Source organism: Triplophysa dalaica, chromosome 3 (genome assembly GCF_015846415.1).
Source record: "Triplophysa dalaica isolate WHDGS20190420 chromosome 3, ASM1584641v1, whole genome shotgun sequence".
NCBI classification, from domain to species: domain Eukaryota; kingdom Metazoa; phylum Chordata; class Actinopteri; order Cypriniformes; family Nemacheilidae; genus Triplophysa; species Triplophysa dalaica.
The window spans coordinates 24,458,823-24,712,062 of record NC_079544.1 but is presented as its reverse complement, the minus strand read 5'-3'; the positions used below and the strand labels follow the sequence as shown (position 1 = coordinate 24,712,062).

The 253,240-nt window shown below is 40.1% G+C and overlaps 9 protein-coding genes across 12 annotated transcripts; 3 read left to right on the top strand and 6 right to left on the bottom strand.

Annotated features, from left to right (window-relative positions):
* Window positions 1-16,091: 16,091 nt before the first annotated feature.
* On the bottom strand, window positions 16,092-27,489 carry slc25a42 (solute carrier family 25 member 42). Its single transcript, XM_056742939.1, has 8 exons — window positions 27,161-27,489; window positions 23,809-23,952; window positions 21,934-22,045; window positions 21,761-21,786; window positions 20,215-20,381; window positions 19,531-19,647; window positions 18,926-19,077; window positions 16,092-18,809 (listed from the first exon to the last, which is right to left on the bottom strand). The coding sequence occupies exons 2-8, from the start codon at window positions 23,902-23,904 to the stop codon at window positions 18,484-18,486; spliced, it is 996 nt and encodes a 331-aa protein (XP_056598917.1). The 5' UTR covers window positions 23,905-23,952; window positions 27,161-27,489; the 3' UTR covers window positions 16,092-18,483.
* Window positions 27,490-37,220: 9,731 nt separating this feature from the next.
* On the bottom strand, window positions 37,221-45,023 carry armc6 (armadillo repeat containing 6). The gene is made up of 8 exons (XM_056740789.1): window positions 44,955-45,023; window positions 44,427-44,561; window positions 40,031-40,116; window positions 39,345-39,912; window positions 39,079-39,224; window positions 38,840-38,971; window positions 38,084-38,221; window positions 37,221-38,007 (listed from the first exon to the last, which is right to left on the bottom strand). Exons 1-8 carry the CDS (start codon window positions 44,959-44,961, stop codon window positions 37,795-37,797), a joined length of 1,425 nt encoding a protein of 474 aa, XP_056596767.1. The 5' UTR covers window positions 44,962-45,023; the 3' UTR covers window positions 37,221-37,794.
* A 1,737-nt stretch (window positions 45,024-46,760) lies between these two features.
* On the top strand, window positions 46,761-57,619 carry eef2b (eukaryotic translation elongation factor 2b). Its single transcript, XM_056742825.1, has 13 exons — window positions 46,761-46,869; window positions 47,604-47,818; window positions 47,922-48,103; window positions 48,181-48,392; window positions 48,613-48,791; window positions 52,184-52,289; window positions 52,379-52,631; window positions 55,358-55,553; window positions 55,633-55,999; window positions 56,085-56,438; window positions 56,746-56,928; window positions 57,017-57,149; window positions 57,233-57,619. Exons 1-13 carry the CDS (start codon window positions 46,867-46,869, stop codon window positions 57,424-57,426), a joined length of 2,577 nt encoding a protein of 858 aa, XP_056598803.1. The 5' UTR covers window positions 46,761-46,866; the 3' UTR covers window positions 57,427-57,619.
* A 2,600-nt stretch (window positions 57,620-60,219) lies between these two features.
* Window positions 60,220-72,520, bottom strand: LOC130417259 (BTB/POZ domain-containing protein 2). Of its 2 annotated transcripts, none has more exons than XM_056742653.1 (9): window positions 71,986-72,520; window positions 64,309-64,428; window positions 64,080-64,236; window positions 63,797-63,902; window positions 63,423-63,620; window positions 63,138-63,330; window positions 62,967-63,054; window positions 61,422-61,568; window positions 60,220-61,341 (listed from the first exon to the last, which is right to left on the bottom strand). In XM_056742653.1, the coding sequence occupies exons 1-9, from the start codon at window positions 72,483-72,485 to the stop codon at window positions 61,180-61,182; spliced, it is 1,671 nt and encodes a 556-aa protein (XP_056598631.1). In that variant the 5' UTR covers window positions 72,486-72,520; the 3' UTR covers window positions 60,220-61,179. The 2 variants fall into 2 exon arrangements, with proteins under 2 accessions (XP_056598631.1, XP_056598632.1); XM_056742654.1 differs by lacking the exon at window positions 71,986-72,520 and adding an exon at window positions 67,242-71,951.
* A 3,980-nt stretch (window positions 72,521-76,500) lies between these two features.
* LOC130415337 (protein unc-13 homolog A) lies at window positions 76,501-190,808 on the top strand. The gene is made up of 41 exons (XM_056740948.1): window positions 76,501-76,708; window positions 89,024-89,053; window positions 89,313-89,412; window positions 90,466-90,583; window positions 91,090-91,213; window positions 93,533-93,603; window positions 93,701-93,755; window positions 95,010-95,033; window positions 95,378-95,588; window positions 105,312-106,524; window positions 111,709-111,749; window positions 112,571-112,649; window positions 113,597-113,602; window positions 114,016-114,090; window positions 114,280-114,499; window positions 115,051-115,278; window positions 115,361-115,502; window positions 115,577-115,746; window positions 115,829-115,944; window positions 116,075-116,238; window positions 116,689-116,842; window positions 116,988-117,056; window positions 117,147-117,236; window positions 117,398-117,532; window positions 118,207-118,334; window positions 118,438-118,523; window positions 119,816-119,942; window positions 120,097-120,193; window positions 120,742-120,885; window positions 121,060-121,137; window positions 121,235-121,312; window positions 135,249-135,337; window positions 135,495-135,644; window positions 136,480-136,603; window positions 140,150-140,206; window positions 140,293-140,373; window positions 140,468-140,615; window positions 140,773-140,829; window positions 185,011-185,103; window positions 186,470-186,629; window positions 186,722-190,808. The coding sequence occupies exons 1-41, from the start codon at window positions 76,687-76,689 to the stop codon at window positions 187,011-187,013; spliced, it is 5,646 nt and encodes a 1,881-aa protein (XP_056596926.1). The 5' UTR covers window positions 76,501-76,686; the 3' UTR covers window positions 187,014-190,808.
* Window positions 190,809-196,668: 5,860 nt separating this feature from the next.
* On the bottom strand, window positions 196,669-201,130 carry LOC130418171 (RNA-binding protein MEX3B). 2 transcript variants are annotated; one of them, XM_056744159.1, is made up of 3 exons: window positions 200,763-201,130; window positions 199,644-200,152; window positions 196,669-198,393 (listed from the first exon to the last, which is right to left on the bottom strand). In XM_056744159.1, exons 2-3 carry the CDS (start codon window positions 200,110-200,112, stop codon window positions 197,051-197,053), a joined length of 1,812 nt encoding a protein of 603 aa, XP_056600137.1. In that variant the 5' UTR covers window positions 200,113-200,152; window positions 200,763-201,130; the 3' UTR covers window positions 196,669-197,050. The 2 variants fall into 2 exon arrangements, with proteins under 2 accessions (XP_056600137.1, XP_056600136.1); XM_056744158.1 differs by having other exon boundaries at window positions 199,644-200,156; window positions 200,763-201,128.
* Window positions 201,131-202,214: 1,084 nt separating this feature from the next.
* On the bottom strand, window positions 202,215-229,418 carry mbd3a (methyl-CpG binding domain protein 3a). Of its 2 annotated transcripts, none has more exons than XM_056743352.1 (7): window positions 229,255-229,418; window positions 228,167-228,323; window positions 227,839-227,976; window positions 207,605-207,695; window positions 207,303-207,480; window positions 207,071-207,223; window positions 202,215-203,084 (listed from the first exon to the last, which is right to left on the bottom strand). In XM_056743352.1, the coding sequence occupies exons 1-6, from the start codon at window positions 229,266-229,268 to the stop codon at window positions 207,073-207,075; spliced, it is 729 nt and encodes a 242-aa protein (XP_056599330.1). In that variant the 5' UTR covers window positions 229,269-229,418; the 3' UTR covers window positions 202,215-203,084; window positions 207,071-207,072. The 2 variants fall into 2 exon arrangements, with proteins under 2 accessions (XP_056599330.1, XP_056599329.1); XM_056743351.1 differs by having other exon boundaries at window positions 229,159-229,407.
* Window positions 215,043-217,700, top strand: LOC130417665 (uncharacterized). Its single transcript, XM_056743353.1, has 2 exons — window positions 215,043-216,204; window positions 216,555-217,700. Exons 1-2 carry the CDS (start codon window positions 216,132-216,134, stop codon window positions 217,265-217,267), a joined length of 786 nt encoding a protein of 261 aa, XP_056599331.1. The 5' UTR covers window positions 215,043-216,131; the 3' UTR covers window positions 217,268-217,700.
* Window positions 229,419-229,793: 375 nt separating the features above from the next.
* On the bottom strand, window positions 229,794-231,156 carry LOC130417940 (cytochrome b-c1 complex subunit 10). The gene is made up of 3 exons (XM_056743812.1): window positions 231,048-231,156; window positions 230,359-230,490; window positions 229,794-230,181 (listed from the first exon to the last, which is right to left on the bottom strand). The coding sequence occupies exons 1-2, from the start codon at window positions 231,095-231,097 to the stop codon at window positions 230,370-230,372; spliced, it is 171 nt and encodes a 56-aa protein (XP_056599790.1). The 5' UTR covers window positions 231,098-231,156; the 3' UTR covers window positions 229,794-230,181; window positions 230,359-230,369.
* Window positions 231,157-253,240: the final 22,084 nt, after the last annotated feature.

Genomic DNA, 253,240 nt, shown 5'->3' with positions numbered 1-253,240 from the left:
ATATTAGTTTACCCGGCAACAGGGGCGATTGTAAGTATTCAATATTAGGAGGGCTCAGCCTCCAATGAGGATATATATATATATATATATATAGAGAGAGAGAGAGAGAGAGAGAGAGAGAGAGAGCCACACTCTAATCACCACATATTGTATACATTACTAAAATAAATAATTAAGAAAGAATATGCAGAAAAGCATAAATACAAATTATTGTTATTCAAATGAATATCAAATTAATCGGTCAATCTGCAACATTTATATTTCAAAGTGAGAACAACAGCCACAAATCCATAAAATAAATATCACAATCAACTGCTAAATCACTATTTAGTAAGAATAACTTGATATGTTTCCCTGCCATTCATTCTGTTTAGCACTAGCGCTGTCACTCTCTGCATGACTGCGTGTTCATCTATTACTTCCACAATATGTTTTCAATTAATGATAAAAATACTGAAGCGTCTGAAAAAGGACATAGAGCTTCTGTACACTTTTATTTCCTCGGAACTCAGAACAATGAATAACACTGCCGCACCTATGGGATCAGAATCCCGCCACAAGTATTGCGGGCATATTTCAATTCAAGTTTATTTATATAGCGCTTTTCACAATGTGTTTTGTTTCAAAGCAGCTTTACAGGGGCAAACAGGAAAAACAGAAAAGTTAAAACACAGCACAGTGCATGGTATTTATACAACGAGTAAGTTCATTCTAATAAATAACATCTAATTTCTAAATAAATAAATGAATAAATGTAAAAGTAAAAGTATTTATATTTAAAAGTATAACAAGCGTAAATCAAAAAATTTAAACCGTGAATCAGAACTTTAAACATATTTCGAATGATATTGGACAAAATTAATATATAAAGACAAAGTTGTTCAAATCGTAACCAAAATAATTTTCTCCTTTTGTTGTTTGTTGTTTTACTCATTTTCGTGTTCTTTGATATTTTCTGCTAATATTTAAACTTTTCTACGCATACGTTATTTTTTCCCTCGCTTGTTTTTCCACGTTCTGCACTTGCTTTTCCAAAAACTGCAGTTCGAGTTTCATGGTATTTAGGGCGTGCTTTTGCGTCACCATTGGTCCACTAGTTCTAGATTGACAGCTCCTCCTCTAGCCAATCAGTCGAAGATGGTGTTGACGTCACTTCATACGCGACTCGCGGCATATCCCTGGAGGTGGACTTTAACTGTCATCTGTAAATCCTGGACAAGGTCCACAGGTAATTGAACATAATAATATGGTTACTGAGTGTCAGATACACTTCTGTTATGAATATGCTCTGCCAGGTTTACCAAGTAATTTGATGTCCGATTCCACCATATAGTCCGATAAGTTAACATACATGTGTCCCGTTAGCTGGGTTTAGTCATCGTTGCTATAGTTTACAGTTACTTTATTAAGTTATTTAATATTGTTGGCTGTGTATTTAGAAATAAATACTGTAGTGTTGTAAATGTGATGATGTTGCTAGCTCGTGACAATGATAATGACATGCGAATCATAACTCATTTAGACGAGCACATGATTCAGCGTCTTTTCTCAAAGTAGTGCATTAAATCAGTAATAAGTGCTAATTGAACATAGTGTTACCGGGGAACAGATGTGTTTTGTCAGTTTTGTGAATTTTGCACCGATGCAAGGAATTATGTCAAAGAGCATGGTATTACACTAGTGTGTACATAGGAAACGATTTAAACATTTATGAACATAATTGAACATAATTATATCATTATTGAGTGTCAGACACACTTCTTATATCTGTTTTAAGTACTCTGAGTGAAGACTGAATTTGTGTAAATGCGTGTGCTGCTACCTCATAACTATGATTATGCCATTCGCAACTTAACTCATTTAGACGAGCACATCGTGTAACGTTAGCGTCTTTTCTCACGCTTTTCTGGGTGAAGGTAACATTAGTTGACTACTATTGAGACATTCTGGCTGCTAACCATCTATCAGTTATAAACATTATCCAGGGTAACTGCCATTTAAATGTTATTGCAATGGTTTCATAATTAGACCCATTTTAATTTAAGTTGCAGTCTTGTGCTCAAATTGTTTACAACACTTGTTACAACTAAAACACATTAAAAAGATATTTATTATTAGTTTTGCTTTGTATGATTCATGTCACTTGTTTTTCTCTAGGATAGCAGTTGTTCCCCATGTAACATTTTGAGTTGCATCAGTGCTAGGCCTCTTGCATCAAGACATCCACTTTACGGTTTGCTGGATATGTTATTGCAGGGGTGCAATGTCGGTCCTGGAGGGCCACAGTCCTGCAGAGTTTAGCTCCAACTTGGTTTAACAAACCTGTTTTGAAGTTTCTAGTATGTTTTGTGAGAGCTTGATTGGCTGTTCAGGTGTGTTTGATTAGAGTTGAAGCGAAACTTTGCAGGACACAGGCCCTCCAGGACTGACTTTGGACACCCCTGTGTTAATGGACAGGATCTCTGCAAGAGACAACACAGTAAGTTACATTTCTTTACCAGCACTGTCTTTTTTGAACACGTTTGTAATTCTGTCGACTTGCATTTTACATTTTTTCCAGCACGATGTACGTCCTCAGCCACGTTTCTCCTGAAATTAGTGCAAGAGTGAGTTCCACAGCTTTGGTAAAACGGAAGATCATAAGCTACTTAAATATTTCCTTCAAGAAACATGGAGATGGACTTTGCATTGTATACTGCATCTAAAAAGACTCGAAGGCTATCCAAGATATGACTTTCCTCATCAGAACAGCATGAATGGCTCCATCTAATACAAGTGCATGACCATCAATTTAAGACTGTCAATAACTCATTTTAACATTTATAGAGTGGATAGGATCAGTGAATCTATACATTTCAGTAAAAACAACCTGCTTACTAAAACTTGAACTCGGATCAATGTTGTTGTGTCATGACCAACAGTTTCAGAAAGCTAACAGACAAAGTTGAAACTTTTTTACAAACATTGATTGATTAAACTTGTCTGGATAACTTGAATGGACAAATGTGAACTTTTGAACCACCAAAAAAGACAATTCTGTTGCGGCTGTAATACTTTTTCTCATTTTATTGTTGTTTTTAGTATATTGTAATAAAGTACTTATTGTATTAAAGTATTAAAATGTTACCTTCACCCAGAAAAGCGTGAGAAAAGACACTAACGTTACACGATGTGCTCGTCTAAATGAGTTAAGTTGCGAATGGCATAATCATAGTTATGAGGTATCAGCACACGCATTTACACAAATTCGGTCTTCACTCAGAGTACTTATAACAGATATAAGAAGTGTGTCTGACACTCAATAATGATATAATTATGTTCAATTATGTTAATAAATGTTTAAATCGTTTCCTATGTACACAAATACCATGCTCTTTGACATAATTCCTTGCATCGGTGCAAAATTCACAAAACTGACAAAACACATCTGTTCCCCGGTAACATTACGTTCAATTAGCACTTATTACTGATTTAATGCACTACTGTGAGATAAGACGCTGAATCATGTGCTCGTCTAAATTAGTTATGATTCGCATGTCATTGTCACGAGCTAGCAACATCATCACATTTACAACACTGCAGTATTTATTTCTAAATATAACAAATAACTTAATAAAGTAACTGTAAACTATAGCAACGCTGACTAAACCCAGCTAACGGGACACATGTATGCAGTGGTGTAGTCTACGTGATACGCAGGTATACGCCGTATACCCACTAGGAAAGTCAAAGGATTTCCGTATACCCACTTAAAAAACGTGAGGATACGTAATAACATCGTTTTGTGAAAGAACTTTCATTCATAAATTCACCCCGTCTGTGTTGCGATTGCGAATCACTAACGTTTTTGGACCATTGGGGCTTCCGTGGCCTGTAACCTGGATCTGACGTAACCTACCAAGGAAAAGCAGTTGCTTGGCGGTCTTTTTCGGCACAAGTTTTAAATTCATCTTGAGTGTCTTTACGTCGCAAGACTAACGTTATTCTGAATCTTAATTAGAAGATATGAAACGAAAGCAGACTCAAAGTACACTCTTTGAGGGTTTTCTGAAGCCTGCCCCTAAAGCTACAGCAGCTTCTGCAGCAGATGACACGATCGTTACAGAAACTCCAGAAAATGAGGCTGATGCTATCGTAAAGTTACCTGGTAAGTAAAGCTAGCATACAGTACATGTTATCATTAAACGTAACTGTAATAGCAGGGGATTGTTGGTATATTGAATTTTATCCAGAACTTGCTAACTTCACTACCGTTAGTGTGGTGGATCAATTAATACGGCATAAGAGGGGAGATTGTGTGTGTGTGTGTGGTAAACAGAATAAAAATTGTATATCTCCTTATTTCAGATGATGAGAGAAATGAGAACCCCTGGCCAGCCTTGTGGACTGAAAGTCAGGCTAGGGAATTTAAAAACAGGCATCATTGGTTAGAGTGGAGGGACAGTAAGTTAGGTAGATATCAGCTGCTCAGCACACACGAAAATGTTCGGCCGAAAATGGCATTATTGGTTTCGGGCCGAAATAAAAAACAGCAGAAATGTAAACCGAAAATTAATGTCACCCGCCCCTCCCAACCGTGCGCAAGCGCTTAGGTTTCACTCACGGTCGAGCTGTTATCACGCGTCTGCCTATCAAAGATTGTCATGTCAGCGCAGGACCGGCGATCTCCTGCCCCCCTTGCAGTGATCTGAATGATGATGTGACTGAGTGTTCGTGCTGTGTTAACATTCCAATTTATTATAAATAACATTCCAATTTATTATAAATGACAAAAGACAGTCAGCTGATAAAACCTGTGCTCCAGGTACCATATTCATATAGTATCATCATTCTTAAAGGTATAGTTCACTCAAAAATTAAAATTGTTATAATTTCCTCACCCTCAAGTTTTCCAAAACTGTATGAGTTTCTTTTTCTGTTTAACACAAAAGAAGATATTTTGAAAAATGTTGGTAATCAGACAGTTGGCAGCACCCATTGACTTCCACAGCAGGAAAAAATATAGACTATGAAAGTCAATGGGTGCTGCCAACTTTTTTGTTGTTTATAATAAATTGGAATGTTGATAACACAGAAGCAGTCTTTAATAATGCTCTCAATTACATGTAGATGCATACTTTAGGCATTAGTGAGTGTGGTGGTTCCATGGGGTGTCGCTCTGGGATGGGTGCGTATGAGGCTGGGAGGGGAGAAAAGCACAGTATACTCACTACAAAAAGCTTGACTACACCACTGCATGTATGTTAACTTATCGGACTGGTGGAATCGGACATCAAATTACTTGGTAAACCTGGCAGAGCATATTCATAACAGAAGTGTATCTGACACTCAGTAACCATAATATTATGTTCAATTACCTGTGGACCTTGTCCAGGATTTACAGATGACGGATAAAATTAAATATTAGCAGAAAATATCAAAGAACACGAAAATGAGTAAAACAACCAAGGAGAAAACGATTTTGTTAGCGATTTGAACAACTTTGTCTTTATATATTAATTTTGTCCAATATCATTTAAAATATGTTTAAAGTTCTGATTCACGGTTTAAATTTTTTGATTTACGCTTGTTATACTTTTAAATATGCCCGCAATACTTGTGGCGGGATTCTGATCCCATACGCACCGGGCTGAACTACAGTAACTCTTATCTGCCCGTCCACTTTCCGGAGCTGTCAAAACTACCGTCGACTCTCCATAACTATAGTACATCATCATTAATGACACTTTCTGTGCTCTACAATATCATCTTGATCGTCGAAGTATGCCGTCATTGGTGTTTAGTGCTTTCATTTGGCTTGAGGTAACGTTAACAAATAGTTAACGAGGGGTGAACGCACATAAAACTTTTTAACAGTGGATGGGAAAGGGTCTTGTATCGCTTCCACATCATATTAAGATGCATTTATAACAAAGAATGGCAAAAATGCAGATGTCATGTTAATGAACACAACTTGTACTCTGCTATTGATGTTAACTCCAATGTGCTGACGTGTCTGAACTGAAGAATGCGCTAAATAACGCAGCCTAACGCCGTTTTCATAATAAGAGTTTTAAAGGGGACTATAAAGCGATCTCGAATTCTTGTACAGATTACATTATTACACACAGTATTTTACGGCGGATAAGCTAGAACTTTAGGGGGGCTTTAGCTTTAGCCCCCCTAAAAAGGGCATAGCAACGCCACTGCCCGGCAACCTCTGACTAGAGATCGGAACTGACCGTTTTGTGTCCGTGAGATCCATGAGCCCTGCCGGCGTGAGACTCTGAGCGACAGCAGGTCCCAATCGAAAGAATAACTATATATATAATAAATATTAAAGTATGGAGAATTATAGATAAGTTAACTTAGATCAATAGACACACTTGAAATGTCATATAAGTTATTTTATATCATATTGAAATTGGAGTCCGATCGGTCTTTCCCACAGAGTCATTTAAATTGAACTAAATTGTAACAGTTCTTAAATTACTTCATGTAGAAATCACTGAGGAGAAGTAGAACACGAGATCCCTTCAACCACGACAATGGGTGGTCTTTTACAGAGTGCAGAAAAGTACTCTCAGCCAGTCTTGTCTCATTGTTCCAAGCAGTGGTGTAGTCTACGTGATACGCAGGTATACGCCGTATACCCACTAGAAAAGATCAAGAATATCTGTATACCCACTTAAAAAAGCGCAAGGTTACGTAACAACATCGTTTGTGTCAGAAAAGTACGACGCACTGACTTTTGGTGCAACCAGGAGATATGAAACCAAAGGAGATCATTAAAGGCAGCATTTACACTATCAGTGTTACCGTAGCCTGCCCTCGAAGCTACTGGCGCTTCGTGCAGCTGCAGCAGGTGTTACACATAATGAGCCCGACGAGGCTCATGCGATGCTTTACGCGGGGTCCCCACTCCTCGCGTTAGTGTTCCGGGGTCGCAATGTGCACACTGTTCGCCCGTGTATTATACTTTCTGCCTTTAACTCACCCCACTTTTAAAACCACTGCAAAGTCTTTAATAAAACAAGCATATTTGTTACCATTAACATAACTGTTAGTCTTATTGTGACTGTTGGCATATTAAATTTTATCTAACTTGCCAACTTCACAAACATTAGTTTGTGTGTTGAATCAATACATGAGGGAGAAAGGGAGAGATAACTTATACTACAATGTTTATAATTGTTTTAGATGATAAGAGATGAGAACTCCTTACAAGCCTTGTGAAAGTCAAGCTAGAGACACTGCCAGCAATCTATAGGTGCAACAGGTGCTTGATAAAACTGTACAAATGTTCATTGTTAATTATTATAGTTAAATATCAATGTCAATAATAGATGCAACTTACACACATAAAGTGTTTGAAAAATCTAGTTATTAGTGACGAATATCAGAGTTTGATTTTAACCATTTTTTTCAATATGATTTACTGTGAGTCTCTGACTTGGCCTTAGTCAAACTAAATCAAAATCTAAAGTTTATACTTTCACAAGATATTCTTTACATTATGTAGTTGCCCTTCTTAAAAAAACAATAGAACCCTTCCCAAAACACAAGAGATGCAGATGGGAATCAATAGAAAAGGCATAAAATAAAAAAATGATAAAGAAATGTGTTTCATAATGGTATTTAAATGGAAACCACTAGAATGTATGTAATACTATTTTTAGCAGGATGGGTTTGTGTAGAAATACTTAATAGCTTTATCCCGTTGATCACAAATGTGCATTGAAAATTGCCAGCTAATAAAACCTGTACTTTAGTGACTGTATACATAAATAAAACTCTTAACTGACTGATTTAAAACCAGCAAGTCCCCAGAGCTGTCATTGGCTATTGAAATCTTGCTTGCAATAAATCTTTCTTGATTACATATAGAGGCATTCTCTATCCTTGAATTCGTGCGTGTGGTGGTGCTCATGGGTTGTCGACCTGGGACGGATGAGTAGGCTGGGGGGGAATCAGAGTTTTCTCACTACAAAAAACTAGACTACACCACTGGTTCCAAGGTTACCGCAGGATGCAGTACATGCCCAAACCTGATGGCAGCTACCTGACAAGAGCTGAGATGACTGAGCTGTATAAAGGACGCGGCAATTTGACACGACTTCGCTACAAAATTTCAAATGCTAGTAGATTATTAATGATTATCTTAAATCTATAATTTACCTTATTAGTAACTTTGTTAATTGTTTATTGAGCCTTGTTGTGCACAGCTTTTGCCAGAGGGGAACTGGAATCCCCTGGTTGGGCATGGGTTCTCCTGAGTTATTCTTTCTCACTTGGAGTTTTGGGTTCTCCAACTTTAATGTGTGCTTTCACTGCGAGTGTGTGCCTGTTTGTGGTTGCGCGCATGCTCAACTCAACTTTATTCATATAGCGCTTTTTTACAATTTTCATTGTTACAAAGCAGCTGTACGAGACACATTTAATACGAGAAAAACAACTAAAGGCAAGGTGAAACACCCAGGGCCCGGTTTTTCAAAAGTAATCCACTAGGATTTTGGATAACGGATTGGATCAAATCTTGAAAATGTGTTTTTCAAAAGAAAAAACGGATTACATAAACGGATTAGATCACGTAATCCAATCTTGGTTTTGATCCGGATCAAACCTTTAGTTTGGGTTTTTCAGAACTTTTTTGTAGGATTTGGATCACTTTGATCCAAAAAATCTGGATTAAACTGATCCCAACAGAAGGGTGGATTCAGTGTGGATTCAATGCCCAAAATGTAATAAAAACTTTAAAAATGTATCAAATAATACTATATTTTGATCATGCAGTACAAGCGTGCAGCCGCAGCGTGCTGTTGCTGCTACACTTTTCATTGGTTAACTTTCGTGACGTGCTCCAAACGGCTCCAAAACAACGCCGACAGCACAGGGGATCGATGAAGAGCATTTTGCTGGTATGTACGGCTATTATTGGTATTAAATTAAGCGAAGTAGTATTTAAACGGGAAGTAAGGGAGACGTTGCACTTTAGTGCTAAGCATTAATACTTCATGAGCATTACTAGTCGTGAAACATGCTGACTAATACTGTCACGCCTGCGTGAATATGCTTAAAACATGTCGTTAGCAAATGTTCAGCAACAATCACAGACATTAGGTAGGCTTATTCATATTGGCACGTGTAATGCAGCACTAATCTTAGTATAACAGACCGTTGTCATGAAAAACAGAGCGTTGCCATGGACGCAGGATTCTAACCGTAGAGACCGAACGGACTATTTTCTATAGCGGAAGCAACTCCCTTTTAAATAAATATGTTGTGTCAAATTATTTATTTATTTGGTAGGTCGCCATGTAATAAGCGGGATAATGTATAGCGAGGTGGTTGTTATAGCGAATACAACCCCTTCAGGCTGATTTAAGATCCCTCCGCTTCACGCCGGGCTCCTAAACAGCCTGTCGGTGTTGTATTCGCTATAACAACCGCCACGCTATACATTATCCCTTACTTAACATTCAATTCAATTCAATTCAAGTTTATTTATATAGCGCTTTTCACAATGTGTATTGTTTCAAAGCAGCTTTACAGGGGCAAACAGGAAAAACAGAAAAGTTAAAACACAGCACAGTGCATGGTATTTATACAACGAGTAAGTTCATTCTAATAAATAACATCTAATTTCTAAATAAATAAATGAATGAATGCAGTCTCCCGGTGAGCAGGCCAACACTGCCCTGCTGTGGCGAGGAACCCAAACTCCAATGATTGATTAATGGAGAAAAAAACCTCGGGAGAAACCAGGCTCAACCGGGAGGGCCAGATCCCCTCTGACGTGTCATAGCTGCACTCAGACTGGTGACATGTGATTTTAGTTTAGCATTTAATACCAAATATTGTAACTTCAGCATTAATAAGACAAATAGTCCGTCTTTGCTCTTGGTTGGGGATGTAGTGGTCTGAGCTGGGATGGTCCGATGGTCATATTTCTCTTGGCAGATGGTGGAATTGCCTTAGATGGAGCTGGGATGGTCAGTCAGTCTGCAGCTGTATCTGGTGTAATCTCAAATTGGGGATGGGCATCTGTCGGTCGTCTGGACATGGTGGAACTTCTTCCTACCTCGGGATGGGCATCTGTCGGTCGTCTGGACATGGTGGAACTTCTTCCTACCTCGGGATGGGCATCCCGAGGCAGAGGCGGAAAGAGAATAAAGAGAATAATTAGCGTAGCTGCTGTTCATTAACTATGCATTAAGTGAAAGCTTGGCTGAAAAGATGTGTCTTTAATCTAGATTTAAATTGGGAGAGTGTGTCTGACCCTCGAATAGTATCAGGAAGGCTATTCCAGAGTTTAGGTGCTACGTATGAGAAAGCTCGTCCACCTTTGGTGGATTTTGTTATTCTAGGTATTGTCAAAAGTCCTAAGTTTTGAGATCTCAGCGAGCGTGATGGGTTGTAACGTGATAAAAGCTTGGTTAAGTAAGTAGGTGCTAAACCGTTCAGGGCTTTGTAAGTAATTAAAATAATTTTAAAATCAATGCGATACTTAATGGGTAGCCAGTGAAGCGATGATAAAACTGGGGTTATGTGATCGTATTTTCTTGACCTAGTAAGAACTCTGGCAGCTGCATTCTGAACTAACTGTAGTTTGTTTATCGATGATACAGGACAACCACTAAGTAGAGCATTACAATAGTCAAGCCGTGAGGTCACAAATGCATGAATAAGCTTTTCTGCACATAAACTATTTCGTAATTTGGCAACATTTCTAAGGTGGAAGAAGGCTGTTTTTGTGATATTTGAGATGTGATTTTTAAATGACAGGTTGCCGTCTAATATAACGCCTAGGTCTTTAACTGTATTTGTTGGAGTAACAGTGCAGCTTTCAATTTGCAGGCTGTAATCGGAGATATTCGGTTTACTTAATTTTGGTGCTATAAGTAATATTTCTGTTTTGCTAGAGTTTAAAAGGAGGAAATTACTAGTCATCCAATGTTTTATGTCCTCGATGCACTCTGCCAGTTTGGATAGCTTAAAGGAATCATCTGGTCTTGATGAGATATATAGCTGAGTATCATCTGCATAACAGTGGAAGCTAATTCCATGTTTTCTAATAATGTTGCCGAGGGGCAGCATGTATATGGAGAAAAGCAAGGGTCCTAAAACCGATCCCTGTGGTAATCCATAATTGACTTGCGTAAGATTTGACGATTTCCCATTTAAATGGACGTATTGATATCGGTCTGTTAAGTAAGATCTGAACCATTGCAGTGCCTGTCCCTGAATACCGATATAATGGTGTAAACGATCTAGTAGTATTTTATGGTCTACAGTATCGAAAGCAGCACTAAGGTCAAGCAGGACTAAGAGTGAGATGTTTCCTTTATCTGAAGCAATAAGAAGGTCATTTGTAATTCTAACGAGCGCAGTTTCAGTGCTGTGATGCGGTCTAAAGCCAGACTGAAACTTTTCGTGCATGTCATTATTTTGTAGGAAGGTACACAGTTGAGTTGACACTACTTTTTCTAGTATTTTAGACAAGTACGGGAGATTTGAAATCGGTCTATAGCTTCCAAGTTCATTTGGGTCTAAATTTGGTTTTTTGATAAGAGGCTTAATTACAGCCAGTTTAAAGGGTCCTGGGACATGTCCTAGATTAATAGACGAGTTGATTATGTTACAAATGGGCTCAATTACAGCAGGTAGTAACTCTTTTAATAAAGTAGTCGGAATGGGGTCTAATAAGCATGTCGTCGGTTTGGATGTTGCAATAATTTTAATTAAATCTTCCTGATTTATAGGAGAAAAACACTCTAGCTTTTCTTTTTGGGTGACGGTTGAAACTAATTCTTCCGACAAACTTGGAGGTTTGGTTTTAGCTATGTTGTCTCGTATTATTTCGATTTTCTCTGTAAAAAATTTCATGAATTCATTGCTACCAAGGTGCGGCGGAATACCCAGGTCAGGTGGAGTCTGTTTGTTTGTTAATTTAGCAATTGTACTAAATAAAAACCTTGGATTGTTTTTGTTATTTTCTATGAGGTTACGGAAGTGCTCGGCTTTTGCTGCTTTTAGTGCCTTTTTGTAACAGCTTGCACTCTCTTTCCATGCAATTTTAAAGACCTCTAATTGGGTTTGTTTCCATTTTCGCTCCAGTTTACGCGTTTCTCTTTTTAGGGCGCGAGTGGTGTTATCATACCATGGTGCTATGTTCTTTTCATTTATCCTTTTTGACTTCATAGGTGCGACCGCTTCTAATGTATTAGAGAAAATAGTGCCCATGTTGCTGGTCATGTCATCGAGCAATTTTATATTCGTTGGAAAGGTTATTAGAGAAGTCAGATCTGGCAAGTTCTTTACGAAACTATCTTTAGTAGTTGAGGTGATTGTTCTACCTTGTCGATAACGAGATATACAACTGATTTCTGCAGTGCGCAGTGTACATATTATAAGATGGTGATCGGAAACATCGTCGCTTTGAGGTATAATATCGATATTGGTTGGATCGGCTCCGTGAGATATAATCAAGTCTAGGGTATGATTAAGGCGATGAGTAGGTCTATTGATGTATTGTGTTACACCACAAGAGTCTAGTAGTTCTTTAAACGCCACAGCTAATGGATCGTTAGCACTGTCTACGTGGATATTAAAATCTCCAACAATCAGTACTTTATCGACGTTAACCAATAGATCCGATAAGAAGTCTGCGAACTCTATCAGAAAATTAGTGTAAGGCCCAGGGGGTCTATACACAGTAACCAATGTAAGAGAGACCAATGATTTTTTACTTTTGTTTGGAACTGTTATGTTCAACGCAAGCATTTCAAATGATTTAAATGTATGCATTGTTCTCCGAGTAACGGTAAGAAAGTCTCTAAAGATTGTTGCGACACCACCACCTCGACCAACCGGACGTGGCTCATGAATATAACCGTAGCTTGGAGGAGTAGACTCATTTAGACCAAAATAATCATTTGGCTTAAGCCAGGTTTCAGTGAGGCAAAGTATATCAAAACTGTTGTCTGTGATCATTTCATTTACAATAACTGCTTTTGGATTTAGTGATCTAATATTAAGTAGCCCAAACTTTAGGCGTTGGTTTTGCTCATTAAATATATTGTCTTTTGGTTTAATCATGATAAGATTTTTTCTCTGACTTTTAAATAAATTATTATTTGGTTGTATTATTCGGGGGACAGACACAGTCTCTATGCATTTGAAAGCAGTAACATTCTTAACAGTTGGGTGAGAAGAACACAGACTGTAGTTAAAATTTGTACTTACTAGTCAAATGGTGCGTAGCGTCTTTGAGATGTTGTCAGACAGAATTTCCGCTCCAATGCTGCTGGGGTGCAGCCCGTCGGGGCGGAAAAGCCTAGGTCGCTCCCAGAACAGATCAAAATTATTTACAAAGAGCAGCTTCTGTTCAATACACCATGACATTAACCAATTATTAAGCATAAATAGTCTACTGAACTTTTCGTTCCCTCGTCGGTAAGTTGGAAGCGGCCCTGATACGATGATCCTCGCCGTGGGCGATGCGTTGCGAACAGTATCGACCAGACTCCTGAAGTCCCTCTTCAGGATCTCCGACTGCCGCATTCTCACATCATTCACCCCCGCGTGCAGAACTACGGCTCCTACTCTTGCATCCTCCTTCAGAATCGCAGTTACCTGCGCAGACACATCGAGAACACGGGCGCCAGGAAAACAGTGAGTGCGCACCTTACCTTCATTGAAGGAGGCGCGTACGTTCCGGACGATTGAGTCTCCGATGACCACAGCGTTGGATTTCGTCTCGCAGAGGGCGGCAAAGCGATTTCTCGTAGAAATCTCGAAGACCGGTCGCGGCGGTGGGGGAGAGGTCATCGCTCCGGTCCTGGATTTCGCCTTCCGCCGTGTGTGTGCAGGTGCAGGAGTGAAGTTCATTTCGGCTCGTCGTGGTCTTGAAGCCTGGGCTCTGTGCATAGAAACACACGGAGTAGAAGTGATAGGAGTATTACAATCACGTCGAACACTTACCGCAGCTTTGCGAGCGTCAGCCCGGGATGTTTCCATCGCCGTTTTACGTTCTCGCAGACGTGTTTGCCTCTCGAGTAGATCGTGGATCTGCTTCTCCAATACTTCCAGTTCTGACTGAAGTGCGAAGAAAGATTCATCATCTGCACTCAGAGGTAACGTTAAACACATATCTGAATCATTAGCCATTAGTGGTGTCATAATGAGAACAGTGAGTTAAGCAGTAAAGGCAATATTCAGAAACTAAAGGCTGGGAATGCTAACAGCCTGAGTGCTAATAGCGAATGATCGTATAAAACAAATCTATCTGTGCGTTATATGACGATATTTGGTATGGGATACACTTAAGGATAGGTTTAACCCTCTGTGAGTTATCAATTTACAATATAAATATTAAGAAATAACAGGAATAAACGATATATTTAGAAAAAGTTTGACGGAGCACTGTCTCAAACCACGCTCTCTCAGCGAACATAACATGTCTAGATTTCTTTAAGCAATTTTCCTTGTGTTGTCAAATAGGCTAGACCTCAATATACTCAGATTTTGTCGTCATGTATTACTTTAGTATTTGTATTATTAGTAACGGTGTACTCATGGTAAATAATAACAAGCAAATTGTTCCAAATTATGGTTTCTTCATGAGGTGTGTAAAACATTTTGCTTCATCTCACCAGAACCGCAGAATTATGCTGTTCTGAATCTAAATGTTTGTATTTGTGAACTTGGTGGTGCCATACCATGTGTAGATGCAGGTTATACCTGGTACAACTATTGAAGTTTATCATTAGAGTCAGTGTTTAAGGGCTCTATGTTTTTTTTGTATTGTTGTTCTACTATTATTCTTGTAGTACATGTTTGAATGTGTACAACTGCCTACTCCTGCCTTGTTTTGACAGGTCCAAGTTTACCTCAGTTTTTTCTCTTGGACTTGATTAGTCCAAGGAGCACTTTGAATACTTATTGTTCTATTTTTGCTGTATACTTAATACATATATAATTGTGTACATTTTGGAAAATAAACAACTTGAATTTAATCTATATACATTTTGTGGAAAGTAATTTATTTTTACCTTGACACCCCTTTGCCACCCCTGATTTTAAAGTGTAGCTCCGCCACTGGTTGGTTAGGGTCTCCAAGGGGCTCAGGTGCATCATTGTCAGCACAGAGAGGGACATTGCGCTTAGTAGCAATGTTGTGCAGGACAATACAGGCAAGGGTTATGTTGCATGCTTTCTGTGGTTCCGCTCTCAGAACTCCATTTAAACGCTCAATTGCTCAATTGTTTGTGTTGTAGGTCTCAGATGAGGGGACTGCTGGAAGAGGATGGGGTGGGGTTTTTCTTGTTTTTAGTTTTTTTTAAATGTTTGTGTTTTCATTTCAAATAAATATAAACTTATATTGACCCCAAACTGGCTATTCTACTTGTTGCTCTTTACATATCTATAGTTCTACATTTTGATTCTCTATCCTGTTTGAGCACTGGTTATCCAGCACTGGTTATCCAGATTTGGTGATCCTGAAAAGTTCCTATCCGGATCAGATTGATCCAATCCGATGTTGCTTTAAAAAACGGGCTCCAAAAGTAAACTGGATAACGTGATCACGGATCGCAAAAAAAGGATTACTAAATCCGGATCAATTTTATCCGGATTAAACCTTTTGAAAAACCGGGCCCTGGACACCCCTCTGGCTCCGCCTCTGTGTCAGGATACCCCTCATTCAAGCCATGGAAGAGGCCTGTGACCTAATTGATGCAAGGATGGATTCGGCATTCAAGAAGAATCTTTCCTCGCTGTCTTGCGAGAGAGGACATCGCCTGTGATGTGGATGAAGTGCTATGACCAGATCCAGCTAGGGTAAGAGATGATGTTTAGCTGTTTTTATTTTTATTACTGTAATTATGTGTTTGTTTTGTCTCCAAAAGTGTTTTTGTTCTTATACTAAATTGTATTTAAGTTTTCAGATTTTCTGTGAAAAATTACGTAAATGGTTTTCCAATGTGGACAGAAGTATATATTTTCATCAATATGCAGTATATTAGTCTTGATTACTATTTGGTCAATATATTTATGTATTATATTTAAAAAAAATTAAACCCAGATTACATCAGTAGAAGTTCTTCAAATGTTTAAGCACAGCAGTGTGTAAGTGGTTCAAACGGAATCTGAACCAAATGTGTACCAAAAGTTTTGTAAAAGTTTCGAAGGCTGTGATTCATTTTGCAAAATATCTGAAATGTTCTGCTAATTCTGGGTGTAGATGTATAAACCGTATGTAGTGTTTTGAGAAAATGAGCCTTGTTTCTAAAATCGTAAAAAAAAATATTAAAGAGACTATTGTTTGTCACAAACCCCATTTCTTTAACTGTGCATCTATGGCGCCATCTAGAGGATAAACATACGTTTTTTCATTTCAAACTGTTTTTAGATTTATTTTCCTGACAGTGTTTCAGTGTGACAGTTAAAGGAAGTCAAGAACACAAGAACCATAATTACATCGTCATTAGTTTAATTTACATTCATCTAGGCACAAAATCGACAAAAACAGTCAGAGAGATTTTAGTGATGGTACCCATAAAGCAAAACACTATAAACTCAAGTCATATACAAATGAATAAATATTGATCTACAATCTGTGTTTTGTTAAAGTTTCAACTAAACCTCATCTGATCTTTAAATTGAAAATCTCAGTATAGGCGTTGTGGGGTGTTAGATTATATTTTAAATGTATTTAGAGCTGGTTATAGATATTAGGACATTGTGCTTTAGTGTTATGTGATTGTCTGGTTAGTAAGAGATGTGATATGTTAGAATAAATGCTGTGACCCCAGATAAAAAAAACATCACACTTCAGTCACTCTTATACATAACACATTCTCCTCTAGGTCACATTCTGTAAAGATAACCAAATATCTAATAGATTAATAAAGACCAGATTAAATCTGCAACACTGTCTCTAAAGTTTTTGCTTCGGTCATAAATTAATCATCAATTGAAGGAACAGTTCCCTTAAAGATGAAAACTGTCATTCACTCACCATCATGTCCTTTCAAACTCACATGACCCTGGCTTCTGTTTCTTTACCATTTACATCTGAATGAAAGCAGGGCTGTCAGAATCTAAAATAAGCATTTATTAAATTATAAAAACAACAGCATGTGTTCTAATCCAAACACAATTCTGACATGAGGTTAAAGAAACAATGACAGAATCCACATTTTTTGCGTGAACTTTTTCGCCAGGACCTGTTTTGAACATTTTCTGCTTTCATTTCTTATGTATTTCTGTACAAATAGCACAACAATATTTGTTCATAAACAGAACAACAACAAGCTGAATGTAAGCTAATACATTAGTCCAGTTTGAAGTGTTCATACATCAGTATGAGATAAAGTCAGTTTGTTCATGGGTCATATCTTTCTTTAGGCACTTAAGGACTGCAGACAAGTGTAAAACACACAACACACAAAGCATGGATCAGTCTGTGTGCTGCATGAAAGCATATACATCAAGTGCATAGATTAAAGATGGAGGCAACAGACACCTGTGTACACACAAACAAACACCACGTCAAGTCTCCTGTCCTAGAGCAAATGACCTTCTTTGGTTATGATTAGTCATTAAAAAAGTGTGTATATCAGTCTAGTTAATCCTGTTTGGTTAAAATTTTACCCACAATTCAAAATCTGATCCTGAAGCCTATTTATTAGGATCATTAAGATTTCTCACAGTGTGGCATTAAGTTCATGACTGGGGTAATAAAAAATAATGAAGTTGAAATTAAAATAACAGACTTAACTCCACTCAATAATACTATTTTTTATACAGCTTGTTGAAGAATTGACTATATTCAAGGCTTAACCAAACCTACTGTGTAAATTATTAAAAAATACATACTCTACTAGTCACTCAGAAAACTAAAACTGAAAAACCAAAAAAAAATAGTTAAGTGTACAGTTCATATCTTTCTTTTGTTTGTTTCACCATATGTCACACCACAATATATCTTGTCACCCCCATGACTCATGACAGATTCAGCTTTACTGTCATGACAAATCTTAACGCCTGTGAAAACAGGTTTCAATTTTCACTAAAAATATTAAAATGTCATTCATATAAACACACAAACGTGCTGTAAACTCTGCTGTATATCTTTGTTTCATGAAGGCCTCTGACATTCCACAAATAGAACATCTTCACGTAGCTCACAGAGGAGTATACTAGGAGACAAACTTAATTACATATCCAGAGTGACACTCAGGACAGATAATATTGCACTTACGAAAAGGAGACTCAAACACACCTGCATGGCAAAACCAAAATCTGTACATATAATATCACAATCCAGCACGTGTATTAAAACGATCGGTCAAAGACATCAATCCTTTCCTCTTCTGTTCACCAGCAGCATTCGCTCGAATAGAATAGTTTCTTCTCTTTTTCTGCACCACAAACTCTGTGTCACACCCGTGTGTGCTCGCATCATACAATGACACGCCAAAATGTCTCCATTACCTACCGCTACCGCCCATTATAACCCAACTGCTGAAATTTACGCAGGAGGATCTGCGTTAGGTCGAAGGTCGTGAAACTGATGCCCACCGCGATCGGACCCTTGACCCAGTTCATACTCAGACCCTTGTAGAGACCACGTACCACGCCCTCTTCCACCACGATCTCCCGCATGGTGCCCGCGATGGTGCCGTACGTGTGTCCAGTGACGCCCGCCGTCTGCATTCGCCTGCGCACCACATCCAGCGGGTATGAGGCGGATTGACCGATCAGCCCCGCGCAAGCCCCGAACGCCAGACGCTCATATGAGTATGGCTGCGAGCAGCCCGTTCGCTCTGAAACAAAATATTTTAGTGAAAATCGGGAAGTTTTAATACTTTGAAACTTCTGGGAATAAAAATAACAAAAAAAACCTAAAAGTGACATTTTGCCATGTGACGTGAGCTTCTACCTGCGTGAATTTTCTTCAGTGTCTCGTAGGTGAAGAAACTGAGTCCTGCGTACGGTATCACACCTAGTATAGTGGGAGTAAATCCTCTGCAGAGCGTCTTCAAGCCCTCCTCACGTGATATCCGAACAAACACGTGCAGAATATTACTGTACCTGAGAGATCATCACATAACAGGACATTAATGCCAGAAGTGTTTAATATCTTCATTTACACATTAAGATTGAGAGATTTTGAAAAGATGTCAGCATCATCATTTTATTTTAATGCAGATATTTGTAAATCTGTTAGTAGAATCTGTTGAAAAAATATGATCTATGTTCTTTTTCCAGAGTTTGCCCATCTGTAACTCAAAAATTATTGAAATAAGCAGATAGCAGAAAAGAGGAACTGTACCCATCATCATCAGCCAAACACCTCACTTTTTATTCAAAGTATATTTTAAATGCATGTATTGTACTCAACAAATAAGGTGGAGACATTTCAAATCACAGGCGAACATCCAGCTTTCTTCATGTAAACAAAGTCAAAATGCTGATATCACTAAACATACAATAAAAGAATAGAGAGAATTGCCAATGTCATGACATCATATTTAGCAGTCTTACATTTCTTTAGGTGTGACGGCCATGCGAGCGCGGACCATGTCCAGTGGATATGTGAGCATGGCAGCAGTGGTCCCCGCCAGTGAACCCGCAAGCAGCCGTGGCACAGGGGGCAGAGCTCTGAGAGAGAACGAGAGAGAGAGAGTGGATAGTCACACATGACATCATCATGATGGGTTTCTAAGAGGGGCAGACCTCCAGCATCATTTACTGTCCCTATATTCGACTTGTGATCTTGATTTGATTTCCGTGAGTTAAGGGTCCAGTTTGTAATTTCTTGGTGGATCTTTTGAGAGAAGAGCACTTTAATAAACATAACTATGAGTTCAGAGGTGTAGAAAGACTTTACATAATAAAGCGTTATGTTTTTATTACCTTAGAATGAGCTATTTCTATTAACACACATTTCTATCTATTGTTTATACAGTTACCCTAATGGACAAAGGGCTCTACAGCGCACGTAAATACATTTATCTCCTTTGGCACAAAAGCGTAAATGTGACGACATGTTTGTTCTGTGCCAGCCACCGTTGTGCTTCGAAAGGGAGGGGTGATCAGTGGAGTGAGCCACTGGTTGCAATTTGCAACCTCACCACTAGATGCCGCTAAATTCTCCACATTACTGCTTTAAGAAGAAATTCTTCTCAGAGGTTATACCTCTATGAAAAGCAGGTCAGTCACACTCACTTGCCCTGGAAGCCATAATACTGTCCCAGAATCCTCTTGTACTGTTCGTGTGCACAGAACTGAATGGCAGCGTATGGAATAACTCGCACCATTGTTGCAGAGTTTCCCCTCCACAGACTGAAGAATCCATCTTTAAGATATGTGCGGTATATTAACCTGTACGCCTCCTAGAAAACATAACAAACATGTTCATGACACCAAAGATTAAGATTATCAAACAGATTGATAGATCCTTAAGGCCACAACAAGGGATGCACCAATCCGATACTCTGGATCGGAATTGAGGCTGATAGGGGTCTTTTTTGCTGGATAGGGTATCTGACTGACGGGTATCCCTTCAATTCCGATCCATTGTGTCACCCATGGATGTTACTCTAAAGCTTCAAAAAGGACTAAGTATCAGGAAATGGCCATAAAAATTGTCATCCACTGTATTCGATGTCATGTATTTCGATAGCTTTATGCGAGGAATAAACCAATATAGCATAATTTAAAAACTCAGACCTCCGCTGGTGCGGTCATCTGTCAATCTCCATCCAGCATGCATGTGTCAGGGAACAGTCAGGACGTTACTCATTCCAATGTTTTCTATATTCTTCATCATCAACAGATAATAGACTGTGGTTTGGTTTAAACTGCATTTTGCCGGAGACGGTACTCACTGAGTGTAATGTTACTAGATTCAAGCACTGGAAGCGGTCTATGTTATGCGATATGTTATGCATTCATACACAATAACTCGTTTTTTTGTACTTTAGGATGGATGCAATGTACTATGATTTAAACACATAACATATCTCTTCTCTTTGTGTTATAACTGTTTTGAACTTATGAAGCAAAGATCCCCGCTACATCAGGTCCGGGATGCTCTCGAGTGAAGCGGGTGCATTAAGCGCATGATTTCACGTCCAATGCGCATGACTTTAATAATGTAGAAGCGAATGTATTAAGCGCATCATTTTGTGTCCAGGATGTGCATGAGGGAGTTTGGAGACTTTTATACTGTGACAGTTTTGTGTAATAAACAGAGATTTATTTGTTAAACATTTTGTAAGTATCTGTGCTTTATGAGACCACATTTTTTAATACAAGTTTAATACAGCACTTTTCACTTTTCATACTTTTCTACCTTTAAAAGTAAAAATACTTAAGGAAAGGTAAGTGGTAGATTTTAATGTACTCATGGATTAAAAGCTGAAAAACAACATTTATTTATGGACTGTAGTGGAGTAAGTATGATGTGCTTCATACTGTAGGGAAGTATTTTTTGTCCGAAGTTCTCTGATAAAGTACAGATATTTTAAAATGTTCTTGAAAGTAAACATGCTTAAGAACTATCCACCTCTGGCGATAAAAGATTAAATATGCAACTCTACTTTGATCAAGAAAAACAGTGCTAGTATCGAATCGGATCAGGATCGGTATCGGCCAATACGCAGAATTCAGGTGTCAGAATCGGATCGGCAAGGAAATAGTAACGGTGCATCCCTAGCAACAACAGTAATTTACTCATGTATGATATAGGAGAAAAAAGAAAAGCAGTCACCTTAGCTGAGAATCTCTTTGATGACACTGGAATGGAAAGAGGGAAATGTTTAAAGATGGTAAATGATTTCTTTTGATGATGTAAATCAATCTGTGGACTTCTCTGTGTTTGTTGTGTTTAACGGCTGAAGATGTTGTTAAATCAGTCACTCTGTGTTAATATGAGTTTCTTGCCTTGGAAGATGATTTTAGTTCGGTCCAGAGGAGCAACTGCTGTTTTAGCCAAAGCGCCTGCGAAAGCCCCCGACAGCAGAGAGTTCAGGACCGTTCGACCCTGTTTAAAACCCTACACACACACACATTCCAACAGCAGAAACACACAAAGCAAAGATGTTAGAGAGATTAATTACGATTCATGAATTCAGCAATAACTAAAGACTAAACGAACACTTAAGTTCTCAATGAAAAAACATTTTACTCAATAGAAATCACAACCTTTTAGAATTGATAAAACAAATCTATTCATCGCAGTAAGAGTGAATAAAGGTTGAAGAGTGTGTGTTTATAATGTAAACATATTCATATATATATATTACACAAAACTTTGAGTAACCAGTGTTTAACCTACACAACACACACATGAAAAGATGAAAGCAATGACTGGCATTATGTGCGTTTGAAAGACGTGTTCATCATCCAAAGCGTTTTACAGTACATTAAGGGTATACATTTGTTATCACAGTATGTAGAAATTAAACTAACAACCTTTACACTTCCAACAGAACACATGAACCCTGTTAACTGTCATCTCACAGAAACCAAAGAAAAAACATTAACCTGATGATGACCATTATAAACCTTGACGTCCTCTTACTCCAAAATATCAAAATGAATTAAATGATTGACTTAAAACCTATCATATTTCTAAAAAATCAAAATTCAGGCATCCTCTTGTCATGTCAAACCTGTATCCGTTTCTTTCTTCCACAGTATACAAAAGAAGACATTTTGTAGAATGTCATTAACAGCACCCCATTCCATTGTATTGGTTACAATAGAAGTGAATGGGGGGAGCTGTGCTTTTCCGATATCTTCTTTTGTTTCTGCAGAAGAAAGAAATTCAAACAGGTTTGATATGAGAGGCCGTGTAAATGATGACAGAATGTCAAAGGAGTAGTTCCCTTTAAGAGCAATCCAAGAACACATTACTTGAAGCTCCATTCACAGGCCATCTGTCGTGTGAATAAATGTAAAGTAGCAATATAACATTAAAGAACAGTGAGTGTCATAAAAATGTAGTCATGACTCAAGTGTGTTTCTGTGTGACATGGACTGATGTGATGTAATGTCTATTATATACTATGTTTGTCAGTAGCAGACATTGAGGAAACCAGATTGAAAAGTGACACACTTTATCTTTAAATGTGTATAGGAGCTGTAGTTCCTCGCGTTGTGTGAATAAAGCCCATCCCTAACACATGTCTGGACAAAAACTGCGTTTCTTTCTGCATTCATCATAAACAAAGCATCTGTTCTGTGTGTTCTCGCTTTTTTTAACACAAATATAATGAGAAAGAACACGGTAACTGCGATCAGCTTTTCATTTGAGAATGAACATTCTGACATAACTAACTCACCCAAACCTGTATGACCTTGATCTTCCATGAAACACATTATTTGACTAATGTTGAGCAAAGATTGACAGTATAAGGGGTAGTTTTATGATCTTCTCTTTCAACACTGTGCACACAAACATTCTCAAATGGCAGAACGAAATAAAAACCTCACATCAAATATCGCTGGTTCTTGAATGATCATCATTAACATGTTCACCAGATACCTGACCACAACCAAATAATACATTTGTAAAAAGATTAATGGCTCATCCTCAATGAAAACACCTTAAATTGACCCAAACAAAACGTCAATCATTATCCACTATAAGTCATTTCGGATAGAAGTATCCAAACTTTTTTTTTACATTCGTTCCAGTCCTACAACAAACTGTACCATCAGCGTGACATAAAAAATAAATAAAGAATCTGTCATAATCCTCTGGATGAAGCATGGCAATTTAGCAGTGTGTGGTTAGAGAGCACCTATCCTTACCTCTGTTTGGCTGGAATAAGGGCGTGGCAGAACTTCACCCTTTGGGAGCGGCTCCTGCCGTTCCTGAACAGCATTTCCCATCCTGACCTGATCCATTCACACACACACACACAAACACACACACAAACACACACAGAAGAACACCTGAAAACACATTAGAGAAAAACGTTAAATAATGTTTTCATACAGTCTGGTAGTGTATGCTTTTCTTTCAGATTTATAAGTAAAATGTATAAAATATTTTTTTACTATTTATACAATAGTTTAACTGAAAATAATTGAAACTACAAAAAGACCCAAGAATATAACATCAGGGGAATGAGAATGGGAAAAGAAAACGTGCTTAATTGTCATCACAATGTACAGAACGAATGGGATCTGGATTGAATGTAGCCTGCGGTTCTGACTTCACCTGTGTGACATTATATTTGTTGTACGTGATCATATCCCAAGACATCACTAACGAATCTCACAACAGTTTTTTCATCTTAAACGACTTTAATCACTCGTGCAGAAGAGAAATAAACTGCAACACAAAAGCAGGTCAAGGGAACAGATATCTGATGTGTTGACAGAAATCCTCAGAAGCTTCTGGATTAAATAACATCTAAAAGAGTCCAACACATGCATCTCTAATAATAAAACAAATGCTGAATTATTCACAGTCTGGGCAGGAGAAAGACAAGTCTGAACAATAAACACATGCTACTTTATTTACTTCAACACCATCATATCATTTAAACTTTATAGAGCGTTTCATTGGAAGCGCATGCCTGGAGTCTGAATTGCAGTTAACTTCCGGTCTGCGATTGTTTATCTATCTGGCTAGTGTGTAATAATATAACTATTTATTTTATTTAATTTAATTCATGTTTATATTCTTTTTTTATTGTCTAACAATTGTACTAAATAAACAATTTGTCAATATTCATTGAATGTTGTTTTTAATAAATAAACCACTTTTTTGAAAGGTCCTGTTGTTCAGCAGCATTTAAAAAAAAAACTTTCTGTACATTGATATCTAGTGGTATGGAGATGGTGGTCTAGTGGGTTAAACCACTGAACTGGCAAATCAAAGGTTGCTGGTTCGATCCCAGCAGCCACCACCAGTGTGTCCTTGAGCAAGACACTTTACTCCATGTTGCTCCAGGGGTATTGTCCCTGTAATAAGTGCACTGTAAGTCGCTTTGGATAAAAGCGTCTGCCAAATGACTAAATGTAAATGTAAATGTAGTGGTCGGAGCTTGGTATCGCATTCTTAATTCTAAATATTGGAGAAGCAAGTAAAGTCAAGTAACATTTCTTTCTCAGATTATTTTGATTGTTATCAGAAATATTCAAAAGGCACTCTATTGTTTGTAAACGTGTACCTGAAGGAAAGGGCAGTCAACGAACAGGCACATGTACAGAAAAGCTTGTTTGCTTTGAAACCATCTTTAGTCTGAAAATGATGACATATATCCTCTGACACTGAGAAAGTAGATCAAATGAAAGTTTGCGATGATTGTGTAACCTGCAAAGGGTATTCCAGTTTATCAGGTGATCTATGTAAGAAATATTTTGATGTAATATTAATACTGTGATATTTCCAATCAGGAATAGGGATAAAAATCAACATAAATAAACCAAAATTAATTGACTGGGTTGCAACAGGTTCTGATAAAAACATCTGCAGGACACCACTTATTTATAAAATAAAATTTTCTCTCTTCTTCTGACGTAAAACAGACTCAACAATAGGGTTTAACAATAAGGACGATCTGATGACTCGGGGCGAGAAAGTGTGCCAGTCCACATCACTACTTACATTCGTTCATGCTGTGTGCAGGTGTTTTTACAACTTGTAAACCTAAACCTTTGGTTTTCTGTGAGATAAATGAGTTGAAATTGAAAGCTGGTTGAAGACTATATGGTGTAACACTGTGAATATTGTAGTTCTCAGAATCACAGATCATATGAGGTTGGCTGTAAGCAAAGACTCTGTCTGTGGGTAAAACATTTCAGACCAGCTGAACAAGAGCTCACAAATATTCACAGAGGATCGGATTTTAACACCACAGGCATTCACTTCCAGTCACCCTGAGCAGCTTATAGCAAAGCCACTTTCAATACATTCAATATGAAAATAAAACTGTCGGATCTCTTGACATGCCGGTTTTGTCAAGTGGTACAGCACACAGACAGATTTCACACTACACTTTTGCATGTTTGGATACACCACATCAATAAATAAACTCAATACATTATGCTTTCTCTTACAAATGTATTGTTTCACTTCATAAGACATGTGCTAACTCATTGAAGTCAATTAGATCATTTTAATGATGGATGTATGTAATTTTTCCATGCTGACACTTTTATAGATCAATTATACATGTTACTAATATAGATTTAGTGTTCAACTGAACAATATAAGTCATCTGGAATTGTATCGCCCATCAATCACAAACTTTTACTAACAAACTCATATCATCTATAGTTAACACTTACAAATTCATTCCGCTTAGATTTCATACAAAAAAACAGTAAACGCAAACAAGATTTCAAAAATGACTTGCTCTCAGTTTCATACATATTAAGCTAGTAATTGACAAAGTATTTTGACATAAATGACAACACACCTGACTTCAACCCTTCGTGAATTACTAAACCATGGTAAAGAATCACCAGTGTGAAGTACAGAACAATATAATCCAGGATTACATCCTCCCCGTGTTAATATTAATGACCCTGGCAAAACAGTTTCAAGGGTATGAGAGTTTTTATTGGCTAGGTTCAAGCATGACACTTGAAGCAACAGAAGTGTCTTTAATGTCCCTCGATTTTCACATGACTTTTCCACAACACTACTTTTGTGTTCGAATCAGCAGGAAATGGAAAATCCCAGACGGTCAACAAAAACAACATCAGTGCCCTTTAATGCATGGTGACACAGCAGAGGAAGCCAAAGAACTTGAATTAATATATGAATGTTGGGAATCATTTCTGATTCCCATGATCAACGACAAGATGACGTGTGTAATTCTCTCATGTTCTACGCCGAAATAATGAATCATAAATGTTGGTTTATTCATGCAAGATTTTTATGCGGTAGAATCTAGACGAGGTTACTATTTGACCACACAAACACGACAAATGTAGCATTAAACCACTAGACAACTGCAACAGACCAAAAACTATTTATTATCAAAATAAATTAACTTACTGGTTAAATATGACCATTAAACCGCAAGGAATGAGAAATTCCTGATTAAATATATTCTCAGAGACACAGCTGAACTCATGACACATTTAGCCTAAGCCTGTTAGCACAACATAAATAGTTACCGTTCAATTGAATCTTTTCTCTCACCTTATCCTCTGACAGCAATTGTCGGGTTCCTCTGGCCAAAATTAAGACAGAAACGCCGAGTTCACACAGATCTGAAGAGACTTCGCTTTAACATTCCTCTGCTAACCTGACAAGCACACATACGATCAAACTGATAAATTCCAGTCCCCATCGACTGACTTAAACAACCGTCAGTCACCATTCACTAACAACCCGTGTCTGCCGTGGCAGGAGAACCAGTTCAACTAATTTTATTTGACTTTCAGGTCTGCACGCGTGACTTTGGCATGGTGATGTTGCACATTTCACGCTATTTTCTGTCAGAGGAGCGCGCTAGCGTTGTGGAAGGGCGACGCAAGGTGCATTATGGGATTTGTATTCCGAGGCGTGAGCGCGCTCGTTGTCGATAGGCTCGTTCGAGGGGCGTCAGCAGAGTATGGAAAGCCAAGAGGGTAAAAAACGTGCGAATTATAACACCTCAACAACGCTTAGAGTACGTGTTGTTTGCGTGGAAAATCGACGCGTACTCTACGCGCAAACAGCGCGTTCTCTACTCGCAAACAACGCGTTCTCGACGCGCAAACAACGCATACTCAACGCATGACGTGAGACGTCAATTTCGCGTGTTTTTGAGCAATCTGGCCACTTGCCCAGTTTGAACGCGTAAGCCTGATGAGTTCCCATTGGCTGCTGAACGGAAGGGTTAAAGCATTACTGTAGGCCTAGGGGGGTTCCCTTCCATTTCTGACTCCTTGCCATGACAATGCATGTAACTTACGAAAGATCCACTATTTATGTATCTATTTAACTAATAAGCTATTAGATGTAGATGTTTTATAATCTTTTTTATCATTTATTGCCCTGTCATGTTAGTGACTGTTTTACCAAAGACAATAACTTAATTGCAGTTGACACTAATGTATCAGCAGCGGTGTAGGGGCAAGAGACATTGCTCACTTGCATCCCATTATGGTGTCTGGGTCAACATAAGATCGAAGCCCGCTCGAGCGAAGATTCATCCTCCTTTAACAAAATTTGTTTTAGAAAAACTATAGCCACAGTTTTAAGTCCTATCCATAGATACATACAGTTGAAAGAAAAAGTATGTGAACCCTTTGGGCTTACTTGGATTTCTTCATAAATTGGTCATAAAATGTGTTCTGATCTATATCTAAGTCACAACAATAGAGAAACACAGTCCGCTTAAACCAATACCGCACAAACATTATACGTTTTCATGTTTTTATTGAACACAACATGTAAACATTCATAGTGCAGGGTGGAAAAAGTATGTGAAACCCTAGGCTAATGACTTCTCCAAGAGCTAATTTGAGCCAGGAGTCAGCCAACCTGGGGTCCAATCAATGTGATGAGATTGGATGTGTTGATTAAAGCTGGCCTGTCCAATAAAAAACACACCAGTTTTGAGTTTGCAGTTTTGAAGAAGCGTTGTCTGATGTGAACCATGCCTCGCACAAAAGAGCTCTCAGAAGACCTACGATCAAGAATTGTTGACTTACATAAAGCTGAAAAGGGCTACAAAAGTATATCTAAAAGCCTTGATGTCCATGTGTCCATGGTAAGACAGATGTTCAACAAATGGAGAAAGTTCAGCACTGTTGCTACACTCCCTAGGCGTGGTCGTCCTGTAAAGATGACTGCAAGAGCACAGCGCAGAATGCTCAATGAGGTGAAGAAGCATCCTAGAGTGTCAGCTAAACACTTACAGAAATCTCTGGCACATGCTAACATTTTTGTTGACAGATCTACAATAAGGAAAACATTAAACAAGAATGGACTTCATGGGAGGACACCACGGAGGAAGCCACTGCTGTCCAAAAAAAACATTGCAGCACGTTTGAAGTTTGCAAAAGAGCACCTGGATGTTCCACAGCACTACTGGCAAAACATTCTGTGGACAGATGAAACCAAAATTGAGTTGTTTGGAAAGAACACACAACGCTATGTGTGGAGAACAAAAGGCACAGCACACCAACATCAAAACCTCATCCAAACTGTGAAATATGGTGGAGGGGGCATCATGGTTTGGGGCTGCTTTGCTGCCTCAGGCCCTGGACGGATTACTGTCATCGATGGAAAAATGAATTCCAAAGTTTATCAAGACATTTTGCAGGAAAACTTAAGATCATCTGTCCAGAGGATGGACGATGCAACAGGACAACGACCCAAAGCATAGAAGTAAATCAACAACAGAATGGGCTCAACAGAAGAAAATATGCCTTCTGGAGTGGCCCAGTCAGAGTCCTGACCTCAACCCGATTGAGATGCTGTGGCATGACCTCAAGAGAGCGATTCACACCAGACATCACAAGAATATTGCTGAACTGAAACACTTTTGTAAAGAGGAATGGTCCAAAATTTCTCCTTATCGTTGTGCAGGTCTGATCTGCAACTATAGGAAACGTTTGGTTGAGGTTATTGCTGCCAAAGGAGGGTCAACCAGTTATTAAACCCAAAGGTTCACATACTTTTTCCACCCTGCAGTATGAATGTTTACATGTTGTTTTCAATAAAAACATGAAAACGTATAATGTTTGTGCGGTATTAGTTTAAGCATACTGTGTTTCTCTATTGTTGTGACTTAGATGAAGATCAGAACACATTTTTTGACCAATTTATGAAGAAATCCAAGTAAGCCCAAAGGGTTCACATACTTTTTCTTTCAACTGTACGTTTATAATTTGTTAACTTCATAAATCAGTCAATTTATTCATGTTGAATAATTTATAGAATTTATTGGTAATATGAGGTTTTATATTCTTACAAATTTTCAAACCTTGGCTACGGCCCTTTTTTATTTCTTTGCAGTTAGAAAGAATAGGTTGAAAGTTTCATCAGACTTGATGAAAATAAAGTAATGTTTTATAAGACAATTTTATTGAAATATAAGATAAATAAATATGAATTTTTAGAAAATATTCAAAAAAAAAATGTCGCCTGAACACATAATTTGTATGCTTAGAAAAATTACTGCTTTCATAAGATAAGCACATGTAGGCCAATCTATAATAATCATAAAAGCTAGCATCAGTGTGGTTTTTAAATGTTTAGAATGAAAAAGGTTTTCATTACTTTTCTTGAATATTAATTTGAATGAATATAACCGGTATGAATTGTCTCTATAATATAATAGGTAATACCTAGAATTTCAAAATCAAGTGCAGGTGGTAGATCCTTTTCTTATCTAGCGCCTAAACTTTGGAATATTCCGCCCTGCACTGTCCAGGAGGCAGACACACTCTGTCAGTTTAAATCTAGACTAAAGACGCATCTTTTCAATCTTGCATACACTACACTTCCATAATATTAATCCTCAGAGGATTTAGGCTGCATTATTTATGGAGATGGAGATGGTGGTCTAGTGGGTTAAACCACTGAACTGGTAAATCAAAGGTTGCTGGTTCAATCCCAGCTCATGCCCCGACCTGTTTGCAGAGCTGAGAATGGGAAACGGTGACCTGACAAGAGCTGAGATGATAGAGCTGGATAAAGGATGCGGCGACTTGACACGATTTCACTACAAAATTTAAAATGCTATTAGATTGTTAATGATAATCTTAAATCTATAATTTACCTTATTAGTAAGTTTATTTATTTTTTATTTAGACTTGTTGTGCAAGCACTGTTGAGCTTGTGCAGAGGCAGCAGCTTTTACCAGAGGGGAACTGGAATCCCCTGGTTGGGCCTGGGTTCTCCTGAGTATCTTTTTCACGATTGGAGTTTTGGGTTCCTCGCCACCGTTTGGGGCTGCTTTAGAATTCAGAAGTTTTACATAATTAATATTGCATACAAGAGTTTATAGTCCATTTAATATTTGACCTGTGGTTCTCTCTGCTTTATCTCAAATGTGTGCTTTCACTGTGCATGTGTGCGAGTGTGTTTGCGTGTGTGCGTCGATGTGTAAGTATGTATGCATCTTGTGTGTGTGTGGAGCATTTGTATGTTTGTCTTTTGTGTTTTCACCTTTTTCTTGTTTTTACAGGTGTATGACTTTAGTTGTTTTACTTGTAGTCAATATGTCTCGTGTTCAGCTGCTTTGTAACAATGAAAATTGTAAAAAGCGCTATATAAATAAAGTTGAGTTGAGAACGCACCTAAAAAACAATTTATATCAAATGAAGAATACAACAGCTAATTTTAAGAAGGGATATATTATATGATGTTATATTATATAAACATTTATATCATTAAACACGATTTTATATTATTTTTTTATATTATTTGTATTGTTGTTTTTTGTGACTGAATGGTACAGTTTGAGCATTGAGAGCCAACTGCTTCGCCTGCTTTTTAATCACTGATCCAGTATTCGCAGTGCTTCATGAAATCGAGCAAGACTGATGTCTTTACAGGTACAATGATGTAGTTTGCCATGCATCTTGGAAGTTGTAGTCAATTTGCGAATACAGCGTCAAATGCGGCTTATGAAAAGGACTTCATTTCCCGGAATGCTTCCTCTCACTAAGAACCAGAAGTCCGTAATTCAAATTCTACCGCGGATGCATCCTTTTTCTTGATCTTCAATACAGTTCGGTAAGTTGAAACTTTTATTTAAATCTAAACTAACAGGTTTTGTTACCTACACAATTGGCTTTTTTTCATATGCAATCATTTTTCTTCAAAGTTTATCCATGATTGAGTTTTGTTTGTAGAAAACATTGTCAGGTTTGTTGGCACTAAATAAGTGGATGTTTTGCTTGCAGTCTGCACTTTAAAAAGAATCCTGTAAAATTTACAGTAAATTACTGGCAGCAGGGTTGCCAGCCAGTTACTGTTAATTTACATCCACCGTACTGTAATTAAATTTACTTTTGTACAATTTCAACTGAATCTGTAACAATTAGAAAATGATGTGTTTCTTATTGGTCTTGTATGTACTGTAATTTGCCTGATATCAGTATTAGTTCCAAAAGCAATTTGTAGTAATTTGGCTTAAAGGTACAGTGTGTAGGATTTTGAAGGATTTATTCACCAATATGTAATATATAATACAAAACTATGTTGTGAGTGGTGAAGAAATACCTTACAAAATGAACCGAAATGTTTATATTACCTTACAATGAGCAATTTTATGTATATACACCGCGGGCACACCCGTACATGTAATTTATCAATGTGCACAGCCATGTTCCTATAGTAGCACTACACGGACAAACTAAGCGCGTTTCGTAAAACGAAGGATGCACGGGACTAGTTCTTCTTCTTCGGCTGTGTTTTGAGGCAGCTTGCAAAGCCACTACATAGAAGGATTAGCAAAAGAAGAGGAAGAACAATAACAGCATTTACTTGTCGTGTTTTTTATTAGAAATATTAACGGTTCTTTGTTGCAGTAAGAAGCAAAATTTGCGCTAGTGGCGGACCACACATACTCTGCACAAGAGCCAATAGAGCGGCAATCTATTCGTTCAAAAAAGAGAAAATGCGATGCAGCATGGCGAAGTCGACACAAAAAACGGCAGAAACCCGAATAAACATCGGCGTGGCTTTTCCCAAATGGAGGGCACTGAAGCAGGACAACGGTTTGCTAAGCGACGCCGAAGTTGCCAGCTTTCTGCTGGACCGGAAGTTTGTCTAATTTCCGCAATGTAACTGAACTGTTTGTTTGATAGCTTTTAGCTAATAGATGATCATGAGCATCAAGTGAGTTTTTCCTTGTTTTAAGCACTTTGTAATTGTACTATAATTCCTTTTTTTCATGGCCGTGTGCAAATCAAGTTAGAAATCATTTTTACAATCATAATTTGCAAAAATCGGGTGTAAATTATATTATAATACTGCTTAGCTTCTGTGCATACAAATGTGTAATTTAATAATTGATAGGATAAATCCAAACTTCCAAGTTGCTTATATTTTATAAGCAATACAGTCTAGACGAAAATTAGAGAAGATACAATTGATCAATTGGGGTCATGCCAAACGTCTGCTAAAACTTTCGCGGTTAGATTACACGCCTTTAGCATTAGCAAGCGGTTTCAATAGGCAATAAGTTACGAACCAAGTTATCGTGCCAAAAAATGCTATGCAAAATAAGCGAATACATCACTGACACAATGCTAAACAAGTAACAATAATATTCACTATAACGATTAGAGTAAATAATGAATTAAGTCAATTTAATTTTTTATTTTTCTTTGTAAATAAGCCTCGTCACTTGACTTGCAAAGGTTACTCTCTGCTGTCTCAGACGACGACATCTCTGTCTTGTGTCCGTAGCTTCGGTCTGTTGTTCGCCTGAGAGACGTAGATTGCAAATATCAACACCACCGATAATGGCCGCTATTATTTACGGAACCCTTTTGTCCTGTGACGCCAACCGTAGCCTCTCTAATGGGAGGGAGAGGGGGGTATCGGAGCTGTAAGCTGCAATTTCCTACATCGCCAATAGTGGACTCTGAAACTTACACACAGAACCTGTAATACTGACAGCATGTTTTCAAACATTCAAGGTACTTGATCTTGTAATATTTGGTGTAGTGGATGTGAATACACAGTCTGGTAAATGAAGCTGGCAATAAAAAAACCCAGGCCAAATCTGTGAACCGGAGAGCTGTACATGGGAAAATATTCAGTTCGTTTATTGGTTTCTTTTATTATATTTTTTATGCACTAAATCTTTTACATTGTTTTAATTGAATCCTTAATATATGAATTTAGTGCTCATTTTATTGTTGCTGTGCTTTTTGTATTGTGTAACTATTTACAGTATATGTTGCTTTTAGTTTATTGTTTGACATTACTTGTTGCGTATTTTCCATTGTATTTTAAAGTTTCTGTTGTATTGTGTGACTTTGTTTTTGTTGTTCTTTTTCAGTTGTATATATGATAGTTTGATTGTTTTTTGGCATCTCTTTTGACATTGTATGTATTTTTGCTGCATTTGAGTAGATTTTATTGTCAGCATCAATTAAACACAATACTTGCATTTGCTTGGTGTCTGTGTTTTTTTCCCCAATTATTCAAAATTTTATTACACATCTCTCAGAGATATAAGGTATTTATTTGCTATCTGGGCAGTAGAGTAAATATAAAATAACATAGCCATTACTGTGAAATTACAGTACAGCCATATGACATACAACTGTTCTTAAACTGTTCAATTATGGTAAATCGCTGCCAGTACTTTACTGTGAATAACAGTACAGCCGTAAAACAGAAACTTAAACGTACAATTGCGCTATATAGCTAACAGTACATTACTGTGAAATTACAGTACAGCCGTAAAACAGAAAACTGTACTTGAACTGTACAATTGCGGTAAATAACTGCCAGTAATTTACTGTGGAATTACAGCACAACTGTAAAATGAAAAAGCGGTTGCAAGCCTGTAAATTACAGTAAATGGCTGGAACCACTGCTGCCAGTACTTTAGGCCCTACTGTACATTTACGGGGACCTTTTTTACAGTGTAAATATTCAAATTTTAACTTACCTCTTTTCTGTCAGCAGTGGCGAACCGGTCGACGGTTGAAATTATAAATGCCTTTCGATACCCATTTCAACCCAACTGGCTGAGTTGTAACAGAAATAACCCAACAAGAGTCAGGAATAACCCAACAAAACAATTCAAATGTTATTGTTTTAATTGTGCATTTTAATCATCGTAAATTATTGGAAAAGTAGCCTAAAATGTCATTAATGTTTTGTACACAAAAGAACCCGTTAACCTTGTATTTTTTTAAGCATTTAAATAATCATACAATATAGCCTAGAAAAGAAAATAATTTATCAATAAGAAATCGCATTGGAATCTATTTTTACTAAACGAAAAAACGTAATTTATCTTTTTAATTGTCGTTATTCCTTATCAGTTTAAAAAGGGTAAAAGGGGTCTTAAAACTTGGGTACTTCAGCCTGAGACCTGTCATGAGATTTGATCGTAGCAATCGCTCATGTCCATTTTGATAAATGCCAAGTTTTGGGTGGAAACGACAGTACGCCGTTTTTGGTCGTACGCTCGTTTCATAAATGAGATCCATTATGTGTTTAAACTTTACTGTTGAAGCTTTACTGTGATAACAATAGCCTATAATCTTTCATGTTTATAATTTGTTTACGAAGTTGCAACTTTTTTTGGTCAGCTGCAGACTGATTTCCATAATAGTAATTAAATTGGTAATACTACATTGTGTGAATGATTGATGTAACAAGCGAACATTATTTTTTTGTGATTTTTTATCATCTTTCATGTGCAATAGAAGACAAAACAAACCTTTAACTTCTTATGCTTAATTAGCCTATTTATGTTTAATGATAGAAAAAATTAAAACCTAAAAATTGTGTATCATTTTTACTTTGCTATATAAACATAATATTTTTTTAAATAAAAAATATATATATATATACGCAACCTCACCTCGCAAGTCTTTCTGAAATTCGTCGCTGGCTCTGATATCTGTAACGTTAGCAGTTAAGCTAGTTTTGAAATATTAGTAATTTTGGGCATATACTGCATCCAACGTTCAATATTTGGTTTCATAAATTCTTTGTTTTTTGCTAATCGTTTTTTGACTGAGGTCAAAGTTAAGTTTTGTAACTTTATATTTTTGATTTAACTTTGTACCGCTGTCTTTTGACTTATTATTGCACATATGTTGCCTGAATCATTTTAAGTTTATGACTTGTGTGTAAATGTGTGAAATGTACAAAAATTATACTGATACACAAAGTGAGGATCCTGCAGTCATTTTCAAAAAAACGTTGAAAATCGGCAGCTATTTGTATTAGAACATCCGGAGTAGTATCAAAAAATGTGGTTCAATATTTAGTGGAATAGAAGAACTTGTCATTCTCATGATCATGCAATGACCCTTTTCTTAATTCGTCTCGGCCTAAATGCCATTTAGGCCTTAATACTCACTGAACATTTTATTCTTTACTTTATTAAGAGGGTATAGATTATTGTTTGAGTTCTCTTTCAAAAGATTTCATTAAGACCTGTTAATGAAATCTCAGATACAGTCAAGGTATTTAAGTTTCAAGTCAGTTTCGTAACTGTGTATTTAAATGTATTGAGGTGTTTACTATTTTGACCATTTTCTTTTCTGACCGTATAGACCTAATGGACAGTGTTTATATTATTGTGATGAGCGATTAAGATATTATAGATTTTTTTTAATATGCAGTATTTCTCATAATTTCAATTTTGTATCTCATAATTATGATTTTTTAAATCTCATTATTATGACTTTCATTCTCATAACTATGACGTTTTAGAGACGTCGGAATTGGGCTTCAATAGCCGAGTGTCCTACCTGCTCTTATGAAACGAGACAGCCTCAGTGATGTAACAGGCTTCAAATAGGAGCACCGGAGGACACAGCCTTCCCAAACGAGACACAGATATTGTCAAAGCCGTGGTCAAAGTGCTCAATGCTTTATTATGCATGTCAATAATATTTTATGCAACTGGGAGCACAATACAAATAACATGATGACACACCCTGTTATATTAAAGGGTCTGTTATGTTGAAATATCTGTAGTTGTTGTGATTCTTCCAAAGTGTAACATATTTTTTACATTAAAATAAACAAAATGGGTTTCTTTCAACTCAACTTTATTTATATAGCGCTTTTTACAATTTTCATTGTTGCAAAGCAGCTGTACATGAGACATGTTGACTATAAGCAAAACATCTAAAGTCATATACCTGTAAAACCAAGGAAAAGGTGAAAACACAGAAGACAGACATAGGAACCACATACAAACGCTCCACACACATACAATATGCACACATACTTAAACAGACACTCACACACGCACGCACAGTGAAAGCACACATTTAAGATAAATGAGAGAGAATCACAGGTCAAATATTAAATGGAATATAAATTTCAATCTGCAAAATTAATTATGTAAAACTTATGAATTCTAAAGCAGCCCCCCCAGCCAGGCAACAGTATGCAAAGGGTTTTATGACATAATATGTAGGACTGGATGTAACCGTGTACTGTTTATGATTAGTAAAAACTGTAAACAGTGAAATGTTGGTAGTTTTGTGGTTATTGACTATTTTAATTAGAGCTGCTTCATTTCACCTTTTATCAATCAACAGACACATGGTGGGTTTATGACAGTCCGCTTTTTATTAGAGCTTCAAAAAATTGCCAACACATACAACTGACAATAAATCTGAGGCTCATGCGGCTCACCTTGCCTTGATGTTGTGTGCATGAATGTGAAGTGCTAGTAAATCAACCATTTGTAATGTAAGAAAGTAAATGTAAAAAAAACTTAAATTCACAGTTGTGAATGTCCAGATGGTGAAGACCTACAGCAGAGAGGACGAAGTTCTTGACATTCTTCACATTACATTTGTTATTAAGAGATAAATGACCACAGTGTGACACTCCAGCCACATTCAGCATTTCTGAATTAAGTAGACTTGATTCTTCCCATGAACATCAGCACAGTGTCATTCATGATTGACTGAAACCAAACCCACCCACTATAAATAACAGAATTTTTCACACTTATAAAGAAAATTAAAAAAAGCCTATTTACTGTGTTACTTGCGAGACATGTGGCCTGACATCTTGTATTGCAGAACTACAGGTAACTGCATAAAATGAGTATTACCTCATGCTGACACGAGATTACGTTGCCAACGTTTGAATGAAGCAGCGACACATTTCTTTCAATGGCTCAGGCTTCCCTTCTTGCCCGTCCACAGTTCTCGCAGCTCCACCTGGCAGCCGAGATCTCTCAGAGCAGCTCTGCCCACATCCCCGCAGTCCCTGTGAGCGGCCAGAGCCTGAGATATGAGCGCCTCTGCTCCCATCTCCAGTATGGGCTGACTGTAGTCACGTGTGCGGGCCACCAGGTTCCTCAGGAGCATGCAGGCCTGTTTCTTAACACACATTACACAGAAAGGATTAATTCTGTACAGGTGTACAGAAGAAGACCATGAGAAATCATGCTGTTACCTGCACGTTGACCTCATCTGGGTGATTCTTCATGGCCTGAAGGGCAGCAAGCGCTCCACCACAATCCATGATGACCTTACAGTTGTTGGGTTTGCGAAGAGCGAGAACACACAGCGACGCACATCCCTGTTCAGACACCTGAAGCAGCAGAAAAAATGCAGATGACAAAAGCTTTGGATACATGGCGGCACAGATGCAGAATCACATCCATAACACTACATATTCCTCATAAATGGACACATGAAAATGTATATTCTATAAAGACTAGAGGTATCCCTTCTCCATTCATTGGGTATTATTCCTTCAGGATTGCGCATTTTATATTACTATTACTATTTCCCTTTTTTTATAGACTGCCATTTTTTGATGTTTAGACAGTAAAATATAAATAGATGGTTCAATAAAATCGTAACAAATTCATTCTCTGAGCATTTTTATGTCAAGTCCATAACGCTGGAATTGCCCATATGCAGAAAAATCTATATTATTTTTAAACAGATTTCTAAATGTAAACCTATTGATATTACAATATATTACAATTTCTTCCCCCCTTTGTTATAAAATTAATGTATGAATAATATATAATGCTTCTAGCAACACTTTGTATGTTGTAAAATAAAAAACTAAATGAAAGTAAAAAAAATACAATTTACCTACAAAAATTTGAAAAGCATTCTCACTTTAAGTGAGATAATAATAGCTTGAATAGCAAAAAGACATTTCAAAACTTGATGATAGTTCTGTTAGAGGACACACCTGCAGATTCGCAGCGTGGCGGTTCATTGCCATGACGATGAGTTCCGCCCCACCAGCATTCACACAAGCATCTTTGACATCGTCATTTCCTGCGATGGCTTTCAGTGCACCGAGCACCTGCTTCACAAGCTCCTGGTTCACAAAACAATCAACGCATTCAATCCCATGATGCCACAGAAATCTTTTTCTTTATGTCCCATTCATAAACTCAGAATGCCCAGAGTACGTTTCGGATTCACCTGACAATCTAAACTGTCTGCCATCAGCGTCATCATGAATTTCAGGCCTCCCATGTCAACGATGTCTTGACAAAACTCATTTCTCACGGCCAGCCGGGACAGAGTGGCGCACAGTTCACTGAGCACCGAAGTCTTATCTGGATGAGCTGTGCCAAAAATAAACAAAACATCATATGTCAAATTCGCAGATAATGTTGCATGAAACAAGAGCTCATCTTTATGTTTGCAAAACTTAATTTTGTTGTGTCCCATCTGTCAAAGCTCACCTTCAGCAGCTTCAACAATGACCTTCAGTCCATTGTGCTCTAACACGATCATCTTGGCATGTTCGTGGGCATTACCAAAAGGGACACGCACATCGTCGTCAAATGTCATGACCCTCAGCCCCCCACACGCTTCCCTCACCACCTCGTCATGTTCAATGTGACGTGTGATGCTTCCGGCCAGCAGTGCCAACACACCCGCCTTCACCAAATCCTGTCTGTTGTTCTCATGTTTCAGACAGCAGTGTCGAACGACGCGAATGCACAGACAGGTGAGAGCGGGGTCCATCTTGTGCGTGTCTAAAGTGCCGATCAAAAACTCCTGTCCGTCGACGTCCAGAAGATCAGGCTGGCCATCTGTTAGCGCTGAGAGGGCTTCAAGAGCGACAGAGAGCACTTCCTTCCTTTCCCCAGCTCTCTGACAACATGCGAGGATCGTGGGATACGCTCCCTTTTGTGCTGCCAGGTAACGCTGAGCGAAGCTGAGAGAGCACTGCTCGGTGAAGAACTTCAGATCCTCCTGCACTGATGCGGATGATAACGCCACTGCGGTTTTAAGTGACTCTAACGCCTGAAAACAACATTCATTCAGTGGTAAATGTGTCACTCTTTCTCTAAAATTAAAGAGTGAATTTTCTAGCAAACTGCAGTGAGGTCAGCTTAACAAACAAACATAAATGTAAACACACCTGTAGAACCTCATGAGTTTGATCCTCCTCGCTTTCTTCAGAAGAAATCTTTGGAATTGCTTTAACAATGTAACTGAGGTCCACACCTGCAAATAAAAACGCAATAACATACACATAGGCACATGAGACGTGTATTGACAGGAGCATATCTTGCATACTGTTCATTTATGCAAACAAAGCAATGAAGTCGTGCAGAAACAGAATTCAGAATGAGAGGTGTATAACATGTAATATTTCTCCCACAGTTAGAATAAAATAAAATCCAGCGATTAATTCCCTTGTATGCTCAGGCATCCTTGCCCAATAAAGCATGCTATTATGTTCTGTTCTATTTTTTTATATACAGCTGCAGAAGAATAAATTTTTAATTTTATTTATGGTTATTTTACCAGGATAGTCCCATTGAGATATAAAACTCTTCTTCCAGGGAGTCCTGGTCAAAATGGCATCACAAAAAGTTCCACATAAAAGCTCAAAAGTCAGAACTAAATTATTATATATGTACTTTACTACACATTGGCATCCCCCCTCGAAATAAACTGTCAAAATCCACACCATTCTAAAGCAGCCATCCCCTAACATTCCCATCCCCTGTTATTTTATCAATGAATGTTTACATATTACCAGTGGTAATTGACCACTATTTCAACATTTCGTTTTTGCAAATATTGTATAGGCTAAAATACTGTGGACGAGGGGAACATGCAAATAATGACACAATGATTTGTTTCAAATTGACGTCACGTCAGTCAGCGACATAGCATCGGCGGTGCTGGTGCTTTCAGCATCAAGGCCAAGCCCAAGCGACATGGACAGCTTGACCTGAGGGACTTCAGCTTTAAGAGGGCAAGAAGTAGCAAGGAAGAGTCAAGTCAAGAGTCAGGAATACTTTGATATGCCACCAAAGGCGGAATCTCTGAACAGAGGCGATAACAATGCAGTTAACGATGTTAGTTAGTTTCAACCTTTTTCTTGTTAGCTAATGCCAGCTAGCTAGCTAAAGTCAGGCTAGACTTTACATTCACAAAGTTAATGTTAGATTTGGTTTCTGTTTCACGTGGAATATCTTACTGCAGGGTTTCCCACAGCACTTTACAGCGGTCGCCTAAGCAACACACGCCTGCCTCCTTAACAAGCCTATTTAGAAAAAAAAGCATTATCTGCCATGTTACTCTCTCCTATAGGATCAGCTGCATCTGCTAGAATGTCATCGCACTATCTATCATCGTTCGCCAAAGATTCTACAACAAGGAAGGCCATTACAAGCCATTCATTTTCCTTGCATGAAATTAAAGACTAACAAAACTAACACATTTTCTGTGGGAAACCCTGTTACCGGAATAGTAAACATTTCTCTAATTGAATATGGGCTAGGTGGCTTCCCTCTTATTTTATAAAAAAAAAACTTAACAGAAGGCTACTTGACTGTCTGCTCATTCTAACAAAACCATAATGCCATTGTTTTCTTCATATAGAGGATAACCATGGCGAGGAAGCAGGATGGAGAGCAGAGGAGCTTAGAGTTTGAGGAGGAACAGGTTTGATCATTCTTAATAGACACTTTTCTTTTTAGAAGAGGGGGAAATTAAGCTAATCCTACCAAGGGGGGGGGGGCTGTAACATAGATTTTATGTTTTTGTGGTAGAAAAAAATTAGAGGAGGCAGAAGCATGGCAAGATAGTGCCTAGGATTCTGATGGCCGAAGTTACCAGGGAGATGATGAGCAAGATATCCCTGAATGATAGACATCTAACATGTTCAGGGAGAAAAGAAAAAAAACAATATCCATCTAATATGCCAACCAAGAAACTTGGCTGCCTAACCTGCCAGAAAAATAAAGTAGTTGGGCCAAGTGCAGGTGGGAGCCAGATGCATATTGCTGAGTGGTTCAAAGTTAGTTACAGCCTTTGGTGCAAACCGAGCCGCACAGCTGCAGTTTCTTTGCAAGAAGATAGGGTATTTCGTACAGTTTACAATAGTGAAATCTGCAAGGCCTTTCACAGATCTACCAACCAATATTGATCTCCAATTGTTGAATGGACTAGACATGGGAAAACCTTTACATTCAGACCATTCATTTGCAACAATCAGCCATCACATAGCAAATGAAATGCGAAAGAGAGTATTTGGAAAGGTCCTTCAAAGTGGAACAAAAACAGTAAAAATTCAGTTTTGATCATTTATATTAGAGCAAGCCTAGGGATGAGTGAAGAGCCACTAACATTCTTCTTAGATCTAGTTAAGCTTTCTGCTATTAATGCAGGAGAAATTTATCAAGTTCTAATGAATTATCTATCTCATAATGGCTTCTCTGAAGATATTATGAGGGAGCGCTTTGTTTGCTTAGCATCAGATGGAGCTTCTGACATGCTTGGAAGTAAATCAAGTGTTGCAACCAAAATTGTATAAAAGTTTCCCAACGTGATGGTGTGGCACTGCATGAACCACCATCTTGAGTTGAGTGTTGGAGATGCTGTTGAAGAAGTTGCAGGGATGAATGAGTTCCAGTTTTTCTTTGACAAAGTGTACAGTCTCTATCATGCATCAGCCCAAAACCGCTGTGAGCTCACTGAATGTTGTCAGGAACTTGCATTACAGTGTCTGAACATAGGTAGAATTCACATCACCAGATGGGTGGCATCCAGTTACAAGACCATTAAAGCTGTATGGCAGAAGTACCCTCGACTCCAGAAGCACTTTTTTTAATAACTCAGTTGTTCCTAAAAGAAGTTCAACAGAGATGCATTTTCAGTGGTTTAATAAATTGCCTTTCTAATGGAACCTTTGCGCTCCCTTAGGCTGAAGCAAGTCTCAGTCGGCAGGTCCGCGTGTTGAAGACAATAGCAGAACAGCCTTGACCAAGGGCAGAAGGGGCTCAGACTGGAATGGGTTTTAAGCTATTCAAGGGAGTGTCACTGACAAATAATTTAAGGCGCAGCAGATAAATAAACCAAAAGTTTTTTAATGCTTTGGCTGTTAATACCTAAACAAGAATGGGATGCCTGCGTGGTAAACATAGACGCAAAGAAAAGTACCAGAGCCTTCTTAACAATGTCAAAGTACTGCAGCCATCCAACTGGCCAGATGTGTGTGGGGTTTGTTATGCCGAAAAGGAAATACAGGAACTCTGCTCCTTTTTCAAGCTTGATAACGTCAGACAAATTCATAGAGGAATGAGGGAATATATTGATAAGGTCAAACTCAAAACTGTTGATGAAATCAACAAGAGCCCGGAAGATTTACATTAAAAAACATGATTATGATACTCTTTGGAAGCTTCTATGAGATACTGTAGGGGAGAATGGGGTAGGCAGCATTGCAGCATTAAACTGATCAGTAATACATTTTGCTTCCCCTTTTTTGTCTTTTGTTTTGCCTCCTCAAGTTTAAGAAATGTCAGGTGGTGCTATGTATTTGTATTATATGGTACATTTGTTTAATCCATTTGTTCTTGCACTTCAATTAAAATGGACTTGACTTGAGAGATTCATGTTCATTTACAATGTTTGGTGAGGTTTTGATTCAAAATTTAATAAATTAATTCCCAATAGATTTAAAGGTATCATGAGTATGAAGTTGCACTTGCACCCAGTGGGAAAATGTGTCCTCTGTATTTACCCTAACTATGTAGGAGCAGTGGTAGCCATGCCTGCCTTGGGACCAACTCCAATTCTGAGGTGCCTTAGTCAAGATCAATGACAGGAGTCTCTGATACGTAATATATCAATAGCATTCATGTTGTTTTAGAGTAATTTAATTTGATAATTATCTTTGTGATTAAACAATAATCAAAAGGTTACACCGTTGGTCTCTCACCACATGCGCTGTCATCTGCATAAATGATTTGTCCCTAAACCAATGCGAGTGCGTAAAACCTCGCATTTTACCTAGCATGTCATAAAAAAAAATGATCGCATTTACGAGCATTTTGGTCGCAGTCTAGAGACCTGACAAAATGTAAAACAATACATACAAAATAAAAATAAACCGCAATGGTGATGCTTTCATAGTGCTTTTCGAGTGGTGGGCAGTCGTGGCCTAATGGTTAAAGAGTCAAACTCGTGACCGAAAGGTTCGATTGTCAGGGTCGGAGAGTCGACTGAGGTGCCTTGCTCTCCGGGCGATGCAGTTATAACTGTCCAGTGCCCACTGCTCCGAGTGTATGTGTGTTCACTACTCTCTGGATGGGTTAAAAGCAGAGGTCACATTTCGGGTATGGGTCACCATACCTGACAAACAGGTCACTTTCACGTTTTGGTTTTCCAATTTAATATATTTCATTCATATATTTACAAGGAAATTTTCTTTTAAATATTGTGGCGGGTTTTGAGATGCACCTGTCTAAAGAGGTTCTGGAATAAAACGGTTTAAGATTACCAATATTCGTGTCACTTACCTTGAGACTCAAACTGCTCGATCGCCTCTTTCAATGCTTCACTGGCGTCCATGTCAAACTCTTCAATGTTTTCTCCTACCACAGCATCAAATGTGTCCTGTGTTATCCTGCGTTTGGCCATGACTGCAGCTGAACCTGCTCACAAATAAAGCCTTGTGATATCAATGACTGCACCCTTTTGAAAATGAATCATGGTTTGAAGTGAAATTGTTATTTTGTGCGCTGAATTACTATTTTACGGCAAATCATGTTTAAACGATGGCTAAGGTAGAAATAGCATTGTGAATTTTGTGGTTGCGATAGTTTCAATGACCATGTTTTATTGTAGAAAATCCATTACCATTTTCATATGGGCAAACAGTACTTAAAAGTAGTGTGAACATTGGGCAATAACTGACCAATAGTATATGAAAGAAATATGTTACTGTCACCAAATTACATCACAGTACCATTGTACCGACACTTTACAGATCATGCGTGGATAACACGCACAAAAAGAAAATACACTTTATTCTCAAAGTAAAGTACCTGACATCTGAACTAATTCCAATTTATAGTAGAAAAAGCCGTTTAAAACAAAAAGTGATTACAATCGTGAAACTCACCAACACCCAAACTGGATCCTTATGATAAAAGCAACCCAGGAGAGTGGCTGAAAATACGCTGAGAGAGCAACAGGGTGAAGGAACCGAACGTAACGGAACATAGTTAACGTAAAATGCTTAGTGAATTTCGGAAAGGGTTTGCGCTGGTGCTTCCGTTAATAAAGCTCGACTAAAAACAGATGAGTGGGGAAAAAAGTTCCACATTCTCATTTGTTGACATATTTAATTTACTTTTCTTCAAAAATACAAAACATATATTTAATCAGAAAATGCATAAAATTTATCGCGGAAATGTAGATATTTAACCTATATTTTTATGTAATGTACATACAAACGTATCTAGAGTAGAATAATAGACAAAAAGTAAATACTGCATATGCGATTATTAAATAAGTTATGAAAATGCAGTGTTGGGTGTAACTAGTTACTAAGTAATTAGTTACTGTATTTTAATTACTTTTCCCTTGAAAAAGTAAAGTAAAGGATTACTCATGTGTTTTCTGTAATTTAATTACAGTTACTTTTGATGTACTTAAACTAAATACTTTGTGAAATATATGCGTGTGCAATAGTGTAATTGACATCAAAATTCAAAGTCTTACTTTAAAATCTGTCCACATTTGTAATACTTTGGTCAGTTAATAATATTATTTATTTGAATGAATGAATTAAATAAGCCGTTTCATGTCTATTCTTTAATCACTTAACTAATCAAGGTCGATGTAGGATATAGAAAGTAGTTAGCAATGAGTAACTAAATACTTTTTGGACAGAGTAATTTGGACAGTAATCTAATTACACTATTGAATATGTAATGAGTAACTAGTAATTCATTACTTTTACAGAGTAACTTACCCAACACTGTGAAAATGTGATCAAATAAAAAAATATGATACATTTTGTTTCATTCTTCATTTTGTTTCATTCTATAGTGACAAAATTAAAACATATTCTAAATTAAAACATTGACTTATAATAACAAAAAATGTATAGAACTTGAACAAGTTAAATTACATGTTTTACCAACCCAGTACTAATGTTTTAAATGTATTTAATTAATTAAATTAAAGAATTTGTCATTTGAAGTTAATTTGTTAGACAGTATAAATGTGTGGAAACCCAATGATGCGGCTGTTCCACTAGGACACGTTCATACGATGACACATAAGAGTGCACAAATGTATGCTTGTTTGTCAACAGTTTGGGAAATGCTAGTTTTATGATCTTAGCTTATATAATTAATGTTTGGTGTGAATGAACTTGACGGCCAGCAAAAAGCCCAAATCTGAACACCACTGGAATGACTAAAAAAAATTGCTTCCCACTTTATAAAAACACAAACTCAATAATGAAACAAAATAATTAATACATTTGTGCTTTAGTCAACAGGAATAGGCTGCACAATTGGATATGCACAACATTTTACAGTAAATTTATTTATGAATCTTTTTTCAAGAAATAAAGGCTTGAAATATTATTCTCTATGTGTAATAAATCTATAATTATATTGGTTTTACTTTCTGAAATGAGTGACAAAAAATATTGACCTTTTTTCACGATATTCTAAATAATTGAGATGCACCTGCATGTCTTGTCCACTAATACAGTATATTATTCGTTTACGTGTTATACCAATAGGAGGAGCTGTTCGTTTCAGAAACTAAATCGTTGGGCAACACACGCTGCTTGCGTCACGACGCTAAGCTCGGGACTCCGCCTGAATATAAAAGCGCGCCGCGACACGACACATCCTTCTTCCCTGCCTCTCCCCAACAGCGGAAGGCAGCGTGCTCTCTGAAAATCAGTGCCGAGTGAATCACGAAACATCCATCAAAATGGTACGTTTAATCTGCTTTTTTAACGTCGATATACTTACGCAGACAGCCGATGCGAGTTTCAGACCAGTTATTTACCGATTTCAAGTGAACTTCGTGTGATATAAATTCGGGACGAGGCCGGCGAGCTGTTCTCGACAAGACAAAATGGCACTGGTTATTTTGCGACACGACTTTTTAAGTGCCTCAGAGTCGGTTGCTGGTGGGTTTTGTATTGATTTAGTTCGTATTTAGAGGAATAACGGTGTTTTTTATGTTTCTTTTGCGTGCTCTCCGCTAGCCGGGTCTGGTTAGCCTGATAGCTTGCTGTGCCACGTATTGTGTCGTCGCGTGTTGGGCGAAACTCTCATTTTAAGCCATTAGTTCGTCGTTCATGTTTTCACCCTAATGATTTAGTTACATTACCAATTATCCTACACTTTAATGTAAATCCTGATGTTGCGTGTGTAGTTTTTATCAGTTTGCCGGTTACTCACACGCAGGTTTTTCGCCGGGCCGCACGGGTAGTCACGTGGGTGAGCGCGCCTGCGCTAGCTCTGTTCCGCACGTGCGGTTGTCAGCCGACCGAATCCGTTTTCGCAATGGCTTTTGATAGGCCGAAAAAAATTGCTGGTGATTGGTCAATATGAAATGTTTGAGCTTTAATCCAGCGAATTTAACTTTAAACTGCGTCAGAATTTGAATTGTGCTGACGTTACTGTGACGCATACGTGCTTTTTTCCTCTCTCTCTCTCTAGGTGAACTTCACTGTCGACCAGATCCGTGCCATCATGGACAAGAAGTCCAACATCCGTAACATGTCCGTGATTGCGCACGTGGATCATGGGAAATCCACATTGACCGACTCACTGGTGTCTAAGGCTGGAATCATCGCTGGGTCCCGTGCTGGAGAGACCCGCTTCACTGATACGCGTAAAGACGAGCAGGAGCGCTGTATTACCATCAAATCCACGTAAGACGTCCTTCACGCTCGCAGGAAACCTGCGGATATCGATCGCAGTTTGACAGGTCTGCTTTGTTTTGTGTTTTAAAGAGCTCTCGTGCGTCTATTACAGCGCCATCTCCCTGTTCTACGAGCTGAGCGAACAAGATCTGGCCTTCATTAAGCAGTGCAAGGATGGATCGGGTTTCCTTATAAACCTGATTGACTCTCCCGGGCACGTAGACTTCTCTTCAGAGGTCACAGCCGCTCTGCGTGTCACTGATGGGGCTCTGGTGGTTGTGGACTGTGTCTCTGGTAAGATTTGTAACATCTTGCACTGGAATCCGGATAGATGCGCATGTGATTTACAACACAATTTCTATCTTTCTCAGGTGTGTGTGTGCAGACGGAGACTGTGCTGAGACAGGCCATCGGCGAGCGCATTAAGCCAGTCCTGATGATGAATAAAATGGACCGCGCTCTTCTGGAGCTGCAGTTGGAGCCTGAGGAGCTGTACCAGACCTTCCAGCGTATCGTGGAGAACGTAAACGTCATCATCTCCACCTACGGCGAGGACGAAAGTGGACCCATGGGTAACATCATGGTGAGAACCCAGACATCTGACATGAAATTGTACTGTGTAGTGAATGGTGGTCTGTGAGGAGAAATCATGCACCACTCTGATTGACTGATGGATAAACAAACACATCATCTGAGACCTAAGGAAGGGCCTTACTGTTTACACAGGTGGCTGGCATTTTGAAATCGAACGCTGTTTCTGCTTATGTGGAACATGCGTCAGATTAACTTTTGCGTTTTCTCAGATTGATCCTGTGGTCGGTACAGTGGGTTTCGGTTCTGGTCTGCACGGTTGGGCATTCACCCTCAAGCAGTTTGCTGAGATGTATGTGTCCAAGTTTGCTGCCAAAGGTGAAAGTCAGATGAGCGCAGTAGAGCGCTGCAAGAAAGTAGAGGACATGATGAAGAAACTCTGGGGTGACAGGTGAGTTGTAATGAGCACTATTATCGATCACACTTTTTAACGTTTGTAGAGTAGAGTTTGGCCGACATTGGATTTAGCATGTCGGTAACGATTATTTAATCTTAAAAAAAAAACTTAATCAAAACATAAAACAAAGTAAACTATGATTTTAATTAGCTTACAATAATGCACAGTATTGGCTGAACCATTAAACCGAAATGTTCCTTTAACTAAACCGCATTAATATTAAGTGTTAAACTCAACAGTATGGTTCAAACAAAACTTAAGTGTTTTCTACATTGACGTTTCTCTACGTCCGCGTTTTCCACGTTATGGAAATAAGGTTTCTGTCACATGAGGTATCGGTATGTCACCACGAGAACATGAGCTTGGTATTGATGCGTACCTAATTCTTGAAAACACTATTTTTTTAAAAGCTGCATCAGAAATGAATACCATGTCCATGATATGAAAGGTGTCATCTGCTGCTAGGTTACTGTAATCATAATGATCAACACGAATACAAAGCCCTTTTAAATATTGCCAAGACACCAAGTTTGTCAAAGTATTTGTGCGACTAATGTTTCTGCAGATTCCGGAAGGGAGTTGTACTGTGACGTGTAGACATGCTTGCTCTGTTTGACAATTGTTCTATTTACTGTATCGACTTATCGTGCAAAATCGAAACATGACCTCTGCGAGTTTGGTGATGTGCTATATTGTCTTGTGTATATACTAGATCTGTACTATTAATCGTTAAAAGATTGCGATCTCTATTCAAACACCCACACAAGCTCCTTAATGAAAATCAACTGTTTTCGGGTGTCTATTAGTTTACACCTTGGACTAAAATCATAACGCTTCAATATGTGCTGGTGCTGTTGCAAAGGAAGCAGCATTATCATCATAAGGTATGAAGTGACATCACAAACGGTCTTTTCAACCTGCGCTATCATTATTTGTGTGTCAAAGGATCACAGAAGTACTGGGATGAAAGCAGATAGTTGCTAATTTGCACGCATGAGACTCATTTAAAATATCCTAATCTGCGCAAATTAATTTCTCTAAATAAAACCAAAAAAAATCTCACCCCAAATAAGACCCATGATGTAAATATAGCTGTCGCGCTGGTACATGGGAAATACAGTTAATCTATCAAACTAAACTGTATAACATGATGAATGGAGTATCAATGCACATTTCCTGCCAGTCCGGTGTAAACTATGGCATGCATAGTTTTTATACCATGTTTTCGTGAGTTGACAGAGCTCCTAGTCTGCAGCACCAGGAGTTATCCCCATTCCGCTGCTCATGCGAGCTGGACCGCGATCCAAAACATGCAAAGATGATCAAACAAAGGAAACGAAACTGCGTTAGACTCAATAAAACACTACTGATCAATTTCACTTACGAGTTCCTGTTGATACTTAAGCTGCAACAAAACTGCTTCTCCTTTAAGTGTGCCCTGCACCATTTACCTTACTTTCGTTTTCTTCAAATGGTTTTGTACAGTATTTTCGGACGTCCCGAACAAACTAATTACCACCTACCGCCACCTTGACAAGTAAAGATTGACAGATTTTTTACGAGCCTGTCCGTCTAAATGACGGTTGAAAAAATGTGGTGCTGCTGTCCAACAAAGAGAGGTGAGCAGCCTAGGGCAGTCAGTTAAACAGAGTGGATGTAGCAGGGGACGATGAGAGATGACGACGACAATTGACAACGTTTTCGTGAATTCTAAATTAACGTCTGATCTGTCCGAAAATCATAAGCAGTGCTCTGACACTGTGCCGTCAAGCCCTGGTCCATTTATCTTGATCTTTTAGGTTTAAATTTCACTTCACTGAAGCATTAAGCACAAACACTTTCTGTAAGTTACCTTTCTTGAAGATTTGTGCTTCAAATAAAGAACTTTGTTGACCAGATTGTTAGTTAATCATTTACAAGTAAATTTTGCCTATATGGACAGTAAAGAAAATAGTGAAATGCGATGCGGTCTTAAATTTGGTTGCACCTAACCTTTTTGCTGGTGCACCTAAGAAAAAGATGCGCCGCACCAGTGCAAAAAGTAAGTGTAGAGCCCTGGAGGCAAATTTATCAATCTTTCTAAACACCTTTAATTCAAAGTGTCACACAATTTGTTTTACGGAGAAATGTTTTGCATACAAGTTACTTAAATGCAAAAGTTTAACTTCCTGGCGTACTAAAATAATAATAAACTTTAGTTTACTCATGGAATTTATGGTTAATGTCTCGCTATGGTTACTGCAGGCAAACCATGAAATATGTAAAAATTGAAGCAAAGTCCTATAAATTACATGCCTAAATAAACTTGTCAGAACTTTCTAGTAAATTATGCATTACTTGAAGTCATTCAGAATCGAAGTCTCTATTTGAAATAAAGAATTGTGATTCTCAATTCTTCTAGAATCATGCAGCTCTAGTATGTGTCTTTACTTGTGTCATTAACTCATTCCCCGCCAGCCTTTAAAAAGAAGTTGCCAGCCTACGCCAGTGTTATTTAACATTTTCACCCAACCTTAACGGCTCACAGTAAATTTTCTGTAAAGAATATATGGACAATGTAAAATGAAAGAACGGAGTCTCAGCTTTTAGGCAAAAGAAACTGTATTCCATCTTCATTTGTTCGTTTTTTTTTCACTCCGTATAGGAGTGTAGGTTTCTACAAAAATGCATCATTGTGATTAAACGGCTGAGATAATTGACGTTTTTTTGTCAAAGATTCTGCCCAGATTACACTCGGAACAATCATTAAAAACCGCTAAAACATACGTTCTAGATTTTGGGATTCTGTACTTTTTCCCAAAGGTGTGTAATAGCGCCACCTGCTGCACTACAGTACAAACACTGATTGCCGTAATATCTCGTCTTTGGCAGGGAAGCGGTTTTTAATTGACGAGGCGGAGTAGTAGTAAATGGTGGTGAAAGAGGTAACATCATAGCCAACCGTGTTGCCTCTGCAACAGAAAAACATACAGAGATTAAAGGCGGAGCTTGCACAAAACCATTATTGACAATTCCAACCCATACTACAATCCTGACATAATTTTTCCTGTCATGTTCTTTCACTTTGCCACTTAAGCGCATGCGCTACTAATGTTATTATGCTCTTTAAATCCGCAAATAATGTAACTGCATTTTGTAGTCCATTTGCGTCTCCACAGGCTGTGAGTATTTGTATTTCTGCCTCTGGAGTTCGCTGTTTTACTTTATACTTGCTGAATATCACAGTAAAGCTGTCAATCACCGTAAAGCTTTCCCTGCTGTGTCTGGATCAAATGAAACCAGGAAAAACTGTTAGTGGACATTTTTGCTGATCGTTAGCATTATTGGGGCCGATGAATAGGTCGACCTCTTATTGCTAAGCATAAAGCTCTTTTCTGTTCGCTCAGGTACTTTGACCCAGCCACTGGTAAATTCAGCAAGACGGCCAACGGCCCTGATGGTAAGAAACTTCCACGCACCTTCGCCCAGCTCATCCTGGACCCCATCTTCAAGGTAAACGCTCAAACCCAACACCATGTTGTAAAGTATTGTAGCTCTGGGTAATAATTTGATTTCACCTAACAGTCACCTTCTCTTTGCAGGTGTTTGATGCCATCATGAACTTCAAAAAGGACGAAACTGCCAAACTGGTTGAAAAGTTGGACATCAAGCTGGATGTTGAGGATCGAGAAAAAGAGGGCAAACCCCTGCTGAAGGCTGTGATGCGTCGCTGGCTGCCAGCTGGTGAAGCTCTTCTTCAGATGATCACCATCCACCTGCCATCCCCAGTCACTGCTCAGAGATACCGATGCGAGCTGTTGTACGAGGGACCTGGAGATGATGAGGCTGCCATGGGTATGGTATACACACTTTGAAGTGGAAAAACATCTCAATCCTTTGAAAATTTTCAGTGTTTTATTTGGCTGTTAGTGAGGTAGTTTCGCAGCTTCCGATGAACCGCGTTTAGCAGAAAGGTTCGAAAAGATGAAAGCTTATAAGGACGGAACTATATCTATATATATGTGTATGTATATATATGTGTGTGTATGTATATATATGTGTGTGTGTGTATATATATATTAGAGGTCGACCGATATGCGTTTTTCAGGCCGATACCGATTATTTCCATGTAAATTAGACCGATAACCGATATATGGTGTAAAAACGTAAATTTATATAGAAATTAAGAACACATGCTCTGAAACATTTGAAATATTTTTTCTGACTGAGAAATCTTAATCATAACACTTGTATTAATACTAATAAAAGAAAGGGAGCACCCAGCAGAATTCTGTGAACATTTTGTAAACCACAAGCAACACAGTAAAAAACAAGCAACAAATGAAAAAATGAATTGAATGTAACAAATTATATGTATTTATGGAAAAAAATATGTTCTGATGACTTTAACATTGCATACAATACTTTTCAATTAATCATTATGCTAATCATTGGATTAACTAGCACAATTTGAATTTATATATTAAGTGTAAATAATTGAATTTCCTTCATAGCTTTATTGTGTATGTTGTTGAAAAGACCGCCATATTTTCATGAAGCTATAACATGAGCATGAGAGCGCTCTGACTGAAGACCGACGATTCAAGTTCTTTATGCTTTAAAATGTCTTGTATTTTTGAAATGGCGTCAATTTAAGTGATGTGCAAAACGCCAGCTCGATCAATTACAAGAAACGTGTGTGCAGTGTGCTGCTCGCTTGCAGAGCAAATCATTGTTATACTGCTCCGAAATTCAGGCACTTATTATATTGAAGTGTTTTGCATCTTCAGTGCAGTGGATTGAGATTTATTTCAACGTCTGATGCTGCTTTACCTCATAGAGCATGAACCCGAAGCAGCGCTTTCGGTGTGACAGTGAAAAAAGACTTTCTGTTCCGCAGCCTCCCATGTTGATTGGCCGGACTCGTGACTTAGTCCCAACAAATCAGAGGGGCAGTGCGCGGGCATTACTCTAGGCAAACCCCTAGAGTGACGTGTTCCGACTGCTCTCGCTAAATCCATGGCTGCGTCAGAGCCAAAAAGCGCATTTAAAATTAAATGACTTTATCGGCAAATCGGCTTTGAAAATGATCGATATCGATTATCGGCTAAATCCTTAATATCGACGCCGATAATCGGCCAATTTGATAATCGGTCGACCACTTATATACATATACATATATATATATATACTTATTAGTCGTCTGCCTCAGTGCAATATGAGAATCGATATGCTGGCGCCAAACACCGATATTTTAAATGAGTAATAAAACAAGACGCTTTAAATATATTTCAAAACATTACATCATGGCTCCACTGCATGGCGCTTGGAAATGCAGGTATTATAGATTTTTTGTGAATGGCCCTGACAGTTTACTTTTCTGCCACAAAAAAGTAATTAACTAAACTAGAAATTATTTATTAGTTTTTTTACCCATGCAATCATAATCTCACATAATGGCATAAAACTATTAGCCTAACTAATTATAATAGACAACCAGTTGGTAATAAAATTAGAACAAATTAATAAAATAAATTTAACCGACCAAAGTGAAACGCCTAAAAATGTGTGGTTATCGGATACAGAAACAGTCAAATGTAAAAGATCACTTCATAGTTGTCGCAGTATACTGAAATCTAAGTCGATCAGTCAGGAGCAGTGTCCGTTTTGTCTTGCTCGACATGATGCTTGTCCGGTGTGCTACTGTTAACTTGCAGGCCGCTTTGTTTGTTTGCGTTGCACTGAAAGCCCAACTGTCACCGCTACTGCCTTGAATGTACATGTAAGATTGGCTGTTTGGTCTCGGTCATCGTTAATCTAGTGTGTGGTGGCCTCCATGTCTCTAAGCAGGGCTCTTTAAGCTGGTCTAACTTTGTTTTCATTTCATGGAGATTGCAACATTTCCATTCCATGCAACAGAAACATGTGGTGTAACGGAGCCTTTACGATTAAGTGACATTTTTAAGTGCGGTTAATGGGAACCTCTGTAATTGCTACATTCCTAGTGGCGCTGAAAGTTAGATAGTGGCAGATAGTGCACGTAAAATAATGAATCCTCTGTGCAAATATGCGAATGAATGTTAATGTGCTTTGGTTTAATGGAAGTTGCTGCACTGAGATGTTCCCTGGTTCAAATAAGAGGCGGTTATATGTAGATATGTACCTGGTTTACACAATTTCTTGGAGTCAAATGTGTTGTTTATGAAGATAGGCTTTTAAACCATGAAATGTTACGCCTGCTTGTAATTAAACATTCTAAGTAAATGTTAATTTACGTCCTGAAAACTTTAATAAAGTGACAAATGTTGCACTTAATGTTTTCATGGGCATTTTGTTTTTATAATATATTGCTTGACATCACAAAGAAAACAAGAAATGACTGATTATCGCATAATCTATACATTATGATATTGTCGGTGTCGTGAGCAAGTATTGCGTATCGTGAGGTACCCTGTGATTCCCACCCCTAATAGCATAACGCACAAAATCTGGCGTAGTATTAAAAGTCTAGTTGTATTATTGACCATGTCTGTGGAAAACACTCTGTCGAATGTAACTAATGCTTTCTTTTTGCTTAACAGGTATTAAGAACTGTGATCCGAAGGCTCCCCTCATGATGTACATCTCAAAAATGGTTCCCACCACTGATAAGGGTCGTTTCTACGCTTTCGGCCGTGTGTTCTCTGGTGTTGTGTCCACCGGTCAGAAGGTGCGAATCATGGGACCAAATTATGCCCCTGGCAAGAAGGAGGATCTCTTCATCAAACCCATCCAGAGGTGAGCAGTTGTCGTCAAAAAAACCCACTTGTAACATTTTAATGGATATGTCATTTACATGCTTATCTTTCTGTTTTAGGACCATTTTGATGATGGGTCGTTATGTAGAGCCCATTGAAGAGGTGCCATGCGGAAACATCGTGGGTCTGGTTGGTGTGGACCAGTTTTTGGTGAAGACCGGGACCATCACAACCTTTGACCAAGCGCACAACATGCGTGTGATGAAGTTCAGCGTGAGCCCTGTGGTCCGAGTGGCCGTCGAGGCAAAGAACCCAGCTGACCTGCCAAAACTGGTGGAGGGCCTCAAGCGTCTAGCCAAGTCTGACCCCATGGTGCAGTGCATCATCGAGGAGTCTGGAGAGCACATCATCGCTGGTGCTGGAGAACTTCACCTGGAAATCTGCCTCAAGGACCTGGAGGAGGACCATGCCTGTATTCCACTAAAGGTGAGCTGCTTTTCTTTACTGGTGACAAACGCTTAAACCGTGAAAATTTTTGTAATCTGTGTGGCTAATTTTCATCTCCTGACAGAAATCGGACCCGGTTGTGTCATACAGGGAGACCGTCAGTGAGGAGTCAGACCAGATGTGTTTGTCCAAGTCTCCCAACAAGCACAACCGTCTGTACATGAAGGCAAAGCCGTTCCCCGACGGACTCGCAGAAGACATCGAAAAGGGTGATGTCACCCCCCGTCAGGAGTTGAAGGCTCGTGCTCGTTATCTGACAGACAAATACGAGTGGGACATCACAGAGGCCCGTAAGATCTGGTGCTTCGGACCTGATGGAACCGGACCCAATCTTCTTGTGGATGTGACGAAGGGTGTGCAGTACTTGAATGAGATCAAGGACAGCGTCGTGGCAGGATTCCAGTGGGCTACTAAAGAGGTGACTTGATTTTGAACATCAGCGATGTTAGTCATTTTGTCTGGTCAATGAGGAGAGATCATGCACCACTCTGAAGTTGTGATTGATAACACTTCTGTGAATATCTGAGACCTGAAGACAATTTGGGATCAGTTTTACTATTATTTCAAGCCAAACCACACTTGGGTTTTTGAATAAAATGGACCCAACCATTTTGCACTGCTTCCCAATTAAATATTTAGTTACGGATGTTCTTTCGTTGTATCCATGTTTATCCATGGGCAGCACAACTTGCTTTGTTTCACATTTTAACTTCTCTTTCTCTAAGGGTGCACTGTGTGAGGAGAACATGCGTGCCGTCCGTTTCGACATCCATGATGTGACTCTGCACACAGACGCCATCCACCGTGGTGGTGGTCAGATCATTCCCACAGCCCGCAGGGTTCTGTATGCCTGTCAGCTCACAGCTGAGCCCAGACTCATGGAGCCTGTTTACCTGGTGGAGATCCAGGTGAGAAATGTTTTGTTAGCATTTAAGCCCATTGGAAAAAAGTCTGTTTGCCAAAAGCACATCCTCACATGATATTCTCATGTCGCAGTGCCCAGAGCAGGTTGTTGGTGGTATCTACGGTGTGTTAAACAGGAAGCGAGGCCATGTGTTTGAGGAGTCTCAGGTCATGGGCACACCCATGTTTATCGTTAAGGCCTACCTGCCCGTCAACGAGTCTTTCGGTAAGTCTGGAGCCAGAGTCTTTATTTTTGTACTCTGATGAGTGTTTCAGACCTGACTCGTTGTCTTTTTTTGCCAACTGTAGGTTTCACAGCTGATTTGCGCTCCAACACTGGCGGTCAGGCCTTCCCACAGTGTGTGTTTGACCACTGGCAGATCCTGCAGGGAGATCCCAAAGACCCAGCCTCAAAACCTTTCCAGGTTGTAGCCGAGACGCGTAAACGCAAGGGCTTGAAGGAGGGCATCCCAGCACTCGATAACTTCCTGGACAAGTTATAAGCAACAGAACTACACGCCTCCCCTCTATAGCCCCTCCCACATCTCGATCATATGTCATTCCTTTTCTCCTGCACTTGTTTATTTCTTCCACTCGGGAGTACAAGAGAGGACTGGACTCTACAGGCACCAACCGCAAACCGCACAGTTACGTGATTATGTAAATCTAAGTAAAGAAAATAAAAATGGAAAAGTCTTTCTGTGTGTGGCGCTTTAATTGCAAAATGGCAAGTGTATATTCTTACCAAACACATACGCAAGTTAAACCAACAAAACATTTAAAGTTATTAAATAATATTGAGCCAAATTACTTAATTTTAACCTAGCAACTGAGAACTTTAATCCATGTGAGTCTACAACGGATTTCCGTCAATTGCTGGGTTCTAGCCTGCTTTTATGAAAAGTGAAATTAAGACATTAATTTTATCCCATTGCCGTGCAAGATAACACCAGTGTAATGATAACATTAAGGGCTTTGGCTGGCACTGAGGCAGAGATGGACTCAATCCTGTCACACATCATAACTGCTGTGCTTTCAACCACATTTGTTTATTAATTGTTAGGCTTCCAACAGATACACGTGCCAACAACCACAAAATACATGGACATCAGCGTGTTACCATATATCTATATATGTATACTGTATATGGAAGTGGCAATAACAATCTCCTCAAATGTATTTTGACGGATGTTATATTCACATCACAGTATCTGCAATGTAAACAATTGCTAAGACCAATCAATTCTCCTACCAGTTCACCAGACACTTGCATTTTTGTTTTTAAGAGAAGTGGATGAATTCACATGTAAATCAGACAGATCTCCGACCACGTCACAGGTTGTCGAAACGAACATGGCGGCTCAGGGGATTGCACAAACCCAAGTATAAATGTATAGGATAATGCAATGTAATTCGCTTTGGATAAAAGTATCTGCCAAATGCATACATAAAATATAATGAAGGGGTGTCAGCTTCAGGAATATGGTTTCACAGCCAAAAGGTAGAAAAAGTGAAAGCACTCCATAGACGAACAAGATAATTAGTCTGGTGGTGCATTTTTATTTTTTTCGGTTAATTCAAGTTAATTCGAGTTTCAAGCAAAAAAATTGCTTGGTTGTATAAAATAAACAAAATAATGCATTGAGAAGTTGTACATGGTTGATTATTTTTAATCCATGAAAAAATTATACTTAGACAAATAGAAATACGCAAACTGGCAATACTACTTAGTGGTTCAAAACAGCTCCCTTTAAAACGCCATCGGTTTCGACTATTTAATTAGTGTCGGTTAAAGGAATTTGACTTGGCCTGAAAAAAAATCAGTCAGAAGAATTTTCAATTTAATTTGACTTGAGTGTCTAAAAGCAACAAGAAATTCTTAATTGTTATCATATCACTTGCTAAAAGAAAAATGTCACTAGGTTAAATTTCTAGTAAGACTACTTTCCACTGTTAATGCAGATTCTCTCCCTTTGGAAATGAACTGATGAAACCAACTGCTTTACAGTTAAAGAACACCAATTTTATCACAAAGTAAACTTTATCTTTAAACTGTTGTTTGACCACAGTGGTGTGCACAGACCTCAAAAGGGAACTTAATGTATACGTTACAGTAGCAGTACTTAATTTTTTGTCAATTCACTTGTAACAAAAATAAAGTAGGCCTACTGCTACTGTAACGGATACATAAACAAAGTATTTTTAACAAATGAACAGAGTTTACAGAAATAGTACAAAGAACATTCCCTTTCATTTAAACGGTAAATAACTCCCAGCACTCCTGTTCTTATCAATGAAATTGACCCCCGCGGAAATTAAATCTTTTTTTTTGCAATGGTAGACAGGTATCGTTACCTAGTTTAATTATGACGTTTGTAATATACCTTTTAAATATGACTAGAAGGGCATAATTACATTTTGACAAAGGCAGGGGCTTGAACTCCTTGCCCCTCCCAGTGCGCGCTACGACTTGATCATGTATAACTGCAACAAGAAATGAGTTATCAGTGAGTTTTCTCTTGACTTTGAAAAGCTTAGCTGACAGTATTAAATAAACGTTTGGTGATACTTTATACTAAGGAATTATTTGCATTGAAAACAACTGCTGTAGAAACAATTAACACAATTTCACACATCTGTTAATAATGGGCAATGACCTAATATCAGTGAACAATTAAATTGTTAACAACAAACAATAAATGCTTGTAAGTTCATGTCTAATCAAATCACTTGTAATTGTCATATAACCACTGATAGACTTAAGACTACAATAAGGTCTCAATTCATCAGCTAATAATTCTCACTGCGTATAATTTGTAAAGAATTACCCATTGTTTTCTATGAAGTTATATTTCACGTCCCTTTCCGTATTGATCAGAATGTTTCATTGCAGGGACAATTCACCCAAAATGAAATGTCATTTACTCACCCTCGAGTCGTTACAAATCTGTATAAATGCTGTTGTTCTGATAAGCGGAGAAAGATATTTGGAAGAACGCCTGTAACCAAACAGTTATGGGCCACCATTTACTGCTATAGTAGGAAATTTTGCTTCATTCATTTCTTTGTTCTGTTGAGCACAAAAGTTTATATTTTGAAGAATGTAGGAAAGCAAACAGTTCTTCCCTATTACCGTTTGGTTACAAGCATTCTTCTAAATATCATTCTCTGTGTTTATCAGAACCAAGAAATGTGTAACGATTTGAAACAACTCCGAATTTTCATTATTGGGTGAACTGTCCCTTTAAGAGCTGTAACCTTTACTATTTACAAAGAACTCCACCACAGAAATTACATGCAGTTACCCAAGTTTATTAACAGTTAATGTTCATAAAAATACAACTTGCATATACAGCGAACTCTTTGTTTTAAAGCTTATGTATTTTAGGAGGTGACAGAAATGATTTCAATGTCAAAACGGAAAAATGTATTATCCAAGATCTACAGCCACACAAACTATATGTAAATGTTGTCAAACAATCCATTAGAACCTCCCTGATGGCATCTACAATTAAATATAAATGAACAGAATATAAAATACGTTTGTGAGCAGATCTGTATGGTTTTATTTTCAAAACATCCAGACGTACAGAATGAGATTCCTCTTTATTTGACAGACAGACAGATTAAAGTTAAGTAACATGTGCGAGTTGACCAACCATCTACAGTCATCCAGAAATAAATCCATTTTACAGAATTTTCCGATGGCATGCATGCGATCATCACCCTGTCTAAATAAACAGTGTGGGCTTCCATTAGAGTTACATTAAGTGCTGAATTCATTAGGAACATATGAAGAGTCATTCAACTGAATCAGGAAAGCTTGGCACAAATGAGAAGATAACAGACATGACATTCCCAAACATCCTCCTGCATTCATCTTGAAGTTGCATATACATCAATAGTGGATTTCTCTCCTCAACTGAAACATTTTCGCAATAGCGTAAGTTGCTGATATGGCAAAACTTTCATTACAGCCTGATTTAGAATTGATGATTGAAATGCGTTTGTTTTGTACATCTGGTAACAGCTTCCTGTTAACAGTCAGACGGTTGTCACATGTGTATTTGAGGCTCAACAGTCTATTCTATCAGTTCTGAAGCACATAAACCCCTGAAGATAACCTGTCCGTCCCGTTACCATCACGTGTCTGTTTTTTGCTCTGAATTCTCTGAACAGCATCATGGTCAAGTGCACAAGAGCTGGCATGTGCCAACGGAAACAAGTCTGCGCAAGCCCCGAGATGTCACAGCTGACTATGTGTAGAAGATGATTTCTGGAATTTGACCATCCTCAACAGATGTGCCGTTATTATTGCCCGCGGCGTAGCAGAACGTGAAACAGGTTTTGGTTCCAGTGCCGGACAACTCGTGCGTGACCTTGCGCATGCCTTTAGTGCCGTAGTGTGAATCTGGTCCCTGCGAGAGGAGAGACGCACGTTACAGACCATCTTTCTTAACATGACATTCCAAAGAATAAAATGTAAAACGGACTATACCTTCAGTGTAGCACAGGCTGTGTAATTGACATTGGGCAGAACTTCCACCGGCTCTTTAAACATCACCCTGAAAGTGTTGGCTGAGCCGTCACAGCTGAACCCGGTGTCGTTCTGACCCAAAACTGTGTTGCTGTCTGTGTGAATAATCTACAGAACAAAAGTACAAACAAACAACATGCACATTTAAAGAATTAAATTCCCAGTGAAGTGAAAAATTACAATGTGTTTTTTTCATGAAATATTGCAGTGTTTATAGTAAATAGTTGTTCAATGTTGGTCATTCTCTTAAAAAAAAAATTTGGGCCCTCATAATCTTCAGTTTAAATCAGAAAACGCACTTCCTTCCTGTAATGACTATCCATCTTATGTGGAATTATCGGGCCGATTTCTGCCCTTCTGACAGTCCTAGGTAAAGTCCCGATGATCTTAAATGGCTCTAAAGATTATCTTATCAGCTTTCCTATTATGTGATGTGATGTGTGTAACGAGTGAATGCACCTGATCGGAAGAACATGGGAGCCCCCTCGATCATGAATCTTAAATACTGTTGTTTGTGGAAAACCCCGTGGACAAACGCACAAGAACTCTGTTTATTGTCATTTGGAACAAAACAATCCCTTATTAGAAAGCCAGCTGACAGAAGTATAACAATCGTAGCTATCATTTCAACAAACCCTTTTCTTTATTCTGTCAATTTTCTGTCAAAAGCATTGCCAACACCAACATCGCAATTACAAATAATGAAAAAAAAAACAGGCTATACACAAGTGACGGTAGTGGTTGGAGTCCGAGGGTACAGATTCTTTAAGGTGGAACATAAAAAATCGTTACAGTTGAGCTAGTGGAGCCAGTGAGTCTTTCAAGTTATAAATCGCGGCTATTTTTTTAACAAAGCAGTATTAATATTATTTTTTAATTACTGTGAAGTAATACACATAAATATAACAATATTTGCAATAAAATTATATCTAGTTCAGTGCCACTTTAAATATTTTAAAATTACATAAAAGATTGTATGTACACATTTGTTAATAATGAACACATATATAATAAACAAAGCATACAGTGAAATAATAACTTATTCTGAAGTTTCAAGAGAATTAATGAGATTTCCTGTGGTCACAGTCAGGACTCTGTTTGAAAATCTGTTGGTGTGCTTTCTTTGTCACATCACGGCGCACCACACATTATAGGAGCAAAATGATTAAATCTAGGATTTAAATCTCACCGTTTAAAACTCTTATAAGATTATAAAAAATATTTTGGTGTAATGCACCAGCATTAAATAATGTATGTTAGACGGTTTGGGCGGACCATCCGTTAACTCCTCCCCTTCTACCTCAGTCTGCAGCCAGTTCCATTTCAAAATGCAACGGCTGTTTTATACATCCAGTCAAATCACAGAGAAAAAGGAAAGCCACGCCCACTATTTACGAAATTCCATTTAAATGGGAAATGCATCAAAATACGGAAGTAAAAACGATCGCAAATTGCGGTACGCAAAAAAAGTTTTGTTTAAAAGGCTGTTGAAGGGCGGTGAAGTACCTGTATGTTGACTTGATAGTCTGTAGGTCCGTGTATAGATCCATAAAGACCAAAGCCCACAATAAAAATTCTGCGATTCACTGAGAACCTGCCAACACACACAAGAGTGAAAAGAGTGAAACACAGCCCCAGCGTCAAACGTCATGACATCATTAGTCACGCGCGTGTCACCGGATTCGGTCGCTGGTCCCGCTGTAACCCCAGCGGCTTTCCACCTGCCCGAAGCGCGTGATGCTGCACTCTTTCCCGCGCAGGCAGCAGCGAGGCCGGTCGATGAACTCTACGCGCGGCTTTGGGTTCACCGTGAAGTGCAGGAAGAGACTCACGACCTCTCTGTCCGTCAGGATGCTTGACTGAGCCGGACCTGAGCAAAGAGCCACGATACTCAACAAAAACAAAGATAATGAGAAAACACACTACTTTAACTGAACCCATAAGAGAGGGGAGAACACAGACCTGCGGCGAACTCCTCGATGGTCATGAGAGGGAAGCGGATGAGGCTGAGGGCTTTCCCCAGCACACGTCTCTTGTTCTCTGGTGTGGGCTGCAGCTGCTGGCGGTGTGCCTCCGCCTCCGCCCACCGGACTGCCGCCCCGAACAACCGCACCTCCCGAACGCCCAGTGTGTCTCTCTCCAACACTGCCATTAGGGTATCTGTAATTAACACGCGATGAGTTAAGAGCACATACACGACAAACTCTGAGAGTTGAATTCTGTCAAATTGGATTTATGGATGGATGCAGTATGTGGATGTGCAGAGATTGGTATGGTACTCTAAAATGTGCATGTGTAGACTGATGTGACTGGCATATCTCTCCGTGTTCCAGTACCCAGATCGATATCTGTGAATCCTTCTGCAGCCAGAGCATCTCCGGTGTTCTTGTCGATGTTCTCCAGACACAGACTGGCCAGCTGAGGCTCATCGAAGAGACGTGCCTTAAAGCAAACCAATCAATCACTCCATCAGAAAACAATTCTGCTGTGAATCTATGACAGATGATGGCTATGTCGAACCCTGCCAAGCTGCTGTTTAAAACCACTTCAAACATGACATTTCACTTGGGTTAAGATGCTTTTTAGAGAGAAGGTTTTGAAGAGTGCAACTGCATCTACCTGTGTGAGAAGCATGAAGGCGTTGTCTGCTCGCAGGTTCTTCTTAAGAAACTCCACACAGTGTGCTTCAAGGGCCGGAACAGCGTATTTCTTTGCGGTGTAAAGCGTGGTCATCACCGTCTCCGGTCCAATGTGAACTTCATCAGAATAGAGGAACCTGAAGAGAGGTCTAGGTCGGCATCTACACGTCTCAATACATACAGACAAACAACTCTCAATGAAATCATACTTGAGTAAGGCGAGGAAGGCAGCAGGCTCCACGTCAGGAAGCTCGATCTCTGTGGATGTGGTGGCCATGCCGCCATTAAACATGGCATCAAATACAGCACTGCCGACTGCCAGAACAAACCTGCAACACATTCACAATCCTTATAAACAAGCCATAAAGTGAGATTAACACAAAATCAAATTAAATAGTAAATTAATCAATGACACTATAGTATTCTGTAAAGTCCCTATTTCATTGAAAGTAATTACTTACATTTCAAAACGTCTCTGGTTACTTTTGTAACCTCGAGACCCTGAGAGGTGGGAACGAGACATTGTGTGAAACCTTATCGAATGACGCCAGTGGAAATGAAAACGTAACTGGCCAATGTGGTCCAAGACGGCGCTTAGGGGCGTGGTCGTCACCCCTATATATATTATATTATTAAGTGTAAGGGAAACCCCCTCAGCCCAGCAGCATAGCCGGAAGAACGAGCATTAAGCCCATTGCATGTCGCGCAAGCGGGAGCCATCAGAAACGGTTGCAGTAGGGCTGCAACAAACGATTCTTTTGACAGTCGATTAATCTAACGATTATTAGACCGATTAATCGACTAATCGTCTATTATTTCAATGACTAATCGGTACGGTTTTAATGATTATTCAGCTTTTGCAAATAGTTAAAACATTGAATTATACATCATTTCTGTAATGAATAAAATCAATTTAGCTTTTGAAATTTGTTTTAATGAACTTGAACCAACTGGTTACTCTCTTTAAGTTTGCTGATTCTGTCCAACTCGAATCACACAAATTCTCTACAAACTTTTAGAAATTAAAATAAATAAATCACATACATTATAGAACATTTTTTTTAAGTGTAAACGAATCTCTAGACAGAAGCATTAAGCAGCATTTCTATGACAACAGTTCAGTTTAACTCTTTCCCCGCCAGCCTTTTTAATAATAGAGTTGCCAGCCTACGGCAGTGTTTTTTAACATTTTCAACAAACTTTAATGGCTCACAGTACAGTTTCTGTAAAGAATATATGGACAAACAATATGTCCAATAAAAGAACAGTCTCTGCTTTTAAACAAAGGAACCCGTATTCTTCTATCTTCATGTGTTCTATTTTTATCACTCCTTAGGTGTGGGTAGGTTTCTTCAAAGAAGCATCACTTTGAATAAAAAGCTGAGATAATTAACGTTTTTTTGTCAAAGATTCCGCCCAGTTTACACTCAGAACAATCATTAAAAACCGATAAGAAATATACATTCTAGGTTCTGGGATTCTTTCCTTTTCCAAAGATGTGTAACAGCTAGGGGTGTCGAAATTAATAGTTTTTACGATGCATCGCGATGCAAACGAGGACGATTCGGTATCGGTTCAGTTACAGACCATAACCGGTTATTACGTACTTACGTTTTTTTGATGTTATGTCGCATACGTGCTTTAATCAAAAATGCTCCAATTACTCGGTGCACATTTCGGCTTTTATGAAAAATGCGGTAAGCACACCCAGGACAGGACACAAACTGTGTGTAAATCTTGTCACGCACAAATAAAACACACAGGGGCATGGGCGTAAATCCCGGGGGGATGGAGGGGACACTTCCCCCCACATAGCTTGTTTCAAAGGACGTCATACACAACTAACACGCCGAAGCCGTTTCCTATGCATTGTTTTATTTTTGGCGACCTTCTCAGCATCTATTTTGTGCAGTATGTTCGTGGCGGTAAGATAAACATTCAGTTTACTGAAACTAGGGCGATTCATCAACAAGTACAACACAGACTTTAAGCATTTGTCATTGTTACTGCTTGTTTGTTTGGGTACACGAACATGAACAAAGTTTGTTGGCGGAGGCAGTGCACTACAGGGGAAAATAACAACCACTCATTAATGTCGATGTACGGTGACTTTATCAGACGATGTTGCAGTATAGATCAGGATAACATGTGTTTAAAAAGTGACTCATTGTTAACATGTAGTATCATGGGTATTGTGATTTTATATTTGTTTCCTGTCTTCACAACAGAGATGAAAAATATAAATGGTATGAAGCTTTTTTGTTCACTTGTATTACAATATGTGAAAGTTCAGTTCAGTTGTAATATGACCGCAAGTCTGCATGATAAACCTATGAACGTAATGCATATTGTCCCTTTGTGTCGTAGTTTGTACAATTTTGACTGTATTCTTTGTGTCCCCTTCAAAAATTGCTCTTGAGAATTTTTATGTGTATTGTCACCCCACTACTGTTAAATGAGATTTACGCCCATGCGCCAGGGGGTAATACCACAAATGCTAAAGACCAGACTTGAGTTTTGTTTGATAGTCAAATTAGAGCAGGTAAAATTACAGTTTCAGTTCATACTGCCTGTATCTATTGACAAAAATGTGAACTAGTAAAACTGAAATTTGAGACGCCAATGCATCGTCAATGCATCGTGATATCGAATTGAACCGAATCGATGACATGATAATCGTAATCGAACCGAACCGTGACAACAGTGTAGGTTCACACCTCTAGTAACAGCGCCACCTGTTGTATAACAGTACAAACACTGATTGCTGTAATAACTCGTCTTAGACGGGGAACCGTTTTTTCTTTAAATGACGAGATAACTTGTCAATTGCGGTGAAAGAGTTCGTGAAAAAGAGCAAGTAACAGAAGAAAATATAAAAAAAATAAAGGCAAGATATAAGACTACTATCACTTAGCGTCCCTCTCTTATAATCATTTTCCTCTCATGTAATACCTAATAGTGTTATAATAATCAAAACAGGCTTGACTCCTAGCATTAAAGTTTTATACTTTGCACAACAAATAATAACATTACTGTAATTATATGATTATTGTTGTTATTATCAATACTATTATTATTGCATTCTCTCATGAAAAGATTTACCTCTAAGTTAGTTAGTTAGCTCTAGATAGAGAACACTCACCTCTCTCCTGCTCCGGGATGTTTTCTTTTTAAATGCTCCAGCATGCAGGTTGTGCTGCGGTGAAAGGCAAGTTCCGCCTTGCATGCATTGCACACGACCGCATTTGTTGTTTTCAATTTGGTAAAGCTTTCCCACACTTTACTTGTTCGCATTCATTTGTACTCCGCCATAATTCCTGCTGTGTATCCTTCTACTGCGATTGCATTCAGGAAGGCTGCATTACAGTCTAGCGCTACAGTGCCATAGCGGTCAAATTGTGATATTGCAGGCCTTTGAATTAAGTCACGTAATCAAACGACTACTCGACAACAAGAATATTTGTCGACAATGTCGACTAATCCTTTCAGCCCTATGACTCAGTGGGCAATGTGTTCAATCACGCCATTAGAACAGCGAAAAACATCTTGACTTTAGCGGAGCTAACACATAAAGTGCACCACATTACCCTTGGCAGTAGCACACAGCACAACTCCCACGGACACTGCACACCTTTCATAGTGTCTAAGACGATTGGATACCACATTCTGCATTGTCAAGACTGGGTTATACTCGACGCATCCGCTAGTTCGCTTGGGTGCACGCGCAAAATATGACGTCATCTCGGTGTTAGCGGAAGTTCGCTTTGTGTGAGCGCGAGCTCATTTCGCGTGGCGGCGTGCACAACATTTTTTGTGACTCGAGCGAACAGTTCGCATGGCGCCGCAGTGAACATGAACAGCTTTGCGAGATTTTGGCTGAACAAGTATGCCTGTACAGACATATTTATGATCCATCTATGCGTGATCATAAGGACAGCCAGATGGCAAATAGCTCTTGCCCTGAAATTGCAATCAACGTAAAATTCCTATTTGTCTTCTACTTCCTGCGGATTTAAAAGACTTCACTTGTGCGCCACCTGTCGTTTCAAAGAATATCTCAACGGCGAATGCGTCATGTATAAATGCCTCATCCGTTCGGGGAGTCGCAGGCGCAGCCAGCGGAGGCTCGCGAAGCGGAGCCTGGTGCGTGTGTAAACGGGGCTTCAGGCAGCTAGTAGGCTGCTGCAGAGCACTGCACAAGGCGCCCAAAGCACTCCCTGCAAGTCACACAAGCAAACTGCGATATAGACGACGTTAAGTTAAGTGGTAAACTAGTGATAGGTCACGAATTTCGAATAGTGTGTACGATCTTAAAAAAACTCGCCGCGTTTTCACGTGTAACGCGTTCATGTAACCAAAGGGTGGCGCTGCCAATAACGACGCACCTAAAACCTAAACGCTGAGAGAGACAGTAGAGCACAACATTTTCCCACAAGAATTGTTAACGAAGTTACGCACACTGTAGACCCGCGCGGCATAACGGAAACGGTAAATTGATATCAAAAATGTGTTCTGTGTGTGGGGGTCCTTTAATAAAATGAATGAGAATAAAGTGCAGTGCAAACTCTGCAATGCAAAGCTGGCTTATCATGGCTCAACAACTACGATGCACAATCATTTCAGGGCGAAGCACCCAGCAGGTCCATCCACAGGTCAGCAATCAGTTGCTAGTTTTATGGTCAGACCAACCAATTTCGATCCCAAACGGGCAGAGCAAATAACGGCTCTAACTAGCAAGATGATCGCTAAGGATATGCTTCCGATCGGCTTTGTCGGAGGAGAGGGTTTTAAAAATCGTATTGAGTTTGTTAAGCCCGAGTTTACTGTTTGTCTAGAAAAACGATCACTGCCAGACTGCAGAAACTTTTTCATGACAGTAGAAACTGAAGCTTTATGAACTATTAATGCATGAAATCGCTCCGAACTGTTGATAAATGCCGTCACTCGGTTAATATGTTTTACGCGTGTTAAGTCTGGTCTAAAATCTTTATGGCTTCAATATATTTTCCTGATTAATCACACTGCTGTTTTTAAGTTGCAAGGAAATGTTATAGCATTATGAGCGGTTGATGCTGATCGACGTACTGTTAATTAGTGCCGTCATTCGGTTGTTAATATATTAATGTTTCAGCACATTATTTTAATGTATTGCTTAATGTTAGATTGCATATTCCATAATACATAAAGCAGTGTGCCGTCATACTGATTTGAAGCGTAAATGTTCTCTCTCTCTCTCCGTTTGTGTGTGTGTAATACTGTAAATGTGTCCATGTGGGGGAAGGGAGCGAATTTCGAATAATCTTCGAATAGTTCTCATCGATCTTCGAATATTATTTTTCTTTAAATGCCCATCCCTAACGTAAACCCGCTAGCTCAAAACATGTATACGGTGCATGGCGAGCGATGGCGTCCGACGAGGCCATCGGCTCGAGCAAAATGCGCATGAAATGGCATTTAGAGTGATGGGCACATAATCATGCGGTCTCTGCGTGTGACATACTATAACATTCAACCTCCTGCACGGAGAGCGTTGTAAATCCCATATGCGCAAAACCGGCAGGGTATTTACACGGAAGCCTCTTCAACAGATAGCCACGAAAACATCCATATTACAAACAGTATGGAGTAGCACTCTCGCCACCGCAGTCATAGGGGCTAACGTTAAAATGTCCGACATGGGATAGTGCCATTCATAACGTACCATACACACACTCAAGAGCACAAATTAAGAGCATGAAAACACCTCATAAAGGGGTTAACGGTCCATCTTGTATATAACACGCGTCACAACAATGCGACCAGTCCTCGTCCCACACACTTCCCACACATGCCAGTGTACAACTCGTGTTCATTCGAGTCATTCAACTCAATAGGAACGGCTAAGAGAAGCAGAGAACATTGTCAGATAGGGTGAACCAGTTTGTATAACAGCAAGGTGGCACTCCGCTAGAGTACTATTAGCACATTCGCTACAGGTGGCCTAATGAAAGGGAGAAAAAATAAATGCAGTGCGCAATCTCCTCCGTCGCGAGCAGACCTCAGTAGCCCACATGAACCTTCACAGATGAGCTTGAACCGATCCTCAGTCTGGAGAGCGTGATCATATGTTCACCCTTGTGAACAAACATGCTTTATCCTCCCCACGGCAAGATGCTGCATTTGGGGCTGTTTGGCACATTACACTAATGGCCAATCGACAGTAAAAAGAGCTCAAAATCAAGCGAACGACGCTCGACCAGTGCTATAATGGCGCACATGATAAGGGCAGTAAACGGAGCACACAAAGAAGACAGGGACAACTGTCCACAAGCGGTAGTAACATAACGCGACCGCTCGTACAAGGCAGAGACCTAGTAAGCTTGTATGTGGGAAATGGTTGAAGCATGGCAAGCCAGTAGCTCTCAGCCACAGCGCTATGGGCAGAAACCGGTGCAGCTAGCTCTGTACAACAAAAACAAAGACGCGAATACATTCGCTCTATGCATCAGTTCACATTCAGAATGGTCACATGAATCACAGAAAACGCTTGGAACGACAAGGGGTTAAAACTGGATTAAAACAAATATATGGCTCAGTTGGGGTACAATAACCGTATGACGATCTGTGAACCGCTGAAAGCATCTGATATAAGGGGCTGTCTGGATATGCCACACATATGACAGACTACAAAAAGCGAGGACCTATTAGTAGTGAGGAGGCACATAATAAACGTGCAATGATTGGCAAGGTGCGGACAGGATGGTGACTATCATTCGTATTCGGGCAAGAAAACATTGCAAAGCCGTAATACTGGACGGCGGAGCCACATCCGGCTCTTGTGAATGCCAATTCCCAGCACCTGTGCTTTCTGCCAACTGCAACCGAGATCACACCGAAGTAGCGCGGTGATCTGCGACAAAACTGGATTGCATAACAGCGCGAAGTGCAGGACGTTGTGAACTCATAATAACACAGCTCTACCGGCTGCCATACATGCGGGCAGTGGGAGTGCTTAAAGCTTCACAGATCCATATTGCTCAATACATGGGACTCAGCAATGAAAACCTAACGTGTATCAGCATACAACAGGACGCCGCCGTGCCGGGAGCTGGAGGCAAAGAACACTAGGTAGTGAGGCTGCAAATATACCGCTGAACAGCACAAAATGTTGCTAAATGAAATGTTGAGAGACCTCTCTAAAATGTCTTGGAAAAATATGCAACAAACAAGAAAAATAATGTACATATTACAAAATAAAAACATGAAAACAACATAAGATTCCAGTTCGTTTTCTAAACTATAGAACTATAGCTTTAAGGATAATGTTATAAAAAATGCACTCATTTGTTTAAACAAAATAAGAGAAATGTGCCAATCATTTAGATATATTTTGTCAGTCTTGCTGAGGTTAAAGGTCATTGAGTTCTCCTGTCCGACCAATCTGCATCATTAAAACTGGCTGAACAAAGATCAGAATTAATTTAAAAGAGTTTTAGGTAATAACTGTTAAGTCTGTCATACGATTCGATACTGAATGTTGCACAGAATAATTTTCACGCGCAAAGCTTCGAATCGAGGCTTCATATGGCACACCCATCTTGCTCGACAAAAGCTCCGAAGCCTCGCTTTAAATCAAATGTCACACAAGTGACTACAGTCCATCAGACAAATGTACAAAAATGACACTTGTTTTGTGTTCAATGTTCACCTTTCCCATGAGCAAGAGCAGAGCTGTATGGAAAACATCAGTGTCAACATTACGTTAAATCTCACATGTTGTTTACAGAAATGAATCCAAGTAATACGACACAAGAGAGAGATTGAATAAACCGGAGTAAACAAAACCAATGCCATGCTTGTTATGTTTGTATTCATCATGTGTCGCAGTCAGTGTGTTTTGCGCTCACCTGTGTGCAGGTATCCGCTGCACTCCCATTCCTTTCCCCACCAGAAAGTGAACGTCACTCAGTACTTCATTATTAAATAGAAACGCGAATCTCTCCTTCACTGTGCTTTTCGTGGCCTGCCAGTTGTAAACGGGCTCCCGGTACACGAGTACGGCTGCAGCGGCGGAGTGCGTGACGGCTGCCGGTGTCGCCACAGCGTTACCTGTCATGTTAGAGGCGAACGGAGCCATCGCCCCGCACACCGGCCCTATCGCCGCCGGGAGAGAGTTCATCAGGTTGGGCGGAGTCCCCGATGCGACTCCGCCGCTTTCTAGGCCCGCAGGCCCTGGTTGTGGGTTCGAGCGTCTCGTCGCGCCATGAGAGCCCCCGCTGCCTCCGGCGGACTCTCTGAGACCTGCGGCCGAGGCGTAAGGACTGTTGCTCGGCTGGCTGTTACCCAGGGGTCCGGGTGTGGAAAAATTTAGACAAGGTACCCGACCACTATTGTCTCCCGTAGCCATCTTGGACTGAAGCGCGTTCCCGATGAATCGGTAAACACTCGCACTGTCAGAATTTCGTCAGCTCACGCGCACCACATCCGGTCTCGGGAGCTCATAAAATTATATAAATGCAAACCCTATTTTATCTATATGTGCTTAATTCAGTTTATAAAAAATTGTAGAAGTTAACTTTAAAGAAGTTAAATGTATAATAAAAGAGGCATATTTTAAAATTAAATACTAAAATAATAAAAGGTATACTAACATTCACATTTAGTCATTTCATTTTGGAACACCCAGAGCAGAGATGCGAATTGGAGGAGAGCCAAACAGGAGTGACGTACACTCTCTTTGGCCCGTTGAAGGCCACTCTTGCCGCTGCATTCTGGATCAGGTCTGGTTGTACAAGCTGGAAGACAAGCCAGTAGAGCAGGCCAAGTCAACTGGCGACCCTCGATCCAAATACGGCTCGCCAATCATCTTTACCCGGCCCGCCTTAACATTTCAAATAAGTGGAGAGAATATAAGAACGGTGTGCTTTTAGAAATGCGCGTCCTGAGATGTCATTAAGTCCAAAACGCTGCTACATTCACTAAAGTAATTCCAGCGTGACAAAGCGATTTGATCGGTCTGTCCCAGAAATGTAATGTTATTTGCAATGTTATAATCGGCAATCCACAGCCAAGGGCAGGTATGGGGCTTTGCGCACGCGATAAGTCTCGTTTCAGAACGCTTCTTGTGCCCTTGAAAGTAACTGCAGAAGGGTACTACACCACGCGAACTGTTGTTAAAAAACACGTATGTTGTTATTATTATTGCATTCATTATGTATGATTTAAACAGCTATATTTTCGAAAACAGCTGTTCATCTCCTTCCAGAATTTGCACCTCAAAGGATGTGCCCTTATAAGTGCGTCACATGAATGCGATTGGAATTCACCCGATGTTTCGATAATATCGTTCGGTTTCTTGCACAGACCGATTGATACGCTTTATGAGACGCCAGTTCAACGTCAAGGGGCGGGCATTACTTTTGTGCTGAATTAATTATTTTTTTAAAGCTTTTTTTATTTGACTTCATTAATTCAATATCTTCTTGAAAAAAAACAATACCACCCACATCCTGGCTGGGGGACTGGGGGTGAGTAAATTAACAGCAATTTCATTCAGCGTATCAGGGAATATAAAATACAATTAAAAGGACAATATCCCTTTAATTAAATTTCAATAATAGGTACTGCATAAAATATTTGTGTGCATGCTTTAATATATGACCTGTAAGTATAACAGCAACAAAACCAATATAAAAGGAATCAAAATGCAGTTAATAGGCCAAACGGAAATAAAAAATAACAAGAAATTATGATATGGTAAAAAACTGGCCCGCATCCTATTTATACTTTTAGAATCTGGCCCTCAAAGAAATGTAGTTGAAGACCCCTGCAGTAGAGCATTGCAATATTCCAGTCCGGACAGGACAAGAGCCTGGACAAGAACTTGCGTAGTATTGACGATTCGAAGTCATTCATATAACTTAAATAAGTACAACAGAACCAAGACCAGAAAAGGTGTTACAAAACATTTGTGATTGTGAATATAAATTGATATAAGTGTTGACATTGACATTCACAGACTTTAATTTATTTATTTTTAAGTTAAGGACAACAGATTGTGTACATACCTATTAGCATTATACTAAATGATTACCGTATGGACATGTACATCTTAAAAATTAGAATATCGTGAAAAAGGTCAATATTTTTGAACTCATTTCAAAAAATGAACCCCATCCAGTATATTATATTCTGTAGATACGTTACACATAGAGTGAAATACTTCCAGCCTTTATTTCTTGAAATGTTAATGTTTATATCTTACAGATAATGAAAACCCTAAATTCAGTTACATCAGGACGACGGGCCAACCTAAGTCCAGGAGACAAAAATAAAACGACAGACTTGTCAGAGAAAGGTTTTTGAAAAATTTGGCCCTGGACTTTGCGGCCCACATTGGCCCTCCAACAATTTTGTTCACAGAGTTAAAGGGGTCGGGGGGATCTGCGATTTGTTTGATGGCATAGGCCCTCCACCAAATCTGGCGATGGGGGTGGTAACGTGCATTGCGTATCATAATTTTGTGTCCGACTTGCTAATGCCTTCCTGTTGTGTGGATTCTCGTTTATAATCGCGTCCACCAATCCGCCATAGGCCGTCCGTAGGATAGCCATTCTGGACTTTGACCGAATGTCCTACTGGTCAGTCCGCCCCTGTTAAAAGTAGCCTGACCTTGTTGAGAATAGCAGAGAGCCTGAGAAAGCAAAGAAGAAGTAGCGAAACCAGGACCACTTTCTACAAAGATCCGTACAAGGTCATCAGTAGCGTCTTTAGCAAGGAGAAAACTGGGAACCTTAAAGTACCTATAACAGATTAAGGAACACCAACAGAAAATGTATTCCGACAATCAGAGGCATGAGCCAATCTCCATTCCAGAGGACACGCCACCAAATCAGCTACCAGGACACCAGATTGACACAAGACCCCCTAAATGGAGTGAAGTTAATTATGCAGTAAAACGGGCAAGATCAGCTTCAGCTCCTGGACTCAACGGAATGCCATGCAGGCTCTGCAAGATAGCCCCTGGGGTGTAGAGAATCTATCTATATGGGGTATTGTCAAGAGGAAGATAGACACCAGACCTAACAATGCAGATGACCTGAAGGCCGCTGTCAAAGCAACCTGGGCTTCTATTAGACCTGATCCATCCCACGCAACATTGATGCAGTAATTCATGCAAAAGAAGGCTCAACCAAATATGAGTGCATAGAAATGAACATACTTTTCAGAAGCCTGTCATTTCTGCTTGAAATATCCTTTTTTATTGATTTTATGTAATATTCAAATTTTCTGAGACACTGAATGTTGGGTTTTCATTATCTGTAACCCATAATCATCAACATTTCAAGAAATAAAGGCTTTATATATTTTACTCTATGTGTAATGAATCTATATAATAAACGGGTTTCACTTTCTGAATTGATATGGCTTTCATGACATTCAATTTTTTTAGATGTACCTGTATATGCCATGGTTTATACATAGTAGCCTACTGCAAGACACTTTAAAGCATGCAGAAAATAAAGGAACATATAACACTGGGCCAGTGAATGATAAATGTAATTGATTTGTCGCCCCCTGCTGTGCACTACAGGAAGCGCGGCGATGATGTCACTTTGTCAAAAAACTGCAGTAAGTGCAATATTATCTGCTGACTGTAAACAGCAGCTTCATGAGGTTGTTTCCAATCTTTCCAGTGAGAAATCAGATATGCAATTACAGTAAGAATGGACCCAGCTGAAGTGTTTTTAATGATACATTTTTCTGGTACACTGTCAAATAAAGACACGAATGCTATTTTTACAATTTAGCAACAGTTCTATTGAGTCAATCAAAAACCATATAAGATCTTATTGAATTCCTTAATAATACCTTACACATGCAACATTTTGAACCCCATTACGATTGTTTCCAATATGACAGTTATGTATAAAGGTATCTAATTAAAATGAGCATGATATGCACATTTTCAGTAATGTTTGTTTGGCATAATTTTATATTTTTAATATTATTAATTTTATTATTAATTCTGGAACTGTTTTTGTTTAAATTTAAAATCAGAAGAATGTTTTTTTTTAACTGTTTTATCAAGAAGCTAGTTGTTGCACGTTTGGAATCTCTTAAAACTATATATTTTTAAAACCTAATATCAGCAAAAACGAAAAGGTCGATAGGTTCCAGATTATGATAGAAATAATATTAGCATTCAGTTTTGTGTTTTATATCACTTCCGTGAACAGGATAAATTCAGGTGTGTCAGATCGAAAGGAAAACACGTTTCATTCCTCTGCTGTTATATAATTCTTAATGCGTGTGCGTATGAGACAGAAACTCCATCGCGAGCGCGTGGTGTGATGCGCCTCATCACCGTGACGTCACGCCGGGAGCTGTCCGCCTCGCGCTGGTGCTGAAGCAAGATGGCAGCGCGATAGGGGCGAGAAACGCGCGATAAACTGAGAAAAGTGCTTTATGCGAGCCGTTTCCGGTCGTTTTTTTTTTGATAAAGGCCGAAGTCATGACTGTCTGTTGAATGAGAGGCTAAATTAAATCACGGCACGTAGACTGTCCCTTTCTCACCGGAGCGCAGCTGTTCGACGCGACGCTGCGCGATGTCTCTGCTATGCGTCGGGGGTAAGTCACTGTCCTACGTTTTATCCCTCCGTTGGGATTCCTTTTTTATTATCTGGCATGTGAAAGCACAGGAATCGTAATATTTTACAGAACAGGGTAATAGCCCAACTACAGTCATGGTGTCGGATGGTAATACTTTGGCACTGCACTGAATAAATGATGATCATATTCTTGCTCCGTACTGTAAATTACACAGTTCACCAGGCTTCTTAAAATATATGCAAGTCAGAGCCACAACCAAAATGTTGTATTATTTTAAAAGCTTTGTATTACCATTTTACCATTTCGAGAAAAGCACGAGTTGTTGTCAGAAACCCGTCTTTAAGGTTTACCATGGTTCATTAAAAAAAACACTGTACTGGCAGCAAGTCTAAAAAACCTATCGTTTTTCTGTTTTGTTGATATAGTTTACTCATTTATGTGAATATTGTCACTATATTATGTATATTATATCAGTTTGAAAAAAGACGCAAATGTGCAGCCACACCTGATTCTGATAAAACAATATTCTGGTATTTTTTCATTGCTGTAAAGGACAGTTATTTGCTTATACTGCATTTAAACCTGCATGTGCGAATATTTGAATACACTCCGCACAGTTTTCTTAACATTGGATAATTTATTTCATTTTTCTTTTGAGATTCAATCAAGGGATTTTGCTGTTAATGGTGGGTATGGGGGATCTCTAGAGCCGCGTGGTAAACGCGCTCGTGAGGGAATCCTGTGCGTGTGGGTGCGAGCGCGTGAGCTCGTTGAAATGACATTCAGTGTAAAGATGTCGCAGTCAGTCTGGGCACCTGAGTGACGGGTTTACGTTTCACTGTCTCTCGGGGCGTCGATATGATGCACTCGTGTCTGAATGCACTGCATCTCTTCTGTATAATATTACAAATCAGATATTTGCATTTGATTCACGTTTAAAGACGAACTTGCAGTTACTGAAGTATTTGAATGCAGCCTGACTGGTTTTCCTGTGATGCTGTGACGTGGCTGCTTCATTCATATTCTGTGCTGTACAGTTCATAACACAGGATAGTGTATAGAAGCCACTACTGTTCTGAGGGTGCATCTCTGGAGTTTTGACTGGGTTGTGTTTTTCTGGCATTCATTCTATTGAACATGAAGCTCAATTGCCCCTTCTTCCCTTTTTAGTGTGAAATATTAACTGTCAGGTATTTATTCATCGTGGTGTTGCTTTACTGCCAAACAAGGCATCTTAGTAGGCAACATAATGTGCCAACAGCTGTTGCCTTGGGAACTTAAAAGCTTATGATGCCTAAAATGCGGTCTATGTAGGCAGCACACTAGATTTTAAAACACAACCACTACAGATTGGATTTGTGACTGTAAACCTATCCACTGTGAAAAATACTGTAGCATGCTGTAGTATATTAGAGTAATTATTACACTAAGTTAATGTATACTACATGAATCAGTAGTAAACTGAAAAACTCTGCTAAGTATTCTAGATTACTTTAGCATTTACTACAGTAAGGTTCAAAACACTATTATATCTATGAATTTCACTATAGTTTATAGAGTAAATAATAATTTACTGATTTTGCTCATAAGAATTAAAAGGGAATGTGGTTAATTTTCTCTGAAAAATAATGTCACAATCTAGAACAACACAGTGATTTTATTTCAGGCTTTACTTTCAAAATGTAATTTCCTATTTCTTTTGAACTTGTAAGATTTATTTTCAAACACAAAGATTTTGACAGCTCTCATCTTAAAGTCATGCCTTCATCAGCAAATCTCAGTGTCTGTTTTTTGAGCAGTAAATCATGACTTTTGTTTGTTATCGCAGCGGCTGCAGTGTTAAGACTTGATGTGCAGTTTGTCAGAGGTGTTTGATCAATGTTAGTGACCCGGGAAAGTTTTTAGGGGTTATAGCACATAATTAATTGTCAAGTTGTTTGTTTGATGTGGATGTGTCATGTAAGGTGTCACAGTCACCAGCTGGAGTGCCCTCTCAAATCCACTAGAGGGCACTCCCCTCATCACCCGGACTGTCATTGCCAGGGGCGCCGCCAGGAATTTTGGGCCCCATGACAAAAAATCGAATTGGGCCCCCTCTCCAGCTGTTGTCACCATATCTCCAGAACCTAATTGTTCCATCAAAAGCTTTACATAACTCTAATTAAAGGCTTGCAACTGTGTTGCTTTTTGTAGTTCTATACTAGTACTAGCACAATATTTACTGCTGGTGATTTGTACATGCATGCAAGTCTAGTATGCAGTTCACTATTTGATGCAAGATTAAAATATTAAGACGTTTTGTTCATCTCCACACTGGATCTCTTTCCTTCGCTTTCCGAAAAAAGGAGAATAAATTATTAGACCTATCAGGATTAATATTGTAGTAGAGTAGGCGGGGCGAGACCGTGGTTCGAGTCCGGTGAGTAATTGTGAATGAGCGCCAGCTGTGCGCACACCGGGCTCGAATCACGTAGGAGATTGGGAGCATATAAAAGGAACGAGCGACCGGACCGGCGAGGAGAGAGGACCGGGCCCTAAGTGTTTGTATATGTATTTATGTTTTACTGTGTTGTTGTTCGCCGCCGGTCGTCCGTGAGGGGCCGCCGGCTGTTATGTTATGTTATGTTATGTTATGTTATGTTATGTTCATGGGCGTAAATCCCGGGGGGGACGGAGGGGACATGTCCCCCTCTATCCGAGGGTCGTCCCCCCCCTCGTTCAATTAAATTCGCTATTGTCATAAACATATTTAGTTTTATCTAATATAACTGTGTAATTAGTAGAAAATACAAAAGCAAAAATGCGTTTTAAATTTAGAAACTGTTGAGTTCCCCCTCCTCTGCCTCTCACAATGGTTTGGCCCAATGCCTTCTCTCCCCATTCATCTCACCTGCGCATTGCGCGCAAGACATTCAGTCAAGTATGCGGCTCATTTCATCAGTGGTTGTTGACCTCCAGTTAGAAGGATATTTTATTAACTTTATATGAAGTGATTCTCTATAATGTAGTTGATGCTGATTCATTAATAAAATAGTTGTTTAAAAAATGCTGATTACCGATGTACTTTTTCATGAATCTGCTATGTTAGCGATTAAAACGTTACTAATCTAGTTAACGTTAGCTTGTTACATAGGACTTCACACACTGCAACTGACACGCCGAAGCCGTTTCGCATTCATTGTTATATTTTAAGCGACCTGGCATGATGTGAACATTAACCGCAAGAATTAGCCACCGATCCCGCCATTCAGGTCCCGTGTCAGACACAGCCGCGAACATACCGGTTACAGTTTTGTGACGTTGGCACTATATCTAGAGTCTACAAAAGGTGCACAGCTTTCATTCAGTGGGAGAGGATCGTTTTCTCAGCTTCTATTTTGTGCAGTATGTGCGCGGCCGATAAGATAAACATTCAGTTTACTGAAACTCGGGCGATTCATCAACGGCTACAACACAGAATTTTTGTTGCCGGAGATTGGGCACTACAGGGGAAATTAACAACCACTCAATAATGTCGATGTACGGTGACTTTGTCAAACAATGTTGCAGTGTAAATCAGGATAACATTTTAAAACTGTTTAAAAAAGTGACTCAATGTCAACATGTAGTATCATGGGTAGTTCCTGTCTTCACAACAAAGACAAAAAATATATATAAAAGGAAAAAAGCGTAATTGTTTTCAATTTGGTTATAATATTACTGCAAGTCTGCATGATAAACCTATAAACGCAATGCTTGTTGTCGCTTAGTGTCGTAGCATGTACAATTTTAACTGTATTATTTGTGTCCCCTTCAAAAATTGATATGTATCGTCCCCCCTACTGATAAATGAGATTTACGCCCATGGTTATGTTATGTTATGTTATGGTTTGTTTGTTAGCCGGCGGTCGTCCGTGAGGGGCCGCCGGCTGTTATATTACTTAAATGTTTTCAAATGTCTTCCGGTTCCCGACTCCTTCCTTCCCTACTTGAATCTTGTTACAAATATTTTTATTGTTCTTATAATTTTTGGTGATCAAAATGACATAGTATTACTGACGTGACGTCTGCTCGACATTCAATGGAGAAGTGACAGCGACGGGCTGAAGCAATGCCTCTGATGTTGGTGCTGTATTCTTTTGTTGCAATCCTGAGACACTGATCAAGATGTGTACTGGATAATCTGTTTCTATCCTGGTTCTTGAAGTTATTCATTATAGAAAATGACGACTCGCAAATGTAGGTGGAGGGAAACATTGAAAGTAGAAACATTGCAATGACTCTGCTGTTCTTAAATCTATCTTGAGTAGCAAATTTGGTCCAAAAGTCATTCACATTAAACGCCTTGTGTTGCCCTCTGAGTAAATCAGACTTTGACATTTCCAAAAACTCCAGCTGCAAAGATGCTTCCTCAGGTTGTAATCAATCGTATGGTGTTTCTCGCAATGCTGTTGCAAATGTGGAAAGTGTAGCTTTCTTCCTTGAAGATCCCGTTCAAAAAGAGTCCGATTTAAACGGAAAGCTTCAACAGCTTCGTGCATGTCTGCAATTGTGTGGTTCTTGTCTTGCCATTGCAAATCAAGCTGATTTAGATGAGACATGATATCGCTCAAAAACGCACGTAACCCATCTCTGTGCTGTAGTTCAAAAACCTCAAAAAGTTCTCTGCTTTCTGACTTTGGATGCTACTTAAAAATGTACATAGTTAATTTTTCTAATTCACACACTCTCTCCAGCACACGACCCTTGCTTAGCCACCGGATATCGTTGTGCAGCAAAAGATCGTGCCGTTCTGCAGACATTTCCTCCAGTAAATCTCGGAAAAGACGATGCTGCAGACTCGAGCTCTCGCGAAAAAAGTTTACCAGCCTCGTCACAGTAGCCATCGTCTCTTTAATTTTCCAGACAATTTGGCGCACAACACCGATTTATGAATTATGCAGTGAAATGCCACTAGTGTGGCACCAAGGCGCCAAGCCCGGCCCAGCAGCCGGCGCCAAGCCCGGCCCAGCAGCCGGCGCCAAGCCCGGCCCAGCAGCCGGGGCCAAGCCCGGCCCAGCAGGGTTTTGGGTTTTGTTTAGCCATTTTGTCTAGTTATATATAATAAATCTGTTAACCCCTTCATCCACCTCCTGTCTTGTGCCTGCATTTGGGTTCTCCTGTGAAATTTGTGACAAAACATTCCTATCTGCAATATTAATTATGTTAAACTTTAAAAATGTGTTTCCACAGACAGCTATGAGATTAAATGAAGAGCCTCTATGAGTTTATACATTTTCTTACGTCTCTGAAATCCTACAAGGCAAAACCAAGTATTCTTGTATTTTTAACAGGGTTTCATAAATTTCCTGTTTTTATCATTACTTTTTTCTTTTGCGTTTTTTATGTCTATTCTCTTCTTTCCAGCTCTTCTTTCCAGTAAAGCTGCTTTGAAAAAGTATTTAAAGCACCATACAAAAAATATGTTTATTTGTCTTGAGACATTTAAGGAGATATTTTAGGAAATTCATTTTTTAATGAAACTCCATTAAAGAAACTGTGCACTCAAAAATGAAAATTCTTTCATTTACTGACCTTTGAGTTGTTCCAAATCGTATACATTTCTCTGTTCTGATGAACACAAAAGATATTTTGAAGAATTTAGGACAGCAAACAGTTATTGGGAACCATTGTCATTTTCCTACTATAGTAGTCAATGGGGTCCAAGAACTGTTTGGTTACAAGCATTCTTCCAAATATCCATTGCTGTGTTTATCAAAGAAATTTATACACATTTGGAACAGCTCGAGGATGAGTAAATGATGACAGAATTTTCTCTTTTTTGGGGGGTGAACTTTTCCTTTAAGTCTTAATAGAATGAGCAACAAAATTTCCCTCTGCGCAATGTAGGTAATATCATGACACATGGTTTGATTTTGCTCATGATATTTCTCTTATGATATGAGAACATACTATTTTAGATGTACACATGTACATCCGTACACATGTACGGTTTTCTTTAAGTATCAGCCAGCGTTGTGTTCTTACATTGGCACGTGGGAGTCATTGATTTTGATGTGTTGTTTGTGGGCACCACATCCGGCTATGAATTATTCATACCGACAGCAGTGATTTATGATTATGTGCTATTATTTAGCCCTGGTTTCCTGCCTTCTGTAATTCAGTTTCATTGATCTTTGCTATGTATTGATATTTTACAGAGGGCCTGTAAAACAGTATCCTATAGAAGTCTCTTCCTCTCTCAGGTGGAGAAGATTGCATTCTGTCTGCAGTTGTGTTTGTCGCCTGTTTTAACTGTAATGTGTTAGAGAACACATGCTCGGCCGTCATGTTTCTGTGGACTGGCAGGTATAAAGATGCTGTTTCAGAATATAGAATCTATTTTTACATGCACCTGCAAACGAATGCATGCGTGATGAAAGCAGCCTGTAATGCAAATGTATGCAAGTTCTGTGTTATCAGATTGTCATGTTAATGACAAGTTACCAGTGTTCACTTTATAGAAAAATATCTTTATACGGTCAGATCTATCAATCTATCAATCAGACTGTCAACATGTACAAAGTGTACAGTAGTATAGTATTCCTATGTTTATCTCCATCCATCCATACTATTATTGTAGACAAGAATATAACTGTGATAGGATAATTACTACTTTGATTAGAAACCGAAAATTGTATTTAATTTTTTTGTATTTAAAAAAAGATAAAAAACGTGTAGACTCAATCAGATGGCCTGTCTTTGTGTAGACATGAGTCTGACACATTGACACATTGGCCGTTTTTCAATTTCAAGAACACAAAGAACGGACTTGTGTTATTATGGAGATCAGTCTTGGAAGGCAATCTAAGCATTAAGCGGGTTTGGTATGGACAAGTCCACATTCAATGCCTCCTGGATATAAAGAACCCATCTGGGTACTTCCATGCGTTCCCTGTTCTTGAGTTTTGAAACTGGACTTTTGCTGTTAATGATGACAGAGCGTAGTAGCTCCAGTGAGATAAAAGCGAATCATCTCTGCTCTCAACGCATTGGAATTCCTGTAGCACAGATAAACTGCCATGATAACCGAACACAACTCACTTATGAATAAGACATTAGATGGGATTGTAGATGAATCCCACAAAAACTATTTATTTGATTCCTGCTGACTCTGAGCTTAAAAACTCTCTTACATGTTTATAATGTCCGATCTTTGGAAAACAAAAGAAGAGATGCTTGAGTTTGGGGTGGTGTTGGAAGGGGCGTATGGAGCAGGTTTGAATATTAATGCCACTCTGCACTACATGCCATGGGCTGCACCGGACATCAATTATGCATTGATAAACACCTCACAGCTCTTACAGAACATTGTGGGAGAGACTTTAAGACATTCCAGCACTTAAAAATGTGACAATTTATGACACGCAAGCTCATCTTTCTCTGAATACACACACACAAACACTTTTCTTTAGAATCAAACACTGACACACACACACCAACCCTGAGCAAACCCCAAACATAGCAATGTTTTGAACACCAGACAGTACAGCTCGGGACAGTCTTTTAAAATCCACTGAATCCTGTTATAAAATCCTTTTGATCCGACGTCGGATCAAATTATGTTTTAAATTCTTAATGTTTTCTCAACAGTTTCGTTGTTATGGGGCATTCACAGGGGGTGTCTTCTCATTATCTTTGAATGGGTGACATCATGCGTTGCCGAACTGAATTGTGGGTCCGTCAGGATCGCTTTAATTGCATTGCTCACAGCATAACTTAATGTTTCTCAAGTTTTCAAGCGCTAACCCGTGATGCCCGTGATCCAGAAGTAACAATGGTTTTTACTTATGTATTTTTATGCATTTCTGAGTGAAATAGAATTTCTAAGAAAAATAGTGGCCGTGGCTTTCGTCTTTTTCTACGATTTGATTGGATATAAAAAAACGTCTTGGTTTTGTATGTAACCTCAGTTCCCTGATGGAGGGAACGAGACGTTGTGTCGAGAACGACAGATGGGGGTTCGCCCTTGAGAACCAATCAACTCTGACTACTATAGAAAAGGACAATGAAATTTGGTGACTGAAATTTGCATGCCGGGCTCCGCCCCCGGATATCCGGTATAAAAGGAAGCCGGCGTGCAGCATTCATTTACCTCTTGTTCTGAAGAGCCTGAGAGCCTCTCACGACTGCAGCAGAAGACGATACGTGTTTGTGGCATAAGGGACGCAACGTCTCGTTCCCTCCATCAGGGAACTGAGGTTACTTACGTAACCAAGACGTTCCCTTTCTGTCGGTCTCTCGACGTTGTGTCAAGAACGACAGATGGGGTTGCCTATGGAAAACACCACAACGCTGTATCGCGTCACAATCTCAGAGAAGCGACGGTAACAAGCCTGGGCGTGTGAGCTCGAAGCTTCGTGAAACTGTAACCTTCCAGTGTGGTGGTCGGGGGATCCCAGAGCTTTCTTGGAGAAAGATGGGTACAGCCCTGACCGGTAACCTTTCACGGACGGGGCCTTAGCTCTCTACTGGCGAGAGGCCGTCCGGCTCTGGTTTACACCGGGTGAGCGCAACTCTTAATCAGAGAAGCCCTGCAGGGTCCTCAGGGTCCCAAGAGGGTCCCAAGAGGGTATGGAGCGGAGATGAGGCAGATTCCGCCCTCTCGCGCCCCTTAGGAACCTGGTGACCAGGTCGTGTTGCCCTAGAAACTTTCCATCAACTGATTCGTGATGAGTGGTCCAGTACGTCCTGGACACAACACTGATCGGGTTGGGTCTTCCTCTCCTATGGGGAGCGCCTGCAAGTTCACCACTTGGCCCCGGAGGGAGTAGTGGGAACTTCTTAGGCACGCATCCGGGCCTGGGTCTCAAGATAACGTGAGAGTTTCCAGGGCCGAATTTAAGGCAATCCGGGGACACGGAGGATGCTCGGTGGTCCCCTACCCTCTTGAAGGAAGTGAGCGCCGTCAGGAGGGCCGTCTTACTCTGTGAGGAAGATCGGAACCTTCGAGGGGCTCTTGGGGGGCACTGAGGCTCCCCGGACCACTTAGGGTCCCAAGAGGGTATGGAGCGGAGATGGGGCAGATTCCGCCCTCTCGCGCCCCTTAGGAACCTGATGACCAGGTCGTGTTGCCCTAGAAACTTTCCATCAACTGATTCGTGATGAGTGGCAATAGCGACTACATACACTTCCAGTGTGGAGGGGAGATGTTAGTCTCCAGTTTCGTGAGAAGGGGAACACAATCCTGGTCAAGCACCTCAGTGGGTCCTTCTCGTTGAGAAAGACACCAGGACGAGAAGAGGCACTGTCTAGAGGCGTGTAACCGCCTAGTAGATGGGGCCCTAGCCTGGGTGATGGTCTCAGCCGTATAGGGGGAGTAGCCATCTCAGGATCTTCTCATCCCGTCTAGAGACCAGACATGGGAATTCCAGAGGTCTGACCTGGGATGCCAGAACGTGTCCTTCCCCTGAGAGAGCAGGTCCTCTGTCAGGGGAATGGTTCAGGGGGAGTCGCTGTCCAGAGCATCAACTCTGAAGCCAAGTGTGGTTAAACCAGTGCGCTGTAACCAATAACACTTGGTGCTCCTCTTCCCTGACCTTGCACAGTGTCTGTGTTTGTGACAGAGTTTAGTTCCATACCGAGAAAGACGATGCTCTGCACTGGGGAGAGTTTGCTCTGTTCTCGGTTGACCTGAAATCCCAATCGATCAAGATGCCGGAGCACCAGGTCCCTTTGTGTACACAACAGATCCCACGAGTGTGCCAGGATAAGCCAGTCGTCGAGATAGTTCAGGGACAGACCGAAAGGGAGGACTCTGTACTGATATGCCCACCCCTCGAACGCGAACCGTGGAACGGGCGGTGTCCAGAGGATCGAGACATTAGAGTAAGCGTCCTTCAGGTCGATTGGCACGAACCAATCCTGACACCTGATAGATGTCATGATGCGCTTCTGCGTGAACATCTGAATGGCAGCTTGTGAAGGTGCTTGTTCAGGGTACGCAGACCGGTGGGGCGCAACCCGCCGTCTTTCTTGGGAATGATGAAGTGCGGGTCGTGACACACTGAACATCTTGGTTTGAGGGACGAACTCAATGCCTGTTTCGCTAGAAGGGTGGTGACCTCTACCCGAAGTACGGAGGCGTCCCTGCCTCTGACAGAGGGAGAGATGATGCCCTGACGGACCAAGACGGACCTCCCGCATTAGCCAGCGAGACAGTGTGGGCAGCTCTCGAGCTCCCAGGGACTGTACAGGGTGACCAAGGGGGCAGTCTGCTTCATCATTCCCACGGGGGGGGGTTCGTCGGCTGGCGAAGCTAACCATCTGTCGCGGGGGGTCCCCGGAGGGAAGGTTGGCTCCGCCTTTTTACCTGCCTGGCGGGACAACGGTACGCACTGTCGGTTTGAGAGTGGTGACAGCTGTCGTATGTGTACGACATCACACCTCGCCAGGGTGTGAGGTCGGTTCACCGAGCACAGTCCAGTGGAGTGTGCGATCAGCTGCAAGTACACCCGGGGAGAACGGAAAAACTCTTTGAGTAAGTGGGCGCCTTGGTGACGAGGCAGGAGTCGTCTCGTACCGACCGATCAGAGCCGTGGCTGTGAAGGTTCGGGCCCGATGTTGTTCTCCCTGGAGTCTTCCCGTCAGAGTCCCTCCTTGTGAGAAGTTTGCTGACGGGGTGGAGGTTTTCCCCCTCGACCTCTGCTTCCGGGGTGCCGCCTGTGGGGGCACAGGAACCGGAATCGATGTCGAAGGGGTCCTGGGTTGCAGGGAAAGCAGACGTCACGTGAGATCTCGGAGGCCTTTAGGCGGCCGAGTCGCGGTGAGAAAAATGTGGTTAATTGCCACTGCCTGCTTCACCGTCAAAAACTGCTGAGCGCAGTCCTCGACAGTGTTTACCAACAACCCACCCTGCGAGATAAGTGCATCAAGGAAGCGGACTTCCTTGGTGTCACTCTTCGGCACAAGGTATAGCCGGGGGTGTCACTCCTGGACCACTACCGTGGACATCGTCCGACCCAGGGCCCGGGTCCGCCGCCTTAGTCGCCCGTAGAGCGCTGTCAGCGGCGGCACGGAGATCCTGCATTATACCCAGGTCGGTCTTACCCTCGTGGGGCTCTCTCAACGCCTGGCGGACCTGCAGGCAATGGCGAAGAGAGAGGAGGCAGCCCTTGGCTGCCCGACCATCGAGGGAAGTAAGGGAGGTGGAGCTGGTTTTTACTGGAGCGGTCCGTGAGTGGAGCGCTCCAAGTTTCACACAGCTCCTCATGCACCTCCGGAAACCCGGGTTAGCATGAATGACATCATTTCTGCTTCCTCCTAACTCGACCACTGGGGGTGGAGCTCGGATTCGTCAGAGTCGGATGTCAGTCTCCCTCCGATGCTGCGAGCGACATCTCATCTACGTCACACATCGTTCCCGATGTGTGTGCGTGAGAATCCGGACGGTATGCCACCACCGGTTGGGGAACGTTCAGAAGAGCGAATCGAAAGAAGAAACAGCCCGGGTAGCAGACGAAATGGTGGCTGGTTCCCGTAGGAAGACAGCAACCCATGACCGCAACTTCTGAATGACAATATGCCCGCAGTGCGGGCAGATGTGTCAACGAACGCTGCTTCAGTGTGCTGGACGCCCACACACCTAATGCAGCGATCGTGTCCATTCCCTGCCGCACCAAAGAGAACAGCCGCACTGGAGAATGCTCAGTCAGTCCTGAAAAGGACTTTTAGATAAAATCTCACACACCTCGGAACTGCCGAGACGCCCAGGGGAAGGTCGCTGCAGGTAGGGACGATTCGCTGCTACACGTCGTAGATCCGGCAATGTAGAAGAAGAATTTGTTGAATTCGTTCTGTTCGTAGTCATGAGCGAATGCTCTGAAGAACAAAAGGTAAATGAATGCTGCATGCCTGCTTCCTTTTATACCGGATATCCGGGGGCGGAGCCCGGCATGCAAATTTCATTCGCCAAATTTCATTGGCCTTTTCTATAGTAGTCAGAGTTGATTGGTTCTCAAGGGCGAACCCCCATCTGTCTTTCTCGACACAACGTCGAGAGACCGACAGAAAGGGAACAGCTGTTGCATTTTGAAATGGAACCGGCAGCAGACTGACAGTCGATTGGGGAGGAGTAAACGGATGCTCCGCCTTAAGCCTTCTAACATATGCCATTTATGATGTGTAGTCATTACTGGAAGGAAGTGCATTATCATGAGACTATGAGAGCACGCAAATTTTAAAAAGAGAATGACTCACATTGATAAACTATTTATAATAAACGCTGCAATATTTCATGAAAAAAAAGTCATTGTAATTTTTTGTTTCACTGGGACTTTAATACTAATACACATCTTCTGTGTTTGTGTTGTGCAGTGAAAAAAGCACAGTATGATGGACCTCAGGGTGAGTGCACACTAACACAAAACACTACACACTAACATATCAAAGCTGGGTCTGTGTTCACATGGCATTTTTTACTGATTTTAGGGAAAATATGTGTGGAAGTCTAATGTAAATATATTTTGTTATTTGGACCTGAGAGTACTACACAGGTAGCTCTGAAGGGCTGAAATTTTCAGTTCATGCTAAAATATTTTTATATATTTTTAATTATCTGCGACCCGAGTCGTCTAAAAACATGTGTTATGAAAATCTCTTGCAGAAAAATTCAACACGTATGTGACTCTGAAGGTTCAAAATGTTAAGAGTACGACAATCGCTGTGCGGGGCGATCAGCCCAGCTGGGAGCAAGACTTCATGTTGTGAGTTCTTCAGATTTTTTCATCATGTTTTCATCTTTGTCTCATCATCTGTGGCTCTTTATCTCACCAAATGTTCAAAATGATTTATTTCCTCTTTCATGGCTTCATGTTAGACTTCAAATGTTTCCCTTTTGTCTCAGATGTGTCTCTTTATGAGTCAATTGTTCTCATAGAGCCAGAGTATAAAGCGAGAGCTATAAAACTGTGAAAAGTTGCTGTGGCATGGCCGTTATGTTGCTTTGACGTTGCTGTGACATCTTTCATAGAAACACATGTGACAAACATCTGAGAAGCAGGAGACATCCTCATTGTCTCGTATCTTTCCAGGGAAAAGAACAGGGATTTTTAAGAGATATGGGATTTATTTGTAGGCTGTCAGAGCATCGGACTCTTGTTCTCATCTCCCACTCTATTCATCTCATGATTGCTTTCTGGCCCCTCATACTCCACTCATGACTTTACTTTATCGCTCTCATGCTCACTTTATCTCCCCTGTCTTCTCTTCTGTCTCTACATTGGCTGTATTCAGGATGTGTAAGTTCACTCGGTGTGCTCTGGTGAAGCGCGTCTGTTCTTATATAACACACCTCTGCAGAGATTCTCCTCCCCTCTCTTCTCTCCCACGTCCCTTTGATGAAGTCTGTGTACTGCATCAAAACTTTCATGTGAATCCCTCATTTCTTTCATCTGTCTGTCTCTCTGTGTTTGCTTTCACGGTTTTCTGCTGATTTGTGAATTACGTGGACCATTTCTCCTGTGTGTGTTTGGTAATGTTGCATGTGGCATGTTTCCAAATGTTTCTGTTGATTTGGTGATGTGATTATATAAAGAGCTTTATCCCCCTAAAAATCATCTTCTGTGCTGCCAACAATCAATCAAAATCAAATACAAATGAATTTTACTTAATATCGAGTCTTGATTTTACACCAACTTTTAACCCAGTGACATCTCTTATTTAGCCCTATATTTCACGTTAATTTGTTCAGTGGTTTACCGAGATGCTTTGTACTTCAACTGATTCTGTTGCTTTTGTTATTCTCTGTGTTTATGCAGTGAGATAAATCGTTTAGATCTAGGTCTTTCAGTTGAGGTGTGGAATAAAGGCCTTATATGGGACACAATGGTCGGCACAGTGTGGATTCCACTGCGGAGTATCCGCCAATCCAATGAGGTCAGTACTGCTTAATACAGTGGTTTTCAAATTTTTCTGTTGTACAGCCCCCTTTGTGTAGAATACATCACTTTGCATTGTCCCTTATAAAAATGTATTATCTTAAACTTATAATTATATATGTTTCTTATTTTTCTGATGTTTGATAACAAAAAATACATGATCAATTTCTATATTTCATATAATGCTACAAAATCTGTGGCTCCCCTGGATCCATCTTGGGGCCCCCAGTTTGAGAACCACAGGTTTAATAGACCCATCACCAAATAAAGCTTGTAATGACTGTGTGTAAAGATAAAATCACAAAACCTCACTAGCTCTATGATGATGGATTGATAAGAAAGTTTTGAAGCACGTGATGGATGGTCAATTCAAGTGTAACTTATTGACAACCTGAATAACTTAATGCTTGTCATCCAGTATGGTCGCTGTGTACTTATATCTACATGTATTTCTGTTTATTTGGATGATTGTATATCTGTATATCTTGTGTTTGTGTGTTTCAGGAAGGACCGGGCGAATGGTTGACTCTAGATTCACAAGCTATAGTGGCAGATAATGAAATCTGTGGCACTAAAGATCCAACATTACATCGTGTTCTTCTAGACAGTCGCTTTGAACTGCCGCTCGGTGAGACGACTACAACAATAACCACAATCACCCTATAAAATCACATGAAAATACAACAATGCAAAAACTTTGTCCATCAAATCATTTCTCTATGTCTTTAATAACTCACACCAGATGCATATGAACAGGAGTTGTGTTTCAAAGAACGATAGCTTTGATCCCAAATAAAAGAAATGGACACAAGCCCTCGAGCAAAAGATAAGACAAAATCTGTTGCATTCTGGAGTGTCTGTTCTCTGAAAGAACTGAGACCAGCAGAAGTGACTCCAGCTTTACAGTGAACTCATCCACATGTCAATACAACTGAATACACCTGATTTTATTCCAGAGAGTCCCACACAACCAGACTGAAAGCATAAAATGTGCTCCATCTGGACAAGAAAGACTCAAACCTCTAACACTTATTTACAGTGGCTAATTTAAAGAATTTCATTTTTAAATAAAAAATTACACCTGCGGGTCCAGGTGGATGCTGATGCATATAATCATTTAATCATCCGTTAACCATATAACCATATCCGTTAACCATATATTTCATCAGTTCCTCTGCGTCTCTTCACAGTATTTGTCCAACAACGAATGTCTCTCTCTGAAATGTCCATCGCGAAAAGTTCCCTTCAATATATAAGCAAAACATGTGTGTGAATAAATATACTCAGAATATTTGACAATTAACAGATTAACAATACGAAAGGAACAACACGGTGACAATATGCTGATGAGTTTGGTTCAGTTTCAAGGATCAAGGAGATGACAGAGGGCATCCTGTAAGTTTCCCGTAAAAGTTCTTTGGAAATGCACATTACACTGCTTTTAGTGCAAGTGTGCACGACTAAGGCCCTGTCCAACATGGCTCACTTCATGTGGACTTAAATTGCGCTTGCTCGCCCAAGTCTACGAGTCCGTAGGTGTAAGGACCATTTGTCTTTTTAGCTCTCAGAAGTCTGCTTATTGCCCGCATTGATGCAGACTCCACTGTAGTTACCTCCCCAGGAATCCTTTCGAACGCACAATCACAGAACGGATTGGAGGAGTTTTGTGGATGTCAGACATTTAACTTTAACATGATGGATACATTTTACTCTCTTTACATTATACTCTGGTTTCCTCCCCTGGTCCAAAGACATGCATGGTAGGGTGTGAGTGCGCGAGTGAATGAGTGAGTGTGTGTGCCCTGCGATGGGTTGGCACTCCATCCAGGGTGTATCCTGCCTTGATGCCTGATGACTCCTGAGATAGGCACAGGCTCCCCGTGACCTGAGGTAGTTCGGATAAGCGGTAGAAAATGGAATGAAAATAAATAAACTTTATATGAAATTTGAATAATCAAAAAATATTCATATGTACTGGCAAATATTTCCTAAATATATAATACATGTATGTGTACTTGTTTATAAAGGCAAAATAAGTAAAGAGTGCTTTGTCAAAAATCTCTAAGTATAGGTCTGTCTATTAAATAGTTCACTATAAAATCCTAATTTCATGATAATTCACTCACCCACAAGCCGTCCGTATGTTTATTTCTTCTGTGGAAAACAAATTGAGGCTTTTGATGAAGACTTTCCAAGGTTCTTCTCTATATAATGCACTTAAACTGATTGTTGGTAAAGGTCCAGATTTCAGTTTCATTTCAGTCTAGCCAAAATATTTGTCAGTTTCCAAGAATTTATATATTCTGCCTCCATGATGCACGTCTACGTCTTCACATACTCTGTAATCACGTTGGAAAGGTCATGACTCCCGAAAGTTCCGAGAAAGATGACCCTACAAAGGTTCTTGCATGTTGAATGACACGTTATATGGCTTTGTGCAAGTTTATTGTTTAAAATGGTCAGTTCGGTGCATTTCAGCAATGTTTAAATCTTTTTAAATCTACATCACGTGTGACCTCTCCAACATGATTACAAGCGAAATATTTATGTTTAAAATTTATATAATTCTTAATTTCCTTGAAAATGTACCAATTTTTTGGCTAGTCAACACCCTTATTCATCGCCTGGTGTGATGTAGAACCTTTTGAAGCTGCGAGGAAACTGAAATTTGAACCTTAACCAACAGCCCCCAGTTTAAGTGCATTATATGGTGACGAGCCCTGGAAAGCTTTCCCTCAAAAGCCTCAATTCGTTTTTCACAAAAGAGATAAACACATGGACGGCTTGGCTTGTATGACATGAGGGTGTTTGAATTATCATGAAATTTAAATTTTACAGTGAACTACAACTTTAAAACCTGTGCTTGTGATTGTTGATAATGTGTTGAAATGCTTTTGCAATGACACTAATATTTTTCATGTCTATGTGTTGTTGGTTTTCATCACAGATATTCCAGAAGAAGAGGCTCGGTATTGGGCAAAGAAACTGGAGCAGCTCAATGCTATGAGAGACCAAGATGTGAGTCTCTCTCTCTCTCTCTCTCTCTCTCTCTCTCTCTTTCTCTCTGATAAATGTGGCAGATTAAGGTGTGTTTGTGTTTGTGTTTGTGTTGCAGTATTCATATCAGGAGGTTCAGGACAGACCGTTGTCAGTACCGGTAACACAATGTTGTGAGTGCAACATTCTACACACATGTACACCGGTTTCATGTGACATCATAACAAATCCAACCTTTATACACCTATGAAACACACCCTAATGACAACCGATAGATAATAACACAATTTTACCTTATTTTTAAGTCAGAAAATCTGCTAAATGGATGTAAACATGGTAGAGTTATTAACAAAAGATGTGAGTATTGCATTTTAAGTGTTACTAAAGCATATTTAATTAGTGAACTAGACTGCTAAACCAATGATTATTATTCTGGAGTTTGGAGATTGTTTTGTCCTTGGCTGGTTACCTAAAAACAGAACTGGTCTTTATTGAATGTGGAAGTCTGTATAGCTTTCTGCCGGAGACAGAAGTACAGGTTTCTATTGCGTCTGATGGTATTGTATTGGAAGGAAGATCAGATTCAAGTTTCACACATAATTCAGATCGTCTGCACAGTTCTGAGCATCTAAACCACTAAGTGCCGTATCAGTCAGTGATTCCCGCACGGGTGTCACAGTTAATGTAGTTATGAATGAAGGATGTGAGCGTGTGCCCTGCAGACAGCTGAATGAAGAGCTGATTGCATGAATGAACACACACACACTGTTCTGTGTCCTGCTGACACAGCTCTCAGGGGACAGGATTAGTCCATGGGCCCCTCATATTGGCTGGTGATCATCACTGCATAACGTCCAACACGGCATCGCCTTTATCAGTGCGCACTGAGTCCCAGTTTTACAGACAATCTGAATTAAGCTCTACACATCTCTTACGGTGAGGTGGTGTGTGTAATAATAAAATAATAAGCCCCGCGAAGCAGTGGGTCACAGTGCATTTTATAACAACTAAGGGTGTAGTGGCAAGAATAAAACCCTAAGCTTTTATAAAATGCACTGTAACCCACTGTGGCGGGGCTTATTGCTTTTAACGATTATTCCATATGTGTAGTAAGGTTTCATAAAATAAAGTAAATTATGTGATATTTAGGCGATGGGCTGCCATGACTGACAGATCGTAAACCGGTTTTGTTCATACAATGGAAGTTCATGGGGTTCAGTGTTCAAAAGGTCTTCTTTTGTATTCTAAAGACAGGGTTGAAATGACGTGAGGATGGATGAATAAATAATGAAAGAATTTGCCTTTTTTTTGTTAAACTATCCTTTTAACTTTGGTGCACAGTAGAGACACATGTAGTCAAGTTATTTTCTAGTTCAGTACAAACACAATGAATTATGGGTAATTTTCTATCTTCTTTTGTGTCACAGGTAACTGGTGGGGGGACCAGCAAAGTAAGTGCTCAAATCTGTAGTTAAATACATTTATAAAACTAAGGCATGGTTAAATTTTTACCTAATTTTTTGTAGTAAATTAATCAGGATGAAGATATTCTCTTATTTTGATGTTCTATTAACACACAGTGACCACAAGCACCATTCAAATATGATGTATGACTCAGTTTCAACACAGCAAAGCTCAATCAGTTCCAGGGTTCATTTCAGGATAAAAACGGTGTGAGACATAAAAACATTTACATTCAGGGAGCTGTTTTTCATGTCAATGTGACCTTGATGTTTGCTTGTATTTTCGTCTGTGTTATAATACTTTTGTAAATACAGCTGTCTATGTGTTGTAGACAATGATCCAGACAGCGCGATGGACGACAGGGACAGTGATTACCGCAGTGAGACCAGTAACAGCATCCCACCACCCTTTTACACCACATCGCAGCCCAACGCCTCTGTCCACCAGTATCCTATGAGTCACCAGCACCGTAATCCCTGTGCTCCCTACTCACGCTCCATCAACAGCTGTGACCTCGACTATGATCACCCGAGAGGCATCAGGTGAGTGACCAGTGTCCCTGTTTTTTATTCACTTTGCATTGATTGGTGAATATTTCACAGATGTGAGGAAAATGTCACTGTAGTGAAGTAGGCGGGGCGAGACCGTGGTTCGAATCCGGTGAGTAATTGTGAATTAGCGCCAGCTGTGCGCACACCGGGCTCGAATCACGTAGGAGATTGGGAGCATATAAAAGGAACGAGTGACCAGACCATCGAAGAGAGAGGACCGGGCCCGAACTTGTGTTATGTTTGTATTTGTATTTATGTTTTGTTCTGTTATATTACTTTATTAAATGTTTAAATGTTTGCCGGTTCCCGCCTCCTTCCTTCCATTTTATGGCGATTTGTTACAGTCACAAAATGAGTATCTATAGAGTTCATATCTTCGAAGAATATTTAGTTTGATCACATTCATAAAAGACACAGGAACAGAAACTGACTACACTGACACTAATGTAATCCTGTCAAGTGTTTTAGTCTAAACTAATACTAAACTAGACTAACTTGATTGACTTTGTAGAAAAAAACAAAACAAAACCGCACATAAGGTCAATGAATTGTCACAGAATATGTGAATAATTTAAGTTTGACAAAAAAATCATATAAACCAGTTGTTCATCTCGAGTTACTTGGCTGTAACCCTGTTCCCTAAAAAAAATAGGGAACGAGATGTTGCATTTCAAACGCTATGGGAGAACAGTCTTTGATGGACCGGTTGTGAAGTACTTGTGTCAAACACGGCAAAAAAAAATTTTTGGCTTTAAATAACCTCGGCAGGTGAAGTTGCTTTTTACAGCCTTACCTGCAGGTTATAAAAACGTGTGAATGCGGATGCGTCATCAGGTTCCAACTTTGTCTGAAAGGACGTCCGGGCACGCCTACAGTGAAGCATTGAGGTGCAGCATCTCGTTCCCGCTTTTTCAGGGATCAGGGTTACAGCCAAGTAACCCGAGACGTTCCTTATAAAAAGCTACACTCGATGCTGCATTTCAAATGCTATGGGAACGAGAATACGCCGCCGCACTGGAAGTGTCTGGACCCCCTAAGGTTGTGTAGTGTATGCACAATCCGAGAGGAGGCCTCAGATATGACTCTGGGATATAGACTCCAGGACGTGTGCGCCTGGAGTTGCATGGGCATCCAGAGTATAAATTCTAACAAATGTGTGCGGAGAGGACCAGCCAGTCATATCACACACTTGCTGAAAGGGGACACCTCTTGCTAAAGCAATAGAAGATGAACCCCCCTTGTTGAATGAGCTCGGACTCCTAGAGGTGAAGCTTGACTTCGCGGCTCGTAGGCCAGAGCAATAGCATCCCTCAACCTGTCATGGTTCCACTATCATGTCATGTTTTATTCCTGTCTCGAGTGGAGCCATAGCATTGCCTGATGGTTTTATGTGGGAAAGACATAGTTCTTTCTCGTGTCTCGTCTTTGGCCCCGCCCTCCTCACTCCTCATCAGCTTTCCCTGAGTGCTTAATCCCCAGCACCTTTTTCTTGTTAATCATCCTGTGTTTGTTCCCTATACAGAGTCCTCATGTTTCGTTGTCCTGTGCATGTTCATTGTATGCTGTATGCTGTACGCTGTACACTGTACGTCTTACCTTGCCTATTAGCTGTACCCGTACCTGTTTATCCTAGCTCATTGTTTGTATCATAAGTTCTTGTTACCTTGTTCCTGTTCCTGTTCCCTCGTGTATAGTGTGTATAGTGTAAGTGTCAGTTTAGTGTTTGTCTCAAGTGTTTGTTTTCTTAGTTTAGATGTAAGTCAGTGTCCTAGTGTCCTTGTTAAAGATTATAATTTATCCTGTCTTGTTTTCCCCATTGTGGGTTTTGTTTTTGCCTTTTGTATAGTCTTGTTCTGTTTCATAAACCCCTGTTAACCCCTTCACGTCTGAGTCCTGCTTGTATGCATGACACAACCAATGTGACATTGTTTGCTTGGTGGCAGCTGCCCCTTTGTTGCGGCTCCCATAGCATATGAAAAGCTGCTCTGATCTACGCCACTGGCTAGTGCGGTGGACGTAAGTCTGAAGAGCACGTACTGGACATAGTAGGTGTAATCGTTCCTGCTCCTACGTTGTGAACGGTGGAGGGCAGAAGGCCTCAAGAGCAACCGGATGCACGGTGGAGAATGGAAATTTAGGCAGATAACTCGGGTGAGGATGCAGAATAGCTTTGACCATCCCAGGGGCAAAAATTAAACAGGACGGCGGCAAGGTCGATAGCGCCTGCAAATCTCAGATTCTCTTAAGAGAGGTGATTGCCATTAAAAAACCCTTTTTAAAGGTCAGAAGTCACACAGGCACTGACTCCATAGGTTCGAAAGGGGAGTAACCAGACCCTCGAGCACTATCGCTTAGTCCCATGAAGGGACTGTCAGTGTGGAAGTAGGCATCAGCCGCCTCACTCCACGAATAAAGCGACCGGGCTAAAGGGTGTTTTTCCACAGAAACCCCATCAATCAGGGTGTGGCAGTCTGAAATGACGGCCACATAAACCCTGAGAGCACCGGATTGTTGTCTGACGACAGTTTCTCTTGCAGAAACTCCAACACTGAAACGATCTGGCAGTGAATTGGGTTTGCAGGGTGTGCCATGCACCATCTGTCAAAAACGCTCCATCTAAGGCCGTAGCTCCTTCTAGTGGAGGGAGCCCTGGCACTGAGAATTGTCTCTACAACATCAGGCGGAAGCTCAGCATCTCTCAGCTGGTGCCCTTCAGGGGCTAGGCATGGAGGTTCCAGAGCTCAGTATTGGGATGAAACACTGTCCCCTGCGCCTGAAAATATAGAGAGCCATCTATGAATATCCTGTATATGCGGGGTGACAAGGCAAGGCCGAATTGAAGAACCCAATACTGGTAAGCTTCGTCCCCGAAAGCGATGTGGCAGGATCTCTATATGCAGGGATACAGACAAGTTTTTTATCTGGTTCTCAAGAGAGTACCTGAAGATTCAGTTTGGTGCTTACATTGCACATAGTGTGACAAATTACATTTACCTATTAAAAATAAAAGTAAAAAAGTAGTTAGTTTTCAATGAACAATAAACAAAATAATAAAGTAGGATAATACTATATTTATATTATTTTAAAGTACACTTAAATACAATGAATTGTAAACCAAATTTGAAACCGAAAACAACAACCTTTTTGGTTTTTGGCAGGTTGCTGGGAAGTGCTCTTGCGCGCACATGGAGACTTGCGGTGCACAGCTATGATCGAGTATAGCAAAGAGCAGTGGTTCTCCAATTTTTTTTGCTTAGGTACCCCTTTTTAGGATTTTTTCAAGCCAAGTACCCCTGGACAAGACTGCAACATTTTGCATTAAAATACAGTGAAATGAGAGTCAGACAGTTATTTCTGTATATCTGATGCCCCCAAGCAGGTTTATTGCTGATAAACATTTCTGTATTTAGCTTTACGCTACTATGTAAATCTCTTAAGTATTAGGCATAACAGTTCAAGGTAAACTAGTGTTTTTCTGTCAGGAAAAGTAAATTTTGATCATAAAATGATAAATAACATTTAACCGCAACCTCTTCTAACTTACATTATTTTGCGCCCAGACACCGCTCCTGATTACGAGTCTCAAAAAAGAACTCTTATAAATTGAAATGCGTTTTAAATTTATGAATAAATTTTTTATGCATATTTGTGTAGTCCTAATTTTACATAACAATACTATTATCATAATTTATTGAATTATTGATTTTCATTTTTTTTTTTTTAATTTCAGTTTCTCTCACGTACCCCCTGCAGTACCCCTGGGGGTACGCGCACCCACATTCGGGAACCACTGGCTTAGAGGATCACAAGCTGCGTACAAGTGTCAAGTCTAAACAGCTTTTAAGAGTTTAAGAGAAGCAGTGTTTTGGTAGATGTGCTGCGCAGTGCAGATCCATACATTTATGGAGGCTGTGGGTTCCGCATGCTTCTCTAGTAACGAAAGCAGAACCAACAAATGCGGGCTACCAATACTACCGTTTTTCATAATTCACACCCAGGTCCTGTTTAACACCGGGAACAAACGTGATATCAGTAGTTTAACCAGCATTCAGTTCAAACGGAAATCTTATCCATTATTACATTTAGTCGGTCTAAAACAGTGATTGTGCATCAAACGTTTTCAACCATGTTAGTACGCAAATGAGCGATCTTAATTTATTTACATATAACTGATATGAATTGGGTCCCTGATATGATAACAGGAACAATCTCAAATATTTACAGAACAAGGGGGAACCCAGTGTTCCTTTATTTTTCCCTATTTCTGTGCTGATAAGTGAACGAAAAACTAAGGCCCTTTCCAGTCGTATGGCAAAGCTATCTAATCTAATACCTTATAGACATCACTCTGAAAATGAAAGGGGTAAAAAACAAAAAACAGTTAATAATAAATTAGCACTTTAAAATATCCGTTCACTAAAAAAAACCTCAATTTTGGTCAATAACCTCATCACCAGTAACAATCTGGACTTAGTGTTTCTAAATTAAACTTGGTTAGATGATAGTTGTAACAATCCTCAATGAATCTACCCCCCCCCAACTTTACTTTTATAAATGTTTGCAGAGCTATTAGTAGAGGTGGAGGAAAAGCTGCTCTATTTGAAGATCTCTCTGACTGCAAGCAAGTTTTACTTGGTGACTCCCTGTCCTTTGAATACTTGAGTATTGCTCTAAAAGGTGCACCACGCATTCTTTTTACAATTATTTACAGACCTCCCAAATACTCCCCAGTCTTTGTTTATGATTTTTCAGAACTGCTATCAGCTATTTCCTCAGAATTTTAATGCTTTGTTATTGCTGGAGATTTTAATATTCATGTAGACAAGACAGAAAACAACACTGCAAATGAACTTATGATGTTTTAAAGACTTTTGATCTGATCCAGCATGTGCACGGTCTCACACACAATCGTGGACACACTCTGGATCTGCTCATTACCAAAGGTCTAAACATTTCATCCACTATTATTAGAAATGTGGCACTGTCCGATCATTTCTGTATTTTCTTTGATAAAGCAATCAATCCTGCCACTGAAGATAGACCCGTCTCTATAAAAATGAGATTCAAAAATGAGAACACCAGTGAGCTATTTATGAATGCTATGTCTTTGTCACCAAGTATATCTGCAGACTCTATGGATGTTCTTCTCGATAGCTTTAATGCAAAAGTTAAAAATGCTATCGATGCCATTGCTCCAGTAAAGGTCAAGGTGATAACTGGCAGGCGTAAAGCACCCTGGAGAAACACACAACCAGTATAAAGCATGAAAGAACATGCAGAGAAACTGAGCTTATTACTTTCTGTCAATTATTTTATGTAAAACACTTTGAATTGCCTTGCCTACAGAGCGCATTTTTAATTTTGGTCGCGCATGCGCACCTGCGCACCACTTATGTGCATACCTGTCTATATGAAAGTATTCAACTTTCAGATCGACCGTCACAAACCAGTCGTGGGACCGAATGTGAGACATAATCATCTTGAATGTCAATATTCTGAACTTGTGTATTTTCGGACGCAATCCCCGATCCCTTTTGGGAACTGAAAAATACCGGCTGTAGTAGCCTGATTCTCTGTCTGGTAGGGGAACACGTTCTATGGCCCCTTTAACCATCAGAGCTTGTAATTCTTGTGCCAAAAGATGTGCTCGCTCCAGTTGCACGGATGTGAAGACCATGCCGTTCACGCGGGGCGATATGCAAATACAATCCTGTAGCCCTGGTCTACTGTTCTTTTTACCCATCGAGAGATACCTGGCAGTAGTTTCCACGCTGCCAGTTTCTCCGAAAGGGGTATCATTTTGGCATTTTGTCTCGTTGAGGGGATGCCAGATGTCTGGCGTCTTACATTTACATTTAGTCATTTAGCAGACGCTTTTATCCAAAGCAACTTACAGGTGGGGTAAGCAATGGAAGCAATTGGTACAGCACAAGGACAACAAAAGCATAAGTGCAATCAAAAAGGAGACTTGTCTCATATAACCTAACACAGTATACAGACATAAGTTAGAGTTTTTTTTAAAGAGTAGAGAAGAAATAGAAGTCAGAACTGATCAGTCAGGTGTTGACAGAAGAGATGTGTTTAAAGATGTTTCTTAAAGATGGCTACAGAATCTGCAGATCTTGTAGCAGCGGGCAGATCATTCCACATAGGTGGAACCGATCCGGAGAAGGTACGTGAGAGAGATTTTTTACCTTTTTGGGATGGCACCACAAGACGTGGTTCATTTGCAGAGTGTAGGGATCTGGCGGGTACATACTGTATGTCTGTATTAGCGAGTGAAGATAAGGGGGTGCCGAACCACTGGTGGTCTTGTAGGCCAGGAGCAGAGTCTTGAATTTGATGTGAGCGACTATAGGGAGCCAATGTAGCTTAATGAATAGAGGAGTGACGTATGCTCTCTTCGGTTCATTAAAGATAACTCTTGCCGCGGCATTCAGGATCATCTGTAGAGGTATTGTTGTGCAAGCTGGAAGTCCACCCAGTAGCGCATTGCAGTTGTCCAGTCTGGACAGGACAAGAGGCTGTACTAGGACTTGCGTAGTATGTTCTGTTAGGAAGGGTCTAATTTTCCTAATATTGTAGAGAATGAATCTACAGGACTGGGCAGTGCTGGCAACTTGATCTGTGAAGTTAAGCTGATCATTGATCACCACTCCCAGGTTTCTTGCCTTTCTGGAAGTCTTGAGATATGGCAGGAGACAACCGAACATCTTGCATTTTTTTTAAATGGAGACACACACTCCTTGAAGACAAAGAAACCTGATGACGAGTCCGCATTCACTCATATTTTTATCCACGTTGCCTGCCGAGGTTATTTAAAGCCAAAATATTTTTTGCCGTGTTTGACACAAGTGCTTCACAACCGGTCGAACAAAGACTGTTCTCCCATAGCGTTTGAAACGCAGCATCGAGTCTAGCTTTTGATAGGAAACTCAACTGGTTTGGCCATGGACCAACATTTTCACATGTTCATCAAGCAGCGACCCACTTTTTTAGGATATATGATGTCATATGTAATTTGTTTAAAAAACGAGTGACTAATAGGCTACTTGGGGCTGGTCAACCCTAAAGAAACCAATATATGGGAATATACATAAAAATATATAATTGTAACAACTCACAAACTACATCCCCCATAATGCCTTGCACCTGCACCTCTCCGGCAAAATTGATTGTTCCCTCTCACCCGAATGCTAATGACTTTCACCTGCACCTCATCAGCCGGACACTATATGTACTCCCTTTACCCAGTGTTTTGTGTCGGTCTAGTTGTAAGTTTTGTGTACCTATATTCAAACCTATTTTCCTGTGGATGTTTTGACGTGTTTCCTAGTTCCGTGTTAGTTATTCGTAGTGTTTTCGTGCCGTTTGCCAAGTGTTTTTGGATTTTCATTGTTACAAAGCAGCTGTACATGAGACACATTGAATACAAGAAAAACAACTAAAGGCATATACCTGTAAAAACAAGAAAAAGGTGAAAACAACAAAAGGCAGACATACAAATGCTCCACACACACAATATGCATACATACATACTTACACACATTGACAGACGCACACACGCAAACACACTCGCACACACGCACAGTGAAAGCACACATTTGAGATAAAGTAGAGAGAACCACAGGTCAAATATTAAACGGACTACAAATTCTTATATGCAATAATAATTATCTCTAACTTCTAAATTTTAAAGCAGCCCACCCGGCCAGGCAAATAGTGCAAAACAATATGCAAATGGTGGCGAGGAACCCAAAACTCCAATCGAGATAAAAACCCAGGCCCAACCAGGGGATTCCAGTTCCCCTCCGGCAAAAGCTACTGCCTCTGCACAAGCTCAACACTGCTTGCACAACAAGGCTAAATAAAAAATAAATAAACTTACTAATAAGGTAAATTATAGATTTAAGATTATCATTAACAATCTTATTTTATTTGATGTGTTGTAGAAAAATCGTGTCAAGTTGCCGCGTCCTTTATCCAGCTCTATCATCTCAGCTCTTGTCAGGTCACTACTTCCCATTCTCAGCTCTGCCATCAGGTCTCGGTATGAACTGCATCCTCCGGTAACCTTGGAACAAAGAGACAAGACTGGCTTACAGTAGAGTACTGTTCTGCACTCTTTGATGCAACAAGTACATCATTTGTTGTTGGATGTGTTCCTGGTTCCGGTTGATCTAAATAATGTAGCCTAAATCCTCTGAGGATTAATATTATGGAAGTGTAGTGTATGCAAGATTAAAAAGATGCGTCTTTAGTCTAGATTTAAACTGACTTAGTGTGTCTGCCTCCTGGACAGTGCAGGGAAGAATATTCCAAAGTTTAGGCGTTAGATAAGAAAAGGATCTACCACCTGCACTTGATTTTGAAATTCTAGGTATTACCAACTGACAGGACGCCTGAGAGCGTAATGCACATGGAGGATTGTAATACAATAGAAGTTCATTCAAATACTGCGGTGCTAGACCATGTAGGGCTTTGTAGGTAATAAGCAAGATCTTAAAGTAAATGCAATGCTTTATAGGTAACAAGTGCAAGGTTGACAGAACCAGGGTTATATGCTCATACGTTTTTGTACGTGTAAGAACTCGAACCAGTTTTGAACCAGTTGCAGTTTTTGCAATAGGCCTGCAGGGCAACCACCTAAAAGTGCATTACAGTAATCTAGTCTTGATGTCATGAATGCATGAATTAATTTCTCTGCATCTGACAGTGACAGCATATGACGTAGTTTAGGTATATTCTTAAAATGGAAAAATGCAATTTTACAGGTGTTGGCGACATGGCTCTCAAATGACATATTACTATCGAATACAACGCCAAGATTCTTAGCTGACGACGAGGATTTTATGTAGCATCCGTTAATAGTCAAGCAGTATTCTTGGTTGTAACGTATGGTGGTTTTTGGTCCAGTAAGTAACACTTCTGCTTTGTCCGAGTTCAGTAGTAAAAATTTGTTACTCATCCAGTTTTTTAAATCAACTATGCATTTCTTTATTCGATGGAACTGCTGGGTTTCATGAGGCTTCGAGGAAATATAAAGTTGAGTATCATCAGCATAACAGTGAAAGCTAATTCCGTGTCGCTTTATTATATCTCCTAGAGGTAGCATATATAATGCGAAGAGCAGAGGCCCTAAGACTGAGCCCTGTGGTACACCGTACTGGACTTGCGATTTGCGGGACACATCATTGTTTATTGCTACAAATTGAAAGCAGATCATTTGTAACTCTGATCGAAGCAGTCTCTGTACTGTGACATGCTCGAAATCCAGACTGGAATTCTACATTAATGTCATTCCTTTGGAGGAAGGAGCATAACTAAGTTGAAACTACATTTTCAACAATGCAATATATTATATGAAAATCAACAATTCCTTATGTATAACTCAATACTGTATATTATAATATTTTAACAATGTAATTCATAAGTATAAAAATATATTTTCTTGGCAGTGGGGAAGACAAAAATATCATGGCAGTTATTCTGCTTTACACTGATTGCATTTTCTTAATTCTGTGAAAATGTTGCAAAACATCGATTTTAGATGTTACATTAAGTAAAGGGTGGTCTTTTGAATTCGCCTTTATTGCTTTTGAATATGCCTTTATTGCTTCTCTCAGAACAGTGTCCTTTTCAACAGTCCTCCGCTTTGTTCACACATGTTTGCTCACGTAAGTTCTAAATGTATTCTTTCTTCTCTGTCGTCAGTCCAACTGGAAGCTATGTGTCCTCAGCTGAGCTCAGCCGCTGTAGCTCTCAACTAAGTGAAGAGTACGGTGAACGAGAACTGTACGACGAGAACGACTCCTATCACTCCTGCCACTCATCTGTGTCTCACAGCAAGGGCTCGCCCGACTGGGACGAGACTCAATGCGCTTACAGCGACGAATGTGCCTACAGCAAAGACGGCGGTGAGGAAGAAGCCCTGTATGAGGAGGAGGATGGAGACCTGTATGGAGAGGAGGTGGACATGTGTGAGGGAGAGGAAGACTTCAATTACGAGGATGAAGATCTGTACCCATTGAACCAGACCCTCAACGAAGACCAAGAGCCTCCGTTCGCCCCAACCCCGATGGATGCGGCCTCCACTCTGATCGCGTCATCCTCCAGACCCCCTCTGGAGAAACAGACCTCGCTGCACCAACATCGGCAGACGCAGCCACAGTCTCAACCGGCCAATCAGACGCAAGTCCAGCCCCCATCCCAACCGTCCAATCTGAATCAAACCCAACCTCCAATCAAACCCCAGAATCATCAAGTTCCTCAGCCAGCCAGACAACAGGTTTCGCCCCAGCAGCCGTCCTTAGGCTCGATCCCTTCTGTACAGTCCTTTTTCGCCATGGCAAAACCGCTAACTGCAGTGTTTGGTTTGGGTGGATCTTCTCCTCCTCAACCTCCTGCACCGACATCACAACCTCACCCCCCAACAGTACCGTCACAAACCCTGACGGCTCAGCCTCCTGCTCCTGTTACCCAACAGATGACCTCCTCCACCTCGATAAAACCCCCTGAACCGCTCACCTCTGCCCCCACGGTTGACTCCAAACCTTTTGCACCAGAACCAAAATCTCCCACCCCCACAGAGGAGAAATTGCCCACAGCGGAGCCTTCAATGGAAGAGGAACCTTTGCTCCGAGAAGAGGACTTCCCCATGGATGAGCCAATCATAGAGGACGTAAAGATGGAGAGTCCTCCTTCTTCTCCACTGCTAGAAGAGGAAGAATCTTGGCCAGAACCTGAGAGGTATCGCCGTTATAGAGAAAAAAAAAATCCATCCATCTTTGATTTGACATTTAAAGCATGTGTATGTGTGAGCAGTGAAGCGGTAATGGAGGAGCCGAAAGAGCCTGTGGACCCGGCCATCAGAGCTAAAGAGAACTGGCTGAGGCTCTTCGAAAAAGTCCGACAGCAGCTCCACGAGGTGAGACATCACATCATCAGACGCTAACACAAACATCATACTCGATTTTCTTAATGAAGACCTTTTCAGATGATGTAAACAACACTGGTCCAGAAGAACTTCCTGTTTCAGTTACGCAAACATTTGAACACATTTATAACTGATTTAAAAATGTCAACAAATATCCTCAAGGTTTAATTGTATATGTAAGATTGAAAAAATACCAATGAAATATAAAAACTGAAACCCGAAGTGTTTCGTGACCACTGTTTACATTTTGCAAAGTGGTCTTAAATAAAGATGCTCATGTTTTGAAGGCAATAAACATCATCCAAATTTCTCTGAGCATAACAGCAGCTACATGTATATTATTAAACAGTGGTGGTCTAATTAAATAGGCAGGAATGAATCTAACGTGAAGGCCATTTGCCTAAAACAAGAGAATGTATTCATAAAGCACATGTGTAATTTAAAGGTCCGCTAATCCAGGGGTTTTCTGCAATTGTCCCGAGAATGTCTCTGTAAAGTTTCAGCTCAAAATACACCACATATCTTTCATTACAATATGTTGAACATGGCAATGGAAAACGCGCCATTTTTGTGTGTGTCTCTTTAAATTCAAATGAGCTTCTGCTCCCCTCCCCGTATGCAAAATATTAGGTAGTGCGCTTACACAAGTGCTTTGGATGACATCAAGATAAGCAATATGCCGGAAGACGCAATTACGTTTGTTAAGCCTTGCCCAACCAAAACCATACACTAACAGCAATAAAAATTACCTTAATCCCCTACTTATTTATACATATTAAATGGAAAGGACAAAAACCTAGATAGTACAACATATGCTGACCATTTGCTGTATGAAATGTTGGTCATTGGTGTTTAATCATTGTGCATGCATATTACTAACAGACATAAACACGGATATATGCATAAACATGCATTCAAAGTACTTGTATATGACAGACAGATATGTAAAGATCAGCAACCAGGTGTTATTACGTGGTGAGTATCAATTTCTGCTTAACCTCATTGTCTTACAAATGCAAATTCTGTTTCTATCCGCTCTAAGTATTGTTGCACTTAGGACATACGAGAAAACACTGAACTCACAGAGAAAGACACTGCTATAACATTCTTTCGATGTAATGAATAAGCTCTACAGAAATTACAGTATGTCGGTCAGAAGGCTTCTGAACCGATGGGCGCGATGCGCTTTAACAATAACCTTACGGCATAACACCTGTCTTTGGACCACGTCTCAGGTGCTCTAACATGCTAAACACATTATTTAAGAAAGGCGATTTAAAAACGATGTGTAATACTTTCTTCTTCTGTACATTAAGCTAGAGCACGAACAGCTGGTGCTGATCCGCGCTTGAGAATCAATTATTCTGACGGGCCACCGGGTCCTGGAGTTTTGATTTTTCAACCTTTCTGGCTACCAGGAGTTCTAGCTCCCGATTTAGGGGTAGCATCGACTCATTCAAATGCCCCGGTAGAGACCTTTCCAATGAGTCCTGGCTCGTTTTTCGAAGTCTTTCCAGACCGGAGATACGGACCGGTGAATGTTGGTTTGTCGATCCGAAAAAAGTAAATTTTTCCCGAACGTCATCATCATAAGTGATCATAAGTCATCATCGTCCCGACCTGGACTTTCGATCATTAATAACTCCGGCCCGCGAGGCTGGAAAGGTCTCCTCCCAGCCTCCTTCTATGTTCCATTTTCGGCAACAGCCTGTTTTGTGTCACTGTTGTCGTTTATAGGAGATTACAAAAAGAAGAATAGATGGATTTTTATAATTACAGCTTGTTTCTCCACACACGCTGGCGACTCAATTTCTGGTAGATAAACATTTAAAAGTGCATTTTCTGGGATTGCGGCCCTTTAATTAAAACAAAGGACTGAATTAATAAAGTATGTAGCATATTCATAAATCATATACATAAATCAAAACAATGGAGATGGTGGCCTAGTGGGTTAAACCACTGAACTGATAAATTAAAAGGTTGCTGGTTCGATCCCAGCAGCCACCACCAGTGTGTCCTTGAGCAAGACACTTTACTCCATGTTGCTCAAGCGGGAATGTCCCTGTAATAAGTGCACTGTAAGTCGCTTTGGATAAAAGCGTCTGCCAAATGACTAAATGTAAATATACAAATTATGTGTTCATGTTCTTAAATTACTAATCTTTTTGTGTTCTACTAAACACTTTTTTATAAACTATTAGGAACACAGAAGCATGTAGATGCCCTATACGCTAGCTAAAAGACATTCACTAAAAATTGCAAAGATTTTCATATTTATACACACATTTGTTCATGATACACAAGGACAGAGACCCAAATGCAAACAGTGGTGATGAACAATGTATAAAACAGCGGAAACAAAGATTTTAATAATAATCAAAATAAAAACCCACGAGGGGGTACATTTTTTAACAGGGGGACAATAAACGTAGACTAGACAACAACATGGATTTAATAATCTAGACAAAAGACAACACTTGGCATAAACTACAACAGACTTGACTAAAGAAGGAATGAATAAAGTCTTTCCAGAGGTACACAGCAAGGTAAAGCAAACAAGCAAAATGAACCAGCAAAAGACAGAAAACAAAAGGGTAATAAATAGGGAAACCAAAGCAAGAGGGGAACAGGTGCGGGGCATCAAATCATTACAGTGAGGGAAATAATTATTTGATCCCCTTCTGAAGTTTGCCTGCTTACAAAAAAAGGAAGGTTCCATATTTTTTTATGGTGGGTTTATTTTAACAGAATATTTAAAACAAATAAGGGGATTTTTTTATATAAAGGTTATTAATTGATTTGCATTTCAGTCAGTGAAATAAATATTGGATCCCCGAGCAAACATAACTTTGTACTTGGTGGAGAAACCATTGTTGGCAAGCACAGAAGTAAAACATTTCTGATAGTTGGTCCCTGTAACACAGTTAGTAGATGGAAGGAATAAAGTAGGCGGGATCGGCATGACTGGGAGACAAGATTCTCTTTTTATTCCACTATTTGTATGAACAAAATGAAGCACCACAAGGGGGAGGAGCAGGGGGCGTAAGTGCCAGAGGCCGGAGCCTGCGTCCGTCCACCCAAGGGGAACTCGCCGCCGACTTCCCGCAAAAGGGGGAGTCACCGCCGGCCGCAAAATCACCGGCTCGGTGATTTAGGAGTAATGACAGGACTAATCTGCGGTCCATATAGGCACATAACCAATCTGTGGAGCCAGAATTGTTGCTAGTTAGTAGGGGATCAAATATTTATTTCACTGACTGAAATGCAAATCCATTTATAACCTCTATAAAACAAATTTCCCCTGATTTTTATTATATTCTGTCTCTATCAGTTAAAATAAACCTACCATAAAAATTATAGACCCTTAATTTCTTTATAAGCGGGCAAACTTACAAATCAGCAGGGGATCAAATTATTATTTCCCTCACTGTACATCGTAAATCATGAGGGAACAAGAGGGCGGGGACACAGACGAGACCGGAGAGATCGATGGCACACCAAAACAAACAATGCCATCTCTCTCTCCACACTAAACACGTGGTTCTGTAATGATCCTGCCACAAGACAATGTAAAACATGACCAGAAGGGACAGAATCATGACACATTTGAATTTCTTACGTAAATCAGTAAGGAACTTCTGCCTAATTCACAACACGTGCATACGCAAATTAATTTATTCTTAACTTCGTCCTTATTGATGTTAGAGAATTTGAAATATTCTAAATTAGCGGCCTTGTGCACAAGTTTAGTCATTTACATAATACACACCCAGTCCATCTCCATAATAGGGCAACCTTTCCTTCACATCACTTTAGAATTTAACCTATATAACTATTATGTGTGAGAGGCGGATGCTATTTGCGTGCATGTGCATTCAGCTGTTCCCCAACGTTTTTCTTATATTTAGAATACATTTTAGTACGAAAGTTTTACTGAATCATGATTTTGTTCGTGAAAACCTTCGTACGCAGGTTTCACACACAAATTTGTGCACATGCATGCTTAGTAAATGAGACCCATTGTCTGCGTCCAAAATGACCTACTTCCATACTTAATAGTAGGCAAAAATGAATACGCATAACAACTACTACATATGAAACCTCTAAATGTTTAAGTCAATTGAGGAAATTATGTTCATAAAAGAACGCACAAGTTACATGACAACGGAAATATGGTGGATGTAGTTTGCATACTGACTCACATAATGATGAAACAGTCAATATGTCATCTAATTCAGTACGTGCTGTCACAGTATGTGATTTCAGACACATTTATTTCATTTACTGGGGATTTGAATTAATTTTTGGATTTCACTGATTTACTTTCTAGAGATGAATAACACAAAGCATTTCATCACACACTTTCTTATTTTGTTGTTTTTGGTACATCCAAATGTATGGCGTTGATGGGACACATGCTAATGCTATCATCACTATAACACTGTCATATTTATTTTGCAGTTCGCCACTTCTTTGCGTTGTTTTGTTGACTTTGTTGTCCTTTGTTGTCTGTTTGCATCTGGGCGTTTTGTCGTCTTCCCAGCCACTTTTCATTGGTGTAGCACTTTGCATGTTCACTCCGATGAGCCATGATCAGATGAAAGTGTCAGGTGGGTCTGTCGATGGTAGTGTGAACGTTGTGTGGTGGTTTTGTGTAAATTGTTAAGGGATGTGAACAAAGATGATGAAAGATAAATGCTGAGGTGGTGAGAATAACCTTTGTTGTGTGACTGAATAGATAAACCACTGTAAGTATATTTTCTTATTTAGAGATGTTTGCTAAAATTTGTCCAGCATTGCTTCATGCTCACAAATACAAGATCGATGAAACACAACAAAACTTCTGTAGATTCACACTGAAGTATCCAAGTATCTTTGTTTGTAAAATCTTGCTGTGTTTTATTCAGCATTTATCTTTATTCAGCTAAACCTCCCTCCAATCAGCTGTTGTTTTCAGTGATGTTGTTTTCTATATGAAGTGAATTGTCTTTCCTGTTTGTTTGAATGTTGAATTTATGCATTGATGTGTTTCAAGTAACGTTATAAAATTAATTTTGGCTTTAAACATCACTTGTGTTGTGTGTTCAGAAGATGTTCTTGTATCCTTCTTCCACTCTGAATCAAACCCCTCTCTCTCTCTCTCTCTCTCTCTCTCTCACTCACTCACTCACTCAGGCACGGGGAGACTCTCAGTCTTTGTGGTTTGGTAAAGGAGGGTAAGTTATGGTCATTTTAACCACAATTACACAAACACTGTCACATTAGTGAGATGTTGAGATAGTCATGACACTCCATCAGTGCAGATGTTAACATAACTAAACATTGACAACATTACACATAAAGTACATAACAAAATGGGCTTATTGTATAAAACATTATGACATTCACTTTCCCTAAAACTATACATCAGCTTTTCTAATATTCACATCCTTCTTTACATGATAATAGTTTACAATAGTTCAGAAAAGCACCCTCTTGTCAATTCAAATCTGTATGATTTTCTTTCTACAGCAGAACACAAAAGACGATATTTTGAAGAATGGTGGTAACAGAGAACTCATTGGTCCCCATTGACTTGCATTGGATTTATGACCATACAATAGAAGTCAATGGGGACCGAATTGAATAAGTTTTGCCAACACTGTCAAATATTTACTGTATAAGAAACCCAAAGTTATCATGGGTTCAAGATCAGAAAAATCAAATGATTACTGAATTTAACATGGTAAGATTTTCTGCCTGGGCAAGGGTTGATATCGATTTCAAACCACCCTGATTAAATGTTATTTATCCTATTTTTTTATCTTTTGAAATCATTTTTTTATTTATAATTATGATATATTGCACAATTTTGCAAAGGCGACACAAGACAACACTAAACCATAAATATATTGAATGCATTCATTCTAATGTTAATGAAAAGTAAACCGTGATGTGTAGAGGAAATAACTCGGTCGGTTTCTTCAGCCTGCTGTTGAAATCATATTTCATGCAACATTATGTTTAAGATATGAGTCTGGTTTGTCTTTGTGTAAAGGATGGGAGGAGCACTGTACAGTATAGACAGCATGCCTGACCTTCGTAAGAGAAAGACTATTCCTCTGGTCAGAGATCTGGTAAGAACCCGTAACCCATAAAATCTGTGTTGTGGTGTTGATAAACAAGATTCAATACAGTTGACGTATCAAAATGTCTTGGGCTGGAATCATAAAACATGTGAAAGGGAAATCAAGTGACTTGAAATAAAGAAACATCTTTGTCAATGCTTTTTTAATGTCAATTTTAAGGAATAAGTGTTAACACTTTAGAATACTGTTTCTTACTTAATGTATAAAGCCATGTGGGCCTGCGGCCGGCGTGTTTTTATAATTGTTTCGAAAGGGAAAGCCACGCTTAAGAAAAAAAGTCATAAGTTGACGTTTTTTTTCCGCTCAGCGCTGGTGCTATGCAAATGCTAACCTTTAGCAAAACGCTGCGCTTGCAGTGGGCGTTTTAAAACCCGCTCCTGCCGTTTTCATCTGCGTAAATGCGCCTCGGTGGACACAGCCCCTATATTTACTATTGTTAGTACAACTATTATGGAAATGGACTTACTATTGCCACTATTACTACTACTATTATAGAAATGCAATATTTATATTTTTTCCCAGATTTTAAATTTTACACATCCAGCATAAAAGTTTGTGTTTACATAATATTCTGTATGTCTGTGTACTGTGCTTATGTATTTTGTATTTATTAACACATACACATAAATGTATAAATATTTAGGAACATTTAGGAACATGTATTGATTTATAGTTGACCAATAATTTAAATCTTAATATTTGTTTATCACTTGCTTATCTATTTAAAAAAAATGCTAAAAAAATATAAACATGTAATTGAGATTCGGTCATTAAGATTCTCTCAATGAAATATTTGAGCACTTCTTAAGATTGGGAACATTCTTATAATTTTTTTGTTTTAAGAACATTTTGGTGAATCTGGCCCATGATTTACTTATTATCTCTGTTTCTAATGCAGTTTTTCTTCTGTTTTAACCTTTGCTGTCTGGACTCAGGCTATGGTAAGACATTATTCTGTCTCTGTAAAGTTATGATCATACAGCGTTATTCATTCATTTTATCAATAGTAATAGCTTAATCAAATGTTCAAATATTCATAACTTCATTATGAATCGGTGTGTTCCTCTTTTACTGACCAACTTGAGTTATATTGTGCCTGATCATGAATTAATAAAACGATATAAAAGGACAGATGTGCTAAGGCAAAAAGAAGCCAAATTAATGTTGACATACACTAAGTGAATACTTTATGTATATACACAACATTAAACAGTCTTTGACTTGATGAGATATATTTGAGATCAAATCTGAAAACACGAGATGGCCGGGGTACACGTCTCTGTTTGTTCCCTACTGAATCTCATTAGGAGATATGATTGAGATGTTTTTCATATATGATTGTCTGTGTGTTTAGTCTCTAGTTCAGAACTCTCGTAAGGCAGGTATCACATCTGCTATGGCCTCCAGTACACTCAATAATGAAGAACTGGTAAGTCTCTCTCTCTCTCTCTTCTCTCTCTCTCTCTCTCTCTCTCTCTCTCTCTCTCTCTCGCTCTCGCTCTCGCTCTCGCTCTCGCTCACAACATGTGATTTACTCAAGCTGTTGTGTTGAGTTTTGGTCATATTATGGCACCTGTCATTTAATTGTTTTGAGAGACATTGTGTTGTGCTCCTGCAGAAGAGCCACGTGTATAAGAAAACGCTTCAGGCTCTGATCTATCCTATCTCCTGTACAACACCACACAACTTCGAGGTCTGGACGGCCACCACACCCACCTATTGTTACGAGTGCGAGGGGCTTCTGTGGGGCATCGCTCGACAGGGCATGCGCTGCTCTGAATGTGGGGTCAAATGTCACGACAAGTGCCAGGACCTACTCAATGCCGACTGCCTGCAGAGTGAGTTTACTTGATGTGCATGTTCATACATTTTGTTTAGATTTTAAAGGTTCAGTTCACCCAAAATAAAAAGTTTTCTGTTCATACAATGGAAGTCAATGGAGTTCAGTGTTGCTTGGTAATCAACCTTCTTTTGTGTTCTAAAGAAGAAGGAAACTTGCACAGGTTTGACATGACATGAGAATGTCTCGTTTTAGTGCAAAACTACAGTGTAAAACAAACTGTCATCTTATTTTCTGTTTTTTTTTTTTACAGGATATAGGAAACATAATAAATTATTTTCCTCGTTTTCTTGTAAATATGCACCTGTAATTTTACAATTTTGACCGTATTTAAAAAATGAACTGTAAAAAGAGAAAATCTTGTTTTAACACATAGGAATTTTTCTGGGATGCCAGAAATTAACTGTAAAACAATGTTTTTTTTAGATTCCACCCTTTCACTTGTAAATTTGCTGTCTTTTTCTGTAATATTACGTTTTTGACTGTATTTTTTAATTATCTGTAAAAAACAATTACATTTCAAAAGCTTAAATGAAAAAAGTTCCTCAGGAGCCGCAGAGAAGAGCTCTAAACACGGAGCGGAGGACCGCACGCAGAACATCATCATGGTTCTGAAGGACCGCATGAAGATCCGTGAACGCAACAAACCGGAGATCTTCGAACTGATCCAAGAAGTCTTTGACGTTGCAAAGGCGACCCACGGAACCCAGATGAAACAGATGAAACAGAGTGTTCTGGACGGGACGTCGAAATGGTCGGCCAAGATTAGCATCACGGGTGAGCTCACAGTTACACTCAATGACAGACACTACAGTGACATCATCTTTTAAACTCAAGAGATGTTTCGTCTGTCTGTCAGTGGTGTGTGCTCAGGGTCTGCAGGCGAAGGATAAGACGGGTTCAAGTGACCCATACGTCACCGTACAAGTGGGCAAAACCAAGAAGAGAACCAAGACCATCTACGGCAATCTCAACCCCATCTGGGACGAGAGCTTTCACTTGTAAGTGATGTGTTTTTTGTGTGATCTGCATAGCCAGTAAATTCAGACAGTCACGTGCTGTTTTGCGTGTGCAGCGAGTGTCACAACTCCTCCGACCGAATCAAAGTGCGCGTTTGGGACGAAGACGATGACATCAAGTCTCGCGTGAAGCAGAAATTTAAACGGGAGTCTGATGATTTTCTGGGACAGACCATCATTGAAGTGAGAACGCTCAGTGGTGAAATGGACGTCTGGTATAATTTGGGTGAGAGCGGAAGGGATGATTTTATGATCTGAGGATTCAGGTGCATGTTCGCAATGATGATATTCTCTCTGTGTGCGAACAGACAAGCGCACTGATAAGTCAGCAGTGTCCGGAGCTATCCGTATGCACATCAGCATTGAGATTAAAGGAGAGGAAACTGTCTCGCCTTATCACGTTCAGTACACCTGTCTGCATGAGGTACACAAACACTAAAGCATTTATTTCATTTTAAATGAGGTCTGAAACATCACATCACTTCACGTCTGTTAGTCTCCTGCATCAAGCTCGTTATGATCAAATTGTGACTTTTACCCATGATGCTTTGCAGCACATCTTCCACTACACCACAGAGAAACAGAACAGTGGTGTCGTGAAGATTCCGGACACCAAAGGAGATGATGCCTGGAAAGTGTACTATGAAGAAACAGCACAGGAAATCGTGGATGAGTTCGCCATGAGATACGGAGTGGAATCTATCTACCAGGCCATGACGTAAGCCAAGAAATAAATAAATCTTGAGATTTACAGTCATAACCTCTGAGTAAATAAGTAACTACTAACAAACCTGTGAATATGTTGTGTATGCGTGGTGTTTTAGCAAAGTAAGGGTTTTAGTTCTCTGTTGTGTGTCTATTTTATTTTAGATTTTTTAGATTGTCATTTATCTATTTGTGTAGATTTTTGTTTTATTTAGCTTTTTATTTTTTTTGTTTAAATTTGTCTTCATTTTTTTGTCTCTTTCGTTGTATATTGTTTATTTATATTTGTAATTTTATTTTACTACACTGTGGAACAAACAGTGGAAAGAAAACATTAAATATGTGTTATTATTGAAAATATGGTTATAAATATGAACATTTTCACGAACACCGTGATACGTTTTCATTGTTTACTGTAGTAATAAACAGCATCAGCTCTGGATAATCTCATGTTTGTGTTCAGGCATTTTGCGTGTCTGTCATCAAAGTACATGTGTCCTGGTGTCCCTGCGGTCATGAGCACACTTCTGGCAAACATCAACGCTTACTATGCTCACACAACACAGTCTTCCAATAACGTCTCAGCATCAGACCGCTTCGCCGCATCAAACTTTGGGGTCTGTTATATGTTTTAATCACACACACACACATGATTAAAATAATGTCCTTCAGGTTAACATGCTTTTTAGTCAGAACATCTTTAAACATGACTGTTATGTGTTTATTCGTGTATTATATTTCTCATATTTAAATTTGTTGCAGAAAGAGAGATTTGTGAAACTGTTGGACCAGCTGCATAACTCTCTGAGGATTGATCTCTCGATGTACAGGGTAAATTCTCATAACATTCTCATAGATTTAACATCATACCTCTGATCTTTACATTTACACCACTGACCTGTCGTTGTGTTTGTGTTGCAGAATAATTTTCCCGCCAGCAGTCCAGAGAGGTTACAAGATCTGAAGTCCACCGTAGATCTTCTGACCAGCATCACTTTCTTCAGGATGAAGGTTCTTCTTCTTCTGTTTATGATTTATGATTTGATTCTCAATGACTATAAGTTATGATCGTTTTAACACATTGTACAACGTTGTGTTGAAGGTTGTAACAACATTTGTTGACCTTTATAAATTCTTAACATAAATCTCAGTGTAATGGTGTGTGTTTTTAGGTTCAGGAACTTCAGAGTCCACCCAGAGCAAGTCAAGTTGTTAAAGATTGCGTCAAAGCTTGTCTCAACTCAACTTATGAATATATATTTAATAACTGCCATGAACTGTACGGCCGAGAGTATCAGAATGACCCTGTGAGTATACAGTATATGTGTGTGTTTAGGTCTGTTGAAATTGCAATGCTGGTTTTTTTTCCATGAAACATGTAATCAGTTTTTAAGCAATTTAGGAACAAAGGCATAAATATCACGATATATGAATAGAATGATACGGTGCGTTAGAGTGGATAGAATGCATCTGTTTCTTTGCTGGTTTTCTGCTGTTTGGTTGCTGTTTAGACAAAATGCAGTTTGTCTTGAAGTTGTTTTATAGAAAATGAAATACTGATTTGAGTCGATGTGTCAGTGCAGTTATGATTCAAGAAGAGCCACAGTGAGTCGTGTTTACCACTGGCTCTCTCTCTCTCACTCTCTCTCTCTAAATGCACTTTCACTGCAGATCTGTATTAGTGAGATGGAAGACACATCTGGAGTTTTTGACACGTCATAACTGCCTGGACTGGCTCATGATCCGTGTGTGTGTTTGTGCATCTGTATGTGCATGCGTGGGTGTGTGTGGATGCATGCGCGTGTGTGTGTGTGCTCACGTATGTGTTTGTGCGTGCGTATGTGTATATGTGTGTGTGTGTGTGTGTGTGTATATGTGTTTGAGTATGTATGTGTACACGTTTGTGTGGGTGTATGCATAACTGTACAAATGTGACATACTCTCTTTAATTATTTTATTAACTCTTCTTACTTCTACTCAGTCTAAGACGGTTCCTCCTGAAGAACAGGGTCCAAGTATCAAGAATCTGGACTTCTGGTCTAAACTCATCACGCTCATTGTGTCGATTATAGAAGAGGATAAGAACTCATACACACCCTGTCTCAACCAGTGAGTTTCTCTTCTCAGTGCATGAAGAATATTACAGAAAAGAAAAAAAATACTTTAAGTCACAGAAAAAGAAGTATAAGGACAATGTGTATGTTTGGTACAGGTTCCCTCAGGAGCTAAATGTTGGGAAGATCAGTGCGGATGTGATGTGGAACATGTTTGCTCAGGATATGAAGTACGCTATGGAAGGTAAATGCTGACGAAGGGCCCTATCTTGCACCCAGCGCAATTGACTTTGTACACCGACGCATGTGTCATTCCTATTTTGCACCCGCGCAGAGCGCGCTTTTCCCTCCACAGAAGCACGTCGCTAAACTAGTGAATGAACTTGCGCTCCCGTGGCGGTTCAGCGCAAAAAAGGAGGCGTGTTCCGGCGCAAACAATCACTGGTGCTATTTTGCTTTTACATTAAACAATTGCGCCACTGACCAGAAAAAACCTAGTCTAAAGTCAGTGGCGCGTTGCGCGTTGTTCATTATGCTATTTTAAGGGCGCATGCTTGACCATAATGTATAGCGTGCACAACGCGCATACACTTTGCTCATGTAATCTACACAGATGCAACAGTTATTTTTGCAAATCATAAATTGTTACACTAAAAAAATATTAACACATGAGATGACGGAAATCATTGTGGTGTGCCACGAAGATGTGAAAAAATAGGCATAAATCTAGCTTACAAATTATTCAGGCTAATTGTAGTAATTAAGGATCAGACCTGTTTGCCCAATAGTGGCAAGACATATATGTATATAAGGACATCTGACAAATTGGTTTGTCCGTCAAGAACCAGGAAAAAAAATCGACTGAAAAACTGAAAAAACTGAAAGACTGAAAAAAAAGACTGTGAAATCACCTTTACCATAATGTAAGTACATTAAAAACCTTAGTCTTCAACTTACCAGTTGAGTTGAGATTGCTCATATTTTTGCGCCTGGTAAATACGCCATAATAATAGCAATCCATAATGGAACTTGCGCACCCGCTTTTAAAGGGAATGTTGGATGACGCTCTGATTGGTATATTTCACGTTAGGCCCAAACCACACCTATGAATAATGAAGCTACTTCAGACCAACCCATTTTAGATTTGCGCCGGGCGCAAGAGCCATTTATCCCGCCGGGAAAATAGCAACAGCGCCGAGACCCGCCCACAAAGTTACTTGCGCTTCGCGCTATGACACTTGCGTTTCAGATCGTTAAAATAGGGCCCCATATGTTCAGTCTCTTCTCAAAAAATGAAATATCATTTAAGAAGTGTTAAAGACAGAGAATTCCAGAACCTTTCTGTGTTTTTCTCATAAAATTGTGTCACAGTTGAAACTAAAACTGATGTGTTATTTTCTTTGTGAGATGAAATTGGTAAAACGATTATTGCCTTAAAAAATGAAAAGGAGCCATTTTCTTCAAGGGTTTCTTCTATTAACTTAAAAGACAATCAAGCAGTCCGTGTTCATAAGTGTGTTCTCTTCTGTGTGTCAGAGCATGAGAAACACAGACTGTGTAAGAGCGCTGACTACATGAACCTGCACTTCAAGGTCAAGTGGCTTTACAATGAATACTGCAAAGAGCTGCTGCACTTCAAAGATCGCGTACCTGAGTACCCCGCGTAAGACCACCATCATACACTTCCAGAAAAAAACTATGCATTGTGGGTTTGAGGGTTCTGTGCTCTATACTCTGGTCGTGTACTGCACACTTGAAAACTACAGAGGTAGTGTGAGCGCTGTGCTTTGTCTCAGTTTGTCTTTATGTGCTGTCAGATGGTTCGAGCCGTTTGTGATCCTCTGGTTGGATGAGAATGAAGAAGTATCCAGAGATTTTCTGCACGGAGCTCTGGTCAGAGACACCAAGGACGGGGTAAATATCACCTCAACATGAGCGTCAACACACATGCTAACATGAATACGTTATCATATCTGATAAATGATGTGACCAGTGTGACCATCAGATAGTATTAATAATTATTCATATAAATAATTGTCTAGTAGTTTATCAGATATAGAGATCTGGCTAGCAGTGGCTCTCCTGTTTTTGCCAAGTGGTTGATATCCTTAGGACAACATCATGTTTAATCTTTCAACCAGGATTATGTTCTTCTAGACCATTGTTTTCACTAATCATTTCCCTCTGATTTTAGGGGTAAGTTATGGTTAGGGATGGGGTTTGGTGTGGGTTTAGGTTTTATTTTAAAAAATGTTTTCCTTGGGTAAACAAAATATGTTGTCCTGAGGACATCAACCACTTGGCCAAATCAGGTTAAGCGCTAGCAGTATCTATAATATTTTTTCTAAAAGCGTTTTATTTTTTAAGAGACTGAAAAAAGCAGAATTCATGTAGATGTTCATAAATCTCCTCATATTTTTCGGTGGACTGATCTCTCTCTCTCGCTCTCTCTCTCTCTACAGTTTCAGCAGACATCTGAGCATGCGCTTTTCTCTTGCTCGGTTGTGGATGTCTTCTCTCAGCTCAACCAGAGCTTTGAGATCATCAGGAAGTTGGAGTGTCCTGATCCTCATATTGTTGGCAACTACATGAAGAGATTTGCCAAGGTGAACACAGCAGATATATCACTTACACACAAAACACCCACAAATACAGACATAAAAAACCCACACGTGCACAAACACTAACACCTGAGCCAATCTGTACTACTGAACTGATAACAAGAAAAACATAATTTATGATCTCTCCCTCAAAGAAGATTAATTCTCTCTCTCTCTCAGACCATAGGGAATGTTCTTCTGTCTTATGCTGACATCATTGCTAAGGATTTCCCCAATCACTGTCAGAAGGAGAAAGTGGTACTTTTTGCGTATTAATACTTTTCTGCACATGTATAATGTGGAAATCATATAAAATCATTGAATGTAATTTCACTTCTTTTCTGTATTTTTTTAGCCTTGTATCATCATTAATAATATCCAGCAGCTGAGGGTTCAGCTGGAGAAGATGTTTGAGGCCATGGGAGGAAAAAATGTTAGTAAAACCAGAACATACACACACACATGCACTGCAGTGGCGCCTCCAGAAATTTTTCATAGGGGTGGCTAGATGGGGCCACTTAAAATCTTGGGGTGGCACACCAAAACTATAAACCATAATTTCAGAATTGTATTCTACTGTTGTAGTAAACTGGCCTGTTGAAAACTATCAGAAAGACTTAAGGAAACTTCTACTGATATACTTATTATATTTAACATTATATACTTAACATTATATTTAATGTTACTAATGATATAATGTGCATAGACTAATAAAAGTACAGTTAACATTTTGAGTTGCACAACAATTCTGTTTTATTTTGCAATTATATTTGGCATAAGGTGTACATTTATTACAAACAAAACAGTTACTGGGGAAAAGTGTTACTGGGGATATGTTAACTAATCAGTATGTAATATAATTGTATTATCGTGTTAAGTAACAGTTAGTTAATCAATAAATAACGAATTCTGCAATAACTCCTGAAGAACTACTACTAATTATCTACTCATTAAGGTTCAAGAAAAATAACTAAGCAACTACTAATGAACAGTCATACAAATCCAACCTCATATTAGTTTTTTTATTTTATATACAGTACTGTGTGTGTTTGTTTTCCTCAGCATAAATGCCATTCAGTAAATTCAATTTTGTTGTTTTTGTATTATAAAATTATATTACATACGGATTAGTTAACACATCTTCTTTAGTAGTTAGTGACTTAAGTTTTAATAAATAATTAATTCTTCAAAAATTCCTTATTAGTTATGCAGTAAGTAAGATACAGTATTCTAAAGTGTTACCATAAACATGAATCAAAAAGCTTTAAGTGATTATGTCATGATTTGTAAATTAATGGGAACACTAAAAAAAACATACATTTCTCCAGATGATGTTACTATCTAGGCTAGCCATCAATTTCATTATTAGGGCCACGTGATCGTAACTTCACCTGTTGGTCAAGGAACACTTCTAACACCTGCTCTTGCCTTGTCCTGCAACACTTCTGTGACCAATGGTGCTGACTGTCCCTGGGCTGCTGCTGTCTGTTTTTCCTCGTCATTGTGTTCTGTCACTAATGGTGGCTGTGTATCTTTGTCATGCTGCTCTGTCTGTTCCTCTCCTCCATCCTCCTCCTCCTCACTATTACTAAGCCTCTGTTGCTCCCCTGCCATCTCTTTCACTCCTCCTTCTGTACATTTCTTCTTAAAATAAGAAGAGATGTCTGTGGACTTTCTCTTCTTTGTCTGAAAATTGACATAACATATACATGCACCAGCTAATGGCGTTAGTGATGAGGAAATAATGCTGATCTTGCAGTTCAAAAATTGTCCAGACAAAGAAGGTCCAGGTGTCAAAGTTTTTACTTTATTTGTTCAAGTCAAACAAAGTGAGATGTTTCCCAAAAGCATCTGAAAATCGGGTGTTTTCCAACCTCTAGTTATACTGTGCTTGTCTGCCACCATTATTTCTAGGCATCAAGGTTTGTGGTCTAATGGTGGAATTTCAACCTTGACTCATTTTTTTAAAAATAAGTTGTGCTATAATGCATCATAAGTTTGACTTAATTGGGTCAGGCCTAAAACATCACTGGATTTTGTATTGCTAAAAATGATTAAAATGTTTTATGAAAGCAATTACTGCATAAGTTCACATATATTGACTCTATCGTGCATAAATATGTTGATTCTATCATTTCCATCATGCATAAGTATATTGATTCTATCATTCAAACAATCTTGATTCTAATACTCATCTAAGTTAATATGATTTCTGATCTACTAACACAACTATGTTACAAACATTCCTATGAATACTTCTTCATGACCGGGGTAAATAACAGTTTCCATAGTATACAGGATATGATCAAAATTATACACAATATATTCCCCCCTTTGGGGCTCCATAAGAATCCCACATTTGATTAAGGCTAACAGAAGAGGAATATCTACTTCAAAGGGAATATATCAGCGTGAGCAAAATGAATCAATATAAATGATTAAACTCATTATTCCATATATATGCGTATAAGCCATAAAAGAAAAATCCATCTGACCCGACTAGGTTGTCTCGTAACACGGACAACTCCTGCTTATAACTATTTAAACATTGTCTTCTATATTAGATTGCAAATAGTTGATCATCACTGACCGAATACACCACCATTTGATGGTGAGGAGCAGATCTAGTAATTCGCTTAACTGCCTGCATGAAGCAAGGCCAAAAACACATTAATATCAGGATTGGTGTGACAATGCAGATTATCAGCATCAATATGTTATGCATTTTGGGAAATATGTTGTCAAGCCAGCCCCATATTGAATTATCTGAATCTACTTCACCCTTCGCTATCGCGATAGATAGCATTGAGATGTTGTGTATTCCTTGTTCGATGAGATGTCCATCTGCGTCGTTGTCTGGTATGTATGTGCAACAAGTCTCTCCAACCATAGCACACACACCTCCTTGTGCGAAAGTAAATTGATCCAGTACCAAACGATTTCTGAAGAGCAGTAAGACGTAATCCTTGTAGTTCTTCCTTGATTCCCTCCATCATGAGCTTCGTTGTGTTGATAAATGAAGACAACTCATATCTAGTGATCTCTACGTCGAGCATCAGTGATTCTACTCCCAATGCTGGAGCAAAAGCAACCGCAATCTTTTCTGCAACTGTCCATATGTGATGATTTTTTGTCACAGGGCTGTCTTGTAGGAAATTGAATAATCCTCTTCTCACTCGCTGTTGACTATCCATTGATCTATGAGGCAGAATAATAGCTCCTCCATGTGGCTGGACCAAAACACACAGTCCTGTCCAATTCTTTGGCAATGATAAATATACTTGATAGCCACACAGCCAGTAGTATCCTTCAATGACTCCCGTTCCCTTGTGATCAGGAACATGCACAGTTGAGCACGATGGACATTTTGCTCGTCCTCTTTCGGAAGTAAGTATGTACTGGTAAGTAACAATTGGCTGTGGTACTTCATGAGTAACAGTAACCATCGTAGCTGGGGGATTTACGTAGTCCGCGTAATGGAGACAGGCCATACAGCTTCGTCTGACCGATTCATTAACAGGTTTATAGATGTCTGGACATTTCCAGTCTGGTATTGTCCCCAGAGAGTAATTCTCTGTCTTTCTCTCATAACAGACTAGATTGTTAGGTACATGTTTAACAGTTGCTATCTGAGCAGAGAGTCTGCCAGGAAGAGGGTGTGGAATCCACATATCGTGCATCATAGTTTGCTCATGGGGGGGTAGCTTTAGTCCGTCTGCAAATATATTATCTATTGATCCCCGAAATTTGACATCAAGACCTTTGCTTAGTCCGGCAGCTGCTACTGCAGCCTTGGCTACTTCAAGTGTGTTGTTGGGATTCTGATGTGGCCACCAATCTCCTCCAGTGGTGCTGTGAGGAAAGTGAGCACAAACATAACAGTGTCTGGCAATATTCATTCTAACGGTATGATTTGTCAATCTCCACCACATGTTAGTAGCATAAGGATGAGGGGGATTGGGGTGATCCATCCATGCATCGGAGAGTGCTCCTCTCTTTCTGTTGATACTCTGTCTTTTCTGCCGGTGCTTAGATTCAAACGCTGGAACCAGTAGACCTCGGAACAAATGATCAGATGATGTTTCATTTACCCCAAAGTTTACCTGTCCCAAGGTAGTGTTCAAGGAATCCATGCCATTTTGGTCCATATCCATGCCATTTTTCATAATTATCGGTATTATGATTACACACGTTAAATGAACATCATAGAAGCTATGTCCCGCTCTCCACACAGTCCCTGAAATCTCCTGGGATGCCATGGATGTCTTCTCCCTTCTATTGTGATGGTTGCTAAGGTTCAATTTAACTCGTATCCTTCAGTGCGATAATTGAAGATCATCCACTGACCTGGTCTCAATCTGGATCCTGCTTTGAATCGTGTATGACAACTATGCGGTCTTAATGTCAAAGCCCCCGTATGTAGGTTAATTGAGGGCCAATGCAAATATTGAGTGTACACAGTTAAAGTCCATCTGGGTTTTCTCTCAGTCCATGAGTCTTCTTGTGTTGAAGTAAATCCTATGGCCAAAATGGCGCTATCATGGGTTAGCAATCTCAAAGTGTCCGTCCGTGGCTCTGGTTGTCTATGTTCAGAAAATACAGATGCATAACCGGAAATCACCAAGTAGTAATAGCACTGTCTCTCAGTACATTCACTTCTAGATGGAGAATAGAGCGATGTCCCTCTTACTCGGTCTGAAGGTAGTTGGCGGTGTGGAGAATTATTTGTATGATAAGGTCTGAACTTCTCTGCAAACTGTTCAAAGACAGATGTCATTACTTATGTACTCTTCGTCGAGACTGGGTGAGGTCACTAAAGGAGTTCTAACAAGGGTAACTAATATTTTAAAACTAACTATGTTCGTCCAGTGGGTGGCCCTCACCTTCACTAAAAGAGGTGGATCTTCCACTGGCCCTTTGCCCTTGTACTCCTACTCACAGTTCTAGTTCCTTGGGTAATGCGCACATTGGTATTCTCATTCCGTGATTGGTAAATTATGACGTGTAGTTTTCAAAGTGCTCCTTCCTCGGTCAACAACATGTCGGTGTCCAGGTTTTGTGAAGAAAAAGACAAAAGTTATCCCGACCAAGTTGTCGTAGTAAGCTGGGACAGCAACTTACTGTCCTACTGCCAGAACCGCTGGATCATGTTCCAGTATTTGCCGTGCTGCTGGTCCTAAGTGTCGTCTGGGGTACCCCGGTCATGCAGGATGTAGCACTACTCTCTCACTCCAGTATCGGTACTCCTGTGAATACTCGTCTTCTCGCAGCGGAAGATATCGTTTCCATCCTATTTTAACCTCCTGCTCCTTGCTGAACTTCTCTGCGGACGTCAGTTTGACGATCACCCAAAACTCTCTCTGGAACACCCAGTCTTGGCCTGTATATTGTGGTGATAGTAGCAAGAAAGAAAGAAAGAAAGAAAGAAAGAAAGAAAGAAAGAAAGAAAGAAAGAAAGAAAGAAAGAAAGAAAGAAAGAAAGAAAGAAAGAAAGAAAGAAACCACATAATGCATATCCTTTTCATTCACATCTTTTGGGGCCTTCGTATGGGCAAACTAAAAGGAAGGGAAAGGGGTTTTTGCCAAAAAATAACAATCAAAACATCAACTATCTTCCTGCCTATTTGTATCTAAAAGTATCCTACTAATACTACATACCCCAAAATGAAATACAATTCTAGACCTTCTCCCTTTTTTACATAAAAACAGAGTTATAACAGCAAAATAAAAATGGCACCCCATTTTTCTGTTGTGGTTTTGTGGCAAGCTAAGGTGTCTCATGCTCTTCGCATTTGTCCATTGCCATGATCATGGTTAACATAAATGCCTCAGAGTCATGCTGCACATTTATCTCTGTGTGCAGTAACATTTGTCTAGCTGTGGCCTTAACCAACAAAGATCTTAGTGTAGGGAGAACACAACAGAACAATATTGCAGACATGATTAACACAACAACAATCATTATTCCCACTTTGGTTAGCCATTCTCCCCAGAACCCAAATATTGAATCAAACCATGTCCCCAATGCTTTATCTCTTCCTGCATTAGCTGTTATTTCGTCTCTAAGGTTTTTCAACTTCTCCATAGCCTGGGTAAAAGACCCATCTGGGGCAGTATTATTAGGAATGTAAGTACAGAAATCTTCTCCAAACATTACATAGACTCCTCCTTTTTCTGCTAACAACCAATTCAGAGCTTCTCTGTTTTGCCAGGCCATTTTACTTGTTGGGGCTAGTTGTTCTTCAAGAGCTTTAAGTGCATTATTTTTTTTTGAGTAGTTAATAAACCTCTGCTGATTGTAATACAGATAATTTATCCATTCTGTGTTCTTATTCGGGGTAATCCATACAAAAATATCACATTTAACCTCATCTCTTGCTTTAAACTGGTGTGGGATATTCCTAGGTTGACCAATGGCGTCTATATAAACATTGGGGTCACTTTGGTAAGCCCTTTTCACTATTTTCTGTTTTGGTTCACTTTGTGCATTCTCATTTGGATCCCATGTAATCATGGTGACCTCCTGTTTTAGCTTAACCCTTGCACATAAACCTCTCCAATTTTTTGGTAGTGTTGTTCTTAGTTTGCTTCCTCCACATACCCAAAAGTAATCGGCCACAGCATTAACCTGAGTTTCATAGGATTCAATCAAGGGCCATCCTATTGTCATGTTTGGGCAATCTTCCCATCCTATAACTGTAAAGTTATCCTTGAGTGTAGCAGAAGCAAACCTATTGTCCCATTGTCTTTTTATCACTTCTGACTTCGCATATTTTTTTCTAAATGCCAAATAGTCATGCAATTCCCTTCAAACATCCCCACATTATTTCCATTCTTTTCATTCGTATTATTGTAGCATTCATATTCTAATGTATAATCTATTTCATAAACAGCCGGGATTTCAATCATATTCGTTGGAAGCTTCGCATTAATCTTCATACATTCCTCTCCCCACAATGAATGAGTGTAATAACATTCCCTATTTTCACGCCCTGCCAGGGCTAAACTCTCTGCATAACAAAAAGGAACAGTGTTTATTTTCATATTGCACTGCTTTGCATAATGTCCAGCGCAGTGTCTGTAATCATATGGGTTTGGCACAACAGTTAATTTACTTAATGGTGACGGGGTGCAAAACACACAACTGTCCATGTATGACTGATCTACTGTGAAATGTGCCCACCTGTACCATTCATTTTGAACAGCAATGTCCCAAAGTCTCTCATGTTGGGGCACTTCATCACACATTGAAATCGTAGGGTGTCCACTCAAGTGTTGACAAGTCGATGGTTGGGAATTCTTCTGCCAGCAGTTGTTCGAAGGATAATTCTGGGCTGGAATGCTCTGGGTCTGTGGTATGGTCTGCACCAGGCTCATCAGAAGTAATGCCGTGACCATGAGGTCCTGCATCTCCCTCCCGACTTGGGCCCGGCCGTGGTTCACCGGCGCCTGTTGGGCCTGGGGTGGCATGTGGTTCTGGTTTATGGCGGCTATCTCGAGCTGCACTATGTTCCCCATGTATGTCAGGATCGTAAACAGTCCTGATAGCATGTCCCTCCGGCTGTCTCGGTTTTGTGCTCTGTCTTGACTCATCGGGCTCCTGCTCTGGCTGTGAACCGTGCTCTGACTGCGCCGGCTCCGGCTCCTGGTATGGCTCCTCCTGCTGTGTCCTCTGCTCTGGCTCGTGCTGTGGGAGCTGCTCCTGTTGTCCCTATGTCCCCTAGGCGTCTCTGGCGCGGACTCTGGAATCCCCTCAGGGGTTCCCTGACTCGACTCTGACCTTCGTATGAAGTTGCTGATAGGTCCTCAGCTTCCTCGTCAGCTTGTTCAGGATCTCGTCGTCGCAGGTGGGGTATCCTGTGCAGTGATTCAAATGGTACCAAGTAGTGCTCCCTTCTACTTGCACTGCTGTTGGAGTTGCTCGTGTGACTGTGTAAGGCCCCTCCCACCGTGGCTCATTCCATCTCCTTCTGAAGACTCAAAGGTACACTTTATCCCCTGGAATGATTGCACATGGAATTTCTTCGTCCTCTCGGGGCCTGCTCCTGTGAAGATATAGCCTCATGTATAGCAGTTAATTGTCTCATATAAGTTCTCAACTCAACCTGCAATTGTTCCAGAGGCGGTCCATCATAAGGGCCTCTTAAAAAAGGTACTGGCATAGGTCTACCCGTGAGCATTTCATGTGGAGTCAAATTTGTAGTCCTATTAGTTTGCATGCGATATTTCATTAGTGCCAGAGGTAGGGCATCTACCCAGTTCTACTTGGTGTCTGCACAGATTTTGTTAATCTTTTAAGGTTCCGTTTGCCTTCTCAACCATTCCTTGAGATTGGGGATGGTAGACACAACCTAGGCGCTGTTTTATTCGCAGCTGTTGCAAGACAGTTTTTACAGTTCTTTGAATAAATGAGGAGCCGTTGTCCGAACTGATCTCAGATGGAATTCCAAACCTGGGAATCACTTCTCTTGTCAAAAACTTAATCACAGTCCCAGAGCCCTGGTCCTATGATGGTACAGCCTCCACCCATCTGCTGAATCTATCTATAATCACCAGCATCTATCTCTTGCCTCTGACCGAATTGTCCCTTTTCTTACATTATTCTGAGCACAAATATCACACTCTGTTAGGAAATCATCCACTGTCGCTTGCAAATAAGGTGACCAATATCCTTGTTGCTTGATTTTCCGAAGTATCTCATTTCGACCGCAATGATCAAATCCATGAGTCTCAGAAATTAACACAGTCAATAAGGCATGCGGTGCAATTATTAGTCCTTCATGAGATCGCCATACTCCATTTACATCCCTTGTGGCCCCCCTTTGCTGCCATACTGACTGTTCGACTGCACTTGCCTGTTCTTGTATGCGAGCAAGGTCTGTAATTCGGGGCTCGGGTTGTATCAACACCATGAGTGCCATTACAGCAGCTTGGCACCCTGAGGCTTTTCTAGCCTCCGCATCTGCAGCATTATTGCCTTGTATCACAAAGTCATTTCCCTTTTTGTGCGCTTGGCACTTAATGATACCCAGCAGTTTAGGTTGCATCATAGCCGAGATTAACTGTACAATCTGCTCGGCATGCTGTATTGGGGAACCATCACTTTTTCTGAACCCTCTTTGTTTCCAAACTGCTCCATAAAGATGACAAACTCCATGTGCATATGCAGAGTCTGTATAAATATTTACAATTTGCCCTTTTGCCAGCTGGCAAGCTGTGGTCAGAGCTTTCAACTCAGCCAACTGTGCTGAACAAGGCTGTTCACAGTGCTGAGAGATTACAGGAGTAAATTCACTTCCCTCTCGTTTAACCACAGCAAACACAGCATGATTTCCCAAATGGTCTCTGAAGCAAGAGCCATCTACAAAATAGTCAGCCACTGCATTTAGTATGGGTGTAGACTCTAAGTCTGGCCTGAGACGGGTAAAAGCCAGTGATTCAGCAACACAATCATGTGGTGTGCCTTCATTGTCCAGAGGTATATAATTTGCTGGATTTACAGTAGCACAATGTTTTAATGTTACATCTGGATATGTTAAAAGAGTTGAATATGCCAAGCTTCTGGCCTGTGTTAAAACAAATCTGCCTTGTTCCAACATTTCCACCACCTTGTGATGTGCATATATGATCACAGGGTATCCCATAGTCAAAGTAGAAGCATTCTCATAAGCATAATATACAGCTGCGAGTCCTTGATAACAAGGGGGATACCCCTGTGCTACACTGTCCAATTTCGTACTATAAAAAGCAATGGGTTGTTTTCCCCTTCCCTTACAAGGTTCCTGCATCAATACTGCAGATGCGTATCCCTCTTTTCTGTTGGCTACGTACAGGTGAAAGGGTTTCGTATAGTCAGGACTTGTCAGAGCTGAAGCACTTTGCAGTTCTCTTTTAATGGACTCAAATGCTATTGTAGCATCATTGTTCCATGTGAGTGTGGCTCTTAAATTTTGCTTCCCTGCCTCTTTCATCCAGGCTCTTAGTGGGGCAGTTTTGATTGCATAGTCCTCTATCCAATCTGAGCTGAAACCAGTCATGCCCAGGAATGTCATCATATGACCAACAGTCTGTGGAAGTGGCAGCTTGCTAATTCCTTCTAAATGGCTTTGTGATATTGCTTTGGTTTTATATAAAATCATTCTTCCCAAGTACTCTACTTGGGGAAGGCAATACTGTAACTTTGCCTTTGAGGCTTTATGTCCTCCTTCTGCTAATTTAGTCAGAACTTTAATGGAATCTCTGTGGCATTGTTCGAGTGTAGGGGCACAAATCCGTAAGTCATCCGCATACTGGAGAAGAGTGCTGTCTAGCACCAGATCTTCTAGATCAGCTTTTAACAGCTGATTGACTATGTGAGGGCTATGGCGGAACCCTTGAGGGACCCTAGTATAGGATATCTGTTTCCCCTCATATGTAAAAGCAAACAAATGTCTGCTACTTTCTGCCGATGGAATTCTGAAAAAGGCAGAACAAAGAAGCCCAGCAGCCGGCGTCAAGCCCTGTCCAGCCGGCCCAGCAGCCGGCGTCAAACCCTGTCAAGCCCCCTGGGGCTCCGCGCTCTGGCGCGTCCCCCAGGGCTAGGACTTCCCCTCCCAGCCCTGCCCCATCTGGACTTCCTCCTGTTTTTTATTGTTTGCCCCCACCCCCCCTCCCTTGTTTGTTATTTTTATTGAGTCACCCCAATCCCCTGTTTATTCTTGCCTGTCTGCCCTTGATTTTGTTTTCCATGTTTTGTTTGGTCTTGTCTTTGTCCCAGTCTGCCTTGTCTTGTTCGTGCCTTTTAGGAGCAACAGGTTGCTGCTCCTTAAGGCAGGGGTTCTGTCATGGTTTCACCTCTCCTGGTCAGGTATTTCTTGGTTTAGAGGTGGAATCATACAAAATCCTTTGTTTCATGTGGGGAGAGATGTTTTTTGACCTTGTGGTCTTCCATACTCTCCCCAAGTCGCGTCATCGTTCCTACCCTCCTGTTTCCTAGTTTGTGTTAATTAGCTTTCCTTGATTGTTTATCCCCTGCACCTGTTCCCTCTTGGTTCCTCTGCATTTAAAACATCCTCGTGTTCATTGTCCTGTGCTGGTTCATTGTGTATGTTCGTGAAAATCTCACCTTGCCTTGTATGCTGTTACTCGTTCTTGCTCTTGTTCCTGTCCCATTGATGTTAACTGTTTCATGCATGTTCTTGTACCTTGCCTTGTTCCTGTTTTCCTTTTGTCTAAGTAAGTGTTAGTTTAGTGTTTATATCAAGTGTTTGTTTTATAGTTTAATAAGTAGCGTCCTTGTTAGAGTTTATTATTTATCTAGTCTTGTTTTCCCCCTCGTGGGTTTTGTTTTGCCTGTTTGTCTTAGTCTTGTTATTTGTAAATAAATATCCCTGTTAACCCCTGACCTGCCGTCATCTGTCTGCCTGCAATTGGGTTCGTCCACGCAAACCATGACACTTCCTGCTCTAGTTTTCTCTTTTCTTCTCGTTTTTTGCTTTTGTCTTTTGGTTTATAGTTCTTCATTAGTCCCTCCATGTCCTCACACACTGTTACATCAAAGGTACCACTTTCTGGCCACGTTGTTCTTAAATTTTTAGTTCTTATGGCCCATTTTTTAGATATTCTTTCTATTAAGTCTCTACATACCGGGTATCAAGACCCCAACAGATCTACAGGTGTGGTTGACATATTTAAACAATGCACAAATCAACAATGTTTTTCTCAAATGTATTATTATTAAAAGAGTACAGAGATTAAAATGTATTTCATTTGTTTATTTAAGCATTAGGGTGCAAACCGATCTGGAGTTCTCTGGGGCTATTTCCATCACCAATTTTTTCAAAGTTACTGCCACAAACTGTTGAGGAACCACTTCTCCAGTTTCATTACAAGCACATAATACTTTACTTTTCAATTTACATATCGAGTTTCTGCATAGACTCTCAGCTCAGGGAAACCAATAAGGCGCCCAGTTTGTCCTCACCCTAAGGAAAACCCTTGCAATTCCCCTATCTCGAAGTAAGCTCCTTTGAGCCTACCAATGGGGATCCTCCGAATCAATAATGTTCTTGCTGTCAGACCTGAGGGATAATTAGATCTTTTATGCTGGTAATCACAGACTTCGTTCAGGGAGTGTTTCAATATATCTACCTTACAACAGTTTTTTACAATCTCCTCCCACTCTATGTAAGGCCACTCTGACTGAGCGGAGTCTAAATTTCGAATCTCTGTCAGTCGACTCAGTTACCAGTCTTTTCTTTCTTCTAACAGAATTTGTTCTACCCCTTCCGCATCAATGTATGTATCTTCCTTCCAAAAGTGATTTCCAATTCCCTTAGTTTCAGATAGTACTTTTCTCATGGTTTGTATCTTAGTCTGAAAGGCTTCTCCTCTCTCATAAGCAAGGCCTGGCCCCTCTTCAGCCATGCAAATTGTAATGCAGTGAACTGAAACAAAAACAAAATAAAGCAAAAGTCACCAATGGGGAAGAAAGTTCCAAAGCATGAAACTTTAATAATTAACTTATAACCAATGATCAATATGGGAATGAGGGTTTCATATCATTTTATAATAATCAAATGACAAGCATTTCTCAGGACTTCAAAAACTATTCAAAACTCCTATAATATCTTAAACCCATTATTTCAAGAGAAAATGCTCTATTCATAATAGTTTTTCTGTCTTTCTCCCTTGCTCCTTGTTCCCTTTACACATGCTCACTCACACACACACACAACTCTGGGACTGTGGCCAGCAGCCCCTCCTTCTACTCCTAAGTTTTTCTCATCTCCTCAGAACACTGACACAGACAAAACAGAACATTTATTCTACATCCCCATGTAGTTCTCTTTATAAATACACAATAAATACATCCCTTCTCATAACAGGCACTCTTATTAACTCTGCCCTCTCAGAGCAGGCAGGTGCCCTCTCCAAGCGGGCATCTCTAATAATTATTAAATAAATGTCTAGACATCTCATTCATTCTTCCACATTCATTCTTTCCTTTGAGACCTGGAACCCTCCTGCAATTCTAGTGTCAATTAGTTCTAGGAGAATCTTTTTACAGACATCAACACCACCCAGAACACACCTCCGGCGGACCACACAGATGACAAAATTTAAACTCTAAGCAAAAGTATGCTCACCTGTATTGTTCTCCTGATCTGTGCAGTCAGCCGGATGGCCCGCCCTCGGGTGTTGTCAGATGCCTTCAGCCTCTTCCACTCCTGGCTTGCTCGCCAAATATGATGAGGAAAAAATGCTGATCCTGCAGTTCAAAAATTGCTCAGACAAAGAAGGTGCAGGTGTCAAAGTTTTTACTTTATTTGTTCAAGTCAAACAAAGTGAGATGTTTCCCAAAAGCATCTGAAAATCGGGTGTTTTCCAACCTCTGGTTATAGTGAAACTACTCAGAGGTGTTTCCTTTCGAAACCAATCAGGTAAATTCTCGCTATCTCTTATTTTTTATTATCCAACTGTCCTTGTCTGCCACCATTATTTCTAGGCATCAAGGTTTGTGGTCTAATGGTGGAATTTCAACCTTGACTCATTTTAAATTAAAAATGATTAAAATGTTTTATGAAAGCAATTACTGTAAAAGTTCACATATATTGATTCTATCATGCATAAATATGTTGATTCAATCATTTCCATCATGCATAAGTATATTGATTCTATCATTCAAACAATCTTGATTCTAATACTCATCTAAGTTCATATGATTTCTGATCTACTAACACAACTATGTTACAAACATTCCTATGAATACTTCTTCCTAACTGGGGTAAATAACAGTCCCCATAGTATACAGGATATGATCAAAATTATACACAATATTAGCTAGGTAACTCTTGTCAAAACGTGTCAAAGACACATCAAAAAGCTGCTGTAACAGTATACTGTAACTATTTGGCACTTAAAAAGCACGTCACGACACATAATTCCCTGTCTTCTTTTACTAAAGAATATTTTTGACTTATTTACTTACCGGTAGTCTTCTTCGTCTTCTTTCTTAATTTCTTTTGAAATTGTTGACCGACGGGCACACGCTGAGCAACAGCGGCATGGATGGAGGGGCGGCGGAGGGGCAGAGTTCTGTGTGCGATCGAAGGTCTAGAGCGGCTTGCCTGGCTGTGCATTATTGATGAAATGCATAAATGATGCTACTAAAATGTAAACTGGCCAGTTGGGTGACCAGGAGTCGGCCAGGGGTGGCAGTGGCCACCCCTGGCCACCCCCTGGTGGCGCCATTGATGCACTGACAGCAAATGTTGTAAATATTATTGGTCATATGTGGTGTATATTATTATTGTGATGTTAAACAGATGGACTCCTAGTTGCATTTATTTGTGAACATCAGAATTAAAAGTCTGTGTGTTTTTCTGCAGTTGAATGTTGAGGCCAGTGACTTTATGAAAGATCTGCAGGTCAAACTTAACAACGTTATGGATGATCTGAGCCGGATCTTTGCCGTCAGGTAAGATAGAGATGTTTCCCAAAAAATATTAAAAAACATAAGGAAAATAATCTTGTCTCACTGCAATGCATTCTGGGATTGTCTTCTCCATGAAATCTTCAGAATCTGGCTAAATCCCCGTATTTTATGAGGTTTGGCGGTTTTGTGTCCCACACAGCTTTCAGCCGCACATCGAGGAGAGTGTGAGACAGATGGGAGACATTCTGAGTCAGGTAAAAGGAGCAAATTTACCTGCCAACGGAAATGGCAGCCTGGCGCAGGACGCAGATTACGTCCTCCAGCCCATCATGGACTTTCTGGACAGCAAGTGAGATTTACAGATGTCAACACATCAGATCTGATGAAACAGCAGTGGCTGTGTCTGAAACCGCTCCCTATCTCCTATATAGTCCACTATAACGGGTGTCCGACATTTTGGTGTCCGAATCCTGAGCGAACTAATTCACTCCCTGCATTCAATCACTCTTTTTTACCACAATGCACTCTGATTTTGAGTGTACATTTGATACACTCACTATTTCACATGATACAAAACGTGACGACCGCTTGATAAGAATCAGCTGGAAGAGAGTGACTGTTAATGTCATGAATGCACATTTTTACACTTGTGTTTGTTCTTGTTGACAGTTATTTTTGTGTTTCTGGGAATAAACAGATTAAATTAATTCTATAAATGCTTTATTTGAAATATATTAAATAATTGTATTAAACATAATAAACATTAAAGTAAATAAACATGGCAAACAGTTGTTTTATTTCTCTTAATTAAAAAATAAGACGAAATTGAACTTTTTTTATTAAATAGTCCATGAAGCCACACAGGTGCATTATAACCGTAATATCGATCTCCACAACAGAATTGTCAGACACGGGTTATATGACGTCAGTGTCCGAAATCGTTCACTTCTTTTCATTCACTTTTCCCCATATAGTGGACTTTTTAGTATTCGCTATTTCGGGAATAGTGAAGGAGTGAGGAGTTTCAGACACAGCAACTTTGTCAAGCTTTTAAAACACACCTTTTTTGTTTATTACATTGCTAATTTATCAAAGACATGAGCCGACTACATCCAAGCATGGATATTTATTTATCATTTACAGGCTCCTGATCAGATCTGATGTGTATGTTTCTTTTCTTTCAGTTTAACTCTGTTCGCTAAGATCTGTGAGAAGACTGTTCTAAAGCGGGTTCTGAAGGAGCTGTGGAAGCTGGTCATGAACACAATGGAGAAAACCATTGTCTTACCGCCACTGACCGACCAAACGGTGTGTGTGTTTGTGTGTGGATGGGTGTGTGTGTTCACTTACGCAAAGAAAATATATTCTCCTGTATAAGACGGTCAACAGAGGAAATCGTTTAATACATATATGAAAATAAATAGAATAATACATTGCATATATATCCATCCATCCATTTTCTACCGCTTATCCGAACTACCTCGGGTCACGGGGAGCCTGCGCCTATCTCAGGAGTCATCGGGCATCAAGGCCATTGCATATATATATATTACAAAATTACAATATGTTGAACAACACATAAAGAATGACTGCCTTTCATATATTAAAAAAATATAGACGTTTCATCGTCAATCGCGACTGGTTCGAAGTGAACTTTCATAAAATTTCATAAAAACATAAACACAAACCTTGCATTACAAGTGTTTTATGATTGTCAAAACATTTGATCATTTCATTACTTCCAATTTTAATTGAACTGTTCCTTTCAATTTTGAGCACAAACCATACAAAGGTTGTAAAATGTATTGTTCAGTGCATTTAACTATTTGCAAAGATTTTATTTAAACAATCTTTTTTATTTTATTTTAATCATAACCTATTAACCCCCTTCTAAAGCCACACTGCCCTTGAGGATGTTTTTTCTTTTTTTCCTTTGTTTATTTACATGCACAGAATTACTCCCATATAATTTATCCCATATAAAATAGCAAATTAACTAATTAACTAATTTTGTTGTTTGCATCAGTAAACTGTTGGAATGTTCGACATTTCTATCATTGAACACTAAACAGTTGATGAATATTGAATGTTTAGTCATTCACAGTGTGTCCTGTGTTGCACAGCACTCTTTCAACTTTAAAATCCCCGTAAACCCCCACCGTAAATTTAGATCGTTTTTGCTTGCATATTTTGATGCATTTCCAAGTGAAATGGAATTTCTAATTGTCACGGTGCACAAATGGACTCAAATGCAGTCATGGGCGTAAATGTCATTTAACAGTAGGGGGGGACAATACATAAAATTTTTCTCGAGGGCAATTTTTGGAGGGGACAAATAATACAGTCAAAATTGTACTTAATACGACACTAATCGACAATATGCATTAGGTTTATGGGTTTATCATGCAGACTTGCAGTCATATTATAACTGAACTGAACTGTGAACAATAAAGGTTTTTCCATTTATATAGGCTATATTTTTTGTCTTTGTTGTGAAGACAGGAACTACCCATAATACAACATGTTGACATTGAGTCACTTTTTTAAACAGTTTTAAAATGTTATCCTGCTTTATACTGCAACATTGTTTGACAAAGTCACCGTACATCGACATTATTGAGTGGTTGTTATTTTCCCCTGTAGTGCTCAATCTCCGCTAACAAACTTTGTTCATGTTCGTGTATCCAAACAAACTTAAATTCTGTGTTGTAGTCGTTGATGAATCGCCCGAGTTAGTAAACTGAATGTTTAGTTTATCCGCCGCGCACATACTGAACACAATAGATGATGAGAAAACGATCCTCTTCAACTGAATGAACGCTGAGCACCTTTTGTGGACATTAGATATAGTGCCAACATCACAAAACTGTCACCGGTATGTGCGTGACTGTGTGTGACACGGGATCTGAATGACAGGATCGGTGGTTAATTGTGGCCGTTAATGTTCACATCATGACAGGTCGCTTAAAATATAACAATGAATGCGAAACGGCTTCGGCGTGTCAGTTGCAGTGTGTGACGTCCTATGTAACAAGCTAACGTTAACTAACTAAGTAACGTTTTAATCGCTAACATAACAGATTCATGAAAAAGTACATCGGTAATCAGCATTTTTTAAACAACTAATTTATTAATGAATCAGCATCAACTACATTAAAGAGAATCACTTCATTTAACGTGAATAAAATATATTTCTTACTGGAGTTCAACAACCACTGATGAACTGAGTTCATAACTGACTGAATGTGTTGCGCAATGCGCAGGTGAGATTAACGTGGATTGGGCCAAACCATTGTGAGAGGCAGGGGGAGCTCAACAGTTTCTTAATTTAAAACGCGATTTTTGCTTTTGTATTTTCTACCAATTACACAATTAGATTAGATAAACGTAAATATATATTTATGACAATAGCGAATTTAACTGATCGAGGGGGGGGGACAACCCTCGGATAGAGGGGGACATGTCCCCTCCGTCCCCCCCGGGATTTACGCCCATGAATGCAGGTAAGGTACAACACGGTTTATTAGACAGGCTCCATAGAAAAAACAAAAGGAAGGCAGGGGAACTCTTGCCCAACACTCAGATATAAAGCTGGCAGCCAAAACCAAAAATCCACAATATCCGGGAAGGGTAAACGGGAACCAAGGAAGAACCAAATGGGGAAAAATAAATCCAAACCGGCTCACGGGTTGCCACATTCCTACAGATTAATATGAATAGGTAAAGCACAAAGCACTGCGACAGCGACACAGCGCAGCGGCAGCGACACACAGCGGAGCGGCAGCGACACACAGCGGAGCGGCAGCGACACACAGCGGAGCGGCAGCGGCAGCGGCAGCGACAGCGACACAGTAACAAACAATTTACATCGCCACAATGAGAGCTGGCACAGCCAAGCTCAAATAGGAAAAGCAGCGATCAGGAACAGGTGGTGGTAATTAGTGAAAACAAGGAGGCAAACAAGGTACCAGACGATCGAAATCTGTAAGACAGAAAATACAGCAGAGAAAATAAAACACCAACCAAAATACAAAAAACAACAGGCAAAGCCTGACACTAATGAGAAAAATAGCGGGTATGTCTTTCATCTTTCTCTGCAATTGCATTGGATGTATAAAACATATGTTAAATTTTGAAATGGTATCGAATTTTTTTTATTGCAATGTTGTGTTTAGTCAGGGTCCTCTAGTGGCAACGAGTCCCTAAGCAGCCATTTAGTTCGCTTATAAGGAGGTCCGGCTCTGGTCTGCACACTAATGATGTCAGCATATATTATCCCCGAGGCCCCCCCCATCAAACACACAAACATAATGTCATTTATACAGTGAATCTGTATGAGTGTCATGTGTTATACTGTGTACGTGTGTGTTGTTTTGTGTGTTTTCATTCTCTTCATCATCTTCATCAGATGATTGTAAGTATAAATTTGTGAGAAAAAAATCTTAGTGTTTTTTCCCTTTTTTGCGTAATCAGTCTGAACCTGTCTTCCTATCACAACATCGCTCACTACTCTCTTGTCTCTCTCTCTCTCTCTCTCTCTCTCTCTGTAACTCTAGCATGATGCATGTCAGCTCGTTCCCATCAATGAGCGTTCAAGTCTGTGCTTCTTTTTTCTGTCCTTCACTTCCCATTTCTCTCTCCAATCACATTGTAACTGTGTGATCCAGTGGGGTGGCTGACGATCAGAGAGACTCGCCTAATGTTTCACCCAAAAATCCACTGAAACACATTCAGACCTGTCGTAAAATCATAGAAAAGCACAATCCTGGGATGAAAAGTGAACTGACATATTTTCAATTAACTAACAGATCAGAGTTTTGTTTATTTGTAATGAGGTGTTGTCTTTCTCTGTAGGGAACACAGCTCATCTTTAACGCTGCAAAGGAGTTGGGTCAGCTCTCTAAACTGAAGGTGTGTGTTATTCCATTACTGTTTTCTTTAAATATCTTGTGCTCAGATGATGACGCCGTTGTGTAACCACTGATGTTTGTATTCAGGAGCACATGGTGCGAGAGGAGGCAAAGGCTCTGACCCCTAAACAGTGTGCTGTTATTGAGCTTGCGCTGGACACTATAAAGGTTAGATTAAACACAACCAACAGCTCTATTCAGATTGTAATGTTTCTGTTGGTTAAACACTGATGTTGTGTGTTTTTGACTGTGTTTGTAACAGCAATACTTTCATGCTGGTGGTGTGGGCTTGAAAAAGACGTTTTTGGAGAAGAGTCCAGACCTGCAGTCTCTGCGTTACGCTCTCTCTCTCTACACACAAGCCACTGACAAACTTATCAGGAAATTTGTTCTATCCCAGCACACTCAGGGTACAACCACACACAAACACACAATGACTTTCTGTTATTATTACCGTATTTCTGTTGTTATTCTCCTTAGGACTTTCAGGAGACATGATTGGGACTATGAGAGCACATACGTACATGTTATGTGTCACGAATCATTTATGTTTTCTTTTGTCTGTAGTTCATGGAGGTAAAGGTGTGCGTTACACCAACAGTGAAGATGTTTATCCAGAGAAAGGTTTGTGTCTCACATCAGTTATATTCATGTGATAACATTCATCTACATAAAAAAGAGATTTATTATCATTAACTCAAACTATTATGTTTGTTGAAATCAAATTAAATGTTATATTTAATATAATTTAAAAAACGTATTTAAAGTGTGAAATTAACTTAAATAATTTTGAGAAGAGACAATACAATTATTAACTGGAATAAATAAAAACTTAGCTAAAATTTATGAATATAATATAAAAACATGACTAAAGACTTACCATAAATATTGAAAACTAAAAATGACTTAAAATATTATTGAAATAATAAAAATAAAATAGAAATAAACAGCAGAACATAAATTTTTAAAGGACTTTTAACAGGGTGTCCTTCAATTGACCCTTCGCAAGCCGTTAGATTGACCATCGATCTGACCAATCATGACGCCGATTTCATGTGCCCCATGAATATGGATGAGTACCGAAATATACGGTATATTAAATATTATATATTAAAGTGCTCTGCCAATTTATGCTTCCCTATCAAATTGTGCTACCTCCATACAAAACAGGACTAACCCCTCCCCAAACCCTTACACCTAAATTACCCCTCCCTCAACCCCATCACAACACGAGGATAGCACAATTTTATGGGTAGCATAAATTGACAGAACACTTTAGCATCGATAAACTCCGCCCTTATCGGTTCTGCTTTTGGTCCTCAGGAAAAAAAGTTACAGCCCAATATAGTTATTGCTACGTTAACGTTATCGTACACATTTTATCTCAACAGTTGTTTACAATTTCCATAACACCAAGAATTTGGTTCATGCATATTTGTTATTCTCAGCAGAGCGCGCGAGGTGGCACGTCACGTGTCTCTCGCGCAGTTTGTGTCTACACATTGTGCACACAGAAAGACACTCTTAATTCACGACGGTGCAGAGAACTAAACGTTCAAAAGTGTGGTTACACTTCACCAAAGTTGATCCTGACAGTGTCATTGCTGGTAGACAAGAGTACAAAAACTTTGCTTGTAAGGGTGGAAACACAAGTAATCTGTCAAACACCTGTCAAGAGTGTATCCTGTACAGACAAAGAGATACGCTGTTTTTGACTGCCAAGCCCAATCTAGTTCATCTCTTGATGTCCCATCTTCGTCAGGTATGTATGCTGAATGCTAACAAACGTTACTTGAACTCTGACATCCTTTATATTTGCTTATACCATACACCCTATTTAAAACAACTGTAAATTCGACTGATTAATAAAAAACTGGTTTCCATAACATTCAAACTATACTAATTCCACATGGGAAAAAGAAAATTACACATTTAATCCATTTTCTATTAACTAGTTAATGTACTCATTAACTTAGCATGAGTTGAGAATTAAAGTAACGGTATCATCTGCTGGTTTGGACGCATATATAGGTGGGAGATGTTGTTAATTATTGTTACCTCAAATCCTGAATGTATCCCTTGAATGCATATTGCAGAGCTTGCTGTCTGAAAACAGCATCTAATTTTTCCAGAAATTCTTCCCTGTTTCCCCAGGGCGTGCACGCATTTATACTGGGCACTGTCGGACATAGCAACAGGAACGAAGTGGGTGCAGGGTTATGCGAAGGGTCAATTTCGTTGATGTTAAAACTACTCAAAATTAGACATGAAGAAATGCAATATTGGCTTAATAACAATTTAAACCTAATTTTATGATCTATGTTCAAATCTATTAGAGCAAAAAGTGATGTAGTATGTTTTCAGTATAGCTTTGCATACTGTTGTGGAGAAATCAATCATCAAATGTTGAGAGACATCACAAAGACCAAGAAGCCAAGTTTCAAGGGTTTCAATCTTTAATTTGTTCGAACAAGTCAGATGTCTGACCAATACTTATCTGACTCTATCTCTTATACATTGTTCTCACGTTGTTATCACCGTTTAAACCAATCAGGTTTCACATGACATCACCTATTTTTGTTAGTCCATCCTTTTTTGACCTTCCACAGTTAAGTCAAGCTCGATATATCAGTATTTAACTGTGCAAAACCTTTTTAAAGCTTAAAAAGAAATGCACATACATAAATCTTAAAATGCAACTATATGTCACGCTGTCATTTACTACACCTGGCTTAGTGTTTAGTGTATCTAACGGGTGAAGTGCTTAAATCAATATAAAAGTGTATACTGTGTTCGTCTGTGACTAGTACCAACGTCTTGGTTACGTCTGTAACCTCAGTTCCCTGTTGGAGGGAACAAGACGTTGTGTCGAGCTGACAGATGGGGTTCGCACCTTGAGAACCAATCAACTCTGACTACTATAGAAAAGGCCAATAAAATTTGGCGAATGAAATTTGCATGCCGGTCTCCGCCCCCGGATATCCGGTATAAAAGGAAGACGGCGTGCAGCATTCGGCGTGCAGCAGTGAATTGAGGTTACAGACTTAACCAAGACCTTCCCTTTCTGTCGGTCTTTCGACGTTGTGTCGAGCAGACAGATGGGGTTCCTATGGAAAAAGCCACAACGCTGTATCGTGTTACAATCTCTAGCGAAGCGACGGTAGCAGGCCTGGGCGTGTCAGCACAAGGCTTTCGCGAGACTGTAACCTTCCAGTGTGATGGTCGGGGGTCCCAGTGCTTTCTTTTTTGAAAGATGGGTACAGCCCTGACCGGTAACCTTTTACGGACGAAGGCCTTAGCTCTCTACTGCCGAGAGGCCGTCCGGATTGGGTTTACACTGGGTGAGCACGACTTCCTTAATTAGGGATGCGTTGCAGAGGCCGCTTCCTACCCGGCGGAAGGAATATAGTGGATATAGATATGATGTCGCCCTTGGGGGAGATCGTATGCAACGTGCGGACTGAATAGTAAACCGCGAGGTGGAGGTCCACCAGGGGAAGGTCATGGGTTACCAGGAGTGGGATACATGGTGACCATGACGATACATCAGAAGGAACCCTCGAAGGGGATGTTACAGACGTCCGGTAGCACTAGGTCCGGTTAGAGCTTTCTGTGATAGTTAATATGTTCTCCCGGCCTAAGGGGGAAGGCTGCTCTACCTAGCCGACCCCCAGGGGGTGCTTGCTTAGGGATGGAATGCCTGTTCTCAACCAGTGGTTGGGTAAGAAGGAAGGTGGAAGGGATACCTGTTTATTAGCCATGTGTTTGGGTAAGAAGAGAGGTAGATAACACACTGACCCAGCCTGCAGGCATACGCCCCGCCGGATGGCAGTCTTACATGTCGCCACGCAGGACGTGGGCTGACATCGGGTTTACGCGAAGGTTGTGAAACCTTGCGAAGGTGTTGGGCGTAGCCCAACCTGCAGCTCTACAAATGTCTGCCAGAGAGGCGCCTCTAGCCAGTGCCCAGGAGGTGGCTATACCCCATGTAGAGTGAGCCAGCACTGGCAATGGGCATGGGAGATCCTGTGATCGGTATGCCGGCGTGTGTTAGTCTCCAGTCTCTTAAGAAGGACAACACGATCCCGATCGAGTACCTCAGTGGGTCTTCTCGTTGAGAGAGACACCTGGACAAGAAGAGGGGCCATCTAGAGGCATATAACCACCTAGTAGATGGGGCCCTAGCCTGGGTGATGGTCTCTGCCACAGAGGGGGAGTAGCCTACTCAGGATCTTCTCGTCCCATCTAGAGACCAGACATGGAGGTTCCAGAGGTCTTGTCTGGGATGCCAGAACGTGCCCTTCCCCTGAGAGAGCAGGTCCTCTGTCAAGGGAATGGTCCAGGGGGAGTCGTTGTCCAGAGCCTCAGCTCTGAGAACCAAGTGCGGTTTGGCCAGTGTGGCGCAACCAATAATGCTTGGTGTTCCTTTTCCCTGACCTTGCACAGTGTCTGTGCATGGAGATCCTTGGGGGGAAAGGCGTACTTCCGCCCGTCCCACGGCCAGCTGTGCGCAAGGGCATCTGTGCGGAGGGGGACCTCGGACAGGGAGTACCAAAGCGGGCAATGGTGCTGTTGCGGGAGGCGCAACAGTTTTACCAGTGCCTGACGGAACAGCAACCAAATGAGCTGGACTTCGCGGGGGTGGAGTCGCCACTCTCTGTGAGGCGTATACTGACGAGAATGCACGTCGGCTTTCTGGTTCAGTTTGCCCGGGATGTGTGTGCCAGAGCACCAGGTCCCTTTGTGTACAGAACGGATCTCGCGAGTGTGCCAGTCGTCGAGATAATTCAGTACCCGCACACCTTTTTCCCCAAGGGGAGAAAGGGCGGCTTCCACGATCTTCGTGAAGACCAGTAGGGACAGAAACAGACCGAAAAGGAGGACTCTGTAGTGATATGCCCGCCCTTCGAACGCGAACCGTAGGAACGGCCAGTGTAGAGGGAGGATCGAGACATGAAAGTAAGCGTCCTTCAGGTCGATTGACACGAACCAATCCAGACACCCGATGGATGTCAGGATGCTCCTCTGCGTGATCGTCCTGAACGGCAGCTTGTCAAGGTGATTGTTGAGGGTACACAGAATGGGGCGCGAGCCGCTGTCTATTGGGAACGATGAAGTACGGGCTGATAAACCCACTGAACATCTTGGCTTGAGGGACGAACTCGATGTCTGTTTCGCCAGAATGGTGGTAACCTCTACCCGATGTACGGAGGCGTCCCTGCCTCTGACAGAGGGAGAGAGGATGCCCCGAAACTTGGGAGGGTTTCTGGCGAACTTGTTCAAGTAGCCAAGACGGACTGTCCTCATTAGCCACCGAGACAATGTGGGCATCTTTCAAGCTCACAGGGACTGCAGAGGGACCAAGGGGGCGGTCTGCTTCACCATTCCCATGGGGGGTGGTTCATCGGCTGGTGGAGCCAACCATATCTCGTGGGGTGGCCCCGGAGGGCAGGTTGGCTACGCCTACTTACCTGCCTTGCATAACAGCTGCACGCACTGTCAGTTTGAGAGTGGTGGCTGCTGTCGTGTGTGTTCGACCTCATGCCTCGCCAAGACATGAGATCGGATTGCCGAGCACGGTCCAGTGGAGTGTGGGATCGGTTGCAAAGTACACCAGGGGAGAACGGAAAAACTCTGTGAGTAAGTGGGCGCCAAGCCCTGAAAAGGGTCCGGCTTTGATGAGGAGGCAGGAGCCGTCCCGAAGCGGGCCCGATGTTGTTCTCCCTGGGGTCCTCCCATCAGTGTCACCCACCTGCGATGGGGGCACAGGAACCTGAGCCGATGTCGAAAGGGTCCTGGTCTGCCGGGAAGCAGACATCGCATGGGATTTTGGAGGCCTCTGGGCGGCCGAGTCGCGGCACTGTAAAATTTGGCTAATCCCCACTGTCTGCTTCTTCACCGTCAAAAACTGCTGAGCGCAAACCTCAACAGTGTCACCAACAGCCCACCCTGCGAGACTGGTGCAACAAGAAAGCGGACTTTCTCTGTGTCACTCATCTGCGCAAGGTTCAACCAGAGGTGCCTGGACCACTACCGTGGACATCGTCCGACCCAGGGCCCCTGCCGCCACCTTGGTCGCCCGTAGAGTGTGGTCAGTGGCGGCACGGAGATCCTGCATTATACCCGGGCGGGCTTAACCTCGTGGAGGTCTTTCAACGCCTTGGCCTGGTGGACCTGCAGGATGGCCATGCCGTGGAGAGAGGAGGCTGCCTGGCCCGCGGCCTGCCCCACCATCGAAGGAAGTGAGGGAGCCAGAGCTGGTTTGACTCGAGCGGGCCGTGAGTGGAGCGCTACAAGTCTTACACAGCTCCTCATGCACCTCTGGGAAAAATGCGCAGAAAGGGAACTAGTGTCTTCAAAAGTGTGTTTGTGTGATGCTAAGCAGATTTGAGGTCCATATCTGCTTGGCGCCCATCCTATGTGGCCCATAGCCTTTGTTAAAATCAAAGAAGTACATGAACCTTTATAGCTATCTTAAATGTATGATTTTATATAAGAAAACTCAGTTATATAAAGAAAAGTCAGTAATATACAGTGGGGAAAATAAGTATTTGACACATCATCATTTTTATCAGTAAGGGGATTTCTAGGTGGGCTATTGACACAAAATTTCCACCAGATGTCGCCATCAAGCCAAATATTGAAATTATACAAAGAAATCAGAACATTTAAGTATACAAATTCAGTCATAATAAATAAAGTGAAATGACACGGGGAATAAGTACTGAACACACTTTATTTAATACTTTTTAGAAAAGCCTTTGTTGGTGATTACAGCTTCTAGACGCCTCTGGTATGGAGAGACCAGTCGTCTGCATTGCTCAGGAGTGATTCTGGCCCATTCTTCCACACATATGGTCTTTAAATCTTGAAGGTTCCTTGGGCCTCTTTTATGAACTTTGATCTTCAGTTCTCTCCATAGATTTTCTATGGGATTTAGGTCAGGCGATTGACTGGGCCATACAAGCAGCTTGATTTTCTTTCTTTGAACCCACTTCATTGTGTCCTTGGCCTGGTGTTTGGGATCATTGTCTTGCTGAAATGTCCACCCTCTTTTCATTTTCAGCTTTCTGGTAGATGGCAGTAGATTTGTATCCAGAATGTCCCGGTACATTTCTCCATTCATCCTGCCTTCAATAATATGAAGTTTGCCAGTACCCCCTGCTGAAGAGCAGCCCCAAACTATGATGCTTCCACCCCCAAACTTAACTGTTGGTATGGTGTCTTGGGGTGGTGGGCAGTGCCATTTCTTCTCCCAACATGGTGTGTAGAATGACTGCCAAATAGTTCAATTTTGCTTTCATCTGACCATACTATAGTCTCCCAATAATCCACAGGCTTCTCCAAATGCTCTTTCGCAAACTTTAACCGAGCCTCAACATGCTTTTTTTCAGCAATGGAGTCTTGCGTGGTGAGCGTGCATGGATTCCATGGTGGTTCAGTGCATTGCTTATAGTTTTCTTTGAAACAACAGTACCTGCTGATGCAAGGTCTTCCTGAAGTTCTGCCCGAGTGGTTCTTGGCTCTTGGAGAACTCTCCTGATAATTCTTTGGACTCCTCGGAAAGGGATCTTACGTGGACCACCTGATCATGGCCAGTGTATGGTGAACCTATGCTCTTTCCATTTCCGGATAATGGCCCCCACAGTACTCACAGGAACATTCACCATTCTGGAAATGCACCTATAACCTTTCCCATCAAAATGCTTTTCAACGATAAGATTACGAAGATCTACAGAGAGTTCTTTGCTTTTACCCATCATGAAGTCTTTCCTGTGTGCCCCCTAGGTAATGAGAGGCCTTTATAGGCCATCAATTAGGACTAAAGCAGCTGATATCAATCAGTACTGATAGGGGGGCAGGGTTTCTCTCTCAATACTGACAGATTTCAGGTGATCTCCTGGCCTTCTATGCCATTATGGACCTTGTTACCTTCATGTGTTCAATACTTATTCCCTGTGTCATTTCACTTATTATGACTGAACTTGTATACTTAAATGTTCTGATTTCTTTGTATGAATTCAATATTTGGCTTGATGGCTACATCTGGTGGAAATTTTGTGTCAATAGCCCACTTAGAAATCCCCTTACTGATAAAAATGCTGATGTGTCAAATACTTATTTTCCCGCTGTACTTAGAAAAACCACCATATAATCCCCCCTTTGAAGCTGACAAGCCTCATACTCCAGTCACATGTTATTCATAAAACATAGGGAATAATAAAACATAACAATCAAAAGATACTAAATTAAAATGATTAATAGTGCTCTAAAAGGAATAAATTGTGTGTGCAATTAGTGAATACTATGATAGTACTTAGGTAAGTAACAAGCTAAATAAGTAAAAAGTAATAAAAATCCTTCCACAATTCTGTAAATATCTCAAATTATGAGTATTTTTGTTTTTAATCTTCTATTTGGCCATAGGCCTATGACCTGACCAAGTCAATATTAGCATATGTATGCTCATTATCCATGCTCTGTTGTGATAATGCATAAACAATCATCTGTCTTGGAACAGTGGCTGCAGCTGTTTGTTGAAATGACTTCATTATAAATGGCCAAACTTATAATGTTAATAAAATGAATGCAATAATGCAAGCTGCAATCAATATCAAATTTGTCATATTAGTAAAAACATGTGCAATCAAGTCCCATTTAAAACTTTCTGATTGACTCTCAGATTTAGTCAGTTTCAATGATTAAAGAGGCATTTTTGATTCCTTCCTCGATGAGATGTCCATCCACGTTGTTTTCGGAAATAAAAGTGCAACAGGTTTCTCAAATAACAGCACAAATTCCTCCCATCGCTGCTGTCAATTGGTCGAAGACCAAGCGATTTTGCAACAGAGTCAATTGTAGTCCACGTAGTTCCTCCTTGATAACTTTCATGACAATGTTCATGCGATTCACAGCTCATGACGATAGGTGAGAGTAGGAACGTAGATTGACCGGTAAATCGAGAGCTTCGCCTTGCGGCACAGCTCCTTCTTCACCACGACAGACCGGTACAGCGACCGCATTACTGCAGAGGCTGCACCGATCCGTCTGTCAATCTCCCGTTCCATCCTTCCCTCACTCGTGAACATGACCCCAAGATACTTGAACTCCTCCACTTGAGGCAAGAACTCTCCACCAACCTGAAGTGAGCAAGTCACCCTTTTCCGACTGAGAACCATGGCCTCGGATTTGGAGGTGCTGATTCTCATCACAGCCTCTTCACACTCGGCTGCAAACTGTCCCAGTGCATGCTGAATGTCATGGTCTGATGGGGCCAGCAAGACTACATCATCCGCAAAGAGCAGAGATGAAATTGTGTGGTCCCCAAACCCGACACCCTCCGTCCCCTGGCTGCGCCTAGAAATTCTGTCCATAAAAATTATGAATAGAACCAGCGACAAAGGGCAGCCCTGCCGGAGTCCAACCCGCACAGGGAACAAGTCTGACTTACTGCCGGCAATTCGAAACAAGCTCCTGCTCCGGTCGTACAGGGACCGGATAGCCCTTAGCAAAGGGTCCCGAATCCCATACTCCCAAAGCACCGTCCCCATGATGACGCAAGTGACACAGTCGAATGCCTTCTCCAAATCCACAAAACACATGTGGATTGATTGGGCAAACTCCCATTAACCCTCCAGCACCCTGGAGAGGGTATAGAGCTGGTCCAGTGTTCCACGACCGGGAGGAAAACCACACTGTTCCTCCTGAATCCGAGGTTCTTTCGGGGGAAGACCTAGGACACACTGGAGGGACTATGTCTCCCGGCTGGCCTGGGAACGCCTCGGTGTCCCCGCAGAAGAGCTGGAGGAAGTGTCTAGGGAGAGGGAAGTCAGGGCATCCTTGGTTAGACTGCTGCCCCCGCGACCCGGCCCCTGATGAAGCGGAAGAAAGTGGATGGATGGATGGATGGTATGATGATTACTCCACCATGTAACTGTTCCAAAGAACACAGTCCTGTCCATTCTATGATTAATGATAAGTATATTCTGTAGCCACACAGCCAGTAATGTTCCTGTAAGACTCCAGCTCCTTGTCCATCTGGTATATGTAGTGAGGAGCAAACCGCTAAACATCTCTTCCTATATACCATTCAGCACAAGATAAGAACTCAAGTGCCATGATAGTTTATGTCAAATTGGGCCTGTCCCATTCACTAGCATCCATTTTCAAAGGATATATCATCGCTGTCATCCTCAGACAGGTCGGGCACCTCTGTCAAGTAGTCTGTTTGGTTGTGTCTTCATTATGAACAATACAGCACATCTCCCTTGGAATCTTTCCCACACGATGCAGTCCCTTTGCTCTTTCGTAGCACACCAACTTGTCTGGTATATTTTGAACTGTAGTTACTTGACCAAACACTCGGTTGACGATCTTGACTTTAACCAATGCTTCATTTGCGTTCTGACTGAGATGTAAGGTGTCAGATGCTGTTAAGGACGCTGCTGTTACTGCAAATAGAGTGTATCAATGTGTCTCCACTGTGTCTCAATCTTGATGAGGCTACCAGTCTCCTGCTGCTGTGCTATGAGAAAACTGTGCACAGACAGTTCCTCGGGTTGTTGATTTTCACTGTGTGGTTAACCAAACTCCACCACAGGTTGGCTGCATAATTGTGAACCTTCATGCTCCATCCAGGTGTCCAAGGATCTATTCAATAGTTCAATAGTTCTTTTGTCTAAATCTGGATTGGTTGCCGGCATTCATATATATATATATATATATCATATATATACACATAATTCGCAGCATACATCATTAAAGGCATTGGCGTCATTTGAAGTAATGTAATGATCTATGATGTTGACTTGCTGTTCTCCATGGAATGACAATACTCTTCTCGAAAGTAGATAATCACTCAAATTATCAAAGTTCTCTACGACATCCCTGAAGGCATCTTCTTACTCTGAATTAGTTTGATTAAAGGTAGCATTGATCCTGCTGTTGTTTATTGAATCTTGATACAGAATTAATGGCATAATACCATGATAAATCAAAAATACCACCACACATAATTTGAGAAAGCGTGTTATTGTCTTTTCTTGTAGTAATTGATGCTTCATGATCACACAATGTCTTAATTTAGAACTAGGCATGTCGTAGTATATATCAAGGTAGTACAATCAAACTTGGTACATTGGTCAGTTCTATCGAGCACTTGTTGAAGATTTGGTCTTGTTCGTCAAATCACTGAGCTCGTTCCCAGGACAGTTATAGTGAATTGATGTTGTTCAGCGACTGTAGCAAATGCTTCTATTATACTATTGTCCTTACTCAAAATGTTCTTTAGTGTCTTGTGTTGATAGTGTCTAAGGAGCCTCCTAGCTCACTGATGAATGTGGATAAAATGGAAAACTTCTGGTTCCAGGAGTTTTTAAATCTTGTCAGCTGTGATCATCATCTGTTAACGCGATATCTGTTTCCACATTGAAGGCGACAATTGGGATGTCAGAAATCCAAAGGCACGAATCGATGTCTTCATCTGCCAATGTCAAAAGGCTAGTTGTGACTAGCTTGTTGCTGAAAGGTGAAAAATGTTGTTTTTTGAAAAATGTCGTCCTTCTGTGCTTTCTTTCTTTTGAAGTGATTGTCTACTGATGAAGTTGTGATGCTTTGGCAAGGCTGAGCTCTCTGTGTCGGACTCTGCTCAGTCTGTACTTTAGCTGGCTGAGATGATAGCCATTGGGAAGACTCAGCGTAGCGATATAACAGCTTTAGGGCCTTTTGTGAAGTCAGCATCACTCAGCCCTTCACAGATCTGATTTCAACAATTTTCTGGAACGTCAGCTTTCTCGGTCTCTGAGAAAGCAAAATAAAAAAATACACACATGTGCAGCAAGTGCACTTGCATAACAGTTTTAATTATAGAGCACTAATGAGTAAATGAAACTTCAAACATTTATATGAGTTATAGAGCTCTAATGATTAAATTAATTATAAACACTTATGAGTTTTGATGTAAAAATAAAAAACAAAGTTAAACAAAAATCATCCTAACTACTTGCGTGACATTGTCTAATATAATATCTAAACTAGTCCCGTGTATCATTATACGATTCTAAACCCTCTCCCTTTCTGTCCAAAAAACAATGAGCAATTCATGGGACATTTTTGTTAGACCTCCTCCACATAATCCTCATATTCGTTTATGGTAGCCAGCATACCTACCATGGTATTCTCTTCATTGGAATATGGATTAAGTGTTCTCAACGACATCTGTTTGTCTATAGCGTTTACCACCATGGCTCTTATAACCGGTAAAAGACAACAAAAAATTACAGAAAATAAAATAAGCGCTATGGCTGCAAAACTCCTATTTTAATAAGCCATGAAGTCCATGATCCAAAGACTGAGTCCAACCCGGATCAAAATTCTTTGTCTGATCCAGCATTGACTGTCATTTTGTCTCTTAAATTTCTCAACTTTTCCATTGCTTTTGTGAATAATCCATCTGGGGCAGTATTGTTTAGAATGTATGTGCAACAGTCATCTCCAAACATTGAAGCCAATTTAATGCTTGCCTATTTTGCCAGGCCATTTTTGCTTGTTGGTGCCAATTGTTCTCCTATGGCATCAAGCGCATTGTTGTTGAAGGTAATGAATCTCTGCTGGTTATAGTACAAGTAGTTGATCCATTCTGTGTTTTTGTCAGGGATAAAGTTCAATGAATGACTGAACATAAAAAATAAAAAATCTATTTTAACTGTGTTGTATCGACATTTTTAAATGAGAATTGCGAATGGGCTATCCAAAAATGCTGTTCAATATAAAATAAAAAAACAATTAACAAACGGACAAAACAGACAGTAATAAAATAAAATAAATTTAAAATGCCAATGAGAAAAGATATGTTTTCATCCTCCATTAGAAAACATTAATGGAAGATGCAAGATGGGTGTCCAGAAGGAATTGGTTCCATACATGAGGGGCAATGACAGAGAAAGTTCTGTCACTCTTTACTCTAGGCCAGAATCTAAATGAATTTAAAATCAGAATGACATTGTCATTTTTCTTAGCCCTGTCCACATTCTTTCATCTGCATTTTGTACCTGCTGGTGGCATGAAAGCCACGACTCAGGGAGACCTGAGTACAGAATCACATCTGTACAAACGTGAAGTACAAAAGCACGAATGACCTTCTCGAGAGCTTGAAATTTGTTTGAGCTTGAAGCTTTATTTGTGTTAGTTCATTGATAAACGTTAACAACTACTACAGTTAATATTTTCAATGGTTTTGAACCAATGAGGTGAATAAATGCTGTAGGAGTATTACCCATTGTTGGCTAACTAATGTTTAGAAATGGAACCTAGTTGTAAAGTGATATTAAAGCTGGTAAGCTGCATGTTGGCCTGTCACAAAATAAATCATAATAAACAGGCTATTGTTATCATTCCCATAAGGCGTCGATTTGGGTAGGCAACACTTAATTGGTCCTTATCAATCATTTCAAACAAACAATTAATCTTCACTTTATATATAACCACTGATGTCCGTCTGTGTCTTGTGTATTTTACTTATTTTATTTTATTCAATTATTTATTTATCCAGGAATCATTTAATTGAAATAAAAAATATTTTAAAATCACATTCTGAAAAAATAGCTCAGTTTGTGGTACACAAATGGTTAAGTTTCGTTTTCTGCAATATATCGCCAATATGATTGGTTTTGCCTTATCACTTAAACTTTAGTTGTTTACGTCAATGATAGCTAAGAATAGTTGAATATAATAACAACCGACTGTTTCATATGCATTTATATGTAAATATTATTTTATATGCATTTTTCTAAATTGATCTAAAAATAATGTTTCTGTCTAACCGTTAGTGATTGGTTCTGCTGTTTAGGGCAAAATAAAATGTATATCAGGAATATGTAAAACAAACCAAAGTAAGTCACTTAAACATTTTCTTAATTGCTCTTGTTTATTGCATTTGTAATGATTATAGTAAGCCATAAATGTGCTCATATGGAATTTATCCAGACTGTGGAGCCTTTAAACATACTGAGTGGCTAATTGTATATACTGATGTATTTCTAAGAAAACTGATCTTGCTGTAGACAGCAATAGACAGTTTATCAATAAGAGATGAACAATGACAATGAAGACCAGTGTAGAAAACTAGAAAACTTATTTATTGTTTTAATTTATTATTTAAATTAGTCAAGTAAGCGGGCCTAAACTTTAGTGACAATAGGGCTCTGCATTACACTCAACTCTCAACTCAACTCAACTTTATTTATATAGCGCTTTTTACAATTTTCATTGTTACAAAGCAGCTGTACATGAGACACATTTAATACAAGTATGAATTCTAAAGCAGCCCCCCCGGCCAGGCAGATAGTGCAAAACAATATGCAAACGGTGGTGAGGAACCCAAAACTCCCATCGAGAAAAAAAACCTCAGGGGAACCCAGGCCCAACCAGGGGATTCCAGTTCCCCTCTGGCAAAAGCTGCTGCCTCTGCACAAGCTCATCAGTGCTTGCACAACAAGGCTTAATAAAAATATAAAAATTAAAGATTATCATTAACAATCTAATAGCATTTGAAATGTTGTAGAAAAAAACAAAGTTGTCGCGTCCTTTATCCAGCTCTATCCTCTTAGCACTTGTCAGGTCACCGCTTCCCATTCTCAGCTCTGCCATCAGGTCTGGGCATGAACTGCATCCTGCGGTAACCTTGGAACAAAGAGACAAGACTGGCTGAGAGTAGAGTACTGTTCTGCACTCTTTGATGCAACAAGTACATCATTTGTTGTTGGATGTGTTCCTGGTTCCGGTTGATCTAAATAATGCAGCCTAAATCCTCTGAGGATTAATATTATGGAGGTGTAGTGTATGCAAGATTAAAAAGATGAGTCTTTAGTCTAGATTTAAACTGACAGAGTGTGTCTGCCTCCCGGACCGTGCAGGGAAGAATATTCCAAAGTTTAGGCGCTAGATAAGAAAAGGATCTACCACCTGCACTTGATTTTGAAATTCTAGGTATTACCAACTGACAGGACCCCTTAGAGCGTAATGTACGTGGTGGTCTGTAATACAATAGAAGTTCATTCAAATACTGCGGCGCTAGACCATGTAGGGCTTTATAGGTAATAAGCAAGATCTTAAAGTTAATGCGATGCTTTATAGGTAACCAGTGCAAGGTTGACAGAACCGGGGTTATATGCTCATACTTTTTTGTACGTGTAAGAACTCGAGCTGCCGCGTTTTGAACCAGTTGCAGTTTTTGTAATAGGCCCGCAGGGCAACCACCTAGAAGTGCATTACAGTAATCTAGTCTTGATGTCATGAATGCATGAATTAATTTCTCTGCATCTGACAGTGACAGCATATGACGTAATTTAGATATATTCTTAAGATGGCACCAATGTCAAATTCCATTCTATTGTGCAAAACTACATTAAACACTCTAAACAAAGCGGATTCTGTTTTATGAAAAACAATGAATTCAGATTTTAAATGGTTCTAATAGATTAGCTGTATTTAAAACGTGATTGTACTGGAGTAGGCGGGGCGAGACCGTGGTTCGAGACCGGTGAGTAATTGTGAATGAGCGCCAGCTGTGCGGACACCGGGCTCGAATCACGTAGGAGATTGGGAGCATATAAGAGAACAAGCGACCGGACCGTCGAAGAGAGAGGACCAGGCCCGAACATATGTTAAGTTTATATTTATGTTTGTGTTGCCGGCAGTCGTCTGTGAGGGGCTGCTGGCTGTTTATTATTTATATTAAATCTTTATTTTAACTGTCTTCCTCTTCCCGCCTCCTTCCTTCCATATCTTGAATCTTGTTACAGTGATTAATTGTGGCAATATGAGTCAACTTTAAAAAAGTTTTGAGAGAAAAGATATCTTGGTACAGTTCAAAGTTATTAACGCAGCAAAGGCTGAACAGCCGCATGCTTAAAGCAGTTTGGAACCCCACCAGTGCCCAAAAATTAGTTCATCAACAGTTGGATACTTCGGCTGGATTTGACAGCCAATTCAAAGTCAGGTCTGGGAGCTGTGAGGCGAAAGAAGAACGAATAACACTCACTTTATCAACAAAAGTGTAAAACATTTCTCACAGAGCTCAGCTGACGGCTCCCTAAAAAACTGGGACTTCGGATTAATTACTGGATGTATTGTTAAAAATAAAATCCTAGGTCAAAGAATGGATAGAAATCAGGTCAAAAAATAATTTATTTTAGGATTTGATGAAAAAAAGCCTTTATCACATAATTAATTAGATCAAATTGACTCACTGTGAAATGTGTCCATTTACTGCATTAGATTCAGCATGAATTGCAATGGTCAATTCAATTGTTAAGTGGATTGTTGGTAAAGCTGACTCAGGAACTATTGGTCATGTGGATTCCTTATTTTCTCGAGGTTCTAATCTGTGCTACTGTGAATATGTAGCTTCATACACGATTATTAATTGTCTCATATAAATTCTTAGTTAAAAAAAAACCTTCATAAGAGCCTCTTAAAGAACATAATGGTATTTGTCTGCCTGTTTAAACAGTGTTAAGTTTTTACTCTGTTGGTTTACGTATGATGGTTCAATTAAAAGAGATTTATAAGGTGCAGCTCTCCGATACGTATACATTAAAGGTGTTTCATTTCTTTTGGAGCATAAGGATTACTAGATGAGGGATGTAGAACTAATTTATAAAAATAAAAACAAACTTTTCTCTTCTTTTGCCTGTATTTGTGTTCAAATCCATCCCATTATTATTTCAGGTATTCTTTAAATATCTACTTATATCTTTTATATATATTTAATGGCTGTTATAATTAAAAAATCATAGAACCCTTATCACTAGTGAATCCCAAAATTCAATATAGGCTTAATATTAAGAATTTTAATAATTATGCATTAATTATATTATAATCTACAAATGGAACAAGTTAAAACTTACACAGACACACAAAGGCTCTCTCTCTCTTTCTCTTTTTTTATTTTTCTCTGATTTTTTATTTTTCCTTGGCTGATTATACAAACTTTATATTATAGAAATTATCTCACAACCTGTAAAACATAATTTTAATCACCAAATATATATATTTTGTCACTTTTGACAACACTCTTTGTGTTTCATTCAATGAAACTCTTCTTTTTAGCTGCTGTTCAATCTCCTGCTCTCATAGTGAGACAAAGTCACACACACTCTATGTCCTTCAGATCTTACTCTAACTCCATAAATCACGTCTCTTATCTTCTGCACACACACACACACACACAATAATTTAAACACAACACAAGTGATATGACACCCTGACAAAATACACAATTATGAGGACATATATTTACATGCAAGCCCCGCCCATGACAAGTGTTATGGAGGACAGTAGCTATAAAACCAAACTAATGTCATTTAAGTGCATAAAGGGTCACATGTGAATTAATAGGATCCACCCTGTTGTTATCGCAAAATAAACGTCTTTAGGGTCAAAAGAGTAATGTCAAGTCTTATTTTGCAATAACAACCAGCTGCATGTATTCCCATACATGATAATATATATAGAGCATACAGCTAAACACAAACAAAATGGTCATTAGTGATCTGTAATTCAATTCAAGTTTATTTATATAGCGCTTTTCACAATGTGTATTGTTTCAAAGCAGCTTTACAGGGGCTAACAGGAAAAACAGAAAAGTTAAAACACAGCACAGTGCATGGTATTTATACAACGAGTAAGATCATTCTAATAAATAATATCTAATTTCTAATTAAATAAATAAATGAATGAATGCAGTCTCCCGGTGAGCAGGCCAACACTGCCCTGCTGTGGCGAGGAACCCAAACTCCAATGATTGATTAATGGAGAAAAAAACCTCAGGAGAAACCAGGCTCAACCGGGAGGGCCAGATCCCCTCTGACATGTCATAGCTGCACTCAAACTGGTGACATGTGATTTTAGTTTAGCATTTAATACCAAATATTGTAACTTCAGCATTAATAAGACATAGTCCGTCTTTGCTCTTGGTTGTGGATGTAGTGGTCTGAGCTGGGATGGTCCGATGGTCATATTTCTCTTGGCTGGTCGTGGAATTGCCTTAGATGGAGCTGGGATGGTCAGTCAGTCTGCAGCTGTAGCTGGCGTAATCTCAAATTGGGGATGGGCATCTGTCGGTCGTCTGGACATGGTGGAACTTCTTCCTACCTCGGGATGGGCATCCCGAGGCAGAGGCGGAAAGAGAATAAAGAGAATAATTAGCGTAGCTGCTGTTCATTAACTATACATTAAGTGAAAGCTTGGCTGAAAAGATGTGTCTTTAATCTGGATTTAAATTGGAATAGCCTTGCTGATACTATTCGAGGGTCAGACACACTCTCCCAGAGTTTAGGTGCTACGTATGAGAAAGCTCGTCCCCCTTTGGTGGATTTTGTTATTCTAGGTGTTATCAAAGTTATCAAATCCTAAGTTATGAGATCTTAGAGAGCGTGATTGGTTGTAACATGATAAAAGCTCGGTTAAGTAAGTAGGTGCTAAACCGTTCAGGGCTTTGTAAGTAATTAAAATAATTTTAAAATCAATACGATACTTAATGGGTAGCCAGTGAAGCGATGATAAAACTGGGGTTGCGTGATCGTATTTTCTTGACCTAGTAAGAACTCTGGCAGCTGCATTCTGAACTAACTGTAGTTTGTTTATTGAAGATACAGGACAACCACTAAGTAGAGCATTACAATAGTCAAGCCGTGAGGTCACAAATGCATGAATAAGCTTTTCTGCGTCTGCAACACACAAACTATTTCGTAATTTGGCAACATTTCTAAGGTGGAAGAAGGCTGTTTTTGTGATATTTGAGATGTGATTTTTAAATGACAGGTTGCCGTCTAATATAACGCCTAGGTCTTTAACTGTATTTGTTGGAGTAACAGTGCAGCTTTCAATTTGCAGGCTGTAATCGGAGATATTCTGTTTACTTAATTTTGGTGCTATAAGTAATATTTCTGTTTTGCTAGAGTTTAAAAGGAGGAACTTACTAGTCATCCAATGTTTTATGTCCTCGATGCACTCTGCCAGTTTGGGTAGCTTAAAGGAATCATCTCGTCTTGATGAGATATATAGCCGACTATCATCTGCATAACAGTGGAAGCTAATTCCATGTTTTCTAATAATGTTGCCGAGGGGCAGCATGTATATGGAGAAAAGCAAGGGTCCTAAAACCGATCCCTGAGGTAATCCATAATTTACTTGCGTAAGATTTGACGATTTCCCATTTAAATGGATGTATTAATATCTATCTGTTAAGTAAGATCTGAACCATTGCAGTGCCTGTCCCTGAATACAGATATAATTGTGTAAACGATCTAGTAGGATTTTATGGTCTACAGTATCGAAAGCAGCACTAAGGTCAAGCAGGACTAAGAGTGAGATGTTACCTTTATCTGATGCAATAAGGAGGTAATTTGTAATTCTAACGAGCGCAGTTTCAGTGCTGTGATGCGGTCTAAAGCCAGACTGAAACTTCGTTCATGTCATTATTTTGTAGGAAGGTACACAGTTGAGTTGACACTACTTTTTCTAGTATTTTAGACAAGGGGAGATTTGAAATCGGTCTATAGCTTCCAAGTTCATTGGGGTCTAAGTTTGTTTTTTTGATAAGAGGCTTAATTACAGCCATCTTAAAGGGCCCTGGGACATGTCCTAGATTAATTGACGAGTTGATTATGTTACAAATGGGCTCAAGTACAGCAGGTAGTAACTCTTTTAATAAAGTAGTCGGAATGGGGTCTAATAAGCATGTCGTCGGTTTGGATGTTGCAATAATTTTAATTAAATCTTGATTTATAGGAGAAAAACACTCTAGCTTTTCTTTTTGGGTGACGGTTGGTTTTAGCTATGTTGTCTCGTATTATTTCGATTTTCTCAGTAAAAAACTTCACAAATTCATTGCTACCAAGGTGCGGCGGAATACCCAGGTCAGGTGGAGTCTGTTTGTTTGTTAGTTTAGCGATTGTACTAAACAAAAACCTTGGATTGTTTGTTATTTTCTATGAGGTTACGAAAGTGCTCGGCTTTTGCTGCTTTTAGTGCCTTTTTGTAACAGCTTGCACTCTCTTTCCATGCAATTTTAAAGACCTCTAATTGGGTTTGTTTCCATTTTCGCTCCAGTTTACGCGTTTCTCTTTTTAGGGCGCGAGTTTTATTATACCATGGTGCTATGATCGTTTCATTAATCTTTTTTGACTTCATAGGTGCGACCGCTTCTAATGTATTAGAGAAAATTGTGCTATGTTGCTGGTCATGTCATCGAGCGATTCTATATTAGTTGGAAAGGTTATTAGAGGAGTCAGATCTGGCAAGTTCTTTACGAAACTATCTTTAGTAGTTGAGGTGATTGTTCTACCCTGTCGATAACGAGATATACAACCGATTTCTGCAGTGCGCAGTGTACATGTTATAAGATGGTGATCGGAAACATCGTCGCTTTGAGATATAACATCGATATTGGTTAGATCGGCTCCGTGAGATATAATCAAGTCTAGGGTATGATTAAGGCGATGAGTAGGTCTATTGATGTATTGTGTTACACCACAAGAGTCTAGCAGTTCTTAAAACGCCACAGCTAATGGATCGTTAGCAATATCTACGTGGATATTAAAATCTCGAACAATCAGTACTTTATCGACGTTAACCAATAGATCCGATAAGTCTGCGAACTCTATCAGAAAATTAGTGTAAGGCCCAGGTACAGTAAACAATGTAAGAGAGACCAATGGTTTTTTACTTTTATTTGGAACAGTTATGTTCAACGCAAGCACTTCAAATGATTTAAATGTATGCATTGTTCTTCGAGTAACGGTGAGAAAGTCTCTAAAGATTGTTGCGACACCACCACCTCGACCAACCGGACGTGGCTCATGAATATAACCGTAACTTGGTGGAGTAGACTCATTTAGACCGAAGTAATCATTTGGCTTAAGCCAGGTTTCAGTAAGGCAAAGTATATCAAAACTGTTGTCTGTGATAATTTCATTTACAATAACTGCCTTTGGATTTAGTGATCTAATATTAAGTAGCCCAAACTTTAGGCGTTGGTTTTGCTCATTAAATATATTGTCTTTTGGTTTAATCATGTAAAGAGTTTTACTCTGACTTTTAAATAAATTATTATTTGGTTGTATTATTCGGGGGACAGACACAGTCTCTATGCATTTGGAAGCAGTAACATTCTTAACAGGTGAGTGAGAGCAACACAGACTATGGTTAAAATTTGTACTTACTAGTCAAATGGTGCGTAGAGTCTTTGAGATGTTGTCAGACAGAATTTCCGCTCCAATGCTGCTGGGGTGCAGCCCGTCGGGGCGGAAGAGCCTTGAACAGATCAAAATTATTTACAAAGAGCAGCTTCTGTTCAATACACCATGACATTAACCAATTATTAAGCGTAAATAGTCTACTGAACTTTTCGTTCCCTCGTCGGTAAGTAGGAAGCGGCCCTGATACGAGGATCCTGGCTGTGGCCGATGCGTTGCAAACAGTATCGACCAGATTCCTGAAGTCCCTCTTCAGGATCTCCGACTGCCGCATTCTCACATCATTGACCCCCGCGTGCAGAACTACGGCTCCCTCACTTGCATCCTCCATCAGAATCGCAGCTACCTGCGTAGAGACATCGAGAACACGGGCGCCAGGAAAACAGTGAGTTCGCACCTTACCTTCATTGAAGGAGGCGCGTACGTTCCGGACAATTGAGTCTCCGATGACCACAGCGTTTGATTTCGTCTCGCAGAGGGCGGCATAGCGATTTCTCGTAGAAATCTCGAAGACCGGTGGCGGCTGTGGGGGAGAGTTCATCGATCCGGTCCTGGATTTCGCCTCTCGTCGTGCAGGAGTGAAATTCATTTCGGCTCGTCATGATCTTGAAGCCTGGGCTCGGTGCATAGAAACACACGGAGTAGAAGTGATAGGAGTATTACAATCACGTCGAACACTAACCGCAGCTTTGCGAGCGTCAGCCTGGGATGTTTCCAGCGCTGTTTTACGTTCTCGCAGACGTGTTTGCCTCGAGTAGATCGTGGATCTGCTTCTCCAATGCTTCTAGTTCTGACTGAAGTGCGAAGAAAGATTCATCTTAGTGGTGTCATTATGAGTACAGTGGCAATATAGAGGCAATATTCAGAAAAATAAAGGCTGGGAATGCTAACAGCCTGAGCCTAATAGCGAATGGTCGTACAAAACAAATGTATCTGTGCGTTATATGACGATATTTGGTATGGGATACACTTAAGGATAAGTTTAACCCTCTGTGAGTTATCAATTTAGAACATAAATATTAAGAAATAACAGGAATAAACGATATATTTAGAAAAAGTTTGACGGAGCTCTGTCTCAAACCACGCTCTCTCAGCAAACAGGAAGTCTGTAAAGACAAATGATTAAACACTGTGATTTCACATTATATTATTATAATATAATTATTACATTATATTATACATTCCCTTGGGATGGAACATATGACCTTGGCGATGCTAGCGCTATGCTCAACCACTGAGCTACAGGAAAGCCATTATTATTCCATTACACTACAATAAGTGTTAGTGTTTCATTCTGTTCTCAGTTCAGTGTTTCCCAATTCTGTTAATCCTGATTTTTAACACTTTACATTTCTTGTAAAATCTGAAAATTCTAAATCACTCAAGAACCAGGATTGGAAACCTCGGTCTTAGAAAGTACTTAAATATCAAACTGTTTGACTTGTCAAGAAAGAAATGTTAATTACGATTATAATCGTATGATTACTACTAATTTAGTTTTCTTAAATTTAATTACACTTAATAAACAATGTCTTCTCTTTAGTGTTAGTGTTGTAAAGGACATACGTGATTTACAAGGACGAAAGATTAAACACACACACAAAAGTGAAGAAATTGTGAATTAAAAGGACGTCAGTGATTTACAAGGACGAAAGATTAAACACACACAAAGGTGAAGAAATTGTGAATTAAAAGGACATACATGATCTATATGGACAAATGATTAAGCAGACTACAGTTAAGGCGATAATTCATCCTCCAAAACAACTAATAAAACTCGTAAGAGCGCTCCTCCAGGTACTGCGTGTCATCTCGACTAGCGCAGTTTTATAAAATTTTCACAAGTTCGCCCTCACAGATAAACAGCTCCGTTATAGGGATAGATTGGTAAAGCATCGGTATGCATGTTATGCGTATTGGCGTGTTGTGCAGGGAGTGGGCTCCGAGCTCACCGGATCTATCCGAACCCGGAGCACTCTACCCTGGTCAGGGCAAGTGCGCCGGGCTCGGAACCGGCTCGAGCCCAGAACACACCCCCCAAATGCTGATAAAACTGAACATCCGCCAAAGTACGCATACATCCCCAAAAACCATGATTGGCGTTGCGGAGGTGCAATCCGGAAGCAGGTAACTACGAGAGGATGAGGGCTCCGCTGGGGCGGTTACTGCTGTGGTGCATGCATCATGATGAATGGTGTCTGCTGCTGCAGAACACTTGTTGGAAGCTCGGGCCACTGCGGGGCTGTTGCTGCTATGCTGCAGGCTTCATGTCGTTTGGTGTCTGCTACTGCAGTGCACTAGCTGAAAGCACGGAGCGCTGCTATACTGGCTCTGTGATGAGTGATGTCTGCCGATTCAGATTACTAGATGGAACTTGCCACTAAGGGGCATTCGCTGCTGCGGTACTGGCTTCATGACGGGTGGAGTCTGTGCTACGGAGCACTGGTTGGAATCTCGAGTCCCTTCGGGGGCAGTCGCTGCTGCGCTACTGACTTCATGGCGAGAGGTGTCTGCAATGCGAAGCATGATTTGGAGCGTGGGCTCCTTTTTCTTCATGACGAGATGTGACTGCGCTGCAGGTCACGAGTTGGAAGCTCGGGCCCCTGCGGGGGCGGTCACTGCTGCAATACTGGCTTCACGTTGAGAGGTGCCTGCGCTGCAGAGCACGATTTGGAAGCACGGGCCCCTGCGGGGGCGGTCGCGGTCGTTGCTGCGGTACTGGCTTTTTGACGAGATGTAAATGCGTTGCAGAACTCGAGATGGAAGCTCGGGCCCCTGTGGGGGCTGTCGCTGCTGCGATACTGGCTTCATGATGAGATGTGACTGCGCTGCAGAACTCGAGATGGAAGCTCGGGCCCCTGTGGGGGCTGTCGCTGCTGCGATACTGGCTTCATGATGAGATGTGACTGCGCTGCAGAACTCGAGATGGAAGCTTGGGCCCCTGTGGGGGCTGTCGCTGCTGCGATACTGGCTTCATGATGAGATGTGACTGCGCTGCAGATCACGAGTTGGAAGCTCGGGCCCCTGCGCGGGCGGTTGCTGCTGGGATACTGGCTTCATAGTGAGAGGTGCCTGCGCTGCAGAGCACGAGTTAGAAGCTCGGGCCCCTGCGGGGGGGTCGCTGATGCAATACTGGCTTCATGACAAGATGTGACTGCGCTGCAGATCACGAGTTGGAAGCTCGGGCCCTTGCGGGGCGATCGCGCTGCGATACTGGCTTCATGACAAGATGTGACTGCGCTGCAGATCACGAGAGGGAAGCTCGGGCCCTTGCGGGGCGGTCGGGCTGCGATACTGGCTTCATGACGAGATGTGACTGCGCTGCAGATCACGAGTTGGAAGCTCGGGCCCTTGCGGGGCGATCGCGCTGCGATACTGGCTTCATGACAAGATGTGACTGCGCTGCAGATCACGAGAGGGAAGCTCGGGCCCTTGCGGGGCGGTCGGGCTGCGATACTGGCTTCATGACGAGATGTGACTGCGCTGCAGATCACGAGTTGGAAGCTCGGGCCCTTGCGGGGCGGTCGCGCTGCGATACTGGCTTCATGACGAGATGTGACTGGGCTGCAGATCACGAGTTGGAAGCTCGGGCCCTTGCGGGGCGGTTGTTGCAGAGATAATCGCTTCCTTGAGATTGGTGTCTGTTGTAGCGTGGCTACAGTTGAAAGCACAGGCCTCTGAGGGGACGGTCGCTGCGATATGGCTATCTTCGAGATGAGACCAACGTTGTGATATGGAGGAGCTGGTTGCCTCGTGAGATATTCATGTATCGGTGCTGACGTCCGAAATACCGGCTCAGCAGAGCTTCCGATGTGAGAGCCATCCCCTGTGAAGGTGTTCCCGAATGACGAGTCTGGACGAACAAACTGTAGATGTTGAGCCAGTATGTAATGAGGTGTTAGTCTTGTGTCAACGTGGCCGAGGTTGCACTGACAGCCACGACTATCTGGCGATATGGGAAAGGAGGGTTTGATGGGCTTTCCTGATGAGCGACAAGTCCGTCCGAATGTAGCTTCTAAAAGCCTCCAATGACCACCGGCCTAGGGCTTGGATCTGTGGCTGAGATAAGCCCTTTTGGAGGGCTGTGGTGGCTGCGCCTATGCGGAAGGAGTGACCGGAAATGTTTTCTGCTGGGATTCCTGATTGGAGCAGGACGGCTTTTAGGTGCTTCTGAAACCAGAATCGTGAAGCCGGGCGGTTATGTTCGTTGATAAAAGGGGGAGCCGATAAGGCTGCTGTCCGGGGTTGCCTGTAGCGAAGATAGGCTAGGAGGGTTCCATACGGCTGAATCGGTGACTGGAGGTTGAAGACATGTATGAAATGGCCTCTCCTGGTCTGGTCAGTCTTACTTTGCTTAATCGAGTAAGAAATTATCTCTGAATCCAGCACTTGAAGGTCATACACTGTGGGGTGAACCGCGGGGTCAAATTGGATGTGGTTGAGAACTGAGCATCGTAGAAAACCAAAGAACGCCAATGTGAACATGGCATCGAGTGTGCGGGCAACATGCTTTGAGTGGTATCCCTTTCGGAGGGTGGAGATACATTTGGTGATAATTTCCAGGGTGATTGGCCTCCTAGCGTCCTGACATGCAGGTTGGGATGTTCGAATGCCCTGGATAACCATTCATGTTTGTGAGCTTGCTATAACCGGCAACATAGAGTTGAAAATTAATTTGTGGATGAACTGGTGTCCACTTAGGTAACCTCTGATGGAACTGGCCTGAAGGCTTTTTGCAGTGTTGAGATGAGATGAAGAAGGTTGTGGTGAGCAGATAAAATCCGGGTAGGGAACGTGTCTCTAGCTGAGGCAGCTTCACACTAGAGACAAGTTGGTTAGCCGGGGTTCCTGATGGTTGTCGGCCAGCCTGGCCTGGGCAGCTAACAGTGTCGTCTGCTTGTAGTAGTCGGAATCTGAAACAGAAAAGATACAAAAACTGCTCGCTTCTGGCCCAGGACTACCTGGGACCCATATGTCTGGCAGGTATAAGATCATGTTGAGTTTCGCATGGCAAGGTCAGTGAACGTACGTTGTTTCTGCAACATTAATGAATGCACGGGTCTGTTAGCGAAGATTAGGACCTACAGTTTCAAGTTTACATCAAAAGTGATGCAGTCACCGTTATAATATAACTGTTTGCAAAAGGAAGTAAACCAGAGTGTGCATGAGGCTTCGCTTAAGCGTGAGCAACGAGATGTGGAGGGTGAGCATATGTTAGAGTCACCCACACGTTCTCAATAACATTTCTGTTTTATGTTAAAAATGTTTTGCACACGGCATGGTGCGAACATCAAATAATTCTGATTTAACACAACTTCTAGGTTTCAATTCCAGATGCGGTTGTGCTTATGTCAAAAGACTATGGAGATTGTGAGGATACCAACCGGCGAATAAGCCGATGCTTCCCGCTGTTGTCTAACTTAGCATAAACGATTTAAAACGTGATGACCGTTATGGACGTACACACGTGAACACGGAAGCATTAAATCTGCTCAACAAAAGTGACTTCTGGTATGTGGTTTGCAAAGTGTGGTTCACTCATTATTACATAGTCTTGTTGTCAGCCCAACATATACGAGAAAATAAGACATTAAGAACCTATCAAATTGCGCATTTGGGATATTGTTTAAAATAAACGCTGTATACGACCGCTGAAAGAGTGCAAGGATGAATCAGAACTAAAGTGCTTAGCTCGCCAGTACCCACTTGATGATGCCACCGATGAGCAAGTTAACACTCGACGTCATCAGGCGACATTAAACGACTTTTCGTGCAGGCTGTAGCTACTTCCAAATGAAAACGTTTGGCAATACTCGTGTGCTATACGGCACGGGTGCCGGAAAAGTCTGCTCGGGCTGGCCAGCGACATCCCATTCTCTAGGGGAGCCGTGACAACGGCATTACAGCGGATGAAACTGTATATGGAGTAAAAAGATTGTACAAACGTGTCACAAAAAAAGGCCGTGCGCACCGCTACGCGAAATGAGATCGCGCTCACTCGAAGCGAATTTCCGCTAATGACGCGATGACGTCATGTTTGTCGCGCTTACCCAAGCGAATTTGCGGATGCGTCGAGCATAATCCGCCATTTACAGCAGTCGCTCCTCCTTGCTGCGGCTGCCTCCTCTTTTAAAATAAGCTTGATATGTTTTTGGGGAGATGTTCTGTTCATGTTTTGTTGACATGTCGAGTGTTTCCTGTATTATATTTCGTTTTTTAGAGTAATGCTAATTGCTAATTGGGATATTATTTAGGAGCTAGCTAAACTCTGTTAAAAAAGATTTCTGAACAGTTTGTCTCCTGTAAGGAAGGCAGAAAGAGCACTTTTGGTTCTTTTAAAGGAGCGGTAGTTGGTCATATGTTCATTGGTCAGTTGCTTGTTGTTGTTGGTAGCATTTATATATATATATATATATATATATACATAAATTAGTGATGGGCCGTTAACGGCGTTAACGTGCTGCGTTAACGTGAGACTCTTATCGCGCGATAAAAAAATGTCGCCGTTAATCTATTCTTAAAGTTGGGTTGGGAGCTGGGTCTATACTACGCAAGCTATGATGACTTTCACCTTGATATTTTAGCGCGGATGTATATCTACCTTAATTGCACTGTACGGGGCGAGAACGAGAGTTTTCAACTCGCGTGATTCGCGCAATTCGCGTCATTTGCGCCGCCTCATCATCTCATGACCAGGGCTTCATTCGCGCGATTCACGCCGCAAGTAGGTCTGTCGCGTCTTTGCATTGACTTAACATGGAAATCACTCGCGCTTGACGCGCAATTCACGTTTGGTCTGAACACAACATAACGTTACTGTGAAATTACCACATCAAACGTGACGTGCTAACATGGATGCAGCTATGAAGCCGCCGACTTACTTTTAGTCATTATTTGGGTAGCACACATATTCTGAATGCCTTCGGCAGAATTGAAATGAGCCATTTTAATCTAGATGAATTCCAAGATTAATCGAGATTAAAAAAAATAATCTATGCCCACCACTAATAAAAATATATATGTATGTTTATATTTTGTTCTTAATATATGTTGTTTGTATCTGGAGTTTGTAACAAAAATAATTTCCCCCTGGGATTTATTAAAGTATTTCTGATTCTGTTTCTTTAGCAAGTCTACTGTTGTGTATTTTCACAATAGGGTTTTGACTTATTTTCTGTGTGTTCTGAGTGTGTTTTTATACTTTTATAGTATCACTCATTTTAATGGAAAGCTTTTTATATCTTGTACCTTTTGTACCCTTATCTTATTGTATTTATAATTTTTATTGTTAACAAACAAACCACATCCATCCCCCGCACTTTTTAAAAGCTTGCTACGCCCCTGGTACTCACCCCGCTTCTTACGCGACTGCAAGTTCGGCGTTTCAAACACAAGCAAACACAGTATAAACAATACATCATATAATACGATTAATCGGAAATGAGACCATGAATTTGGGGTTGAATAGATCGCGTGACTGCATGGAACAACAGAAATAAGTAATTCCCCTAAAATGATTGTAACTCTTGGCAGAAAATGTGCCTTCCGTTGAAACATAATTGGCTTGGCGTATCATATGATCAGGTCGAAATGCGTCGATCTTGTGAACAGGGTATATTCTGGCAAACTGTTTCCCGATCACGTTTTTCAATCGGCAAAGCAGTCTGTAGCACACGCCGTTTACCAACACACGATGGATATTCGCAAAGCAAATCGGCCGTGTCTGATTTCCCAGCGCTACACTATCGATTCGAATTTGAAACGAGAAGCAGGAGACGTAAGAGGCGGGTCTCTGTTTGAAAATTTCAAAGTAAAAGTTGTAAACGTTCGAACGTAAACCGCACATGATTGGTCAATGTAGGTAAGGTAACCCGCGCGCCAGTCTGAATGCAGAAAGCATATCTTTAACTCGACACACCCGTTACCATGAGTTTATAAACGTATAAAACTTTATAATACCATGTAGGAAAATGGACACACAGATACATATAGAGCTTGGAATGCAGAGGGGAATTCAAAAGAGAAATTTAAGAAAATTGTGTTGTTTAATTATTGTAATTTTATTTTTGATGAGCAATGTCGTACAGGTTTTAGACTTCTGGCTATTTCAAAAAAAGTAACTCTTATAATTATTGCGTTCATCTCAAAACGCACATCACTTTGCAAAAGCACAAGATTATGTTTTTTTTAGCAATGCCAGCATGTCCAATTCTAAAGTAAAATTGATTTTATACAACAAGTTATTGTTGCGAAATATATTTCAGATAAAATATTGTCGGGTTAGGTCTTAATTAAAATAATTCCTAGATGAATCCGCTGTTTGAACCGGTTCAATGAAATCAATAATGACTCTTTGACTAACTTATGACTAATTTACTTCGGTAGTAGCGACACCTATTGGCGGTTTAAATTTAAATTTTATTTCTATTAATTCTATTAATCTATTAATTTCAACGTTCTGTTTTTAAAATGCAGTAAATCATTTACAGGATACCAAAGACTGCGTTTTTTTCAAGGTCTGAGTTTTTGTTTCTTGGTATCCTCTGTTAATTCGTATTTATTTGAGTGTTTATTCAACAGGAACAATGCAGGATAACATTACAGATGCTCTACACACAGACTTCTAGCCAATGGATAATTTTGCAGCCCCAGTCTATGGTTAGGCTTTTGAAATACAGTCAAATAAAAGTGTAAAATGACAAGAACAGTAATTATAACAAAAATCTGAAACCGTATACAACCATAAATGTTCACAATCCTGCTTTTATTTTAACTATTTACATTACATTTACATTTGGCAGACGCTTTTATCCAAAGCGACTTACAGTGCACTTATTACAGGGACAATCCCCCTGGAGCGCAACGTGTAGTAAAGTGTCTTGCTCAAGGACACACTGGTGGTGGATGCTGGGATCGAACCAGCAACCTTTTGGTTTAACCCACTAGACCACCATCTCCATAACCATTAAATCGTTAGGCTGATGCATGGATTAATATCATAATTTGATTAATTGTGAACGTTTTAGGTTTATCTGTACCAAATTCTATAAGGGGTATGTAATTTTATTTAAATATTCCAGCAATGGCTTATTTTAACCCAGCAGTGTGTTCTGTCAAATATTTAATCATGGGTCAAAACCACCCAGCACCCAGCACGTTTTAGAGTGTTTATATATACACTGCTCAAAAAAATTAAGGGAATGCTTATCATCGCAGTATAACACCAGATCAGTTAACCTTCAGGAATATCAATCAACCTGTGACTTAAGCATAAGTGATTTTGAACCATTTTTACAGTTTTTGGTGCAAATAAAAGTGACAACAGGTATACTGGAGAGTCAACCGCAAGGTGGTCTGGGGTGGACCATCCTTAGGGGGTCACACAGACCTCATGTGCTATGGGGATGAAATCCTCAGATGTGTTTTCAGACCTTATGCTGGTGCAGTGCAGGGTCCTCCTGGTGCATGATAATGCCCAACCACTTGTGACCAAAGTCTGTTGACAGTTTCTGGATGATGAAGGCATTGATGCCATTGACTGGCCCTCATGTTACCCAGACCTAAATCCAGTTGAGACCCTCTGTGATCTTGTATATCCGAAGCTGTCAAGTAACACCATAGACTGTCAAGGGGCTCACCTATACTCTGATCCAAATCCAAGTCACAGAGGAGATCCCCCAAGGCAAAAGATCTGACAACAGATCTGAGCATTTCATCCCCTTATAGTCCTCCACAGACAACCATTGCTGTTGCCTCTCTAGTGTACCTGTTGTCACTTTTATTTGCTATATGCAATTGAAACTGATTAACCATCAGTTATGCATCCTTGGTATTATGCTGTGCTGATTATAAGTTTTCCCTATTTTTTTTTAGCAGTACATAGTATATATTAGGCAGGGTGATTACAGTCGTTTCAATTATTATATAAAGAGGTTAAATGAGGGTTCATAGGTATATTTGAAAACTTCATCATTATTTACTCTTCAGCTTAAATGCACAAATGTACTCCTGGATTCTTCATCCCTATTTGGCATGTGAAAGTCATTTTGGTTAAAATCCATATTGATGGACATTTCAAAAATCACTGAGAAAAATATGTCTAAATTGAAAGAGTTCCGTTTTTAGGAACGTAATGCCATATGCCATCATCCTATACCACTGCATAGTTTTATATTTGGGCAATTCCAGCATTGTGGACCCGACACTTTGAGTTATGGATGTGATAAAAAAATGCTCAGAGAATGTATTTTTTACGAATATATAGAACCATCTTTTTATGTTTTACTAAACTCTTGTTGATAGTCTAAAAATCAGGCATGTGTCAGTCTATGAATAAAAATGTTCATTAAAAAAAAAAAGGATATAAACATGCGCTATATGGATGTGACAAAAAAATGGACACAGTTTTTGGGAGACGTCAAACTTTGAAGGATTTCTTTGAATTAAAATGCACAATCCTTAAGCAATAATACCCAATGAATGGAGAAGGGATGACTCTTTAAAGAATAATCAAATAGTTACTTTATTTAAAATGTCTTGTGTCCGTTTATTAGGAATATCTAGCGATATGGATGTGACAATCCTGAAAATGGCACTTACCCAACTATCAAAAATCATGTACTAAAACTTAAACCAATGCTTTTAAAACTTGGGGAGACCTCACATGGGTATTTGAATCATCAAATATTGATATCTTTGCTGTTGGCATAATAAAAACCGTTGGTAAAACTAAAAAAAATTTAATGGTAAGGTTGAAATTTTAACAGAATTGCCCATATTCTTTAGTTTATATTTTTATGGTTTATTAACGTGACAATTTAGCCTGCAGATTTGAAAAATTTTCATTTATACTTTTACTTTTACTTTGAAATTTTCAAACAGATACCCGCAGCTCGGGTAGCAAAATAAATAAGTAAATAACGTTACAATAACTAATTGTAGTTTGGGCGGATGAGAAATCATTCATGTTCATTTAAAAGCAGCATTCGTTCACGTCACTGAATCTGCTGCTGAAAAATGTTCCAAATATGATTGTGTGCACTCTACTTTAACACTGGATTTTCCTACAAAGCATAAATATTTGACTGAAACTTGTTTAATATTTTTTGCCCGAACTTTAACTTTGAAATTGTTTAACTATTGGTCCGCCCCTTAATTCTCCACCTCGTACTTTAAACTCCTTTATATGGGATCGTGGTGGGAAAACAAGAAGGAACATTAGGCTTTGCGAATTACCCATCGTGTGTTGGTAAACGGCGTGTGCTACAATCTGCTTTGCCGATTGCAAAACGTGACCGGGAAACAGTTTGCCAGAATATACCCTGACCCCCGTCCCAATAGTAGAGAGCTTGCACTGGCAGCGCTGGGGTATAAAACGCGCATGCTTGAGCAGCGAGCTAACGTGCCGGCGGCTCTTGCATTTGGGAATCAAGAAGTGACGATCGCTATGTAAACCAGCGGAGATACAGAATCACTGCCCGCAGCTTCGGGGGAAGATGTATGTATTGAGAGATGCTTAACGGATCGACCCTGTCGCGGGGCTGCAACGATTTAGAGATCCGTAAGATCCAGCGAATACATAGTGTCCTTCCTGTGTTGATGAAATCCTTTAGAGTTTGGCTTCCATATGTAATTAGCTTGATGAAAAGCCAGAAGAAACGTGCGATATAAACAAGCTGCTGTTTTGCCTGTGCGTCTATTAGCGGCGCTTGTTGCAAGACGTCCGAGGCATGATTAAAACTTGTAGAGACTCCTCTGACACGACATCGAACGAAACGTGTCGATGTTTATCTGGCGATAAGCATCAGGTAAGACTGCTTGTCTATTTATAGTAGAGCTTGCTTGAGCTGATAGGGAAGGTGCTGTGATTGCTGATGATGTACCAGCCGAGATGGTGTGCATAGATTGCATGCTCGGCTGATAGGTATTTGCTGGTGATGGAACGGCGTGCTGATTATATGCTTAGGTTCCTCCCGAATTTTGTTAATAAAACATAATTTAAAGTAATAACATAATATATCATATGAAATTATCTATGTGAAAACACATTTTCTAACGGTTAAACCAATCAAGAATGTTTGTATTAGTGGATTTTTGTGCTTATAGGTGCTAAGAAACAAGTTTTTCATCATGGAAAGTTTGAAATTGGTACCAAATGGTCTAAAAAACCTTTTCAAATCAATGTTTCAATATTCATAATCACAACTAATGTGTCAAACAGTGTAACAATGTCATAAGAGTCAGTGCATGAAACTCAACAATGGTGACAGTCAACAAAATAAATATTCATCCTGCAATGCATGCTATTACATAATGATTGCACCACTCCCAGCATGCATTGCATTCTATCTGTCTATCTGATTTAGATTGATGATTGTCACCATTGTTTTTATGGATGTATTGATGTCTAGGTCTTTCAGTAAATCTGCTTATTGTCACAGTATCTTTGTATTTGTGAAGCAGAACATTACATCAGTTATGAAAGATTAATTCCAACATTATTTAGTATTATTACAGCTTGACACCCACCACAAAAAAGTAACCAACTCCAACTTAACTATAAAAACATGTCTTTTATTGATCTTATTTAAACAAGGTTATAAACACTTACAGAGGAAAGAGAAATAGTTAAAGAAGTCAAATAACGTAAACACTAATAACAATAATGGTGCATTGATGAAATGAAAACATTAGTTGTGGGTGCAAAAGCGAAATTGATTCAATGGCATTAACACTGACAATTGAAAACATTTTACACAATGAATGCGTTAACATGGACAAACTAAACAGATATCTGTCAAAAGTCTGCTTAAAAAGAAACCTGTTTTCACGTGTTTACATGCATAACAATATACCGGCTACGCATAAAACCTCGTTTGCGTGAAAGTTTGAGACTTGCCTGGTTTCTTGCGTGCAGTGACGTCACCATCGATTGTCTGTTTAGTAATTAAAAATGAAGCGGGAAAACCATCAGAAGATGTATTTTTGTATCTCTTCTCATGTCGGCAGTAACCTGCAACAATAGTTCATTTTTATGTTTCTACATGCACTGCATGATTCGAGAGCGGACTTTTATGTGTTTTTTTACTATTACTTCAGTTTGGGACTTTACTACTGCACTTTCAGACATGAGCGCACAAACACAACTGAGAGAAAACCAGTAAAGGCGTTTACATGCAGTGCGAAATCGGAGTAATGGGCCAAAAAAATCCTCTGCTGTTTTCCTCTTAAGCCTTTACGACCTTTCCCCCGATAAAAGAAAACCGTTTAGACCTTACATATATCAGCTTATATATAAGCATTATCGGCGTAGGACTGTGCATGTAGACGCAATCACTGATTCACTGGTTACTATCAGGGTTTCTAATGATCTTCAAGACATCTATAAGCTTGTTCAGGTGTGTTTGATTTGTTTGATTAAGTTTGGAGCTATACGTTGTAGGACAGTGGCCCTCCTGCTTGGAGAGCTTATGCCCTCTTAGATCTAGGCCATCTCGTGCATCCCCTTCTGCCCCCTGGTTATCTGATGTTCTCCGTGAGCATCGTGCCACGCTCAGGTCTGCTGAGAGAAAATGGCGCAAATCTAAAGAACCTACTGACCTCTCTCTCTATCAGTCTATTCTCTCTGAGTTCTTTCTTTACGGATGTCTCCTCTGCAAAAACTCAGTACTACCACGCAAAAATCAATAACTCTCCTGACCCTCGTACTCTCTTTAAAACCTTTTACGCTCTTCTTTGCCCACCTGCCTAATGTGGAGATGGTGGTCTAGTGGGTTAAACCACTGAACTGGTAAATCAAAGGTTGCTGGTTCGATCCCAGCAACCACCACCAGTGTGTCCTTGAGCAAGACACTTTACTCCATGTTGCTCCAGCTATACGTTGTCCCTGTAATAAGTGCACTGTAAGTCGCTTTGGATAAAAGCGTCTGCCAAATGACTAAATGTAAATGCCCCCTCACCTCCAGTGGACTTAACAGCTGAAGATTGTGCATCTTCCTTTGTAAAGAAAATGATCACCATCAACAGTCAATTCTCTGCGTCGCCATCTCTTGACCACGCCCAATCCCAAGAAACATGCTTGCTACCCTCTTTCACTCTGCTATCGGAAGAGGACGTTTCCAAGGTCATTTCTTCTAACCACCCAACTACCTGCCCCTAGATCCCATCCCCACTCATCTCCTCCAGGCCATCTCTCCATCGGTTGTTCCCACTGTGACCCACATTATCAACTCTTCTCTCACTACTGGTGAATTTCTCACACTCTTCAAAGAGGCCCGTATTACCCCACTACTCAAGAGCATGCTACGCAAGTCCTAGTCCAGGCTCTTGTCCTGTCCAGACTAGACTACTGCAATGCGCTACTGGCTGGACTTCCAGCTTGCACAATCAAACCTCTACAGATGATCCAGAATGCAGTGGCAAGAGTTGTCTTTAATGAACCGAAGAGAGCACACATCACTCCTCTATTCATTAAGCTATATTGGCTCCCTATAGTCGCTCGCATCAAATTCAAGACTCTGCTCCTGGCCTACAAAACCACCACTGGTTCAGCACGCCCTTATCTTCACTCGCTAATGGAGACGTATGTACCCGCCAGATCCCTACGCTCTGCAAATGAACGACGTCTTGTGGTGTCATCCCATAAAGGTAAAAAATCTATCTCACGTACCTTCTCTGGATCTGTTCCACGTATGTGGAATGATCTGCCCACTGCTACAAGATCTGCAGATTCTATAGCCATCTTTAAGAATCGTCTGCAAACGCATCTCTTTCGTCAACACCTAACTGATCAGTTCTGACTTCTATTTCTTTTCTACTCTTCAACACCAAAAAATAGTGCTAGGCTATATGAGACCTGAGGTCTTTTTTTGATTGCACTTGTGCTTTGTGTTGTCCTTGTGCTGTACCAATTGCTTCCATTGTTTACCCACCTGTAAGTCCCTTTGGATAAAAGCGTTGGCTAAATGACTACATGTAAATGTAAGTGTTTTGTTAAGTTGAGCTTTTGAACATTAATGCTTTAAATAATGTGAGCTCTGAAAACAATTATCTTTGGGTTGTGAGCTAACTGGAAAGTAACTATGTGGTGGCAAACTTTTACAAAAAAACAATAAGTGCTGCTGCTTAAAGGTTTTTCTTCTACCAGCTACAGGATGAGATCCAACAAAACATTTTAAACTTCTGTGTCAGTTGGACACAAAGAGACATCATCAACCCACATATGAATCTCAAACACGGTGTCAATCAACTGAAAAGCTTCATGATGGGTGCAAAGCGCAAAACTTTTGTTTTTTACAATTGTTGACGTTTGTATGTTGAGTGTCTAAGTATGTCTCAATAATTTACAGTCATCTTTCGATTATAGCAGCTGTTATCACTTTACCAAACATTTACATTTAGTCATTTAGCAGATGCTTTCATCCAAAGCGATTTATAAATGAAATAAACAATAGAAGCAATTGGAACAATATAAGGACAACAAAAAGCATACGTTCAACAAAACTGGTCTCATTGCCTACCACAGTATACAGAGCTATTTTGTTCGGATTGAAAGAGTAATAAAGAGATAGAAGTCAGAACTGAAGGTGCTGATGGAAGAGATGTGTTTTCAAAAGATGTGTCTTTAATCTAGATTTAAATTGGGAGAGTGTGTCTGACCCTCGAATAGTATCGGGAATGCAATTTGGCAACATTTCTAAGGTGGAAGAAAGCTGTTTTTGTAATATTTGAGATGTGATTTTTAACTGACAGGTTGCCGTCTAATTTAACGCCTAGTGTAGGGTTTTTGCCTGTATTTGTTGTAGTAACAGTGCAGCCTTCAATTTGCAGGTTATAGTCTGAGATATTCTGTTTACGTGTTTTTGGTGCGATAAGTAATATTTCTGTTTTGTTCGAGTTTAAAAGAAGGAAATTACTAGTCATCCAATGTTTTATATCTTCGATGCACTCTGCCAATTTGGAAAGCTTGAAGAAATCATCTGGTCTTGATGAGATATATAGGTGACTATCATCTGCATAACAGAGGAAGCTAATTCCATGTTTCCTAATAATGTTGCCAAGGGACAGCATGTATATGGAGAAAAGCAAGGGTCCTAAAACCAATCCCTGAGGTAATCCATAATTTACTTTTGTTACATTTGACAATTCCCCAGTTAAATTAACATATTGGTATCTGTCTGATAAGTAAGATCTGAACCATTGTAGTGCCTGTCCCTGAATACCTGTATAATTGTGTAAACGATCTAAGAGTATTTTATGGTCTACAGTATCAAATGCAGCACTAAGGTCAAGCAGGACTGGAAGTGAGATGTTACCTTTATCAGATGCTATAAGCAGATTGTTTGTAATTTTAACGAGCGCAGTTTCAGTGCTATGATGCGGTCTAAAGCCAGACTGAATTTCTTCGTGTATGTCATTATCTTGTAGGAAAGAGCACAACTGAGTGGACACTACTTTTCTAGTATTTTAGACAAGTACGGGAGATTTGAAATCTGTCTTTAGCTTCCAAGTTCATTGGGGTCTAAGTTTGGTTTCTTGATAAGAGGCCTAATGACAGCCAGTTTAAAGGGTCCTGGGACATGGCCTGGAATAATTGACATGTTGATAATGTAATAAATGGGCACAATTGCGACAGGTAGTAAATCTTCTAATAATTTAGTTGGAATGGGGTCTAATAAACATGTTGTCGGTTTAGATGTGGCAATAAGTTTAATAAAATCTTCCTGTTCTTCCGGGTGAAAAACACTGTAGCTTTTCTTTTGAGGCGAAGGTTGATACTATTTCATAGGGAACACTTGGGTTGGGAACAGATTGGGTTTTAACTATGTTGTCTCGTATTTTCTCGCTTTTTTCTGTAAAGAATGTCATGAATTCATTGCTACCAAGTTGCGGCGGAATAGCCTGGTCAGGTGAAGTCTGTTTGTTTGTTAGTTTAGAAATTTTAATAAATGAAAACCTTGGATTGATTTTGTTAGTTTCTATAAGGTTCCGGAGGTGCTCTGCTTTTACTCCTTTTAGTGCCTTTTCGTAGTGGTTTGCACTCTCTTTCCAAGCCACATCAAGCCACAATGAACATGCTGGTCAAAGAAAGATGCTCATACCATCTGAGGTGCCGGGAGGTTCCTAAACAAGTCACATAGATCTCTTCTCTCCTGCAATATGAATAATATAGTTAAGGGCTGCAACAACGAATCGATTTAATCAATAAAAATCGATTACTAAAAGAGTTGGCAACGAATTTCATAATCGATTCGTTGTGTCGCGCGACACGGAGACGTTTGATTATAAAAATAAAACTTTATTCGAGCGCGGAGTGGAGTGAACACACTCGGTCTCTCTCGCGCACTGATGCTAGCAGAGTTCGGCGCCTCATAGAAAGGGCGGATCAAAAATAATAAAAAAACTAGCGGAGGAAAGATACATGTTGGAGGCAGAGAAATCCGCGCGACCCAAGTCATCCAAGGTGCGGGAGCATTTCACACTAAATAAACAGAAAAAGTGTGTTAACTGCAAAATATGCAAAAGCGACATGGCACGGGAGCACCAAGGCAATGATCCAGCACCTGAAACGCAAACATGTTGGACTCTTAGATGAGGAGGAAGGGAGTTCAACAGCAGGTTGAGTCATTACGGAATCATATGTTTGTTCCGTTTTGAAGTGAGGAACGTAATGTTCCTGTTGCGGATGTTTACTCGTTATCCAGCTTGACAAGCATGACAATTTAGCATTAGCTCGATAATAACAGAAGTAATGCAGGGGTGGTATAGTTACTTTGCACTTTGCATTGCAAGAATGAAAACACGTTTTTTTTCACTAGCCTTTTTTGAACCATTCATTTCTCAATCTGTTGTCATGTATAGCTACACTGCAAAAAAAGCTTTTCTTAGTAATTTATTTCTCGTTTCCAGTCCAAGTATCTAAAAAAAATCAAGATTACTAGACAAGAAAAATGGCATGAGAAAATTAATTGATGCTTATAACTTCTGTTTGAAATTATATCTCATTAAGATTATTTTTCGTACCCCATTGGCAGATAATTTTGCTTGTTTTCAGCAAACAATCACTTAATTTGAGGTGTTTTTTCAGAAAACAAGACATCATTTCTTATGCTATTTCATGTGTCTAGTAAATGTATCTTGATTTAAGATTTTTTTGATATTTGAACTGACAGCAGGACAAAACTACTAAATTAGAAAAGCAATTTTTGCAGTGTATATTCTGTGCTTTGTCCCATATAGGTTATTATTGACAAATATATTTGTGTGTGTTGTACTTTTTAATTTAATTTTAAAGTTCTTTTATAGCACTCGGTCATCTTAAGCTTTGTTAAAATGTGGTGTATAAATGAAGCTTGCACTTACTACAATGATGGTAATAATTTAATGAATAAGCTTCAAGTGAATTTGAGAGAGAGTGTGTGTGTGTCAGTGTGAGAGATTGTGAGTGTGTCAGTGTGAGAGATTGTGAGTGTGTGCGTCTGCAAAAGTGTGTGTCTGCGAGTGTGTGCATCTGCGAGTGTCTGTCTGAAGTTTAGTGTAGAGAACAAGTTCTGACATTCAAACAAATCCTGTCAAATTTTCTGATTTGTATTGTTCTTTATTTTTTATGAATTATTTATTGTTCTGGCAGCTCAGGTGGCACTTTATTTAAAAAAAGTCTATATATTTGGCAGATGTAAAACATACATGTGTATGTTTTTTGTGTTAGTCCATTTTTATTTTATTATTATTATAACAGCTCAGGGATGTTCAAGGAGCAACATGTTTGTTCAGTTTCTAAAGATTTAAGTTCTGTTTTTGAATAAAGGGTTGGAAATGAATGCTTTTCTTGGTTTATGTTTTTATCCGATTCATCGATTCATCGAAAAAATAATTTATAGATTAATCGATTATTAAAATAATCGTTAGTTGCAGCCCTAATATAGTTAAGGTTCTGGTATCACATGTCAACATTTCATATTGTAAACAATCTGTTTTTGCCCATCCCCCACAATATGACACTATCAGTTACTACGAGGACGCCCAACACACAGTCCAATATGACTACTAAGAGAAATCCTGAATGTCTGCCCATCCCCCAAAATATGACACCGTCAGTAAGTACGGGGACGCCCAACACACAATTATGACAGTGCTAGACCTGTCTTTTACATAATAATGTTACAGGTATTAAGATCAAAGTACTAACCACAAAACAGCGCTTGATAGTCGCAGTGCAGAAACAGTGTTTAACTGACAAACTCATGGACAAACTGAAATCTTTATTAATGTCTTTCTTTTCTAGGATGGAACATAATTGAGTTGAAACTACTTTTTCCAGAACTTTAGATATGAAAGGTAGATTTGATGTTGGTCTGTTGTTAACCAGATCTCTAGGATCGAGTTGAGGTTTTTTGACAAGGGGCCTTATACCACTTTATATGCTTTGGGGACATGTCCTAGTGTCTGAGATGATAATAATGCTAAGAAGAGGATCTATAATTTCTGGGAGCATTTCTTTCAGTAGATTTGTAGTTATAGGGTCTAGCATGCATGTTGCTGATTTAGATGAGCTAATTATTTTGGATAGTTCAAATTATTGAAGTAATTGCAATTTCTCCTTGGGGCACTGCAGTTAGTTGTTTGTTCAGCGGGTTTCACTTCTGGGTGGATAGTTATAATTCTTTCTCTATTATCTTGGATTTTATCTGTTAAGTAGTTCATAAATTCATCACTGCTATGTTGATATCCAGAGTCAGAAGTCACTGACAATTGATTTTTTGTTCATTTAACCGTAGGCCAGTGAAGCAAACATAATATCATATAATGATCCGAAATGTCTTCACTCTGCTGAAGGATTTTAACATCGTCCACATTTATACCGTTAGAAAGTATAAAATCTAAAGTATGATTATGAAGGTGAGTGGGTCCTGACACATGTTGACTAATGCCCATGGAGTTAAGAGTGTCTTTGAAGGCCATTCCTGATGAGTCTGTATCATTATCTACACGGATATTAAAGTCACCAACGACAAGGACTCTATCTGTGGACAGTACTAGTTCTGATAAGAACCCACCAAATTCTTTAATAAAATCAGTGTGGTGCCCTGGTGGCCTATATACAATAGCAAGAATACATTTAAAAAATGTTTTGTCCTTAGTATTAGGTGTTGATACATGAAGTACCATGACTTCAAAAGAATTGTATTTAAAGTTAGACTTCTGAGAGATGCTTTAGTTGTTTTACTTATAGTCAACATGTATCAGGGACAGCTGCTTTGTAACATTGAAAATTTTGAAAAGCGCTATATAAATAAAGTTGAGTTGAGATGCTAAAAGAGTTTTTGTGCCTTTTAGACGAGGTTTATGTTTATTATAATAATCTTGGGGGACAGACTCATTTAAAGTAATATAATCATCTGGTTTTAGCCATGTTTCTGTACTGACAATAAACTGTGTCCTCGATGAGCATCAATAGATAAAACTCTTCAGGTACATTGCTCATTAAACTTCTCACACAATTACCTTCTGTTGTCCCTCATCCTCTCCAGCACAGTTTACTTGACCAGCAGACTGTTCATCTATCTCAGAAGACACCTGTGTAGATTCGCAATAGAGTATTAACACAGTGACTTCACTACATGACTGACAAACTGCACTGAAAATAAACTGTGTCCTAAAATGAGCATCAGTAGATAAAACTCTTCAGCTGCATTCCTCATTAAACTTCACATAATATGCAGATTACACTTTTGGGTTTAATTTGGCTCTCTGGGACCTTGTTGCTGCCACCCCTTGCAAAGTCCATGTTTTAGTCAAGTTTCAGCATTAACTGTTACAGTAACAGCATTTTTCTATTATTTCTATACATTGCTGATGCTAATCAACTGATTTTATGCTTTCATTTATTATAGAGTGTTTACATAATAACAACAGTGATTATTCTGTATTATTTATATGTCTGTGTATGTTAAGGCAGTGAAAAAGTATTCACCTCTTTGAAACATTAAAATCATCAGCACATTATTACACTGCCTAGATCTTTATAGTCCAAAATAATGTGATTTATGTCTGACAATATAACATATGATGAGTTATTTCTTTGTGCAATATTAACTTTATCACCCAAAATAAGCACACTACAATCTGTTTACTTATTTCTTATCTTTGATTTGAATAGCTTTTTGATGATAAAGATCAGTTGTTGATTCATCATGGAAAAAATATATAATTAAATGCTGCCAGGTTTCACCAAAGCTCAACTCAATTAGCCGCTAATGCTAATCGATTTTACCGTAGTCTAATCACAATAATTCAAACGTTATGACCTAAAACAGTGTATATATTTGAAATGTAGCAGTGTTATTATCATAATTCTTACCTTACGTGTCTTTAGTTCGATGGTTGAAAGATAGGTGTTCGCCAAGTCGTTGTTTGGGTCAAGTGGGAGAAGACGAGTCTTCAAAATGCAGATCCTTGTTATTATTTTCAATTAAGAACGAATTAAAAACTACATATTTATCATTTTCGTCCTTTTTGTAAATGCGTGTTAATGCCGTGATTTGACAAATCCCGAAATTATGAGGACAACTGGCGGTAAACCAATCAGAAGCCGCGATTTCATACACTGGCATTAATAATTAATGATGTGGCGCGGTACCAGGCCTACGGGGGAGCACTTCCGATACACACGTCATACACAAATTCAGGTAAATGTGAATTGTAAAGACATTTGGAGAAATTTTGGATTTCAGCTCCCACTAGCTGTAGGATCACTTATACATTGCCCGAATTATGAGGACCCGGCCATGTCCTCATAATACAAAATGTCCTCATAGTGTATTCATATGAAATGTCCTGCTAAATCACAAATACCAACACACACACACAGAGTCTCACAGGATGAGTTTTTTTCACTCTCCCTCACTCCTGAATTTTTCTGTGGACACAATACAATACACAACAAAATAAAAAAAATGTATCACAACACACTCATACCCGCCACGTTACCAGTTACCTAACAGGATTCCTACGCACTCTTGCGTCTTCACAACTTTTCATACACAATACATGTCCTGTTACCAAACAGGACCCATGCTACCTAGCGCCTTCGCGTACCTATGCGGCACACCGCACTTTCAATGTTACTTGCTTACCTAAGCAAAATTGATATCCTCTTGATATCGTCTGCCCCACTGGCAGGAAACTTTTATACATTCACACATATACAATATATATACAATGTTTCCCTGAAACCTGGATCGTCTACACTTCAGGCAAACTAGTGCAGTTTTTACACAAATTTTCGATTTAGGAGAGGCTTATGAGAACCAACGACATTCAGAGTTTACCTTATGCAGATCACACAGATTTTATACTATATAGCAAATATGCTCACCTGACTTGGTTTTATTTAGGCCAAACTGTGCGATTTGCGTCTGGTTCACTCGTCACAGCCGTCAGCCTCCTCTGCCCTCTAGCCTGGATCATGTCAAGGGATCACCAAATATGTTGTGGCGAAATCATTTGTCAAATGCTGAGAGACATCACGAAGACCAAGAAGCCAAGTTTCAAGGGTTTCAATCTTTTAATTTGTTCAAAGTCAAAGAGAGACATACAGAGTTCATCTGAAGATGTCTGACCAATACATATCTGACTCCATCTCTTATACATTGTTCTCACGTTGTTATCACTGTTTAAACCAATCAGGTTTCACATGACATCACTTATTTTTGTTAGTGCATCCTTTTCTGACCTTACACAGTTACATGTCAAGCTCCATATATCAGTATTTAAAGGTGGCAAAACCTTTTAAAAGCTTAAAAAGAAATGCACATACATCCATCTTAAAATGCAACTATATGTCACGTTGTCATTTACTACACCTGGCTTATTGTTTAATGATCTAAAGGGTAAACATGTGCTTAAATCAATATAATACTGTGTTCGTCTGTAACTAGTATCAACTAGTGTCTTCAAAAGTGTTTGTGTGTTATGCTAAGTAGATGTGTGGTCCATATCTGCTTGGTGCCCATCCTATGAGGCCCATAGCCTTTGTAAAAATCAGAGAAGTACATGAACTTAGCTATCTATAGCTAACTATAGCTATCTTTAATGTATGCTTCTATATATGAAAACTCAGTAATGTAAAGAAAAGTCAGTAATATACATAGAAAAAACACCATAATACCAAGCATGATTATTTTAAGATATCAATATTAATTGAAGAACATAATCTTTTTTATGTGACTATAAAGCGAAAAGATTGTAAATCCATTTCTGTGTCACTCAACACATGTCATTATTGGGCAGACAATAGTCTCATTTTATACCAGAATACAGTTGAAGATCTCAGCATGAGTAAATATTACAATTAATTAATCTTTCTGCTTTTATTTATCATCGGTCGAACACAACAGGAGATACTGTCCTAATAGAAAACACACTTTTGTGACTGAATGTGTTTGAAATGATCCCATGTGTACATACAGAATGTCTCTGTAAACTATGAAATCACAACCTCACATCTTAAGGATCTCCCCTGACCTTTGACCTTTGGCGTGTTCTTCAGCATCAGGTGTGGATGATGCAGTGGGTGAAGTTTGTATGACCGTAGAAATCTTCAGCGACCCGAACACAAGTGGACACAAGATCACTGTTAAAGGTGCTTTTGCATCACACACACACACATTCATGCTAAAGCCTGTACAGTATCTCACAGAAGTCTAAACCGCCGGCAACAAAAGTGAGTACACCCCTGAAAATGTCCAAATTGGACCCAAAGTGTCAATTTAATTGTTTGGGCACCATTATTTTCCAGCACTGCCTTAACCCTCTTGGTGATAGAGTTCACCAGAGCTTCACAGGTTGCCACTGGAGTCCTCTTCACTCCTCCATGATGAAATCACACAGCTGGTGGATGCTAGAGACCTTGCGCTCCTTCACCTTCCATTAATGTATGCCCCACAGATGCTCATTGGGGTTTAGATCTGGAGACATGCTTGGCCAGTCCATCATCTTTACCCTCAGCTTCTATTGGGGTCGTTATCATGTTGGAATACTGCCCTGCGGCCCAGTCTCCGAAGGGAGGGGATCATGCTCTGCTTCAATATGTCACAGTACATGTTGGCATTCATGGTTCCCTCAATGAACCTTAGCTCTCCAGTGCCAGCAGCACTCATGCAGACCCCGACCATGACACTCCCACCACCATTCTGACTGTAGGCAAGACACACTTGTCTTTGTACTCCTCAGAAGTTTATCTTGGTCTCATCAGATCACAGGACATGGTTTCAGTAATCCATGTTCTTTGTCTGCTTGTCGTCAGCAGCTGTTTGCGGGCTTTCTTGTGCATCATCTTTAGAAGAGGCTTCCTTATGGGACGACAGCCATGCAGACCAATTTGATGCAGTGTGCGGCATATGTTCTGAACACTGACAGGCTGACCCCCCACCAATTCAACCTCTGTAGCACTGCTCATACGTATATTTCGCAAAGACAACCTCTGGATTTGACATTGAGCACGTGCACTAAACTTCTTTGATCGACCATGGCGAGGCCTATTCTGTTCTGAGTGGATCCTGTCCTGTTAAATCGATGTATGGTCTTGGCCACCATGCTACAGCTCAGTTTCAGTGGCCAAGAAATGGCTAATTGGGCCAAATTTACACATTTTCACTTAGGGGTGTACTCACTTTTGTTTCCAGTGGTTTAGACATCAATGGTCTGATGAGTTATTTTGAGGGGACAGTAAATGTACACTGTTATACAAGCTGTAACTCACTACTTTACATTGTAGCAAAGTTTCATTTCTTCAGTGTTCTCACATGAAAAGATATAACAAAATATTTACAAAAATGTGAGGGGTGTATTCACTTCTGTGAGATACTGTACTTAGCGTGAAGTATACAGTTTACAATCAGTAAATACTTAATACGACTGTGAGGCAGTTGGATTTGTTGGATGTTGTGATGCAGTAACGGTCTTGGTGTTCGGAAATGTTTTGGATTATTTGTTTGTTTGATTGACAGTGGTGGCAGTCAATGATCTTCGCTGGCAGACCCAGGGTATTTTCCGGCCCTTCGTGGAGGTGTACATCATCGGCCCTCACCTCAGTGACAAGAAGAGAAAGTTTGCCACCAAATCCAAGAACAACAGCTGGTCGCCCAAATTCAATGAATCCTTTCAATTGTAAGTGTTTAAACAGAGACTCTGCCCCCTCTGAATAACCAATATGACTTTAAACTGTATCATTCTATCTTTCTCTCTCTCTGTGTGTGTAGTGTTCTGGGCAGTGAGTTGGGTCCCGAGGGTTACGAGCTGCAGGTCTGTGTGAAGGATTACTGTTTTGCTCGTGAGGACAGGACCGTTGGCATGTCCGTCCTACAGCTGAAGGACCTGGCATCACGGAGCAGCGCGGCGTGTTGGCTCCCGCTCGGCAAACGCGTTCACATGGATGAGACGGGTCTCACCGTTCTCCGGATCCTTTCCCAGCGCAACAACGACGAGGTGGCCAAAGAGTTCGGCAAAATCAAATCTGACCAGCGCTCGGCAGAAGAGGGCAGGGGAAGTTAAAGACGTGAGCTTCAGTGAGAGTCCAGACACATGCAGCCGAGTCGAGAAACTGCACGAAAACACACGGCCATATAAACAGAGATATACTTCTGCAAAGACTTAAGCAACGCGGTTTGATTTAAGCAAATAATGATGTCGAACTAAACCAAACATAGAGATGTCATGACATTAAAATGCACCCCTTGACTTTTTGAATACTTTTGAGAATGTTGAAGCCAAATAGTTTAGTCATTCTTGAAGTCAACTGTTGTATACTATACTCATAGATACTCATAGATATACATACATAGATGCCTCATTGATGTTGAGAGAAGTCTGTCCAATGTGGCATCTACATGTACATATCTGTGGTTAATACACAGCTAAATACGAAGCTGTGGTTAATTAAAAAAGCTAATACAGCTTTTTAAAATCCAAGCAATAGTTAATAGTTAACATGCATGATATACATTCCATTTGTACATTTTATCCGATTCACCGTATACATTTTGATCAGTGAAGCTGTGATCTTTGCGCTGCAAACCGACGCTCTGCACATTGAGCTTCAGGCAATAATAACGAAACACAATCTATTCTCTTGAGTGCTTGTGTTTCAGCAGAGAGTAAATCCCCCACAATGCACTCAGAAAATGTCAATATTGACATCTAGACAGGTTCAGGTTGAGTTTAATATTCTGTCTTGATAACACAGTTATTCACTTTTTAGTCCACAGAAGATTATGTTCAGCACTGTATTTTGCACCCTAGGCGTAGTGTTTGAGATTGACAGACAAAAGTGTTTCAGTACAGTCTCTGATTGGTGTGTAACATAATCTCGAAACAATCAGAGAGGATGTCATTGTTTGCCAAGTATCTCAAATGTTCTCTCGTAAAATTTTGCATTTTGATCAGATGTCAGATTTGCATAACTTTCTTCTAAATTTTTGTTAAAATGATTCACTTGAAGCAACACTGTTCGAATATTCATGTTAAAACTCTGTTTTTAGACTCGTCTGTCGTTGCTGATTTGTTTGAGCGAGACTTGGTTTCTACTAGTTAGAAACTCCTCATTGTGTGAATTCTGACCTGACGTAAACGAGGCACCCAGTCGTGTGGCTGATGTAAATGTTGTTCTTGTTTTGATGGAGAATGATTGCAATTCTTCCCTGCAGTACCCACAAACCCCCACAACATAACCTGTGTTCTTCAGACAGACTATTGAAGTCTTGTGATTTTATTTGCACTTTCTGCAAGTCCTGTCCCTGCACTGCTCTCTTTTGTATTCAGCATGATGAAGAAACGCCTTACAAACACTGTGACTCAATAACACGTGCCACTTCAGATGATATGGCCAACCGTCGCTGTGCATATGGGCCTTTTGTTTGTTTGTTTGTTTGCGTAACTACATGGTGAATCTTCGCTGGACATCCATTTAGTCATTTGGCAGACGCTTTTTATCCAAAGTGTACATTGATCATCCAAATCATCCAAAAATAGTACATTGATAATGAAGATTGAGAATTTGCATGATGAAAATCAGAAACTCAAAAAACATGTTCTCATTTAAAGGGAGAGTTGACCCAAAAAATAAAAGTTCTTTCTTCATTCATCGTTATATCAAACCTGTTATTTTCTCTCATTTTCTTCAGAACAATAAAGAAGATACTTTGAAAAGCGTTGATAATCAAATGACACCGAGCTCCGTTGACTTCCATTGTATGGCCAGAAAACCATTGAGACATTTCTCAAAATATCTTATTTTGTGTTCAACTGAAGAATGAGTGGGGAACACATGAGGCAGAATAAACAAAGACAGAATGTAGATATTTTGGGTGAACTGTCACTTTAAGTGAAGTGTGTAATCCATGCACAATTGTACATGTTTAGCACGCTTGTGTTGCAAATGTGAGTATGTATCAGGAGTCAAGACTGAAGAAACTCAAGTCAAGACATGATCACTTCATTCAGTTTCATGTGCTTGTGTTTTTGATCTCCTGAGTTCTTTATTGATCTGAGATGCCAAAACATTCATTACATTCTTCTTACATTTAGGATTACATTCAGGATTAGAGTTGTATGATCACGATCAGAGCAGTGAAGTTTTTTCTGTTCATGACATGAGTTTATCTGCGATTCCTTATCATTCTGTAGTGATTCTATACCAATACAATTAAAGAAACCTTAAACGGGGAGACAGTGAAACTCCAAAAAAAACCTCTAGATCCTATCAGTTTAAAAGTGTTGCATGTTGATTGTGAAGTATAATCTCAAATCATATAAAATCGCTGTGTGATAAACATTCTTAAATGTATTCACAGAAAAGTTTTCCTCAAATCACAAAATATAAGTATACCTTTGAATATACTTCATGCTGTATTTTCAAATATTGACATTACACATCTATCAAGGGTTGGTTTGGTTGTCAGAGGTCGCTCATAGACAGACATTCCGAACTAAACCCCAGTTGATTTATGACACACGTGTGTTAGCTGACACTTCACTCAGAATGTTTATCATGCACAGTATTTGTGTCAGCAAAAGATACTTGCATTTCTCTTTCTTTCACTTTTCACAGGAGAATAACTCAGTCAAGTAAAATTGTGTTTTTAAGGCTTCATTCATTCACTGTAGATTATTTATTTTCACACCCTCATGTCACTCGAAACCTCGTGGATCTTTTTATTCTTAATAAACAGACGTTATGGAGTTGTTTTCCACAAGATCTACACGAAACGTGTGTCTTACAAGTAATCTCAAGTCACACAATGAGATATCCGTAATGATGATTCACACAATGAGATATCCGTAATGATGATTGAAACTTCAAGTTGCATCTCACACAAAAGCTTTTCCTCACAGAAAAACGCATGAACTTCACATGGGAATTTAAATAGAATTCACAATTTTTTTTAGCACATGTGACATTCATGTGGCTATTATGCAGGGCAATGTGTGATTCTATTTACAAGATGGAAAATTACGTGGTTTGTTTGCTTACTTTTATTTGTGGAGCTTGACAAATAAATTGTGTGATGCATAACTTGTACAAAAAAAATTCAACTCAAAAATTCAAATGCATGTTCCATCGAAAATGTTCAATTGACTTGAAATTTATCAACAGGGATTTCGTAATTTGACAGAACTTTGAGAGAAAATTTTGATGCAATGAGTCACTAGAAGGTTATGAGTCGGAGAGGTCTGAAATGTGTTCTATAGAACAACTTTCAGCATACGGGTTAAACGAGGGCGAGTAAATGAGAACTTTCTTTTGTTCTGGGGCATGAACAGAAGTTTCTGTCTTTAACTCCTAAGCACTTGTTAAAATGGTCTAAACCACAGATTGGTTGATTTCCATTCAAACCAAATGTAACATAGCCATTGAATGTAAATTCACACAAGCCTTGACATTAGAGACCACAGCGAGTTAAGAACCTGCCCACCTTCACACACACACTGAAGCACAAGCGGGCAAGAAGTGAACTCATATGCATGCGTGCATGCCCACGGACAGTGCTGCCACGCTGTCAATAAAACCAAGTGCATGATGAAAAATATTGTAAATTGTGCCAGCACGCGTCTCTTCAATGTTAACCTGCCAGTTATGGACATGTGGGAATTGATTTTTAAGAAGATTTTTCACTATATGTTTATTTGACAAAAGAAGCGCTTGTGAAGAACAGATCTGATATTCATGTCTTAGGGTGTTTTTATACCGGGTGTTTCTAATTTTCATTTCTAGTTATTTTTATTGTTATTTTTGATGATGATGGTGGATTGTTGCAGCATTTGCTTCCTATTAAAACAATGATGAACTCATTCTGTCATTTTGTGTTTTATTCAGTAGCGGTATTAACACAGAGTGGCATAGCACTTTACGCGCACAAGCCATCGGCACATTCCATTGTCTTATTGCAGTTTCCAGTGGTACATCCGGTCTGTCAGTGCCACTCCGTCCGGTCTCGCGATGTTTCAGTGGCATGTATGTTTTTTTGTGGCATATTAGGGTTAAGGTCTTTGCACATAAAGTCCGAAATTTTCGTATACGTTTCTTTGTATTTGGCACTCGTTTGTACGGTGTCTCTGAATTGTTAAAACACCTCTCAAAATGCCTGCAACGGATGCGAAAAATCTGAAAATCGAACCCAGTCCAAACTTTTTTATGACGGACAACTATATCGGAGGCAGAGTATAAATTTGATTGACAACCGCGTAAGGTTGTATTTATTTTTAAAGTGCGCAAAGTTCTGATGCAAATGTCGGACACAATGTGTTAGGGAAAGGGTAGGGTAAGCAGTAATGTACCAAGCGACCGTTAAGGTAGGGGTAGGGTAAGCGGTAATGTACCAAGTGACCGTTAGGGTAAGCTGTTCTGTAACAAGCGACCGGTTGGATAAGCGGTAATGTACCAAGCGACTCTTGTCAGGTCACCGCTTCCCATTCTCCGCACTGCCATCAGGTGTGGGCATGAACTGCCCATATATCATACATACTGCATACATCAGTTGTTGTTGGAAGTGTTCCTGGTTCTGGTTGATCTAAATAATGCAGCCTAAACCCTCTTAGGATTTATATTATGAAAGTGTTGTGTATGCAAGATTAAAAAGATGCGTCTTTAGTCTAGATTTAAACTGACAGAGTGTGTTTGCCTCCCAGTGCAGGGAAGACTATTCCAAAATTTAGGTGCTAGATCGGAAAAGGATCCAACACCTGCACTTGATTTAGAAATTCTAGGTATTACCAACTGACAGGATGCCTAAATGCTTAATGCACGTGAAGGACTGCAATACAATAGAAGTTAGCTCAAATACTGCGGAGCTAAACCATGTAGGGCTTTATCTTAGGGCAAGATCTTAAAGTTACTGCAATGCTTTATAGGTAACCAGTGCAATGTTGACAGAACCGGGCTAATATGCTCATACTTTTTTGTATGTGTAAGAACTTGAGCTGCCGCGTTTTGGACCATTTGGAGTTTTTGTAATAAGCCTGCAGAGCAACCACCTAACAGTCAAGACTAGATTACTGTAATGCAATGTATGAAATAACTTCTCTACATCTGACAGTGACAGCACATGACGTAGTTTAGATATATTCTTAAAATGAAAGAATGCAATTTTACAGGTGATGGCGACATGGCTCTCAAATGACAGATTACTATCGAATAGAACACCAAGATTCTTAGCTGACGATGAGGGTTTTATGGAGCATCTGTCAATAGTTAAGCAGTATTCTTGGTTGTTACGTACAAAGGTTTTCGGTCCAATAAGTAACACTTCTGTTTTGTCAGAGTTCAGTAGTAAGAAATTGATACTCATCCAGTTTTTTATATCGACAATGCATTCCATTATTCGATGGAACCGCTGTTTTTCATGAGGCTTCGAGGAAATATAAAGTTGAGTATCATCAGCATAACAGTGAAAGCTAATTCCATGTCGCTTTATTACATTTCCTAGAGGTAACATGTATAATGCGAAAAGCAGAGGCCCTAAGACTGAGCCCTGTGCCACACCGTACTGGACTTGCATGACAACTCATTGTCTATTGCTACAAATTGAAAACGGTTTGATAAAAAAGACTTAAACCATTTCAATGCTATTCTGTTAATGCCAACGTCATTTTCGAGTCTATGTAGGAGTGTGCAAATGGTCAATGGTGTCAAATGCAGCACAAAGGTCTAGCAGCACCTATAATGAAAAAAATCCTCGGTCAGATGCAAAAAGCAGATCATTTGTAACTCTGATCAAAGCAGTCTCTGTACTGTGACATGCTCTAAATCCAGACTGGAATATTACATTAATGTCATTTCTTTGGAGAAAGGAGCATAATTGTGTCGAAACTAATTTTTCCAGAACTTTAGATATGAAAGGTAAATTCGATAAAGGCCTGTAATTCCCTAGTTCTCTAAGGTCGATTTGGTTAAAACAGGGCCTTAAAACAGCCACCTTATATGCTTTAGGCACATTTTCTAATGTCAGAGATGAGTTAATAATACTAAGAGGATATAATTTCTGGGAGCATCTCTTTCAGTAGTTTTGTCGGTATAGGGTCTAGCATGCATGTTGTTGGTTTAGATGATCTAATGATTTTAGAAAATGTATCTTGATCTACGTTAGATTAATAGATAATTGCAATTTCTCCAAGGAGCGCTGTAGTTAGTTTGTTCAGTATGTTTCACTTCTGGTTGCATTGTTATAATCTTTTCTCTAATGTCTTGGATTCATAAATTCATCACTGTTATGGTGATATCCTGTTATGCTGAATGTACATACGGTCCAATTTCATGTTAAGAATGTTCATTTGTTCAAATCATGAAAATGCAAGGTCAGTATAAGGATGTTGCAGATCTTACACAGAAAACATGCAAACTGTGAAAGTATACACATTTCAGGAATAGTGCAGAACACACATTCCATCCTTTTGCTGGTTCAACAGATATCTAAAAACATGTTCCATGTTCATAAAAGTTGTGAGTTGAATTAATAAATGCCATTAAAAAAGAAGAAAAAAACAGCCTTTAAAAAGCTGTAAAATCGAAAGTGTCCATAAAGATGGGACTATTTTCATGTGGCCATTCGGTTCTCCATGAAGACTTGAAGTTTGTTCTGACATATATAAAATTCATCAAGAGCTTATATCACATCAGTCAAATGTTAACAAGTCTGTAAAAATGACGAATTCTGGAGTTGCTCCAGAAAAACCTGCTTATTTTATAGAAGCATGAGATTTTATATGATTGATTGGTAGTAGTGAAGGTCACATAATAAATTATTCAGATGAATCTTACAAAACCCAGACCTTTTTGGGCAGCTGTTAAACTTACTGTGAAACTGAAGTCAATAATTCCACATTTCATATCAAAGCTGAATATCTGAACGTTGAGTTCAGCACCTCTCTGCTCCTCAGTTTTACTCCAGCTCTCATTAAACCGTGAATCGGAAGTTGTTGTCTTTCCTACTTTCGACTTTTGACACATTTCCCAGTGAAATGGAATTGTCAATGAGAAAAACAGTGGGCATGGCTTCTGTCTTTCTCTGCGATTTGATTAGATGTTAAAAACTGCAGACTGACAGTTGAAGGGGAGGAGTAAACAGATGCTCCACCCAAGCCATCTAACATACCTCATTTCAGATGGATAGTCATATACAAAATGGAAGTGGATTTTCAGATTTAAATTTAAGATTATGAGTGCACACAAATTTAAAAAAAGAATGACACATATTGTTAAACTATTTACAACAAACAGCAACATTTCAAGAAAAAAATTGGCATTCTACGTTTTAATTTCACTGGGACTCTAAAGAGTTATAAAAAAATCGAATGAAAAATATGTTCGAGTTGGAGTTTAACTCTGTGCTGTTCTAAGGTACAGTAAATAAAGACACTCAGATACAGGACCGTTGTTTTACAGTACAAAAACAAAAAAACGAGATTTTATTAAAGAAGCATAAAAAATAAAACTCTCGATACAATTCTCATAACCGTAAAGTCAGCTCAAATCATATGCATATACAAGTGTTCCAGCTCACGGTTAAAAGGTCCATAAACTTTCAAATAAAATATATTTCAATTTTAAATTTCTTCAATATTTTTTTCTCATTTTGTTATAAATTGCCTATATGTTGTACACAGGAAACAGAAATATGGAAATTAAAGATAAATTTGTCGTAATAAAAGGGTCACATTATAATCTGGGATATTTATGTCAAGGTAAGCAAATAAATTGTAAAAATAAAATGTGTAAAAAAGTTCTCTTTTTTTGTCTTTTAGTTCTTAGAAAATGTTTAGCTAATGCGTGATGGCTTCAAAACATGCAGAGAGTTTAAGTTACAAATCAAGATACATGGTTTAAAAACTACATTACCCTTTTTCAGTTTTGTCCTTTTCGAAAACTAATCCTAACGATTGTATTCTGGGTATTTACAATTATGCCTGAAGTTATGTTATGGAAACAACTTTTGGTTTGCATACGAAAAAAGAAGTTAAAGCAAAAACAAAGTGGAGCAAAATTTCGGCAAAAGTGATTCATGGGAAAACAGCGTTTGATGTCTTTCCGATGACTGAGATCTCTGAAATCAATCCACATTAAACCCCGTTTTTAAACCGACGAGGCGGCAAACAATCCAGCTTCAGGTCCACCACCGATTCTTAACGAGTCACATGACCTTCATCGCCCGATCGAGATGCCCAAAACACACCACATACACGAGAACAGAAAACTACAAACTTTCCGCTACTTTCTGTTCCTTTAAACCAGTTAAACTACCGGACGATTCCCTCCAAACCTCAAACCTTACTAAGAACAAACATCATCAGACCAGTAAACGTTAAAAAAAACAATGGCGGCTCAGATACCACATGGCCCTCTATACAAATACTTTCAAGACGATGGCCTACTCCACACATCTGAAGCGTCATCTCTGCATTTAGAAAACCACTGAAATGAGAACGTGAAGGTGGAATTTCGTGAAACAATCTTCAGTTTCTTTATTCAACAGACGAGTCAGTATTGACCTTTTACACCAAGGCACCGTTTACTGCTCTCAAATTTGATGGCACTATCCTTAACAAGTCACGTGATCTCTTACGTAAAAAAAAAGGACATTGCCGATATGTACAAATCATGCAAAACATAGTTTACAAAGAAAAGCCTCTCTTCAACATGGGGTAAAAAGTCCCTTTCGTCTTACTGGCTGGCCGTCGACGTGGAAGATTTGACTGCCAATAAAACGACTCGTCATCACTAAACGTATGGAAGCCCTGGATGATACAGCTGCCATACGGATAGATCCCCTTAATCATAGGACACAACCTGAAGTGTAGTGTATTGTTTTTACCGGAAGCCCTTTAAAGTGTGATGGATTCATGGCTTGCTCGTCACAACCTTTCGAAGGGGCTACACATTCGATTTGCCTGTCAAAGGCAGCTTAGAAAATGTTGAGTCTAAGTGCGAACGCCGCGGGATGCAAACGCAAAAAATTAACCTCAGGATGACATGCTCTCGGCGAGGGAGACGGAAGACTTTACTCCGCTCGGGGATGAAAAGAAAAATTCTATGTGTCGCAGTGCACGATTGGGATGGCTCTACAACAGTCCATTTAAAAACAAACACAAACACATCCACAACGAAGAAAACATTCATGTCAAGCTATAAAGACCTATGTTATAATTCAGTATAAGTCATGTGGTTCGATGAGGGGGCGGAGTCAACACCTGTGCTGCCCAGATTCAGTCTTACCACAACGATAACAAAAGTCTCTTAACAGTAAAATCGTAACAGATAAAGATGTCGCCATTTGAAATACAAACAACCCTGTTTCAGGAGTGAAGACCGTAGGAATGAACAAACATCAAAAGTCCACATTGTTGTCATATTAAAAACAAACTCTGACTTCATCTACTAGAGTATGGAGTTTATAAGGTAGTGTGAGAGATCTCCTATAGCATGGCAACGATATTCCTAAAATGTACAATTCTATCTATTTTAGATTCAACAATAACTATAACGTCGTTAACGTCGTTACTCGACTCTTAACGCGTATAAATATTAAGTGTTCCTTTCTTCATTGATAATAAAACAGGAATATCTCTTATGTTTTGGTCAACGCGTGTGCAGGTTCTTGTGTAGTTGTCATGGGCGTGCTGCACAAAGCCGACCACATTAAAAAAAGGTTAAAAATGCAAAACGGCAACACAAGATTTTATAAAAAAATAATTTAAAAAACAACTGCATCACCAACCTTCTAACAAAACCAGACATTAGATAAAAAGTGCAGTCTTATGCAAGTGTAAAATCTGAGTAGAAAGAGTCGCAGGCAAAAAAAAACAGGCAACGGTCATCTGGAAGCATCATGGAGAAATAACCGTTGAACAGTTCAAGCGAATGAAGGTGAAGGGCCAAAGATAAGACACTGTTTGATCCTCAGTTCCAAGAAAAAAAAGTACTTGAGACGCTTGTAATATCATTACTTTCAGAGTTATTATTAATATTATAGTCAATAAATCAGAATAGTGTCATCTAATAATCACTGTCAATCCTATGAAGGCAGTCTTTAACAGGGGTATTAAGAGAAGATTCGGATGCACTGAGTGGCAGGGGTGCGGCACACGGGACACTCTGCCTCTTGCGACTGGCATATCTGACCGGCGCAATCCATGCAGAAGAGGTTATGCCCGCAGGGAACCAATGCGGCAGTCACCTCGCTCTCGCAGCACACAAAACAGTCCCTGCTTCCGCAGGGCACCACGCCCGCTTTCAGCCGGCCCAGCATGGAAGTCGCCATGGCCACGCCACTGCCTCCTCCCTCGGAGTCAGTGGGTGAGCCACCAGGAAGTGATGAGGCCGAGCAGGATGAGTAACCGGTTGAGCTTCCGCCGCTGCTGCTACTGCCACCTGAGAAGGAGCCGCCGCCCGCCTGCAGCCAGGAGATGGCGCTGAGGGGGTCACTCTGCGCCCGGCGTGCCAGCGGGTGATCGATGCCAGGCACGTCAGAGGGCAGGGTGGGTGACAGGCGCGGGGTCACAGCGCCCCCGCTGAGGCCGCTGCTGTTGCGCCTAAGCTTAGGCTGCTGCTTGCTGCCGTTGACGAAGGGAGCCCAGATGTTACCGCCGGTTAACTCAAACCCGATGTCTTCCATGGTACCGGCGAGGCCGGGGGTGGAATCTCCCCCAAAAGAGAAACTGCCACCGGCACTGCTTGTGCTGAAAGGGCTGGTGGGACTCCCGCTATCTGTCGCCCGGCGCGATGCAGAGAATGTTTCTGAACTCAGCGCGCCGTTGGAGTAGGATGCGGATGACATCTTACGAGTGGAGTGGTGGTGGGTGGCAGGAGGAGGAGGAGGTGCAGAGTGGCTGGTACGAGACCACAGCGTGCCCCCCAGACCCAGTGATCCCAGGCCCTCTAGGCTGACGTCTGTGCCATTGTTGTGGAAGTCGTTGTCGCCTTGGAGATCCACAAAGGCGCCCGTGCGGAGTGTGATGTGCGTTTCGATCTCCTCTCGGGCACGGTCCACATTCTCTGGCATTCCGGTCACCTCAAACACAGGGTCTTTCTCACGACTGGGCGTGACGATGTAAGTGTGCGTCTGCTGCTGGATGCGCTTGATAGTGGCTCCTTTGGGACCCACCACCAGACCGACAACTCTATACGGAACTCGCACCTGGATGGTGGTCTGCCCCGGCAGGTTTGGAGGTCCGGGAAGAGATCCGCCCGAACTGGGACCACTTCCGCCTGCTTTACAGCGCGAGGCGCGTATCATGGAGAAGTGCTCGGCTGCAGAAATGATCTCTCGCTTGGCCATTTCCACATCTTCACGCCTGCCTGTTACGATGAACACGGGGTCTTCTCCTCTCACAGGGGTCTTGATGTAAGTGTTTGTTTTTGCTCTCAAAGCTTTGATCTTGCAACCTGTGGACATAAAGAGAGAGGGAGAGATGTGCCATTAAGAGTTTGTCAGAGTGATTAATATATTATTTAAATGACTTCATGGCCTTATAGAGTTGAATGAACAGAATGTATTTTTAATTTATGCAATATAGCTTGTAACTTATCTGCCTTTCCTAATGTTTTGCATTCCAGCTAGCACACTTTCATTAACCAATAATGCTCAATAAAACATTTACCTATGCTTGTATGGATCTATAAATTCTTCATTAAGTCTATTTTTATCTCTCTTGCCATTATATACTTTGAGCGTATGACAGCCATGACATATAGAGGCGCATAATTCAGGTTACATAAAGACATCTAATATTAGGATGTACAACACCTAAAAGGGCTTCACGGTTATACATCTGACACCAATGTTGAAAAAGATGAGCAAAAATGTCAAAACTGACACATTAATGTCGACTGTTTAACTGCTTCGCCGTTTTTATTGTCTGTCACACTGCAGGAGAAAACGGAGGCGCTCTGTCCCTTTAAATCTGGACGCCTTGCGTCATGCAGCCAATGGCGTGCGCGCCCGGTGACGTCATCGCGGCAGGCTGAAAGCATGGCATTTCAAACAAAGAGAACAATGTAACAAGCGCAGCCTCGCCGTGCTAAACCTCGCCGCCGCACAAATAAATCACATTTATATACGACTCATAATCCGTGTTTACTAAAACAAGTGAAATTTATTCACAAAGTGTCTGAATCAGACACAATAACATCAGACTGCAGATCGGCCCTGTGTACTTACATCACTCTCGTATATCCTCACATGACCCCGCGCGTGCATATACAGCGTTTATTATCATATCGTAACGTAAACAAAGGCGATGGGAGATCAATAAGCAACGGACAAGTTCAGGCGTTGAGATAGGGCCGCATTGGTCGATACGCTTCTCTTTTGTCTGGACACGTCCAGATTCCGACAATCTCCCGCTTTGTGTACTGCCCTCACCCATCCTCCAACATCCCAGCAACAATAACATCCACATCAAACCTCCATCTGAGAGACAATAATCGCGACAACATACGTGCAAAGCGCACACTGCTTGACAACAATAACAAAAGCATGCGTTAAAACTTCCCCTGAACTGATACAATTCTGTCATTTCGTGACATTCTAAAGTGAACTACTTGCATCACACATCGTGCAACTATAACCAGGGACATTATCATATTTACTGATCACCAAAACATTTACATGAAATAAAGAAAGTTAAACTCACCCTGTCTCCCGACAATTTCCGCCACATGTTCCGACGTGGGCACGGGTACGCACTCGGTCATGTTGACGCTCCTCTTCCGAAGCATCGAGCTTTGATCCGCGAGGATGGCGTGCGAGCCGGCCATGTGGTACCCGCCGCTGCCCCCCGAACCGTAATACTCCGGAGATGGCGAGCACGAGCCGGGCGATTCTCGCGAGCCGTTCGTGTGCTCGAGCATCTGCAAGTCGATGTAACCGCCGCCTCCGTTACAGTTCTCGCTTCCCGTTGCCCCGTCCAGACAATCGACCTTCTCGAGCGCCATGCGTGACAGCTGATCCAAAGCAAAGAGCAGTGCCTCCTGATGGTCTTCGTCCCGGGACTCCTTATCCGTGTCCCGGGCGGGGGGCAGACTGACCCCGTTGGATTGCCCGGTGGTGCTCACTACCATATCGTGATCCATGATGTCAGGGTGAAACAGGGGGCTAGGCATAATAGCGCCCGTGTGTGCATCAGCCAACAAAGCAAGCGCGCTTTCTAGAAGGAATAAAATATTTTAGAAAGCGGCAGATAGCAAGTGAAGAAAGAAACCTTAAACAAAGCATTACTACCGTACAAAACGGAGTCCCTAGCAAGTGTGTTTCAAAACTGTCTTGGTTCTGATATGGTAAAGTATTATAATAGAGTTCCATTTTACTTACATCTTTTCAAAACACTTCTTGAGTCATAGTATACACAACTGTGTGCTCTAGAGACCTAAATAGTTCCCTTGTTGTTTTCCAGCGCTCCACGTCTCGTGTCTCTTTGTCTTTTTTGTTGCTGCCTGTTGTTTAGCCGCGGGCGGCTGTTACAATATAACAACATACTTCATGGCAATAAAACCTTACGATACACACGCAACAGCCGCGTTGTAACGCGCGACTCTGACATGTAAGTCGCGTTAAATGCGAGTTTAGAGGGAAATACAAGAGTTGTAAGCAAAGTGTTGTTAGCAGGGGCGCTAACCGGAGACGAGCAGTCACACTGTCGCCTTTGTTTGTGGACCTCAGGCGCGCACCACGCGGGCGATCCCCTGCGCTCAGAAACCCGGGTGAGAATAAAATCACACAGACACGCGCTCAAACGCACCGATACAAAACTCACCTTAATTCCTCCAGGCGCTCTTTTTCTGGGGTTTGCTGGAAGGCTGTGAAGATGATGATGGCTAACCGCTAGCGGAGCTGCTAGTTGTTATTAAGGGGGAGTTGGAGAAAAGCGTTGGTTTTATAAAAGCGCTCGAGGTAAAAAAAAATCAAACGCCAGCTTGCGCTAAAATCACGGCTTCTCTCGCTCGAGCGGTGCGCTCATATTCTCGGGGCGTTTTTACGCGTGTTGCACTGGAGGGGAATAACGTGCTCTCTCCTGCTCCTCCGGTTCGCCGTCTTTGTCTGTCTGCGTGCAGACGCGCGCCACGCTCGCTCCAGCACGCGGCGCTGACGTCACGCCGGCGCACAACAATGGGTTCAAAGGCCACGCCGCACATGCGCGCGCCCTGATTGTCTTTTTCCAAATCATCGCGTTTTCTTATAACAATAATAACCCATTGTGCCGTATTATAACAACTAGATTACATATTTAAATTACTGGCGGGCCGACTAAATGTTTTTTGTGTGTTCGCAAATGCAACTGATTTAAAAGCTTATTGCCCGGTTTCACAGATAAGGCTAGTCCCAGAATAAAATGAAATTTTAGCTGTCCTGCCTGAAAATAAATTGCCCCGACATATCTTAATATGTCATTGCCATGTTTTGTCTCAATATGCACACCAGTACTCTTTTTATCTAAGGCATTTTAATAAATGCCATCTAAATATCTCAATTTTACAAAGGTCCTGTTCTGGCTTAAGCTAAGCATTTGTGTGAAACTGGACCTAGATCTCATTTTTTTTCATTATTTAACAAGTTAACATTGTGCTGGCGAACACACAATGACGATTTTAGGTCCCACTCATAAACCAGAGAAAATGTAGACCGAGAAATCACAACCAGAAATTTGCAGATATTTCGATAATAAAGAAATCACACAAATGCTGGTGTATAACCAGTGTTGGGCAAGTTACTCTGAAAAAGTAATTAATTACTAGTTACTAATTACATATTCAATAGCTTAATTAGATTACTGTACAAATAACTCTTTCTAAATAGTATTTAAAGACTTATTACTAACCTTGATTAATTAAGTGATTACAGTAAACGACTCTTAATTCATTAAAATAAATAATATAAAACTAAAGTAATGGTTATTAACTGACTAAAGTATTACCAATGTGGGAATAACACATTAATGCATGCATTTTAAAGTTAAACTTTGAATTGTAATGTCAATTCCACTATTTTATACATTACACAGTATTTAGTTCAACTACATCCAAAGTAACTGAGATTTAAATGACAGAAAAAATAAGAGTAATCCCTTACTTTACTTTTTAAGGGAAAAGTAATTCAATTACAGTAACTAATTAGTATCTAGTTACACCCAACACTGTTTATAACTATTAGCCATCATCACATAAGAGCACACTGCAATAATAAAACACCAAACATATGAGGGTTTGAGTACATAACCTTTTAATTTCCATCATGATTGTGAGAATAAAATAAAGGGAGTGAAAAATACCAGCCATTGTCATCAACAAGGCAAATAACCGAGTCAACGTGTGTTAACATCATCACACGGCAGAAATCAAATGAATGGATCCGGCACATCTCCATACTGTAACCTTCACAAATATTCAGTCCCATCAGAACTCATTGATCTAATGTTACGACATCACAAATGTAACATCAGAAAACTGTCAGTGATACGGACACAGATTCAAGACTACATGGCTTTGAAAAAATGTAAAAGCACCACTGTAAAAGCTTATATCTACGCACAGTATTCTAAAATATAAAGGACCAATACAAAAAGTTGAGCACCATATTTGTACCAGCTATTACAAAACAACATGTGCTACGAGTATAATATCTCAAGGATAACAGTCATTCAAACATAGCACTTCTTTTGTGTGAAATCGACTGTTGTTAAAATTATGGTACAGATTTCCATGATTTTACAAAAAAAAGGATTCAATTTAGGATGAATAGAAAACGTTTCATTTTAAAATATTCAAGCTTCTCTCAAATATTGTAAATTATTCCGTTAAACACAATTCTCAGTTTCATGGACAAACAGTGGTTCATTCAGAAACATAATATCCATACATATATCCTCAGCCAAACTGATTTAAAAAAGTAAATTGAGAAGCCACATTAAACAGTTTAGGAAAAAAAGAGTTTAGTTTTTTACAATGCACTGTTGAAATGTTCAGAGTAAAATGTGAACTAGAGAAGAACGTGTTAAGTTATGAGCTGGATGTTCTGCATAGGCTTCAGAGTGCATCTTTGGGTGTGTGAAGGAGAAATATTGTTGTATTCACTGATCACCCTGCAAATAAAACACAAACACATTTTTCAGTTAGAGACATTCTGACAACTACAGACCCTTTTTTAAAAATGGTTTGGTCTGGAATAAAAAATCATCATGTTAACACTATGACCCAACACGCCCAAAATAAGTTTACATTTAGAAACAAGGAGCCAACACAACAAATGTAAACAGAATATTAAAATTGTTGTTATCTAGTTTTATAGGAGCCATTCTTTTGCTGTTTTTGAAGCTTTGATTATGTTTTTAGGGTATTTAACAGTGGGTGTTAATATTTCTTGTTTAAAAGACGCTTCATGTTTCACATATTTCAAGTATTTCAAATGTGTTTTAGAGGTATGGGCGCACACACAATATCTGTATGTTACACAGAATAGCTTAAGCAGCCGATGTTAAAATCATGGAAGCCGTTATTTGACCGTTGGTTATCTTAGAATGTGTGTAGCTGAATTCATATTACCAGCTGTATTAGAGCTGCACGATTCTGGATAAATTGAGGATCCCGATTCTTTTGATTCAAATAGAGATTGCGATTCTTTCACGATTATGAATGATGACTAAAAGTAATACATCATTTACTAGAGGTTCTGACGAAAAATTGTTTATTTAGGTATGTAATATGTAGGACTTTGCTTCAAATTATTACATATTTCATGGTTAACCTACAGTCACTATGGTAAGAAATGTTTAACCACAAATTCCATGAGTAAACTAAAGTTTTTTTTTTTCTTTTTTTTACTTTAAATGCAAAAGTTTAACTCCCTTAAAACTATAAAAGTATTTAAGTAACTTGTATAGGAAATATGTCTCAGTAAAACAATTTCATAAGGTGACACTTTTTTTATGTTATACATTTGCCTGATATATACAGACCGCTTGAAGGGGTCTTTACAGAAAGACACTACTGATAAACATAACAACGCAGAATTCTCACCTGTAAACAGTTTAAAATAACCTGAAAACATGAAATGATGGGCAACTTGATGAAGAGCTCTAATAGCGCAGCTTCTCTATAAGCGCTAATAGAATAATAGGCGCTCTGATGACGTGTTTTACCATAATGACGGATATAAGCGCTCACTCGGATTTGTCCGCGCTACAAACTACAATCGTTAGTTTCAAACATGTCCAGTTAAGATGTGAAGCATAATCAGAACTCGTGCCGCAACTAACGATTATTTTAATAATCGATTAATCTGTAAATATTTTTTTCGATTAATCGATGAATCGGATAAAAACAAAAACCAAAAAAAGCATTCATTTCCAACCCTTTATTCAAAAACAGAACTAAAATCTTTAGAAAGTGCACAAACATGTTGCTCCTTGAACATCCCTGAGCTGTTATAATAATAAAATCAAATAAAAATGGACTAACACAAAAAACATACACATGTATGCTTTACATCTGCCAAATATATAGACTTTTTTTAAATAAAGTGCCACCTGAGCTGCCAGAACAATAAATAATTTATAAAAAATAAAGAACAATACAAATCAGAAAATTTAACAGGATTTGTTTGAATTTAAGAACTTGTTCTCTACACTACTCTGCAGACCCACACACTCGCAGGTGCACACACTCGCAGACACACACACTTTTGCAGATGCACACACTCACAAACTCTCACACTGACAAACACACACACACTCTCTCAAGTTCACTTGAAGCTTATTCATTAAATTATTACCATCATTGTAGTAAGTGCAAGGTTCATTTATACACCACATTTTAACACAGCTTAAGATGACCAAGTGCTACAAAAGAACTTTAAAATTCAATTAAAAAGTACAACACACCCAAATATATTTTTAATATTAACCTATATGGGACAAAGCACAGAATATACACTGCAAAAGTTCTAGTTTTGTCCTGTTGTCAGTCCAAATATAAAAAAAAATCTTATATAAAGAAACATGTACTAGACACATGAAATAGCATAAGAAATTATGTCTTGTTTTCTGAAAAAACACCTCAAATTAAGTGATTATGTGCTTAAAACAAGCAAAATTATCTGCCAATGGGGTACGAAAAATAATCTTAATGAGATATAATTTCAAACAGAAGTTTTAAGCATCACTTAATTTTCTTGTCTAGTAATCTTGATTTAAGATTTTTTAGATATTTGGACTGGAAATTAGACAAAATTACTAAGTAAGTTTTGCAGCGTAGCTATACATGACAACAGATTGATAAATGAATGGTCCAAAAAAGGCGAGTGAATAAAAACTTGTCTTTATTCTTGCAATGCATAGTGCAAAGTAACTATACCACCCCTGCTTTACTTCTGTTATTAACAAGCTAACGTTAACTTGTCAAGCTGGATAACGAGTAAACACCAGCACCCGGGACATTACGTTCTTCACTTCAAACGGAACAAAAGTAGGATTCTGTAGTGACTTAACCTGCTGTTGAACTCCCTTCCTCCTCATCAAAGAGTCCAACATGTTTGCGTTTCAGGTGCTGGTCATTGCCGTGGTGCTCCCGTGCCATGTCGCTTTTGGATATTTTGTAGTTAACACAGTTTTCTGTTTATTTAGTGTGAAATGCTCCCGCACCTATGATGACTTGGGTCGCGCGGATTTCTCTTTCTCCGCCATGTATCTTTCCTCCGCTCGTTTTTCTTTGCTCCGCCCTGTCTATGACGCGCCAAACTCTGCTAGCATCAGTGCGCGAGAGAGACCGAGTGTGTTCACTCCGCTCCGCGCTCAAATCAAACGTCTCCGCGTCGCGTGACACAACGAATCGATTATGAAATTCGTTGACAACTTTTTTAGTAATCGATTTTATCGATTCGTTGTTGCAGCCCTAATCAGAACAATGTATCACAATCCTGAAAGACACTCATAAGAACAGTTTTGTTGTCAGGCTGTATTTACTTTATATGTTGGTCTGTTATTTGGTGTAAGATTAATTTGGGCAGAGTAGGAGCTAATAAACACGTCATATGCTTGTGAGTTGGCAACTCTCTGCTTTAATCCCAGTAACGTTACTTCTGTTTTCATTTGACACCGAAGTAATGATTGTGTGTGTTTTGAAAAGACTGTTTGTGACGTCGTTACATACCTTATAATAATAATTTTAACTTCTGCGGCAGCAACAGCCAATATCGAAGCGTTAGGATTTTAGTCCGAGGTGTAAGTTAATAGACACACAAGAATATTTTCATTAATGAAATCGCGTGTGTGTTCGAATCGAGATCGGGATCTTTTAACGATGAATCGTGCAGCTCTAAGTTGTATGACTGTGATTAACGTGAAAAAGTAATTAAGTGTGCAGCTCAGTCAAACGTTTACAATCTCTAAGAACCAAACACTACTCCAGCGTCCTCTTCCTTTGGGCGGAGGTTTTTCAAAAACTCGGAATAGTGACATGTAACCTGGAAATGTAAAGGGCTATAGTCCAATTCTAATTGTTCTCTGTAGTCCTTGAAAACTTCCTTAACGCATTCGCTGCCAGCCTCTTTAAAAAAAAGTTGCCATATGCCAGCGTTTTTTACATTTTCACCCAACTTTAATGGCTCACAGTAAATTTTCTGTAAAGAATATATGGACAAACAATATGTCAAATGAAAGAACAGAGTCTCAGCTTTTAGCAAAACAAATGAAGATAGAAGAATGCGGTTGCTTTTGTTTTTTTATCACTCCGTAGATGTGGGAAGGTTTCTTCAAAAATGCATAATTTGAGACAATTAACGTTTTTTGTCAAAGATTCCGCCAGATTACACTCAGAACAATCATTAAAAACCGCTAAAACATACATTCTAGGTTCTGGGATTCTGTACTTTTTCCCAGTGGTGTGTAATAGTGCCACCTTGCTGTACAACAGTACAAACACTGATTGCCGTCTTTGGCAGGGAAGCGTTTTTTAAATGACGAGATAACTCGTCAATGGCCGTGAAAGAGTTAAAGAATTTATGAGTTTATCCTCTAACAGCAACATTACACACTAACTAAAGTTTGAAAATTGGCATCATGGTGTTTCTTACTGCTATCCCGACTCCTCCTCCTCCTCCTCATCGTTGGATTCCTCCTGCGGAGACGTGGTATCAATGGAGGCTTCTTCAATGTGTGCTAACATGTCAGCCATGAGAGCTTCCTCCAGCCTTTTCCTCACATTATAAACCAGATCTTCCTGTTTCCTATCAGATCAGCAAAATCTTTCAGTACATTATAAACAGCCTTCCTCATCTACAGTAAATTACAAATGGTTGTATGTACCTGATGTCTTCATCAGTAACCAGGAAAGATTTGCACAGAGGTTGTGTTGTGTTCAGCCAGACTCCAGGATTCTTCTCAACCGCCGCAGACAGCTGACCCGTGATGGGAGAAGAACTGGTGTGAAGAGCACTTGCTAGAGCGGCGATCAGTGTCTTTTCTGTGTAACCGGGACCAACACCTGCATTACATGTGTTAACATCACAGACCATCTGATGAAGATGTAACTTTAGTAGTAATAGAAATATGAAGAAATTTCACCAGCTATTGTTGGATCAAAATGTATGAGAGTTTGATGTCCTCACTTTGCAAACCTTTGGGAAGATCCATAGTTTTCATCAGCTCCTCTGCTATATCTGACGCGTGGAGTCCACTCAGCTTCTTCTCCCAGAAGAGCTTTGAATTAAAAGAAGAAAGTACATACATAATCTGCCTTGATTGAATAAAGTGTGGTTCAACCAAAAATTTGACTCATGTTGTTCAAAACCTGAATTAGTTTTTTTATTCTATGAAATGAAGAAAAACTTGCTAATTAATCAAACATATCTTTTCGACACACTGACAGTTCATTGTGTCTCGTCTAGTAGGATTAAAAACTAATATATATAAAACATTAAGCAAATGACATTAAAAATCTGTTCAAGTGAAATAACGTTTACATGCCAAAAATTACAAAATAAAATCGTAAATACAGCCACACTTCTTACATGTTTAAGTGCTTGACAACCAAACCAAAAAAAAATGTGGAGTCAATGGGTCATTTATCAATCTAACATAGAAATGCGCGCATATCCGTGTGCAGAAATCATCTTACGACAGGGTTCACATGCGAGTCGTCAAACATTTGTATGCCGCCAATCTTATAGATTAATGATCGTACCTTGATAAATGCGGTGGCTGAAATCGATCGTAATTTACGTATCACGCCCCTATAAATTCTGGGTGTAGATGCCTCGCCATTAGATTTTGCGACATGGAAAAGCGTTATACAGACAAAAAATAGGAACTTCTACGATTAGGATTTGTAACCTTTAACCTTGAACAGCGAAATCAGAAGAAGTTGAAAAACAGTTTGTAAACACATCACTGCTGTGGGCAACAGGGAACTTAACTCCAGCTGAGGTTTGTATTTTTTATTGGATATTTATGTTTTGTAAAAATGACCGCAAATAGACAATCATTTTTTCACTATTATTTTTACATTGCATTATACAACCAAAGTAATTTAAAGCTACAACAATACTTTCATTTAAAGTTAAACAAAATAAATCTGACTTCGGTCTTAAAGAACTTTGTTTGAGTTACATTAAAGTGTTAATATAAAAACAAATGTAGATGTAAAATATAGACATAAACAGCAATTTCGAGGTCAAGTGCTACAAGGGCACAAAATACATGTGGACATTTATGAAGATTAGTTTCTGCAAAGCAGATATGTAAAAGCATGTATAAAAAGGTGGTGCTGAGGTGGTATGACCATAAATTAATATATTCGTTTTTTCCAGATTCCGGTACATGATTCCGTTTTTTTAAACCACATTTTCTACTGATTGAGAGAGGAAATAATGCAGTTGATTGATTTTAAATGCCCTTTTATACTGTCATGGTGAGTGAATATTGCAGAAAAATTCCACACTAGTATTTTTGATGGGTTTGTAAGTCCCACAAAATGATGCCGTTTATAAAGATGATGAAGTTAAGGAATTAGGAGCCATGACAGTTGCAGACAAAATACAGAACCTTTTAATAACAACTTGTAACTACACAATTTAAACAATCCTCTTCCCCTATAATTACTGCAAAGTTTAGACTTCTTTGACAACTGAATAGCATGCAAAGGTAAATTGCATACATTATATTTAAGTAAAAATGAATAGAGAACAGTGCTTGATATTAACTTTTTTCAATAATTGCACTATATCTATGGGTAGCACTGGTGCTCCCAACTTCAAGCACCCACCCAAAAATTGATACCATAGTCCGTCTGAATAGTTGAATACAAAATTATAACAATTTTATTAAACATGCATGTGGTGTCTGCTGTGTTTTACATAGTCACAATGGCTTCATGATTTCCTGAAATCATATATTTTTTTAATAATCTAAAGGCTTAAATTAGATATGCGAGAGGAAAGCAACCATGCTGTCAATCCTCCTTACCCTTTTGACCCTTATTTGAACAGTTAAACTAAAAACACATCATGTCATATGCATGTACAGTTGTGTTCAAAATTATTCAACCCCCAATGCTGTAAATGGTTTTAGGGAATTTAGTGTACATTTGTAATTGTATTCAGAATGAAATCCTACAAGGACTTCTTAAAGAACCATATGCAACTAAAATGACATCAATTAGTTTTGTAATACAGTAGTAAATGTTTCTTTTGTGAATTCTTCATTGACATAATTATTCAACCCCTTAAAGACTACCACTCTGAAGAACAGAGGTTCAATGAAGTATTTTCAATCAGGTATTGAAAACACCTGTGGATATCAGGGAGCAGCAATAAAGCCTAATAAGCACCAATTAGGCAGCTTTAAAATGACTGTGATACTCAGCTCCTTCTAGACATTTACTGGTGTGGTTACAAACATGGTGAGGTCAAGAGAATGGTCCAGGAAGACAAGAGAACAGGTGATTACTCTTCACAGGAAGGGCAATGGCTATAAGAAGATTGCAAAGATGTTAAACATACCAAGAGACACCATAGGAAGCATCATTCGCAAATTCAAGGCAAAGGGCACTGTTGAAACGCTACCTGGTCGTGGCAGAAAGAAGATGCTGACTTCGACTGCTGTGCGCTACCTGAAGCGTAGAGTGGAGAAAAGTCCCCGTGTGACTGCTGAGGAACTGAGAAAAGATTTGTCAGATGTGGGTACTGAAGTTTCTGCTCAGACAATACGGTGCACCCTGCGTAATGAAGGCCTCCATGCCAGAACTCCCAGGCGCACCCCCTTGCTGTCCCCAAAGAATAAGAAGAGTCGACTGCAGTATGCCAAAAGTCATGTGGACAAACCACAGAAGTTTTGGGATAGTGTTCTGTGGACTGATGAAACAAAATTAGAACTGTTTGGGCCACGCTATGTTTGGAGGAGGAAGAACAAGGCCTATGAAGAAAAGAACACCTTGCCTACTGTGAAGCATGGCGGGGGGTCAATCATGCTTTGGGGCTGTTTTGCTTCTGAAGGTACTGGGAAGCTTCAGCGTGTGCAAGGTACCATGAATTCTCTTCAGTACCAGGAGATATTGGATGACAATGTGATGCAGTCCGTCACAAACCTGAGGCTTGGAAGACGTTGGACCTTTCAACAGGACAATGATCCCAAGCATACCTCCAAGTCCACTAGAGCATGGTTGCAGATTAAAGGCTGGAACATTTTGAAGTGGCCATCGCAGTCACCAGTCTTAAATCCGATTGAGAACCTCTGGTGGGACTTAAAGAAAGCAGTTGCAGTGCGCAAGCCTAAGAATGTGACTGAACAGGAGGCTTTTTCCCATGATGAATCCCGTAGATCACTGCAAGACACTTGTGTCAAGCTATGCTACACGTTTAAAAGCTGTTATAACTGTAAAAGGATGTTGTACTAAGTACTAAGATTGAATGTCACTTGGGGGTTGAATAAAACTGATAATGATGTGAGCTCAGAAAAGACATTTGTGGTTATTTCATTATAAATGTTATGTTATATTTGTCTGACCTACACGTGCCTCTTTGATTTAATTGTAAGCAGGATGACTGAATGATCATAATCAATGTCAAACCGACCAAAACAATCAATTTCAGTGGGGGTTGAATAATTTTGAACACAACTGTATTTATTATAAGGTAATGCGAACTTGTAATTCCTACACATTCGTTACAGTCATCAAATGTTCATCCACGTGGTGTGCTCTTATATCATTACAAAAAATACACACATTCGGTATGAACCGGTATATCGTCCAGCACTAACAAGTAGCCGCTGTCACCAAACTTGTGTGAGGGGAAAAAGATGTTCCAGTGATGCATACCAAGTTTTGTGTAAATACACAAAAGTGTCACAAAGATCTTGAATCTTTTTTATTGCCCCTTGAGGTAGCATTAATGTTAGCACACACAATACCTGACACTGCGCAGCATCATTCACACAAAACAGCCAAAATATTCCAACACAACTATTCCTCTTTTACACTAAAGTTTCCACGGTGCCACGTTATGTAGAGTCTGAGGCCATTGTACAACAGGTCAATGTACAAATTGTATTTGTCTGTTGTCTATTTAAATTTGTCTATTAATCAAAATGCAGTGGTTAACCGTGTCAAATGCTGCACTAAGATCTAACAAAACTAACACAAATGTTATTTGAGACCCTACGTAGGGCATTTTCAGTGGAATGTTTTTTACGAAAGCCAGATTGATATTTATCATAGATGTTGAGGGCCTGTAGGGGAACGAAGTAGCATCAAGATTACTCCTTTTAAAATATAAAAATATTGAACCTTGTATGTAATATGCTTGCATGAATAAAGAAATGTACTACAGTTTATGTGAGATGTCTTTTTGAAAGAATCCCACTACTCGAGCAAGACATTATTGCAGTGTTATGTATGTGCTGAGCCAATAGCGTTCGAATGTACGCAGTAACGGAGCTCTTTCATTGGTTGAATGTATTGAATGAACACTCCATTTACCTAACGAGTGAATTGAGTTAAAATGAAGCTGAATGTTGTTTTTGGCCTAATATCATCTTTGTTGCAACAGTACATTTCTATTTAGGTCATATAAATGACCTGGTTTAATTTAATTTTAACTGGTTTATAGTTAACTTTAGACTGTAATGTTAACTCTTTCAAAGCCATTGACAAGTTATCTCGTCATTTAAAAAAACCGTTCCCCGCCAAAGACGAGTTATTACGGCAATCAGTGTTTGTACTGTTCTACAGCAGGTGGCTGTTACACACCATTGGGAGAAAGTACAGAATCCCAGAACCTAGAACGTATGTTTCTTATCGATTTTTATTGATTGTTCCGAGTGTAATCTGGGCGGAATCTTTGACAAAAAAACGTTAATTATCTACATTTACATTTACATTACATTTAGGCATTTGGCAGACGCTTTTATCCAAAGCGACTTACATTGCTTTATCCTATACATTTTACATAGGTATTTGCAATCCCCTGGGATCGAACCCACAACCTTGCGTTAATCAAAATGATTGCATTTTTGAAGAAACCTACCCACATCTAAGGAGAGATAAAAAAAAAGAACAAATGAAGATAGAAGAATTGGGTTTCTTTTGATTAAAAGCAGAGACTCTGTTCTTTCATTGGACATATTATTTGTCCATATATTCTTTACAGAAAATGTACTGTGAGACATTAAAATTTGGTGAAAATATTTTAAAACCCTGGCAACTTTAAAAAAAAAGGCTGGCGGGGAAATTAATAAACTGTATTTAAAATTGAGAATTTTTGATTAAAATATATATATTTTTATGAATTAATAAATATTGTTATCGATCAATTTAGAAAAAAAAACTATCGAGTTTACATTTTTGCCATATCCAGCTATCAAACTGTACATCCCCATAATTAATTGCAGTCTTTGACATTCGAAAATTGCATTTTATCACATCACGATTTAATGCAATTAATCATTCAGCCCTTATTTGATTAATCAAAAAGCTTTTATTAACTTTTATTTAGGGTGTCCCTAAAAGGGATACACAAAATTCAGTGCAAATCAGAGAGCTTTTGTAGGAAAAGGTATGTTTTTATATAATTCAATATGACAGACAGGAAGTATGGTGGAATATGATAACTTTGATATCAATGAACTTTGCTTGAGCAAAAAAAATACTGTGAATTGAAAAAAAAAATGTTGATTTCCTCATACAGTATATTACAAGCAGAAAAAAAGAACGCAACCACTGTATGAAGTCAAAGGATGTCGCGAGCGGCGGGGCTACTGTAGAGCCAGGTTCCATCTGATGTAAAGTTACCGAGCGGTAAAGACGCTTTCATTCGGAAATTTACTTCCCTGTGCTGTGTCTTTCTCTGACACTTTAAAATGCTCCACACACACTGCCAAAATGTTTGCGGCATTAATAAAGCGCACGCAGCTCTCTCTCTTTCTCTCAGTCTGTTCGTGTTTGGTGCTTGATCGTTTCTCGAATCAAAATGTATTCGGTCATCTCACTATGGGATCAGATTTATTTCATTATTGCTTTAGAAATAAACTACGATACGCAAATAAATATAAAGAATTTCACAAACATTTTTTAAATCCACATATGCACAAAAAGCGAACCATAAATACATGTAAAACGTTCCACAAAAATAAATGGAATTCACAAATAAATACAATGAGATCTGCAAATAAAAATATTTACAACTGCATTTTAATTATATTTATTTGTAGATCGCATTCTGCACATTTGTGAATCGCTTTCTGTGCATTTGTGAATCGCTGCAGGCATTTGTGGATCAGTGAACACATTTGTGGATCAGTGAACACATTTGTGGATGGCTCTCTGTGCATTTGTGGATTTTGAAACATTTCTAACGTCAAAACGTGCGCCAAATCCACAAATAAGTGGACTCCGCCCACTATCTACGCAAGCCAATCGGTTAACTTCCGCTTTTGTTGTCCAATAGGCCACGTTCTAACTTCAGCCAATCACGTTTTGCTCTGCACTAAGATTCAGAGCTAACATGGCGACTAGGGGCGGTCTAAAATGTGTGTTATACTAAAAAATGATAATGGCCTCTTCTTTATTCTATGTAATGATTGCTTGTGTTTATATACATTGTCCGTATTGTTACATATATGCTGTATTTAAACGTTTATGACTTGATAACAGCGTGCACGGACTGGAGTGGAAAATCCCGGTGACTAAAGTAAATGATGTAGGCCTATAAAATTTGTGTTTTCGAACCTTACCATCGTAAATATTGGTATAGGCTACAACTGAAGATAATTAATTTACTGTAGTTGATAATAATGGATGTGGCAGTGTTCTCAGTAGCGTGTTATACGATAAACGTCTCAATTTTACCTAGTGCTAATTAATGTTGGGTTATGAATATGTATATATTGCTGCCTTTTACATGACATATAGGACAGCTTTAAAATACCGTGTATATCCATTATTTAATGGCAAATAAAAAAACAACGGGGGCTTTAAGAACGCAAGGGAGGCAACACAACTTTTTTCTTCGATGAAAAAAAGCATGAAGCAAAATATAAAATTGCCAAATAAAAATTAATTGAAGCTAATTGCACAAATGAATGAGTTCTCCATACAAATGAACAAAAGGCACTGGATATAACTGGCCATTTCAGTAAAGCCCTTTTCATACAGAGATCCCAGAAAATATGCGGAAGGTGTGTCCCGGGATGACGGGGTTGATTTTGCTTTACACAATGCCAGTGACCTGCAAAAAAAAGGCAATTATTTTGTTTTACTTGTTTTTGTTTAGAAAAAAACAAGCATGCTCAGGTAGGCTCGAATCAGTCTGTTAACAAAAAAATTGCTCTTCCGCGTCGTGTATCAAGAGACATACTTTTAAAGATTGCTAAACGTTTAAACGTTTATTGAAGTGCTCTAGCATTGTAATTTTGTGTAGATCGATGAAGTCATTTAAAACTTGCTGCATTTAGAGGCGACACAGCCGATTCTCTCTCAATTTCAGTAAACATGTTTGGGACACATACAAACTCTGAATACTACAGCATGTATTTCGTACTGCTAAACGAATCACTGGTAGACTACTACCGTTATTACTGCAAGAACTTTACTCATCAAGAGTGAGCGAGTAAAATTTCTCGCAAGATCTCGCTGGACCACTCACACCCAGCACACTATCTTTTTGAACTGCTGCCGTCTGGTCAGCGCTACAGAGCACTGAGCACCAAAACAGGTTTCTTTCCTCAGGCCATCTACCCCAAGAACAGTTGAACAGTTACGTTTTTTTTTCTATATTTGCCTGATATAAAGTAATGAATTCTGATTTATGGGTGCTTTTTTTTTACAAAGCACATGTTGTTGCTTCACGTTTTTGACACGCAGCCTCTGCATGCGTGCGCATGGCGAAATGAGCGAGGAACGGGAGAAAAGCACCGAAATGGACGACTTGGTGGCAAAAAGAAGCGCATCGTCAATTATTTGGAAATATTTTGGCTACAGAAAGGATGATGTTGACCAAAAACAGGTACTTTGTCGGGAGTGCCGTGCAGTAGTTGCCACAACACGCGGAAACACAACTAATTTGTTTGATCATTTAAGTCGGCACCACAGAGCTCTGTATGACGAGTGCAAAGCCAGATCTGATTGCCGTCCAAAGCAAAAAACTATTTCGGATGCGTTTGCCAGTGTTACACCATATGCGAAGGGTTCCAAGCGGCATAAAGAGATCAAGGATGCAATAACATTTCACCTGGCGAAAGACATGGTACCAATTAACACGGTGACCAACCCGGGTTTTGCAAACATGATCCGGTCACTTGACAAGCGTTATGTTATACCATCACTCACTTATTTTTTATCAAGTTGCCATCCCAGGGCTGTACGACAAATGCAAGGCACAAGTGGAAACTGAGCTATCACAAGTGAAATATTATGCAGCAACAACGGACTTGTGATCCAGCCGAACAACAGAGCCCTACATAAGTCTGACCATACACTTTATTGATGAGGACTTCCAGCTGAAAAGTCGCTGTTTGCAAAAAGCATTTTTCCCAGAGGATCATACAAGCGAGAACATCGCAAGGGGGTTGAGAGAAGCATTGACAGCTTGGGGCCTGGATGAGAGATGTCTCGTCTGTATAACAACAGACAATGCAGCGAACATGGTAAAGGCTGCCGTCCTCAACAAGTGGACCAGGTTACAGTGCTTTGGGCACAGGCTGCACCTTGCAATTGGTAAGTTTGGTCCACACATTTTTGCTATTGTTGCTATTGACTTAACTTGAAATAATAAACATTTTCCTAAGTTCAGTAACTTGTCAAATGTCAATTTTTTTTTAAGGCAAACTTACTTCTCTGGAAGATTTTTTCCACATATTTTGTATTTCATAAAAACAATATTAATAAAATATCCCTATATTTTATTAATAATGTCCCCTCTAAGCATAAAGCATAAACTGTACATGTATAGATGCATGTACATCTATAAATAATTAGTTACCATAACAGTTGAGCATGAGCAATTCATTTTTCATGATAATAAATGGAATAATATGTACTTAGTTTTGTTTTTATTTTTCGCTTAGAAAATGCAGTAAAAAAGGATGGACGCATTGACCGTGCTACAGGTATCTGCAAGAAGCTGGTGGGTCACTTTTCTCACAGTTGGAAGGCCAGAGCTGCTCTTGAAAAAGCCCAGAAGGAGCTAAATTTACCGGCACATTCCCTAATATCAGAATGCCAAACAAGATGGGGTTCCAGGCAGATGATGATCAACAGGATTTTAGAGCAGCTGAAGGCTTTAACTCAGGTCCTGTCTGAGGACAAGAAGGCAAGGCATCTGATTCTAACCTGGCAAGATATAGATGTCCTGGAATCTGTCAGCAAGACACTGGGCCCACTGCTGGATTTCACAGATGCACTCTCTGGAGAAGATTATGTTAGTGTCTCCTATGTGAAGCCAGTTATTCACCTCTTCAATAATTCAATGCTGCTAATGCATGAAGAAGACACAGCACTGACTAAGACCTTGAAGAAGGAGATGTTGCACTACATCAATGATAAATATAAAGATGATGCTACTCAGGAGCTGCTAGATGTGGCTTCTTGTTTGGACCCCCGATTCAAGATGGAATTCATCAGTGCAGACAACAAGCCCAGAGTGAAGGCCAAAGTTGCATCAGAGATGATGGAATGCCAGGAGGAGATGGCAAGCTGCAGCACTGAGGTGGAGCACGAAGTTGCTGAATCATCCCATGCAAAAAAAGCCAAGAAGTCCTTGGGAAGAAGTCCACAGTAAACTGATTGGAGCTGCAGCAAAGGGTGATTTCTCTGTGACCCTAAAAGATGCTGTGGCTTCGATCCCAGGGGATTGCACATACTTGGAAACAAATGTATAGGACAATGCACTCCAAGTTGCTTTGGATAAAAGCGTCCGCCAAATGCATACATGTAAATGTAAATGTAAGTTAAAAAAGATTAATGAGAAAAACATAGCACTATGGTACAGTAGCACCAAGTCTGTCCTATGAATTAGTATCAACCATCACCCTAAAAGAAAAGCTAGAGTGTTTTTCACCTATAAAACATGAAGATTTAATTAAACTTATTGCAAAATCTAAACCTACAACATGCTTATTAGACCCCATACCAACTAAATTATTGAAAGAGTTACTATCTGCAGCAATTAAGCCAATTTATAACATTATCAACTCGTCAATTAATCTAGGCAAAGTCTCAGGACCCTTTAAACTGGCCGCCAATAAGCCACTTAATCAAGAAACCAAATTTAGACCCCAATGAACTAGGAAACTATAGACCGATTTCAAATCTCTCTTACCCGACTAAAATACTAGAAAAAGTAGTGTCCACTTAGTTGTGTTCCTTCTTACAAAATGACATACCAAAAAAGTTGGGTAACACTTTTCTTGAAGCATGTATGTATAATGCACTATAAACTGTTATTAGAGGGTAAAATGCATTTGAATTCTTCATAATGTGTGTTGAAATGCATTATATGTAGTTGTAAAGAATTATAACCAATTTAAAATGTGTAGTGTAACAATCAGTGTTATAAATAATTGTTATTATGGTTAATACATTATAAGACATTGCAATGCATTAAAAGGTGCATTAAAATGCATTCAAACTACTTTTATACATGCATGCTTCAATGAAACTGTAAGTGCCATATTACAAAGACTTTTATGTTTTAATGTGACTCAATTTCTGGTAGAAAAACATTTAAAAGTTTACAGTGTTTAAAGTTTACAGTTTTTGTGATATCTCAAATATCACAAAAACAGCCTTCTTCCACCTTAGAAATGTTGCCAAATTACGAAATAGTTTGTGTGTTGCAGACACAGAAAAGCTTATTCATGCATTTGTGACCTCACGGCTTGACTATTGTAATGCTCTACTTAGTGGTTGTCCTGTATCATCGATAAACAAACTACAGTTAGTTCAGAATGCAGCTGCCAGAGTTCTTACTAGGTCAAGAAAATAAGATCACATAACCCCAGTTTTATCATCGCTTCACTGGCTACCCATCAAGTATCGTATTGATTTTAAAATTCTTTTAATTACTTACAAAGCCCTGAATGGTTTAGCACCTACTTACTTAACCAAGCTTTTATCACGTTACAACCCATCACGCTCTCTAAGATCTCAAAACTTAGGACTTTTGACAACACCTAGAATAACAAAATCCACCAAAGGGGGACGAGCTTTCTCATACGTAGCACCTAAACTCTGGAATAGCCTTCCTGATACTATTCGAGGGTCAGACACACTCTCCCAATTTAAATCTAGATTAAAGACACATCTTTTCAGCCAAGCTTTCACTTAATGCATAGTTAATGAACAGCAGCTACGCTAATTATTCTCTTTCTGCCCTTCCCCCCTTCGGCCGGAAGGCCTCTGTCAGGCCGGACGGGACCGGCTGGAAGGCCTCTGTCAGGCCGGACGGGACCGGCTGGAAGGCCTCTGGATGGCCGGACGGGACCGGCTTTGAAAGTCTCTGGAGGCCGGGCGGAACCTGCTCGACGGCATCTTGAAGGCCAGGCGGAACCTGCTCGACGGCGTCATGAAGGCCGGATAAGACCGGCTGGTGAGTCGGCTCTTGTGGCTGGAAAGCTGGCATCGACAGCTGGAAAGGGAAGTTTTGGCCCTTTTAGTCTTCCATACCTCAATCATGTTGAGGAGCAGGCTTAAGATAGTGACAAGGCGCGGGCATGGGAAAATCCAGTAGCAGCTGGTCCACCAGACAGAGCTCTGGGTTGGAGACTCCAGGGGTCTGGCCACCAGAGGGGCCGGGCAGCTTGTGAGCTGAAAAGTCCATCAGATCCCGTGAGTGCTCCTTGGGCTGAGTTGCGAGGTCCCCTTTAAAATAAAATGGGTCGAACCATGCAAACAGTTCAACCTCCAGGGGAGGCTCGGAGACGGAGACACAGTAGGGCTCAAGAGCAGAAGGGCCGCTTATCCGGGGAGAATTCTGACCTTGATGCCGTCTGGAGGCATGGCGGCAAGTAATTGTGGAGAGCTGGATTGTGGAGGGGTGAGTCGTGGTACCAGAGTGATTGATAGCTAACCCCCGCTTGTGACCGATACTGGGCGACCCTCGCTCAAGTCCCCATCAGCGACCTCGACGCAGAACTCTGAGCCGATCGTTTAGAGGTCTCGATTTGCGAAGACCTCCAACAGGTACTCATGTGCGTCAGGAAGAAATGAGGACAAGCAGATCGTCGTCCAGACCATTCAACAATGCGAGGTTCAAAGCTTGATCGCTCAAACTCACCTGATAACACCTGATGAACAGCAGCTACGCTAATTATTCTCTTTATTCTCTTTCCGCCTCTGCCTCGGGATGCCCATTCCGAGGCAGGAAGAAGTTCCACCATGTCCAGACGACCGACAGATGCCCATCCCCAATTTGAGATTACGCCAGCTACAGCTTCAGACTGAATGACCATCCTAGCTCCATCTAAGGCAATTCCACCACCAGCCAAGAGAAATATGACCATCGGACCATCCCCGCTCAGACCACTACATCCCCAACCAAGAGCAAAGACGGACTATTTGTCTTATTAATGCTGAAGTTACAATATTTGGTATTAAATGCTAAAATCACATGTCACCAGTTTGAGTGTAGCTATGACACGTCAGAGGGGATCTGGCCCTCCCGGTTGAGCCTGGTTTCTCCCAAGGTTTTTTTCTCCATTAATCAATCATTGGAGTTTGGGTTCCTCGCCACAGCAGGGCAGTGTTGCCCTGCTCACCGGGAGACTGCATTCATTCATTTATTTATTTAATTAGAAATTAGATATTATTTATTAGAATGATCTTACTCGTTGTATAAATACCATGCATTGTGCTGTGTGTTAACTTTTCTGTTTTTCCTGATTGCCCCTGTAAAGCTGCTTTGAAACAATACACATTGTGAAAAGCGCTATATAAATAAACTTGAATTGAATTGAATTGACAACTCCAGAAATTCCTCCATATAACTCTCTAATGAGGCCGGCCATCCTGCCTCAGGTCCATGAGCTGTCCATGTTTTAAGGTCTGTTATTCTGTAATGTGTTGGCTAAGTACACCCACGAAGACCTTGTAGAATATCAAAAAGAGAACTTTAATAATCAAACACAGGAACATTAACCACACGAAACATAAACAATAACAGACAAGGAACCGAGGAACACACAGGGTTTAAATACATGGGAAACGCAATCAAGGGAAACAGAATCAAGTATGGGACTAATTAACTTATAAAGACATCAGACACAGAAGGCAAAAACAAACCAAAAAAGAGAACAACTGTGACACCCAGCTCTATCTCAGGCAATTCCATCACTACCCAAGAGCAAAGACAGACTACTTGTGACATTAATACTTAATTTACAATACTTACTATTTAATGCTAAACTTACATCACATGACAGCAGTTAGAATTTATAGCTGCACTCAATTACATTATGCCATTAATATTACCCCTGCTTATTACATTCCTCTGTTGTCTGATATTTATCACAAAAAATACCAAATTAGACCTAAACAGTTTCAACAAATAAAATCTCCTAAATCACAATTTATAAGATATTCTTCATAAACATTTACCCAGTAATTTTTAATCTAAGTCACTGAGTGCTCAGAGCTCATAGCTCAGAGAAGACCTGGCCCTCCCGGCTAAGAATGGTTTCTCTGAAGGTTTTTTTTCCTCCATTTATTTATCATTGGAGTTTGGGTTCCTCGCCACAGGGAAGGTGTTGGCTTGCTCACCGGGACACTGCATTTATTAGATATCTTTTACTTGAATGATCTGGCTTGTTCTATAAACACCACAAGCACTGTGCTGTGTTTTACCTTTTCTGTGTTTTTCTTATTTTCTCCTGTAAACCTGCTTTGGAACAATGCACATTTTGAGATGCCCTATATCAATAAAATTTAATTTAACTTAACTGGTCCTCTCAGAACATGACCTTGATGAACCATTACAAGTTTCATAGCGATCCCTCATTACGTTTCTGAAATTCGGCATTTTATGACATGAAAAGTGAGATATTTGTCATTCAAATGTAGTGAAGTACAGTAAAAAGTATCCAGAAAAACTAAAAAGTGTACTTCATTACTTCCCCCCTCTGATATAAATAAACCCCCAGATCAGGGAATTTAGCCTATTATGTCCTTTGGAAAGTACAAACGCCACAAACAGGGTTTTACAAATATAATATTTAATTTTGTCATTTAAAACACAATTTAAATAGATGCATCCAAAACACGTCTGACCAAGCGCTGCACGGAGAGATGCATGCACGGAGATACACGTCTGACTTTAAAACTGCGCACCTCCCACTGCATGGAGAGACACGTTTACCTTTAAAACTGCGCACATGGCGATGCACAGAGAGACGCATGCAACTTTAAAACTGCACACATCGCGCTGCTCGAAGCGCACAGAGAGACATGTTTGACTTTAAAACTGTGCACCTTGCAAGTGATGTCACAGACCAACTAATATATAATGAAATTAGCTGACAACTATTTTCCTTATCGATAATTATCGATACTGTTCGCAACGCATCGCCCACGGCGAGGATCATCGTATCAGGGCCGCTTCCAACTTACCGACGAGGGAACGAAAAGTTCAGTAGACTATTTACGCTTAATAATTGGTTAATGTCATGGTGTATTGAACAGAAGCTGCTCTTTGTAAATAATTTTGATCTGTTCTGGGAGCGACCTAGGCTTTTCCGCCCCGACGGGCTGCACCCCAGCAGCATTGGAGCGGAAATTCTGTCTGACAACATCTCAAAGACGCTACACACCATTTGACTAGTAAGTACAAATTTTAACTACAGTCTGTGTTCTTCTCACCCAACTGTTAAGAATGTTACTGCTTTCAAATGCATAGAGACTGTGTCTGTCCCCCGAATAATACAACCAAATAATAATTTATTTAAAAGTCAGAGAAAAAATCTTATCATGATTAAACCAAAAGACAATATATTTAATGAGCAAAACCAACGCCTAAAGTTTGGGCTACTTAATATTAGATCACTAAATCCAAAAGCGGTTATTGTAAATGAAATGATCACAGACAACAGTTTTGATATACTTTGCCTCACTGAAACCTGGCTTAAGCCAAATGATTATTTTGGTCTAAATGAGTCTACTCCTCCAAGCTACGGTTATATTCATGAGCCACGTCCAGTTGGTCGAGGTGGTGGTGTCGCAACAATCTTTAGAGACTTTCTTACCGTTACTCAGAGAACAATGCATACATTTAAATCATTTGAAATGCTTGCGTTGAACATAACAGTTCCAAACAAAATTAAAAAATCATTGGTCTCTCTTACATTGGCTACTGTGTATAGACCCCCTGGGCCTTACACTAATTTTCTGATAGAGTTCGCAGACTTCTTATCGGATCTATTGGTTAACGTCGATAAAGTACTGATTGTTGGAGATTTTAATATCCACGTAGACAGTGCTAACGATCCATTAGCTGTGGCGTTTAAAGAACTACTAGACTCTTGTGGTGTAACACAATACATCAATAGACCTACTCATCGCCTTAATCATACCCTAGACTTGATTATATCTCACGGAGCCGATCTAACCAATATCGATATTATACCTCAAAGCGACGATGTTTCCGATCACCATCTTATAACATGTACAGTGCGCACTGCAGAAATCAGTTGTATATCTCGTTATCGACAAGGTAGAACAATCACCTCAACTACTGAAGATAGTTTCGTAAAGAACTTGCCAGATCTGACTTCTCTAATAACCTTTCCAACGAATATAAAATTGCTCGATGACATGACCAGCAACATGGGCACTATTTTCTCTAATACATTAGAAGCGGTCGCACCTATGAAGTAGGGGTGTGCGATATGACGATATTAGATCGTGAACGATTATAATGACTGCACGATCCACTTTTTCGGGAAAATCGTTAAATCGTCCTATATAGTAGTGTTCTATAGAATTCGTCCACATACTTGCGATAGATTGCCCCATGTTAACAAGCTTGTATACGTTGCTTGTGATTCAGTAAGATTAAGTGACGCGGTCAGTGAAGATGGAGGGAAACACGGAGGACTTGGTCCCAAAAAAAAATTCTACATCAGTAATAATGAAATGGTTTGGGTTTTCCCCAACTGACACGGCCCAAACAACAGTTATTTGCAAATGTGGCAATCATAAGATTCGAGCGTCGTAAGGCAACACAACAAACCTTTTTAACCACCTCAAAATAAAAGGGACTGAAAGAGTATGCCGACAGTCAAATTATAAAGGGATCCCACGCGAGTAAATCAGGTACAACCAAGCATACGGAAACTAAAAGGCTTAAACAACGACTTTAGCGAAAGAACCATTTGAGAAAGGAACTCCGTATCCGTATGACAGAATGAACAAGCGCTGGAAAGATGTCACTGACGCGGTCGCATTTTACCTGGCCAAAGACATGATTTCCATAAAGACTGTGGAAAACTGCTCAAAGTCGTGGATCCACGTTACGAAATACCCAGCCAAAAATATTTATCCTCCACGTCCATTCCACAGCTTTACTCCGAGTGCCGCAACAAGATGAAAAACAAAATTCAAAATGTAAAGTTTTTTGCTAACAGCTGATTTATGTTCTTGCACTTGCATTAAATATTAACTTGATTAAAATATCCTTCAAAATATAAATGGTAAAGAGTATATTTTTATATGGGGACTTAGTTTGGCTGTATTGAAGCCCCTTTAATTTGCAAAATAGTCTTAAAACCAACTTGAAGAAGAACCACGATAAAATCGTGAATCGTGATCTATCTGGAAAAAATCGTGATTTGAATTTTTTTTCTAGATCGCCCACCCCTACTATGAAGTCAAAAAAGGATAAATGAAAAGAACATAGCACCATGGTATAATAACACCACTCGCGCCCTAAAAAGAGAAACGCGTAAACTGGAGCGAAAATGGAAACAAACCCAATTAGAGGTCTTTAAAATTGCATGGAAAGAGAGTACAAGCTGTTACAAAAAGGCACTAAAAGCAGCAAAAGCCGAGCACTTCCGTAACCTCATAGAAAATAACAAAAACAATCCAAGCTTTTTATTTAGTACAATTGCTAAACTAACAAACAAACAGACTCCACCTGACCTGGGTATTCTGCCGCACCTTGGTAGCAATGAATTCATGAAATTTTTTACCGAGAAAATCGAAATAATACGAGACAACATAGCTAAAACCGAACCTCCAAGTTTGTCGGAAGAATTAGTTTCAACCGTCACCCAAAAAGAAAAGCTAGAGTGTTTTTCTCCTATAAATCAGGAAGATTTAATTAAAATTATTGCAACATCCAAACCGACGACATGCTTATTAGACCCCATTCCGACTACTTTATTAAAAGAGTTACTACCTGCTGTAATTGAGCCCATTTGTAACATAATCAACTCGTCTATTAATCTAGGACATGTCCCAGGACCCTTTAAGCTGGCTGTAATTAAGCCTCTTATCAAAAAACCAAATTTAGACCCAAATGAACTTGGAAGCTATAGACCGATTTCAAATCTCCCGTACTTGTCTAAAATACTAGAAAAAGTAGTGTCAACTCAACTGTATACCTTCCTACAAAATAATGACATGCACGAAAAGTTTCAGTCTTGCTTTAGACCGCATCACAGCACTGAAACTGCGCTCGTTAGAATTACAAATGACCTTTTTATTGCTTCAGATAAAGGTAACATCTCACTATTAGTCCTGCTTGACCTTAGTGCTGCTTTCGATACTGTAGACCATAAAATACTACTAGATCGTTTACACCATTATATCGGTATTCAGGGACAGGCACTGCAATGGTTCAGATCTTACTTAACAGACCGATATCAATACTTCCATTTAAATGGGAAATCGTCAAATCTTACGCAAGTCAATTATGGATTACCTCAGGGATCGGTTTTAGGACCCTTGCTTTTCTCCATATACATGCTGCCCCTCGGCCACATTATTAGAAAACATGGAATTAGCTTCCACTGTTATGCAGATGATACTCAGCTATATATCTCATCAAGACCAGATGATTCCTTTAAACTATCCAAACTGGCAGAGTGCATCGAGGACATAAAACATTGGATGACTAGTAAGTTCCTCCTTTTAAACTCTAGCAAAACAGAAATATTACTTATAGCACCAAAATTAAGTAAACAGAATATCTCCGATTACAGCCTGCAAATTGAAAGCTGCACTGTTACTCCAACAAATACAGTTAAAGACCTAGGCGTTATATTAGACGGCAACCTGTCATTTAAAAATAACATCTCAAATATCACAAAAACAGCCTTCTTCCACCTTAGAAATGTTGCCAAATTACGAAATAGTTTATGTGTTGCAGATGCAGAAAAGCTTATTCATGCATTTGTGACCTCACGGCTTGACTATTGTAATGCTCTACTTAGTGGTTGTCCTGTATCATTGATAAACAAACTACAGTTAGTTCAGAATGCAGCTGCCAGAGTTCTTACTAGGTCAAGAAAATACGATCACATAACCCCAGTTTTATCATCGCTTCACTGGCTACCCATTAAGTATCGCATTGATTTTAAAATTATTTTAATTACTTACAAAGCCCTGAACGGTTTAGCACCTACTTACTTAACCGAGCTTTTATCACGTTACAACCCATCACGCTCGCTGAGATCTCAAAACTTAGGACTTTTGAAAACACCTAGAATAACAAAATCCACCAAAGGTGGACGAGCTTTCTCATACGTAGCACCTAAACTCTGGAATAGCCTTCCTGATACTATTCGAGGGTCAGACACACTCTCCCAATTTAAATCTAGATTAAAGACACATCTTTTCAGCCAAGCTTTCACTTAATGCATAGTTAATGAACAGGAGCTACGCTAATTATTCTCTTTATTCTCTTTCCGCCTCTGCCTCGGGATGCCCATCCCGAGGTAGGAAGAAGTTCCACCATGTCCAGACGACCGACAGATGCCCATCCCCAATTTGAGATTACACCAGATACAGCTGCAGACTGACTGACCATCCCAGCTCGATCTAAGGCAATTCCACCAGCTGCCAAGAGAAATATGACCATCGGACCATCCCAGCTCAGACCACTACATCCCCAACTATTTGTCTTATTAATGCTGAAGTTACAATATTTGGTATTAAATGCTAAACCTAAACCACACGTCAGCAGTCTGAGTGCAGCTATGACACGTCAGAGGGGATCTGGCCCTCCCGGTTGAGCCTGGTTTCTCCCGAGGTTTTTTTCTCCATTAATCAATCATTGGAGTTTGGGTTCTCGCCACAGCAGGGCAGTGTTGGCCTGCTCACCGGGAGACTGCATTCATTCATTCATTTATTTATTTATTTAGAAATTAGATGTTATTTATTAGAATGAACTTACTCGTTGTATAAATACCATGCACTGTGCTGTGTTTTAACTTTTCTGTTTTTCCTGTTTGCCCCTGTAAAGCTGCTTTGAAACAATACACATTGTGAAAAGCGCTATATAAATAAACTTGAATTGAATTGAATTGAATTGAATTATCGATTTTATTTTATGATTAGTTGTTGCATCCCAAATTCTGGGTAATGGGTGTTTATATTGAATATCTGTTTTCTATTTTCATTTCACAAGCTGATTAGTGTTGAAAAAGATCTCTTAGAGGCACCTACAGAAGAAAGCGAAGCAAGTAGCGCTGCCCCCTTTCATTCGATTAATCGTTTTTTGACTAGAAGACACTCATTCAAACAAATTTTTTATAGTCGGTTGTCTGCATATCTTTTTTAAAGCATATACGCACCATTTAAAATGAGGAATATGCAATCCTAAATTTGCAAGATCTGTTGAGCAAATGCGATCGACCAATACATCGGTTTCCCGATAATTTTCTTGATATTTAATCAATTTCCCATCATCGGGTATCTGTTTTCTACAATCGGATTTTCCGATAAGCTCCGCCATGTTGTGGCCGTTTAGAGAATTGCTATGCTCGTTTCATAAATGAGGCCCACTGTGAACTTCAGCGAATAACAACTAACACATTGCTCTGTTCTTCACACATATTCATATTTTTTGACCTGAGAGGCATTGAAAAATATAACAGAATTGATTCTTAACGGTGTTTTTCCCGTATTTTCTGGAGCTAGACAGACCTATAAACCATAAATTGCCATTGTTTAAACAACAGAGGGTAAAACAAATTCTGCTTTCAAAACTTGTTTTACAGAAAAAAACAACGCTGTGCATCAGGGTGAATAAATAACAGAATTTTCAGTGGAATAAATGATACGTTCTACAGGATTCTGAAAATCAGTGTCACTTTGGAAAGTGATTTTGTAGACTGACGTGTAAAGATGACGTACCTGTCTGGGCTGTTCCACTGCTTTCTGAGGGTCTGTCTTGACTTTACTGCTGGGGTGATTTGTGACTTTGGTGACAGGCTGTTTAAAGATGGATGCTGTCTGTCGGACTGGCAGGGACGTGTTCAGATCAGGTTTACCCTAGAAAACAACCAGCAACCAGTTTCTCAGTCTACAAGAATATTACAACAGTTGAAACATCAGAAAATTTGTCTTGAAGCATTTGTCTCAAAGATGCATAAGATTGTGATTGGTAACTTGTGAAAAGAGTAAGAGTGAACTCTTCTGACCATCAAAATGTCCCTCACTTCACCAGTCCTTAAGTGTTTACCTTGCTTTGACCGTTATCGTTTCGTATCCGCTGTCTGTTCTTATTCAGTTTGCTCATCAGCATCTTCCCTGTGCGGAAATCAAAAGAGCTTAGATCCAAGGAGTTTCCCAGATAGCGGGCCAGCTGGGGTTTACTACGAAACTTCTTCCCTGTTGGACTAAAAATAGAGGGAAAGTTCAAGTATTAGTAAAACAAAACACCTCAACTCAAGCAAGTTTATAGTCATGTTTCAAAAATCACGTTTCATAAATAATGTTCAAGCAAGAAATATCTTCACATATTCATGAAAAAAACTAAAGGCAAACTAATAATTAATAAAACATAATATAAAATAATAAATGATAATAAATGGTTAACAATTTCACAAATCCGATGGCAAAACATAATGGGGCTAAAATAATCCGATGGCTAAAATAAATCACATCGTAAGATCAGAATCGCATCGCGAGCTGAGTGAATCGTTACATCCCTAGGTAGTACTATGGTAAAGTAATAAAGAATGCTTATGGATTATGACATTTATGTACCATGATATTTACACGGTATTACCCTGGTACCTTGTACTAAAAGCATACTTGTACAATTTTTTTGCACACGTTCAAGAAGTTTTGAACATAGACTATGAATTTAACCCCCAACTATTATCTCAACTTTACAAACTCCTCATAAATTAAGTCCATTCCTCTGCAAGGCTGCATACTTCTTTCTACGAGTAAAGAAATCAATGTGTAGAGCACATAACGTTAAATATAAACGATAATAGAGTGAGCATATCTGCTATCACTATTTAGCACTCGCTGCTAACTCACGTAAGACACAAAAATGCGCGCTTTGTAATTTACACTTCCCCAAAAAAACTATTTATCGGATATATTGACGTGCTAAAACGTTTGGTGTATCGATAGAAATCCAATTTATCATAGCAAACGAGCATTTAAAGTGAAATTTCTGTCGGCTCTCTGGTCTCAGGCTAACTCCACTGACTGCAGTACCTAAAGTAATAGACATCACTTTTCCCCGCGGACAAGCCCGACTTTCTGGTCACTTCTTCCCTTTTCCAACCATTTGGGAGGGCCGAGCACCCCCACCTTGTCCTTTCCATGTTTCTGGAAAGTCTGTCTGTTTCCCGAAGTCTGTCGCGAAGAAAAAACGGCGAACGTTTAGGGTTAAAGACTCCTGGCTGCTGCTCTCTATCCGCTCACCCTTCGACATTCTGACTCGCGACTCCGATGAACTGGGAGTCGGTTCGCCAATCGCGATGCGTTTATCCGTAGAGTCGCTATTAAAATACTTCTAAATTCTTTCACAGGAAAACGATTAAGAATATTGCGTAAAATAAGAAATACACGACTGAAATTAGACATCGAATTGTTTCTTGACGTATTGACCGGATGTGATGTTGATTCGTAGATTCGGTTCATTAGCTCATTGCGAATCGAGTCAGGATGCGTTACATTAAGATAAATACATATTTAAATTTGAGTATAGTTACAGAGATTTGTAAGCTACTTTCTGGAACCTTGCATTTGATGACCTGGGGTCCAATTTAAAAAAATGGGCCTATTGTCTATAAAACAAGATGAGAAAACTGTATAGCAGGTGAATACAATACACAAACAACACCAAATAAGTTATATTTATTTATTAACAAGCACCACCAGTCAAGCTGTGGTCAAGCAGGTGACAAAATAAAAAAAAGCTCAGGTCCACAACAAAATGTAATGACTCCAATGAAACACTATTTCAACACAGTTAAGAGATTTCTGTGGAATTACACATAGGTCAATTTCTCCAGATAATACACAGTTTGATGTGACAGGTTTATAAGGATTGTGAGACCTGACCCTTCACATTACAAATGAATAATGCTCCAAAAATTAAATATAATGTTGCTTATTTGAAGCAATCAATAGAAATGGATGTGGATTTATGAGTTCATTGCACATGATTGAATGATGTTTATATGTCCAACTGTGATTCCATCACCATTTTCCATCCATACAAAGCAAACAGACCTAAAGAAAAGGATCAACAACATCAGAAATGGAATGTAATGGAACTTTAACAACAGGTTTTTTTTCCTAAAATCTGTATTTGGACTAAATGGAATTTTTTTTTTTTAACACCGCTTAAACACTGACCGTGAGGCAAAGTAAAACAAATCCTAATTAAAAACAGCTAGGAAGACAAACCCTTTGGAGCTCTAATCATCCTTCTTAAATTTTCCATTAATATAGGGAACATAGTCCAAGATGATCCGCCAGTCTGTAAGGTGGACGAGAGCTACACCTCCAACTCCACCCCAGACAGCAAGTGTGGGGACCCTGGACATGAAGGACAGCAAACATCAATTTCTTAAGTATTAAAGAACATTATATTTCGGTAAAACAGCAGCCTAAAACTGATGTTTCAAGCTGAGTGTACCGATGTCAATCACAACACTGAAATGCTGGTTGGGAAAAAATAATAAAGATAAAGAAAAATAACTTTAAGGATAAGACAGAAATATATATATTAACATTTTGAATAAAACCAGTAACAGTATTAAAGAAAAAAACGAATGAGGGATTCAATGAAATCTTAAGAAGTCAATCTAATAAAAACTATGACAATCAAGCACTTAATAGATACAAAAACAGATAAACATACAAATATGTATTATTCAAACACAACATGTAAAATACGCATTTCAAACACTCTGAATGAAATTAAAGAAAAATATTCAGATGAAAACATCAGTGTTTGTTATCATGACCAGATTCGTTAGCTTAGCAGGTTACAGGTCATGACAAGGACAAAACTATGAATAAAATCCAACAGATTCCAATATTACCATTAAAACAAAGTACTCCCGATGAACAGAGTTTTACCATGACCTTACCATGTTTTCGCGATGGCCACGTATTTCTGTCCGATTATTTTGCCCAACATTGTCAGAACTATCTGCGCGTCTGTGTACCAGCAAGACTCGCCGAAGGAAACACTGCGAATGTTACGTCATCCTGTACGCGACACGAGAGTTCTTCTTCTTGGTTTAATGGCGGGTTGCGAACCAATTTATAAGTGCATACCGCGACCTGCTGTGATGGAGTGTGAAGAGAATTGACCATATTTCCCTATATTCTAAATGCTAATCTATTGTTCCTGATCAGTTAAAAAAATGCATTCTCTCTCTAACTGCATTCGATCCATCATACAAAATATGAGTGTTATATTATACTTGGTTCGTGCAGTTTTAACTTTTAAGGATTCCTTAGCCATTTTATCTTCTTCCTCATTCTTTTTGCTGTGACTGTAGACTCATGAGAAATGCCATTTAATATGAACATAATATTACTTTATCCGGTCTAACTTCATAAATCCAATTCAAGTCCATTAATAACGCTGGCATCAATGCCGTGTACACAGAAGTACAATCGTTTAATCTTTCATGTTTCCTAACTTCATTTATGTTAACATTTCTTTAGACGTCAATATTACATATTAATGTAATCCGTGACATATGTATTAATAAATATTAATACATATACTCCTATTTCCTTAATTCTTTTTTGAAAATTTGAAGTCAACATTGAGTTGAGTAAGGTTGTATTGGAGAAATTGCGACTACTGGAGCAAATTATTTTGTATCCATTTCAGTTTCGTTTTAGTTTTCCAGTTTACATGAAAATCCTTTCCCATGTCTGTTTATAATTTTCCAACTACCCACTAAACAATTGTTGGTTCCCAGGACGTTCTGGGAACGTTAGCGCATGGTTTCCAGAACAACTATTCTAACGTTCCCTTTTGGTTTTCCAGGAAAGTTTTCTTGACGTTATAACGTTCCCTGTAGGTTAGGGTAACAATTCCCCTAACGTTAGTACTAACCTTCCCCTAACGTTACAATAACGTTCTCCTAATCTCTTTGCTATGTTGAATGCAAAAAAGTCTAAAATCATGTGTTTTAGATTAAACTGCATAAACAACCTTCAACAATGACAAATAGAACACATAATGAAACCTTAATAACAACAATAAAAATAAAATATATAATCAATTAATATACTTGATATATATGTGTGTATATATAACTATTTATTAAATATAGAATGATACACTTAAAAACTGGCTAGAACTACTAGCCAGTGTTAAATAAAACAACATTTATCCCATTAAACTACTTAAATTAAACAACATACAGATGGAACACATTGAAATAAAACATCACTAACAACAATAAAAACGTTAAAATAATGCAATAATATTAAATTGGGGAATTATTTATCATATGTACACATGAATACAACCATTTATAGTAACAATTTCTTAAACATCAAATGAAAATTATAAAACTATATACAAAGAATTCAAGTTGATCTTCACTTCAGCATAATCTGAAAACAAACAAAATAAAGGTCAAGAGTAAGACGGATATGATCTCAAACACTTTAGTTGGAGCTAATAACTATATGTGAAATAGTCATTATAGTGTCGCCAAGTTTTTATGATGTACATATATTTAGGTTTTAATATAGAAAACCACATTCACAAAAACATTTAAACCGCCTTTAACATCACACCACTTGATGGTGTGTTAGGTTACAAATATTTCCTAAATGTTTTATTTGGCCCATCTTATGAAAATCATTCACTGTCTCACTTGTATTAGTTTGCATCATTATGCTAGTATTGATCATTTATAAAATGCCATTGTATTCCATTTTAAGTCTCTGTGTGGAGCATATTTCAAAACAAGAGGAATTAGGTCCTCCACATCAGTTACCCTCAGCTCCTTAATTATTAGGTCTTGGAGGGTCTGTTTTTTCTTCTTCCCTTTCAAACTATATGCTCCCAAGTCCTAATTTGATAAAATCTTCGCCAAATTTTCGCCTGACTGCAGAACCGGGATTTCATCCTCCAAGTGATCGAAGGTAGTTCAACTGTAAAAAAAAATGAATTAGTAAATTGTAAATTATAAAGTGTGTCCTACTAAGGTCATAACGATTTATGCATTTATAATCATTGATCAGTGGGTTGCGATCTGCTTATCAAGTTTTAACTGATATGTTACAGATTATAGCAGGTTTATATCTGAAGAAAGCTGGTGATGAGAAGGTGAATAAGAGAGACAAGCAGGCATTTACTGATTAACATTTATTCATTTGTATTTTTATCTTACGATTAATTTTACTCTAATACAGTATCTTGTTCCCCAAAGCCATTGTACCACTAGCTTATAATGGTTGTGGACTCATCGATATATAACATATTGCACCTCGACAAACATTGTAAAATGAAACACCGTGAAAGTCCGATGCAGGTTTCTAATTTTAGGCTGGAAATTAAGCAACCACAAAACATAAATCTTTCACTCAGATAATGCTTTGAACAACATTGCATGTTGCTTAAGTCAGAACCATACATTTAACAGTCAGGTGTATGAAAACTTTTAGACTGGGTGGCCTGATTGATTTGGTATTCTGTTAAATAACTGATTTTATCAGTAACAATAGCCTCTTAAGGCTACGAAATACATGTAGGCTATACACACAGAATAATAGTTATTGACTCCAAAATAGCATTTTAGGAAGTTTACACCCACCTGACTTTAAATGTATTGTGTTGACTTCTTGAGCATTATAGAATGTTTGTATCTTTTGTAATAGTTGTCGGTTAATTGTCATCGCTCCCAGCACGTGGTCAAAAAGAGTTGTCCCTATTTTCCTAACGAGTATGGGTGTGTTTTGGGCAGAACATGCAGTAAACCAATCAGAGTACCATCCACCATTCCTTATTGGAGACAGTTGCGCTCGCACCATGGCGGACTTGTTATTTACATGACGGAATAGGCAAGAGCAAAGACCGGACGCTTCTTCAGAGAGGAAACGCATCTGCTCATGTACCAGGTTAAAGCACACGAGCAGACCATCTACAGGACATGTTGTTTTATGTAAATACCCAGAAATTATGTGTGCCGTTTCCTCGCTAGAGAAGGAATTAGTCTTTGCTCTTGCAATTTTTTTAAAGTGTACTTTTAAAATGCTTGCAAATGTATTTACCATTTTGCTTATTTTGTCCTTGTTGGCCCTTTCAGTGTCCAGCTGCTGGAGTTCTTCCACAATGTCACAGCTGTTGCACTCAGTAACTGTCTCTGCATGGTCTTGTGATTTTCAACAATCTGTTGCAATTTTTGCAAGACTTTAGTGCAATAGTCTGTAAAGCAATGTTGACCTTTAAAATGAATGAAAATAAAGAGTTTTGTCATAAGTAAGCTCAATGAATAAATAACTTAATAAATTATTTATTATTTTAAAATAAAAAATGTAATGCCTGTTAGGATGGACATGTGTAGAAATCTGAAATGATAAATGTAAATAAAAAGCTAGATTTTATTGATTTAGACAGCAAAACATTATGGTAATGTGTGAATAAAGTTTTGGCGTCAATTGTTTAGGAAACATCGTAGTGAGAATCAGGTGTATGTAAACCTTTGAACTGGCTTATTTTTGTAAAATGAGTTGTTATTCTGTGATGTTGACAATCTGTTCTGTGAGATAATAATATATAATGATTAAATAATTTTCAACTGTAGACGAGTCTCAGACTCTGGAAGTCACACTAAAGCAGAGTTGGATAATCTGTGTCTAAAGTCTATTAACAACATCTAACAATCATTATGTGTAAAGTGAATGTAATATACTTTAATTTGATTTAATTGCCAATATACTTGCAATGCCATTGACGCTCTATGAGGGGCTCTTAAAACAGTTTAATATAGCCGCTAATCTGTCTGCTAAGGGGAAGGTCGTCTGTCTATTTATGCATTTGTAAGTGAAGGAGACAGCCAGTTTTAAACAAAAATGCAGTTTTCAGAGCAAAGGCCATGTTTCTCACTCTCCCAGCAATCAGAATAAGCGTTTAAGAAAACTAACTCTGATCCTTTATTTAACGCCCTTTTTCATTTTGCAAAAAGCAAGTTTTACACAAATTGCAGTTTTCTGTGCCAAATCCTTGTTTCTCACTCTCCCAGCAATCAGAATTAGTGTTTAATAAAACTGATTCTGATCCTTTCCTAAACGAACATTTTCATTATGCACACAGTCAGTTTTACAATAAATGCAGTTTTCAGTGCCAAATCCTTGTTTCTCACTCTCCCAGCAATCAGAATTAGTGTTTTAGAAAACTGACTCGGATCCTTTCCTAAACAAACTTTTTCATTATTCACAAAGCAAGTTTTCACAAAATGCAGTTTTCAGTGCCAAATCCTTGTTTCTCACTCCCCCAGCAATCAGTATTAGCGTTTAAGAAAACTGATTCTGATCCTTTCCTAAACTAACTTTTCATTGTGCACAAAGCCAGTTTTACACAAAATGCAGTTTTCAGTGCCAAATCCTTGTTTCTCATTCTCCCAGCACTCAGAATGAGCGTTAAATAAAACTGATTCTGATCCTTTCCTAAACCAACTTTTTCTTTATGCACAAAGCCAGTTTTACACAAAATGCAATTTTCAGTGCCAAATCCTTGTTTCTCACTCTCCCAGTACTCAGAATGAGCGTTTATGAAAACTGATTTTGTTCCTTTCCTTAACAAACTTTTTCATCATGCACAAAGCCAGTTTTACACAAAATGCAGTTTTCAGTGCCAAACCCTTGTTTCTCACTCTCCCAGCACTCAGAATAAGCGTTTAAGAAAACTAACTGTGATCCTTTATTTAATGCCCTTTTCATTATGCACAAAGCCAGTTTTACACAAAATGCAGTTTTCTGTGTCAAATCCTTGTTTCTCACTCTCCCAGCACTCAGAATAAGCGTTTTAAGAAAACTGACTCTGATCCTTTGCTATACAAACTTTTTCATCATGCACAAAGCCAGTTTTACACAAAATACAATTTTCAGTGCCAAATCCTTGTTTTTCACTCTCCCAGCACTCAGAATGAGCCTTTAAAAAAACTGACTGTGATCCTTTATTTAATGCCCTTTTTCATTATGCAAGAAGCAAGTTTTAATAAAAATGCAGTTTTCAGTGCCAAATCCTTGTTTCTCACTCTCTCAGCAATTAGAATGAGTATATAAGAAAGCCTACTGTGATCCTTTATTTAACGCCCTTTTTCATTATGCAAAGCAGCCAGTTTTCAAAAAAGCAGTTTTCAGTGCCAAACCCTTGTATCTCACTCTCCCAAGACTCGGAATAAGCGTTTAAGAAAAATAACTGTGATCCTTTATTTAATGCCCTTTTTCATTATGCACAAAGCCAGTTTTACACAAATTGCAGTTTCAGTGCCAAATCCTTGTTTCTCACTCTCCCAGCACTCAGAATGAGCCTTTAAAAAAACTGATTCTGATCCTTTCCTTAACGAACTTTTTCATTATGCACAAAGCCAGTTTTACAATAAAAGGAAGTTTTCTGTGCCAAATCCTTGTTTCTCACTCTCCCAGCACTCAGAATAAGCGTTTTAAGAAAACTGACTCTGATCCTTTGCTATACGAACTTTTTCATTATGCACAAAGCCAGTTTCACACAAATTGCAGTTTTCTGTGCCAAATCCTTGTTTCTCACTCTCCCAGCAATCAGAATAAGCTTTTAAGAAAACTGACTGTGATCCTTTATTTAATGCCCTTTTTCATTATGCACAAAGCCAGTTTTACACAAAATGCACTTTTCAGTGCCAAATCCTTGTTTTTCACTCTCCCAGCACTCAGAATGAGCCTTTAAAAAAACTGACTGTGATCCTTTACTTAATGCCCTTTTTCATTATGCAAGAAGCCAGTTTTACACAAAATGCAGTTTTCAGTGCCAAATCCTTGTTTCCCAATCTCCCATCACTCAGAATGAGCGTTTAAGAAAACCTACTGTGATCCTTTATTTAACGCCCTTTTTCATTATGCACAAAGCCAGTTTTACAATAAAAGGAAGTTTTCTGTCCCAAATCCTTGTTTCTCACTCTCCCAGCACTCAGAATCAGCGTTTTAAAAAACTGACTCTGATCCTTTGCTATACAAACTTTTTCATTATGCACAAAGCCAGTTCTACACAAATTGCAGTTTTCTGTGCCAAATCCTTGTTTCTCACTCTCCCAGCAATCAGAATAAGCTTTTAAGAAAACTGACTGTGATCCTTTATTTAATGCCCTTTTTCATTATGCACAAAGCCAGTTTTACAAAAAATGCAGTTTTCTGTGTCATATCCTTGTTTCTCACTCTCCCAGCACTCAGAATGAGCCTTTAAAAAAAACTGACTGTGATCATTTATTTAATACCCTTTTTCATTATGAAAGAAGCAAGTTTAAATAAAAATGCAGTTTTCAGTGCCAAATCCTTGTTTCTCACTCTCTCAGAAATCAGAATGAGCGTATAAGAAAACCTACTGTGATCCTTTATTTAACGCCCTTTTTCATTATGCACAAAGCCAGTTTTACACAAAATGCAGTTTTCTGTGTCAAATCCTTGTTTTTCACTCTCCCAGCACTCAGAATGAGCGTTTAAGAAAACCTACTGTGATCCTTTATTTAACGCCCTTTTCCATCATGCACACAGCCAGTTTTACACAAATTGCAGTTTTCAGTGCCAAACCCTTGTTTCTCATTCTCCCAGCAATTAGAATGAGCGTTTAAAAAAAATGATTCTAATCCTCTCCTAAACCAACTTTTTCATTATGCACAAAGCCAGTTTTACACAAAATGCAATTTTCAATGCCAAATCCTTGTTTCTCACTCTCCCACCAATAAGAATAAGCGTTTAATAAAACTGACTCTGATCCTTTGCTATACAAACTTTTTCATGATGCACAAAGCCAGTTTTCACAAATTGCAGTTCCCTTTCGAGGGAACTCGCACTGCATCGCCATGGCAACGCTTTGGGGAACGCCTCAGCGTGACCAGCTCTGAGCATGTGTGTCAACATCGTCCAGTAGTGAAACGATACGTCATGGATGACGTATGGACCAGGAGGTATAAAACGACATCCGAAACAGTCAACTTCAGCTCTTTTCTTCTCAGCAACGGCTTTGTGTGTAGTGTGTGTTTGTCTAGTTAAAAGAAGCGTGAGTGTGTTCTGTAAAAGAAGTGTGTTTGGTTAGCCAGTTTGATAACATGTCAGAGAAAAGTTTCAGACATTGTGCTCCTCCTTGTTCGCGTTTTATCACGAGCAATGATACGCATGATCTCTGTGTAGTCTGTCTGGGAGCGGAGCATGCACAGTCAGCGCTCGAGGGAGCTGACTGTGAAGCCTGTGGATTTTTACCACAACGTACGCTCCGTTCCCGTTCAGCACTATTTGATAAGCACGGCCAGGTCCGAGCTCCGCGTGGTGATGGTCCCGCTTCTGCCGAGGCAGAGCGGAATCTTCACTCGTGGGGCTCGCAGATGGACGTCAGGGAGGCTGAAGAGACATGCTTCGGCTTCTCTTTACCCTCCGTAGCTTCCACCTCTCTCTCTGCTGAGTCAGGAGCACGCACTGCGGTTTCTCCCGCTCAGAGAGGGAGTCCGGTTCGGCAATGTTCTGCATCTGAGGATGTAGACATAACTAGTATCGAAGCAGGAGAGTTAGATTATGTTCCCCCTCTTGCTGCTTCGGTACACGCCGATCTTGTGGAAGTCATGACAGCTGCGGTAACCCAACTGACAATAGACTGGCCGCAAGATAAACCAAACGCTCGTCCTGAGAATAAGATGGACGAGCGATGTCTTAAGCATAGAATACAGCCCACACGACGCAAACTCCCTTTTCTTTTCTGACCTGCATCAAGAGGTGTGTAGGTCTTGGCAGCATCCTTATACAGCACGAGTGTTCACGCCACAGACCTGCATTTACTCTAATGTTCAGGGCTATAAAGAACGAGGTTACGGGGCGATGCCGAGAATAGAACAGACGCTTGCGAGCTATCTGTCTCCATCCACGGCTTCGCCCCTACCTTGCCATCAAAGCCATGCAGGGTGACATCGACTTTAATCGGCAAGGCATATGCGGCAGCAGGGCAGTCCGGGGCATGCTTACACTCTGTGGCACTACTTCAGGCGTATCAGGCGGATGCGCTACGTGAATTGGTCGACACGGGAGTGGTGGCGGTGGATGTTTTACAACCCGTCCGTCATGCTATGGATGTTTCTCTCCGTGCTACTCGTGAGGCTGCCCGTTCTTTGGGCCGCTCCATGGGCGCTATGGTAGCCACTGAGAGGCATTTATGGTTGAACCTGTCAGACATGAAACCATCTGACAAGTCATTTCTTCTGGACGCCCCATTGTCCTCTACTGGCCTTTTCGGCAACGCTCTAGACACCGTTGTTGAAAGGTTCGAGGAGGCTAAGAAACAGGCTGCGGCATTTAAACTTTATCTCCCCCGCCGCGGACAAACTCCCCAGGCGGCGGGGCGAGAACAGCCACAGGCGTCCTCTAGCTATCGTGAGCGTCAGAAGCAGAGTGTTGCTTCCCGAGCCCCACCCCAGAAGGATGGGGGTTCAGGAAGAAAATTTCACCCGCAGCCTTACAAACCTAGGACTGACCTGAGGGCAGTCATTCAGGCGAGGAAAGGGGAAAACAAGAAAAAGTCCTGACAGCCCATTTCCCCCCGAGGAGCGTGCGCTCGCACCTCATTATACGGTGCCCGTTCCTCCTCGGTGTCCCCAGAGGGTTCAGCCGGCTCTGCCAATCGAGGTTTGCCGAGCCGTTGCGGTTCCCGTAATAATATCACCAGAGGCTGGCCCCGAGAGGCTAGTCCCCTTAATTGACCATTTGGCAGCCTGGAAAAGTCTACCAAATGTGTCACAATGGGTCCTGCGCACGGTAGAGCAGGGTTACAAGATCCAATTTCAAATCCGCCCACCCCGCTTCAACAGGGTTTTGTACACCGAGGTGTGCCCTGAGTAGACTCTGGTGATGGAACAAGAAGTTCTAGCAAAATCGCATCTGTCGGTTCAACATCGAGATGTTGTTCTCGCACATATGGAGGAGCAAGGGCTGAGGCTGAATACCAAGAAAAGTGTGCTTTCTCCAGTACAGAGAACCATTTTTTAGGAGTAATATGGGATTCCATCACGATGCAGGCGCGGCTCGCGCCTGCTCGTATTGTTGCAATCCTGGCAGCCGTTGGCAGAATAAAGCTAGGCCAATCACTGACGGTAAAGCTTTTTCAAAGACTGTTTGGACTCATGGCAGCTGCGTCCAACATCATTCCTGTCGGCCTGCTGTATATGAGACCTCTACAGTGTTGGCTCAAAACCAAAGGGTTTTCCCCGAGGGGCAACCAGTTGCGCATTATCAAGGTGACACGCAGATGCCTGCACACGTTGAGAATGTGGAAAGAACCTTGGTTCGTTTCCCAAGGACCAGTGTTGGGAAGCAGTTGTCGGCGCGTTGCACTGACAACCGATGATTCACTCACAGGTTTGGGAGCTGTTGTGGAAGGCCAATGGGGCCAAAACCGATGGGAGAGCCAATTTCGATCTTGGCACATAAATTGCCTAGAGATGATGTCAGTGTCTCTGGCGTTGACACACTTTCTCCCACAACTCAGAGACCAACATGCGCTTGTCAGGGCAGACAACACAGCTGTGGTCTCATACATAAATCACCAGGGGGGTCTGCGGTCATGGCAACTATACAAGTTGGCACCTCAGATCCTCCTTTGGTCTCAGGGGGAGCTGCTCTCCTTGAGGGCAGTCTATATCCCCTGTCACCTGAACCGAGGAGCAGACATCCTGTCGAGGCAGGGGCTGAGGCCGGGGGAATGGAGACTCCACCCAAGGTGGTGGAGCAGATTTGGATGAGGTTTTGCTGAACAGAGGTAAATCTGTTCGCGACTCAGGTAAGTATGGCACAGGTGTGGCCGAGGTTTCACCTGTACGCCTTTCCCCCGATCACTCTACTCCCGGGAGTTCTGGAAAGGGTGCGCAGAGACGGAGTTCACCTACTGTTGGTAGCCCCGTTCTGGCCGGCCTGAGTGTGGTTCTCAGACATCTTAGACCTGTTGGAGAACTCTCCATGGGAGGTACCTCCTTTCTCAAGCGGAGGGTCAGATACATTACCCACGCCCGGAGTTATGGAAACTATGGGTTTGGCCTCTGAGAGGGCTAGCCTTCTAGACACTGGTCTCTCAGCTGAGGCTGTGGAGACCATACTTAATTCCAGAGCTCCTTCTACAAGGAAGCTTTATGCCTTGAAGTGGGGAGTCGTCACTACTTGGTGTTCAGCTCACCGTTTGGACCCTGTAACTGCCCAGTTTCTACAGTGCTTGAGTTCTTACAAGATCCCTTTGCTGCGGACTTATCCCCATCTACTTTATAGATGTATATGGAAGCCATTTCTGCCTTTCATGTTCGGATAGGGGGCATACCTGTTGGTAGAGACCCCTTGGTTCTACAGTTTCTTCATGGTGCTCGCAGGTTGAGGCCTGTGAGCTACACTAGGGTACCTACCTGGGAAGAGAACGGTAGAGAAAGAAATATCAATATCACAGCTCTGCTAAATTATAAGCAAATTTTAAAAGAGCTATGTTTGAACAAGTTAGACAGGGAATTACACAAAGACTAAAAGCTTGTCCGGGAATTTTCATCCATTCAGTCGCTCTTAAGTTTCTCACTCTTAAGACAGTCTTCCTGATGGCTATTACTTCTCTCAAGAGAGTGGGAGATCTTCAGGCCCTGTCGGTTTCCCCTACGTGCCTTGAATTTGCACCTGGTTTGGTTAAGGCGTTCCTTTTCCCCCGGGCAGGATACGTGCCTAACGTTATGGATGATGTACCGAGACCCATTACCTTGCAAGCATTCTGTCCTCCACCTTTCAGGATCAAGGACCAGGAAAGGTTAAATTTGTCGTGTCTGGACTCGTATGTACACAGAACTGCGGCTTGGAGGAAAGCGCAGCAGCTCTTCGTATGTTTTGGTTCACCGAAGAAAGGTCTTTCGGCAACCAAGCAAACCATTAGCAGATGGATAGTTGAGACTATCTCTCTGGCCTATGAGGCCTCTGGCACACCATCGCCTTTGGATGTCAGAGCTCATTCTACTAGGGGTATGGCGGCCTCCGTAGCCTTAAGGTCGGGGGCGTCTATGCGGGACGTGTGTGATGCGGCAGGCTGGTCCTCTCCGCTCACATTCGTGAGATTCTATAGTTTGGACATGAATCTCACCCCGGGAGCCCAGGTGCTTGTGTCTTCCACGTGACATTTTTGTACACACACACAGGCATTTGGGCGTATGGCGGATTGGGTATTTCGTTCCCCAAAGCGTTGCCATGGCGACGCAGTGCGAGTTCCCTCGAAGGGAACGTCTCGGGTTAAGTCTGTAACCCTTGTTCCCTGAGAAGGGAACGAGACACTGCGTCACCTTGCCATACTCCCTACATCCCTGTTAGCCTCTTGCTTCGAAGTTTTTCGAGCTGAAGTTGACTGTTTCGGATGTCGTTTTATACCTCCTGGTCCATACGTCATCCATGACGTATCGTTTCACTACTGGACGATGTTGACACACGTGCTCAGAGCTGGTCACGCTGAGGCGTTCCCCAAAGCGTAGCCATGGCGACGCAGTGTCTCGTTCCCTTCTCAGGGAACAAGGGTTACAGACGTAACCCGAGACGTTTTCTGTGCCAAATCCTTGTTTCTCACTCTCTCAGCAATCAGAATAAGCTTTTAAGAAAACTGACTGTGATCCTTTATTTAATGCCCTTTTTCATTATGCACAAAGCCAGTTTTACACAAAATGCACTTTTCAGTGCCAAATCCTTGTTTTTCACTCTCCCAGCACTCAGAATGAGCCTTTAAAAAAACTGACTATGATCCTTTATTTAATGCCCTTTTTCATTATGCAAGAAGCCAGTTTTACACAAATTGAAGTTTTCAGTGCCAAATCCTTGTTTCTCACTCTCCCAGCACTCAGAATGAGCGTTAAAGAAAACTGATTCTGTTCCTTTCTTTAACGAACTTTTTCATCATGCACAAAGCCAGTTTTACACAAAATACAATTTTCAGTGCCAAATCCTTGTTTTTCACTCTCCCAGCACTCAGAATGAGCCTTTCAAAAAACTGACTGTGATCCTTTATTTAATGCCCTTTTTCATTATGCAAGAAGCAAGTTTTAATAAAAATGCAGTTTTCAGTGCCAAATCCTTGTTTCTCACTCTCCCATCACTCAGAATGAGCGTTTAAGAAAACCTACTGTGATCCTTTATTTAACGCCCTTTTTGATTATGCAAGAAGCCAATTTTACACAAAATAGAGTGTTCAGGGCCAAATCATTGTTTCTCACTCTCCCATCACTCAGAATGAGCGTTTAAGAAAACTGACTCTGATCCTTTCCTAAACAAACTTTTTCATTATGCACACAGTCAGTTTTACACAAAATGCAGTTTTCAGTGCCAAATCCTTGTTTCTCACTCTCCCAGCACTCAGAATGAGCGTTAAATAAAACTGATTCTGATCCTTTCCTAAACCAACTTTTTCTTTATGCACAAAGCCAGTTTTACACAAAATGCAATTTTCAGTGACAAAACCTTGTTTCTCACTCTCCCAGCACTCAGAATGAGCGTTTATGAAAACTGATTTTGTTCCTTTCCTTAACAAACTTTTTCATCATGCACAAAGCCAGTTTTACACAAAATGCAGTATTCAGTGCCAACTCCTTGTTTCTCACTCTCCCAGCACTCAGAATGAACGTTTAAAAAAACAGATTCTTATCCGTTCCTTAACAAACTTTTTCATTGTGCACAAAGCCAGTTTTACACAAAATGCAGTTTTCAGTGCCAAATCCTTGTATCTCACTCTCCCATCACTCAGAATGAGCGTTTAAGAAAACTGACTCGGATCCTTTCCTAAACGAACTTTTTCATTATGCACAAAGAAAGTTTTACACAAAATGCAGTTTTCAGTGCCAAACCCTTGTTTCTCACTCTCCCAGCACTCAGAATAAGCGTTTAAGAAAACTAACTGTGATCCTTTATTTAATGCCCTTTTTCATTATGCAGAAAGCCAGTTTTACACAAAATGAAGTTTTCTGTGTCAAATCCTTGTCTCTCACTCTCCCAGCACTCAGAATAAGCGTTTTAAGAAAACTGACTCTGATCCTTTGCTATACAAACTTTTTCATCATGCACAAAGCCAGTTTTACACAAATTGAAGTATTCAGTGCCAAATCCTTGTTTCTCCCTCTCCTAGCACTCAGAATGAGCGTTAAAGAAAACTGATTCTGATCCTTTCCTAAACCAACTTTTTCATTATGCACAAAGCAAGTTTTACACAAAATGCAGTTTTCTGTGCCAAATCCTTGTTTCTCACTCTCCCAGCAATCAGTATTAGCGTTTAAGAAAACTGATTCTGATCCTTTCCTAAACTAACTTTTTCATTATGCACACAGTCAGTTTTACACAAAATACAATTTTCAGTGCCAAATCCTTGTTTTTCACTCTCCCAGCACTCAGAATGAGCCTTTCAAAAAACTGACTGTGATCCTTTATTTAATGCCCTTTTTAATTATGCAAGAAGCAAGTTTTAATAAAAATGCAGTTTTCAGTGCCAAATCCTTGTTTCTCACTCTCCCATCACTCAGAATGAGCGTTTAAGAAAACCTACTGTGATCCTTTATTTAACGCCCTTTTTGATTATGCAAGAAGCCAATTTTACACAAAATAGAGTGTTCAGTGCCAAATCCTTGTTTCTCACTCTCCCATCACTAAGAATGAGCGTTTAAGAAAACTGACTCTGATCCTTTCCTAAACAAACTTTTTCATTATGCACACAGTCAGTTTTACACAAAATGCAGTTTTCAGTGCCAAATCCTTGTTTCTCATTCTCCCAGCACTCAGAATGAGCGTTTTAGAAAACTGATTCTGATCCTTTCCTAAACCAACTTTTTCATTATGCACAAAGCAAGTTTTACACAAAATGCAGTTTTCTGTGCCAAATGCTTGTTCCCTTTCGAGGGAACTCGCACTGCGTCGCCATGGCAACGCTTTGGGGAACGCCTCAGCGTGACCAGCTCTGAGCACGTGTGTCAACATCGTCCAGTAGTGGAACGCTACGTCATAGATGACGTATGGACCAGGAGGTATAAAACGACATCCGAAATAGTGAACTTCAGCTCTTTTCTTCACAGCAACGGCTCTGTGTGTAGTGTGTGTTTGTCTAGTTAAAAGAAGCGTGAGTGTGTTCTGTAAAAGAAGTGTGTTTGGTTAGCCAGTTTGCTAACATGTCAGAGAAAAGTTTCAGACATTGTGCTCCTCCTTGTTCGCGTTTTATCACGAGCAATGATACGCATGATCTCTGTGTAGTCTGTCTGGGAGCGGAGCATGCACAGTCAGCGCTCGAGGGAGCTGCCTGTGAAGCCTGTGGACTTTTACCACAGCGTACGCTCCGTTCCCGTTCAGCACTATTTGATAAGCACGGCCAGGTGCGAGCTCCGCGTGGTGATGGTCCCGCTTTTGCCGAGGCAGAGCGGAATCTTCGCTCGTGGGGCTCGCAGATGGACGTCAGGGAGGCTGAAGAGACATGCTCCGGCTTCTCTTTACCCTCCGTAGCTTCCACCTCTCTCTCTGCTGAGTCGGGAGCACGCACTGCGGTTTCTCCCGCTCAGAGAGGGAGTCCGGTTCGGCAATGTTCTGCATCTGAGGATGTAGACATAACTGGTATCGAAGCAGGAGAGTTAGATTGTGTTCCCCCTCTTGCTGCTTCGGTTCACGCCGATCTGGTGGAAGTCATGACAGCTGCGGTAGCCCAACTAACAATAGACTGGCCGCAAGATAAGCCTAACGCTCGTCCTGAGAATAAGATGGACGAGCGATGTCTCAAGCATAGCACACAACCCTCACGACGCAAACTCCCTTTCTTTTCTGACCTACATCAGGAGGTGTGTAAGTCGTGGCAGCATCCATATACCGCACGAGTATTCACGTCACAGACTTGCATTTATTCTAATGTTCAGGGCTATAAAGAAAGAGGTTACGGGGCGATGCCGAGAATAGAACAGACGCTTGCGAGCTATCTGTCTCCATCCACGGCTTCGTCCCTAAAAGCCCCTACCTTGCCATCAAAGCCATGCAGGGTGACATCGACTTTGATTGGCAAGGCATATGCGGCAGCAGGGCAGTCCGGGGCTTGCTTACACTCTGTGGCACTACTTCAGGCGTATCAAGCAGATGCGCTACGTGAATTGGTCGACACGGGACTGGTGGCGGCGGATGTTTTACAACCCGTCCGTCATGCTTTGGATGTTTCTCTCTGTGCTACTCGTGAGACTGCTCGTTCTTTGGGCCGTTCCATGGGCGCTATGGTAGCCACTGAGAGGCATTTATGGTTGAACCTCTCAGACATGAAACCATCTGACAAAGCATTTCTTCTGGATGCCCCATTGTCCCCTACGGGCCTTTTCGGCAACGCTGTAGACACCGTTGTTGAAAGGTTCGAGGAGGCTAAGAAACAGGCTGCGGCATTTAAACTTTATCTCCCCCGCCGCGGACAAACTCCCCAGGCGGCGGGGCGAGAACAGCCACAGGCGTCCACTAGCTATCGTGAGCGTCAGAAGCAGAGTGTTGCTTCCCGAGCCCCACCCCAGAAGGATGGGGGTTCAGGAAGAAAATATAACCCGCAGCCTTACAAACCTAGGACTGACCTGAGGGCAGTCATTCAGGCGAGAAAAGGGGAAAATAAGAAAAAGTCCTGACAGACTTCCCCCCGAGGAGCGTGCGCTCGCACCTCATTATACGGTGCCCGTTCCTTTTCGGTGTCTCCGGAGGGTTCAGCCGGCTCTGCAAATCGAGGTTTGCCGAGCCGTTGCGGTTCCCGTAATAATATCACCAGAGGCTGGCCCCGAGAGGCTAGTTCCCTTAGTCGACCATTTAGCAGCTTGGAAAAGTCTACCAAATGTGTCAAAATGGGTCCTGCGCACGGTAGAGCAGGGTTACCGGATTCAATTTCAAGTCCGTCCGCCCCGCTTCAACGGAGTTTTGTACACCGAGGTGTGCCCCGAGCAGACTCTGGTGATGGAACAAGAAGTAAAAACTCTCTTGTGCAAGGTGGCAATCGAGTTTGTACACCCTCACGAGAGAAACTCAGGCTTTTACAGCCGGTATTTTACTGTTCCAAAAAAAGACGGGGGATTACGTCCGATTTTAGATCTGCGACATCTAAATCGGGCAGTGCAACGTCTCAAATTCAAGATGTTGACGTTGAGACAGATCGTAGGACAAATCAGATCCGAGGACTGGTTTGTCACGATCGATCTGAAGGACGCGTATTTTCACGTCTCCATTTTTCCTCCCCACAGAAAGTTCCTAAGATTTACGTTGGGGGGAAAGACTTATCAATATCGTGTTCTCTCGTTCGGCCTGGCTCTGTCTCCACGCACGTTCACGAAGTGTGTGGATGCAGCCCTAGCTCCGCTACGCATGAAGAGCATTTGCGTGTTAAATTACATAGACGATTGCCTGATTCTAGCAAAGTCGGAACATCTGGCGGTTCAACATCGAGATGTTGTTCTCGCATATATGAAAGAACTAGGGTTGAGACTGAATATCAAGAAAAGTGTGCTTTCTCCAGTACAGAGAACCACTTTTTTAGGAGTGATATGGGATTCCATCACAATGCAGGCGCGGCTCGCACCTGCTCGTATTGTTGCAATCCTGTCAGACGTTTGTAGAATAAAGCTAGTCCAATCACTGACTGTAAAGCTTTTTCAGAGATTGTTGGGACTCATGGCAGCTGCGTCCAACATTATTCCCGTCGGCCTGCTGTATATGAGACCTCTACAGTGGTGGCTCAAAACCAAGGGGTTTTCCCCGAGGGGCAACCCGTTGCGCATTATCAAGGTGACACGCAGATGCCTGCACACACTGAGAATGTGGAAAGAACCTTGGTTTGTTTCCCAAGGACCAGTGTTGGGAAGCACTTGTCGGCGCGTTGCACTGACAACCGATGCTTCACTCACAGGTTGGGGAGCTGTTATGGAAGGCCAATGGGGCCAAAACCGATGGGAGAGCCAGTTTCGATCTTGGCACATAAATTGCCTAGAGATGATGGCAGTGTCTCTGGCGTTGACACACTTTCTCCCACAACTCAGAGGCCAACATGTGCTTGTCAGGACAGACAACACAGCTGTGGTCTCATACATAAATCACCAGGGGGGTCTGCGGTCACGGCAACTATACAAGTTGGCACGTCAGATCCTCCTTTGGTCTCAGGGGAAGCTGCTCTCCCTGAGGGCAGTATATATCCCCGGTCACCTGAACCAAGGAGCAGACTTCCTGTCGAGACAGGGGCTGAGGCCCGGGGAATGGAGACTCCACCCAGAGGTGGTGGAGCAGATCTGGATGAGGTTCGGCCAGGCAGAGTTAGACCTCTTTGCAACTCAGGAAAACACGCACTGTCGGCTCTGGTTTTCCCTAACACATCCAGCCCCTCTAGGGCTGGATGCCATGACACAGGTGTGGCCGAGGCTTCACCTGTACGCTTTTCCCCCGATCGCTCTACTCCCGGGAGTTCTGGAAAGGGTGCGCAGGGACGGAGTTCGCCAACTGTTGGTAGCCCCATTCTGGCCGGCCCGAGTATGGTTCTCAGACATCATAGACCTGTTGGAGAACTCTCCATGGGAGATTCCTTTGAGGAGGGACCTCCTCTCTCAAGCGGAGGGTCAAATACATCACCCACGCCCGGAGTTATGTAAACTATGGGTTTGGCCTCTGAGAGGGCTAGCCTCTTAAACACTGGTCTCTCAGCCGAGGCTGTGGAGACCATACTTAATTCCAGAGCTCCTTCTACAAGGAAGCTTTATGCCTTAAAGTGGAGAGTCTTCACTACTTGGTGTTCAGCTCACCGCATGGACCCTGTAAACTGCCCGGTTTCAACAGTGCTTGAGTTCCTGCAAGATCGTTTTGCTGCAGACTTATCCCCATCTACCTTAAAGGTTTATATGGCAGCCATTTCTGCCTTTCATGTTCGGCTAGGGGGCATCTGTTGGTAGAGACCCCTTGGTTCTACAGTTTCTTCGTGGTGCTCGCAGGTTGAGGCCTGTGAGCCACACTAGGGTACCTACCTGGGACTTGGCTACAGTTCTCGAGGGACTGTCAGCTCCTCCCTTTGAACCGATTGATTCGGTCGCTCTAAAGTTTCTCACTCTTAAGACTGTCTTCCTGTTGGCTATTACTTCTCTCAAGAGAGTGGGAGATCTTCAGGCCTTGTCGGTTTCCCCTACGTGCCTTGAATTTGCTGCTGGTTTGGTTAAGGCGTTCCTTTTCCCCTGGGCAGGATACGTGCCTAAGGTTATGGATAATGTACCGAGACCCATTACCTTGCAAGCATTCTGTCCTCCACCTTTCAGGAGCCAGGACCAGGAAAGGTTAAATTTGTCGTGTCCAGTGCGAGCACTGGACTCGTATGTACACAGAACTGCGGCTTGGAGGAAAGCGCAGCAGCTCTTCGTATGTTTTGGTTCACCAAAGAAAGGTCTGTCGGCAACCAAGCAAACCATCAGCAGATGGATAGTTGAGACTATCTCTCTGGCCTATGAGGCCTCTGGCAGACCATCGTCTTTGGATGTCAGAGCTCATTCTACTAGGGGTATGGCGGCCTCCGTAGCCTTAAGGTCGGGGGCGTCTATGCGGGACGTGTGTGATGCGGCAGGCTGGTCCTCTCCGCTAACATTCGTGAGATTTTATAGTTTGGACATGAATCTCATCCCGGGAGCCAAGGTGCTTGTGTCTTCCACGTGACATTTTTGTACACACATACAGGCATTTGGGCGTATGGCGGTTTGGGTATTTCGTTCCCCAAAGCGTTGCCATGGAGACGCAGTGCGAGTTCCCTCGAAAGGGAACGTCTCGGGTTACGTCTGTAACCCTTGTTCCCTGAGAAGGGAATGAGACACTGCGTCACCTTGCCATACTCCCTACATCCCTGTAAGCCTTTTGCTTCGAAGTTTTTCGAGCTGAAGTTCACTATTTCGGATGTCGTTTTATACCTCCTGGTCCATACGTCATCTATGACGTAGCGTTCCACTACTGGACGATGTTGACACACGTGCTCAGAGCTGGTCACGCTGAGGCGTTCCCCAAAGCGTTGCCATGGCGACGCAGTGTCTCGTTCCCTTCTCAGGGAACAAGGGTTACAGACGTAACCCGAGACGTTTCTCACTCTCCCAGCAATCAGAATTAGTGTTTTAGAAAACTGATTCTGATCCTTTCCTAAACCAACTTTTTCTTTATGCACACAATTAGTTTTACACAAAATGCATTATTCAGTGACAACTCCTTGTTTCTCACTCTCCCATCACTCAGAATGAGCGTTTAAGAAAACTGACTCGGATCCTTTCCTAAACAAACTTTTTCATTATTCACAAAGCAAGTTTTCACAAAATGCAGTTTTCAGTGCCAAATCCTTGTTTCTCACTCCCCCAGCAATCAGTATTAGCGTTTAAGAAAACTGATTCTGATCCTTTCCTAAACAAACTTTTTCATCATGCACACAGCCAGTTTTACACAAATTGAAGTATTCAGTGCCAAATCCTTGTTTCTCACTCTCCCAGCACTCAGAATGAGCGTTAAAGAAAACTGATTCTGATCCTTTCCTAAACCAACTTTTTCATTATGCACAAAGCAAGTTTTACACAAAATGCAGTTTTCTGTGCCAAATCCTTGTTTCTCACTCTCCCAGCAATCAGTATTAGCGGTTAAGAAAACTGATTCTGATCCTTTCCTAAACTAACTTTTTCATTATGCACACAGTCAGTTTTACACAAAATGCAGTTTTCAGTGCCAAATCCTTGTTTCTCACTCTCCCAGCACTCAGAAAGAGCGTTTATGAAAACTTATTTTGTTCCTTTCCTTAACAAACTTTTTCATCATGCACAAAGCCAGTTTTACACAAAATGCAGTATTCAGTGCCAACTCCTTGTTTCTCACTCTCCCAGCACTCAGAATGAACGTTTAAAAAAACTGATTCTTATCCGTTCCTTAACGAACTTTTTCATTGTGCACAAAGCCAGTTTTACACAAAATGCAGTTTTCAGTGCCAAATCCTTGTATCTCACTCTCCCATCACTCAGAATGAGCGTTTAAGAAAACTGACTGTGATCCTTTATTTAATGCCCTTTTTCATTATGCACACAGCCAGTTTTACACAAAATGCAGTATTCAGTGCCAACTCCTTGTTTCTCACTCTCCCAGCACTCAGAATGAACGTTTAAAAAAACTGATTCTTATCCGTTCCTTAACGAAGTTTTTCATTGTGCACAAAGCCAGTTTTACACAAAATGCAGTATTCAGTGCCAACTCCTTGTTTCTCACTCTCCCAGCACTCAGAATGAACGTTTAAAAAAAGTGATTCTTATCCGTTCCTTAACGAACTTTTTCATTGTGCACAAAGCCAGTTTTACACAAAATGCAGTTTTCAGTGCCAAATCCTTGTATCTCACTCTCTCATCACTCAGAATGAGCGTTTAAGAAAACTCACTCGGATCCTTTCCTAAACTAACATTTTCATTATGCACAAAGAAAGTTTTACACAAAATGCAGTTTTCAGTGCCAAACCCTTGTTTCTCACTCTCCCAGCACTCAGAATAAGCGTTTAAGAAAACTAACTGTGATCCTTTATTTAATGCCCTTTTTCATTATGCACAAAGACAGTTTTACACAAAATGCAGTTTTCTGTGTCAAATCCTTGTTTCTCACTCTCCCGGGCACTCAGAATAAGCGTTTTAAGAAAACTGACTCTGATCCTTTGCTATACAAACTTTTTCATCATGCACAAAGCCAGTTTTACACAAAATACAATTTTCAGTGCCAAATCCTTGTTATTCACTCTCCCAGCACTCAGAATGTGCCATTAAAAAAACTGACTGTGATCCTTTATTTAATGCCCTTTTTCATTATGCAAGAAGCAAGTTTTAATAAAAATGCAGTTTTCAGTGCCAAATCCTTGTTTCTCACTTTCTCAGCAATTAGAATGAGCATATAAGAAAGCCTACTGTGATCCTTTATTTAACGCCCTTTTTCATTATGCAAAGCAGCCAGTTTTAAAAAAAGCAGTTTTCAGTGCCAAACCCTTGTTTCTCACTCTCCCAGCACTCGGAATAAGCGTTTAAGAAAACTAACTGTGATCCTTTATTTAATGCCCTTTTTCATTATGCACAAAGCCAGTTTTACACAAAATGCAGTTTTCTGTGTCATATCCTTGTTTCTCACTGTCCCAGCACTCAGAATAAGCGTTTTAAAAAAACTAACTCTGATCCTTTCCTAAACAAATCTCTTCATCATGCACACAGCCAGTTTTACACAAATTGCAGTTTCAGTGCCAAATCCTTGTTTCTCACTCTCCCAGCACTCAGAATGAGCCTTTAAAAAAACTGATTCTGATCCTTTCCTTAACGAACTTTTTCAATATGCACAAAGCAAGTTTTACACAAAATGCAGTTTTCTGTGCCAAATCCTTGTTTCTCACTCTCCCAGCAATCAGAATAAGCGTTTAAGAAAACTGACTGTGATCCTTTCCTAAACAAACGTTTTCATCATGCACACAGCCAGTTTTACACAAATTGAAGTATTCAGTGCCAAATCCTTGTTTCTCACTCTCCCAGTACTCAGAATGAGCGTTAAAGAAAACTGATTCTGATCCTTTCCTAAACCAACTTTTTCGTTATGCACAAAGCAAGTTTTACACAAAATGCAGTTTTCTGTGCCAAATCCTTGTTTCTCACTCTCCCAGCAATCAGTATAAGCGTTTAAGAAAACTAACAGTGATCCTTTATTTAATGCCCTTTTTCATTATGCACAAAGCCAGTTTTACACAAAATGCAGTTTTCTGTGTCAAATCCTTGTTTCTCACTCTCCCGGGCACTCAGAATAAGCGTTTTAAGAAAACTGACTCTGATCCTTTGCTATACAAACTTTTTCATCATGCACAAAGCCAGTTTTACACAAAATACAATTTTCAGTGCCAAATCCTTGTTATTCACTCTCCCAGCACTCAGAATGTGCCTTTAAAAAAACTGACTGTGATCCTTTATTTAATGCCCTTTTTCATTATGCAAGAAGCAAGTTTTAATAAAAATGCAGTTTTCAGTGCCAAATCCTTGTTTCTCACTTTCTCAGCAATTAGAATGAGCATATAAGAAAACTAACTATGATC

Coding starts and splice junctions, on each gene's coding strand:
- slc25a42 (XM_056742939.1), bottom strand. CDS start 23,904: ATGGATCAGGTCAGGATGGGAAATGCTGTTCAGGAACGGCAGGAGCCG. Junction 21,787..21,933: donor AACTAAAATCATCTTCCAAG/GCAAGAAACTCA, acceptor TTTCCATTCCAG/TGTCATCAAAGAGATTCTCA. Junction 18,810..18,925: donor ACTGAAGAAAATTCACGCAG/GTAGAAGCTCAC, acceptor ATTTTGTTTCAG/AGCGAACGGGCTGCTCGCAG.
- armc6 (XM_056740789.1), bottom strand. Junction 39,913..40,030: donor AAACTCATGAGGTTCTACAG/GTGTGTTTACAT, acceptor TGTTGTTTTCAG/GCGTTAGAGTCACTTAAAAC. Junction 38,222..38,839: donor GCCACGCTGCGAATCTGCAG/GTGTGTCCTCTA, acceptor CTGCTGCTTCAG/GTGTCTGAACAGGGATGTGC.
- eef2b (XM_056742825.1), top strand. Junction 48,104..48,180: donor GGTTGTGGACTGTGTCTCTG/GTAAGATTTGTA, acceptor TATCTTTCTCAG/GTGTGTGTGTGCAGACGGAG. Junction 55,554..55,632: donor TTCATCAAACCCATCCAGAG/GTGAGCAGTTGT, acceptor TTTCTGTTTTAG/GACCATTTTGATGATGGGTC.
- LOC130417259 (XM_056742653.1), bottom strand. CDS start 72,485: ATGGCTACGGGAGACAATAGTGGTCGGGTACCTTGTCTAAATTTTTCC. Junction 63,331..63,422: donor CATCGAGGAGTTCGCCGCAG/GTCTGTGTTCTC, acceptor CTCTTTGCTCAG/GTCCGGCTCAGTCAAGCATC. Junction 61,569..62,966: donor ACTATCAAGTCAACATACAG/GTACTTCACCGC, acceptor TTTGTTCTGTAG/ATTATTCACACAGACAGCAA.
- LOC130415337 (XM_056740948.1), top strand. CDS start 76,687: ATGTCTCTGCTATGCGTCGGGG. Junction 117,533..118,206: donor GAGAGTATCAGAATGACCCT/GTGAGTATACAG, acceptor ACTTCTACTCAG/TCTAAGACGGTTCCTCCTGA. Junction 185,104..186,469: donor ACACAAGATCACTGTTAAAG/GTGCTTTTGCAT, acceptor TTTGATTGACAG/TGGTGGCAGTCAATGATCTT.
- LOC130418171 (XM_056744159.1), bottom strand. CDS start 200,112: ATGCCTAGCCCCCTGTTTCACCCTGACATCATGGATCACGATATGGTA. Junction 198,394..199,643: donor GGAAATTGTCGGGAGACAGG/GTGAGTTTAACT, acceptor TTATGTCCACAG/GTTGCAAGATCAAAGCTTTG.
- LOC130417665 (XM_056743353.1), top strand. CDS start 216,132: ATGGTAAAGGCTGCCGTCCTCAACAAGTGGACCAGGTTACAGTGCTTT. Junction 216,205..216,554: donor CAGGCTGCACCTTGCAATTG/GTAAGTTTGGTC, acceptor TTTTTCGCTTAG/AAAATGCAGTAAAAAAGGAT.
- mbd3a (XM_056743351.1), bottom strand. CDS start 229,268: ATGGAAAGGACAAGGTGGGGGTGCTCGGCCCTCCCAAATGGTTGGAAA. Junction 228,324..229,158: donor AGTGATGTCTATTACTTTAG/GTACTGCAGTCA, acceptor CTCTATTTTTAG/TCCAACAGGGAAGAAGTTTC. Junction 207,481..207,604: donor TCTTCCCAAAGGTTTGCAAA/GTGAGGACATCA, acceptor CATGTAATGCAG/GTGTTGGTCCCGGTTACACA.
- LOC130417940 (XM_056743812.1), bottom strand. CDS start 231,097: ATGTTGGGCAAAATAATCGGACAGAAATACGTGGCCATCGCGAAAACA. Junction 230,491..231,047: donor GTGGCCATCGCGAAAACATG/GTAAGGTCATGG, acceptor CTTCATGTCCAG/GGTCCCCACACTTGCTGTCT.